The 288358-nt window shown below is 34.1% G+C and overlaps 6 protein-coding genes, 7 non-coding genes and 3 pseudogenes across 13 annotated transcripts in view; 10 read left to right on the top strand and 6 right to left on the bottom strand.

Annotated features, from left to right (window-relative positions):
• LOC149421490 (uncharacterized) overlaps nucleotides 1-20542 on the bottom strand; it is a 44532-nt gene extending 23990 nt beyond the window's left edge. The window contains exon 1 of the mRNA XM_089634712.1: nucleotides 20471-20542. Coding sequence (XP_089490838.1) covers nucleotides 20471-20542 — 72 coding nt within the window. The remainder of the gene's footprint in view (nucleotides 1-20470) is intronic.
• Nucleotides 20543-27608: 7066 nt separating this feature from the next.
• On the top strand, nucleotides 27609-27727 carry LOC149421489 (5S ribosomal RNA; annotated as a pseudogene).
• Nucleotides 27728-29560: 1833 nt separating this feature from the next.
• Nucleotides 29561-29680, top strand: LOC149421488 (5S ribosomal RNA). The gene has a single exon (XR_016302545.1). It is a non-coding gene; the product is annotated as a 5S ribosomal RNA (ribosomal RNA).
• Nucleotides 29681-30673: 993 nt separating this feature from the next.
• LOC149421487 (5S ribosomal RNA) lies at nucleotides 30674-30792 on the top strand (annotated as a pseudogene).
• A 1322-nt stretch (nucleotides 30793-32114) lies between these two features.
• LOC149421486 (5S ribosomal RNA) lies at nucleotides 32115-32233 on the top strand. The gene has a single exon (XR_016302544.1). It is a non-coding gene; the product is annotated as a 5S ribosomal RNA (ribosomal RNA).
• A 790-nt stretch (nucleotides 32234-33023) lies between these two features.
• Nucleotides 33024-33142, top strand: LOC149421485 (5S ribosomal RNA; annotated as a pseudogene).
• Nucleotides 33143-43052: 9910 nt separating this feature from the next.
• Nucleotides 43053-43171, top strand: LOC149421484 (5S ribosomal RNA). Its single transcript, XR_016302587.1, has one exon. It is a non-coding gene; the product is annotated as a 5S ribosomal RNA (ribosomal RNA).
• A 6776-nt stretch (nucleotides 43172-49947) lies between these two features.
• Nucleotides 49948-62351, bottom strand: Mipp2 (Multiple inositol polyphosphate phosphatase 2). The gene is made up of 9 exons (XM_089634412.1): nucleotides 62131-62351; nucleotides 61556-61690; nucleotides 60561-60739; nucleotides 60279-60404; nucleotides 59796-59946; nucleotides 52945-53045; nucleotides 52508-52617; nucleotides 52053-52238; nucleotides 49948-51779 (listed from the first exon to the last, which is right to left on the bottom strand). Exons 1-9 carry the CDS (start codon nucleotides 62273-62275, stop codon nucleotides 51590-51592), a joined length of 1323 nt encoding a protein of 440 aa, XP_089490538.1. The 5' UTR covers nucleotides 62276-62351; the 3' UTR covers nucleotides 49948-51589.
• On the bottom strand, nucleotides 51846-51918 carry TRNAV-AAC (transfer RNA valine (anticodon AAC)). The gene has a single exon. It is a non-coding gene; the product is annotated as a tRNA-Val (tRNA).
• On the bottom strand, nucleotides 52729-52847 carry LOC149421482 (5S ribosomal RNA). The gene has a single exon (XR_016302546.1). It is a non-coding gene; the product is annotated as a 5S ribosomal RNA (ribosomal RNA).
• On the top strand, nucleotides 56339-56410 carry TRNAM-CAU (transfer RNA methionine (anticodon CAU)). The gene has a single exon. It is a non-coding gene; the product is annotated as a tRNA-Met (tRNA).
• On the top strand, nucleotides 57342-57415 carry TRNAN-GUU (transfer RNA asparagine (anticodon GUU)). Its single transcript has one exon. It is a non-coding gene; the product is annotated as a tRNA-Asn (tRNA).
• Nucleotides 62352-63209: 858 nt separating the features above from the next.
• LOC149421478 (uncharacterized) lies at nucleotides 63210-67018 on the top strand. The gene is made up of 6 exons (XM_089634411.1): nucleotides 63210-63280; nucleotides 63365-63604; nucleotides 63709-63811; nucleotides 64211-64317; nucleotides 64406-64498; nucleotides 66234-67018. The coding sequence occupies exons 1-6, from the start codon at nucleotides 63245-63247 to the stop codon at nucleotides 66582-66584; spliced, it is 930 nt and encodes a 309-aa protein (XP_089490537.1). The 5' UTR covers nucleotides 63210-63244; the 3' UTR covers nucleotides 66585-67018.
• A 3100-nt stretch (nucleotides 67019-70118) lies between these two features.
• LOC149421477 (uncharacterized) lies at nucleotides 70119-116693 on the bottom strand. The gene is made up of 3 exons (XM_089634410.1): nucleotides 116072-116693; nucleotides 73445-73640; nucleotides 70119-70770 (listed from the first exon to the last, which is right to left on the bottom strand). The coding sequence occupies exons 1-3, from the start codon at nucleotides 116502-116504 to the stop codon at nucleotides 70524-70526; spliced, it is 876 nt and encodes a 291-aa protein (XP_089490536.1). The 5' UTR covers nucleotides 116505-116693; the 3' UTR covers nucleotides 70119-70523.
• Nucleotides 116694-123146: 6453 nt separating this feature from the next.
• On the top strand, nucleotides 123147-151191 carry Rif1 (Rap1 interacting factor 1). Its single transcript, XM_089634815.1, has 11 exons — nucleotides 123147-123643; nucleotides 132999-133238; nucleotides 134049-134290; nucleotides 136025-136802; nucleotides 136900-137081; nucleotides 138424-138658; nucleotides 140233-140440; nucleotides 141028-141260; nucleotides 141619-145365; nucleotides 145449-146438; nucleotides 147248-151191. Exons 1-11 carry the CDS (start codon nucleotides 123431-123433, stop codon nucleotides 147542-147544), a joined length of 7365 nt encoding a protein of 2454 aa, XP_089490941.1. The 5' UTR covers nucleotides 123147-123430; the 3' UTR covers nucleotides 147545-151191.
• Nucleotides 151192-154842: 3651 nt separating this feature from the next.
• Nucleotides 154843-253920, bottom strand: Ptr (patched domain-containing protein). The gene is made up of 12 exons (XM_089634814.1): nucleotides 253367-253920; nucleotides 192740-193016; nucleotides 187293-187507; nucleotides 184078-184259; nucleotides 175693-175900; nucleotides 174580-174715; nucleotides 163645-163845; nucleotides 162587-162724; nucleotides 160997-161310; nucleotides 159933-160145; nucleotides 159620-159829; nucleotides 154843-159498 (listed from the first exon to the last, which is right to left on the bottom strand). Exons 2-12 carry the CDS (start codon nucleotides 193014-193016, stop codon nucleotides 158410-158412), a joined length of 3183 nt encoding a protein of 1060 aa, XP_089490940.1. The 5' UTR covers nucleotides 253367-253920; the 3' UTR covers nucleotides 154843-158409.
• Between the last annotated feature and the right edge of the window lie 34438 nt (nucleotides 253921-288358).

The following is a 288358-nucleotide window of genomic DNA, read 5'->3' as shown; positions in this document are numbered from 1 at the left end:
CAATTCTGAGAGTGACGAAGAGAAAGATGATTTTTGGACTGGTGTGAATGATGTAATAAGACTGAAAAATATTAATGAAAGGATTATACTGGCAGGCGATTTGAATGGGTGGGTAAGAATTAGACGTGACGGATTTGAATCGGCCTTAGGTATCTTTAGAGATAAAAGAACGAATGATAACGGGAACAGAATACTTGAAGTATGTTATGTAGAGCGGAACCTGTTTGTGTCCAATACTTTTTTTGATCATAAAGGTATCCACCAATATACGTAGGAAAGAGGAAATGAGAGGTTGTTTGGCGGTCCGTCCTCTCTGCCTACCCCTGTGGGGAAACGGCGAGATGGTTAGTTAAGTTAGTTAGTAAAAGCAGACGGGATCAACGACATTACAAACGTCATTTGAAAAAGCGTGAAATAAAACGCGAAATGCGAATATGACCGTGTTTTTGAAGTTTGGAACAAAGCTGTGCTAGTCTAAAAAATCTTGCAATACTACGAGTAAAGATTTTAACCCTAGCAGTATACCTCCCAAAACTAACTAACTAACCATCACGCTGTTTCCCCGCAGGGGTAGGCAGAGAGAACGGACCGCCAACCAACTCGGTCTTGGCACACACTTCTTGCCTCATTCACATTCATACATCGTCTCATACACACTCTTCTATTATCCTGACTCTTGACATGGCCCGACTTGAGTATCTGATTCACTTGATCGTGCCATGTCTTCCTCGGGCGTCCTCGACTTCTGCTACCATTCGCATTTGCATCATATATCCTCCTTACACTCTTTACAATCTACGCTCATTCGCTCTACATGCCCAAACCATCTAAGCGTCGCTTTCTTAATCTTACTCATTACGCTTACATCAGCCTATATGTATGTATAACTATGTATACACGGTGTCCGGAAACTCGTAGTACAAGCGGGAAACTGGAGAATCTACACCACATGGGGAACCCAAAAAAACATAAAGTTTTTTGATTTGAGCATTTTCAAAAAAAAAAAAAAAAAACAAAAAAAAATATTTTTCGGCTATTTTAGGGTTAAAGTTTTTTCTGGTGTTTAGGGTTGAATAACAGATGTTTTAACCCTGCAGAGCAGAAATATTTTATGATTACACCGGGTTAAATGAAGGGTGATTTCAAAATAATGCTTCAAATCAGAGTTTCTTCATTTGTTTTACTTTCAAATAGTTTTAATTAGTTGGGTACTTTGATCTTCAGTAATAATTTATAAGAATTTGATTAAAAAAAAAAAAAAAAATCAACTTCAAACTCGATTTACTCGATAACGAAAGCTCAAATCAAAAAAATATATACTACAAAATCGACTCCAAATGTGATGTAGATTCACCAGTTTCCCGCTTGTACTACGAGTTTCCGGACACCCTGTATATATCTATACCTATATACTATAGCTATGCCTACGCTAAAGCGGCGTTTTAGGGAATCTTTATAAGTAAGACTGAACGTTTTCAAGGGAAATATGTTATACGTTGGTAGGAATGCGGGGTTTTAAACTCCGGTTAATATCATAAATGCTTATTAAAATCAAGAAAAATCATATTCCGCGGGTAATTTTGAGCCTCCATTATAATTCAATATTATGATAATATGATTGCTCTTAAAAATTGATCATCACATCAAAATAGATATTCGATTAGCAAATCCGCTTTCGTCCCAGCAGCGGCTTGCTTGCGCAGTTTGGACTGTTTATTAATTTTGAAAACTTGTTTGGATTACCACTATTACCTGGAAACCACTCATAAACATACCTGTACCCTGTTTATGGTCAACTTCTGTTTATAAACCAATTTTAACTTGCTAACGTCTAAGCTATTTTAGCCTTTACGATTCGCATCATCCTATGAATTATTTGTATTTTAATATATTTGCAAATTTTAGAAAATATGCAAAATTGTTTTTTTTGAGAAAAACAAACATTTCTGAGTTATGAAAAACCCACCAATATATATTTGATTTGTCATCATAAGAAGCAGAAATTGTTACTGATGCATTGATGAAGGACTAGTTTGCGGGGCATTGAAATCGAGAACAACCATAATAGGGCTTTCAATTCGGGGATTTATTTTTCAAAACCGGGATTATGGTGCAAACATTTTTGAATTCCGGAATTCTGGGATTGGCACCGGGAATTTAAATGTTTAAATTGTTATAAAAGAATATCCGTTGTAACACTGTTTTTTCATGTACTAAGCATAAATTAGATAAAATTGATTATTGACTAAATTCCAATAATATAATAGTATCTGCACAAAAGAAAAAAAAATTAAAAATAAGATTAAAAATAAATTAAAAAACCCATTCAATATTTTCAAACAAAATTTGAGTGGTTTCTACTAAGAGCTGTAAAATTGGAAAAATCTGATACTATTATTGTGCCTCCCCTTTCTGGAGAAAATTTGTGAAAAGAATTGTCATTGAGATACTGACGTTTCTTTGGACGAATTGTATAATTCCTTATTTAAAATAATAAAAAGATGAACATAAAGTATATGATTTATAATTAAGAGGAAGCTACAAGTCAAAAATGTGTAAATTCTTGGTATGCCTTATATCGTCACGAATATATGTAATGTTCAAACGGAGTCTAGAAAGGCTCGATTACAAGGGCAAATGCGGTTTTTATTTATTTTGTAAGCAATTTTTTAAGACAGCAAAAAAGTTAATCAAGGGAAACTGTCGCAGATAATCTTAGCCATAATATCGTATTTTTTTAAATTTGTTCATTTTACGCTTTCATACATTTATATTGAAAAAATACATTTTAGTAGCTTTCGTCTATGTATTATATTAAGTAGGTAACTTTTTATTTTAATTTTACTCAGGGGAAACGATAGGAAAATCGTCAAATATATCTAAAGCATATTTTTGGTATTAATAATGTAAACCAATTCGTTATAAAGGTTATTCTTAAATAGTGATCTAGCATTAAGCTTCGCCTTAAGTAGGTAGGTATTAAAGTACCTACTTACAAACCTTATGATTTCAGAGTTAATTTTGGTTTACAATTATTAAATAAGAGAAAATCTAAAAAAAAATTTTTTTGAGTGCTAACTACTTTTCACTGAACTAATAACTCGTAGTAACTTATAACTATCAGCAACTATATATATCTTGATAGATACATCATAGAATACAGCAAAAATCACAAGAAATGCGATGTAGGCTTGTTTTGTGATCCAGTCTGATTTTTATTCTATTTACGAATAACCTTTATAACGAATTGGTTTACATTGTTAAATAATAATGTAAATAGTTAATTAAATAAGAGAAAAAAGCGATAAAATCACAAGAAATGCGATGTACGCTTGTTTTGTGATCCAGTCTGACGAAACGGGCCTTAACCCATAAGTCAATACAAATCTGAGTTTCATCATCATTATGAAATTCAAATTGGATGGGGGATATACTATGAGATACAAGTGTTAGGCCCCCGCATACCTAATCTCTTTAAGATAATATCTATACATTTGTTATGCGGAAACGTTAATTATATGAAATACCCTTGATAGAAAAAATCGCAAAGTAAGTTCCAAAAATTATTAAAAACACGTTTTGTTCTGTTATTTAATATGTTATAGGCATGCAAAAATTACAGTATATCTTTAAATGCAACTACAGCATTTTGCTCTATTTCAAACGAGTAGTATTTTATTTAATATTTTCACCATTTTCGCTTAATCTTTATCGTTTTTTAATACTAGCGCGCTCCCTCTAACATTCGTATTTACACATCTCCTTTTCAAACCATCTTTGTACGTTTACTACGGGGCCTTTAGAGAAACAGAGCGCGAGCTAAATGGGCTACAATCAAAAAGTCAGTTCATTCAAATCTCAATGGAAAGTACTTCTAGGATGTTATTCTATTCAGTGGATTCAATGACCATGACATGTGCCGTCTTCAATGGGAAATTAATGATGAGAATTATAAAAATAACCGCTATTATAATTCATTTGTCTTCAGAAAGCTCTAAAATTGTGAAACAATCTTTTAATGGCACTGAACTGAAATCGGTAGGTAAAGGAGAGTAATTCTTTACTTACCGATTTGAAACGAAACTGAAGTAACCACTTTACATGATGTGACCTTTTGAATCAAAAGGTCAGTCAAAAGTTATGACTTATGGGTCCCAGACAGACAAACGAAAACGAATATCTTTAAAAAAAGTAATTTCCTTCTTATATATATTTGATAAATTTCAACAGTAAAAATGGATAAATTTCATATGAAAAGAAGTTAAAATATTTGACAAATTTCATCAGAAAAAAAGGCAAAAATAATTATAAATTTCATCAGTAAAAGGAAAAATAATTGAAAAATTTTATCAAAAAAAAAGTATAAATACTTGATAAATTTCATCACAAAAAGGATAAATAATTCAGCTTACTTCGGGTACGCCCACAACACACCTCTATCCGTAATTACTTCAGTTGCTGATTTTAATTAGGTGTTACCCAAACTCGGGCATACAAGGGCGCACATTGGAAATTATTACGGTGTTTATTGTTACCGATATGTGAATATTTACATCGATATTCGAAGGAAAACTGTAAAATACGGGTGCTCATAAAATGATATGGCTATTTACTATTTCGAATGCTCAACACTGTGCTGATGTTATATCTTATAGAGGCTGTACTTTAACTAGTGATTCCTGACATTACTTGGCGTAAAAAATGTAAACGAAGTTTTTAACTCCGGTAATTTATTTGAGGGATTTTAGTGCAAAAAAAAAAGTCAACAAAATTCACCGGGGACCAAAATTTCAATAACATTTTTAAGTCATATAATTCCAAGAATCACTGGTTAAAGTTAGTCGAGTACGTCTCAAACACCCTCTATTTAGGCTAATTCTATTTCAGTTGCGATGAACGGTGATAAAAATGACTCAAGATTTTTATGTGTAGATATCATTTTATACTATAGTCGGAAAATAACATTTTCAACAGATGAGTGATACAAAGAATCTAAACTATTCTGCCTCCGTAAACTATTTATTTTGCAAACTGTGAAATACATCTTTAAAAACAAAAGTAAATTCTAAATAAATGAAAACAGAATCAACATTAGAAATAATAATATATTTTATAGTCCCCAAACGAACACAAAACAAATGCAAACACACTGCAGTTTCATTGGACCTCGTACTTTCAATCTTTTACCGAAAAATATTCAAGTGATTACTAAACTTCCTCAATATTTAAAAGAGTTAAAATTATGGCTTTTCGATACAGCAGTTTTAACTTTTTTTTATTTAATTTGTATTAATTCATGTTTCTCATAAAATATTTATCATGTATTACACTAAACACTTATAACTTCACCATACACTATTGTAAATACTTTTTATACAAACCGCTTAGACAAAGTGTAATCTTGTTTTTGTTTTATATGCCCACAGTTTGTTTATTTCTAGGTACAATAATATAATAACTTAAATATATTACCCACCCACAGGCTGCGCCTTAGTGGGTTCCCATTATTCGTATTGATTTATATAATATTGTATGTAATTAATGTAAAAATTGGGAAAATAAAGGAATTAAAAAAAATTAAAACTCACGCACACCCGTGAAAAATCACGGGATATTTTAATTGTGGGATTTGTGAATCTGAAAGAATTTAAAAAATATCATTCATTGCCTTTCGTCAACAAATATTGTCAATTTTCGAAACGATAAACTTATATTTTTAATCAATGAAGACCACATTAACGACCCTCAAACGAAAAATGTGAAACAGAAAAGATAAAAAAGATTGAGTCTCATCTGGGAATTGAACCTAGAATCTTTTCATTGCCAGCGAAGTGCTCTGATCGCTGAGCTAATTCGATCATACACACTTATGTCATTTTTAACTGTATGAAGATTTTTTGTAATATTAGCATTTTAGTACACCCAAAAGTCACGAGCCGTCACTGATCCCAGATGCGACGGAATCTTTTCTGACTTTTCTGTTTCACATTATTTGTTTGAGAGTTGTTATATTGCTTTCAATGATTATACATTACAATTTTAGGTTTTACTTATTAAATTATTTCACCAATTTTTAGTTGGCATATTAGTTATAAGTCAGAATAATACATGAAAAATTATCTGTGAAAAAATTAAACAAAATAAATTCACATTTCAAATATAGAATTATTTAATAATTACATAATTAGAATTTTTTCCAATTTTATCGCTTGTCTGAATTGTTGCCACAATCAGTTCCAATTTCGAAAACTAAAAGTTCACGTGAATAAATTAACGTGCCAATGTGCAGGAATATTTCAGATCCCATCATGTTATCTTCTTTAGCCAAAGTTTCGGACAGCATTGAAATGTCCATCATCGGGGCAGATGTGTGTTTACATAAAGAAGAAGGTAGAGCAACACGGCATAATACCCCAAAAATAAATCACTATAATACTTTTGACGTGAAAATCTCAAATTATATCTCCCATCATGTTGTTGATTATATGTTGAAATTTCTAATTTAAATTTTCACAAACCCTCTCCATTCACCGTTTGTCCTTTATATTAGTTGAAGAAAATCAACGTTGATTTGAAAAACATATACCAGTATTTGAAAAGATCAAAAAGGTTTTTAAATTAAAATTATTATAACAGCTAATAAGGCTTTTTGTCTGATTACTACTCCCAACCATCTGGAGCCAGTGAGACTATGATATCCCCAAAGATAATAGATGGGTATCCCCAATTGGGTTATGTTTTGAGGTAGTGAGGGGGAGAAGGAGATGGGAAAGTGGGAGTGTGGCAGTACCTGGTAATTTAGAACTGGTTACGAAACATGGCTAAAACCATTTGAAGCAACGTTTCGATTTTGAACGAAGATATTTTACCTGAGCGATACTGAAAGTACTTACCAATATGGAATGTACCACAAATATACTGTATATTATTTTTAATTAGTCCCCGACTTTGCCCGGGCTTCAGATAGAGTTTTTGGAAATCACATATAGACAGTAATTTACCTCTTATTTTGAACGTCAAGTGCGTTAATTCTACTTAAGAGGACGCTACAAGACAAAAATGTGTATATTCTTGGTATAACTTATATCGTTGGTAATAAGCATTAAAATCGCTTGACAAACGGAGTCTAGAAACGTTCGATTTTATTTTATATTTTTTTGTGAATTTGTGCATTTACAAAATAATTTTATAAGAAAGCAAACAAGTTAATTAACTGTCACAGATAATCTTACCTATAATACTATATTTTTTTTAAGTTTTTTCCTTCATGCGTTCATACATTTCTATTGCAAAAAATATTTTTTAGTAGCTTACATTTATAGTTTTTATTGAGTAATTTACTTTTTTATTTGTATTCTACTCAAGCGGAAACGATAGGAAAACCTTCAATATATCTAAAGCATATTTTTGGTATTCATAATGTACACCAATTCGTTATAAAGATTAATCAAAATAGTGATTTGGCATTAAGCTTTGCCTCAAAGAGATGGGAAAATAGGATTGGTTGGTTTTTAGAAATCTAATGTAGACAGTCAACTTCCTATTGGTTTGAATGTCAAGAGTAAAAATTTTCATTAATCTCGGATTAAAACTGTAGATTTGTATAAAAACAAATCAACACGGAGAAAACTTGCCGTTATAAATATTGCTTATTTATTAGAATCTCTTTAAATTATTCTTAATCCGGGTAAAAACGGAATTTCAGGCCTTTAACGAATGAATTGATAGGTTTCCTAAGAAACTTTTAGTAAAACACGAATGTCTGAACCGGTGTTCATAAAAAGTCTAATATTTTCGCATTTCGTCACTGTATATTATCAGAATAAAAGCTGGTGCATGAACACTTGTTCCGATTTATTAGGAAAGTACTAAAAGCTTAGTTGGAAATGTCTTGAAATCTCGAACTGGATCAGTAAATTCATTTATCTCAGTGCTCAAATACTCCTCTTCATAATATAAAAACGATATATATTATAAAGAGGAGTAATACATTTCTGAAAATTAATCATATAAAATTTGATTGCGCACGCCACGATTTGAACCCGCGACCTCTGGATTTGTATGCAAAGATCGTAAATCGAAACCACTCAACCATGGAGGCCGCCAAAGATGCAAATGAAAGGGAAACAATAGAAAATTAAATTTAAAAAAATAAAAGTAAAATAAAGAAAAAAGTAAAATTTTATTTTTTCTTATTCATTTCTTTCGACAATTCTCTGCCTATACACATTATTACAACCACTTAACGATTCTCAGAAAGTTTAATCTATACCGAAATTTCAAATGATAGGAAAATAATATCAACAATTTACAAAAGACCTTCGGAGCCTCAAAAAAATTCACACCAAAAAATTGTCAGGGGAAGAAAAAATTTCCATATTTTAAAATGTCAACCGAAGTGAGCACAAATTTAGCTTACTCTGGAGATCGAATATACTTACATCCCACTTCTATGGATTTATCACTTCAGTGGGCCCATTGGAGCACATTTCACGTCCGTATCAGCATCAGCCGATCTGACAAGGAAAGTAATAAGTAATAAACGAAGGACCTAAAGAAAAAATTATACCAATTCATCAAAAGAGCTTCGACTATATGTCGCAAGGGGACATGACTCATTGATTATTGTAAAAGCCCTTGATGTTGCCATTTTATTAAAAAATAAATCAGAGAGAAAACCTTTCCCATATTCGGTAGGTACTTTTGGTGATTTCCTATTGCCATGCTGAAGGAATATCATATCAAAAGAATCATTTCATATAACGAAGAATAATCAATGGTCGATTTTATATAACGCAGTTTAGTTATTTAATCACATCAAGGTTATATTGGATATTATTCTTAAAGGCGAAACACTACGACATAATGTCAAATCATGTGGTTTTGGTATGAAAATTTGATCACTTAGACATAACTTAGATGGGTTAATCAAATACTGCAAGTAAAACACATATTCGCCTTCGAAAAAAGAGTTTTTTTAAATAAGTAATTTTTTTGTAAAGCCCAGAAAAAATAAAGAATCAGGCCTGTAAAAACTGCTTTATAGTTCAAAATCTCCTCATTACCAACCCCTTATCGTTTATGGTTTTATTGTCAAATATAGTAAATTAAGTTCTTTAGAAAACAATCTTTAAATATTTAAATTTACGTGCCTGAACATTGCAAAATAAAATGAAACACACTTTTTGGCAACGTTTTTTTTTTACTATCATAAATCAAAACAGGTGGCTTGTGATAAGCGGGATTTTTAATTTTTCCTTTAATTTATTTTCCTGCAATATTATAAATTTCTTAGTACAATTTAGTAATGTTGGCCTCACTGGGTGACTTACCCGTGCTGAGGCAAAATTTTTTTAAGTCTAGTAATTTGTTCTCAGGGTATATTTAACTTAAAAGTGACAAAACATAAAAACTTCCATTGAATTGTCTAACATTTTCAACGTGAAATTTATGGTGAGGTGACCAAATATGATCTGTCCTCAAACTTTACAAAATTTCAAGAGGGTTCAACCTTGTTAAATATTAATTAACATGACTTTTAGCCCTTTGAAAGCACTATCAACCTGTTCATCAACCGAAATAACCACACAATTAATTTATTTAAATATTACTGCAGCTTTGTTTGTATTTTTTAGTGGACGTACATACCTACATTTTTCTCAGCTTAACATTTGCATTCGTGTTTTTCTAAAATGAAAACCATGCGGTAAATAATAATATATCCTATAATTTTCCTAATGCGTAGGCTTTATGTGCTTAAGCTAAACATCCCTAATAATTTAATTGACTGAGAGTTCTGAGAGAGCGAAGTTTTGTATTAACTCGAGCATTTGGCATTTCATCTGTCTGTTAATTTGTTTGTTTAATTCCGGTTCCAGTTCAAGATGGTGACCGTGTTTAATACTACCTTTTTAACCCGCCAGAGTACGCATGATCGTGTTTTATACTACTACCTGTCAAATCGGAATAATGAATATTATGGTACCCACCGGTCTGAAATATTTGAAAAAAGAATTATCTTTGAGATGGTCACATTACTTTGGAAAAATTGCAAAATTCTTTATTTGAAATATACAAACTTTACGTAAAGTAATTATGGTTTATAATTGCGGTACCTAGTTAAAAATCGTATGATTTGATCAGAGAAAAAAAGAAAAAAATATTTTTTGGACTCGAGGTCTACTGTTCACAGAACTACAACTTTTATTATCATCGATTCCCTTAATTTTAACTCAACTAAATATAAAATGCAGTCTGGTGAAATTTTAATGCTAAATTGCTGAACTTAATATTAAGCAAAGGAAATTAATTTATTTTGAGGAGTGAATTCTGCATCGCTTGTAAAAAATGAAAGTGAGACTAGCAGCACGCAATGAAATTCTGACTCTACCTCCTAAGAATGGTTGTGAGGCATGGAACTGGAGAGACCAACGGCCATTGTTCCCAACTTTTCGAACGATCAATCTCAGTCTCCGATCAGCCAAATTATTTGTTCAGTAACATTCGATTCGCCTGTTTCCAAACACTTTACCGTTGATTATTTTAAATGGCCCGGCCACTTTCATAAACAGTAAAATGACATCAAAATAAAAAATTTCAATGTTTAATTAATTTTGATGAATTAATTATTGTATTTATTATTAATGCATTTAATTTATTTTTAAATACTAGAAAAGATAAACCGACATTTTTTTTATTTTTTTAAACAAATCTATGTAATTTGTTACAAATATAGTGTTACCTTGACTTTAATGCCACCGTTTCCTGGCGTCGCAAATATTTTTCATTTTATGGACAATTTTTATTATTAGTCATTTACTGAAGCAAGTTTAATCCAGTAGTTTGGCTTCCTTAAATTTGTTGATCGCTCAGTCGTCACCTTTGTGCGTTTGAACAATGTTGAGACAAAATATCGGCTCAACCGTTGATCAGAAGAATTGGGAACAACGAACGTAAGCATTTTGTTAATTTGGGTGGCCGTATGGGCACCGGGTGTGATAGTGGTTTGCTAAGTTTGGTGACGCCCGGGTTCTTGGGGTGAGATTTGTCTAGGTCTTGAAGGCGGATATATCTGCCCACCAGCTGCGCGGCGGGTCGGATCGGGAGAGGCCGGTTGAGGAAGACCCTTTGACTTCTCCAGCCGGAATCACTCGAACCAACGCTTTTGAAGGAATAGATAGATACATCTCTCCTGTATACACCGACCACCAAAATTCGTACCCAGCCCTCATAACTTTTCTTTCCAGAACTTCCTTTACTACCTTTACTTTAAAGACCAACCTCACAGCATCCCCTAAGATGACACAGGCTCTAAGTGAAATTATTTTCCTCGGGGTCTCTTGTGTAGAGTTAACGTTTAAAAAAAAGACTTCCCTGAAGAAAAATGAGATCCATGAGACTATGCGTTATTACCATTGCTCTGCAAACCAAATGTTTTATTAAATTATTTGTTCGTTCGATCGCTTTTAAATTCACGGAAAAAAAGGTTTTCAGCTGAAATTTGTCGCCTTTTAAAATTTGTCTGTAATTTTTTCTTATGTTTTTCGTAGGGTGGACCCAGCTCCCCTGGTTTTGTGGACCGCACGCCACTGGTATAATCCGTATCACAAATGGGGAAGACCGAAAATAATAAGACAAGCAAGCAAAGTGGTGGAGCATAATGAAAAAGATTGCAAGGTAGAGGCTTATGTGGCTTTGTTATATAGAGCAGATGGACAGAGAAAGAATGTCAGTGTCAGGAGGATATTTGAAAGGAGGATAGTTTGAAGAAATCAGACAGGAGACATTCAAATCAAAGGAGACATTTTAACAATACAACGATAGATAAAGTCAAATATTTTACTTGGGTTGTGTCAAGAATCGGAACGACGGACACAAAACGTATCTGAACAGAGAAAAATAAGTATTGCTAATTAAAGGGTTAATATACGTAGTGACAAATACTTAAGTGCAATACTGGTAACCTTCGGTTAGATTAGGTTATGTTCACAAGTTTGGGTATAAATCCATTGTACATTGTACAATGAGTCAACTCGTAAAAGATTTAACGGTTGTTGAAAACCCTCTTTTCGGAACACTGCTTCACCATCGTAATACGACACGCTTAATAAATTGGCCACACTCGAGGACTCTAGCATCCTCCATTGTTTTATTGTCTAATCTTCAGAGATGTTTCTATTTCCGAGACGGCTTGGCGCACACAACACTTAGATACCAGAGAAAATCCTATAAGTAACTGCCAACTCATCAAAAAGTCTCATTATTTAATATTAAGATCCTCCCGGCACTGTTGCCTGAATTCGTTCCTTTTGGTGTATTACCGTCAAAGTTGTGAGTCAACTTTACATTCCTGTCACAAGGCAAAATACAATTTTCACTTGATAAGGTCACCGAGTTGGCGGGAAATGATTTATGAGACAGACTGCTACGCAGAAAATTACCAAAAAACCAATAACACTTGTGGGAAATTCGAATCTCTTTAGAACACCAACGCGCAATTTTAAATCCTTTTATTTTTTATGGCGTTTTCATTTACCGCTCTAATCGAATCTGTTGTAGGTAGCTTAATTTCCTTTCGCAAATAAACCGTTTGGAAAATAACACAAATTTGTTTATCTCGGATAATGTTATGGGAAAAAACGACGTACGAAAACCATTTTGATTTATATGTAATATGTATTATAATAAAACGATGTTTAATTACTAAGGAAAATTTTTAAAAAGTGTTTAGTAAAAACAAAACAAACATAGAGGCATAAAATTGCGTACTAATATCTCTTCAAAGTGCGTTCCACTATTTTCACGCGTGTAGTAGTGCGCGGGGACCGGGTTCGGTAATTTTCTGAATATTATTAGAATGAAATTTAGAATGACACAGACAAATATGATGTTTAATTAATAGGTCCCAATGTTCGAGTAGTTTAAGACGCCTGTCCCGGTAAAACAAGTGATCTTAGGTTCAATTCCTAATTCAATATGAATAAATTGTGAAAAAACACAAATTAATAAAATAAAATTTACTTGAGCACGCCGGGATTTGAACCCGAGATTTCCAGCTTGCGAGTCGAAAGTCTTACCCTTCGACCACGGAGGCCGTTAATGGAAAAAAAAAGATAGATGGAAACAATAAATAAATCAATAAAGGTGTCATACTAAAAAAAAATAACAAGTACGCTTTCAATTTTCTCCTAAAATTACTACATCCATTGATGTATTGTATTTAGTCTATGACTACGTGTAAACAATTCGCACATTCGTCTGATTGATCCCGGACGCGTATTTTCTTTTCCGTGTTCAATAGGAGGCAGTACTGCCTTGAAACACGCACTGGTTTGTTACGATTATTCTCTTTCTAAACTCGAGTACTGCCTCCTATTGCCTCCTGAACACGAAAAAGGAAACGCACATCCCGGACTGTGTGCGTCCGGCTAAAGTGGAATAAGTCTTTAAACCTAGCTGTTCTGGGTGATATTTTTTTCAAATGTTAGTTTTGTTAGTTGAGGGTAATAAAATAGTCTAAGATAATTCGTATTCTGGGAATGTTTGTCCCTATATAAAAAAACTACCACAACTACAATATTGAATAATGACTCTATGACACTGTTTTGCTGATAAATCACAATTATTTTCATCACGGGACAGATGATCCATTATTAAGGTAACATCAATTACTTATTTCAATTATTTTGTATACCCAACGTATACTATAGGCAATCGGCTTAGAATACAACCGTCCGTTCTTTGGGCATATTATACTGTAATAGCTATGTCGGTTTAAAATAGGTATATCTTGTCTGTCTGGAGTGTAGAACTATGTTAGAAACGGGCGGCTTTTAACCTTATAAATATTATGTAAACAAAATTTAAGTTTTGTGTAGATTTCAAAGATATCCGAGTTTTTGTCTGGCGCTTTGTAGACGAATTCCAAAATGCCACATAATTTTAGAAGAGACGCCTGATATAAAAATGAGTTATCATAAAAAACAGAAAAAAACTTTAAAAATGAAAGAGAAAAATTTTACCAAATTTTATCCTATTCCGATTTGAAAGAAAACAACCTTCTCTCGAGATATTTCGACTTCTGGCTTCCAAACAGGTCAGTAGTTATTGTTAAACAGATTTGTAGTTAAACTGAGCACAGCAAATTCGCCTTTTAACTCAACCATTTGGTATTTCATTTCTGAAAATTCGCTTGTTACGTTCCGGTTCCGGTTTCAAGATGGTGGCCATTTTAATCTGTCGTGCACCGTAGTAGCCGAAGGCACGATCAAAAAAAAATCTTTTCCCATACAAGTAGCTATTCTGGGGAAAATACTTTTGGTAAACAACATTTTCATTTTTAAAATGTATGAATACATTATCTTGTAAACGGTACATTTTATAAAACCATCATTTTGCAAAAAAAAAACAAAATAGTTATAACAAAAATTGAATTAGCTGACGAACGGCGACAATTTAGCGTCGGCACACGATGGAAATAATTCAGTAAAGATTCTTTTTTGAAATGTGAAATCGAAGGGTTTATTTTAAGTAGGTGATATATATAAATTCTTACAATTTTTAAGGAAATTTCGGTTTTGATTTAAAATAAGATAAAATTATAAACACTTTTGGATGTGAGGTCTACTTTTCATAGAACTGATGGTTTTATTTATGCTCTAGAAAGAATTACAATATGTAAAATAAATAGTTAACTTCATCAGAATTACTTCGGTCACACGCACTACACACTTTAATCGGTTATCAGTGGGTTCAATATTTAAGAAGCACTTTCCAGCTCACGACGATATTTGTGTATTTGAAAAATTCTAGTTTTCCTTTTGTTTGGCAGTAAGCTGCAATTTTTCGAGAAATCCCCTTTACCTCCGACGTTTTTAATCTGATTCCCAGAGTTTCAGTTGTTGGGTACTTGCACAGTTCAGCACATGCTTTGTAAAGAAAACTCTATCCGTGTTTTTATGGAATAATCGGTTCACGTTGTCATGGAAATAATCTGTCTGGGTTCTTTTAGAACAGTCTGTCCACGTTTTTCTGGAAGATCGTTTGGATCGAGCTGTGCCTTTTTTTAATGGCACTTTCCGTCCCCATTTCACGGAAACGATCTGGTATTTACACACGCTAAGGGAGATATGACTCCGCACATTATATTCTTGTGGAAAACCACTTCCTGTCAATTCTCTGTCAGTGGAAATAACGAAAGCTGCGACACATCCGGAAAGGAAGGAGAGAAACTTTTCTACGCCATCGACATTTTAAGTAGGTACATGCTTTGAATATACTAAAACAAGAAGACGATTATATTATTTTACGTGGGGAAGAAGAACCCCAATGCCTTCGGACGCGGGTATTAAACATTTTCGAGTTACGGTTTGTGGAATTTTCGCGGAAAGCGGTTGTACTTTGTCACAAAAGTGACGTTGCGTTAACTTTTTGAAATTTCGTTCAATTAAAAAAAATAGATTCCTTATAGTGTGCCTTGAAGGAGTAACCATTTGTTACTCATAACAGGGCAAGAAAGGGTTGTGTCCCTTCAACTGTACTGTCATTGAATTTTACATTTGTGCGCAACGTTTTTTACGTCAAGTAAGTTTCGTTCCACTGCCATTCAAGCTTGTCAAAACCACAGACAAAGAAATATTTAGAATACAAAATATTATTTTCTTATTTGAAATAGGTACTAGAGAATCGCATGACAAACAAGAAAATATGCGTTACTTTTCCGAAAATGTCGAATTTCGCTTGAAAATGGCATAAAAAGCGTTATTCGCGTAAAAATGACGAACTTCGAGTAAAAATTAGCATTTTCGCAAACGCGAAATTGGTAGGTCTGTAGGCCACAACCAAACCGAACCACATTATAATCGAGTGGTGTCATGGTTGGGAAAGAGAAGCAGAGATCGCTCACAGATGAGATCGATTGACCATTTGAAAGAACTGCAGGATTCAGAAGCGTGAGAGCCGCCAAGGATTGCCAAACTGAAAAAAATGAAGGAGGCCTATCACCAAATCTGGACGCCAGAAGGAGGACAAGGACTTCTACAGAAGAAGACTAGTTTAATAGAGAATGGTATCAAAAATTTTACAACGGATCTGTTTCACATTATTATTAGTACGGCAGAAAAGAAGGACGAACGCAATCATAAAATATATAGTAAGTTTCGATTTCTCACCTGTTTTTTCTTAAGGGTAAACGTAAGGTACGTTATAATCTACGCATTTATTAATATTATTTTTATTAAAAAACACTTTTTGCAAGTTATGCTTTACAATTTTAAGTCAAATCATTGGTTTGCGCCCGTAGATAAGCAATACATAATGCGTATGTACGGGCGCAAGCAAAAAAATCGTCTTGTTAATTTATTAAAGCGTAACCTGCAAGACGTATATTTAAGTGAAATAATTCAATTGGCACCATCTATGAAAGAGCAGATTATGAATTATTTTTTGTTCACCCTTAATAAGTCATTTCAAGATCAAAATCACGCCTCACACCTTTCTCAAACATCTATTTTCTCTACAATATATCAAAGGAACTCCCTTGCGTACTAGATAGATCTTACACATTTTCGGATTGAAAGCTACATACCAAAATATTGTTCGCTCTGGGAAATTAAATAAATTTTCGTAAAATTTATAAATTTTATACAGAAATAACGTGGGGATTTATTTGTTTTGCAATTATCATTTTTTTAATAAATTGGCTATAAGTATTCAAAATAAAGATTCAGATTTCAATTTTCTTTCGTTACCTATTTTAATCGTCATAGATACAAAAGTTTTGTTCGACAAAGTAAAATCTATCTAATTAGCAGAGATGTGCTTTATTTCAAATAAATCCATTTCAAATGGAAATGCAAAATGGGTATTATTCATTTTGCATTTTAAATGCTTTTCTAAAAACCATTTTGCATTTTAAATGCTTTTCTCAATGCATTTTCCATTTTAAATGCTTATTTGCAACATTCTTCCTACTATCTCCATTCATCTTTTTTTCATAAGCCCCAAATATCAGTCGGTCCTCAACCTCGCTACGAGAGATAAATTTACATTTGTCAAGTTGCTCCCTGGTAGAAACCCTCGCAATTGAGTGATACCATTACAAAAAATACTGATTCAAATACTGAACATGGGGCCATGACGCTGTAATATTAAATGTTAGATAGCAGTTTCTATGTTTTTACGTTGGCAACATTAGTCCCGCGCAAATTTTTTGTGGTTTCATAATCTGTAGTCGTGGTGTTTTTGGTGTCCTTTATTAAATGACAAAATTGTTTAAAAACTCTATAATTATTTAAATTGTTTGATCTGAGAAACTATTTTGCATTTTCAATGCATTTTGGAAAAAGGTATTTTGCATTTTGCATTTGAAATGCTTTTCTATAAACCATTTTGCATTTTCAAATGGAAAAGTTTTGACCCATTTCCATTTTGCATTTCAAATGGTTTTGGGTACCCATTTTGCACATCTCTGCTAATTAGAGATATCATCGATGTATGTATGGGTATGCACATAGCAATTTATTAAGTCTATTTACACGCTGTATGTGTACATATGTTCTTAACACACGGAGAAAAGTGAGAATGGCTGATTTATTGAAATCCTGTTAAAAACGTGATGGCAATCTATTTCCTGATAAAATATGAGTCCATTCAGAATATATCAGAACGCGTGTTAATGCAGGCGTTCTTTTCCTGATAAATATAATGATGAAATGCGACAATATTAGTATTTTTTGAACATGTGTTCCGACGTCTTCATAACTTGTTAGGAAATCTGTCAATTCACTCGTTAAAGTCCCGTTTATAAGAGAAATTCGAATAATTTGACCAGATTTAATAAATTAGCAAAATCAGTAAGTTTTCTTCTTGGAATGCCAAGCACCCGCCACCTATTTGATTGCTACCTAAGGTCGGTTTTTTTCACAGAATTTGAACAATGCATCAAGTTAATATTAAACTTCTGTGATAGTCCTATTTAAGTTATGTTACTATCCTAGTACTGTTAAACAATAGGTCTAAAATAAATTAATAACAAAACTTGAATTTTGACTTAAAAAATTGATCAATTATTCAAATTCTTTGAAACAACCCATTCTTGTGTACCAGGGATAAAATCTCAATCGCCCGCCATTCGCCAGCTGAAATTATTTTCGTAATAACTTTCACATTAAATACATAAAAAATATTTACACATAATGAAGCCATACGAAAAATATTGTCAGTTTTATAATATTTTCCTGCTAAATAAGCGTTCACAAAAAAAATATGTCATACCCGGATTTCCTTTAAATAAATACAGAAGTATTACTTTTGAAAATCGGAATTATCATATTTGACACGGAGTTTTGCGACATTCTTTCTCACCCTGTTTTTGATTTTCCCATTCGATTTAATTAATTTCATTCCTCAAAATGTATAAAAACTTATTATGAACTGCTTACTACGGTATAAAGTCAATGGAATTCACCTACATTTCACCGTTCATCCCATATTTTTAGGTTCTATTTAAATTTGGAAAATTATTTATTTAAATACAAACGGCACGACAAGTGCCATTATCATAAATATAATTTAAAAAATACAAGGTATAAAGTATACAGCATAAAGTTTAAAGTATAATATACGGTATAAAGTGTAAAGGTTAAATACAAAGTTAAGTATAAAGTGTAAAGGTTTAATATAAAGTTAAGTATAAAGTATAATTTACGGTGTAAAGTGTAAGGTTAAATATAAAGTGAAGTTAATTATAAGAAAACAAGTACAAAAGGTAAGAAAAAAATATTTATTGTTAATAATGACTATAGAATATTATAGAATTATTTGTCAACTATGCCAAACATAATTGATTATCAATTATCAAAGTAACGATAATGTTAACAATAATGTGTGCTTAATTACTTATATTTTGATTCCTGCATACGTAAAAAATATTTTTTTATACATCTTTTATATTTTACATGATAACAGTCTTCCTTCATCATCGATATCAAATTATTCATTTCCTAATCTATGCTGGCGATATATTAAAGAATTTCGTTCTACATTAGTGGCAATATTGTTGCAATAATATGGCGATATGACTCGAGTTGGTCTACTAGGTACATGATAATTTATCAGCGAGACTTGTTCAGGGGAGTCAAACCAGTTACTGTTTATTTTAAATAAAAAAAATTAAACAATTATTGCAAGCAATCGTTTTATGATTAAATAGATATAAAACGAGACAATTGCGGTGAACTACTAGTAAATCCGCTGTGGATTTGACGGTACACACTACACCAGATGTTGAATTCATTCTTCTTTCGGCTGGTTTTGCTATGTATTTTCTGTGTGTAAAAATAAACTTGTATCCATAAAAGCTGCTGGTTTAAAATAACTATCCCAAAATCCCAATGGCCCATTATCACTCAATTAAGTGCCAGGTGAGAAGTTATTTCGGTAAAAGTGCGTGTCAGACAACAGAAAGGATTATACAAAATCGTTGCGTGATATCTTCACCGGTTTGCCCTATCCGACGAGGCGTGATGATGTCCATCAAAGTTGACCTAGTTCTTGGTAACTAGTAAATATCATCAAGTATATCATATAGGAACTAATTTCGGTCGTCTATTCGTCCTACGTAACTCAGGTTTAATGAACTCAAAGTTGATTTGAATTTATGAGCCATTTTCAAAATACCGAACGGAATACACATTGAAAGTCTATAAAAAAACTGTTTTTCTGACATACTCATATACATCACGAGTAACTTCTCCGCTGTTGTTTCTGTTGTAAATTTAATATTTTTTTGTATTTTGACGTTACAGTTTGTGTTTTCTTTTATTCTGTCCTTTTAATTATGTTAATTTCTTAATACAATGAGGAAATCTATAATTAATTATATTTTTGGAAAAATATTAAAAATTATAAAATTTTACTTTTGATTGCCCAAATAATAATATAATAAAAATATATAAATAACTGATTTCATGAAGAATTCATACAAGCAATAAAAAATAATTTAACTGTCAATTTCAAAATAAGAACTGACGTGTCAAAAGAATTTAGACAAGCGATAAAGTACCTACTTATAATATTTTTTTTTACCAGAAAATTATTTTAATTCTATATTTGAAAAGTGCATTTCCTTTCGATATGATTTGAGATATTCAGTAGTATAGCGAATATTTTCCTGTAATTACACATCTGCCCTGACGACGGATACTGCAATGTTGTCCGAAACATTGGTTAAAGAAGAAGGTAGCGTAACACGGCATATTACCCCAAAAATTAATCACTTTAAATAGTTTTTCTTTTGATAAAATTTCTTAGGGTTAATCTTTATAAGTTAAGTCAGATTTAGTGATTTTTTCTGGGTCTGGACTTTTTAGCTAACATGCAAATATCAACACTACAATTATAATATCCCGTGATATTTCACGGGGTTTGCTCTAATTAGTTAATAAAATAGGTAAGAAATATTTCTACTTACTGCTGAGGAATAAGGAAGAGGATCCGAGTGATCGTTTTGTTCTGTCTCGTCGTTATTTAATTTTAAATTCATTTTTAAATAAGGTTAACGTAAACGTTAAAATATTAAGCGAGGTTCCTTCTTATTAAATTAGAGTAAGTGATTTATTTCTTGATTCGCTAGATTCTCGGTCTAAAAAAGTATTACAAATTAACCGTTTCGTCAAGTCAACAAATAAGGTTAATTCTAAAATAAATTTGTTTTACAATTTTCACTGTAAAAGATATAAATACAGGTTTCATTTATAATCTTTACTGTTTTGTCGACAATATCATAAATAAACATCCCTCAAAAAAACGTTCTATATTTTAACGGTTTATGATCGACAAAATTAGTTTGCTAACTCTTGCTCGTTAAACAAATATTAAATATTTTATTTATTTTTAATTTTATTGTAAGCTCAATATTTTCAGCCCATTCATGGCGGCATTTAAACGCAAATTTTCTCCTTTTTATTTGGATCGCACTTAAAACCTTTCGCCTATATGCTAAGTTGGGTACCTAAAGCGGTCATAACCTATTAAAATTCCTTCGATGCAACTTTTCCGTAATGGCAACACTTTTTTTCACACAGGAAAACAATTGAATCGCGACCTATTTGGCGCGCTTAATTATTGCGATTTTCCCGCGCCTATCCTGGCCGCGTGCAGACGGCGCGATGACTGAGCCCGCAGCAGCCGAAGTAGAAGGCAGACGGATATAGTTCACGCTGGCGAATGCAAATGGCTACGGAGTATCAACAGTCAACACCCCGGAGAAGAAAATGAGACGTGCTGCGTTTTAATTATGACAGATTTATTCGGTGCGCGCCGGCGGAAGTGTGCTTGATTTCGTTTAACGGACTGGACGCGCCAATTCGCAAAGAGCAGCGCTGCAACAGTCTATTGTGGTACCTAACCTAGTACCTACCTATCACCTAGTCACTGGTTACCGGGTAGGACCTAGGTATCTAACATCTTTACATTCCTTTATGTCTCACTTTCCCGTTTTGGCTGGTTGTAAAGCAAAGGAAGCTTCCTGAACTGAAAGGAGTTTTTCCCGTGACAGGTGCGAACAATCATATTAATATCTTCTAAGGGCTTCTTGGAGGGATGTTGTCTACAGAATCTTTCATAACCTAATATTATCAGAAATGAGAAGAAATCGGTACCTACTTATATCGTTACGTCATATAACTCGTAGTCGGCGTACTGTGAAAGTAAAATGAAGGCATTATTAAAATATGAAGGAAATTTTTTTTATTCTTTATTATCATTTAAACACGCTATACCACTGTTGTATTTTGTTAGCAGGTATATATTGAAAATATATTATACAATAATATGGTACATTGAAAACATTTTAAAACGGTATAAATTTCTCTACTTTTGGCCATTATTTTTTTTTTGTTTATAATATTCCCAACTACTCCCAACTGTCTGGAGCCAGTGAGACTATGACACCCCCAATTGGGGTATGTTGTGAGGCTGAAGATAATGGGGTAGGGAAGAGTAAGGTGAGGGAGTACCTGATTATTCAGATCTGGTCACCGAACACGGTTAAAGCCGTTTCAAGCGACGTTTCAATTCTGAATGGTGGTCTTACACAAGGGTGATACTGTGAGTATATTCTACTCTGAAACGTGCCGCAAGTACACTATATATTATTTTTAATTAATAAATTTTGAAATTCACCAAATAAAATTTACTTGCGCGCGCCGGGATTTGAACCCGCGATCTTCGAATTGCTATTGCAGACCCTTACCCCTCGACCACGGATATCGTTAATGTTAAGTGTTAAGAGAGACCGTTAGGTTAGGTTAGTGATAGCCCTTTTTAAGTTTAGATAACATATTTACAGATCTCTGATTTTGAAGTGAAAATACCTTGAATTACGTTGATTTGTTTTTTCTCCTGTAAAACGAGTGCAGTCCGTAAAGACTGGAGAATTATTACGCATTACAAATGTTTCGTTTTGTAAAAATTCTTCCCACCAAACACGCCTGGATATTATCCTAGTTAACGATGCTCCCAGATTCCATCTTCAAATTGAAGAATACGGAAGCAATCTTCCGAACAGGCCTTCCATATGCTTGGTATAACTATAAGTGACCAGCTCAGGTACGGGGGCTCCATCGAAGCCAGAGTAAAGCTGGCCTCTCAGAAGCTGGGCGTACTGTACAGGGCCCGCAGATACTTTAATAGTACACAACTGCTGACCCTGTACAAATCGCAAGTGCGCCCTACTGTCGAATTTGGCAGCCATCTCTGGTCCGGAGCCCCTAAATACCTGAAAAAAACCCTTGACTCTGTGCAAAAACGGGCGGTCCGTTTGATAGATTCCCCAATCTTAACAGACGGACTGCAATCTTTAGAGCACAGGCGTCAGGTAGGTATGCTGTCCTTGTTCTATCGGTATTACAATGGAAGATGCTCTGAGGAACTAGCGTCATTGATCCCTTCGGCACCGGTGCGTAGTCAGGATACACGCCAAACGCGCGCCCAACATTTGTACACAGTTGACATTTGTCACATGAGAACGGGTCGCTTCTACGATTCGTTCTTAAGTTCAACAGCTCGGCTGTGGAACGAACTGCCGGCCTCTGTGTCTCCTCCCTCCTACAACATGGGACTCTTCAAGACCCATGTTCACTCCTTCCTCTCCACAAAAAGACCCTCCACACAGCATCCCCACAGATGACATAGGCCCCGAGGGATATTATTTTCTTCAGGGCCTCCTGTGTGGAGTTAATATAAAAAAAAAATAATAAATCATCTTCCTCGAATTCCACCAACCAACCAAAGGTCGGTGGTTAATGCAGGTAATAATACAATCATAATTCAAGAAAGAATTGATGAAGTGGTAATTAATCAGAAGATGTCAAAAGGAAGCGAGGTTAGCATTCCATAGTGAAGTTTCTGAAAACATTTTGATACCGATTCATGGAATCGTAGAGCGAAAATGATTGTTGTCGAAAATTATTAATACTTCATCCATCTTGCACATCACTCTAGAAGGTTTTATTTATTCATTTACGAGAAATCGACATTTAATCAGTTTGTACTTAAGTATTATATAGTAAAATAAAACCAATTATGGAATTCCTCCTTGTGACTTTAACTGAGACATCATAATATGGAATAAGTTATTTAAATAAATTATACAAAACAAAGATTATATAAAAAGAAAAATTTACAAAACAATACATTTATAGCCATGGAGAGAAGTTGTAGGTATAAATCAAATCATAAAAGAGATATAAACAATAGAGACATAAACATTATTCACAAACCATCAGAGAAATATTATTTTATGAACCTCTTGTATTTGGTAAGTTCGGAACTGAAAATATCAACCTTGGATAATACGCTATTGTGATTATTGCATAGTCTGTTCAGGCAAGAATTCTGCTCATAGTTTGTTTTGCTTTGATCAACCCTGAACAGGACACAAGAGCGTGTTGAACGCGCAGGTACATTGAATGGAATCTTGTTTAGCAACTCTGGGCATTGAATATTATTGTTAACTACTTTGTACAGGAATAATGCATCCTCGTGATGCCTCCGTACACTCAGTGAATCAATTTTAAAGTATGAAGCTGCCTCTGCATAATTATTAAATCTTATAAATGACTTGTAACAAAGATATTTTAGGAATTTGTTTTGAATTGCTTCGATTTTGTTTATGTGGATTTTGTAAAATGGAGACCAAACAACTGATGCAAACTCCAAATAACTTCGTACATAGGCAAAGTAGAGTTGCTTAATGATATCGATGCTATTAAAAAGTTTTGTGTTTCTTATGATGAAGCCTAACATTTTAGCAGCTTTATTTGTGATTTGATGTATATGAAGGTTATATTGTAGTTTTGAAGATTTTATTATTGTTTAAGCAGTATATATCAGCGCGGTGATTTGATCTCTTTTGCAAGTCATATAAATTGCCTGCGGTTCCTCGTCATTAATTTCTCAATCGTTCCAGTCCTGCTTCAGTCCTCTTCCATACAGTTTAATTGCCTCTTCCTCAGACTGCCTCCGGGTCGCTTCCACTAGACCACCTACTTGATCATAATTTTGCACGATTTTCCGCATTTGTTTAAAGCGTTCAACAATCGAATCCGGAAGCCATCAACTGGTCGCGAATAAAAGAGGAACGGAATGAAAACACACTGTTGTGGTTTATGTTTGCCATACAACGGGCCTGACTCACTGCTGATTGTTGATATTGCGGCTGCCGTGACCAGTGGCCGGTAGCTGTTGTTATAATATCTATCAATCAAATACCGATGCTGGATGATTGCTCATAGCCTTATAGACGGCTGGGACCAAGTGCCAAAATAAATAACATGACCGCAATCCAGAAAATGAGATCATATTTTATCGAGATCGTTTTTCTAAGAAAATCAACGATTCTGTCGGCACCAAAAAAACCAGTAGTTTTCAAGAATTTTGCCCCCTCGACTTCAGTTTATCTGTTCAAACATAGATAGTAAATACATTATCTTATAGAAGTGCCTTCCACACAAATTTAAATGGAAACAAATGTTCCATTTTGCCCAATAGCCCAGCGCTCTGTCTCACCTACTTTTCACCTGACATCGTAGATCTCCATCCCATTTGAATTTAAGCCTAAATTGGGCAAATATTTGGATCACGAAACACACCAACATGACATTTCTTGTGTTCTTCTTTATTCTATATCTTTGGTACTTATATTTGCTGCACCATCATTCAGAGTTGAAATATTGCTTGAAATGGTTTTATCCGTATTTGGTGAACTATTTTAAATAACCTGATACTTTCCAATCCTTATCTTCCCACATCCTTCTCTTCCCCTCTCCTTTCAGTCCCGCTACATACACCCCAATTGTCATAGTCCAACTGGCTCCAGAAATTTGGGAGCAATTATTACTCTTGTGCGATAGGTATCCACATAAAATGCGACATTTAAAAATCATTTTTCGTTTCTATTGATAAAGTAGTTAACAGTTAGAATTGGGAAAGGATTGTGAACTTTCTTCTGATACACGTCTTATGATAATCGACACCGCGGGCGTCTTACGTATTCACGGATAAGGTTTTCTTAACAGACTGGTTCGTACCATAATTTTTTGACGTAGGTATGTACTCCACACTTTCAGACATGCACAGGTAATTAAGTAGCAGGTAATTGGGTGGAGGAATACAGAAACATATTTTAAAGGAAGATGCTTATAGTTGAGTCAACAGAACATGTTCAACACTATTTCACCAGAAATAAGTTAAAATTGATCATACTTCGGGCACAAAGACATGCCCACAACACACTTCCATCCGTTTATCACTTCAGTGGTTGATATTATTTTCCTCATAAAATAATCTGTACACGAGAGTAGTTTGGGTGGGCACTACCAAATGCAATTAATCAATTACTGTACTGTACTCTAGTAATATCAAAATTGACGTGAGTCATAATCACAATAATTATATGTAGTGGAATATAATGACCGAGGAAATTTATCGGATTTTAAAGACGAGCTAATAGTTTACCAATAAAATAATTGACATAATGAATTTAATGATTATAACAATAATGATTTATAGCGACAAACTAAAATAGCAAAAGCGTGGATAATTTTAATTTAACTTATTTATTATTACTAGCAGATCCCGCTGCCCCGGTTTGAAAACTTCGGCAGTTCTTTGCGAATATAACAGAGGGCATCACTTTCGTTTACAAAAATCTGAAACTATACGGTCATTGGAATAATAATTCTTTTAATTTAATTTCTAGAAATCCATGTATTTCTTTTTTAATTTAAATTAGGTAAGTACGTAAACCGAATTTAATTGAAAATAATAATTTCGATGTTGTCTCTCTGTATTTGTTACACGGTTTCAATGTTCATGTTACACGTAGAACTGGTATCTGCTTTACCAAAATTTATTGTGCTAATTGTATATTTAAAAAGTGTATTTCTTTTGTTTAATTCCCAGCTATAGTAAAAAATCTGTGATTAGCATTGTAGCTTGTGTGGTGATGGACGAGATTGTAGAGGATGGAAGTTTATGGAAATTATAAAAAAAAAAAAAAAAAAAAATGATTTTATGTATTCTTTCGTAATCCTCTAACTAGGTAGGGCTTATAACGATACCATTTCATGTGTCTAACTAACTAGTACTGCGGCTCATTAGCCTTATTACTATTACCATATTGCGTAAGGGATTACATATTGAATTTTAAAACATTTGAACGATCCTCGATTGTCGTCCTATTTCAGCTTTTGGTTAAATTATAATCAGCTGTCAAATTTAACGGTCATGTGGTTACGATTGTCAACTTACTAATCACCATTGGATCAAAGGCTTAAAAGGGCCGATAATTTGCGTTTATTGAGGACCGTTCAAATGTCAATAATTCTATCATCTATTTGATTGTCATTAGAAGTGATTAAGTTTGAAACATTTTTTTCAACGTTTGGTATTTTTGAAAGTTATAAAATTTCCTGAAAACGAGAGTAATTTCCTAAAAACCCGGTCATTTCATATTTTATTCGGAAATCAGGCATCATTTTCAGTTAAATCAACGCATTTGTATGCATTTCCGGTAGATAGAGCACAGACAAGGATAAGAACGTATTACATCCGGACCATAAATGTTAATATCCGTTTCTTATAGCCGAACGTAAACGGTGTTCGGTAATTTCAGGCAGGAAACATTTCAATGTTAAACAAGCAGAAATCTTGTAAATAAAATTGGTATTTCAACTTGAATACAAAACATCTGTAGATAGTTGGGTTCCGGGATTACTCCGCACGATGACAATTCAACACACCTTTAAAATTTGAAATAAAGTTTAAAAAAATTAAAAAAATTATATACCTAAACTACAGAACCTATTAAGCCTAGTTTTTTTTATTTTCTATATCACATTTTAAAGGTCTTTTGAATTGTCAGTTCCACGAGTTAACCCGTCACCGCGATAAACAGGTGTCCGGGGGTAAAGTGAGCTAAGTTCGGAAGAAAAAAAGAAAATAAATAATTAAGAAATTCTAAATACCATCATGGGGAATGATCTCTCGAAGTTAACGCACATTACTCCCGGACACCGTGTATCTAGAAATAAAAAAGTTTAGCGTTCGCCAACAACCATACCATGTTGAACACACCGATTCTCGTCCGATCACCGAAGTTAAGCAACATTGGGCGCGGTCAGTACTTGGATGAGTGACCGCTTGGGAACACCGCGTGCCGTTGGCCCATTTTTTATGGTAATTTTATGTTTTTTTAAATTTTCATCCTTACTATCATTTAAAATCTTAGATTATTCTTTTACCTTTGAAGTATGCTGAAGGCCTAAAATATAACTTGGTGGATTAATTTTATGGTCAACCATTGAAAATAAAATTGGTGCACAGTTATGTATATTATTACGATCTTTTTCAAGCGCATATGTAATGATGATTTTTATCAAAGTAGCACACACCTTGCTAATGTTTTCAGTTTTATTAGGGCTTTTTTATACTAATTTTCATATATTTCTTGGCAGGTAGAGAAGAAATGAATATTGTTTAGCGTTTGCCAACGACCATACCATGTTGAACACACCGGTTCTCGTCCGATCATCGAATTTAAGCAACATTGGCCCATTTTTTATGGTAATTTTTTTGTTTTTTTCCCTAGATGGTTATTGTATTTTTACCCTACACTAAGGTTATAACTCGTCAAATCGACGAACTTTGTTTTTAAGAAATTCCTATATGCGAACTATGCAAGTCAAAAATACACCAAAATCATTTTTGGCAAAGTTTTTTATTAAAGTAAAAAAAAAATAATAGACAAAAATATTTTTTTTTGTCGCATTAATCTTTGCATTAGTTTCCAGCCTCTTTGTTAGTTTTTTTAAGGAACTACCTTTTTTAAAATAAAGAATAAAAAAAAACTTAAAGTAAAGTGACTTATTTTATGCACAGCCGTTGAATATAATATATAAAAGAATATAAAAATAAAAAAAACTATAGTAAAAAACCTCATTTAACACATGAGGCACAAAGCTCAACTTTGTGCTCACCCCACACACTCTTGGCGCATTTCATGCAGAAAGACTTTGTCATTCTTCGCTTGCTTGATGAACAGAAGTGACATGTTTTGCGCTTCTTTGGTTCCCCGTCAACATTTTCAATTTCTGATTGTGGACTGGGTAAAATTTGCTGAATATTATGTTTTAGGGTGGACCGGAAGTTGGGTATTTCCAGTCTTTTTTCCAAAAATGGCGTCACCAGCGATTCATGCTGTTATTATTGTCGTCGCTAAAAACGATTTCCTCAAGACCGAAAATATCAGAATCAATGTGATAATCATCGTCACAATGCAATAAAAACCGTTCTATGTTCTATTCTCCGTGAGAGCTTTTTTGCTGCCCATATTGCAGTTCTAAAATAAATTAAAATTCAAAATGTTCACCGGAAATCAATCAGAACTGCTTAAAAACTGTTTTTATGTTATACAAATTATAACACTTATTTTTTTATAAAAAAGTGGAAACAAACTAAATTAAAAAAATAAGTGTCCATACAAATTCAAAAAGTCACACTAAATTTATAACTCGTCGGTTCGACGAGTACATACCTGTAAATCTCTATGTTCGCAAAATTTTTAGACCACGCACATCCACTCACAGCAAGATCTCGTCAGCAACTAACATTGTGTAAAAAAAGAGCGCAATTTGAGCAAGCACAAAAAAGTTATGAGAGAAAGAGTAAGAGAGCGTCGTCGATTCGACGAGTTATAACCATCTAGGGTTAATTTTTATCCTAACTATCATTAACAATCTTAGATTATTCTTTTACCTTTGAAGTATCCTGAAGGCCTAAAATATAACTTGGTGGATTAATTTTATGGTCAACCATTGAAAATAAAATTCGTGCACAGTTATGTATATTATTACGATCTTTTTCAAGCGCGTATGTAATGATGATTTTTATCAAAGTAGCAAACACCTTGCTAAAGTTTTCAGTTTTATTAGGGCTTTTTTATACTAATTTTCATATATTTCTTGGCAGGTAGAGAAGAAATTAATATTATCTAGCGTTTGCTAACGACCATACCATGTTGAACACACCGGTTCTCGTCCGATCACCGAAGTTAAGCAACATTGGGCGCGGTCAGTACTAGGATGGGTGACCGCTTGGGAACACCGCCGTGCCGTTGGCCCATTTTTTATGGTAATTTTGTTTTTTTTTTAATTTTTATCCTTACTAAAATACGCTCCACGTTCCACCAAATACGCTTAAAATAGTATATCTATCATTGGCGGAATCCCTAATAAGATAGGAATAACTTCATGGGGACATTCAACAAAAACAAATCTTCTTTCAGTCCAAAATGTACAATATTCTTTGGTAAAATTATTATTAAACAAAACTAAATACGAACAAAGAAATGACGTACCAAAGTCATTAACTCATTACTATACAACTCTGGAAATGTATTATCTGTTCGTGCTTTATTGTGGCTTAATATTGCGAGTCAGCATACATCTCAATATGAACATAATAAAATAGTGACACATGTTCATAATACAAGACTAATTGCAAACGATGGACTTGTAGTTCCCAGATACCTGAATAAATATGGTCAGAGAACTCTAGAATACCTCGTTCCAATAATTTACAACATGTTACCAAACTCAATAAAAAGCTGTGAATCGACTCACAGAAGGAAATGATGTTAAAAAAATGGTTATGTGAAAGAATTTTTTTGTACTAATGTAATTATGTGTATATTTTATGTACTTGTAAAAATTGTATATGTATTTAAAAAGTAATTGTTAAAAGAACCCGTTGACAAACTGATATCAATCAGTTTAACGGGACTTAATTGTAAAAAATGTATTTTAAAGTTAATAAATAAATAAAAAAAATAAAAAAACTATCATTAACAATCTTAGATTATTCTTTTACCTTTGAAGTATGCCGAAGGCCGTAAATATGACTTGGTGGATTAATTTTATGGTCAACCATTGAAAATAAAATTCGTGCACAGTTATGTATATTATTGCGATCTTTTTCAAGCGCATATGTAATGATGATTTTTATCAAAGTAGCACACACCTTGCTAATGTTTTCAGTTTTATTAGGGCTTTTTTATACTAATTTTCATATATTTCTTGGCAGGTATAGAAGAAATTAATATTGTTTAGTGTTTGCCAACGACCATACCATGTTGAACACACCGGTTCTCGTCCAATCACCGAAGTTAAGCAACATTGGGCGCGGTCAGTACATGGATGGGTGACCGCTTGGGAACACCGAGTGCCGTTGGCCCATTTCTTATGGTAGTTTTTGGTTTTTTTTTTTTTTTTTTCCTTACTATCATTAACAATCTTAGATTATTCTTTTACCTTTGAAGTATCCTGAAGGCCTAAAATATAACTTGGTGGATTAATTTTATGGTTAACGATTTAAAATAAAATTCGTGCACAGTTATGTATATTATTACGATCTTTTTCAAGCGCGTATGTAATGATGATTTTTTTCAAGCGCGTATTATTATTATTATTATTTATTGGATAATTTGTATAGCGCCGCTTTTGTGAGATATCACCTCAGGGGCGCTTTACAGTTGATGCAGGTATTACAGAAAATATAAATATTACAAAAATAGAGTGAAGTTAAGTTAAGTAAAATGAAGTATAGGAACAGGTGACACGAAGATAGAAGATGGAGACTCTGCAGCCAGAATCCTAGATGGTGAAGAAACTGGGCCAGCTGCTGCAGCGAAAGAGTCCACCGCGTCCACCAACAGTGCCAGCACGAGGTTCGTCATCCGTCCAGGTAAGTATCTGCTGCTAATAAAGCGCTGACACACTATCCTCTCACAGATACCAGACCTTGGCAGCACTGCTGTGACGTTCTACGAAGATAGAAGATGGAGACTCTGCAGCAAGAATCCTAAGTGGTGAATGAACTGGACCAGCTGCTGCAGTAAGAGATTCCACCGCGTCCAACAACAGCGTCCAGGTATGTATCTGATGTTAATAAAGCGCTGACACCTCACATAGATAAGAGACCCTGGCAGCACCGCTGTGAAGTCCATCATTTGTCTCCATGTTATCCTGTTCCTGGTAATTGTTGAAGTGGTGCATTCTGCCCGCAATAAAAAGCGACGGTGAGGGTAATAAATTACCCTGGGTTAAGTAAAAAAACTTGCCAGGGTCCAAGCTTGCCCAGTTTCCGTGAATTTTGTTGAAAACATCTGGAGTGCATTTACCGATCGCCGTTCGTTTCGAATGTCAAATATTTTTGAGCAAATTTCCGAATATTCACTTAAAACACTGCACTCAAATCACATATTATAAAGTTCTAATAATTATTAGGTTTATGTTTACTGTTCAAAGGTTGATTTTAAAAATAATTTCAAAGGGATGTTGCCTCATTTCCCTTGAAAATACTAAAAAAAAACACAAAGCGGTTGGAGGAAGCCTTAGGACGCGTCCTGCTGCCACGAAGGGCGCTAAACTACTAATGATGATTTTTATCAAAGTAGCACAAACCTTGCTAATGTTTTCAGTTTTATTAGGGCTTTTTTATACAAATTTTCATATATTTCTTGGCAGGTAGAGAGAAATTAATGTTATTTAGCGTTTGCCAACGACCATACCATGTTGAACACACCGGTTCTCGTCCGATAACCGAAGTTAAGCAACATTGGGCGCGGTCAGTACTTGGATGGGTGACCGCTTGGGAACACCGCGTGCCGTTGGCCCATTTTTTATGGTAATTTTTTGTTTTTTTTTTTTTTTAATTTTTATCCTTACTATCATTAACAATCTTAGATTATTCTTTTACCTTTGAAGTATCCTGAAGGCCTAAAATATAACTTGGTGGATTGGTGGACACGGTGTCCGGAAACTCGTAGTACAAGCGGGAAACTGGAGAATCTACACCACATGGGGAACCCAAAAAAACATAAAGTTTTTTGATTTGAGCATTTAAAAAAAAAAAAAAAAAACCAAAAAAAATATATTTTTCGGCTATTTTAGGGTTAAAGTTTTTTCTGGTGTTTAGGGTTGAATAACAGATGTTTTAACCCTGCAGAGCAGAAATATTTTATGATTACACAAAGGTTAAATGAAGGGTGATTTCAAAATAATGCTTCAAATCCGAGTTTCTTCATTTGTTTTACTTTCAAATAGTTTTGATTAGTTGGGTACTCTGATCTTCAGTAATAATTTATAAGAATTTGATTAAAAAAAAAAAAAAAAAAAAAAAATCAACTTCAAACTCGATTTACTCGATAACGAAAGCTCAAATAAAAAAAAAATATACTACAAAATCGACTCCAAATGTGATGTAGATTCACCAGTTTCCCGCTTGTACTACGAGTTTCCGGACACCCTGTATTATAACCATCTTTTTCAAGCGCATATTTAATGATGATTTTTATTAAAGTAGCACACACCTTGCTAATGTTTTCAGTTTTATTATGGCTTTTTTATACTAATTTTCATATATTTCTTGGCAGGTAGAGAAGAAATTAATATTGTTTAGCGTTTGCCAACGACCATACCATGTTGAACACACCGGTTCTCGTCCGATCATCGAATTTAAGCATCATTGGGCGCGGTCTGTACTTGGATGTGTGACCGCTTAGGAACACCGCGTGCCATTGGCCCATTTTTTAAGGTATTTTTTTTGTTTTTTTTCCCTGGATGGTTATTATATTTTTACCCTACACTAAGGTACACTCGTCGAATCGACGAACTTTGTTTTTAAGAAATTCCTATATGCGAACTATGCAAGTCAAAAATACACCAAAATCATTTTTAGTAGGGGAGACCGAGGGGTTTTGAAACAAGGGTGAGTTGAAACAGTACCGATTTCTCCAAACTTAAAACCGTTGGCGAATTGACAACGTCGCTTTTCAACCGTTTACCTCCGAATGCTGGCTCGTCAGTTCGCTTCGGTGCCGATAGTCAAGCGGTTGTGGAGTTGTGCGTGGCGTGTCTCAAAAATCGTCAAAAGTAAGTTTTTTACGTTTTTTTACGATGCCTATATTTTGATAATGGTTTTGTATTTTGGTTTAAGTTATATGTGTTTCAAAAGCTCATTAACTAACGATTTATTACATATGTTTGGTACAATTGATTTTTGTGTATTTGCTTCTTGATTGTGGATTAAATAAAAAATGGGAGGTTTTTTCTTACTGAGGAGATTTGAAACAGACTGTTTCAACTCCCCTCGTTTTCAATTTTATTTGTTTATTATTTTACGGGCACAAAATAAAATGTTTTTTTGTTGATTTAATTTGTTTCAGAATGCCTACTTTTTATAAAAGAAAGACTGACAGAGGTATGACAAGTCTCGAAATATATGATGTCGCAGCAGATGAAGTTACGCGGCTTCGAGTTACAAACTGAACGATACCTCCCTCTACAGGTATATTAAAAAAAAACTGCTTATGAAGCCAAGGAAATGGCGACTGCTCCAACGGTTGGATATTCAGAAAAGACCGTTTTTTAAATCTTCAATTTACCGGCTACTCCTCCTCAAATCAGCTACGAAACAGAAGACGTACCCAAGTCTGCAGAAAACTCTGATTCTGAGAATTTACCTGATCTGGCGATATCTGAAGTAATGCTTAATACTATCACGATGCCTTCAACCACTGAAGATATAATACCTGTAGCATCTACATCACGACATTCTTCAGTTACTGTGACAGCAATTCCATTCTCACCTGAAACTATTAGACCCTTGCCAAAAGCTCCACCAAGGAAAGGAAATCAAACAAACAGACGCAAAGTGAAATCCGCTGTCTTAACCGAAACTCCCGTAAAGGATGAACTAGCTGCAATCGAAGCAGCTAGAACGGCTAAGAAAAAGGTGAAAAAACCTAGCTTTAAAGAAACAAAAACAACAAAAAGATCAAAACCAGGCACTCAAATTAAAAAGGTCAAGGTTGTCAAGAAACGAAGAGGAAATGAAGACAGTTCAGAAGAAGAGGAATCCCTTTGCTTTTGTTGTTTAGAGCCATATTCAAATAGCAGAGCCAAAGAAAAGTGGGTGCAATGTCTGGAATGCAGCAACTGGGCTCATGAAGCTTGCACTAGTGGGGAACTTTCTTATGTTTGCCACAACTGCTTTTCAGACTGACGTTTTTTATTTTCATAATATTTTTATTTGTTAGTTTGTTTTGTACTTGAATAGTTTAATTTTTATTAGTAGGAATGAGTAACTTTATTATGTTTGCCACAACTGCTTTTCAGATTGACGTTTTTTTATTTTCATAATATTTTTATTTTTCTCAGTTTGTTTTGTACCTACTTGAAAAGTTTAATTTAAATAAATACCTTTAAATTATATCATCATTTTTATTTTACAGCCCTTAATACTTCTCAAAAATCATATGTTTCAACTCTCCTCGACCCCTGTTTCATCTTACCTCGGTATGAGGGGAGTTGAAACAAGTTGACTTGTTACGGTTAAGTCGATTTTTAACCACAATATTTAACGCTTACAATTTCTTTATGTTAGTCATTCGCAAGTGTAAAGAATGACCTATCGATTGGTACTAATATCATACGATTTCTGTCTATAGAATTTGGTGTATGAAACAAAATGTGAAAATTGTTTCAACTCCCCTCGGTCTCCCCTAACGTTTTTTATTAAAGAGTAAAAAAAATAATAATAGAAAAAAATATTTTTTTTGTCGCATTAATCTTTGCATTAGTTTCCAGCCTCTTTGTTAGTTTTTTTAAGGAACTACCTTTTTTAAAATACAGAATAAAAAAAAACTTAAAGTAAAGTGACTTATTTCATGCACAGTGTTATATACAGACTTGGTGGTACTATAGGTTCTCAATAATAGAACGCAAGTTCGGATATAATGTTTATTAACAATTTAGTACGGATTGACTACTTCTATCTTCTGAGCTTGTAATGATCTGCCCTTTTTTACTTCAAACTTTTCCTTCTCTTCTTTCTACGATAATTTTCCTTAAGTCCCGTAGGTAACTTTTCCATAAGGCTTTGGTTATATATATATCCGGGGTAGGAAGGTCCTCCCTGCCGTCTTTTCTTTATTACACACCCCTTCAAGTGTGTACATCCTAGTTTGTCTACGTGACGTACGACCTTGAACGTACTCATTTCACGTGACGGTTCAGTATAAAAAGGCTTCACCGAACGTTGTGTTGGGTTTTTGTTTCTCGGTTTAGAAACCTAGTTATTTATGTATGTGTGGTATCCCTTGGTTCTTTTGAGATAGAGTGAGTTGAATCCATTACCGCTGTGTTTTAAAACCATTTTATAAACCTTATCTTCTAAGTCGCCTGCTCCCCCCCCACTAGCTACTCGATTCTACCTATCGTAGGGTAATGTGAATATAATAAAGTGTTAGATTTTATATATGTGATATACATACGATAAGTTTATGGTGTTAGTTGTCGGCGCCATCCATGTATATATTTTGGGAGGGGAAGGAGAGGAAAGGAAATGAATTTTTTTCAAGCTAAGATTGACTCCTCCTCTTACCAAACAAAACTGATGGATGATAATTTGAGCAAGGCGATCGATACCTGCGTGTCTGGATATCACAACCGGCCGGGTCTCCCCTTGTTCCAAATCGGCAACCTTCACGCCAGAATAAAGAAAACCAGGTCTCATCACCAATTTCAGAATTGCCCCAATCTCAAACACCTCCAGGAAAATCTACTTTACTGAGTGTAGAAGGGGAAAACCATGACATCCCTTGTCACGAATCTAGTCGCGATAATGTGACACGCAAGGTCCTAAGTTACGTGCCACCTCCAGAAAACGTTGTAACTCCCACGCCGTCGGGGATTTACATCCCTTTCTAGGTCAATACATAGGTAACACACGACGATCTTGTCGACATTTTGCCTGCTTATTAACGATAGGTTGTGTGCCTACCCATTCAGCCAATTATCATGTGAGATATATGTAAGGTCTACTCGAAATGCCAAATTTGGGATGAGGACTGTCTGTATTTTAATATTTGGTTCCAGTATTTATTTTATGAGGTTACTAGCATCCTCGTGTATTAGGTATGGGTAACTTCTACTGAATACCTATCCTCTCAGGTAAGGTATAAACGGATAATTGGTTTGATTTTTTGCATTTAATTTAAAGAGGCTGCCTACCTCTCGAAAGATACCTGTTGAGAAAAGTTGTTCGGTTGGTAGTTTTATTTCGGAGATTACCATCCCCCTCTTTCGACTTTAGATTTGTTTTTGTGCATCCCAATTCGTAACTTAGAAAGTCAAATAATAGATGAAAAGTATTAAATTAGAAAGTCAAATAACAGAAGAAAAGTTTTCATTTCGTTCCGTCTGGTTGCATCCGATCGCTTTCAATTTGGGACGGCATACGCTAGCAAAACTTCCCCTTTGACTGACTGTACTCCGCGCCTCTCGGCCTATATATGAAAAGGTCGTTGACTCGTCTCTCGCTCACAGCTGATTGACGGTTCGCCTAGCACATCCCTGTTAATGATAACATTATTTGGGCGGCAGGTGTCGTAAACTTAGTTCCTGTACCTCGGTTGTATCCGTCTTTTAAAAAGGTCCTCTGAAATTTAATAAATAATATAAAAAAACTCACCCAGTTAGGCACCTCTCATTCTCAGCGTGAAGCTTACCTGGTTACACTATATAGCTAAATCACTTTAATTTTTGACCTCCTCCCTACGCTTATAAAAGGGTAATTAAATATTTCTGTAAATAAAATTGTACCTCCCTAATCTGTTAGGATTCGAACCCACAGTTAATAATCTATTTGATTCTCTGGTTTTCGGTCTCCGTGGATAGAATGCCATCTCGCCAAATCAATAACTTAGCCCGATTAAACACTTCCTGCCTTTAAGTACATTCACTCTATTTTAAAAACGCAATCATTATTTTTATTATTTTCATGTTTTTAAGACAAGCAATCTAGTTCGAACTGTATACGAAATCACGTTTAAATCAACACAACTTTATAACACAATCGCGATTGCACAACACCTGGCGCCCCTGAGGTGGGTTTTTACAAAACGGCGCTCTACAAGTTATCCAATTATTATTATTGTCATTATTATTAATTGTTTTACCACTGAGTCGAACCACTTTCACTTCACACAAACACCGGATCAATAATCTTTCACTTTAATTCAATATTCCGCAATATTCTCCAATACCATTTGAATTCAATAATTAACTGCAATTTCAAACAACACTTCTGATTTGTATCCCTTTCTCGGGGCTGTCAATGCACCCAAGTTCAAAACTCGACTGTCCCTCCGGTCTCTCCTTTCCCGTGGGAATCTGTTTACTCCAGGCCTGTCTGTCCATAAATCTTCCGTCGTTGTCTAAACAAAAAAAATTTTTTGAGCACGTTCGTTTATTATTTATCGTTTGTTTTTGTGGATATTCAAAACATCACAAGCTGTCGGTTGGGAAAAGAGAGCGAGCAGATGCATCCGTCATCTTTTATTCCTCGATCTGTCATCTCGCTCTTACACATTCAAAAAGCAGGCGTACCACCTAAAACCTTTCTTACATCCTCCCCTACTAAAATTGAATGCCCCTAGCTACATATAGTATACCCTATTTCTATATATCTTATATTACAATTTTATTTCATATATTTCATTTTCTAAAAAATTTACACAACAATTTTTTTTTAAATTAACTATCTTATGCCGCGTTTCTTTCTGCTTCTCTTCTCTTTGTCTCGTCGTCCGTCCACTCCTGCTCCTGGACTGCGAAGTACCCTCATCTTGGACGAAGTCTTCCCTGCCACGGGTTAGACCTGAAACATGGAGGAACAGTATTAGAGACACTTCTATTACGTAACATACCTGAGATATTTACTTCATCCGTCGACAGTTCCATTGTGTCAGACGTACCGAATTCCGGCTTATCTCCCTCCTGCCATGAAACATGTAATTTTTTAATCTGGTCTAAATGTCTTTTCCACACCATATTAGACTTGTTAATTTTTATGAAATATATTTTGCTACCTTTTTTTTCAACAATAACCCCAGGGACCCATAACCTATTACCCTGAGCTCTGAAATCTCTAGTCATCACTTTCTGACCTACATTAAAATCTGACTTATTTCTACCCTTATATTGTCTTTTCTGATTGACTTGACTCTGAATAACCTTTTGCATTACTTCATGTTGTCGAGTAGAACCTGAACTATTCGTTCTTTCATCAACCTTCCTAGGAATCAGAGAGTCAAATTCTGTTCTTATTTTCCTTCCCATTAATAATACAGATGGTTCACACCCTTTTGTTGCATGAACGGTATTTCTATAGTCTGTTAAAAAGTTACCTAACTTTTCTTTATAATCTGAAGGAAATCTATTATTTTTACAAATTTTTTTAAGAAAATTTTTACAGGTTTTAACAGCATTCCATTGCCCATTGCTACTCGGGTGGTTAACTGGACTAGTGATATGTTCTATCCCATTTTTCTTACAAAAATTTTCAAAATCCTCAGAACAAAAACACGTACCATTATCACTAACTAAAGTTGCTGGAAAACCAAATTGTGAAAATAATCTATGAAGTACTTCAATATTTTCTTTTGAAGACAGACTGTTTACTTCCAGACTCTCGATCCACTTCGAAGAAGAGTCTACCACAACTAAAAAGTTTTTATTATGTAAGCTACCATGATCAATATGCACCCTGAACCATACTTCAGGTTCATAAGGCCATACTGCTAATGAACTCTTTTGTGATTCTGGTTTAATTTCCAAACAATCTCTACAATTTTCTGTTATTTTCTCCAAATCTTGATTGATTTTTGGCCACCAGACAAAGCTTTTTGCAATGCCTTTAGTCTTAAAAACCCCTAAATGAGATCTGTGTAACATCTTTAAAACTTCTTGTCTTAAAGACTCAGGAATTACAACTCTATGTTGATATAAAATACAACCATTTATCAATGAAAATTCTAACCTTTTTTCCCAGAAAACTCTAATAAAATTACCATTTTGTGCCTTTTTTACTGATGCTGGCCAACCCTCGATAAGAAATTGTTTTACTTGACTTAAAATTTCGTCCTTTTCGGTCTCACTTCTTATCACGTCTAAAGACAAATTAAACCCGTTATTTTCAAAATAATTAATGTAACCAGACTCTATATTATCTTCACAGCTAACCTTTTCAATTGGACACCTGCTCAGAAAGTCTGAACAATTATTTTTCGACTTTACGTATTCAATCGTAAAATTGAACGATCCTAACATAACTGCATAACGCTGTAATCTTGACGCCGCAATCTTAGGAATTTCTCTATTCTGACCGAAAATTCTGACCAAAGGCTGGTTATCTACAGCTAAAATAAATTCTCTGCCGTACAAATATTGATAAAACTTCTTAATCCCAAAAATTATAGCTGTTGCTTCAATATCCAAAATCGAATAATTCTTTTCCGCTTTATTTAAAGTTCTGCTTGCGAACCCTATTGGTCTTTCTACGCCATTTTTAAAGACGTGGATTAACGTTGCTCCGACTCCATTCATACTCCCATCCGTGACAAGTTTCACAGGAATATTCTCGTCGAAATGCGTTAAAATCCTATCCGAAGTTAATATTTTTTTTATTATCGCAAAACTGTTTTCTTGTTCCGTACCCCATTGAAACTTAACATCTTTTTTAAGTAAATCGTATAATGGTGACAATATTTTTGCCATGTTTGGAATAAAATTACGATAATAACTAACCATACCTAACAAACTCCTCAATTTATTTAAATCACTAGGCGCTGATGCGTTTAAAATGGCTTCTTTATTCCGCTGACACGGCTGAATCCCCTGTTCACTTATTTTATAACCTAAAAACTCAATAACTTTTAAATTTAATTCACACTTTTCACTATTCACCGTTAAATTACAACTTTTTAACCTCTCTAAAACGAGACACACGTATTTTTCTAAGTCGACTTCATCTTCTCCTATCACAATAATATCATCCAAGTAGAACGTCATGTTCCGTAATCCTGATAAACAATTTGCCATTGCTTTAGCGAAAACCGCTGACGCTGGTGACAACCCAAACACTAACCGTTTATACTGAAATAATCCCAAGTGGGTATTGATTGTTGTGAAACGTCTACACTTCTTTTTCAAAACAAACTGGTTATATGCGGATTTTAGATCAATTTTAGCAAAAACCTTGCCTCCATTTACTTTGGTCAATAATTCCTCAATTCTAGGTAACGGATACTTGTCAATTAATAACTGATTATTTACTGTAGATTTATAATCACCACATAACCTAATGCTACCATTTTTCTTGATCACCGGCACGATCGGACTCGCAAAATCACTATATAGAACTTGCTCTATAATACCGTTTGAAAGTAAATTATTTAATTCGCTTTCAACTTTTTCCTTCAAAGCGCACGGTATTATTCTGTGATTACGAAATATCGGAGTGGCAGAATCTTTTAACGTTAAATTTACTTCGTACTTGTTAAACTTGCCTAATTTATCCGTAAAAACTTCTGGAATTTTTTTTACTAATCGCTCCTTTAATGTATTTTGTTTTACACAATTAACGATCCCAGTTATTCCCACGTTAAAGAGATTCATGAAATCACGTCCTAAAATAGAAAGAGACGAGCTACTGACGACAATAATTTTCATTCGGTGGGACAAGCCGTTTAACTCTAGTATCGGTGAAAACGTACCTACCACACCAATGAGCCTATTGTCAAAACTCCGTAAGCTCACGTTTTCGTGCATTAACTCAATACTGCCGAATTTATTGAAATAACACTCTTCGGGAATTACGCTACAAGATGCTCCAGAATCTAACATGAATTTATTATTTATTCCATCGAGTGAAACTTCTATAAAATATGGCTCAATACTTAGTACATCACCAACCATTCCATCCGATAACAAAGTATTCACGTTTTTACGTGTTGTTACATGCTTACATTGTTTTGCTTACTTAGTACCACAAATTTTACATACATAATTTTTGAATCTACATTCTACCGCCGTGTGGTTATGATATCCACAAACCGTACAATTACGTTTTGTAACTTGATGAGACGGTGAACGTGCCCGATTATAGCTACCGTTTTGGATGAAACTATATCCATCTCTGTTTTTCACATGCGTATTAGGTGAGACACGACCTCCGCTGTCTTTTACATTAGCTAAAACTCTGTTAACAGCTGATTGAGATTGAGTTGAAGCTACAAGTTCAATACACTCTGCTACTTGCACACATTTTTCGAAAGTATATGACTCACTATCGAGAAATAATTTTTCTCTAATCTTACCGGGTTTACAACCTAATACAAAGAAATCCCTTAATTTCTCTGATAAACTATTCCCGAATTTGCAATTGCTAGAAAGAGATTTTAATCGAACAGCAAAATCGCGAACTGATTCGTCATTCCTTTGTTTAGCTGAATAGAACTGTGATCTTTCTTCAAAAAAACATTTTGTCGTACAACAATATCCATTGAGCTTAGATATCAAATCTTTTAAATCAACCTCTGTTACTTTTTTTGGAATGCACAAATTTACCAGTAGAGAAAAACAATCATCTTGCAAAGCATTTTGGAAAATAGCTTTTTTTATCATCCGATGCGTACTTTTCATCATTCACAAGGAGGTACTGCTCGAGACGGACCTTGAAGTTCTCCCAGTTACCGTCACGCAAACTGAAGGACCCCAATCCTGACTCCATGCTTCCTCTGCCCAGATGGTACCCACAAGACAAGAAAAGAAAAACAGAAAAAAACTTCCCAATGAGATTTCTCCGCTCTCCAATCTGCTCTCTGGACCCTCTCAGGAAACCGCTCCTTGACCCTTGTTGGCTGGGTGGCTCTTCCCAGACCGCTCCTAAGACCTGGTAACACCGATCCTTGACCCTCGGTGCTGCTGATGGCTGTCCCAGACCACTCTTGTGGCCCGGACCCCTCCGATCCTTTGACCCTCGGAGATTCTGCCGCTTGACGCCCTGGACCCTCCCGTGCTTCCCCCTTCCGAGAAGCTGGCTGGCTCCAGTGGCTTCTTCTTCTTCTTCACTCCTTCCAGTGAAGAAACAATAATTTCGGTCCGGCCTTTTTTTACCGACCCGAACAATATGTTGCAATCCGATGTTTCCGACAATATCGCGTATTTTTTTTTTGTGCGAAATCTCGCGCGTCGATTCTTTTAATCGATGTTTTTACGATTTCCGTAGGCTGCGCTACTGTTATATACAGACTTGGTGGTACTGTAGGATCTCAATAATAGAACGCGTGTTCGGATATAATGTTTATTAACAATTTAGTACGGATTGACTACTTCTATCTTCCGAGTTGTCGGTTGGGAAAAGAGAGCGAGCAGATGCATCCGTCATCTTTTATACCTCGATCTGTCATCTCGCTCTTACACATTCAAAAAGCAGGCGTACCACCTAAAACCTTTCTTACAGAAATGATGATTTTTATCAACGTCGCACACACCTTGCTAATGTTTTCAGTATTATTAGGGCTTTTTTATATTAATTTTCATATTATATTTCTTGGCAGGTAGAGTAGAAATTAATATTGTTTAGCGTTTGTCAACGACCATACCATGTTGAACACACCGGTTCTCGTCCGATCACCGAAGTTAAGCAACATTGGGCGCGGTCAGTACTTGGATGGGTGACCGCTTGGGAACACCGCGTGCCGTTGGTTCATTTTTTATATTCTTTTGTTGTTACTGTAATCAATATTTTTTCACTATTAATATAATTCTTTTGCCTTCTTTTGGTCGATAGATAGTGTGATCTTTTATGGAAAAAAAATCCATGCAAAGTTATGGATGATATAATTAACTTTTTCTGGATGATTTTTGTCAATGTCGCCTACAATTAGTTTTCAGTATTTTTTTATTATTTGTAATAGAGGACGGATCGTATCGTATCGTATTGTACATACTCTTCTATTAGTTAACGTTAATTAAGTTTTAATCTCAAGTGACCTACCAGGTAACTATGTTACTGTATATTATCTCCATATTTAGTTCGTAGATCATTATAAAAGTGTATTATATATTTGTACGGCGCCCGTGAAGTGATTTTGCACCAAAACGGCGCTATATATACATATATCATCCAAATATTATTATTATTTATTTATTCTGACTCAAGTATCTGAATCACTTGTCCGTGCAGTGTCTCCGTCGGGCGTCCCCGGCTTCAGTAAAACCCAAAGATATTAGGTAAAACCACTGGATATTGATTTCATATTTGTTTTTTTCTCCTCCATTACCTACTATTGATGTTACATTAATTAAAAGATTAATAGAAAAATAAGATTATCTTTAAAGACTGGAGATTTTGAGACTCTTTAAGAATGGTAGAATACTCAAGCTAGCATCACTCGGGTAAATGTTCACTCGAGTGAACGGTTATTTTTATTTTATTCCGTTTTTACAATGTATATGCAGACAGTACATATAAATGATCATTCATCCGTCCTTTCCCACTATGATGCCGTCGAACGAGCGCGTTGGAATTCGTTTGATTTGTGACCATTCAATCATAGAATTTTACTAAAAAGAAGCGAAGAAAACGTCGACGGTGGCGGGTGCGACCTTAGATTTTTAGAAGAACTGTGTTGGGATCTTCAAATGCATTATTGAGAGAATTAGCGGAAAAAGATCCTGAAATATACTTTAAAAAAATATTTTATTCGAATGAATAAAAGTAAATTTGAAGTACTGCTACACTGCTACTACTTGTTGCTCCAACAAGAAGATATTTATCGAATTCTACCTAATGCAAAGGCTCTACAAAAAAAACAACACTTGTTTTCTACATTTTTTCAACATTTATCTATAAGAGATCACACCATGCCATGGTTCGTGTTGAGAACAATAGGCAAAATACAATGAGTCGCTTATGCACTCCATTAATGCACACCAGTTTTGCAAAAACTCTACTACACTTACACTGGAGTGGTGTGGTTTAATCAACTAACGACAGAGATGTGGTTAGAACCGGACTATAATAATAATTAATAATAATATATGGATGATTTGTATAACGCCGTTTTTGTGCAAAATCACCTCAAAGGCGCTGTACAAATATATAATAAATTTTAAAATAAAATAAACATTACTGTTCCTTTAATAATTTAGCCAATTAGAATCACGATGACATTTCATTATATTATAAATACAAAAATCTCTTTACTTTAAGTATATGTTGCTATGATTTTTTTTTCTTCTATATAAGTACGTATGTATGTTAAGTTTTATTTTTTTCCCTTTACACACGAGTGTTAGACTCTCGTAGAGGAAAACATGTTTAATTATAATTTGAAATATGTTCTTATTATGTAAATTTAAATAATTATGTTGTATTTTATAAAATGTATAAAAAATATTTAAAAAAAACATTAAAGCTGCTGCCACACGCAAAGCTCACATCAACAGATAATATAAAGCACAATAGCGCTCGCCATACAATCCCATACAGACCCGACACACGTAAAAAGATAACGCGCTATAAGTGTGGTTCTGAACTTCGCTAACCGAATTTATTTTACGTAACCGCTCCCGACGCGATATTTGAAAAGTTATGCGTCCCCCTCTCCGCCGTAAAAAGGAGAGGGGGTCATTTTAATTACTGTGATAATTACTGTGATAATTTATTATATGTCGCTTTCGTCGATCGGCGTGCGAACTGCGAATTTCCTGATTCGACGGAGAGGTTAAGTGAAAATGCGCTATTTACGCGCAGATTGTTTGAAATCTAAAAAGTTTATAAATAGCATTTATAATTATATAGTTGGCGGCATCATCATCTGAGGATGAGCTGTCCAACAGATCCAGCAATAGGCGATAAGTATCATCCATTTCGAAAACGTGCTCAAGCTGTCAGTAAGTAAAGTTGTCACTTTGACAGATGAAATTATGTTCCTCGGCCGCTCTCGAATTCAACTGACCCCCTCTCCTACCATAGGAAGAAATATTTGATAGCGTCGTGTGTCGGTAGAAAAGATGATGCGCTGTACATTAACCTTTGATGTGAGCTTTGCGTGTGGCAGCAGCTTAATATCTAAAGCTGCTGCCACACGCAAAGTTCACATCAACAGATAATATAAAGCACAATAGCGCTCGCCATACAATCCAATACAGACCCGACACACGTAAAAAGATAAAGATTACGGAGCTACCGACTAAGTTCCGTGTTCCCTTTGACAGCCATGACATAAGCAGCCTAATAATGCATTTCTTATTTATTATGTTAGCTCATATCGTCATGTGTGCTAGTAAATTTAGAAACATAAAAAAAACTTTATTTGGCAAACATACTTAACATATATTTAAAATATAAATATAATCAATATTTGAATTTGAAGTAAACAAATTTTCGCCCTTTCAAAATTAATCATATTTTTAACTCAGTGTGTTTATATGGTAATATCATTCGGTTTTTTGATAAAGTTGGACGGCCTGATACCTACATAGAGAAGCTTCTAGTTTGTTCGTTTGTTGATTGTTTTCAATTGTTTTCCTGGGTAATCTGGTTTGCTCTCGTCAGCTCTCGTGCTCTCTTCTCGTTCCCTGCCCTGGTGTTGGTCCTTGCCGCCTTTGCCTTCGACATTTTTGGAAATAGACGTGAGCTTATTTTACAATAATTTATTATATGTCGCTTTCGTCGATCGGCGTGCGAACTGCGAATTTCCTGATTCGACGGAGAGGTTAAGTGAAAATGCGCTATTTACGCGCAGATTGTTTGAAATCTAAAAAGTTTATAAATAGCATTTATAATTATATAGTTGGCGGCATCATCATCTGAGGATGAGCTGTCCAACAGATCCAGCAATAGGCGATAAGTATCATCCATTTCGAAAACGTGCTCAAGCTGTCAGTAAGTAAAGTTGTCACTTTGACAGATGAAATTATGTTCCTCGGCCGCTCTCGAATTCAACTGACCCCCTCTCCTACCATAGGAAGAAATATTTGATAGCGTCGTGTGTCGGTAGAAAAGATGATGCGCTGTACATTAACCTTTGATGTGAGCTTTGCGTGTGGCAGCAGCTTAATATCTAAAGCTGCTGCCACACGCAAAGTTCACATCAACAGATAATATAAAGCACAATAGCGCTCGCCATACAATCCAATACAGACCCGACACACGTAAAAAGATAACGCGCTATAAGTGTGGTTCTGAACTTCGCTAACCGAATTTATTTTACGTAACCGCTCCGGACGCGATATTTGAAAACTTATGCGTCCCCCTCTCCGCCGTAAAAAGGAGAGGGGGTTATTTTAATTACAGAGCTACCAACTAAGTTCCGTGTTCCCTTTGACAGCCATGACATAAGCAGCCTAATAATGCATTTCTTATTTATTATGTTAGCTCATATCGTCATGTGTGCTAGTAAATTTAGAAACATAAAAAAAACTTTATTTGGCAAACATACTTAGCATATATTTAAAATATAAATATAATCAATATTTGAATTTGAAGTAAACAAATTTTCGCCCTTTCAAAATTAATCATATTTTTAATCTCAGTAGGTATGTTTATATGGTAATATCATTCGGTTTTTTGATAAAGTTGGACGGCCTGATACCTACATAGAGAAGCTTCTAGTTTGTTCGTTTGTTGATTGTTTTCCTGGGTAATCTGGTTTGCTCTCGTCAGCTCTCGTGCTCTCTTCTCGTTCCCTGCCCTGGTGTTGGTCGAGCTGTCCAACAGATCCAGCAATAGGCGACAAGTATCATCCATTTCGAAAACGTGCTCAAGCTGTCAGTAAGTAAAGTTGTCACTTTGACAGATGAAATTATGTTCCTCGGCCGCTCTCGAATTCAACTGACCCCCTCTCCTACCATAGGAAGAAATATTTGATAGCGTCGTGTGTCGGTAGAAAAGATGATGCGCTGTACATTAACTTTTGATGTGAGCTTTGCGTGTGGCAGCAGCAACTATTCTGCCGCTGTAACTAAAAACACAGTATCTTCCCTAAGACCCTCAAGGAAGACAGTGTGTTTTAGTTACGCGGCATTATTTAAGTAAATATGCTCAAAATAGGATTTAAGGTTGTTAGTTTAAGTTATTTTAATAATTTCTTAACCTTAAAAAGTTCAAACTTAACTGTTGTTGGAAAAAAAATTACTTTTGCATTTTTTATCATCTGCCCCACATGAATAGTTGTTTCTGGTAGTAATTAAAGAAGTCGAAACCAAGTGCTGTGAATATTTTTTAACGTAATAAGCTTGAAGCGAAATTCGAAAAGTTTATCGAAGATAATTTGATGAAAGAGAGCATACCTGTACGAATAAAAAAAATAGAGAAATGAACGGGTGTTCATTCCGTGTAGAGCAGAGATGTGCTTTATTTCAAATAAATCCATTTCAAATGGAAATGCAAAATGCAAAATAAAATATAATATTTTCCATTTTGCATTTTAAATGCTTTTCTCAATGCATTTTCCATTTTAAATGCTTTTTTGCAACATTCTTCCTACTATCTCCACTCATTTTTTTTTCATAAGCCCCAAATCAGTCGATCCTCAACCTCGCTATGAGAGATAATTTACATGTTTCAAGTTGCTCCCTGGTAGAAGCCCTGGCAATCGAGTGATACCATTACAAAAAATACTGATTCAAATACTGAACATGGGGCCATGACGTTGTAATATTAAATGTTAGATAGCAGTTTCTATGTTTTTACGTTGGCAACATTTGTCCCGCGCAAATTTTTTGTGGTTCATAATCTGTAGTCGTTGCATTTTTTGATTTACCATGATGTAATATGTTTGTTCTATATTGATGTCCATTATTAAATGACAAAACTGTTGAAAAATTGTATAATTATTTTAATTGTTTGACCTGAGAAACCATTTTGCATTTTCAATGCATTTTGAAAATAGGTATTTTGCATTTTGCATTTTAAATGCTTTTCTAAAAACCATTTTGCATTTTCAAATGGAAAAGTTTTGACCCATTTCCATTTTGCATTTCAAATGGTTTTGGGTACCCATTTTTCACATCTCTGGTGTAGAGGCGTTTAATTTTTCTTTCATTCCGGATGCCAAATGCCGAAATCCAACATCGACGGATCGGTTCAATAATGAATTCATTTGGCACTTTACTTTAATTTAACGTTCATACGTTTCATTTCGAGTTAAAGAGGCCAAATGAAAGACAGAAATGAACGAAAAGTGAATCGTCTGAGTCCTGCTTGTTGTTTACATTTCCACACATTTAGTCAGGGGCATTTCACTCAGCTTTGGCCTTGAAACCCATTTGAAACCGCCACGCCCACCTCATTATTCTTATAGAAAACGAATAATATGACTAAAAGCTTAAATCTCATTGGTTAGAGCAGAAGGATTGGTTTGGTCTTTCGCTCTCTACCGTAATGACTAGTGTAACAGAAAGAGATGACGAAATTTTGCCGTTTGACTGTTTTCAAATCATTCAAACAAAATGAGAGTGGTTTATTTATCCACGCGGGTTGTCATTTGCTGCCGAAATACTATCATTTCGCGTCGAAAATATTGCGTGTTAAAGTTGTTCGTGATAAAAATACAATATAAGCCAGTATTTTGTTAGCGAGTTACAAACATATATTCAACCTACCTACGTAAGTTCAAGTTTAAAGTGAATTGACAGTTTTTAGGTTATTCTTTCGGTTTTTTGTCAAACAATGCTTCATACTTGGCATATGTCTTCCTCCACAACGTATAAATGTTATTTATTATATCGACCAACTTATTCATGTTTTATTCATTAGTGTTGTCCTGTATTATCTTATTGTTTTGGAGAAATCCAAAAATTTTAAACATATGTAACCATGAGTTCAAAATAGGCAGAAAAATGTCAAAATTCATCGTCGTACTGTCGGACAATCATGTTTTGGAAATTTTCTTCAGTGTTTTTGCAAATTTCTTTTCATTTTGGGTTTCTTCTTCTCAGATTAACAAGATTCATCTTGAAGAAATAAACTTTTAAAGTTTATTTTCTTAGTCAGATGAACCTTGCCCTTGGAAAACATTTCGACATTTTTCTGCTTCAAGGACATTTTTATTTTAAAAATAGTTTTTTGGGCTAGTGAATGAATGGAGTAGGCCGAGAGCAATTATATTGTCTATGGTTGCATTTTATTTTTAAATGGCCTTGAGTTTTTCTACCTTGTCTACTGCTCCGCTCCGCACGGTAAGTACTGCTTGTATATCTGTGGTTAAGTACTGTATAATTCTGTTGGATACAAAAAGCCCGAAGATTTCGATCTAGAGAGTGGTATATTTATGCATTTAGTTATCTACAATGTCACGGACTGTGAAGGTGAAGACTGTGAACCTTTATGGATACGACTGTCTAAAAAGGTGAGTTTTTAAGTTTAGTTCTGAATTAATAATGTTTAAAAAAACACGCTAATCATTATTATCATGGTTATTTAATCAATAATGTATTATAAATTTGTCACAGAAATAAAATTATATGACTGAATAGTTAATATTTGGCACATTGTTGTCATTATTCAGTAATAAATAAATAAAAGTAATAAATAAACAAAAATTGTATTGATTACAGACATAATTATTATAACATGTAGGTTTATAGACGTTGTGAATCGTTAAAACAATATGTGATAGCTAATGAACAAACCTAAAACGTTTAACGTTTTGGTATCGGTATTTTAGTTACCTGGATAAAGTTCTTTGTGACTGAAATAAAATTAGTAAAATCATAATATATTAAATCTGTAAGAAAGAGTCAAAAACTGACTTTTCCAAACTGGTTTTAGTCATTGATTAGATATCAGTTTTCGTATCAAGTATGACTAATATATTTAAATCTATTTAATGGATTACAAAAATAAAATAGTCGATAAAAAGGTATGTATGAAAATGATCTAAGCAACATTTTAATTTAATGTTAATATAATCCAAGGGTCGGGAAGCCGGGGTAAATTAGTAAAATTCAGAAAATATATATATTTCAATAAATACATCAGGCATATTTTGACTAAAATTCAACATTAGAGGAAGCTATATAAATTAATTAATGCTAGTTGCTGTTTGCAATAAGCTATATTAACGAACAAGAATTTTCCAAAGTGTGAACAAAACAAAGTGTTGAAATCGGTTGAACGCCGAAGACAGCAGGTATACCATACGTCAAAATCTTGTAAAAAATTGGCAGTATTTAATTGTATTGGTTGGCAACTCTGGCCGCTAGAAGCGCTAGTGTAGCATGGGATAAACAGGCATAAAATCAATTAAAATGTGTGAAAGAAAACCAACCTCACAACTCGTAACGCTGGGTGGCGCTAATGTGGCATACTGCCGTCAGAATGTATGAGAAATGTCCAAAAGTTGGAGGTATTAAAACTATTTTACAGTATTTGGTATACCTATCCAAAAATACCAAAATTAGATATCATGGGTATCAAAAATATGAAAAACTAAACAATATCATAATTTTTTCGAAATCCAGAAGTGAAAATTAAAAATTTCTGTAGATATTTTTTTACTTAGTCGAAATGTTTATAAGTTTTATAATCTTACTGTTTCTTACACACATCATGAAGTTTTTTTATGTTTATAAATTTTACAATTAATTTATAAATACTTATAAAATTGTGTGCTTGTATTTTTCGCACAAATAGTTTCAACTAACTTTATCTTTTTTTTGCGAGTTTCTTTGTATTTTGCAGTTTCCGTGGATAATACATAATTGCATTAACCATTTATTATTATTTTTCCTTGCTTTAGATATTATAAGAGTAATGTTAGGGAAATTATCGTTCTAAAAAAATCAAGTAATGGGTAAGTAGCTCAAAAAAGTTCCCGACTGCTAATAAATAAAATAATATAAATTACGAAAAATGCTGAATTATTTGTAAACGACTAAGGACGGGTTGTTTCCTAGAAATTTAAGCTTATGAAAAAATTGTTATCAGCAGAAGAGGACAACTATCATGTTTTTAAAGTTGTCAGATTATTACAATTTAATAGAAAGCTGAAACGCACCTAGAATCGGCGTTTAGTCGATGGATAACATAGGAATTGTGGTGTTGAATTTTATGTATGAGTATATAAAAGATATTGTAGACCTTTCAAAAATATTCCATCACACCTAGTTTTATTTTAAAGTTCGTCTTTCGCGGTGGTAGAGGAATCAGGCATTATTTTACACATCTCATCAACATCGCAACCATCTGCCAATCGCGTGTCATGTAAAACCTTCAAAGAACACAAATTGGAGTCTTTGTCACATCCTGGCAGAAGAACCGGCTTCTCTTGGTGAAGAGTCAGAAATTTATCCACTGTGCCGCATCTTAAAAAAAAACATTTTAAAATTCACCTACATTTCTAAAAAAACATTAAAATAATGCAAAAGAAATGTTTCCGCCCGGGATCGAACCGGGGGCCTTCCGCGTGTTAGGCGGATGTGATAACCACTACACCACGGAAACAGATGGATACAACGAGCCTACCATACTATTAAAATAACCAAAATGATAAATAAATTATAATATTGTTGTTCATGTACCACAGTCGTTAGATATCCTTTAGTTTTTTTACAGCTGTTGTATGTTTTTTTACTAACCTGTAAAATAAGAACGCTAAATTCGATCCAAAGGCGTCGATACGCGAAGAACGCCACGGGCGGTTCGGATCTCGGATATTGTGTCGTAATGCCGACTTTGGCTCATAGAGGCCGAAGTATGCCAAGGTTTTCAGCAATGTTCCGGAATGGGTAAAGTGAAATGCCGATAGATGGCCATCCGAAGTACTAAAAATTGAATATCATATCAATAAATTAATGTCAAAAATGACGAATATGAAAATGTTCTCAATAAAATTAAAAAATAAAGATTTAATTGTAATAGTAGTTCCTGATTTCACCGAAATATGAATACCTCAATCCTTAGTGACTCAATCTATAGTAAAGTTGGCCTGATAAATAAATAAATAAATACTGAAAACACCAGTACGTAGTTGTATGGTTGAAGGTAGGTAGATTAGGTAAAATCAATGATGATAATAATAATATAAACGCACTTGAAAAAGTTTGTAATATCCTCAATAACTTTGCAGGGCAATTTTTTCGTCAATGGGTGGCCGTATCCATCCATCCAGTAATATTTTAGGTCTTCAGCATACTCGAAAGGCTAAAAAAATGGGAATTTTTTATTAGTTTAGTCTAATAATTATTATGACAGTAATGATAAGATTTTTTTTAACTTGTCAAAAGAAAGAATAATAAAAAACGTTAAAAAAGGGGCCAACGGCACGCGGTGTTCCCAAGCGGTCACCCATCCAAGTACTGACCGCGCCCAATGTTGCTTAACTTCGGTGATCGGACGAGAACCGGTGTGTTCAACATGGTATGGTCGTTGGCGAGTGCTGGATAATTTTACTTCTACTGTTCCTACAGGAAAGTAAGATATGACAATCATAAATATCACAAAAAATTAAAAAATAATTTTGGTTCCCACCTGAATAGAATTTTCCGTAAACGCTGAGCACCAGGGGGATAGATTGGTTTTATTCCAAGCTGATTCAAAGGCACAAGTTTGGAAGATAAGTTTACCAATATCTAGAAAAAAAAACTTACGTTTTACCATAGGGTTACATTTTTTTAAAATGTCTCTTTGTCTGTTCATGTACCTTATGGCGCGTGTACAGTTGCGAACCGAAACGCGAGCCGAGCCTCGAATTATGGGAAAGGAACGAAGCAACAGCAAATGGCATGAAGCCCCGCTTCGTCTAGCAAATGTATACGCAGCATAACACAGCATAGTCCAAAATAAGCTTCAAATAGCTGTAAGATGTCATAATAAAGAATTCAAATAGTGACACCAAAATAAAATAACATGGATATTGGACATCCCTTGCAATCTTGCAAAGTACGTAGCACGAATCATGACTGGCAAAAGTACACAAAAATTAAACAAATATTTATTTATATGTTTAAATTTTTTAAGCCATGGAGCAACGATTAGAGGCGCTACTGCGTACTAACATGTTGAAACTTGTTCCACTATTAGAACGCGAAAAGCGCTGCACGTGGACCAGATTTGGTGTTTTTAGTAAGAGCGTTGGGAGTTTTTGAGGTCAGTTGGAGGTAGGGTTGCAAGACGTCCTTTATTTTAAAGGACGTCCTCTATTTCAGACCCAAAAATTGATCTTATCCTCTAATTTAAAATCTTCAATAGAGGACAATGCTTTGTCGTTTAATTTGGAAAAAATAAATGAATCAGCGTGATTTCGCGCGATGTGCTGCGAGTCGAAATGAGGGGGAGGGGAACACGGTCGGGCAAATATTGCTCGGCGCCACAGACATAGGAATTAATAGACGAGAAGATAAAGGCGAGGGGTAAAATCAACTGTTGAAGAACGAAGGGAGTGAAGATGACTGTGATTCGTCAATAAATTAATCTGACAGTAAATAGGCATCTCGCATTATAATATCACCATTTACTTCTTAAAAGTAAAATCTGCTTTGAATGAATAGACATTTTTACATGGGAGCGCAAATTACTCGCCACGTTATGAACAAATTTGCGAAGTCCAAATTCGGCAAAGTAAGGCAGCTTCTATATTCAGAGTCGTAGTTAGTTTCAGAGTATTTAGTTAAGACACTTTTATAAATGTTCATAATTTACTTCCCAGCAACCAACCAGCTTTGTGTTTCGCGTCCAGACGTTTCTCGATGTGATAGTAACAACTGATTCATATTATACGATGTGAATATGCTTAAAATAAAATAAAATAATGCTTATATATGGAATGTAATACGACAATTGGGTTTATTCTCTTTTTTCGCATCTATTTTTACCAGTTTTCATAGTACAAGTAAACATTTTGCCGTGTTATTTCGTAAAATGAACCGATGATGCCTCGACCATAGTTCGCACAAGAATGATGACGTCACGTTTTCAAATATCACTTGAGGCCGTACGCGAGCCCAGCCGGCTCAATGGAACCGGTATGGGGAGTGGGGATAATACGCTTTTAATCACTTAGGGCAGGTCTACCTAATATTCATATGTCTATGCTCGGCGCCTATTTCCTCTAGTAGGTGAGGTGACGCGTGACGTTAGAGAGCGTGTTATTTCGTCTGTACGCAAGTAAATCGAATTGAAGATGCCTTTTTTGGAATGGTAGTCCAGCAAATTCTTCGAAAAATGTCTACTTCTCATGCTGAAAAATACACTACTATATTTTAAGAGTGGTATCAAAATGTACTGACATATATAGAATCGCGATTCGATTTCTCAGAAAATAGTAATTTCCATTGTTTGCAGCCGCTGACACTGACGAAAGAAATTAAGTTCCAGGATTTGTGCATCATGGTATCAAAACTACAGATACCTAATATTAACCTTGATGCATTGTATGAAGAGTTCTGTATATCAAAGCCGCTCCTGACGAAAATTGTAGACGATAAGAAAATGTTCTTGAAATTTAGATTCTCAAATCTACGGATGAAAACAAGAATCTGCTAAAAATAATACAATACGTATTTTCCATCCCCGTTTCTAATGCCCAAGCCGAAAGGATTTTTCCTTGTGTACGAATACGTGGATCAAAACCGAAATAAGTTAAATATTGATACATTAAGCCAAAAGTAATACCAAGTATTAACTTTATTTATAACTTTAAATGCAAAATGACTAATTAAGGTCGTACTACTTACTTAGCTTCGATTTACATTGTGTATTAACATTGTTTTTTTATTAAAAAATGTAACTACTGATACCATAACAGCATTTTATTAAAAAAATATTGATGTCCTTTATTTTCATCATATGTCCTTTATTTAATCGTATCAAATCCTCTAATTCAGAAAACGGGAGCTGACAACCCTAGTTGGAGGTAAAAAAGGCGAAACCCATTTTTTCGCTTTATGTTACATCAATGCCTGTGACAGACTAAATTCATCTGGCTTACCTATTTCAGCATATGGCTAGCCATACATTTTTATTTGGTTCGTATGGCGAGCGATATCCTGAAATACGCCAACGATATGATACACGATTATTGGTTTTTATAACCATATCTCGGCTTTTTCTTGGCGGTCTTTATCGTCTTGATTATCGTTCACATTGTTCGATGTAAGGGACTGTAATAATAATAACAACAATTCAATTTAATAATTGGATAATTTGTATGAAGTCGTTTTTGTGAAAAACCACCGCAGGGCGCTGTACAAAAATATTACTTGCTTAAATCGGCGTGTATCTGGGCGGGCAAATTGTTAATTTCCGATCGAAAAAATTTGTAATTTATTTATTAGTGAGCATTTTTTCAATCATTAAACTTCAAGGAAGATTACTAATTATTTCAATTATTTTTTAAAGAATTCTCGCAAATTATGAAAATCACACTGCAAAAAAAAAAAAGTTGATGTTTGAAAATTTCCCACGTATCTAATTTGTTATCAATTCGTTCGAAAGTTATTAGGTAATAACGTATAATAATATCAGGTAGATATGTAGCTACATAGAATAATATTGTACATACAACATAATACATGAACCTAAATTTGTAATTCGCCCATTTGCTTTATATTAGCAATTACTGTAGAATCTTGTAGTTGATAAGTTTATAGTATGCATATGCCATTAGTACGCTTTTTGGATGAGATATTTTTATATCTCCACTCACATGAAATAGATTCTATTCGTTCATACCATATGGTTCATACCTAAGAGTATGGATATTCAATCATAATAGTTTCATGGTTCATACATTGTTCCCTATACTACTCATACGAAACTAAAAAGCGCACAGAAAACAAAAACAAAAATGATCCGAGCGTATTCCACCACCAACGTATTACCTTACTTTAGTATATATACGAGTTTTTTGATATGTCCAGCACGAAGCAGAGTGGCGCAGCGGAAGCGTGCTGGGCCCATAACCCAGAGGTCCGTGGATCGAAACCACGTTCTGCTAGGCATATATTTTTGTTTTTATTTTTTTAACTACGAAAATATTTTTTTCATATAGAGATGGTCAAAATATTCACTAAAAACACTCGGCTCAGTTAGAAAAAAAGTATTGTGTAATATAAAAATATTCATATTACATTTACATTTCATGAAGCAATAATTTTAACGCGGGTTATTGATGTGGGGAAGAAATTGCCATCAGAAAACAGCCTATAGGTACATATGTGTAATAAAATTATGTAGGTATGTTTACTTATGTGATGTAAGTAGTTCTGTAAACATCAGACGTGATGTTGATAACTCCAACTTGACAGCTGGCAACAGTTGCAATGCGCTCTGGCGGAGTGAAAAAGTTCCATCAAAATCGGCTACCGTATTTGTAGAATTGACCGGACACGGGACACAATAACAAATTTACAGAAATGCAAAGTGATAAATGCAAGTCAGTATGGAAATAAAAATGCAAACGTAAGTAATGCAGGAGTATCAGCGGGAAAATTTCACAAACTTCGGGAGGTGATTCTACATGTTGGTAGAAGTAAAAAGAATAATAACTTTTTCGATTTTCCGTTTTTTTGCAAACAATTTAACTTATTTACCTGAAAACTACGTTAAAACGTTGGAATTTCCAAAAATTATTTATCTCTTTTACTTGTTTATCTATCATGTAGTATCACATCCCGAAGTTAGTGCACTTTACCCCCGGACACGTCTTATGCATTCTTCGTAACGTAGTTTCATTTAATTATTTTATTACTGTTGAATAATCATTTCAATAGATAAGTATGTCGATCAATAAAATTTATTATACTATCGATGTGTATGAAGTAACAGCAACTCTTATCGGGCCAAGTCAGCAGTAAATTTTTTTTTTTCCTTTACGGATCTACGAGCGGAGTAATACAAATACGCTTATATTGTCGATGGTATACATGGCCTCCGTGGCGCAATTGGTTAGCGCGTTCGGCTGTTAACCGAAAGGTTGGTGGTTCGAGTCCACCCGGGGGCGATATATTTTTGGAGTTTTTTTAAATATATTTTTGGAGTTTTTTTTTTAAATTTAAAATTAAAGCTTCTTCAATTGCTACGTGTGGTTCCTGTACTTAAATAAAAACCTTAATGTAATGGCATATCAAACATTCTATTTTCGGTAGTCTGTGCTGTGCATTAATTAAGGTTAAACGCAACGCTCGTTGTATTCTACGTATTCACAAATGGCGTTAATTAATTAATTTTGTTTAAATACGCTTTTGCAAGGTATTGCTTTACAGTATTAAGACAAATTATTTGTTTGCGCCCTCATATACGCAATATGAATATGAATAAATAGTTTTGTCCATATAAAAACTCAATTCTATCGAGAAAGGCATACAAATACAATATTGGATTGAATCATCGGTAAAATATTGTATTTGTGTGCCTTTCTCGAAAGAATTAAGTCTTTAAACGAACAAAACTATTGATTCATATTCAGAGATGTGCTTTATTTCAAATAAATCCATTTCAAATGGAAATGCAAAATGCAAAATGGGTATTTTCCATTTTGCATTTTAAATGCTTTTCTAAAAACCATTTTGCATTTTACATTTTAAATGCTTTTCTCAATGCATTTTCCATTTTAAATGCTTTTTTGCAACATTCTTCCTACTATCTCCACTCATCTTTTTTTCATAAGCCCCAAATATCAGTCGGTTCTCAACCTCGCTATGAGAGATAATTTCCATTTGTCAAGTTGCTCCCTGGTAGGAGCCCTGGCAATTGAGTGATACCATTACAAAAAATACTGATTCAAATACTGAACATGGGGCCATGACTCTGTAATATTAAGGACCGGTTGTTTCGGAGAATTTGAACAATTCATCAAATTTCAACGTTAATTTAAGTTAGTTAACGAGAGTTCTGTAAAAGTCCTATTCAAATTCTGTTATTATATCATTATAGGCTAGTTGCTTGACAGAACTGAAATAATAACAGAACTAGAAAATATCTTTCACAGAACTCGCAAATTAACGTTGAAATTTGATGAATTGTTCAAATTCTCCGAAACAACCCGTCCTAAATGTGAGATAGCAGTTTCTATGTTTTTACGTTGGCAACATTAGTCCCGCGCAATTTTTTGTGGTTTCATAATCTGTAGTCGTGGTGTTTTTGGATTTACCATCATGTAATATGTTTGTTCTACATTGATGTCCACTATGAAATGACAAAATTGTTTAAAAATTCTATAATTATTTTAATTGTTTGACCCGAGAAACCATTTTGCATTTTCAATGCATTTTGAAAATAGGTATTTTGCATTTTGCATTTGAAATGCTTTTCTAAAAACCATTTTGCATTTTGCATTTTCAAATGGAAAAGTTTTGACCCATTTCCATTTTATATTTCAAATGGTTTTGGGTACCCATTTTGCACATCTCTGTTCATATTCATATTGCGTATATACGGGCGCAAACAAATGATTTGTCTTAATATTGTAAAGCAATACCTTGCAAAAGAGTATTTAAACAAAGTTAATTAATTCACGCCATCTGTGAACACGTAGAATACAACGAGCGTTACGTTTAACCTTAATCCTGCTTGAAATCAGATTCAATGAAATATTCTTTGAATTTAAGTGACATTTTCAAAATATAACTGATTGTAGAATAATTGACAAGCGATAAAATACGCACCAACAATGTAATATTTTCAGATAATTGTTTTATTTGCCATTTTCAAAATTTGAACTGATTTGTCAAGGATCAAGACGATCCTGTGATTTCAATGAATCTGAATGTATAAATTATAAAAATAATATTATATTAGCCATAGAATAGAGAATAAAATAAGAAGTGAATTCAATACAAATTTGAATGGAAACAAATGTTTCATTTAGCCGAATAGCAGAGCGCTCCGTTTTACTTAACCATTCCATTTGAATTTCGGAAATATAGTTTGTAATGGAAATTTAAGCCTCGATTAGGCAAATATATGGAACGAGAAACACACTGCAAGGCACCTTTTGTCTTATTCTTTATTCTATGATTTTAGTTCAGACCCATGAAAAATCACAGGATACTATAATTGTACGATTTGTGAAGCTAAAACTACTCATAAAATATTTGCCTCGAGCGATTGCCAATTTTCTAATATTTTTTGTTATTGACAAATTAGACAGACTTTATTTCAAGTCGTACTTTTGAAAACAGCTATTAAGAGTTTATTAATATACCCTTACTATTGGTTAGTAAATCTGGGGGGCATTTCAAATTTCTAGAGATTTACTTGGTGAACTTATCGTGGAGTTTTTATTTGTCGACCAGGCAAGGTGCTATCATGTCTGCGTGTGTGTGAATGGTGTTGCCCGATCCTAATACCTATTGATTGCAAGCAATATCCAAACAACTCACCTTGAGAAAGGCTTTTTGGAAAGCCAAATATCTTGGATATTTCATTCATGGCATCCTTCATTTCGTTACCATTCAAGTAGAGTTGTTCCTCTTTATAGGTTTGCGTATTCTTTTTTACCTCTTGTCGCCAGCGCTTACATTGCTTGTAGAACTGAAAAGAAAATAAAACGAAAGCTTTAAAAAAAAATAAAAAACAACAACAAAATGTGTAAAAATGAAACATATTTTTATATAAATTCTTTTAAATATAGACTAACCCCACCTGTCGGATGCATTTGAAACTAACATAAGGTAATCTCCCCCGTCACGCCGTTTGTTCTTATATTCTAGCTTTTAATTTCAAATACTCCCGGTAGATGGCGTTAGTGTTAACTTGTGAAATAATTTATTTATCATGGTCCGGTTGACTGTGAATGATAATATTTATTATTATATTCACAGAATTAAAATGAAAAATATAAATATGATGTATTTAACTCTTACCCGTAAAACTGGATCGTGTTCTTGAAGGGATGGAAAGGTTTTGACGTCTTTAGCTCCTTCTCCGAACAAACCGGCAGCAAAGTGTCTAGCACTTTCATTAGCCCTTTCAGTGGAGGTATGTCTTATCTACAAAGAATTAACAAAGGCTTCAATGAATAAGTATAACGAAGAAAAAAAGATGTAAAATATGTTGGAAAAAGAAAATGCTAATAGAGAAAAGCAAAAATATGCAAAGATGGGGAATTTGTTTTTAAGTATGGTTATATTTCATAATTGGGGTACCTTAATTATATTACTGTCAAATTTTTCTGGAAGGAGATTTTTGAAGCGTTTTTGCATCCTCTGCGCTAAGAGAAACATTTCGTTTCCTCCTTCAGGCACGAGTTTCTTCTCTTCAGAAACTTCAACGTTAACTGGCAACCAGTCCTTCAAAGCAGCTATTTGGTTCGCAGTCAAATAACCTGGATATATAATAACAAGAATTAAAATTATACCTATCATGCTTAACATAAGGAGTACAAGTCAAATACAACGACTTTCCAGGAGAGCGATTTTAAAATTTGTAAACTGTGATTACTTTTATTGGGTAATTAAGCAACAAATGCCAATTTTAAATTGATATATAGTTTTATTTTGATACCAAGTGAAGACTCAGAACTTTTCCCAGAAATTGAAAAAAAAAATGTACAATTTAATTTGTCTTTATACCTAGTATGATAGATATATTCTGACATGCCTTGTACAAAATTAATAGTAAAGTTATACAAAAATCTCGAACAAAGTTATCATGGCATACCAAAAGGTCTTTGTAAAACAGATATATTTTGTTCAAAACCATCCTAAGGCTGTATATAAACAGGATAAAAAAAAAACACAAACCGAACTGCGAATTACAGGAAAGGAACGAAGCAACAGCAAATGGCGCGAAACGCCGCTTACCGTTGCTTCGTTTCATTCCCACAATTCGTAGTTTGGCTTGCGGTTTTTTCTCCTGTTTATACGCAGCATAAGACAGTATCAGGACCATATTAATTATATTTTTATTCAAAGGAAATTGACTGCAATGGAACACAATAAAAGAAAAGGACTTGTAGCAGAGTGGAAAATGTGTCGGGTTCCCACCCAGGTGTGGCAAGTTCATTTCTCTCCTAGCTAAGACTTCCATCATCACACAAGCAAATTTTCCGCTTATAACGATGGATGTAGGAGATTATGTTACAATGAAAGTCATAAAGCTGGTTTATTTTTTATTTGATTTATAATTAAATTATTATAACCTTCTCCTTTCTTATGTACAGCCAGAATTTCTTCCTTGATGTCGGGCAGCTTTTCTTTCATATTTTTAATTATTTTTGCACTCGGGTAGCGAGTTCCGTGTCTTATCATCATCCATATCTTTTTTAGTTCACATCCTATGAACAAGGTACACAATTATTTTTTTTATCTGCCTTTACATGAAGCCATAAAAATGATAATACACAAGAGATTATATAAATATCTTAGCAAAAGGGTATTAAATTGAATATACAACTTCTCATACATTTTATTGGAAGTTTTGTTAATTTATTTATCAATGTTTCTTACGATAAAGCAATTATTAATAAAAACGATCAGACTAATAACGATAAGATTCAACGCTTATATTACGCCTGTGAGATAACCATATACAAGACCGACTGTAATAATAAGATAATGTAATTGCTATTATAAAATTTAGTTTCTTTTAGGTTATATTTTCAAACAACAATATTTTTGTACAGGAAAATTTTTTGGGGGTAGATATATTGTATTATACAGTATTGGAATGCGTTCAGTATTAAACACAAAATACTTTGACAGGAAATAAACTAACCTGGATAGAAACCGAGATTTAAGTCTTCATTTGCTAGTAAACGATACGGGGTTTTGGTTGCAAAACGCTCCTCTATTTTATCTAAATAAACAAAATCTGGTCGCACTAATGTGGCGAGAATTATAAGAATAAATGTAATATTCATCTTAAAACTAGAAATTTATCATTGATTGAAAAGTCAAATCTGTCAAAAACAAAATAAACAAACAAATGAACTGTCAACAGTGCAAATGGCAAACATGGTGCAAACTTCACGCTTGAGTAGAGATGGAGTTCCACAGTCGATATTTTAGAATTATTGTTATTATTAGTACAATCTCGTTCATGCGCACCGGATTTTTCTTTGGAAACATCATTCGTCGTAATGTTTGAAAAAAGTCTTAATGCGGTTGATTATTTTATGAAAAATTATGCCTTGTATTCTGTGAGAAGCAATAAACAAAATAAATTGTGTAGCATTTTATGAATGTGTACAGTGCGTTTTTTTCATAATTGGATTTGTTATACAATTAACATTCTAATGTAGAAATAAGTCCTTTAGTTTACAAAAATTATAGTTTGCAAACAACATTTTTGAAAAATAATGTTCAAAATCCAAAAAGACTCTCATAACTAAAATGAATTTGGCTTTTATTTTTACTGACGCTGGGTTTCAATTTTACTTTATTCAGAACATTAAATGTTATCTTTTAGATAAGGAAACAAATACTTTAAAGTGCGAAACGGAGATATAACGTAGGTGTCATATTGTTCAATATTCAGAAGAAGAAGAAGAAGCTCTGAAAAAGCTTAATCGTAGCGAAAACCGGTCGGTTATCAACAACATATAAATTAATATAGGTGTATTTACAAAAAATGTTTTCTGTTTTGATTGATTCATAATATTACCTCACTTTAATTTGATACACCAAACAGATTAAAAAATGGCTGTTTTTATTCATATTATCATTTTTTCTAATAGCGAATCTCCCATCCCTACAAATATCAATATTGCCATAAAACAAAAAGATACGTCTTTTACTGGCCGCTTTTGCCATAAATTTATTAGCCGATGGAAAAATCATTCAAAATGGCAGATAAACACGGGAAGGCGGGATTTTTAGATGATGACATTATGAAAATAATCCACGAAATATCTTTTATTAATCAGGTGAAAATTCCAATACAACTTTTATGAATTCTTCTTAGTTTTGAATCCTTTTATTTATCGCGTGAGTACCTTACTCTGTTACAGCGCTATTTAAATTGCTACAAAGACCGGCAAGAACTTGAAAAACAAACAATCTCTTTGAATAAAGAGTTACAAGATGCTAAAGAAACTGTTAAGTTGCAAATCATTGAACTTGCGGAATCAAAGCAGCTGCTAACTGATCAGCAAGTCACAATATCCAAACTGGTTGCAATTAAAAACGAAGTAAAACGTTACAAAGATGACATATTGGCAAGGGAAAAACTAATTGATGACTTGGAAAAGGTATTTGACCTATGTTTTAATTTTAAATATTACTATTATAAAGACTTTCCTTTACTTGTTTGATTTTGACGAATGAATTACAATTACTATTTTTTTCTTTTAAGGAAAAAACTGAATATCAAAACAGCCACGAACTGAATCAAAAAACATTCGAAGAAGAAATTAATAAAAAAGTTATGGATACTAAAAGCGAATATGAGGAAAAGGGTATATTTTTATCGAATTTGATAATGATAAACAGTATTTTTTTTATTGTTTACTGCTGATGCTTAACGGACAGCAAGTTTGTGTAGACTGCAAGCCTTGTAAGGTATAAATATAGGTAGGTACGTTCTAAACAGACCTAATATTCTAAAAGTTTGGCAGTGTGTTCTTTGACGGTTCTTTTTGTGATATTTTACTAGCATTTCAGTGGAATTTCTTTTACGGAGCCGAATAACAATTTATAAACGTGTTGTATGCAAGCAATGTATATGTAAGAATACCTACCACGTTCGAGTCAATTCTGTTTGCGATACCTTTTCTTACAATACAAGTGAAAAAAAATTATTTATAATAATTTGAAAAAATTGATATGTAGGTAATAAATATTTTTCTGATTAACAGTTAAAAACCTGTACAACCAAATGAATATCATGTCGTCTGAGAGCGTTTGCAGTGCCAGAAGGGCGGAAAATGAAAAACAGCAGTTGATTGCAGAAAAAGACGAAATGGTTCGTGAAAATATTTCATTTATTAATAATTTAAAAAAATATATTTGATACAGTTTTACGTTGCATACTTTTTACATTTTTTTTTCAGACTAATAGATTGGTTTTGGAATACGAGGAGAAATTGCAACGAGCGCATGCCCTTTACATGCGCTTGAAAGATGAGAACAGGACAAATAAAAATGTAAGTTTTTAAATTAAGAGCTTAGTGAGCTCATTTAACTTACTTCTGGATAATGAATTAAAACATTTTTTAACATAGAAAATTATTTATTTGATTGTAAAATCAACCCGTAATTTTTTTTTTTTTTACTATAATACATTAATTTTAAAACTTAATAACAAAGTTTGATTTATCTGATGATTGACTATCCAGGGATTTGAGTCGATACCTCCACCAATCTCGCCAAATGCCCGTCGGGAAGGACCGATTTTTATTTCATGCATTAAATCCAATTTCAGAGAAAAGCGTATATGTCCGCGTGTGTAGTCGTAAATGCCACCAAAAGTTGATAGAATGCATTGTCATCGATAACGAATTTATTTGCCGATTTTCAGCTTGATCGGATGTCTGGAAGTGGGTTAGTTTCCGCTTCCGAGATTTGCATTCATTCATTACCTAAAATAAAGGTGAAATTCAATTAGATGTATTTAAAAATCAATTTGGCCTATCTGGGACTTAGGAGTCGAAATGTCTTACGTAAACTGGCGACATCGGTTTTCTTTCCACACGGTGTAGGTAGCCCTTAATTATTTAAGGTACACATATTTACTCATGTCAGCATAATGATATCAATAACGTAATAGTTTACTCGTGGCAGCAGAATAATATCAAAAACGGAATAGTTTACTCATGTCAATATAATGCTATCAATAACGAAATAGTTTACTCGTGACAGCAGAATAATATCAAAAACGGAATAGTTTACTCGTGTCAGCATAATAATATCAATATCGGAATAGTTTTTTCAAGTTTTTTGGTAGAAAATGGCAGAAACTAAATAAAATACGGTAGCACCTAATATTCATATGTCTATGGGTAGCACGATGGGCGGATGAGTTCCTCCCGGGAAAGCTTTCGACTTCGAGTCTTGATCACAACCACACACAAATGACGGTAGTGGTCGCAACCTAATGGCGCTTGTGGTTCGGCTCGCAAGCGTATAATTACACCTCTATTCCTAATATATCGGAACACGTGTTCATGCTCCTGCATCTGCCTTGATAATATATATCTAATGACGAAATGCGAACATATTTCGATTTTTATAAACACGTGTTCCGACATCGTGATAACAAATTCGTATTTAACTAAAAGTTTATCAGAAAACCTGACTAAGAATAATTTGAAGAGATTCTTAATAAATTAGTAATACTCATTTTTCTCCGTGTAGCATAATATATTTTCTTCTTTTCTTATCTCTTTCTATTTTTCATGTTGTTTTAATAAAATTAGACATTATTACGATGTGTATAAACAGGACAAAAAAAATCTGCGAGCCAAGCCACGAACTATGGGAAAAGAACGAAGCAACCGTAAGCGGTGTTTCGCGCCATAATTCTTGGTTCGGTTCGCGCTTTTTTGTCATGTTTATACGCCCATTTAAATATCTAACTAGCGCAGACCCGCGAAAAATCACAGGATATTAATTATAGGCTTTGTGAAGCCGAAAATATTTATTAAATGTTTGCCTCAGACACCGCTAGTACACACCTAAACATTATACCTAAAAATAATTATTCAGTTTTAGATCCGCTAAAATTTGAAAATTAAAAGTTCATTAAACTGGAATAATTTCTCCCAGAGGAATACGTACGAATATTTCACGTCACGCATAACTTAAATAATTCATTTTTATTAGTTATTTAGTACGTATTTGGTGCTCGTAAAAAAATGTGACATTTTCTCTTTATTTTAGAGACTTGAAATATTGGAGCAGAGAATACCTCGAACCAACATAGTCGCTCCAAATGTTCTTCGAGCCAATCCAGCAACATTCCAACTGGAATCGTCTCAAGCCAATAATTCCCACGAGCCACAATCCGTCAGAAGTAATAACCAGTTTGCAGTTGATATGGCCAATAAGCAGCCGGCGAAACAGCTGTCCTCGAATACTGGGCCTTATAAACTGATACAGAAAGGGACCTCTGGGAATTATAAACCTTTGCCAGTTGTCATAACTCCGTCAGCAGCGAACCAGCCAGAACAGAAGACATTGAAGAGGAAGCTATTTAATAAGGCTTTGGACGACTTTCACGATATCTTTTAATTTTATTATGTTATTTATCTATTGTTAATCAAAGTTTAAATATTATCCATGCAAGATTATTGCAGGTATTTATTACCTAAGTTTATCCTATGTTAATCATGTTATGTTCAATATGTTTCCCAAGATTTTCAGCGCTATTACAGTAAATGACATAGCGAACGTGGCAACAAATAAGTACAAGAAGGACAGCCTAATAGCAGTAGGTCGTATCATACAGTATTCCGTGTTCATCTTTCAGTGTAAGCGAATAGGCGTATCTTGTTACGTCAGTCACACCTGTGATGTATAATGTAGTATTTACGCAAATACGAAAACAGATTATAAATGTTTATCTTTGTCATAGATGAAAAACGTTTGAATTAACAATTTACTGGAAACAAGAGTATTTCTTACTGCCCACATTTTATCTTGGGTCTGTGTGACAAAGCAAGTCTATATGTATTGTAACGTCATTGCTCCAGATTAGTTTTGTGAAACCTTAAAATGAATGACAAATAAATAATATTGTTAGAAAATAATTAATGCGGTGTTTTTTGTTCCCGAACCATCTAATACGTTGTCAACGACAGATTGTCATTAGGTATCAACTGTTAATTTATTTATTTTTATTTATTTATCGTTTCTTTACATTGTATCTTTTTTTTAAGTTATAATTTTTAACCTCACTAGGACAAGCCTGTGTTGAGGTTAATAATTTTACAAAATATTAAAAAAATAGTACAAAGATTATAAGAGATTTAAAATAGTACAAATATTAAAAAAAAAATAATTCAAATATTAAGATAACAATATTGTTACATTGACGTTTCTGCGAATTGGATACCTACATGGTACCTATCAGCCTATTCATTACAATATAATGCTGTAAACATGTAGGGTGACCAAGATATTTAATTGCAATAAAAATGTAACAAACTATTATTTTTTTTTTAAACAGAGAAGAAAGAAAGAGAGAAGAAAACATTTACATTAAAAAAAGAAAAGGATGAAAAAATTAACTTATTCAAAATATTATGCCACAATTTAAAAGGACAAAGATGAAAGAATATGTTGGAAATCCTCGGATGGCAGAAATAATTTAACATTCTTTTTAAATGTACACAAGGAATTTGACGATTTAATGTGATCTGGAAGGCTATTAAATAAAAGTGGAGCCTGGTACAAATAATGTCTCTGCCCAAATGAGGATTTAGGGTGAATTGCCATAAAGTTCAGACCAGAGCCAATTCTTGTAGTACGAATTTGTTGCGTTCTTTTAGCAGAACTAATATTGTTAAAAAATCTGCATAACGTTTGTAGGATAAATAGTTGTTTTAAATTCATGATATTACATTCCTTATAAAGTATAATATTTGAGTATTTAAAACTCCATCACAAAACATCCATTCTATGACGTATGTGCGTAATATATCAAAATTATGGATCGACGATCAGCACCATTTTGAATCAGTGACATTCCGACAGTCGCCGTAAAATGAGTAGATTATAATACTAGCGGGTTCAGACATTTCAATTTTATTGAATAACAAGATTTCTAACAAAAACTTGATCATCTTTGTTGAAAGAAGGTTAATACTTGTCAATATGCTTTCAAGTGTCGAGATGATCAACTAAAATTGAAATATCTGAACCCGCTAATCATGACCGTTATGGTTGACAGCCGACTATTATTTGTTCAAAAGTTGTAAAGGGTTGCAAATCGGCGATTAACGGGGACCGATATAATTTTAAAATTGTTCTGATCGTCGATTTGATTGTCATAATAATATCTGATTGAGTTTAAAACATTAACAATTTAATTGGTTCTGGAATAAATAAATAAACCTATTCGTGGAATTCGTTTAATAAATAGCAATCTACGACTCACAATAACTACTCATTGTTACGAAAACAAGTTTTTTAAAACAATTTTCATTTCCATAAGGATTATGGCTAGGTACCTACCCACGCATAGGTTCATTAGCCATAAAATATCATCATACATCATTAGTTTTTTGTAGTTTTACGAGGTGTGACGGCCGGCATGTCGACATTCTAAATTCACTCAAATCAGTACCTGCTTTATCGAATGCCGATTTCGATCGCATCGTTACACGGTTTTCTAAGTAAGTAGCCAAGCAAAGCTATTTTGGATACAAAAAAACCACTTATATTAAAACAAATGGTCCACCCGTCTTATATCTTTTATATCACAAAGATTTTAGGGTTTTCTTAAATCCCCTCTTCATATTTTATTAAATATTTCTTTTACGCAGTCTTCTGATAAATTAACACGGAGAAAAATGCTTATTGCTAAATTATTAAGAGTCCCTTCAATTTATTCGTAATCCGGTTAAAAAAGGGATTGCAGGCTTTTACGAATGAATTAATAGGTTTCCTGATAAACTTATTGTCAATGACGATTATATTTTCTCGATGTCGGAACACGTACTCTTGAAAATCATAATATTTTCGCATTTCGTCATTATGTATTACCAAGGTAAATGCACGTGCTTGAACACGTGTTCCGATATATTAGAAATTTACTAAAAGTTTATCAGGAATCTGCACTCCCTTTTTTTAACTGATTACCAATAATTTTAAGAGATTCGCAATATTCATTTTTCTTCGTGAAGGCTGAATCTCAACTTGCGGCAAGGATGTTTTTTGTTTTTCTTAGAAAGGTAAACATTCCCCGGTTACATACGAACAACCTAACAATATTTGAATTCTCCTATGACCTGCTTGTGCTGAGATGGAGGATCTAGCCGTTCTGAACACAAACTTTAATTCAGTTTTTCTTGTCCATTCTTGGCAATTAAAAATATAAATTAACTAGAATACTAGGCAGGTACCTACTTATCTCTATAAGCACAACAGGGAATATTTTTAATAAATTAAAACTCTCTTTTCTAAAACTTTATTTAAAAAATATGTACATAAACAATGGACATGCTATCGACGACGGAAAGGCAAAGGGCGTAAGCGACAATTTTGTTAGCGACAACGTAGCGACAAAACTGTTTATTTATCCCATTTTTTATAAAAAAAAGGGCGCTTACGCCCTTTTGCCCTTTCGGCGTCGATATAGTAACAAATGCAAGTAAACGTGGTAGTAGTGTTAAAGTTATTCTTATAAATATGGTAATAATGTTTATTTACACTATATGAATCTTTTGAATAATTACACTTTTTTGAATTAACACATCATAAAAAATAATTATATTATATTTTATTCCTACGAAATAAGATTTTATAAAAAAATATTGGTAAATTTATAGATAATAATTACTTTTAAAGATATATTAAAAACGCAGTCATTAGGTAATAGGTTGGTAAAATTAAAAAAAAAATGGTAAGTGTGTACTACATTCATACAAAATATATTATAATTAAATAATGCATCAGTAAACTTGTACAGAAAAAACAAAAACGTATTGTGACATAATATTATGTACAGTTGAAGTACATACATATGTATATAGGTACCTGTCTTAGAAAATTATTTGATGATTTTATTAAAATAATACAACGTTAAAATTATTTTATGTACAATCTTATTTTACAATTATTTTTGATAAAGGTTAAAGTGAATAGTTTTTTCTAAGCCTTTTTCTACATCGAAAAATCGTTCAGAACCTATTTGATCGTTGATGTATATACATTTCTTGAGGGAAATAGTATAAATAAAGGCGAGAATCGATATAAATTGTTAAGGGGCCTACACAGCCACATCGACAACAAATCTGTCTGTCTGTAAGCTGTCGCCGGTTTTTTAACAGAATATCAACAGACCTAGCACGCTCGGCTACGCTAATATATGAATAATTTTATCAATATCGACTAATTACCGATAATTTTATAAATGTCGATTAATTACCGATAATGACGATAAAAACACCTTAATCGTATCAATATTAATAATTATAAGGTGGTCGTGCTAGGGACCCAGGAAAAGGTTCAAGAATATTTGGACGTTGAATATTTATCTTCATTATTGTCGTTGGCCATGAGCTGGTCGAGGGAGTGCCAGCTGCAGGAGTAGTCTATCTTCAGGTGTCCGTACTGGCTGAGGCCGAAGTTTTCCGGAGGGGTTTTCAGGACTGGGGAAATGCTGCTGGGAGTGCTAAGGCTCAGTTCGCCCTGACTCAGGTAGCCGGCACTCTCGAGCATTCTGCAGTCCGGGCAGTGAATGTTGCGGATTCTCCTGATGGAAAACAACACAAAAATAAATAAAAATTGTGATGTAAAGACAAGAACATAACATAATAATACATAATAAATTAAAAACTAAACAAACTAAATAAATTAAAACTAAATGTAAATAAGACAAAATACATGCATATAGGCAGAACAAATACGCATGAGGAACCAAAGGTTTCTATAAATGGAGAAATCATAAAAAAAGTGGAAGAAATTAAATATCTAGGTGTTATTATAGACTCAAAATTGAACTTCTCAAAAAATGCAGACTATACAATTAAAAAAATTGCAAAAAAATATAATTTCTTGGTAGAATCAGAAACAAAGTAAATAAAGAAACATGCCAGATAATATACAATACAATTATATCACCACACTTTAATTACTGTTCAAGTATTCTTTTTCTCTGCAATAAAGAGAAAATGAAAAAAATGCAAAATAAAGCAATGCGAATAATACTTAAGCGCAACATATACACACGGATAAGATACATGTTAAAGGAGCTGAATATTTTGACGGTGAAGCAAACTGTGTATTTGAATGTACTTATTTTTATACATAAAATTAACATAGGGATGATGTCTAAGGAACTGAAAAGAAAAATAAATTACAATAACGAGATACACGGACACGGGACGAGAAATTCTAAGCAAATTAGATTGCCAACAAGAAGAAAAAACAAGCACCCAAAAATCTCTGATGTACCAGGCCGTTCAACTCTATAACAAAATCCCGAAGGAAATTGCTGCGATAGAAAATATTAATAAGTTCAAAAATGAATTAAGAAAATATGTCTATCTCAATTATTAATGTTTCTTTTTTGTAACTTTATTGAAATATTTAAAGAAAGATTATGTTTGCCAAACAATGTACATGTTTATATGTTTATAAAACTATTAGCACACACGAAGATGTGAGCTAACTTAAGATTAATAAATAATATTACTAGCACTAAACGTTTTGTTTTGTGAAACCAGCATCGTCTTCGATAATAAAATAAGTTACAGGTCTTAAACCTAATCTATTGCAGAAATATACTAATATTGGTTCTAATAATATTTTGGGATGACCTTTTCGTGTGTTTTGAGATTTTAGGCAATGTTAAAAATATCCAAGAATCATCATTATTATTGATATTGGCTTAAAATACATAATAAAAATATAAGTAACGTCTTGCAGCACAGTGGGAGTTACATTCATACGTAGCCTGGACATACCGACCCTAAGATTCCTACCCAAATCTCATACATTTTTCCTTTCCAAAAGTTCCTCAATTTTCTTTACATAAAAACATCCTCCTGACAGCATTCCAAAAGACATGGGCCATAAGGGAAATTATTTTCCCCATGGCCTCCTCTGTGGAGTTAACATAAAAAAAATAAAAAAAGGTCAAAGGGTCTACCCAAACCAGCCTCTCCCGATCAAGTTTTTAAGGATTATGGCCAATTGTGCCGGCTGAATAATCTATAAATGAATATATACTATATAACAGTAATCCGTCATCTGATATCCAACAACCACTGTTATTTGTACTAGTTTAAACCAAAAAAGCAACCTTAATAATTCATCGGTATCGTTGATACAGTTGTACAAAATCAACCTAACGATCTATGCAATGGCGGAAGAGATGAAGCTATTTATTTATTGTTATTAAGTTTAATTTGTAGAACTCCATTTTATTTTTTTTATTTTTTATATATACAATAATATTATTATTGGGTTTATAAAAACAGTTTATTTTTAAACAAGTTCTGCTGTGTAATTATTATTACGCGTGACAGCTGTTTCGCCCTCTGAAGGCATTATCAAACTGTCAAACTTACTTTACTTTAAAAATAAACTGTTTTTATAAACCCAATAATAATATTATTGTATATATAAAAAAAAAAAAAAAAAAAAAAAAAAATGAAGCTATTTATTGAAAAAGTAAGTGTTTTTATGACACTTCTCACGAATTATACGTAAATAATAAAATAGTAACATACAAAAAAATATAAAACATGATTAAAAGAGGTGGCACTCCCCAAATCTTTTTCTTTTCATATTGATGTCATTTACCCAACATTGTCTTTTTTTCTAAAAAAAAAAAATGTCTTAAATATATTGAAAAGGTGAAAACGAGTGTAAATATCCATTTTTGAACACATACTTATGCAAAATGTATGTCTAATTATTATCATATACATGTACTACGGCTAGGAGGTCCGTTGTAACCACTTTTTTCCATTAGGAAACATGTGAGCCATAATATGTTACAACGGGGCTATAACTCTACAGCCACGCCAAAGTTAGACCGTCGTCCCACGGGTCGGTAAGCAATCGGTATAAACCGAACGCTGCAAGACCCTGCGCAGAAAATTAATTTCGCTGTAGTAAAGTAACGGTCTGCAGCGCAGCTCAGTGTGGAATTTTTTCTGCGCAAGGTCTTGTAGCATACGGTTTATGTAGATTGCTAACCAACTCGTGGGACAACGGGCTTACTTACATTTCCCACAATATATACAGTAATTCTTTGTGCGTCTGGGATGTCAGAATATTGATGAGATAACACTCAGTACAATTACTGTAAGTTCATACACGTAGCATTATTTATTTATAACGGCATTGACATTGATTTCGTCCATATGTAAGTAAATTACAGAAGCCAGCCGGTGGTACAGAGTGCAACAAGCCGTTACCTAAACTTTCTCACGGGAGCCGGCCTCATCTGGGGAGAGGGCCTGCTGTGTGTCTTGGAGTTCTTGGGGAGTGTGATCTTCCTCTTTCTGGATGCTGTCTCGTAGACGTACACCAGAGAAGGGTCTGCTGAACCAGGTTCACAGGTGGTGGTGTAGACGTAATTCTCGTTGCCGCTGGACAGGGAACTTCCAGTGTCTGAAAGATGAATATTATCAGTGTTTTAATTAAATTGGATTTCTGGGTTGGCCACATCCGCGCGATGTCTCAAAATGTAGATATCTCCATGGCCATTGTTTTTAGAAATACAAAAGTTGGAAAATTTAATTGCGTTTCAATATAATAATATAATGTAAATATATGTGCTACGCGGGTCAAATTATGTTAATTAATATGCTTAAAATGGCGTTATTTGGAGATATAATATTTCTGTACACACTAATTTGATTTATGAATTTTCAAAACTCATTTTCAACAAAAGACAAAATGTCTATTGTCTTGGGTCCATCGATATTTCAAGTTCGTTCTCGTTGATAGGGATTAGTCTTTCAACAATTATTATTAACAAAAGCATGTTTTATGGAACATTAACCACATGCTACTTTATGTCGTTATTTAGCAAGAATTTAATGCTAACTTATCCACGCTATTGAGAAATGGGCCGGATATATTTTGTACCTACACGCATAGTTTCTAATTATGCGTAAACGCACAATTATTCAGATGCGTTAATTTTATAGCAGCTACCGTTTCTGTAATCGATCGGAATCGATATTGAAACAACTTATCTACTGTCGTGAATGCGTTATTCTAAATCAAGGGCCTAGAGGGCACCTACCTACAATCAGCAAATATCCCATGATAAATATTTTCTATGATTTTTTGTAACTAATTTCTGTTTAAAAATGCCTGTGGAACCATGGATTGCATAATATTGGAAAGGTCAAAAAGGGATGGGCATTTTTCACAATATCAAATAAACATTAATGATTTAAGATATCTGTAAGCCTTGGGGAAGAAATTCTCTAAATGATAGAAACCTTAAAACCCTATCAAAATCCGTTGGGCAGTTTAGAAGAACTAAACGCACAAACAGACAGACGCGGATAGCGACTTTATTTTATACTATTTAGAGATTAAGGAATCCCCCAGGGGATCAATCTTTGGACCACTTTTAATAGATTATGTCAATATAATTATTATAATTCGTGATTCAAGATGGGCGTAATACCTTTAAAAAAATCTGAAAAAACGTATGAATGGGTAAGTCGCTATTCAGACCTCTAGTTTCAGACAGCTCTGCGAATAATTGCAAATTAAACAAGATTTAACCTTTAGTTTACGCCACTTACATATTTAATTTACTCACGACATCGCCATAAATACGTGTATACTCATCCACTAATATGTGTATTTGGCTCACGAAGAATGGGTATTTTATACGAATATGTGAACTGTAATTACTTTTACTAATGCCCACGATATATATTTCTCGGCAAAGGTTTTGATTCAAATACTGGTTTTTACTTATTTCGTCTGAATGACATATGGCAGGCCTTGTCATTGTATTTTACTATATTGAAAGATGTTTTTACATTATCCTATTTATTAATTCATATAAAAATAGTACATATCATAAACATTATACAATAATACAGGCCCTTGTGTACGTGCAATACACGATGGGTGGCAGTGCAATATAAGTAGGCCCCCGTGTAAGGGCGCCAGTGCAATAATACTGTGTGATGTACGTAGGAATTTGAATATAAGTCGATCGACGAATGTATTTGGCATGGCATGGCATCAGGGGTTATGTCCCTGAGCATTACCTCGGACTAGCTCTTACAAAGGCATGATGTCGATTCTCACTCAGGAAGGCTTGGGGTCAGCAATCAGCTTCTGCTACTATCGTTCAGAGCGAGACAGGGGGTCCAGTAAAGACAAAATAGTTATGTTTCAACGTTATATTATAGCAAAGGGCCACGTTGCAACAAAGGGGTCACAAAGAACACATCTTATACATATGGGACATGGTAAACGTATGATCCTATCTAATTGTGATATCACTCTCTGAAGTTACGAAATCGGCACTGAGTTTGCGAAAGCAAATGAATAGGGGGTAGAAAGGTCAAGCTTACATGGTTTATTCTATAAGTGATGCGTATGTGTGGCGGCCATTGCCCACGCGCAGCGAGCACGTTGGAACATAAGTGAACAAGGTTGGATTCGCCGAGAAGTCCGGGCAGGAGTTTATACTATATTCCTTGTCGAAAGAAAATGATGTTAGGGTGATTATCCAGACGTCAGTCTATTCAGATCCAGTCACTAAACACAGCAAAAGCCATTTCAAACAACGTTTCGATTCTGAATATTGGTCTTTTACCATGGCGATACTGACTGTTTCCACCACCCTGGAGCGTGTTACCAACTTACAACATATCATTTTATGATATGTATGTGCGAAATAATACATAATATTATCAATTAATAAAAATTATTTGCGCACACTGGGTTTCGAACACACGACCTCGAAGTTCGGAGCTGAAGAACCGTCCATTTGATGTTGATTTAAGATGAAACAGATGTAACAAATTACTGACGTCGATTAATAATTACTGAGCCCCGGGGCACGTTTATCAGTTCAGACTCACCATTATAAGTAATCGATTTATTGTGGAGAAAGTTGCATGCCGGTTACATGGGGCGAATTAAATTTTGGTTCACGTAATGAATGTGTAACAGGGGCCGGTAAACTGAATAAAGTTGATAAGTAAAGGTACTGTACAGGTGGTTTACCATAATCAGAGACCTGGTTAGCGATCACCGACCCAACTAACCGAACGAGCATCTTGAATGGATTTCAACAGCATGACCGTTATGCTTGACAGCTGATTACAATTTGATTAAAAGCTGAAACGCGCCGAGAACCATTAAATAGTCAAAAAATCAAAATGGCGCGGTCGTCAAATATATGGTAGAGTTTGAAAAATTAATGTGAATAGATATTATTTTTTTTATATACCTACGTAATAAACATGGTGTCTGGGGGTAAAGTGCAATAACTTCGAGCGGTGATTCTAGAATCTAGAATCTAGATGGTGGTAGAAGTAAAAAAGACAGTTAAACTATTTTGACATTCCATTGTATACTATACATTTCCTGTTCAAATATAAAAACAAAACTCTTTTACAACACAACTACACCACCAGAACAATAACCAACGGTCACTACAAAGTACCTTCACTACATACCACGTTAGCTCAAAGACAATTTTTCTTCCTAGCTCCTAAAATCTTTAACCTTATCCCTGAAAACCTAAAAACCGTGAGTCAACCCCATTCCTTTAAAAAACAAATTACGAAATGGATCCTTACACAGGAAAACATTACAATTAAAATACCCATTCATTCTACATTCTATCAATTTAATCACCTTTCAGACAAAACATAACTTATTATAACACATAATACATAATCATATAATACATAATAAACATATAATACATAACACAACATAATCCTTATTCCCTAACTTAGCGGTATAGTATGTAAATAAATAATTAGTCTGAACTATTTACTAATAATTTGAGTAATTCTTATAATCTTATAATCTTCTTATAATTCTCTAACTTCTCCATTCTCTTCTTGCAACCCTAACTAGCTCTTCATAATTTTTATTATTTTTCTTTTTCATATCATAGTAATGTATAGATTCTGTTCAAACTGTAAAATTCACCCGCCATAACACAGGGTCATCCCTAGCATGGAGGGTGAAATATCACAAAAACCATATGTACCCTCTAAACTCTAAATCTTGTATTAATAAAATAAATAAATAAAATAAATTGTTTTAAGTACAGCCATTTGAATTTCGATTTTGTTTTCTGAATGAATGAATGAAGTGGAATCTTGGAAGTGGAAATTAACACACTTACCGACATAGTATCGATCTGAAACTCGGCAGATACACTTGTTATCGATGACAATGCATTCTATCAACTTTTGACACACATCATAAAATTTACAGCAGTTAATATACGAAACATATTGTATTAATAAGTGTATAACTTATTAATACAATATGTACTGACATTGAAGAAATTTATATACAATATGTAAACTGTCTAAAAATAGATATAAAATTAAAAAATAAATTATACAGAATTTTAACAGTGTACAGAACGCACAAATCAAACATAATCAACACGAACTATGTGAATATCTTAGCAAATTTCCGAGAATACTTACTTTTGTTTGTGGTGATTTCAATATAAATATTTCTGCAAACCATCACTCAATTGAAAAAAATAATTTCATAAACATGATGACGCACCTCAATTTTAAATCTTTTATTAATAATAACACTAGACAAATTAAAAACCAAACGCCATCATGCATAGACCACATCTGGTGTAATATACATTTGAATGAAATAAAAAATATTAAATCTACTGTGTGGAAAACTAATATAACTGATCACTACGCGTGTCTTATACTACATGATACAAATAGAAAACTAAATACAAAACCCAAATTAAATCTTCCATATTCTCAAATAGACTACAAATTATTAGAAAAATCACTAAAAACTGAAAAATGGGAAGAAATTTTAATAAATAAATGCGCCAACCAAAGTGCATTACTGTTTGAAAACACTTTAAATAAACACGTTTTAGAATCAACAAAAAAAAACAAATCGTCCCCAACTCAAAAACAAGAAAAATTAAATCTTGGATTACTCTAGGATTAATAAAAGCCACTAGGAAAAAAAATAAACTTTATAAAATAACACAAAGGCCACTAGTTAACAATAAAATTGTATTATACTATAAAACGTATAAAAATATACTAACTACACTAATAAGGAAAACGAAAAACGACTACTAATCAAAAATTATAACAGAAGCTAAAGACAATAATAAAAAAATATGGTCAACAATAAATGAAATAATAAATAAAAAGAAAAAATATAAGCACATATCAGAAATCTCAGATGGGGAAATAATATATAACGTACAAAATGACACAAAAAAATGTTGTAATATTTTAAATAACTATTTTAATAACGTGGGAAAAAACCTAGCAAAATCCATAAATAAGACCAATATATCTAATCCACAACAAATAACACAATGTCAAATTAATAAATTTCACCCAGTCACAGAAATCGACATTGACAGAACTATTTCGAAACTAAAAGGAGATTCTGCCCCCGGCTTTGATAACATAGATACTAAAACAATAAAATCGATGAAAGAATACTTAATTCACCCCATAACACATATAATAAACCTAAGTCTAGCAAATGGCAAATTTCCCAATAACTATAAAAGAGCAATTATAACCCCCATTTATAAAACAGACTGTCGTAAAGATCCACAAAATTATCGCCCGATTTCACTTCTCTCGAATATATCAAAAATATATGAAAAAATTGTAAAAAAACAAATTTGGACATTCTTAGAAGAAAATAAAATAATTAATTATAACCAATTCGGATTAAAAAAAATACAAGTACTCACGACGCGATAGCAAAAATAACCAACTATTTATATACGGCCCTAGATTCCGATAAAAAATGTCTTGGCATATTTATAGACCTCGAAAAAGCTTTCGACAGCATATCACATAAAAAATTAATAAGTAAATTAAAATCAGTAGGGATTAGTGGAAAAGTCTTAGCATGGATAACTAGTTATTTATATAAAAGACCTCAACAAGTAAAATTACTCAATCAAGTCAGCGATTCAAAATATAGCGACTTTTCAATACCCCAAGGCACGGTTTTGGGACCATTGTTATTTATTATATATGTCAATGATATATTCAATATTTCCAAATATGGAGACATTGTCTCTTACGCCGACGATACAGTCCTACTACTAAAAGCAAACACCTGGTCAGAACTAAATAACATGGCAAATACAGATATCAATGAACTAAAATTATGGTTTGATGAAAACCTGTTGACTTTAAACTCTAAAAAAACTTATTATTTACCATTTTTCATTAAAAAACAAGAAACACCTAAAGAAATAAACATAATTATCCACTCTGTGAAAAATACATAAAACCACAAATGCAATATGTTATGCACAAACATAGAAAGCAAGACCGATATTAAGTACCTAGGCATAACAATAGACCAGCGTTTAAAATGGTCCCCACATATAAATATTCTGAACAATAGAATAAGGAAACTAACATATATATTTAGATGTTTAAGAGATATTTTAAACGAAAAATTACTTAGAACCACATACTTCGCTTTCTGTCAATCAATTATACAATACGGCATTATAGGCTGGGGCGGTACATATAAAAATCAAACTCAAACAATTTACATATCACAAAAACTAATAATAAAAACCATATTAAAAAAACCCTATTCATATTCGTCCGAACTTTTATTCAAACAATTTAAGGTCAGAAAATTAAGTGCATTATACTTCTACCATGCAACATTACAAATTTATAAAAACAATATTCAAAATAAAATTGCACCCTTTAAAAATAACAGAAATCTTAGACAAACGTCAATACTTCCTACTCCTAAATGTAAAAAAACAATAGGACAGTTCAACCATGAATATCTCGGAGTTAAATTTTTTAACTCATTACCAGAAAAAATTAGAAACATGAATGCAAATATAAACGAATTCAAAAGCCACCTTAAAAAGTATTCCGAACAGTTGAACTGAATCGTACCAAATATAAACAAATATAACAACACCCCCATACACACAAGCCCTGCTTATTTATGGGGGTACATCGAATACTTATATTATGTAATTAATAACCTACTATATTGTGTAATTATATTACTTATGTAATTGTTATATTATGTAATTCGTGTATCTTTTTTTTTACTAATAAAAAAAACTTAAAAAAAAAAAAGATATATGTTTACACTTATTAATAAAATTAGATGTATTATAATAAAAAACGTTGTTCTTTACGGGTTGATTTTTTCCCATGCAAAAACATATATTTCCCTAGAAGATTTTTTCTATTTTTTAACCTGAAAACCACCTTAAAAAATTCAAGAAAATATCTTATTTTTTTAGTTGTACTATCATATAGAATCAATCACCTCCAGAAGTTAGTACACTTTATCCACGTTCTCCTTGTACGTTATATATTTTTTTTAAATACATTCGTTTTTAAACTCTTGATGTTACGATAATATGAAATTGAAAACATTTGTTTAAACAATGCATAATTATTTTTACGATTGATATTTTAGTCCGTTTTAACGAAAGTTTTAAATGAATCTCTGCAATTTAACTCAATAACTTAATTTGACAGCAAGTAAAATATACATTATGACTGTTCAAAAAACAATATAGAGAAAATGCTTCAATGCCTAGTGAATTATTTTCCAAAAATAGCTGCTGCTTTGAAAACATGACTGAAAAATTAAAAAAAAATACTACATGCACTAGAAATCCTCACTGAACGGAAAAAATTATCGTGCATTACACCATGCAAAGTTGTCGAATAATTATAGTAACAGAAGACCCACTTGCCCAAGTACAGGTATTTTTATTTGCACTGCATGTAGCCTTTTGTGTAATAACTTAGTCCAAATACAATGTGTGCCATTTTAGCGCTTTACCAAATATGCCTCGCAAACGAGTTCATTTGCTGACGATTATAGGCATTAAGCAAGTAACACACATCTGATGGTGTTCTGCGTCGTTGGAATTTTAACTGGCATCGACCTCATTCGTATACTATATTAAAACAAAAACGTTAAATAAATACCTTCATTAGTAGTAGGTACATACAACAGGTTTTCAAAAAGAATTGAAATAACTTTTAACGAGTTGGGAACAATGAACCTCGCGTCCAAAGAATTGTTTTTAATTTTCTCTTCTCTAAATAGTATAAAATAAAGTCGCTATCCGCGTCTGTCTGTTTGAGCGCTTAGTTCTTTTAAGCTACGCACCGGATTTTAATAGAGTTTTGATTATCATTTAGAGAATTTCTTCCGGAAGGTTTACATATATAATACGTGCATATTAAATTTATAGAAAGTACAGTAAAGTAAGTTATAATAAGGTCGTAAAATATATATTTTCGGGTACTACATTGCCAACGCTGTCTAAACCTTATGAGATACATCAAAATAATGTATTACGGAATTGTATATCTTAAAAAGGCCTACAGAAAAGTCCGTGATGGTATATGTCCATCTGCTAAGGATAACCCCCAGCAACGCCGGGTAGCTTGTATTTGATAAATCAAAAACAAAATTGCCTATGAAATCATAAGATTTGTAAGTAGGTACCTACCTACTTAATTATAAACCATATATTTTGGGCTTTGATTATAAATGTCTAGATTGAGCGTTCGAGCGACGAAACGCCAAAAAAAATATCAGCCAACTGTTGGCTGATAAGCTCGTTCAGTCCGCACAGTTGCGAAACTATCGCTGTGCGGTAAACACGTGTTGTGTGACATTTGAAAATGACGATTTGCGCTATAACAGTGTGCAGAAATTACAAAGGACGATTGAAAATAACTAAAAATGTTACCTATCATAGGTAAGTTACCTTTTCAAAGCCATATAATAACCATTTAGTTAAAGAAACAATTCAGTTTTAATAGTGTAATTTAGTCTTATCATCGTCTTGACAACGCCATATTTTGACGCATTGTTTACAGGGTTGCCTGTTCTTCGAATTAAAATACCCACATAAGGTAAAAATTGCAAGGCGCAAATGACGCCGTTCTATTTATAAAGAACATTAACTTTAAATTCAGTAAATTTAAATGATTCATCTCTTTAAGAAATATAAGAATCTAGTAAATAAAAAAATTTCCCATGAGTGCGTTGTTAATTTTAAAATAGGTTTTAATAATTACCCAAAGTACACTATATATAATAATATTATAAATGTGAAAGTTTGTCTTTGTGTTTAAGTGTTTGTAAATTCTTCGCGTTAACACTATATTTAAAAAAGTTATGAATTCGAAATTTGTTTATCTATTAAAATTACAAAAAAATGTGACAGGTTTGTTTGGTGAAGTATCAAGTAAACTTTTAATTTTATTCATGCATATTTTACAGAATACCTAATGATCCTATATTAAGAGAAGTAAGTGGATAGAAATAATAAGAAAAAGCCGCGGAGAGGATGTCTGGCAACCAGCTAAAACATCTGTTATTTGCTCTGATCATTTCCTTGCCAAAGACCTGTATTTTGTCAACAATCAAAAGCGTCGAAGGTTGAAAAAGGAAGCGATCCCGTGTCTTTCTTATTTTCCGTATTTCTTGTTTATTTGTTAAAAATAATCAAATAAAAATAAATCTCTTTTAACAATGATTTTCTTTTCATTTATATCATTATATTTATGTAGAAAACTATCTTACTTAAATGAATTCAAAATTAAACGAATTATAGGTCCCGCAAAATCGAAACATATTTTTTCCCAACTTTTTTGGGAAATACTAGGGAGCTGGTATCACTCAATACGCCTACAGTGACGTTAAGCGCTTACGTCAACGATATAAGTTGCGTATACTTGTGTGTGTGACACGCACACAAGTATTTCAAATCTGGCCTGTTCTTTCTGTCGGAATAACAGTGCGACACTCTATCTAGACATTTATATAATCAAAGATCCCAACCTGACACGGTATCCTAAAAGTTATGCATTTTATGCAGTTTCTCATTTTGTATTACGGTGAAAAATATGATTTAGTCAGTGTTAGAAAGAGAGAATACCGCGTTTTCAGTTTGCATTTAAAAATATACCAGAAAAATTTGAAATAATTTTATGAAACAGTTTTAAATATTTGAAAGGTTTGCAAATTTTTAATAAAATATTTTTACATTAAAGGAAATAGTGAAGTGAAGATAACTTTTGTAATACCTTTGCCTAATCAAATAGGTTTTTTATTCGTGTAAATTAGTAATTATTAACCATTGGTATTAAACCATTTAAAAACTTGCAAATTGTATGCGTTGAAAATTTTAATATTTTTAATTGCATTTGTCGTATGTTTGTAATACTAAAATCGGAAAGAGTCTTTCCTCTGCTTTTAAGAACAGTATTTTATTTTGAAATACGTTCCAAAACAACGTTTTTATCTAAAATCAAATGTCATGCGAAAATATTTTCCGCGGAATCTGAGTTCTGATTTCTGGTACTTATCCTAAGAGAGGTACATTGGCTTTAGGGGTTAAATGGAACATTATGCAAGTGTGCTGTATGGTGAGTGGCAAGTACCGTAATAGTTAAGTTTAGTACAGGTAGATACTTTGATATTAATGCCTACTCACCGAGTGGCACAGATTCCTCAACGGGCCGGCTGCCTTAGAAGGTAGAAGGTCAAGCCATAACGGTGAGGCCGAACGAAGAGAATACTGCGGATTTCCACCTTATGTGCTCTTCACGTCAAATTGATTGATCTTCACGGAATGTCCGGTGAAGATGAAGCAATAAAGACAGATTTAAAATCGATCAAGAATAGAAAAATCTAGGAAATTGTTCGAAGAATAGTTTTAGACTTTTTCCGTCTAACTTATTAGATAGTTACGCGACGTTTCAGCGTAAGTGTAGAGTATAGTTAAACCAGCCTTACGCCCAGGTCAACTTTACCTAGGCCGTGATTTTTCACTATTACTTTACATGTCGCGTTATACTTTGGTACATCGTGTTTTTTAGAAGGGGGATGAGTTTATTTTTAATTACATAAGAAAAACACGAATTTGAACAAATCTTCAAATTTCAAAGTAAATATTGAAGTTCTGTTATTATTTCATCACGAGTCGACGAGTCGTTTGGCTGGCCTTGTGCAGGTGCAATTGGAGCAGTCCGAAACGGGCGCCGACTTCCCATGCGCCAAGGAGCCAAGAGGCGGATTCCCGTTCTCCATCTCTAGCCAACGACAATGTCCCCAATATACCCATTGTCCTCATTTCAGCCTCGGCACAAACTAGAGCGCTACAGTCTATGTCAAATCCAAAATTAGGGTACACTAGGAACATGTTCTTAGCCAAGGAAAATGAACGGGAATCCGCCTCCTGGGCATAGCACAGCGTCCTTGAGGTTGGCGCCTGGTACCGTTTGGCCTGTTGATTCACAGTACTTGGATAGTAACAGAACTTGAATAGGACTTACACAGAACATGAATAAACTTTGGAATTTGAAAAATTCATCAAATTTCAACCTTCATTTTCGGGTTCTGTGAAAGTCCTATTCAAGTTCTATTATTATATCATTATTGGCTAGTTGCCAAAACTGAAATAATAAAAGAACTTGAAATAATCTTTCACAGAACTTGGAAATTAACTTTGAACTTTAAAAAATTGCTCAAATTTTACGAAACAATCCGTCCTTAGGACGGGTTGTTTCGGAGAATTTGAACAATTCATCAAATTTAAACGTTCATTTCCGGGTTCTGTGAAAGTCCTATTTAAGTTCTGTTATTATATCATTATAGGCTTGTTGCTTGACAACACTGAAATAAAAACAGAACTTGAAAAAATATTTCACAGAACTTGAAAATGAACTTTGAAATTTGATGAATTGTTCAAATTCTCCGAAACAACCCGTCCAGTATTTAAAAATTATGTCGATTATGGAAAATATTTATAAAATTAGAAAATGCTCGGCAAATTGCAAAGAAAGGAGATTTTGATTAATTTTTGAAAGTAAAAGGAGATTCGCAATGTTGGTTTGCTAACCACAAATCACCAGGTCACGATCCTACACTAATAAACAATATTTCGGAGATGTATTGAAACGCAAATGAGTTAATCGTGTAAATTCACAATATCAGTGTTGTTTTGTTGTAATTTCATGGACGTGAGCACGCAACAAGAGTAAATTATCGTTTAACTATTTTTAAAACGTGGTACATGATGTTTTGATTTAACAATTATTTCTATAAACAACATGCCACCTTTAGGACTTTAAAAATCACCACAATTGTTTTTTTAAACTCTCAATAATAAAGAAAGAAACAATTTCACTTTTCTCTCGATCGTTGACCTCGTGCATATTAATTTTGCTATTCATTCACCCAGCAGAAAAGTTAGTGGTAAATTTGAATTGGTTTATGAAAATACAAACACATGACAGCATTAAATTAAGTGACTGTGGTATTTTATGATAGGTAGTTCATAAAATTTGATTCAACCATGAGAGTTGATGGTTTATGGATGTTACCAATCATTATTAGTTCGACAAATTGTACTCAAACAACAATATCCAAAAAAAATAACATAGAAATTCACTTTATGTTGTGGTATGTTATACTTATTCACCAGAGCGAATGGTTATGTACTTCAGTTGGAATATTTAGATTTTTCTGACGAAAAACATTAAAAAATGTATTTTTTTGGAATAAACACCTACGCGACTAACCCAACTTTCACGTCAGCTCTCCGCAGATGTAAACGCAGAAAATGGTTAAAATGAAAATTCTAGCCCATACCTACTCTTAAGGCGAAGCTTAATGCCAAATCACTATTTTGATTAATATTTATAACGAATTGGTGTACATTATGAATACAAAAAAATATGTTTTAGATATTTTGAAGATTTTCATATCGTTTCGCTTGAGCAGAATACAAATAAAAACATAAATTACTCAATAAAAAATATAAATGTAAATTACAAAAAAAATATTTTTTCAACAGAAATGTATAAACGCATAAAGGAAACAACTTAAAAAAATACAGTATTATAGCTAAGATTATCTGTGTCTGTTTCACTCGATTAACTTTTTTGCTTTCTTATAAAATTATTAACAAAATAAATAAAAACAAGTTTTGTGCTTGAAAACGAACGTTTCTTGACTTCGTTTGTCAAGCGATTTTAATGCCTATTACCTACAGTACAAGGTAGGTATACCAATAAAATACACATTTTTGGCTTTGACTCCTAGTAGGTACTTAACTATAAAAAAATTTATAACTCATGTCTTATCTTCCTTAGACTTCCTTGACATTTTCCATCTTCTTCAAATATTCCCCTCTCACACTCCCTTCGATTGGAAACACTTATCTCTAAATAGTAATAGTCTCCTTCTACGCCTAAATTTAAAATTTAAAATTTATGTAAAAGTTTGTGTAAAATTACCAACTAAGCACTTTCAGTTATTTTTTAGTAAATAAAATTGCAGTTTATCAAGAAATTCCATACAGAAAAGTATGCAATTGCCATGACACCAGATTCTACCGTTTGAGTGTTTTTAGTCATATAAAACATTACAAACAGATACACAGTTGAATAGTAAAATCAAGTTTCACATTACGTTAGTCGAAATGGAAATATCACTTGAATCACTGAAAAGTCATACATTTTGAAACGAACCACTTTTGGGTTAGTCAAATATGACTGCATTCTCTAACCAAAAAGGTTCGGCAACTTTCAGCCCACGAGTCGTAGTTCAAAGGATGAATTCCCACATCATTTAATTTGTAAGTAATATAATTATAAGATATCAGTCAAGTTGAGGTCGTGCTTACAAGTATGCCATCCATTAGCAAAACTTAACAATAATACACCAGTGTTATTGTTAAGTATTGGGGGCAACCATTGATGTATTGTACACTTGTACAGGTCGACAACAAGTTGCTCTTTGAAAGTTCATTAAAAAAACAGGTAAGTTTTCAAAATGAATAATGTTTACTCAAAAGAGAAAAACAAAATCATTAGAATCATGAAATTAATAGAGGTATGTGTTTTCTGCTTTGTAACCATTGATGTGTTGTATTTAGTCAATATGTGTGATACATGTGTACATAATGCACTGTGTACAATTTAAAAAGACATACTTTCACCCTAACAAAAAAATTAACAAAGTATACGACATAATTTTGTCAACCAGCTGCAATCGATGTCAGAAAACCATAGGTTTTTCTTTAAATCTTTGGCTGGTTTTACTTTTTTATAAAAGCGATTTTCTAGTGAAAAGTTGGCCACCCGAAAATCGCAAAATTCTGTTTTACAAAATCGTATTAACGCGACGTCGGAACACGTGTTCATAAAAATCATTATATTTTCGCTTTTCGTCATTATATGTATATTAGCAGGGCAAACGCGTTGCGTGTATGAACACGTGTTTCGATAATGTATAATGACATTTTATTATGAAGCGGCCTGCTGTCCCGTTTTTAACAGGACTTTAATAAATCTGCAATACGCATTTTTCTTCGTGCATCGGGCGTGAATTTTATTTTCATACAAATCTACAGTTCTATTCCGAGGTTAATAAAATGTTGGGCACTTGATTTTCAAAACAATAGAAAGATCACTGTCTACATCTAATTTCGTAAAAACTCTCTATAAAGCCTGGACAATGCCGGGTACTTCAGTAGTCCATAATAAAATTCTGCGAGCAGACCTAAATTCTGAGGGAGATCTTTTTGTTATTAGACTTGAGATCCTTTGTTTATTAAAATTACGTTTTTCTTAGACTGATAAATAAATTTTAACCTTATCCCGATCTGCGCAATGAGCAGGTACGTGTACACTCACATTTCAAGGTCAATTCAATATGAACCACTTTCAAAAACAATGGAACATTTTATAAACCCCCTTCTTTATAAGAACACGCTCTGAACAGAGCTGAACAGTGAAGAGTGACTCTTCAAATATTTTTTTTCATATTCGATCAAAATCAAAAGTTATTGGACATTGTATCTTGTCTCCTATCGCTTGCCGATCCACGCGTCAAGATGTGAACTCAGAATCTATGGAACACCAATGTCATAAACGCCGTTACCTATGAGAAAACTTTCGCTATGCATCCATTAGTTAACAGAAGTGTAAACAATCTGAACTTCGAGGAGATACCTTATTAATACAATCCAGCCTCAATTTATTCTAAACTCAAAAGATTTAATGAATTATTTATGTTTTCCATCTTCTGGCGTCAGGCGTGACGCGTTGCTTGGGAACCGGAGAAAGCCACAAACAGATTAAAACGCTATCAATTTAGCGTTAGATATGATATATCTACTCGTTTGGTTCTTGGCGAAGATCTGCACTCGACCTAAATTATAAATAAGTTAACAATGATACTTAAAAAGTGATTTTCACCTCCTGAGGAGGTTGCCCAAAAAATCTCACGCCTTCTAGGTCAGTCAGTCTATTGGCAAATAATCACATAGCTCATAATATCAGGTATCGTAAACGCTTTGTCTTTTTGGAGCAGGTTCACCAATATGGTTTTTTTCTTGTGTGTTGATGTTCATTACATATTTTCAAAATGTTACACCTGTGATTAATCTTGCGTGATGATGCCATTTTGATCCAAATTAGATTCATGAAATGAATTACTACGCTATGGAAAACGAGATAATGAATTTCATATTTTCTTTACCCACTGTATAATTCACACATTTCTTATCGTGAGTTGGGCTTGCGAAGCTACGACTTTTATTTACAATAGTAAACTAAATGGGTAGGTATCTATTATGTGAATAAGAGTTAATATGAACTTGTAAAATAATCTAAACTTTATTTACTAAATAACACACCATTTAAATGTAAGTACAACTACGGAAATATGTGATTTTAGATTGCGGGGAGAGTAGGTATCATCTTACGCGTAGCCTGGGGAATAACGAATTGCCCACAGCTGTTGACTAGTGCTGCCAAAGTTGAGAGAATTATATGCCTATTGAACGAAACAATTATTTCCACTAAGTACTCGCTACAACATCATAATATATGTAATGAAGAAATGTAGGAAAGGGGAATTTTTTACGGTTGCCGAGATAGCTCGGTGTTATCATAATGTTTCAACATCAAAGAGCAATAACTGTTTAACTACATATCTGGGTAAAGAGACATACGAGTATCAGAATTTTAAATGAACACAGCATCAACGCGCCAGATGTTAGAAATGAGTGTTAATTACGGTATGTATACATTGTATAGTATATATACACGGTGTCCGTACACTCGTAGTACAAGTGAGATCTAATGAATATACAGAGAACCCAAAAAAAAATTCGAACACTGAATTTCCATTTTTTTTAATATTTTTTTTTCGGCAATTAATTGGTTAAGAATGCCTTTGCAGCCGATTTACGCTTCGAATCATTTAAAAATACAGTAAACAGTTGATATAAACCCCTTAGCAATCGAAATTGTTTAAATTGGTCCGAAAAATTTCTACTTCGAACACGATTTATTCGAAAACGAAAGCTTGAATCAAAAAGCGTTATTCAACAAAATTGACTCCAAATGTGATGTAGATTCACCAGTTTCCTGTTTGTGCTAAGAGTTTCCGGACACCGTGTATATCTTTGTACGAGAAAAAACGACAATGATTTACTACACTCATACATTACTCTCTACATGTCTTCTCATGTGTCATAAAAAAAATTAAGTTCAACATAATGTTATTATTTCATTCATTGAACGCTCAAGTAAAGGAATGCGCTCCAGGATACAGTTTACATCACCTGCTGCATTATTCTTAGACTTTTCCATTGTTTACCTGTAAATTTGCGACTATAGACGTGTAAATGACAATTGGATTTCACAGAATGGGAAACAAAACAATTCGGCTACCTATTTACCTACGCGTATTGTCTTCCACGGCAGAATGCCGATCAAATTGGCACTGAATGCCACCTATTAAAACGGCCAGATTAAAACAGCAGAAAACAGAAACCAATTTTCCATTGTTTAGATTTTAGATTACGATTTATACTACAGGTAACTTTAATACTAGTTTTCGTAAAGTTCACGGCTTTGGTTTCATAATTTGTTGTTTATTTAATGGTCAAATTGGGACTTAGGCGGAATTAAGTGCTTTAATTTTGAAACTTCTATGTAATTTTTGGCCTTTTGGTTTAATAATCGCGAGAAAATGTCGCCAACTTGGAAAATATTTACATATGCGCCAAGTTTCAAAAGAATCACTCTAATTTTCTATAATGATAGTTTATAAGTCTCCCATGAAGACTCCAAATTCAGAACGATGTAACTCATGACCATTCCATTACAAAAAACCTAATTTTACTGCATGTAAAAAAAAAATATGGATATTTTTCGACATATTTCTTTTAAATAAACGTTTTTAAAGCTTTCTAAGCTATGCCCCAAACCAGAAAAATCACTGTTTTTTTTTAACATTTGATTTTCACTTTGGTTTTCGGGAACATTTGAATGAATGCTAATCTTGGAAGCGGAAATTAACCTACATTCCGGCATGCGATCGAGCTGAAACCCGGCAGATACACTCGTTGTCGATGACAACGCATTCTATCAATTGGTGGCATTCAAGTTCACATATACATTTCACTGAAATTGGATGACGACGTTCGGAGTTGTTACTCCAGTTACTGGGTAGGCAGGTTCGATCCTCAGTCAAACCAAAAAAAATAAAATTTTTACAACAATAATAAATGGATAATTTATATACAGTTGGTATAAAAAGACGTTTTAAAATAGATCTATTATAATATAAAAAAACTTTTTTTTTTACGGTTTGTGATTTTTAAATCTTATTTATTTAATTTTACTGTATTAATTACCATTTTTTTTAAATTTAAACATCGAGAGAGATATTTCCAAAAATATAAGAGAATTCATTTTTTCAAAGATTTTTGAATTTTTTAACAGATTTATACATTAAGAACAATTTGAAAACAATCGCGCTTGAGTGAATTTTTAAAGTTTTTTTATTTAGGATAAATTAAATATATTTTTTTTAAATGTGAATACCTCAGAAGAGTCCCAACTGCTCCCAACCGTCTGGAGCCAGTAAGACTATGGCATCCCTAATTGGGTTATGTTGTGATGCAGAAGGTACCTAATGGGGAAGGGAAGGAGTTGGGGAAGATGAAGATAGGAAAGCACCCGTCTATTCAGATCTGGTCAACAAACACGGCTAAAGCCATTTCAAGCAACGTTTCAATTCTGAATGTTGGTCTTACATCAGAGCGATACTGAGAGTAGCTTCCACTCTGGAACGTGCCGCAAGTACACTGTATATTATTTACAATTAATAAATTGTGAAATAACACAAATTAATCAAATAAAATTTACTTGCGCACGCCGGGATTTGTACCCGCGACCTTTGGCTTGCTATTCGACAGCCTTACCCTTCGCCCACGGAGGCCGTCAATATAAATATTATTATTCTTGACATGAAAACATCGACCAAAACTTAAACCTATTGGAAAGTGCTCAGAAGAGAGAGTACCTTAGTCACGTTGTCACAGAGCGAGTAACTAGTAACATTGATCTTGAAACTTGACCTCTCTGGCTATAATTTCGCACTGTCACACTCTACTCTTATCTCATCATATTCTGAGTGGTTTTATTCCGAATGTCTCATTGTTGTAAGTGGTTACGCAGTCGGCAATCAAATTAACTTTATCGGTTTATCGACACCAAAACAGTCTGCAAAAGGGAAAGTTTACCAGTTATTGACTCTAGAATGCCTCCGATAGATTTATTACGCAGACCAGGGGTCGGGGAACCCAAGTAATTTATTCAAAACTCTTTGAATTTAAATGTTATTTTCAAAATTGGAATTGATTGTGTGAAGATTCTAGATAAGCGATAAAATAGGTACCTACTTATAATATACATATACATTTTTTTTTTGGCAGAAATCAATTTTCGAAATTGGAACTGATTTGTGAAAAATTCAAACTACCCCATGATGTTTCATGGTTAGTAATAAATTCTATATTTATTTTAGTATTTATTTATTTTGCGTTTTATTTTATGCAAGCGAAACTATACCTAAGCACGTTTCACTGCATTTCTTCCAAAAAAGGAATCAATGTACAATGTTGAAATTGATTTCTCCTTTGTATTTTCCAGAACCTATCGAAATAGAGAAAAATGAGTATTGCTAATTTATTAAGAATATCTTCAAATTATTGGTAATCCGGCTAAAAATGGGATTGCAGTCCGTTTCATGATAAACTTTTAGTAAATTTCTAATATATCGGAACATCTGTTAATGCACCTACATGTGACATCATATTCATTCACATACGTATTTTACAAGAATTTTATCAGGAAACCTATCAATTCATTCGTCAAGGGCCTGCAATCCCATTTTTAACCGGATTATGAATAATTTGAAGAGATTCTTAATAAATTAGCACTACTCATTTTTCTCCGTGTGGGGGCGAGTAGGCCATAAAGGCTGAAAAGCAGTGCCTACCCTAAGAAAAACTAACTAAAATATATTTTATTAAATCAGCAAAATTTTCATTAAAATATGACTTTTTGACTTTTTGAATATATGGCATACAGAGCTCCGGGCCAAAAAGGCCCCTTTCTCTTTCAACATGAGTTATAAATGGTTGTAGGAGGAGATTTATTTAGTTTATTTAGTTATTTTGTGAAAAAATTTTTGCAATAGAATGGCTGCAGATGGGGGGGGGGAAAGTTGACGAAAGATTTTAGTGGTAATATGTTTACTTATCTTAGTCACACATTAGACTACCGACCTACACTAGCTACCCGAACCCATGCTGGTGATAAACCAAAAAAAATAACGATCATTGGGACGGAACTGCTTATAAACTAAGCAGATCTGCGGAAAAAAAATATTTTCCATTCATTATGGAAACCCGCTTACAAAAAAATTAGTTACATTTCAATTCGCAATAAATTGTTTATTATGGAAACCCGCTTACAAAAAAATTAGTTACATTTAAATTCGCAATAAATTGTTAATTAAAATAATCTTCGAGTTTCGCGCATCAGATCCATTATATTCAATGACTCCATAGCTCAATACAACACTGAATGCTAAAATGTTCTTACTACATAGCTATGTGCATAATTAGCAGGTACCTACCTAAACTAATAATCATTATAAACAAATGATCCGATTCCGAAACAGCGATATAATTTAATGATGTTTCGAATTTGTGATCCGGTTACAAGCGACAATGATTTTCCATCTGACTATTTTAATAGATTTATCTGTTTTTGGTTTCTAATTACTATACTAATTTAATAGATTTATCTGTTTTTGGTTTCGAATGAATTTTGTTCAGTTTACTAACCATCACGCTATTTCCCGGAGGGGTTGGCAGAGAGGACGGATCGCCAAACAACTCGGTCTTGGCACACACTCCGTGTCTCATTAATGTTCATACATCGTTTCATACATACTCTTCTATTATTTTGACTCTTGATATGGCCCGTCCCAAGTATCTGGTTCACTTGATCGTGCCATGTCATCCTCGGGCGTCCTTAGATGAATTAATTAAGTCAACGGATCGTTTATATGATTTCTTTCAGTTCTAAGAGCTTCACCCACTCATTAATAAGCCAGTTAGTTTGAATAACGAACGTCACTATTCAAAAAATTGTGCACGTCTATACCTTCCTTATCCGACAACTTGAAGGCCCGGGTTAAAAGTAGCAGCTTTTGTCTACCGACTGTCGGAATCGTATTCTGAATGTGATCGAAAATATCGCTATCTGATCATAGATACTGATTTAGTCAATATCGTATTGACATAGGGCTTTATCGATCATCCGTGCTACACTTCCTGGGGTGTACACAAAGGTAATAGAATATATAAAATATATCTTTCGACTGTTGACAATGAAGAAAGAAATAGACATAAAAATAAATACAGGGTTTTCCAATAAGAGGTGTTATTTTGAATAGCCCGCTATTTCGGTAGATGTTACTTTTGAAGCTGTCATTTTTTGACATTTGACATGTAGAAACTACGCCATTAATAAAAATGGAACGATACACGCTTCAACAACGCATTAAAATTATTAAAATTCACTTGAGTGAATCAAATGCAAATCATCTTGAGTGATGAGGCCCATTTCCACCTCGGTGGCTTCGTCAACAAGCAAAATTGTCCCATCTAGGGCTCGGAAAACCCAAGAGTTACTGTCGAAAAGCCTCTCTATTCTCAACGTGTGACTGTTTGGTGCGGTTTATGGTCCGGCGGAGTCATTGGACCTTACTTTTTCGAAAATGAGGCTGGAGCAACAGTTACGGTGAATGGATTGCGCTATCGAGAGATGATTAGATAATGATTTTTTATGGCCGGAATTGGATGATATTTATCTAGACAACGTTTACTTTCAACAAGACGGCGCTACGTGCCACACAAGCAACGAAACCATTGATCTTTTACGATTGAATATCAAAATAACACCTCTTATTGGAAAACCCTGTACAAGCAATTATAACAGTTATAATATAATTACACCTGTTAAACAATACAATTACGTATTTTATTCCATTAACTGCGTGATGTTATCGACTGCTAGATCGACAAATCCCGACCACTTTTTATAACTTTCTCCGTCCTGTTATGATTGATATGTTACATTGTTTTGTAATTAAAATCTGATTATCTTGTCTAATTATCGCTGGCTGCACTGAAACACCCGTAAGTAATTGGTAATACAAGATGCAGATCACGCTACACTTTATTTTTAATTATATTATATGGCAATTGGAAACGTTAGGCACTATTAAATTGTAGACTGTCTCCGTTAACGAGGGATAAGGCTCTCGACTAGCAATCCGGAGTACGGAGTAAATGGCTTTAGCCGTGTTTGTTACATCTGAAGAGCTAGATACTTCCTCACCATCCTCTGCCCCATCTTCTTTCCCGCCTACTACCTTCAGCATAACAGCATACACAAATCGGGGGTGCCATAGTCTCACTGGGCCAGACTGTTAAAAGCAGTTGGAACTGTGCGGTATTCACATAAAAAATCAATGAAAGGTGTTGTCGTTATTGAATAAAATAAGATGCCGCACTTAGGGTTAGTTTTTAGATTGGTTAACACATTGATTGATTTGTGGTTATTTTTGACAGAAATCTACCGTGTCAACAAAATCAAGGTCATTGAAAAGTTCTAATTTTCTCTGGGTCTATAAACTTGTTTTCTTCGCATGAATTGGTTCAATCTTAAATAAAAATCCACCGATGTCATGAATTGTATTATATATTTCACGGAAACTGGCAAAACCAGTATAATATTAGGCCCATTTATAAATTAATTGTTTGCCGAATTCTTGATGACCATTGTCATTGATAACGCTAATGAAAGTTAAAGAAATACTAAATGCATATAAATTTTGTAATGACTTAGTAGGGACCAAAATCCTAAACATAATTCCACAGAAATTCTAATGACGGTTTTTAAAAAAAAAAAAAAAATTTTTTTTTTTATGATCAATATTAAGTTTTTTTACAGGTTTTTTTTCGATGTCTGTCTCACTAGGATAAACCTGTGTCGAGACAGACGTATTTGATACATAAATTAATGTTTACATATTTTTTTGATACATAAAATATTTCATTACATTAAATGGCATTGTGAAAAAGATAAAAAAAATAATAAATAATAATAATAAATGATAAATTTGTTAATCAGCATCTAGTTGGAGTACATACTTATGAAGGGATTTTAATAAAATTTTTGATCTTGGATCTGTCTTGGCTGATGATCCAAGACTTGATGTCTGTTTTATATTTCAAAAAACATTTCATTCAGTCTAATGGCTAGTGGGAGAGCATTATATAGCCTTGTTGCAAAATATCTAAAATTTCTCTGGCTAAAAGTCGTTTTAGCGAAAGGGATTTGTAAGAAATTATGTCCTGTTCTGTTCTGTTTAGTTGTTGTAGTTCTGTTTTTATAACAACACGGTCCAGTTGCTTCACATAACTGAAATAATAATATAATTGAATAGAACTTTCACAGTCCTTGATAATTAACTGTGAAATTTGATGAATTGTTTAAATTTTCTGAAAAAATCCGTCCAGAAAAATAGCCCTTAGCTCGATGTACCTACTCGTAATTCTAAGGTACCGTACAAAAAATAATAACTCTTTCCTAAAAAAAATTTTGTGAACACCGTCAATGTCAGTGCTGGGACAATGGAATCTCAATAATTAGTAAGTAAGTTTGTTGTGATTTGTGAAGCTGAAGGGATTGAAGAAGATGAGAAGGGGAAATTTGGGAAATACCTGACTATTCGGATCAAGTCACCAAACACGTCTATAGCCATTTCAAGCAATATTTCCAATGTGAATAGTAATCTTTCAGTGGCGAATAGCATTGTTGTATGTATCTCTATGCCGAATAGTAATATTTCACTTTTACTGAGAGTATAATGTACCACTCTGGACAGTTTTTTAAAGTTACCTGCAATGTAATATTTTATTTTAGTGACACATGAAATAACATAGGTACAAGCTATCAAATAATAAACACGGTGTCCGGAAACTCGTAGTACAAGCTGGACACTTGTGAACTGCGTCACATGCGGAGTAGATTTGGGGTATATATTTTTTGTGATTTAAACTTTCGTTTTCGAGAAAATCTAGTCAAAAGTTGGAATTTTAGATCAAATATGAAAAAAAAATGGTCGCTGGGGGGGTTAATGTCAGCTGTTTAAGGGGAACGCCTGCGCGGCCGTTTTCATAAAAAAACTTAAATTTGGATTTGATGACAAAATACTTGACCAAACAGAAAAAACAATCAAAAGGTATAGAAATAATCTAGTATGGATATGTGCTACTTTAATTATTTGTATTTTTAAAAATAAAATTTAGGCCATTAAATAATACATTTTTGGATGATTTTAGAGTTAAAGTTAGTGATAAAAATAAACTTACCCTACCTAGTTTTTCAATATAATGAATAATAAAATAAAACATTTAAAAAAAATTGTTTCTTTGTTCTCACGAAAAAATTCCGGGTGAAAAAATGAAGACAATGTTGGTAGTTCTTATTCGAAGTATGATACAGTTAAAAGTGACCGAGGGGGATAGGGTCCCATTAGCTCAGTTGGTAGAGCTGTGTCCCGGAAAGACAAGGGTCCTGGGTTCGTGTCCTAGATGTGACCGTATCCTTTTCTGATTTTTCTGTTTCAGATTTTCGTTTAGAAATCGCTAATATTGTCTTCAATAATTAAAAATATCCTTACTAGATATTTACTACACTTGATTAAAAAAAATATTATGTAGTTTGGTTAGGTATTTGGGCCTGAAATACAAATTTAAGTTTCAAAAAATACTAAAATAAAATACAAATTTAAGGTCAGTGGTTGAGTGGGCATAGCGCTTGGGTCTCACCCGAGCGTCGCGTGTTCGATTCCTCGGCTGGCTAAGTCCTCCATCACAACACAAGCAACATTTTCGGCTTTCTGTGGTGGTAGTAGGAGATTTTCAAACATTGTTGGGTTATCCGTGACCCGGGAATGTTTGTCTTTCTTTAAAAAAAAAAAAAATATGTAAAGGCCGAGCAATCGTTCCCCTTGATGTGTATTTTAAAATGCATCGAAGCGTTGGCCCGGCTCCAAAAGTTTTTTTAACCTTTAATTTCTCATCTTTCATTTGTTCTCAATTTGATGTAAATTCGGCAGTTTCCCGATTGTATTAAGAGTTTACCGACATAGTGTATGCGTACGTTGGGATTCTAACTTGCTACTCTACAAGTGCAGAAGTTCGACTTTACTTACAATAAAATTACGATTCTGAAATGACCTTATTGAATTTCGAGAGTGGTCACGTGACGATCTACCACAAAATTGGGACAATTTGGGATCCGATGTAAAATATTCTATAATATTTTACAATCATGAAAAATCAGGTAGACATGTACATAGGTACTACGCAACTTGGTTGCTATTACTTGTAATTCTTTTGCGGCTTGATGCGTTTTACCGCTGTCGATATGGTAATAAAACAGTACCTGTACGTACATGTACATGCATGTTTTAAGATATACCTACATTGTTTATTGAAGTTCTCACAGCACAGCAGGTTGTTAGCTTGTTGTTATTATTAATGAGCACATAAGATATCGGCACAAGGCGAAGGCACAATGGAGTATGGACGGACTCGCATGAGAAGTCATCGAATGAAAGTTGAAAAAACAAACAATAGGTGTTCTTCAATCAATGCGATCGGTCAGACAGTGATGAGAATGGCGCTGAGAACTTATATTATACCTTCGAGGGGTTATGATTAGCTGTTACCGTCCAAAGTGTTACCTTCTTAAAATCTTAATTTCTGTAAGCAGAAAAGCCTTTTGTTTATTTGTTGTTAAATATTGTTGATATTTTCGTCTGGCAGCGTTATTATCATTGTGAACATGAAAACTTCCATGTAATTTTATAATATTTTTTATGTGAGTAGGTCTTGCACAAGAGTCCAAACTGTTACCAAACGTCTGGAGTCAGTGAGACTATGGCATCCCCAATTTTAAAAGTTCACAGCAGCTTAAGAGCCAGTCTAGGGGGAGGAAGGTTTAATGTTCAATGAAAATGTGAACAGGATGAAGAGACTCCAATTCATCTATGGTGCCTGTTCCGTATTCTATTAGACGGAATGGACTGTAAACCAAATCAATAAGGATGCGAAAATATAAAGCACATTCAATTGGGTTTGAAAATCACGGGATATGTGGAATGATGGAAACAGCCTACTTTGAATTCCCATGAATCCCTGCAGTATGGCTCTCGACCAACTGGCACTATACAAAGGGCGAAAATTTCCTCCGAAACGAGATGATAATTTGCAAAACAGAGCACAAAGCATAATATGAATATACCACTCCAATTCACGACGACACAACGAATGCAACTTCTTGCCACAGATGCGAATAATGTACTGACTTGCGACAATTTACAGTGCAACAAAAATCATCTTCTTTCCAATGTGGGTAAGGCTGTTTTTAAGGAAGGAAATGGATAATAGGTATGATAGTATATGATGGGAAATGATGGGGGGTATTATCCCACTGTTTCAATACTAAAAAGTGCCAATGTCCCGCTCTATTGAGAACAAGGCTCAGATACGTAGGAAGACACATTATAGAACTAGAGGACCAGATACCTAGGAAGACACATTATAGAACCAGGGGACATAGCCACATATCCAATGACGACCCTGATGCACTTTATAAAAGGGATCGGGATCCTGTTAAAGGAATGAAGTAAAATAGGAGACAGCACAATTAGGCTATGGCCTAAGTGCTCACAGGAACTCTCAAAAAACTGTTTGTTTCTTATAAATAAATAAATGTTATTATTTTTAAGCTATAATTATTAAATTATTATAAGCAATAATTAATCTCCTGAAATGCCGCTGACGGGAATTGAACCCGTACCTTCTGATGTCCGGTCAGTTACTCTGGACCACTGAGCTTATTTCCAACACGCAAAATAATTCAATATGTATTAGAAATTCAATCAACAATTGTGTGGCACGTAGCGCCGTCTTGTTGAAAGTAAACGTTGTCCAGATCAATACCATCTAATTTCGGCAATTTGAAAAATCATTAATAATCTCTCGATAGCGCAATTCATTCACCGTAACTGTTGCTCCAGCCTCATTTTCGAAAAAGTAAGGTCCAATGTCTACGCCGGACCACAAACCGCACCAAACAGTCCCACGTTGAGGAAAGAGAGGCTTTTCAACAATAACTCTTGGGTTTCCCGAGCCCCAGATGCGACAATTTTGCTTGTTGACGAAGCCACCGAGGTGGAAATGGGTCTCATCACTCAAGATGATATGCATTTGATTCACTCAAGTGAATTTTAATAATTTCAATGCGTTGTTGAAGCGTGTATCGTTCCATTTTTATTAATGACGTAGTTTCTACTTGTCAAATGTCAAAAAATGACAGCTTCAAAAGTAACATCTACCGAAATAGCGGGCTATTCAAAATAACACCTCTTATTGGAAAACTCTGTATTTTGTGCCTTTGTGCCTATGCATAAAAAACTTTCTTATAAACATTAGTTTAACATTATAAAAAAATACTATAATTATTAGTCTGAAACACCTTTATAATTTTAAAAAATCTTCCGAGTAAAAATACATGCCGCCGATAGGAATTGAACCCACAGCCTTCTGATTGCCGGTCAGGTGCTCTACTAATTGCGCTACGTCGGCTGTTCTCTTAAACATTAGTTTATCATTTAAAATATAAATAAATAAGTAACTTTGGGTGTTGGTAGTCAAGTTAAGACTTCCGAATCAATATTCATAACATTATCGAATCACTCAACCAATACGCCTGTCTGTTGCAAGTCGTTAGACTGCTCGTTATATTTGGCCAGGCATTGATTGAATACACGAATCGATTATTAATTAATTTATTAACTAGAGTTTGCTCACTTCTGCCAATTAAGGGGGAGTATGGATTCATGGATTCAATGAACGGACACTTTCTTTTGAAAAGTTACGACTTATGCACGGTCGTAGAATTATGAAAAATCTCTGATGCATAATGATTGCAAGTCGGTTTGGTTAACAGGATATAAAAAACCCCTCTTGTCGTTTAACAAGACATATAATGTTAAAAAAGTAAGACATTGAATTCGAAGCAACCGGCACTCTCAGAATTGAATCGTTGCGTTGCTTGAAATAGCATTAGACGTGTTTAGTGTCCGGATTTGATTAGTCAAATACTTTCCAATCTTCCTCTTTCTCTGTCACACCCCTCCCTTTTCTCACAACATATTATATTGGGTAGGTATTAGGATGTTGAGATGCTTTGATGAAAATTTAAGATCAATGTTTAGTAGTTATTATCGTTTTATTTTCATATTAGCTGAAGTGCTCGGCGTTGTCCGGTATTTACGAAGAGTATTTAGAAATTAGATGTACACAGTAAACTGTCTACAAAATTTCAACAAGAAGTTTTAAAATTTTGCAGAGGTGCGAAAAGTGGATAGGGTAGTTTTTCTAAATCTCATCTAGTCAGTGCCTTCCTCTCATTTTTAAGGTCAAGTGTGCAAAATTTCACCAATCTTTGAAAAAAATTCGCCACACCGGACACTTCTTTATTATGTTTACACGGTGTCCGAAAACTCGTGGTACAAGCGGGAAACTGGTGAATCTACATCATATTTGAATTCGTTTTTGTGGTAAGTACAACTTTTTTGGATTAAACGATTAGTAATCGAGACGGAAGTTAAATTTTTTAGGTTAAGTTTGAAATAAAGCATGGTTTAATTTCTTTGCGTTTTTTACCCTTTAGTTGCCGGAAAAAAATAAAATAAATTGAAAAACTCATAATGAAAAAAAATGTCTTTTTGGCTTCTCTACGGAATGTAGATTCACCAGTTTCCCGCTTGTATAACGAATTTCGGACACCGTGATATATTTGTTTAAAGCGTACAATCGAAACTGTACAATTATTTACGAATAACAGGTTTACATTTGGCAATGTATTGTATAATACGCAAAATCTTATTAAGTATATTGGTTGGACAGGTTTGTGTACACGAGATGATAGATGCTGGGTACTCGTAACACTGTAATTTGTAATCAGTCTTAAGATCGCTAAGAGTCCGTGGAGAAATTGAGAAAGAAAAGTCTGCGCGAGATTGATGGCTTGTCTGGAATGAGAATGCCCGACGTCTGTCACGATATGTACCATAATGTTACCTACAATAAATTGTGCCTAATCAAATAATAGTCACAACTAGCAGTGTCTTTTAGAATACACTTCAATGTTTTAAATAGATCTATTTGTATTTCACTTTTATTTTCGGTGATGCATGAATGCAAATCTTTGAAGTTGAAATAAACCCACTTTCCGACATTCGATCGAGCTAAAACTCGGCAGATAGGCTCGTTATTGATGACAATGCATTCTATCAACTTTTCGTGGCAATCACATACACACACGCGGAAATATAAGCTTTTCTCTGAAATTGGTTGACTTAACATTTGTTAATACAAAATAAATGTTGGTCCTACCCGATCAGCATTAGATTTGGCGATGTTGGTAGAGTTGTCAACCCCAGTTCCTGAGTCAAACCATTTTTTTTAAGTATTAAAATACATTTGTAAAAAAGATGTATTATTTTAAAAAACATTGCAAGTTTTAGAGTTTTTCATTGAGGAAATAGTATTAAAATTAACAAGAATTCAAACCACAGGTGAAGTTTTTTTAAAATAGATGTTTTATAGTAAAAAAATATTGTAATTTGTTTTTTATTGGTTTATTTTTTGCTAATCAACTTCGCCTGTGGGTTGAATTCTTGTTGATTTTAATAAAATATCCCCAATGAAAATCTTTGAAGCATGCTACATTTTTTAAGATGAGGGAACAAAAATATTTCAAACAATAATCTTTCTTACTTCATTCTTGAGTCGATAATCAATTTCATTGGCCTGTCTGGGGTTTAGGAGTCAAAACACTTAAGTAAATTGGCGACATTAGTTTTCTCTCACATCGGTATAAATTGATATACACTTCTAGGAATTTCCTATCTGTTCAATAATTTTAAAGTACATACATTGATATTTCAATAATAAAATAAAATAATATTTTTATTGCTTTGATGTTAAAATGATGTAATGCAAACCTTCCTAAAGATGACACGTTTGAATGTATTTGTGCACACGAATATTATAGAAAGTTTCAAAAAGTTACATTTGCTCCTTATAATATCCTCGTCCACATTAATATATAGCGCAAATTTTAGCCATTTTATTCATAAAAAGTAGCTGCTCATTTTTTAAATTTTTAAATCTTTAAAAATTCGGCATTTTATTTCGAATATTTACCGATTTCATAAGAAATATTTTTCCTTCTAGATTACTTCAAAGCCATTCAAATTTTAATTTATTTTTTCATTCCAATTTTCGTTATAATATACCTAGGTACCTAATTACGTACCAAGATACCGAAACATCAATCGTATGTATACAGGGTGTATCGGCACGTACCCGACAAACTTAACCAGCTATTCCTTGGCACATTTGGAGTAAAAAATGTTATGGGCACTTTGCTGTCTGGTAACATTTTTTTTAATAAAAAATTTACTATTCATATTTTCACCACATGTCACCAATGTTTTACCCTTTGTCAAAGTTTGAAAACCCGTCTGGCAATATTTTGTTCGAGTTTCGTTGAATAATGTACGTACGTACCTACGTTGGCGCGCTTTTACAATCACAACGAAATGGCACGGCACCATTCGTCTCATTTTTAACTATTATTATTTAATGTGTACGAAAGAGCGAGGACCTTTTTTGACACACTTGCTAATAAGAGCTGTTGAACACGAGAAACAATGCAAATGACAGTGACGGAGTGTGGATTTTTTATTTATTTTTTGTTTTTAATGGAAAAAAATGTTACCGGACAGCAAAGCGCCCATAACATTTTTTACTCCAAATGTGCTAAGGAATAGCTGGTTAAAGTTTGTCGGGTACTTGCCGATACACCCTGTATATAAATAAAAATGTACTGTTCGTTTGTTAAAAATCTGAAATCTCCGAAAGCTTTTCACTGATTGCTTTGAAATTTTGACACACTTGCTAATAAGAGCTGTTGAACACGAGAAACAATGCAAATGACAGTGACGGAGTGTGGATTTTTTATTTATTTTTTGTTTTTAATGGAAAAAAATGTTACCGGACAGCAAAGCGCCCATAACATTTTTTACTCCAAATGTGCTAAGGAATAGCTGGTTAAAGTTTGTCGGGTACTTGCCGATACACCCTGTATATAAATAAAAATGTACTGTTCGTTTGTTAAAAATCTGAAATCTCCGAAAGCTTTTCACTGATTGCTTTGAAATTTTGACACGACGTTGAAATTCGAATATGCGTGTGTTTTATATATCTATATTATATAGATGTCACCTGTAACAGGGATAAACATGCGTTTTTGAAAAACATTGTCATTTATTAGACGTAAAATCAAAACGCGCTATTGTTCCTCTATCTGCTCAGTCACACTGACCCACAGCAACTCGTAGCGGGGTACAGCTAGTATTAATATAAAACGTTAATTTCACTGATGAAGAATAATAACTATCACTTTTTAGTACTGATTTCTTATCTTAATGTGACTCTTAATATGATCTTTAAAGCGCGCTTATAACATTAGATTAGTACTAATTCCAGTTTCAGATTCATCAACTCCAAGTAATACAAAAAAACGGAAGTATTAATTATTACGTTACCAACGCAACAATTTAATACGTTTGCGTATTTAATATGGTATTTAGTTATTTATTATACTACCCGTCATTTTAGACATTAATTATTTTCATCTGTGATTTCTCAGAGAAAGTGGTTATAGTTAAGGCTGATTTCATAATCATCTTCTCTTCGCAATTATTGGAAAACCGCAGATTACGAAATATCAGCGTACTGAACCGTTCTTTATTTGAATATTTTTAAATAATACAGGTACTGCTTATGTATTAAACTTTTAACGCTTTTGTTTAAAGCGTGTCCAAATAACTCGAAACATTTAAAAAAATATATAATAATAATAATAATAATTAGATGACTTGTATAGCGCCGTTTTTGTGCAAAATCACCTCAAGGGCGCTGTACAAACTTATAATACATTTCTACAGTGATCTGTGTTATTAATTAACTATTTATGGAGATAATATACAGTACAATACTTATCTGGTAGGTCACTTGAGATTAAAAATTAATTAACATTATCTAATTGTTTATTAGCGAAATTTAGATACAGGATTTAGGACACAATTTGATAATTGAATATAACTGGACTTTCTCTTAGGAATGGTATATTTAATTTAAGGGTACGACAGCTTAAGGTAAGTTTTTAGTTTAGACCTGAATTCTGTTGGACTTGTTATGCATCTTAGTTCCGGAGGGAGTTAATTCCAAGCCTTCGGCCCAGATACTCCGAAAGCGCGATCACCAAACTTAGTATTTGGCTTGCGCATAGGTTCTATCAGTCTGCCTACAGCTGATGATGTTGCTGATCTAAGAGTTGACTGCCTCAGACCAGTGTTTTCCGGGACGCATAGTTCAGAGATGTAGGGTGGGGCCATTTCATTGGTGGATTTAAACACCATCCAGCACAATACTACAGTTTTGACGATCTGCGTTTAATCCAAGCGGTTAACGTTCTCGGCTCTGACTACGTGTTATATTACATATAATTCATATAAAAATAATGTATGGTCAGTGGCGGTTCTTGGCGTATCTCATTGGAGTTCAATCAGACATTAAAAAAATCCCTCAGAAATATTAAAAAATCCAAATGTTGGTCATTTCCATATTATTATTTTCTTCCCTAGATATAAAGGATCTTCGCAACAAGACGTAATTCGGCGATTCTAAAACATCTGCGGCTAAAGAATATAATAATTCAATGTCATAAATTACAAATAATAATAATTTTAAATACGAAAATCATAATTTACACAAGAAACGGCAAAATAAAAATTGGATAAATAAGTAACGTCTTCTCTAATTGACTATAATAACAAATAAAAACATGATAGTCGCAGAAAAAAATCCGTTAATAATTCTTACAAAATACAATTTCGTATAAATTTGAGGTTAAAACAATCTCATATTCGCTGCGCACCCAGGAAGCTAGTATGTACTAGTAGATTCCCAATGTTTGCAAGTCTACCGCTCTGGCGCCACTAGTATGTTTTGTATGAACCAAAGACGTATGACAGAAATTTCCATATGTGCTGATATTCATATCGCACGTATGGGATTCATTTCGATCGGAATCGCACTTTGGTATATCATTCTGAACTGAAAGAGTGGAATTTTAAAAGAAATTTGAATGGCACACTGTTTAATTTTAAAGTGTGGTAAAATTATAATACAAGTTTTTTTTTCTCATCTTTTTTTATCGAACTTCACTTTACAAATTATCGCAATTTGGGGAAACCGCCACCGTATATGGTATATGGTACACGAGTACCTGTATTTGCGGAATGTTCCAAAGTAATTGACTTATTTATTGGACAATTTGTATAGCGCCGTTTTTGTGAGGTATCTCATTATCGTTTTGAAATCACCAAAAGTTGCTTGAAATGATTTTAGCAGTGACCAGATCCAATAAGTCGGGTATTTTTCAACCTTCGTTTATCTTATCTCCTTCCCATTCCCTTCAACTTCAAAACAAGCCACATAACGACACAAATACCTCAATTGGCAATGCCATAGTCCCATTGGATCCAGGTATTTATTTTATTTTATTGGGTACATTATTTTTTACAATTTATGTTTTCCAGTAATGTAGGCCTCACTGGGTGGCTTGCCCGTGCTGAGATTTGGGATATTTGTTTTTGTTTCTTAATTTTTTTGGCAATTTTAAGAGACTTTGATAGCATATTTTAATTTATATGCATTGTTTTGTACGTATGTTAATCCAATAATTACTTGCCTATTTCTCAATCATAAGTGTCTGGACACCCTGCATTTTAAGGTTGTTTATCCAAGCAATAAAATAATTATTAGCTTCGTAACAACCAAAATCATTAGCTCATTGAACCGGGATCATCATTTTCTAATTTAATATTCACGCGACAGTACCACAGTGGGTTGATTAACAGAATACTAATAGGTCCGGATGACGTCACCGTGTTTGAAATCCTTCATCCTGCGCGCTTTAAATTGGCTATCCGTTTTATTGCATCACAATATTTCATTGTTCGGCGAGACGTGTGTGTGGGAATGTAGTTGCTATAATTAATTCGAAAGGTGTACTCCAGACCAAAACAATAACCCGAAGACAAACTGTTTATTCAATTATCGATTAGTATTAAAGGATTCACTCAATAATATCATGATTCATCATATAATGTATTAACTAAGGTTATAAGTCCCGACATGAAAAAGAGCTATTTTTTTTCTGAAACCAAAAATATATTTATCGGCGCTACAATCCTTGGAGAGTTCTCACCACACCCTAGGAAACGGGTTCCTACTGTATGCCTAAGCGACTTCCTCACAGAAGCGACAAAGGCTCGACATATTAGTTGCTTTCAAGCTCGGCTTTGTTGGAATGTCGAGCTTAGCGCGGCTTGGAAAATAATCCGTATATAGGTCGTAATAGAAATCACTAATATTACAGATATTGTCTTTGATTATAATATAGGAATGTGCATCTTTTTTTGTAAAACCAAACTACTCTCTACATGGGTGGTATATCTATGCTCTCTACTGTCAACGACGCCGACGGCAGCTTTTTTATCAACTTCCCAACTTCAATCAGAATGGTGCTATGTGCAAGGATACTGATTTTAAATTGCATTTTTTGTGCTGAAGTCTTCATGAAATTAGGACAAATTAACCGTTGAAAACAAACTGTCCTGACGTTGAAACTTTTGAAATCCCTTACCGGACTATTTTAGATTGATTTTCAATTAATTAATAACACCGACATACCTCATCGTTCGATGAATATAATAGTCCATACTGATGAAATTAGGCAATTTACGTAAATTTCATTGGGACGGAAGTTTTAAATTATTTACGTATAACTGTTAGCGCCTCGGCGTCTAAAAAACGAACTGTTCTGCCGCTTACCAAGGCTTGAGCGGCCGATCAAGCCTGTTTAAATTTGAGCGCGGAATGTCGTACATAGCGAGGATTAGGACTGACCGATATACCGGGCCATAATAAACAGAATGCAGAAGACCATGCGCTGAAAAGTCCCATAACGAACCGTGTCGCAAAGTGCAAACCGTTACCTTACTTTAGCAAACTTCACTTTTATATTTTTTTCTCAAAAGCCTTTTTTCTTTGTCCATTATCTTTCATATTTGCTACTTATTTTTTTCTAATCCAACGAATAAATTGTACACTGATATTGAGAACTCTGCGGAGTTTAAAGATGTAATGCTATATTTTACAGTTATTTTCCCCGTTGTTATAAACTAACTGGACCCCGCCACGCGTTGCTGTGGCTCAGTCTCTATGTGTAGATAGAGAAACAGTAGCACGTGTTGCTTTTACGTCCAACAGATAGCGCTGTTTTTCAAAAACGCATTTTTTTACTTGTGACAGGTGACACGTATATAATGTGTCAACATTTCAAAACAATCGGTGGTGAAGAGCTTCCGGAAATTTAAGATTTTTAACAAACGAACATTTACATTTTTATTTATATAGATAGATAGATTAGCGTAAACCAGTTTAAAATCATGGTAGTTATAAAGGTAGGATTTGCGAAGCTGAAAGTATTTATAAAATAGTTGCCCATGAAAAACAAATATTGTCTACTTTTTAAATAATATTAATTTTGTCTTTTTATAGACAAATAATTACACACGGCCAGAATTACCTTTAGTAAACTTTAAAAATCATTAGTGATTCTGATTTGGATCTGTCAATTTTTGACAGATGTAATTGCCAATCGGTACCTACTTTATCGCTTGTCTTAGGGTTTTCTAATAAGAGGTGTTATGTGTATTTAATTCCGGTCGTTAATAAAATTAAAAAATTTAATTATGGCCGGAATTCGATGTTATTGATCTGAACAACGTTTACTTTCAACAATTGGCCACCGAGATATTGTGATTTAACACCTTGCGACTACTTCCTTTGGGGCCACGTGAAAGAGAAGGTCTACGCCAACAGCCCAGCGTCGATTCAAGACCTCAAAGATGGAATTCGTGAGGCTATCGAGGACCCAAGGCAGCCACTTTGCGATTTGGCTATGGAAAATTTCATGAAAAGGATATGGTCCTGTAGGCGTGGTCGTGGTGGTCATTTGACTGATGTTATTTTTCACTATTAACGGCATACCTTCTTCTTTATAATGAAATAAACATTTGATCATTTATATTAAAAAAGGGCATTTTTCTTTGAATATCAAAATAACACCTCTTATTGAAAAACCCTGTATGATATATATTATTACAACTGAAATTAGTACGTTTAATTTACACAAGATCAGACTTACTGTTCTTCTAATATCTTTGGACTTACTTAATTTATTTTCGGTGATCGTTTATTCGATGATTGTTGTTATTGGAAACGTTCGTAAATTCATTCCTGTGACAAAAATATAAACGCTGCTAATTTAATAGCATCTCAGGATGCGAAATTTTTGGATTGTGACAGGCACTTCCCTCTTTATTTTATTAAAGAAACAATCAATAATTCACACCTGTGTCCCAACATTTAATTGCCACGTGTTTCGAATATCAATCCATTTTGATGGAGTTATATGTCACTATTGAAGAATCATGTACTTCGAGGGGAGAAGTATCACTTGCTCCAGTTAATATTGAAAGGCAAGATAGAGGGTCGCAGAGGGCCTGGTAGGAGACAAATGTCTTGGCTGCGAAATATACGAGAGTGGACCGGCATTAGAAGTGTGGAGGAGCTATTCCGGGCAGCGCAAGACAAAGAGACATTTTCTAGAGTGATCGCCAACGTCGGAAGGACCTGATACGGCACATAAAGAAGAAGAATTTAAGAATCCACTACACTAGTCCTTCTCTATATATTTTATTTTCTATGTGAATACCGCACAAGAGTCCCAACTGGAGCCAGTGATACTGTGGCATCCCCAATTGGGGTATGTTGTTAGACTAAAGGTAGTGGGGAGGGGAAGGAGATTGGGAGGAGGAAGGTACCTGGTTATTCAGATCTGGTCACCAAACACGGCTAAAACCATTTCAAGCAACGTTTCATTTCTGAATACTGAGAGTATCTTCCAATCTGGAACGTGCCGCAAGTTTACTAAATATTATTTTAAATTAATAAAATGAGAAAAAACTCAAATTCATCAATTACAATTTACTTGCGCACGCCGGGATTTGAACACCCGACCTTGGAATTGCTAGTCGAGGGCCTCACTTCTCGACCACGGAGGCCGTCAAGGATATGTCTTGGGATACCTTATCTTGTACCGGTAGAAACTTGGATCCTTTTGGTACTTTCGCTTTTTCCCCACTTCATTAGTTAAAAATAATGTCGCCATTTTTATGATGCTATTCAAGTAGACAAACATAATGAGCTTGAAGATTGTTTTGAAGAATTCACTTCATTATAAACCTGTTTCTCTGTGAATCTTTCTCTGCCTTGTTATGGATACCTTCTCTTGTACAGGTACCAGCTTAGATCCTTTCGGCACTCTCACTTTCTTCCCAGTTCGTGACTTAAAAAATGCCGTCGACAACCATTCAAGCAGTGACTACTAGCGAGATCTCTTCTCTCCGGTCTAACTGGTGTCCGGTTCCGATACCGGGTACGGATTATCCTCTTACTTCTCTACGATGGTGAACTCTAGTTCTCTAGTTGACTTGGCTGTAGCTGCATGCCATAGAAATACTTTAATAATGTTTAATTGACAATGATATAAATGACTCTCGATTTTCTCACGCGTAACCTTGCACGTAGAAAATTAGTAAAACGCAAAGAATTAACATGTAAGTACCTACTCTAGTTGGCATGTATTTATGAAAGTGTATTCATTGCCTATTTTACTCACCAATGGAATTGTTTTGTGAGCTTGAACTCGTGACTGAAGTCAGCTCATTTTTAAATATGTATATCAATTTGAATCTCACTTTTGTTTTCTTGAAATTAACATACGGATGAAATCTTGAAAGTGGAAATTAAACCACTTCGGCAGAGAGACTCGCTATCGATGACAATGCATTTAATCAACTTTTGGTGGCAATTACGAGTACACTCGCGGACATATACGCATTTTTCTGAAATTGGATGACATTACAGCAGTTAATGTATGAAATAAATGTCGGTCCGGATTCGGCTGTTAGCGAGGTTAACTCCAGTTCCTGGGGAGGAAAGTTCAATCCTCAGTCAAACAGTCAGGAAGGTTCTATCACAACGCAACAAAAAAAAACATTTAAAATATATATATATATTATGGTAAAAAAAACTTTGTTATTTACGGGTTGATTTCTTTACTTACTTCTTGTGAAATTGACTAAAAATTGACCAACTCTTTCGTTGGCCTGCCAAAAGCCCTGTTAAGATTCGAAAGTTCTTATGTTAATTGGTGACAAACGTTTCTAAAAGATCTCAAAATGCAAAGATATTCTCATTTTTAACTATACGTTTATCTCTTCAGTGGTATGATCGTATCAAAATATGCAATATTCTGACTCCATCTCTTATTGATTCTTTCCCATCGACTGGAATCTGTTTATGCAAAGGTTGTCTCAGCCTCTAGAAGTCTAGAACACCGCTCTAACTACCTGTTCTCTGCCTATTAATGAATTCTAGTTCCTGTTAGAAGATGGAGTCTCCTTCATCAAGAGCAAAGCTGCTGGGCTTTCTAACAGTCATAACCACTTGCTCTTTACTATTTACTGTTTACCAGTGGCTGTTTATTACTGTTTACGCTGGTCACTGACCAGGTCGGCCATCTGGATTGCTAGAGAAGCTTTGGTATTTGGAGAATAACTCAATTGCAGACATTACTGAAAATAATGCAGGATTGAGGACACTGTGTGGAGGGTCTTTTTAAGTAAAGGAAGGAGAGGAAATTCTGGGAAGGAATAAGGGGTGAGGTATGAATCCATCCCTTCCACTGTGGTGCAAGGCGACGAATCCGGTTGGAGAGGTCAATGGGTCTCTCTGAACCCGCCTCTACCAATCCGATCACTCAACTTGATTCAATTCCAATTGATCATAAATGCTTTCTCACATCAGTGGATTTGCGTGTAGGTTAAAGTGAATTGTATAAGATGTCGAGGACGTCCAAGGAAGACAAGGCACGATCAAGTGAATCAAACACTTGAGTCGGACCATGTCAAGAGTCAGAATAATAGAAGGGTATGTACGAGGCCATGTGTGAATAATGTGAATGACGCAAGGAGTATGTATCAAGACCGAGTTATTTGATCCTCTCTGCCTATCCCTTCGGAGAAACGAGTTAATGATATATGAGTTATTCAGTTAAGTAGTATGCATAATTAAAAACTCAAACAACAGACGGTAAGCAGTTATTTAGCTAGAAGAAGGAAAAGTGTCTTTTTTTAAATTTTCACACAAATTAGGCACCCGAACAAAACGATTATTGCTAGTAGGTACTCGTATAAGCAAAAATATGCAATTTTCAGAATTAAAAATGAACTAACTAGCAATCGTTATTTTCAATATTTTGTAGGAAGGTACTAACAAGATACTAACGGTATACAGTTATGTTATGTATGGGTAAACTACTGTAGACATTAGATATGTATGTACGTACTTAATAGGAAAAGAGACATAATGGTGCAATCATAGTATTATGAATCTACATGCCATCCATATTATGGTCACCAAAACAATTTATGGTTCATGAACGTAGTAACCAGCAACGGTAATTTTTTTATGCTTCTCAATCCTAAAAAAAAATATTATAATGCTGTAATATTTTCACGTTTGATAGTCAAGTTAATTCGACTAGCGAAAAATATACTAGACGCGTTAAAAACGTTTTCAATTTCAGCTAGTTAAAATATTTTCGCTGATAATCTTGCTAATTATAACGCAGTTTTCTGCACTGATAGGCAAACTCCGTCTTGGCACACACTCCTTGCCTCATCCACACGCATGTATCCCTTCATACATAGATAATCTTTCATGACCCGACTCAAGTATTTGCTTCCTAAGGTGTCCCCGACTTCTTGTAAATTCACTTTCGCGTCACATATTTTCCTTACACTCACTTCTCTGTTCTCGCCTGTTTTCTCATTTCTTCGATTTTCTCTCAACGTATCCGAAATATCTAAGCGTCCAGTCAGTACGTTTTCTGTCCGGTAATTATTTTTAGTATAATTTTTTGCGTTACAAACAGTTTTTATACATTCGTATTTTACAGTGTTATTCTAAATTTAAGACCAAATAAAAAAATAAAAATACACAAAGATATTAACATAATCAGTTTTGATAAAGAGCAACTACAGGTACAAACATAGTTTTTTTTAATATTTTCAAGATTTACATTTAAACACGAATTGGGTGGGTATCAATAATAACAATGAGAAAAAGTGATGTTATTCAATTATGGTGTTATTTTGTTCGATACTATATAAGATATCTTAATTCAAATAGCCAAGGATGTATTTTAATATTATTAGGTATTTGAAAAAAAATATAAGATGACAGCAAAATGACATCTACGTTTTTTACTCCAAGTACTGGAATCGGTGGTTAAAATCCTTCGGTTACCTACGTACTGTTACACCCTGATATATTAGAACAATGAACGATAAAAAATACAACCATTAAAGGGGTTTATTAAAAATTAAATGAAATCACCCAACAAAAGAACAATAATAATTATTCACAAGAACCAAAGTGAAAACCATTATACGGCTTTTTAAATTCTTCCCATGAACCGAAATCACTTTAAATTTTATAGGTCGCACCAATAGAGATCACTCAAATCTTAGGATTGTGTATATTTGTATACACTTCCGGCATAAAGATTTCCTTGCCAAATGTCACTGAGAAACAGCCTTATCGTTAAAGTGATCAGTTAGTGCATAAGACAATCTAATTTGAATGTTAGTAATGTTTTACAGTATGTTCTTATAAATGTATTTAAAAAAAAAATCTTTTTTCATTTTTACTGGAATTATCTAATAACAATTTTGAAACAACTGTATGCAAATAATGCAACTGTGTGAATGCCTACCCGCTATGTTTGACTCACCCATACATATAAAACTTCAACGTATTATGTGTTAACAAAATTAATTTGGTAGTATTATTATCGTAATGACTGTACAGTTTAGGATTGTTGTAAACTGAAGTGGCGCCATCTGTTGTTTTCAAAAAAATCGACGAGAAAACGTCAAAAAGATATACACAATTTTCCAAACAATTTTTTTCCCATTTTCCCGAAAGAAACTTCTTCATGGCTTAAAAATCTACGTGACTAGTAATTAATATTAATCGTGTATTCATAAATTACAGATGCACACATAATGGAATCGCGTGGTCCAGCCGTGGCCAAAAAAAGACGCCTCGGGCGAGTAAAAGTTGTACCATTCCACTGTTACCAAGATGCGGTGACAACCGGTACCCACACACATCGAATAATGTTAAAAATCGTGATTACACGTACAGGATATATAAATATATCACATGAAATTAAGGCGTTTTTTATCATAATGTGTTGAACATGTCCAGTCAAAGTGACATAACGCGATAAAAGAAAGTCTGATTTATCTAATTTATCTCATTCCTTGTAATTTTTAACATATTAATTAACAAGAATTAGTAATATATCGATTACTACGAAGTAACGCAAAATCGTTTGTTTTTGATTTGAAAATTTGATCGCTTAGAAATATTTCAGATGCTTATAAGCGCAGAAAAAAGTATCAGGCCTACAAAAACTGGTTTGAAGTTCAAAAACTCCTGCTTACGAACTCATTTTCGGTTATGGTTTTATTGTATAATCTGGAAAATTAAGTTATTTAGAAAATTATCGTAAAACATATGTGTGCCTGAACGTCCGCAAAATAAATTAAAAAACGCTCATGCTCATACCGCGAAACTTTGGGGGAGATTCAAAATATTTTTTTTTTCATTAGCGTCCATTAGGGTCTTGAGCCGTGTTGAGCTTGCTTCTCCTGATCCTGATGTGTAACATTTCGGACAGTTTTGCAGCGTTATCAAGGCAGTTATGATGCATAATAAAATAATAACAGGAGATACCGTTTTAACATCAAAAATAGGTTCAAGTCACCTCAGTAAAGGTACAATGAAATCAGGAGATACCGTTTTAACTTCAAAAATAGGTTCACATTACCTCAGTAAAGTTAAAATAAGACCAGGAGATGCGGTTATAACTTCAAAAATAGGTTCACGTTACCTCAGTAAAGTTAAAATAAGACCAGGAGATGCGGTTATAACTTCAAAAATAGGTTCACGTTACCTCAGTAAAGTTAAAATAAGACCAGAAGATCCGGTTATAACTTCAAAAATAGGTTCACGTTACCTCAGTAAAGATACAATAGGACCGGGAGATATCTACCTCGTATAAAATTTGAAGAACTTTTTTTCGAAACATAACGTCCAAGAGTTCAAACTGTCCAAAGTCAGTGGTACTATGGCATCTCCATTTGGGGATTGATGGGTGTGAGAAGGAGAAAGAAATGAGGAAGAGGAACGTCTGGAAGTGCCTGGTTAAACAGATTTTGTCACTAAACATGGAAATTTTATTTTTTTTGTGAATCGCACAAGAGTATACCAACTGCTCCCAACCGTCTGGAGCCAGTGAGACTATGGCATCTAAAATTGGGGTATGTTGTGTAGCTGAAGATGGTAGGGAGGGGAAAAATATGATGAAGGGAAGGGGATTAACCTGGATTTTCAGATCTGGTTACCAAACACGACTAAAGCCATTTCAATTCAATTCTGAATGGTGTTCTTTCACCAGGGCGAAACTGAGAGTATGTGCCACATCCATGCCGAGTTTTGCATATTCAACCCCACTGTTTATGCCAGTTGGGTTCCCAAATAGTTAAATACGCCCCCTGATGCTACTTTTATATTTATCGCTGTTGATACCTAATAGTAAATTATTGTGTAATAAAACGCTTTGCATTGTTGAGATCAGTTGATAAGATGTGAGATAGAAAGCAAATGCAAATAAATGGTGAGAATTGTTTTCATAATTGCGAGGCAGGTCTGTAATACAGGGTTTCCCCTTACAAAGAACGAAATTTTCAATTATTTATTATTATTTTAGGCAATAAATTCGTTTTTCTTTGTATTGTAACTCTCTATTATTTTTAAGAGTGAATTACATTTCTGTATCTACGGAAGTAATCCACACCTAACTATAAATCTCATTTTGCTTCCCTATGACATATTTGTACAATGAAAATGTAAGTATTATTACAGAACATCCGCACAACATGACATATGTAACAGTTTTCCGTTTAGTTACCTGATGTGAACGTCGGCCTCGGGACAAGCAATTTCCTTTCGTGATTGTAATCTTCGTAAGGCTGGTGATAGTAGATTCCTTGGTCCGATGGCATCTCGAAGTTGTCGTTGTGGAAGTCAACTTCATCTATCCCTGCAAAGGCAGCTGGGGAATCGTGGAGAACAGTCCTCTGCATGGAGTTCCTGCGCATACCTTGCCTGTATTCTTGCTCTGCCGGGATGTAATAAAAACTGGAAGAAGTGGGTTCTCCTTCAGGACTTGGTGGATTACTGGCTTCAGATGTGTCTCCCAAGTGCCTTCTCATGAAAGCGTAGTTTTCCAAGTCCCAAGGATCCACGTAAACGCGCGTTGATGGTGTTTTAGAAGGTGTACTATCATCCTCTTCACTTCCAAAATCCATTGAGCTCCAATAGTTTGAAGAGTTTCCGGGCATTTTGAAACAGTAAACACAAATATTTGTAACAATAATTAACAATTCATTGAAATATGGTATAAGTCCAGAACACGACGGAAGCAAAAAGTTTTGCGTATGGCAAACGTTGATTTTATATATTTTTTTTAATTTCTAACACGCACATTAACTTTCGTTTCGCGCTATTTTGTTTTAGCTGAATGTGGCGCGCATTCCGGGAAAGTAGGTACCGCTCGAACTAATCTCACAGCACTGGCCGCGTGAACACTGCGCAGCCGCGGCGATGCGATGGATGACGGGTCGGGGAAATGGCGGGAGAAATGAATCGCATTCTCGCATCACCAAAAGGAACAAGTAGTGGCGCGTGCGTCGGTGTGAGCTATGTTTCTAGTTTCTACACAATACCGAAAAATGTTTCAGTTTAATACGAATGGTATGCATTCATATGCGTGAAGCATGATTATAATAATTTGTATGAAGAATAACCCAGCTCCGTGTCGTAAAGCAACTTTGCAGGCAAATTATTCTGATACATCACTGATCAGTATCAGTGACCAGGGCCGGCCCTCTGCAGGTGCAAATGTAAATGCTGGTGCAAAACCTAATAAATCATTTTTGTCAATGTGACAACACTACTGTCGATCCACACAAAATCCATTTTTTGTTTACAAAGAATTCAAACATCCAATTACTTTATTATAATAATATTTAGAAAATGTGTATGGCGCTGTTTTTGTGAAAAATCACCTCAAGGGCGCTGTTATTACACTGTTATTATACAAAATAAATATTGGTAATTGCTAAAAGGTTAAAATGGAGTGTACATAGTGTCATAAAACAAAAGATCTAGTAAGAATTATTGGTAGTTGCTAAGAGGTTATTATGGAATGTAAATATTGTCATAAAACCAAATATCTAAAAGAATTATTGGTTGCTAAAAGGTTTTCATGGAATGTATTTAGTTACATAAAATCAGGAATTTCGTAGAAACTTTAAATTCACATAAATGCTAGCGTCTAAATCTAAAAATAGTTTAAACAAAAGTAGAAGGTATTGATAAACTGAGCATGCGTAAAACATAAGCAGTTTTAATAAGAAAGAGTAAATCTCTATAAATGTAAATAACACATGTATGTAAATAAAGAATGAGAATTAGACTAAGAAGGGATTACCTACTAGTAACTTACTGATGCATTTTTTTGTTTTCTTTTTTTTTGTCTTCTGCTTTCTACTTTAACATTTTTATATTTTCTATTTCCATTATAATTCATTCTAATATAATCTGTCATACTTTAAACATGTATAAATATTTAATTCATATGTTAACACTAGACCTCATATACTAACTATATACCATTGGTCGCCACGAGACAGGCAGTCGCCTAGTGTGGTGATTTAATGTATCACATGTAAGAAAATGTATTATTGTATTATCATGTATTCTATAAATAAATAAATAAATTTAAAAAAATGCCCTTTTTGTGTAGTAACCATGTGTTGAAATGTTTAAGTAAACTTTTTAGGTTTTTTTGAGTGTTGCAATAAGAGGTTTCTTTTAGGAAGGTGTTGAAAATGAAAGGTGCTAGGAATGATTCGTGCTTTTTGGCAAAGGTTGAATTAATTTTTGACACTTGAAGTTGATTATTTGATTTTGCTCTTGAGTTATGTGGGTGAGTAACGTGGCATGGTGGGGATTTTATGTAGTTTATTTGAATAATCTTTTTAATGTATAGTTTCCTAATATCTAGTATGTTATTTGTTATAAGGAGATTTTCCGTTGGATGCAGATATGGTTTTTCGAACATAATCCTAATTAATGTTTTATGAGTTGTGTTGAGGGGCTTAAAAAACTTGTCAGCGGCTCCCCCCAGGCTGATATACCAAGTCATATACTAGTCATGTCAAGTACGTCCCTTAACACCATGCATACATATATTTTTTAAGAAAGTTCAACATTCCCGGGTTACGATAACCTGACAATAATTTGAAATATCTACTAAATCTCCTACTATCACCACAGTAAGCCGAAATTGTGCTTGTGTTGTGATGGATGACTTAGACAGCCGATGAATTGAACTCACGACGCCTGGGTGGAAACCAGAAGCGACGATTCTGTCACTGACCGGTCGACATAAAATAATATTAAAGTATAGATATTAAAAATATAATGTTTTAGATTACGGTATTATTTTTTTAAGATATTAACCTATTACCTAGTAATGCAAAATCATGTGGTTTTGGTTTGAAAATTTGATCGTTATAAAAATCAAGCCTATAAAACTGCTTTAAAGTTCAAAATCTCCTACCTACGAACCCATATTCGGTTATGGTTTTATTGTATAGTGTGGCAAATAAAGTTCTTTATAAAATTATCATAAAACATTTAAATATTTGTCCCTGAACTCCCGCAAAATAAAAAAGACACTTCTTGCATAAATCAAAACAGGCGGATGGGGTTAAGCGGGAGTTTAAACCTTATCGCAAATCTGCATAAGGTGTTGTTGTTAGCTGCTCTTGACTTCTAAAGGGGAAGGTAAGATTGCGAAAAACCACCCTCATCCTCTGTTCCCACCCCTTAAAGCAGAATTTTGATGAACATCAAGTGTGCAGATGTTCAAAATAAGAGGAAAATTTCTGTCTTCATCTGATTTCTCAAAAACCCTGCGTAGAGCTGGGACAACACCGGGGACGGGAAGAGGAAACCCGGGCGCTGAGAAATTTGAACAATAGGTATTTTAAAAATCACTTGCTATTTCACTCTGCTCAGCGAGCGCGCTATCGATGTGTAGGTACCCACCCAACTAAGTGTGTGTGCATGTAATGCTCGTTCTCCCGCCCCGCATCTCCCGTCTTCCGTCCTTCGTCATGTAGGTATATCTGGTGTTTGTGGTTATATTTCCGACTTATTTCTCCGTTACTGTTTTTGTCTCGGCATATAATGTTTTTGTTTACTGGGCACTTACTGGGTCTTACTAAAATCTCTAAATAGTATCGAACAAAGTATCAGCGTCTGTCTGTTTGTGTGCTTAGTTTTTGTTTTTTTCTAAACTACGAAATGGATTTTGATAGGATTTTCACTATCATTTAAAGATTTTCTTCCGAAAGGTTTACACACGTAATTTATAAATATGTATTATATTTATAAAAAGTAGAGGAAAGTCATTGTGTAATCAAGTGATTTAAAATATATTTTCGGGCGCTTAAATTGCTAACGCTGGCTAAACCTTGTGAGATACATCAAAATAATGTACTACTAATTAATTGTATTGCTCTTACTTACTTGACCGGTCAGTGGCTGAGTGGGCATCGCGTTTGGGTCCCACCCGGGCGTCCCATATTCGATTCCTCGGCTGGCTAAGTTCTCCATCACAACACAAGCAATACCTTCCGCTTAGTGTGGTGGTAGTAGGAGTTTTTCAAATGTCAGGTTATTCGTAACCAGGGAATGTTTGTCTTCTTTTAAAAATTAAAAAAAATCTTACTACCCATATAGGTACACCTACTAAAATATGTAGGTGCGTACATTTGAACTGCCTCCGTGGTTGAAGGGTAAGGCTCTTGGCTACGAATCCGCAGGTCGCGGCGTGCGCAAGTAAATTTTATTAAATTAATTTGTGTCGTTTTGCTAAATTAATCAATTAAAAGTAATATAAAATACTTGTTTGGACAGATAGTTATCTTTTTTGTTTATCAAGACTTAACTAAACCATTCAAGTTGTTTGAGACAGGGAAAAGTATTAAAATAAAATATTTATTTTTTATTTTAGTAAAATTCCTGAAATAAACAGGTTTTAATTCCCTTGCGATGTTTATTTGGCCAAAATGACCAATTTTTACAGCATAAACATCGCAAATGACCAATTTTCGATATAATATTGCAATTTTTTGTTCACTATTTTGTTTTACGAATCTTATTATTGTGTTTTGTTAATAGAGCCAACGCCAATGCCATTCGTTGAAATTTTTAAAATGACATGAAAGCCATAACACCCTTGCCAATCACCACACTGCAAATCGGATGGTGTGGAGGAAACCTCCATTTTTTCCACTCTACCTCCAGACATGTCGGGGTTCTGAAAATCGGATCATGAGTAAAAATGAACTAGTATTTAAATATCCATGTAACTCGAAAATAATAGAAAATGTCATGACTAAACGGCGCAACTTTTCCTACTGTGTTTTGTTATAACAGATCACCACGCAAATGGCATCTTTTTAAAAATATATATTTAAAAAAAAATCTTTATTCATTGTAAGTTGAGGATTTTTTGACTTTCATGCTAGGTACATGCCCATGTTACGACCAAATTCTGTATCGGGTTGCTACAGGGTTTTGTTATAATACTCGTCCAAAAAGTCGCTTCTCAACTTGAGCGCGCACATACAATAGTCAGGTGGCTTCCCGATCCGGCCTGCCACGCAACTGGCGGACCGATGCATATATCGCCAAGACCCGGACAATCCTCACCCCCATGAACCCGGGCACCCCTGCTCAAGTCACCAAACGTAGCGAACTACTTGGGGTGACCTATGACAGAGGTTATCCAATAAATGGTTCCCGGGGCGGCGGTACCCATAACCACCTCCCAAATTGAAAATTATTATAGTACTTGACGTATACAAATTGAATTTGGTTCAATTTTAGTAAGATCGGCAAGTATGGTATACTTGAAATAAGTCACTAAACAAAAAAAACTAATAAAATATATCAATAACTCGGGAAAAGACAACACTAGTGCACCGACACAATTCGATATACTACGCTATCACTTTGCTGTATATTTATTTGTCGAAATAGAAGATAAATAAAATAACAATATACATTATAGGTTATTGAAGACTTATAATATTATGTTAGTTACCCAAAAGTTATTTTTTTTTTAAATTATCCATTTGAGTGTTTTGTATCCATATTGGCAATACGGAACGAAATCACCTCGGAGTCGGTCTGGCCGTAACGGATGTTTTTTTTACAGATATTATTTTACGTAAACATATGAAATTAAAGTAAGAATATCGGAATACTTCACCAAACAAACACAAAAAAGACCAAACGGAAAAAATTTTTAAAAAAAACATCGATTACTCGGGACAACACAACTCTAGAATATCGAATATCGATTTATGACTACGTGACATCACTTCGCACAAATACATACGTATTTATCTAAACCCTGTCCCCCCGACCCTTACCTCCCGAATACTGAGCGAAAGGGACACATGCAGCTCGCTCTACTAATACCTAAATGAAATCTTCAAAATCGAGGTTTTGTATTCCCCATTTTTCTCCTCCAAAAGTTAACCGATTTTCATTTTTTTTACCAACTACATAAGAAGAAACTATTCTATGTCGGACCGTTTTGCTTTTTTTCAAAATATATTGTCTAGTTTGTAGACTGAACGTCTTTTTACTGCGTTTAAATCAGGCAATTTCATTGATTTTTGGAAGGTCATAACTTCTATAAAAAGCAATTTATCAAAAAAAAAAAACAAAACGTACCGACACGCAAGTTGCCGATATCTATTTTATGTTAAAAAAATATTTGCTCTAGGGTTAAAATCCAGAAAGATAAATGGGGACTACGTTTGTATGGAAAAATCAACGCCCGGTTACGTCTTAAGCTAATCTCTCATAAAACATATCAATCTTTTGTATAATAGGTTATTATGTAGTGCCGTTCCTTATCCAGAATATTTCTTGGTGAGAGAGATAGCATCTCTGTTTCTACCCGATTTCGGCTTCTCTTCTCAACTTTTTTCAGTGTTCAAATTTCGCGCCATTTGCCGCGCGATTCGTCCCGCCGTGAAATCAACTTCTGCCGCCAACAGCTACGACCCCGTTTTATTCAATTGTAGTCTACAGGGGATGAGGAATATTCTGGATAAGGAAGGCAACATTAGAAAAGTTTTTAATTCTCTAAAAAAATATGGTATTTAAATTTTTTTATTAATTGTTTTTGTGTTTCGTAGAACTCCATTTCATTTTTCTTAAAAACTTTAATTACAATCAAATTTCATAATATTATTATTAAATTTTATTTTAATTAAATTTAAATAAAATCAAATGGTGTTATAATTTTATTTTATCTTTTTTTAATCAATAATTACGAATGAGAATATTAAAATTACAATTTTTGAATACAATGATCAGAATCAAAAAAAATAAACTTTAAATCTTCCACACATTTTAATAGTATTCACATTCATTTGTAAAAATACTCCATTGACATATATAAATGCAAGTAAAAAATATTAAAGAAGAAACTTTCCACGGACCCAAAAAGAAGAGAAGAGTTCGCATTTCTTTCAAAATTATTTGGTGCATTTCCTTTTATTACTTTGTTTTATTATTTTTGCAAGGCATCACCGTTGATTAAATCATTATATTTGAATGTTTGTGATCATCGAATAGTCCAAAAGCATGAATTAAGTATGCGGTAATGCAATTTAAATATATTTTAATCCATTTGAGATCAGAAGCATGCCTAAGTATTTTTAGATACAGTTGAATAAGAATAATTAAAAGGATAATGATAATTTGAAACAACTTGCCCCGTTCCGACGTCGTCGTACTTACCGAGAGAGTATTGATTCTTTTAATTTTCTATTACATTTTCGGAAGTTGTTTTCGCGCCAGAAACCCTTCCATAAAGCAGAAACGCGTAGTGTCATGTCAGTTGTTAAAAAATATGGTTTTATTTTGTGAAATTTTATAAGAATATAAACGTTTTGATGCAGTATGGAGTTGTTTATACAATGGCACCGATAATGCCGGCAATAAGCGAAATGTTTTATTGTCTAAAACTTTGGAACTTCACTTTTAACAGTGTATTATTGTGAGTCGGCCAACACGCTATTTGCGTATAAATTTGTTGTGAACGTAAACTATCCAGTTTTAAAAACTCTGTCGGTGTTTTTATCTGAAAATCTTAAAACACACAGCCAATATGGACGGATACATCGAAATCCTGCAGGACCCTACGAAGCAAAATTTGAAGGTTAACATCTATCGGAATGTCCTTCAAGCTATGGAAAGTGGTAGCATCGCGCCGGGAAAGATTGAAGTTTTGCTGAAATTATTTGAAAAGGACATGTTGCTTAACATGCAGTATTCCTCTTCGATCTTGGGCGCCATTAAAAATATATTAACTGGAGTTAAGGTACGTTAATAATTTTACTTTTATATCATACTAATAGGTTTATACATACCTATTCATTATTCATAACAAAACATTAAAATTTTTTACATCCATTGTTTTGTGCGCGTCACGTTTGTTTCGGCTTGTTACAACAAGTTCTGCTCTTGACATGTGACGTAATTCCCAATAATTCAGTTATCTCCATTTAAAATCTCAACATATTATCTCCTGCAATAAATACCCACACATGAACAAATCCGAATATTATACAGTACACTCAGGCATAGCCATGTTTGCTTATACAATAATATTAATGATAATGATGCATCTTTATAGTTATTTGTTTGCACACCTGTTAAATAAAATAATACCTGGATGACAATGCTTTTATCAGGGTTGCCATAAGTGGCTAGGATCTCATCGGGACTGAAAAGGACGGGGAAACAAATAATGGGACACAGTCACTGCTCAACATGACCCCTGTGCCATCTACCGGGCGCATGGGAGTATCCACTCGCGCAAATGTTCATTAGTAAACAGCATTGTTTCATTGTGCAATTTTTAATCGGGACCTTGTAGATTTTGTCTGTTTGGTGACCAGATCTGAATAGCCAGGTACTTCCCCACCTTCCTCTTCCCCACCTTCCTCTTCCCCACCTTCCTCTTCCCCACCTTCCTCTTCCCCACCTTCCTCTTCCCCACCTTCCTCTTCCCCATATTTTTCCCCTCCCCACTACCTTTAGCCTCACAACAACAACGACCCTAATTAGGAATGCCTTAGGGCAGGGGTGTCAAACTGGATATTCTTAAGGGCCGTTTATAACATTTGGCGTGTGTAAGCGGGCCGGACTCAATATTTAAAAATAAAACCCATACTTAATTGTTAAAATCTTTATTTAGTTAGATACCTATTTATTATAAATTCAGTAAGTTAAAAAGAAGGGTAACAAGGTAAATTATCTTGAGCCGGACACCTGACTTCTCTTGTTTTTGACAAGTTCATTGATGTCGGGTGTCATATTCGTCGTAGTTACTTTTAGAATCGATTGAAGATTTTCATCCGTAAGCCGTGAGCGATGTTTGTTTTTATTTATTTTCATAACGGAAAACATCTGCTCGCATAAATACGTACTACCAAACATACACAGGATACGTGCCGCATGATTTCTTATACTTGGATTGTTATTCAATCTCTTGAAATATTGTGTATAAAATGTAGTAACATTAACTTCCTTAAATTTATCCTTTACAATGCTGTCGCATTGGAGATCTATCAATTCCATTTGCAAATGAATTGGTGCCAGTGCAGCATCAAAAGTAAATGGATTGTTGAAAAGTGGGAATTCCATTTTATGCATTTTGCGAAAATCTTCAAAACGACTGCAATTTTAAACACGCTTAGGCATCGACTGTCCTCTGAATATCTAAAATCTACAATAAAAGAGTGCGGTTCTGTCCTCCGCGACATAATATTGTCACGTGGTAGCGAGCCGTAATGATGGGACCTGAGTGCCGCATACGGCTCGCGGGCCGTATTGATAGGGTCCGAAGGCCGCATGCGGCCCGCGGGCCGTATCTTTGACACCCCTGCCTTAGGGGGTATTTCACTATCTCTGATTATGTTCTGACTAAGCACTAATCCGCGGATTAGTCATTTTTTCGTTTTCACTATATCTGAATTACGCTAACGCTCGGGTTAAAGTTCGATTTGACTAATCAGTGCTCGAACCTCACGTTAGGCGCTATTCCTCGAATCAAAGATGGCGTCAAAACATTCCGAGTTTGACAGCGGAGAAGTGAGTCGAATTTTGTTGCGAATTATTATGGATACCGAGGTTTTTGATTTACAGAAGCAGGTAAAAGGGCGGCGATGCGAAGGCCGCGAGTTTTAAGAGCTCGAATGAATTTGAATGCTTGTATGATCCATCCTGAATTATTTGATTGTGTTCAAAATAAGAAACAATGTATTAATTCGACACGAATCTATCTAAAATGACCTGATAATCAACATAACATAACCAAAAAATGCACACTTTGCGGTGTGCGGACTGTGGCGGGAAACTGGATGACGGCGTTGACCACAGATCAATTGGCGTTGACGCTAGCATTCCATAGACATTGCGGCAAAACATGACAGGCGTGGCAGTAGATGGGGTAACTGCAAACATTTTGCGATGTTGCCAGACTATTTCGAGTGTTATCTATCCGGAAGCTCGGCAACAATGATGAAACGGTCGCCGTTGAATAACGAAGTTATTCTGAACTTTAAAGCCAGCCAACGGCTAGCTAGTCAGATATTTAGCCCGACATAGTGAAATACCCCTTTAGTCTCACTGGCTCCATACAGACTCTTGTGCGGTATTCACATTAAAAAATAGCATTTCTGGTGAAATGACGTCACTTCTGCACGTTGTTTTTTTTTTAATATCTGGCTGAATAAATAAAACTAATTATTTGAAATCAGTTTCCCAGACGCGGATGAAATTTCCTAAACCAAATCTGTCTTACATTTTCAATTTGTGATATAAATATAAAAATTTCATGGTTTAAAGTACGATTTAACCAGAGATCTCTGTTTCCTTCCTGATGCAATACTTTCTGTGATCGCAAAAACTGCAAGAACGTCTCCTCGTTGATACTCATTTTGACAGTTGACTGCGAAAAACTGAGAGCATGCACGTCTTCTTCTCAGACTTCTACAAAAATAATGACATGACCACGCCCACCGGGCCCCAATATTTCAACAAAGGGAGGAGACGTAATGTGGACGAATACAAGAATGTTCGAAAACAAGGAGACCACGCTTCAGATTTTATCCGAACAAAGCTATGATTACACTAGACCAGTGTTCCGCAAAGTGTGCTCCGCGGCACACTGGTGTGCCGCGGCCATTTGTAAGTGTGCCGCGAGTCCCGCGTCACTTCTCACAAAGTGCTCTGTAAAGCGGTCTTTACTTTTCTGTGCGGCGCGGCGGCTGGAGGTGGCGTGGGTGGGACTCGATCGCTGCGAAGTGGCTGTGTGCTACGCCGCTACGCTACATTATCACGTGTACTACACTACATAAGTGGGGTGCTATTGCTACATTATCACGTGATTGCGCACAAGCTATCGGGGTGCATGCGCGTGACAACATAACATTACTAATTACGACGGTGACGTTGCGCCCGCTTGTTTAGTAGTCATTCGTTAATGCAAGTGTTTGGTTGTGTCGTCGCGAACTTAATTAATTTTTTTAATTGCAAAAAAATATCCCATATTACGTGTATATAATGGATAAATTCGTTAAACGTACCGCAAGTTTGTCAAGTGAAACTAATGATTCCCAAGAAGAAGCAGAGTCAACAAAGAAAAAACCTAAGCTTTTTGATCGGAAATACGATGAGAGCTATGTGCGTTATGGCTTTATATATTGCGGTGATGAATCGTGCCCAATCCCAAAATGTCTTGTTTGTGGAGAAACTTTGGCTAAAAATTCAATAGTGCCCAGTAAACTTTCACGACATTTAACAACTAAACACCCATCGGTGGCTCACAAAGATAAAGCCTTCTTTCAACGTATGAAAGACCAGTCTAAGAAACAGGTAACTCTCATGAGTTCGTCTTTCAATACATCAAGCAAAGCGCAAAAAGCAAGCTACGTGATCGCTAATATGCTGGTTAAATCGAAGAAACCTCATTCTCTCGCTGAAACTTTAATTTTACCTGTCTGCAAAGAAATTGTCAAAATTATGATTAGCCAAGAAGCCGCTAAGGAAATCTAAAAAATACCTGCGTCAGCAGATACGATCTCACGTCGCATTAATGAAATATCCACCGACATTCAATCAACGTTAATTGAAAAATTAAGGCTAAGTGGAGTTTTCGCGCTACAAGTCGACGAGTCTACTGATATCAGTGGTCACGCGCATCTCATCACAAATGTGAGGTACACGGATGGATATGAAATACAAGAGGAGTTTTTATTTTGTCTGCCACTACCTGGTTATACCACCGGAGAAGAAATATTCAGAGTAACAAACCAGTACTTCAGTGAACATAATATGGAATGGCGCAACTGCTTAAGCATTTGCACAGACGGAGCAGCAGCTATGACAGGAAAAATTAAGGGATTTATAACCAGGGCTTCTGAAAAAAAATCCTAATATTAAAAATTTACATTGCTTTTTACACAGAGAGGCACTGATGACGAAGTCTCTGCCTGATGAATCGTTGTCTGTCTTACAAGAAGTCGTCAAAATTGTCAATTACATCAAGTCGCGACCGCTGAACTCTCGTCTGTTTAATGCATTGTGTCAGGAAATGGGAGCAGATCATCAGTCACTTCTGTTTCATACAGAAGTACGATGGCTTTCTCGCGGAAAAGTGCTTTCTCGGATTTACGAGCTGAAATATTGGAAAATTTTTGAGCGTTTGACAAGTAGAAACTACGCCATTGATAAAAATGGAACGATACACGCTTCAACAACGCATTGAAATTATTAAAATTCACTTGAGTGAATCAAATGCAAATCATCTTGAGTGATGAGGCCCATTTCCACCTCGGTGGCTTGGTCAACAAGCAAAATTGTCGCATCTGGGGCTTGAAAAACCCAATAGCCCAGTCAATGAAGGTTTTGTGTCGGAACTAATTCCCCGGAAGCTGAATTTTTCACAGATGTTAGAAGACTTTTAAACATGTATTTTTACAAAAGTCCCCGACTTTCCCCCTTGTGCTTCCTTCCCCACCCCCTCTTGAATATATTTTTCAAAGCCTTTCGGAATACGCTAATATCTCCTTAATGGTTTTATTAAATCAGATTATTTATTTTTTGTTTAGTTTTTAATTAGTTGTTCTAAAAAATTGTATTCTTTCATTTTTGCGAGAAAAGCTATAAAATCTCTACAATTTATTAGTAAAGGAAAAATATCAATTTTTAAAATAGTATATCAGAATATATTTGCACATAACTTTTTTCTGAGCCTGTTAACGAAAAAAAATAAATCAACAAAACTTGTAGACAATATTTTTAGCTATAAAATAATGTATATAATGATGGGTTTTAATTTATAATAAGGCACGTAGGCTGAATAAGGAGCACGGCGCGCGGCAGCGGCTCGAACGCGCAGCGGTTCGCGGCGCAGCGAGAAATTACAAAAACCTAAGGAAAGTAATGATTAATTCATGTGTTTGCTTTATTTTTATAACAAATTCATCTAAAGTTGAAGAGTTTTATTGTTATTTACCAGTTTTAGTTCGGAGGGGGGGGGGGAATATAAATATTTTCCCCTACCCAATGAAGCGCTTTCATTATCCACCAACCGCCGTGCCCTGGTCTGGCTAAACAGTCGTATTATGTTGTATGATTGTAACTTATTATTTAAATAAAGTTATGTGAAAGAAGCCAAAAATACCTAAGACATCGTGGGATTACCCTTTCATCACATTAAAATATTGCAGACTTATGTTATGGCGAAGTTCTAAAAAATCTTTTGTGGAAATTCTCACTTGTTTTATTATGTGCACTTATCAACAATAAAATACCGAAACAACAAATCACTTAAAATAGTGCATAGATCTAAAATGGTTTACTTTCAAACAAGCTTCTTAAAATATTATAATGACAAAACGGTTTGTAAATTATATACTTATCAATATTATCTATGACAAAATTAGGCAAATATTCAAATAATTTTCTAGTCAAGGGAGTCTTCCATTTCTTCGTCATACTGGGGTGTGTTCAGACATGATAATCCGTTACAGTTGTCGCTCATGGCAGAGTAGGTAAATCCAGATGTTCTGCAGCCACAGTAATTTCCACATCCAGACTTGCAGGAACAGGACACCAAAGAAAGAAGGTCATCAGGAGCAAATGGTTTCATAAATTTCTTCTTTCCACCATTTTCATACCTCCATCCCCAGTTTATAGGGTTTAGTTTGTTTCCTAACCAAAACTGTACTTGCAAATAAACTCTCAACAAATTTTGATGACACTATTCTGAAGTCGGTGGTAGTTTTTCCAAGTCAAATTTAGATTTAAAAGCTGATTTTGTCGTTAGCCTGGTAAACTTATAGTATCGAGCTTCGTTTAAATTAGAGAAGCTACCAAGACCATACATGGCGAGAGCGAATTTTTCTCCATTTTGCAACAAGTTCTCTTCAGTTGCATCTTTTTTCCAGAAATGCCTCAGCTGCGCGTTTTGCTTCGGGATTGTTTTTCATCATGTCAATAGCTTTTAGCTTTCCTAACCCATATAAAGGTGAGGTCGTATCACAGCCCGTAATAGTGCGTAAATAGCATGTGATTTAGAATATATTTATGTATCATTAAAGGTTTCTTTATGATGTAGAAAGTTCTTGAAGGGGCCTTTCCACCAACATCTTTATAGAAAAAAATAGATTTTCCTTCAGGAGCAAGACTTAAAAATAATACCAAAAGATCACTATCCGTGCCAACAACAATCACTTTTGAGAAGATGTTGAGTTTTTCGATGCCGGTTAGTACAGTGTCAATATCGGCATCACCTGCGGCCGTGACTGTTTTCAAAACAGATTCACTAAATTCATGACACAGTACTTCAATCATTATTTATGTTGTTATTCTTATTAGATAAGAAAGCTTCCTTCTTAGTCAAACAACGTGTAGTGAAGTTTAATCCAATATCGCACGATGAGTTGTTAGCCGACCTTCGTCTTTGCTCTTCATATTTTACAGTTGGTTCTTCAGGGTATCCATCGAAAATGACAATAGAATATTTGCCAAATATAGTATGAACGAAACGTGAGTATGATTTAATGATGTCTCCGTAAGAAGTTTCAGTTTCCCAAACAACAGAGTGTAGGAGGTATCCCCCATCGATGACTATTGCAGCATTTTCCAAATTAACTTTGTCATGAATACTTTCGCTAAATACTTTCGCCATACATGATTTTGTTCCTTTACGAAGGAAGACTTCATCAAAAATAGACGGGGGTCTTGAAGCCAATTCATATCCTAAGTAGGTCTAAAGCTTGCTAGGACTATCACTAATGCACAGTATTCTGTTAAATAACTGCTGGGGGTTTACTGCAACTTGTCTCGTCCTAACACTTGCGGATTTGAATCTTGCTGGGTAGTCACCATGTCTTTCCTTTTCAGTCTTATATATCAGACTGAACTTATGTATCTTATGAACAGCTGCCAGGCCCACCTCATAAGCATTATCACAATTGACACTATTATCTGAAACAAACCCTAAAGATAAAGACATCAACTCCCCTGAGAGCTTGGCGAACGGGCTGTGCTGTCTTAGCCATGATGTATATTTTCCTATATCTAGCTCACCCCCTTTCTTCCGTGATTCGCGCAGCTCAACATGATGTTCACTAAAATCAAATTCTATACCTATGAATTCTTCAATGCTCTCTTGCACTTTCACGCAGTAAGTGATTCCAAGTTTCCACTTTGAAAAAGCGCTGTCAGTGATTCCGCGCCCATGTGTCAAACCGCCAACTGACTTCATTGGTCGCATGAGACACTGCTCGATGATGATGTCCGTCCACGTACCGGACCAATATCTGTCGCTTCTTCTTATTATAAAGTACCCATTTTTAGTGAATAGTTTATATTATTCTTTGGTTATTCTTGATTCGAGTTGCAACATACTTTGAACGTACATATGTGCTGATTTTGCGTATGGTAAATGTCCTGCCGAGTTGAAAAATGGAAGCATATCAACAATAGTATTTAGGTGCATTTTCCGATTCCCGGACTTCTCTGCAAATATAAATCTAAGCATGAGGTCGATGCAATGTAGAAGGTAAAGCCACAACTTGGCAGTCCTACTCGATGATTCCTTAATCCTGTCTTCACTTGCTTCAGCATATGGAATCGTCTCTTTTAGATTGTCATCATTATTAAACTCCTCCATATCTTTTTTCCGCGTAGCTAAATCTTGATAAATATTTCTATTTGTCTTAATTTACCATCAATATCTTGGTATTCTTCTCTCATTACGTGGAAAAGAGACGCTGCTGTTTAAGTGTAGGCTCTGTTTGCCAGAGAATATTCATGACCCTGGAGCATGTACCCACATGCTCCAGGGACTTGTGAGGACGCGTAAACTGATTCTCAAAAATTTCCCACATACTTTTATTTAAATAATAAGTTACAAACAATCATACAACATAATATTGTTGACTGTTTAGCCAGACCAGGGCAGGGCGGTTGGTGGATAATGAAAGCGCTTCATTGGGTAGGGGAAAATATTTATATTCCCCCCCCCCCCCCCTCCGAACTAAAACTGGTAAATAACAATAAAACTCTTCAACTTTAGATGAATTTGTTATAAAAATAAAGCAAACACATGAATTATTCATTACTTTACTTAGGTTTTTGTAATTTCTCGCTGCGCCGCGAACCGCTGCGCGTTCGAGCCGCTGCCGCGCGCCGTGCTCCTTATTCAGCCTACGTGCCTTATTATAAATTAAAACCCATCATTATATACATTATTTTATAGCTAAAAATATTGTCTACAAGTTTTGTTGATTTATTTTTTTTCGTTAACAGGCTCAGAAAAAAGTTATGTGCAAATATATTCTGATATACTATTTTAAAAACTGATATTTTTCCTTTACTAATAAATTGTAGAGATTGTATAGCTTTTCTCGCAAAAATGAAAGAATACAATTTTATAGAACAACTAATTAAAAACTAAACAAAAAATAAATAATCTGATTTAATAAAACCATTAAGGAGATATTAGCGTATTCCGAAAGGCTTTGAAAAATATATTCAAGAGGGGGTGGGGAAGGAAGCACAAGGGGGAAAGTCGGGGACTTTTGTAAAAATACATGTTTAAAGGTCTTCTAACATCTGTGAGAAATTCAGCTTCCGGGGAATTAGTTCCGACATTGGGTCTTTTTTTCCCTTCATTGACTGGGCTACAAGAGTTATTGTTGAAAAGCCTCTTTATCTTCAACATGTGACTGTTTGGAGCGGTTTATGGTCCGGCGGAGTCATGAGTAATAAGCCTAGCCAATCCTATCCAAAATTTACCTTGTTTTTTTTCTTTGGTGTACCGTTAAAATTTCTTGATTAGTTAGGTGTACCGTGAACATAAAAAGTTTGCGGAACACTGCACTAGACAATAATTTTTTTTTTTGGTAATTAGAAATGCTTTGTTTAAAAAACTTCGTTTTGAATTATTTTTAAGGTTTGAGTGTGAGAAAATAATACTGACATTATTTCATGAATGCAGCACAAATACTTGTGTATTAGTTTTCAATAGAGTGTCAGATTAGCTAGATTTAATTATAGATTGCGCCCCTGAGGTGATATCTCACAAAAGCGGCGCTATACAAATTGTCCAATAAATAATAAATTGATTGATTAAACTGTCTCTTGCATTCTCCTTTCAGGATGGAACCTACCCTGCATTCCCGCACCTGACCAACGTGGCCGGTACGATCTTCGATCTGCTGGCCATGACAGCCCCCCTACACCAGGTGCAGCTGGTGCAGAACTCCTGCCTGGACATCCTGCAGAGTTACCCCGAGGACTGCTTGGCGAAGGTGGTGGCTGTTAACCCTCAGAGCATCTGCACGCTAATGATCCAGTACCTCGGGAATGCCAATATAGACATACTCATCAAGAAATCCGTGAGTTGAAATCCTTGTTCTCCGGGTCCCAGTAGTCTAATAATTGGCAACAGTATTATAGGTTGATAAATTAGAATTGACCTAAAGGCGGGTCTCATGCATCAAAATAGTTTGTTTATAATAACTAATATCTGTTATTAGGAACAGCTCATATGGTCTCATAGAAATCGTTGTATTTCCCTTGTTGTCATGATGAGAAATATGATCTAAATTGTTTTAGAAAGAGAAAACCCCACGCTTTATATTCAAATCTAGAAGTTAACCACCATTTAAAACCTACACCTCTATGGTAACCAAAGTTTCCGACCGCAAAATAAAAAAAAAAATTACGATGTTTTTATTAATAATTTTTACATGAAATGACAAAAATGTGAGGTGATGAAAACATTTGTACTATAAAATATGTGTGTTTTTTTTCATTATCACTAATTCTGGCTAAAAAAGTTGCAAAGGGAGCGATTTAAAAAAAAAATTATGTTGGCATTTAAAATTTTAATGTTGCAAAAATTATATGTTTATTTTAAATATTTAAATTTGAAAGCCTATTTCATCACCTTTCAAGACCAGTTTTTAGTTTTCCAATATGTTCAGAAATATTCCATTAGACTTTTCTGATCTATATGAATATATATTTTTTAAGTCATAGTACATTTTACTGGAGTTCCTATGGCAGACCACGCTATAAGTTCACTACATTTTTGGGGCTTGGACTATTTCAGCGTATCGCTTGCCATACATTCCCATATGTAGTGTATGTCAAGCGATATGCTGAAATAAAAGTACAAGATAATGATTTATTTTTTGTTCCAGATACTCCAGTTGCTTTTAATGTGGATAAAGCTGATACCAGACGAGAAGAAAGGGGAGTTTGTGAGCGATGGGCTGAACACCTGGTTCTCCCACCTGGTGCCCATGATGTACGTGCCCGGGAACGGTCACCGCAAGCTGGCGGTGGAGGCTGTAGAAACAATCCTGCCAGAGCTGTCCAAAATAGATTATGAGAACAATTCTAAATGGATCAACGTCTGCAATAACATCAAGGATAAAAAACAGTTAGTCATCTAGTATTAATACGCTAACATCTGCCGTATACACTCCTCGTTCTAGCTACAAACAGAAGTGTTGCCACATTCAATTTTCAAAGAGAAATACCTGCTTGTCTATCTATAGTATTAATACACTAACACCATTCATGCACACCAGCTTAACTTGCTAATTTTAATACTTACTCCCGAACGACACATAATTGTTTTTAAAAATATCTTGATGGTATTCCGCTTCTGGCCTTCCATAGTCTTGTGTTCCCAGAATTTTGTCACTTTCAGCTATTACAAATGGCCAGCGTGTTGCCCTTGAAATGCTGTATTGGTCCGCTTAGGCTGAGGCAAAACGAACGTAATTTTATTAGTTGCGAGTCGAAGGCTGCATAATGTCACCGTGGTTATTCATTCCATACATGGATAATTGTACCCCAGAATTGAGAGAGGTGGGATTGGAAGCGAATTTGAGTAATCTGTTAAAGTATGTTGTTTGTTGTATACTGATGCGGTGCTGATTGCTAGCAGTAAGGAAGATCTACAGCCTCGTGTCTAGGGTGAACGAAGTATGTATGAAGAATGAGTTAATGATGAATGTAAGTAAGTCTAAAGTAGTGGTGTTTGAAAGAGAGAGTACGAAAACAGTGTGCGTAGTTGTGAATGAGGAATACTTGTAGCAGGTGGATGAGTTTGTGTATTTAGGAAGTATGTTTACGAGAAATGGGAAGGCTGACAGAGATATTTAAAGAAGGGTATATGCAGGTAACTCCTTTAATGGAGGACTGAACGCAGTTGGCGTTAACAAAAAATTATCCAAAGAAGCAATGTTAGTAGTCCAAAATGGAGTGATGCATGGAAGTGGGGCATGGAACTGGCAGAGAAAGGATTAAAGTAGACTGAATGCTGTAGAAATGATCCCTGAGGCGTATGTGTGGTAAAACCTTGTATGATCGTATGAGAAATTTGGAGTTCCACAAAGAATACAAGGCTTACATGTAAGCGTAATGAGTAAGATCAAGAAAGGGACGCTTAGGTGGTTTGGGGATGTAGAGCTAATGAGTGAAGAAACGAGTGTAAGGAGAATATATGATGCTAATGTGAATGGTAGCAGAATTCGGGGACGCCCGAGGAAGACATGGCACGATCAAGCGAATCAGATACTTGAGTCGGGTCATGTCAAAATAATAGAACAGTATGAGATGATGCGTGAATGTGAATGAGGCAAGGAGTGTGTGCCAAGACCGAGTTGTTTGGCGTTCCGTCCTCTGCCTCCCCTGCGGTGAAATGGCTTGTTTGTTAGTTAGTTAGAGTCGCGTAATTTAATAATTTATGTAATTTACGGTGATATAAATCGCCGTGTGGCACAAACCAGACTTTTATTTGAAACTGAATGCAGCATAAATTACTCGACTCACAACTCAAAAAATTACTTTTGTTTGGCCCCTGTCTTAAAGTGGTGGTATCAGATAACTTGGCTTTACTCAGAATCTCTGTCTTCTCATTTTACTTGTGAATAATAATAAATGTTTTATTATCTTTGCAAAAATTTGTTAAATTGCAAAAAATGTGATATTTTTTATCCTGATATTTGAGTAAAACTTGTCAAGGTAATTTTCACACAGTTCTGCAAATTCTCTAGCCGACATTAAAGAGGTTTACTAAAATATTATTTAGTGGACCACCATGATGACTCCATTGAATTGTTTTTTTACATTGTGTATATTTTTCAATCTGAATTGTTTTTTTTAGGTACACAGCATTCATGCTCCGACTGTACCAGAACTCAGATGAACTGTGGTCTCGCCAATTCTGTTGCATGCTCCGTCTCATCGGGAAAGAACTCCGCAAGAACGGCAGCCTGCTGAACTGCATCCTCCCAGTCCTGGAGAACGCTTTCAAGATAGAGAAGACCAGAAGACAATCCTTCCTCTGCTGGAAACAAGTCATGGATATATTTGTGATCAACAAAGACATCAATCTCAAAGGCATCAAACTCCTCACAGCGCCGCTCGTCGTCAATAACGCTAAGACTGAAGAGATAGCCATTGTGAAGCTAGATGTCTGGTGGTATCTTATTTACATCTTGAAGCAAAATGCCAGCATCCGGACAGATCTCAATTTGTACCCCTTCCTCCAGTTTTGCTTTGGATCTGACAAGAAAAAAATGGATGTGATTCCAGGACTGGTTTTCCCAAATGTCCAGAAATTCTCAATCAAGGCAACTGTTGAAATATTTGGTCATGCCAACTCCTGTCCGGGTTGCCTCAGCGAAGATTTTTTAAAATTGAGTCAACCATTATTGACCGAGAGTATATTTCTAAGCAATGTCGATCACTGGATGCACGTGATGAAACAGGTGACCGTGTTGATCTGCAAAAATATGAACCAGGTAGATGAAGATACGAGAAAATTTTTTACGCAGAATGCGAGGTGCATCTGGGTGTCTCTTTTGAAGATTATTACCAAGCCTCTAGTGGTGCCATTTAAATTTTCTGAATTATTGAAAGTCTTGCAGTATTTAACAACGGTAATATACAAAATTAAATACAATGCTTTTTTATTTATTTAGTTACATATTTCCAAAACTTGATAAAATAATAATATAATAAAAATATACATTTTAGGAGTCTGCTGAAAGCACGGAACTTGCTGAACTTATGGTATCGGATATTTTGTCATTGGTATCGGACCCTAGTCTGGGATATTCCAGTGGCTACCTGAACGATGTAGCCAACAAGGATGAATTGGAACACACGCCTGTTCAGTCTCTTCTATTACTGCAGTTATCAGAGTCACTTTACAAGAAGTTAGTATTATTCCATGACAGTACTGATTATTGCATTATCCCTTAAATGCATACTGTTGTAAAACTGCAACATACCGTTCAAACCACCTTTAACTCTTTGGTGTATACTTAATGCATGCCGTTTTAGAATTATTAAGTTCACTGTAATATATTTTATCGAGTGGCATCACCTTTTTTTTCTTTCGCGAATGTCAAATGTCACTTTTTCTTCAACAAAGTGAAGATTCTCGAAAATTGGTTGGAGGTTAGAATTACAGTTTGGTTTTGCTGTTATTATTTTGACTTTCTTAGGTAAGTAGATACAATAATACAATACTTATATGTAATAACTCATATTTTTCCGGTACACTTATTAGTTTTGAGAATTTTTTTTAGGTTTTTTATTTTTTTTTCATATTATTTTTTATTAAATACATGGTGTTGTAAATTTGCAACAATTTTTTTTTAATCAAATATCATTAAAAAATTACAAATAAAATAAATTCTTTATATTTCCTTGCATATGCATGTAAATATCTACAAAATCTATTTTTTTCCAGAAAATTTAATAAATCATGCATTTAAGGGTTAAACGCATCTTTTTAGGTTAAGAATGACATACAGCGACGAACGACATATATCCACACATATAAAAATGTTTGTTTGTTCAAATCTTAAATCTCCGAAAGTTATTCACCAATTGTTTTTAAATGACACAATGTTGCATTCGAATACGAGTGTGTTTTTATATACCTACATTATATCGATGTCACCCGTGACAAGTAAAAATGTGCTTTTTTTTAAAAACAGAGCCATCTGTTGGACTTAAAAGCAAAATGCGCTATTGTTACTCTTTTTGCACAGACAGACTGAGCCCCCAGCAACGCGTGACGGGATACAGCTAGTAAATAAATAAAATTACAAACAAGACATTACTTGTATCTTATTAAACATAAGTAGTCCAACAACAAAGCATATGAAAATAATACTATTCTATACGACTCATTTATGAGGTGATCTAATATGTTTTGAGGATAATAATAAATATAAATATTTTTTTTAAATTTAAAAGAGCATAAAAATTACATTATGTTACTTGCCAAAAACTTGTACGCTTGCACTCTATAGCTAGCCCGTGGCGCACTGACGAGTCGGCGCGGTCGCTTTGTCCCTCACGCGTATGAGTTACCTGTGTGCATAGTCAAAACATTCATTCAAAGTGTTAAAGTAATTAAAATGCGCGGCTGTAAAAGTGTTAATGTGGAATAAAAGCTGTTATTCTGTCCGTCATATCTTTTGCCTTATCAGCATCATATGTTTAGGTATATACAGTACTAATTGTCATTTTTAAAATCACTTTCAGAGACATCATGGACTCCAAAGTGTACAATTTCAGCAACTTCACTTCAGCGGGGTTGGATGGATCAGTGATTGACTTCTGTGGCTGGATCCTGCCCCGTCTATCCGGAGCAGACCACGGCCCTGCCCTGTGGAGTGCTCTAGCCGAGGATATGTGCCGTGAAAAGTACACTTTCAACAGTGACATCTGCAATGCTGTGCTGTTGTGGTTGCTGCAACAGGATATCCCCACCAAAAAGGTAACTATCCAAGATCTCTGCTTTGAAGAGATGTCTAAATGAAGAATGCAGATGTGTACAGACAGTGAAATCTCAATCGGTGATTCATTGAATAGTCGTTTTCCTGTCCTGAATTAATTTTATGCTATAATCTTCCTCTCCTTATGGCAGGAGAGGGGGTCAGATCAATTGGGGAGCTGCCGCAGAATATCATTTCTTTGTATGGGATCTGTCACCTTGACAGTTGACAGCCGCGTGATCATGGCGCTCCCTCAGTCAGGGTCGCATCATTTTCAAATACCACTTGGCTAGCAGATCACGGCATATCATCGTCACCACGCCACACTTATAACATCATCTGTCAGGTGTGACAGGTCTGTATGTGATTGTATGGCGAGCGATATACTGTTAAAAAAATGATTTGATGCGTATAGCGTAATGTATCAGCACCCATAAGGACGCAGTTTTGTATTACATACTTTACTCAATCGATTTTTTTTCTTAAATATGAAAATATGTACTTGATTTCAATTAACGGTAGGTACTCGTAAACAATAAGTGGAACATTCGAAATTTTTGATGTCAGTCGTTACTGTTAGACATTAAAACACAGCGGTGCGCGCTTGCGATCTTTTTACTGTGCGGAATATCTTCGAAAACCTGAAAGAGAGGATCTCCATGTTGTTTTGCATCAACAGTGATGAAACTGACAAATGCGAGCCCATCATCATTGGCAAATCGCTAAAGTCTAGGTGTTTTAAGATTACAAAAACCTTATTACGCAGACAAGAAGGCATAGATGACTACAAATATTTTATAGACAACTGTGCAGCTCACCCAAATGATACGAAATTTGTATCAATGTGGCTTTTTTCTAAATTTGCAAATCCATTGTTTTCACCTATTCATCGGTTTTTTTTCAGTAGGTCCCTTCAAAAACGATAGATAGATGTACCACTGTATGTATAACTGAAAAATAATATACAAGTATATACATAGTTGGTTCATTTATAATTGAAGTATTAAGAGAAACTGCTGCTAATTTTCTTGCTCCTAAAATCTTCAACAATTTACCAATAGAAATAAAGTCAGTTGCCAAATACGACAGTTTCAGGAAGGCGCTTGGGGATTTCTTGATGAGTGAGTGGGGATGAGTAGTGTCGGTAACCTGCTTCTCGTACTCAGATAGAGGTGTATATATTGTTTACATGTGTGAGGAATAAGATACATGTATGTAAGTATATGTATGTTGTGTGTATGTATGTATATGCATGTATGTATGCATATATACTTGCGTGTGCATGTGTATGTATGTATGTACATATGTGTACTACTTTATATATTTGTGTTTATTTTATAGAAAACTTTGGCAATTTTTGTGAGTTATTGAAAACATGTTTTTACCAATTTTCAATTTTTTTTTATAATTCTACCAAAATATGTTTACACTATACTTAAATTCAAACTAACCATTCCTCCATTGGGCACCATGAAACAGGCAGCTGCCTAGTATGGTGCTCTAATGTATCTTCTCTAAATAAATGTATTAATCATGTTACATGTACTTATAAATAAAAATATGTTTTTCATTACAGATTTTGCGCATTGTGTCATCGTGGAAGAATTTGTTTGCGTATTTGTGCCTGAAGGTGGGCAGCCTGCGGAGAAACGTGACCCATCTGTTTGATGAGAGCATCGTGAGTGCCATTTTGAAGCTATCAGAAGAATCCAAAAAATCAAGCAATCTTCTTTGTATCTGTGTTCTTCCTTGCATAATAAAGAAACGCCTAGAAGACCATCCTGGTAAGTACCATTTTAATTATGCACATAAAAGTTCACATCAAGCAATCAAATAAAACTGTTAGATTATTCTGTCACCTTTCAGATATAAAACCAACTGCCCATGATTATAACTGGCCACTGAAACATTTACAGGGAACGCTGGTATTTGAAAGACTCAACTTCATGCCCCTCTCTCTGTAATCTTGGTGTCCATAGCTTTCCATCTATTTTCACTGTAAGGCCGGAGAGACAATACGTACTATAAAATATCTTCCATTACTTTTATATTTCATTAAAAGTGACGCATGAATCCCAATTTATTGGTCGATGGCTCCTTTTTTTGGATTCTTTTCAGTAATTCAAGATGTTTTAGCAATAGAACCTAATGAATTGCATTGGTGTGCGATTTGAGTGATTTTGCAAACCTTAATTCATTATTCTTACATTCTTCTTTCAATGGGGAATACATGAAGTTACAAATGCCGGCTGACTGTAAATTTGTGATGTTTCTTTAGTAATATGAGGCTCTCGGTGAAAGCAAATTCTAAACAAGTGTTCTTCTATACATAAATGTGTTGGATTCATGTGAAGGTGTTTTGGTTTTTCAGCTGGGCAAGTGACCTATTTGTCGCCAGTTCTCGAGGGAGTCCAGAGGATTCTGGGCAAGGTAGATGCGGGGGAGACGTGTGATGTGGTGGTGATTGGTCTCTGTGAGATGACGGACGCTGTGGGGGCAGCTCTCTCTGCCTACAACATCCGAAGAGCCACTCCTCCATATGTCCAGCAACTCGTCAATGTTTCAGAAGCCATTTTGAAATGCATTGGCTCTATGATAAATCAAGTAAGTGAAAACTATATTCTACGGCGAAAATTTGCGTCAGCACAGCAAGAGTTAAAAAATATAAAAATATTCAATACTTTTTTTGTTGTTTGTTTTTGGGGTGTTATGCCGTGTTGCGCTAACTCCTTCTTTAGCCGACGTTTCGGACAGCGTTGCAGTGTCCATCATCAGGGCAGATCCGGTAGATCCGAAGATGTGATACCGGATCTGCCCTGATGATGGACACTGCAACGCTGTCCGAAACGTCGGCTAAAGAAGGAGTTAGCGCAACACGGCATAACACCCCAAAAACAAACAACAAAAATGCTTTTGGCCGTGAGAATCTAAAAACATATTCAATACTTGTTTTATTTTTCAGAAATGGGATGCGGGTCAATTAGAAGTTCATGTCTTGATGTTGGTGGATACTCTTCCTAATTTCACTGCTCCCATTTTTAAAAATAAATTAACACAAACTGTGTTGGACATTATATCACAGTTACTGAAGCGAGACAATACTCCCGGGATTACGAGCAAATGTACCGCTGTACTACACCAACTGCTGCAAAAGTATGAAGAATCTTCTAAGAATTCTACAATTGACGAAAGTGCCGCTTTAAAGATACAAGGAATGTTGGGAGTAACAGTGTCTGATAGAAAGCCTTTCAAACCCCCTGCAGAAAAGTCAGATACAGAAAAAGAAGCCAAAACTAAAAATGGTAAAAGTGACAAAACTAAAAAGACGGCTGAAGATGAGTTTGTTCTAATTAAACCAACATGGAAATTTGATCCCAAAAAGCTAACAGATCATCAAAAAGAAGTAATTACACGGCGGAGAGAAAATATTCCTGCACTTTACGAAGATCTTTCGCAATCCCAAGATGACTACAGTCTGAAGACCTGGAAACCTGCTGGCTATGAAGGGGTGAGTGATTCCTCTAAAAGCCATGACCAGGACGAGAATGCTGCGGTGCTAAAGGACAGCAAAAAAGTAAACGAGAAACAAGCTGATAAAACTCTCGCTAGAGAAAAGGTTGATGATATCTCTGTTAAAAAAGTTCTCAGAAACATACCGAATCCTGGTTTGATGGAGTCCCCTAAAGATTTGAATTCATTGCAGGTAATTGAAAATTTAAAAGACAAAAATTTGAAGCCGAAAAATATTTGCCCTGTAATCACTGATGCAAATATTGAGAATATTGATATTAAACACTCCCCCCATGTAGAAAGAACGATCAAGAAAAGTTCTCTTACTGCAAGGTTAGAAAAAAGTTTGAAAAAATTGCATGAAGGCACCCAAGAGGGTGTATCTAGCTCTCCAGCACCGAGCAGTCCTAACTTGGCGGTCGAGTCTGAGAGACCCCTCCGGACTAGGCGGAAACCCAACAAGTACGATCCCGACGACTCCCGCTTTATACCATCCCCGAGAGCTTCCACCTCGTCCATCGATGATAGAACTTCTTTCCTGTCCCCTCGTTCCGTCAACGCTGATGCCTCTCAACACGCCAGTGATATGCAAAATTCTCCAAAGGTTTCGGAACCAGCTCTTCCCCAAATTACACCTACTAAAATAAGGAAGCAGAAAACTCGCCTCATGAAGGAATTAGAAATCGATACTGTAGAAGGACATCCATCAATAGAGATATTGGATGGGTCTCGCAAGGGCAGAAGAAGGAACAGTGTAGGGCCAGTTCCCAGTAAAAAAACCACTAACCAGAATAGCATCAAAAGACGGAGAATGTCTGCCATCAAAACCCCCGATGAAAAGTCTACTGAATCTGTTTCCAATTGCGAGTCAAATCCAGTAAAAAGTGCCAAATGTCCTGAAGTAGCTGACAATGTACAGACAGAAGTTCCGCTGAACGAAAACACTAATGTTTCATCAATTATCAAAGATAATTTGACCAGAACCCAATCTGTAGTTGTTATTTCTGATGAAGAAAATGAAAGTGTCGCTTGTAGCCCCACCCCTCCGGAATCCGAGGATGTTATTGCAAGTTCCCAGGATTCAAGCGTATCCTCCATTAAGACACCCAGAAGAATATCTGCAGTTATTAATGGAAGAGGAAAAAACTTGAAAATTTCAACCCCACAAATCATAAACACAACTACAATCGAAATTAAGGAAACTGAAGAAATTAATTCAGAATCTTTACCTGTTTCAAATAATGCTGATGAATCCAATGCATCCATAATAACACCCTCGCACATACAGGACACATTAAAAGACGGCATTAATGACTTATCTTCTGAAAGAATATCACAGATGGATACTTCAGTTTCTACAGAGACTGACCCTATCAAAAAAATGAAACCAAGAAGAGTATCAACTGGATCGAAAAATTATGCATCGGAAGGCATACAAATACATGAGACAATTACAGAGATTGGTACTAATACAAAGGCTGATTTTTCAATGAAATCTTTGAAATCTACACTCAGGAGAATATCTACCGAATGCAGAAAAAAACTGCCCTCAGTTACACCTATGGAAATTGAGGATCAAGATGAAATTAAAAACAACTCTTCTAAAGCAACATCAGATATGGACACTAGTACAAAAGCTGATATAAGTATTCCATCCGAATCAACAAATTTTCTGTCTTCCGAACCTTCTGAAGATCTCGGAGAAACCACTAGTTTGTCGTGTCAAACATTAACATTGATGGATACTTTACCCATTATTAAGTCCAGTGAATCTGTTAAATTATCCATAAAGGTTGCGAAAAGGTTATCTAATGTATTTAAAGACGTTTCCTCAAAAACTACTAATTCACTATCGATAGAAAAAAATGAAACCTCTGAAAAAATCCAAAGTTCTTTGGAAGCAATTTCAGTTAAAAATATTAGCTGTCAGGATTCTAGTGCAGACAAAGTTGAAACCCCCCCAAAAATTATTACAGAAGCCATTAAAAAAACATCATTCAAATGTGGAGATGACACCAGCATGTCCTCTGAAACCATATCAGAAATGGATACTTTACACATTGTGAGTGCTGATGATTCCAGAACTCCTCAAATTAAACCGCTGGTCAAAAAAATTTCTATAAGTGGAGTGATAACAATACCAATTGACAGATTGCCTGTAGAAGAGTTGCAACGAGATGTTGTCACCCCAGAAGCTGAACCCTGTTTAGTTACCAAAGAGGGCACAGTAGAAATGAAGGCAACATCTTTTGCAGATCTTTCCACACAACAAATAGCAGAGGCCGACACCGAGCCTGTTAAAGAACTGGTTTGCCAAATTGACAAGACGTCAGTGGAAGCGGTCATTGTTCCGAGTCCTATTGAGGATGCTGTTGAAAATGCACCTTCTGATGTTGGTAGTGCGCCATCAGATTTAATTGTATTGTCCGATGACGATGAAGAGTGTGCTCATTCAGCTGGTAATATTTTGTCTTCTCCACTCAAGCATGATTTTGATGATAGAAATACAGAATTGCTGAATAGTACCTTCGATATTTCACCTATAAAGAATGTGTCTTTTGGTGAAGAGACAACTAATATTGAAGATGAAACATGTTCAGTGATTACTGACTTGTCCTCACCAGAGAAGAATGATTGTATATCTGAAAATACGAATGAAGCCTCTCCTGCAAAAAAGACACATATTTCACAAAAAAAAAAATCCATAACAGGTATTCTTATTTCTCCCGTCCAATCTCTTCCAAAGCCTTCCTCGCCAGACATATTTAGCGGAGAGCAAGTTTCCCCAGATAAGGACAAGACAAGCGTTAAGGAAAACAGTCCTTCACCGCCGCGGCCCGTGTCCGCAGTGTCCAGCCCCAGTAGCATGTTGGATCAGAAGAAGAACCGCCCAATAATGAGCAGGACTAATGGGAGAACAGCACAGATGCTGGGTCTGTGCAAAATGGACTTGGAGCACATAGAGAGTGCAGATAAAAACGAAAACATGTCTCCTATCAGGGTGGTGGCTCGGAAGAATTTACACAATTTCTATGGCAATGGGTCAGGGGAAAGCAGCGATCGAAGCAAAATCAATGATGAAGAGAATATCCTAGAGTTCAGCAAGGTACTGCCATCGCAGAACGCTTCGCCGGCTGGACCCATCCTCAAGAGGTTGATTGGTGACGATCAAACCTACTCTCCCTCTCCTTCTAGCAAAGTAAGTGTCTTAATTTTTCTTGGCTAGTTTCCCGATGTATATGTTTTGCATCAAAACATTAATATATTATTTTATTCTTTCAGAAAAAAAGAGTCAGTTTTCATGACCCTCCAGTTTCAACCTTAATAAATGTGAAGAAGTACATCGATCCATCGCAATCCAGATCACCACAGTCCAAATCTAAAAGTTACAGAGAAGGGTTTAGCTTCATGAGATCCCCAAAGGTGGTCAAGTGTCTCGTGAAGAAGACGGATAATGATACACCTCACTTCTTAGAAATTGACAATGCTTCATCTAAAATATCCCAGCTTTCCGATATCTGTTCTTTGGTGGTGGAAACACAGCAGATCATGGAAATTGCAGATAACCATTTACTTGATGATTCCCTGCCCATTTACCCGAGCTTATGCGACTGCCAGACTCCGATAAGCGAGATTGCATCAGACCTTTCTTCAAAGATGTGGCAACAAACATTTTTGGAGGATGTTAAAGATGAGATAAACACAATAGGAGATTTAGCAAGGATGACAGAATTGAAGATCCAAAGATTACCACTGAAATCCCCAAAGTTGAAAACAGCCAGAAATGTTCTTGCTGCCTATGAGAAACAAATCAATGAAAAAGCTTCTGTATTGGCTGAGGATATAATAGCGTCAGTGGGAGAAGCGCCCGCAAAAATTATTTCGTTTTCATCGACTGATTCTGTCGTAGAAGAAATTATTATTGAAATTCCTAATGAGGAGGCAGATGACGTGGCTGGAAACATTACTAACTCATCTCTCAATGATTCCTCCTCAGTGCATCTTGAAATGGAAGAAAGCTTTCAGATGGAAACAGGAGAGATATTACACATTACTGGTGACACTTTGATTGAGACGATAGAAATGCCTACGCTTGTGGAATCTCGTGTAAAAGTTCCGACGTGTGGTTCCATTAAAAAATTAAAAAAGAGAAAATTAAGCAATTCGCCTAATTTCAAAGCAAAGAAGTCTCGAAATAATTCTCCAGCTGTTCAGCCTGATAATACTCCGGAAGTTGAAAGTTATACACTCACTGAGAGCTTGCTGAAAATGGTAATTATGGCTTCTGTTTATTTATTTTACTATTTTATTCACCCATGGGGCTTTTACATTACATAAAATGGTTACAATTTTTATACGTAGTGTTAGTAATAAAACAATGGTTGTATACAATAAATACTTACAAATTCGTATCTCGACTGTCGTCAACTTCTGAGTCTTCAACATAAGCAAATTATGAAGCAAACTCGCCAATTCCTAGCCTTCATAATTTAGCAAATGATATCAAAATATTTAACATGGCAAATTCGATGTTTAAAGCTGCATCTCCAGCCATGCATTTCTACAAACACCAAACCAAAGGATTGCGCAAATATTATTTGTTTTTTTGTCAACATTCCGTTTCTTCCTTTTGAAACATTGGGGCGTGGTAGGCGTGGCCACACACATTTTGTGTAGTGGTCTGCGGTGTAGAAGTGTAGAAGTATAGACGCATAGACGCACCGCATAGGTCACTTATCCTCTGATCCTCAAGTGTATGTATTATCTACAACAACAAGCTATTTTTGTAAAGCACGTTGATGAAAAATCATTTCTCTGAATTTAACTTTGTACCTTGTCTGGCGAATTACATATGGTAGATTATATACATACTATTTTTATAAATATTTAAACACATCTGGTAAGACAGTACAATTTATTAAGAAAATAGAATCAAACCAAATATGTCCAAAAACCGACAGGTCCCAACCCTCAGATAGTTTATTGATTAAAAATTATTATTCCAATTTCTGTCTACAAAAGGAACTTACTCTTACCTTGTTTTTTAATCGACTTTCAAAATGCATAATTATTTTTTTCAGTCTTCGAAAACCTGCCTAGAAGAGTTATCTGACGAAAATGCAATTAAAATTCAGGAAAAATTGCTCCAGAATAAGGCCGCTGTTTCGTACCTTAGAGAGAACATAGCTGACCATCTCTCTGTTGAGGAACTTGTATCTCTCCAAGAGCGACTTCTTCAGAATCCCGCTGTCCAGCAGCACAGCCGGGACCAACTTCTGACCCCGAGTCTCTTCGCTGAAAAATCCGTTTTGACTTATATCCGAAATAATATTGATAAATATTATAAGATAAGTGTCGAGAGACGTCTCGATAGTTGAGCAAATTTTTAATTTTATTCATTGACTTTTAATTTACTTTTTAAGCTTTGAAAGCAAGGCGGTGCATTTATATTCACAAAATTAAGCTTAATTTATTTCATCCATCAAACAATAAGTAGTTTCCTGTAAATATTTCATCTTTAAGGTGGGAATGCACGGACTGCTCTACAAGAAATCGATATTTGAAATATATGGACTGAAGTATTCTTTGCAGTAACTGCTTGAAGCTGCCGATATTGACTGCTTGTGGCAGTCTGAATTTCCTGCCTTAGTTAACAATTAGGATAGAAGTGCGTTGGGGGAGTATGTAAAACAATTTCAGCCAAATTTGGGAGGGAGCTATTAGATAATCTATTCACATTCATAATTTTTTGTATTAACATAGTATAAAACAAGGGCATGCCGTGGTGACATATAATACAAATTAAATTTAAAATATTGATTTTTCTCAAAATTAATTACGTATTCGAGTAAATAAGTCCCGATTTCAATATGAAGCGTTTAAGTAACTCTGGCCTTGTTGAATCTATTTGTTGCGATGGTGAAAAAGATATTAAATGAACTATTGATTGTTATAGAACAAAATTCTTTTAAAATTATTTCCTCGTTATTCTGTGAAAAAGAATCAGGACAAAAACACTACTTTTGAGATAGCTAATCCATTACTAAAAGTTTGTGTACGCATAACTTTTTAGAATGAAATAAGATTCCAGTGAGTATTTTTTACGTCTTTGTTTTTCCTGATAATATTGCCATTTATTATGTAATTTTTGTAATTTGAGAGGGAACATTGTATTGCTGACCAATGGTTGACTTAATCAGCAATCATAAACATGTTTTGTATTTCTAGTCTACGCTTCCCCGACAATGTCATGTTTGATGAACAATTTTGTATATATTAAAATTAAGTAATTATCATTAAGTTATGAATCCTGGTTTTTATTAATTTTTGAATTGTTGATTATGTGAACTGAATCTCATTACCGCATTACTCGTAAATGCGTGGAATCTGCACCGGTATTTCGTCGCACCTGAGAAGTTAATTAAGTGAAGTGTGATTTCCTCTAATTTTTGTACAAAATATTACTGTGAAATGGAAGAGATAAATGCACAACTTTTTATACACATTGTCCAGAAAGCGGAATATTGGTGAATTCACATCACATAGAGAACCCAAAATTTCCTCTACAACTAAAGGGTCAAAGAGCTTAAGGGGCTAGGTCTGTGTTTTCTAAAAAACCGAAAGCAGGTAATATTAACCCCCTAGCTACTGATGTTTTTAAAATTTGCCTCAAAAAATTCCAACTTCTGACTCAAAAAAAAAAGGTCAAATAAAAAAAGTTTTACCACAAAACTACTCCAAATGTGATGTCGTTTCACCAGTACTACGAATTTCCGACCACGGTGTATTTCAAAAAATCTAGGTGATACGAAAAATAGTTTTAAAAATTTCATACAGTTAAAAATATGTTTTGAAGTAAAATCACCCATGCAGTAAACAGGCAACCTTAAAAATAAATTTATCTGAAATGAAGCAATTATTGATTATTTAATTTTTTTTACTGCATGGTGTTTATTTCTAAACTAACTAACATCATGCCGTTTCGCCGCAGGGGTAGGCAGAGAGGACGGACCGCCAAACAACTCGGTCTTGGCACACACTCCTTGCCTCATTCACATTCATACACACTCTTCTATTATTCTGACTCTTGACATGGCCCGACTCGAGTATCTGATTCACTTCTCGCCATGTCTTCCTCGGGCGTCCCCGACTTCTGCTACCATTCACATTTTGCATCATATATCCTCTTTACACTCCTATCTTCGCTCATTCGCTCTACATGCTCAAACCATCTAAGCGTCCCTTTCTTAATCTTACTCATCACGCTTACATCAGCCTTGCACTTTTTGCGGATCTCCACATTCTCACACGATCAAACATGGTTTTACCACACACATAATTTCTACAACATAATAAAAAAGTTATTTTATTAAGCTACTTCATTCTATTATTTTTTTTATTTATTTCACTGGCACACAGAAAAGCAAGAACATTAAATAAAAACAATTAACTTATACATAATTACACACTGCAAATTACGGATGATTGTTAAGGTAAGGACACACTGGGCCCACGTACGCAATGTACGCAACGCATTAAGATATCTGGACAACTTAAAATCAACTTGTCATACGCAAGGCAATTCTACCTTCCCACGCAACGCCGATCTGTGCTGTTTAGATTGGCGATGGACGTGTGAAAGAATGAGATTTCACGTTTAAGGTTATGTTTGTTTTGGCATTTACTAACATTGCACATTTTGTTAAAATGAGAGATAAACAACTAATAAATTTAGTAACACGTTATGAAGTGTAAAATTCATCGCTATTCAACAATTTGAATTTGCGTTTTGTGCGTAGGACAAGTGTGCATGTAGGCCTGTGAACGTAGTAATGCACACGTTGTATATACGCGGCCAACTTGTGCTTACTTTTAATGAATGATTCCCATTGAATATAGTAATGACAATTGTCAGCACAAATCTCAAATTTTTACGAGCCTTTTTTTTATTATCTGGTATCATCAGTCATCAGCAGTCGGTATTATTTTGTAGCCAAACAAATTCATAGACGGTATAATGGTAATTTGTAGCTCTATTACACAATGCATTTAAGGGTTAAGCAGCAGACATGTAAAATTTCTACTAACCCCTCAGGCCTCTGGCATTTTGACCGTTATATTTCTCAAAGACGCCGTCAAAAGGTCGGAGAATTCGTATGTTTTGCATATAAAATTCAAATTAATTAAATATTTCTGAATGTATCAGAAAGCTAAAAGATGTTTTTGAAAGAAATGAAATATGCTTTCAAATTTTATTATTAGACGTAATAATATAATTTTTTTTAATACAAAATTTGAAGGCAAGCTTGAAAAAGTTTTAAAATGGCTCACGTTTTTTTTCACGTTTTTTTTCCCTCTAAACACCAAACTAAAATAACTGATAACCAAAAAAATACAATTTTTTTTAAACAAATGTATTATAATCATTACTCTCACTTCACTTTTTTGTTTCATCTAAAAAAAATTAACAAATTTTCATCATTTTTTCTCAAATTACGTTCAGGTGTATATTTTAATTCTTCTGTTCTTAACTTCTATATTTGAAAATAAAGATTGGTGTTTTCTTTTTCTAACACCATTTCGTTCATATTTCTAACTATGATAGTAAGGGAGACAACTATACCATATGAGCTGTTCCCGAAAGCGAACAATTTGATTCTACGGATAAAAGGTGTTTGTTCCCAAAATCGAAAAAATTATCTTGAGGGGTTAATAATGTTCATAATTTGTGATATTTAGATTAAGATCCTTAAATTTAATTATTGTTACGTACATTTCTATTTGATAAAAATCTTACATCTGATTTATTGTTTAGTAATGGAGTAATTTGAGTATTACGTAATAATGTAGAATACTCCTTTTATTAAGTTTTTATCATTTTCTTTACACATTGATCAAAACCTATTTGGTCCAATTCAAAGTATATTAATTTGCCGTTAAGTCTGTATTGGAGATGTATGTAAATTTGTTGAAAATAATGTTATCATAAAATTGTATTATTATATCTAAAGACTTATCGTATTATATTATGTTTACAGTGAATTCATTATTTCAATATTTTGTGTAAAACATTGTAATATAATTATCAATAAAGAATTTTTTTACAACCCGGTTTTGTTTTACTAAAATAATCCTAAAACTAAATCAAAATCATACGTTTTTGATTTGAAAGTTTTACAGCCTAGACATGCTTTAATTGAATATTACGAATAAACCACATTTGGACCTTTGTACCTCTCTGTAAATTTTTGACCTCTGTATCTGAGTATTTTTTAAATTGAGTTTATAAATCCTGAAATTAAGCTTCCGGCCTGTGAAAATTCTACTTGCAAAAACCTTTTTGGGGATTAGGTTTTATTGTATAATTTATTTGTTGTGAAAACAGTAAATTCAATTACATTTCACAAAATTTACAATTGAATCCTATAATTTCTATACCCTCTATATCCGATTTTTTGACAAAATGATCTGAGTATGACATCTTGTTCACATTTTTGCGAGCAACAAGAGGAGCCTAAAATTGAGTTTCAAAACCCTCCTTATCACGACCAAAAACCATGTTAAAACTGCGAGTGAGAAACCAAATCCGCTATATCACACAGAAAGTTACTATCAAAACGCGCCATATCGGATTCAACCAATCACAAGCAGTTATTTTGCCAAAATACAATATGGCCGCCGCTCTGACGCCACGCTCGTGTGTCAAAATGATCTACGCGTGTGTTTCTAAACCCGCCATGTCGGCTCAGTTGACTTTCAAAAGCCTCTATATCACAAAGTGAGTATCAAAATCCGCTTTATCCATTTTATTTATAGAAATTACTTAATTATTGCTAGAAATATATAGAAAAATAAATGCTTTTCGAAATTTTATGACTCCAATTCATTATATAAAAAATTGTAATGCAATTACTTATGTACGCTAGAGTGTGACAGTTTTTTGCGGTTTTCTCCAAATCAATGAAAGTTGATATAGCGGGTGTAGAAATTGCACGACTCAATTAATAAACATTACATCAGTTGAGACGCAGCCAAAAAAAAATATCTATTGCAATCATGAAGTCACTGAAGTTTAACTGAAAAATGTCTAACTCTTAAGATAGGTGGTTTAACCCTTAACTTGATTTTGTGTCTGTTGAGAAGTGAGTTAGTTAAGAGCTTCACAGATGCATTCATAGAGGGCAGTGCATAGAGCTTGCTTGGAAATCCATAAGATGGCAGCTAGTGGCCAGTAGTCGCCAGGGCCAGTGAGAATGCTCCCAGACAAACTTACTGTTCCCAGATCCCATTTAGCCAGCTTCTAGTTAGGTCGACTATCGAGTCACCATTGTAATACGCGAATTATTAATAAATCCCTGATTTAAACACAAGAACCTATTATTTAAAATCTCCTTCAACGACGAGTTGGAGAACTTTTTGTGGGAACACAACAGTATCTTTTAAGATACACTATCTAAAATTGCTTGTTAATCCTACCTTCTTATTTCCTTCGTATTTTTTAATGTTATTCTACTGTTGTGTTGTTTACTGATTGCCATCTATCGGATAGTTACACACGGTTTTAATTCCCTTCAAACTTGACTCATTTTATTTCTACAAGATTTTGCAGAGGCCCTTTTTTAAAAATACAATAAGTTCACAAATCATATATTTTTGGAGTTTCTGACATAAACGTAGTTCAAATTGATATTCTCTCACACATTTATTTATTGGGAAACAATATTTGGCAATAATTTTTGGCAATGTAAAGAAAACAATCTGAAAAACACACTTACAATGATATTTTCTAAAATAAATTTCAAATAGAAAACCTAGCATAATAAATATTTATTTATTTGAATATATCTGTCCTTGCCAAGTTAAGGGGAGTGTAGTCATTCTCCCCATAGGCACGATTATCGGTAGTAGGTTGGTCCTGCCTGTTGAAAAAATGAAAAGCCTGTGTTGCCTAGCTCTGGTGAAGTTATCGGGGACATAAAGTGTAAGTTCCAGAACATCAGAATTGCAAATGTGCTCATTGAGCAGCTTATGTGCTACTAACACCATTGGAATTTTTCTTCCAACATCTAGACGATCTAGTTCTAGTATTCCAGCGAGAAAATCCAAGGGGTGAGGTCTTTGGTAACGCTCGTTTTAAGAACCATGAGGTCCTATTATTTTGTCACATTGTCAGATTTTAGTTAGAGAAGACATCAGCTGCGCGCTTCGAGATACATGCGCCGCCGTTTTGTAGTATATTCAATCACTCGCTTTCGGGTGGAGTGAACTAGCCAAAAGGGAGAAATATCATTTTGATACAGATTTATGTATTGATTAAAATCCTAGTAGTTTAGATAGTAGTTTCTTGGTTCGTCTAGGGTCTGGTCCTTTTATGAGTACTTTGGATTGTCTCATTCCAGGTGCCCTCTCCCATTCTTTGCAGTGCTGGGATTTGACCCACCTATCAATATGTAATTTTGTGTGGCAAGCTGCTACTCCTACGGCCGGCTCGGATCCTAGAAGTGGTGCTTTCGTCAGCCCGCTCATTGCCCTCAATGCCTTTATGTCCTGGTACCCAGATTATGGATATTTTATTGATGGTAGCGAGTTCTGTAAGAACAGTCCTGCATTCCATCACCAGTCTGGAGTCGCATCGATTACTTCCCAGTGCCATTAGGTCTGCCTGGCTATTAGAACATATGCTTATGTTCTTATTACTGTACCCGATACATATTTTCTCCTGTGCGCAGGCCAAGATGGCTTCCATCTCAGCTTGAAACACAGTACAGTGTGTTCCTAGAGGTATACTGAGTTCCCTCTTGGATCCCTGCAGACAGACTCCCGCTCCTGTTCCCTCCTCCATTTTGGACCCATCTGTGAACCAGATTAGTTCCTGTTTGGAGGTAGGACCTGGAACCATGTCCCATTTCTCCCTTGTGGGGTAGATCACTCCAAACTGCCGTCCTGCTTCATTCCAGCTGTCGGGCTAATTGCTCTCAGTCTTGTTCCAATCTCTGTATGACTGTTTTTGGGCAGTTCACCTCTCCATTGACCTTTGCATTGTAGCCTGTAGGCTGCCGCCATTGCCGCCCCTGATCGTAGGTTTTTGTATGAACTTTTTTGCCCCTTTTCTACATCATTTGAGTATTGGGCAATAATCTGGCAAACATGCTTTTTGACGATGTTCTTTTTCGTAGATCGAAACTGTTGGCTAGCGTTAAGTGGCAATTTAGTTTGACTTCTAAGGTCTTTCACTAAATGCTCAGCTGGGTACTCACTATACCATTTTCTTAAGAACTATAGAAGTGGAGTTCTCAATAATCTATACAATACATATATGCAAAAAGAAGAATAACTGTGCCGGGGTGGCTCTTTTTTATACAAATCTACAGTTTTATTTCGAGGGTGATAAAATTTATACATTTGACTTTCGGAACAAGGGAAAGGTGACTGTCTACGTGAGATTTTTATAAATTCCCTTTTCCACCCCTTGTAGCAGAATTTTGATACTTGATGAAATTTTGCACATTTGACTTACTGTCTACATATGATTTCGAAAACTTTACCCTGTGTAAAGCCCGTCCAACGGCGTGAACTTCAGCTAATATGTACATAAAATAACAAAATCAGTTGGTGAATCTTTTGGATTGATAAATAAAGTACTAAGAATGAAACCATACAAAACTTTATTTGCACTTACAAATCTAAGATAATTATTATTGACATAGGTAACAAATTCCCCAATCTTACTCTAGGGATCCATAACTTCATGGATTTAGGTCTAGTTACTACATAAGTTGATGATAAATAAATTAATATTTGACCATTCAGAATCGCCTCCTCTTAAAATAGCGGCAAACACAATATATATACCAGATAAATAAATTAATCATTAATCAATCACAAATAATAGAATGCTAGGTTTATTGGACAAATAAACATAACCAAGTGTGGCCATAACAAAACGGCTTTTATCAAATTGTGTAATTAATTGTATATTTCTTCCTTGTTGAATAGGCCAGTACAAAAAAGGATGATGTTATTATAAAATAGAATGAAAATTATTTTCATTATTATCCAACAATGCGCATTACAATCTTGTCATTAGATGCTAATTGATGTCTTGTTAGTTTGAATGATGTTGAATTTTGCCAAAATACAGTGAGTATTTAAATAAATCCCAAAATCTAGCGAAAATTTAATGTCTCTTAAGCTTAGTAGGCACATTTGTTTTTACTTGATCGAGTAAAAGCAATCAGTAAGAACGGCTCGAGGCGATTTCCACATATTAGTTTTACTCGACGAGATTGTCTCGACGTTCAGTATACGCCGCACAGTTCAAGCATCAGAATGTTAGCAACACGAAAGCAGCAGTGGCTTTGTTTAGTGAGTGTCGCATTGCTCGCTCATAAAATGAGTTTAAATTGGAAGAAAAGATATGGGTGAACTCCTTCAGCCAATATCTTTTCTAATTAATAAGTAATGTGCGTAATGGTTGAAACGACGTGCAGATTACAGCCACGTAACTTCGTTATATTCTGCCGATTTTCAAAATTATTTAAGAATGCCAGAAGAGTCGTAAACTGAACTTTTGCAAATGGTTACCCCGTTGAATAGAAAAAATGAGACTATCAATTTCACCACACGAAAGATTATCTGTAACGTTGTGGTACCTAGCAATTGGTAGAACTTACACGGACCTACAATATACAGTAATTATTTCAAAGCAAGCCCTAACGGCTTCTAACTACTAACTTACACAATATAATGAACACACTCTAGAACCCAGCTCGATGGCTCAAAGCGTGTAAGAACGTATTTTAAAGTATAGGAGTTCCTAAACACTTCGAGCCGGCTTTTGATGAGTTTTGCCGTCCACACGGTAATACTTACTCGATATCCTGTAAAACCGTTGAGTAAGAACGAGTGTGCGTACGGAGCATTACATTAATACAAAGGAGATAGCCTCTACTAGCAGGAAGCGGAATCTATGAATTATGACTATTGTTAATTTGGCGGGATGACAGATAGACGGATTAGCTAAGTTATAAAATAATAATAATAATTGGATGACTTGTATAGCGCCGTTTTTGTGCAATCAAAATCTTAAATCTCCAAGTTCTTTACAGATTGCTTTGAAATTTTGACACAACATTGCTTTCGAATACACATGTGTTTTTATATACCTATATTATATATATGTCACATGTGAAAGGTTAAAACATGAGTTTTTGAAAAACAGCATCATCTGTTGGACAAACATCCTTGTTTTGGAAAACAGCGCCATCTGTTGGACGTAAAAGCAACATGCGCTATTGTTTTTATAATTGCCTGAGCCATAACAATGAGTGGCGGGTGCAGCTAATAGATAAATAAGTTAAGCATTATAAGTTAGATTTTATTGAAAATATTTTCATAATTGGGCTGACAGATTACGCTATAAGTTTAAAGCGTTTTATATAACTCTATATTGCTTGCCATACAATCCCATACAGATCTGTCACACCTAAAAAGATGATGACGATAAAGCTCAATAAAGAAAATTGATTCTTTGCTTCCTTCATACAAAATGTACATATAAATATAGACATGTTACATTAAATATTCTATCATATTGTTATATTGAAAAAAAAATGTGGCTTTTATGACTTTTACAAATACACATTTGTAAATTTTCACAAAATTTGAAATACATATAATCTAGCTTACTATAATTCATGTTTTAATTGCTACTTAAATTATCATGAAAATAAAAATAAAATTATTCACTGTTTTACACAAATATAAAGTAAATATTATGATTTTTAAACAATGCTCATTGTAAGACAGAATAATAATTCTTAAAATTAGAATGGAATGATTATTTACAAATGAATTTATGTTAATTTATATAAAATAGAATTACCTAATTGAGATGGATAAGGTTATTTCTTTTATGGCGAATTGTCTGTTTAAGTACCTACTGTTAAGAAATAGTACATTTCATCACCGTTCAGGCAAAAGTCACTAACCCGTACGCAAAAGTTTTGAGATATCTAAATATGAATGTTACAGAATTAATTTTATTTTAATGTTTTCATAATTTGTATAAATTCGGGTATTTAAAACTTTTAAATTTCCATTACATGAACTTTAAAATCGTTTTTTAAAGTTTATGTAACAGACCCCTGAGACGGATGTGTGGTAAAACCATGTATGATTGTGTGATAAATGTGGAGATCGGCGTAGAATGCACGGCTGATGTAAGCGTAATACGTAATATTAAGAAAGGGACGCTTAGATGGTTTGGGCATGTGGAGCGAATGAGCTGATTTGAATTGAATTGGAAGAGTCAGAATAACAGAAGAGTATGTATGAGACGTTGTATGAATGTGAATGAGGCAAAGAGTGTGTGTTTAGACCAAGTTGTTTGGCGGTGGTTCTTTCTGCCTACCCTTGCGGATAACGGCGTGATGTTAGTTATGTAACATATTTTAGCTTTCAAATTTGCAAAGTCTCATAAATATGTGTTTTGTGGTTTAGTGACTGCCTGGTCGGAGACGATTTTATGATAAATTATTTTTTGTTCTTATGAAAAGAATGTTATTACATAATTGGATAATTTTATGTATTTTTGATTGCCAATCTGCAGTGTTGGTGTTGGACCCAGTTTAATTGACTCGTTACCCACCTCCCATATTAAAACGTAGCATTTTCCTTACGAAATTGTATTATTTACATGACTTCTACTAAAATAGCCTACCTAACTTATTGTTGTGATCACAATTTTGTTAATCAGTAAATCACAGATATATTTCGTGATTTCAAATAAAGGTAATACAGGATTTTCTGCAGAAATCAATTTGTGTACTTAGTCATAGTAAACGTGGAACTACTCACGTAGACACTACCAGGACATTAGTACTAATGAACATATTTTTTAAAGTGAATTTTAGATTCTGAATGTTTTAAAACTAAGGCATGTTTTGTTGAAATTGACACATTACATCGGTATTTTTTTATTACTTGAGCCATGTTAGGTAAATTATACCATTACATATTTTATTAAAATGATAAATATTCTAAACCAATTTAAAATCCTACCTATCTATAATTTTGTAACACACGGAACTATGTATTTACACTAATTTGTGATTTAGTGAGCAATTTGTCGCACCGTAAGATATTAGGGCACTGAAAATGTTCTAATAAGTAAATAATCGGAGACTGCGCGAGCTCCATATAACAGCACTTTAATGTCACTCATTAAAATAGTCTTTCAGTCTCAAGGGAATCTCATTTCCGCAATGTATTTGTGTTGGAGGTTGTGGTGAGAGGTGGAGCGCTGGGGGGCCCTCTGGGGCTGCAGGGCGTGCGTGGAGTGGGAGCGCACCGGCCTCTCTGTGGGCGGCATCTTGTGGCCATTTCTCGACCTCTCTTCGCTCTTCCAACCCCTGTCCTCGTAAGGGTTCCTCTTGGCGTCATCGTACGCCGCTCTCCTGTGACCTTCCTGGCGCTGGTGGTGCCAGGAGCGCTCCGCATCGTATCCGTACAAGTCCAACATCTGCGGGACAAATTGACTCTGCGAAGGCAACTGATGATGGGACTTCCTCCAGCCTTCTTCGTAACGTCTCCGCGTGTTCTCATCCTCTGCTGCCCGGCGACGTTGCGATTGGCTGGAACTACTCTCGCTGGAATCTTCGCCAGATGTTCCTATTCCAAGATCTTTTTCCTCTCCATAGCCTTTAAACGGTGCACCTTTGAATGGCTTTCCGTTGTGCATACTCTCGTTCAACATAAACTGAGGATGCGGGATGCAATATGGATGAGGGAAGGCTTTTTCCACTTTGGACATCTTAATTTCTTCTTCATCTTTAATAGCAGTACACGAGCCCGGTCCAAATAGTGAAAGCAAGACTGGTAATAGAAAGAGACCATGCATGGCTCCGAAGAATATGACCATGAACACCATTTTAAAGAACACCAAGAATATGTAACTGTCGGCGAGTATAAGGGCCACAACTCCGAGTATGGTACTCGATGCTCCTTGGACTATAGGTAGACCTAGAGAATAAAGACACTCTCTGACTTTTCCATCGGGAGTGCTGGCTTTAGAGGACATGTAGGCATAGCAAATGTGGGCTGTAAAGTCTACGGAGAAACCGATACACATGATCAGGTTAATCATGGAGATAGAGTCCAGATTGACATCCCAGAGGGCCATGTATCCGACAACTCCGGTTTCGATGGAGATGATGCTGAAAGCCACCCACAAGGAGCACAGGAAGTTGGGGATAAATATGAAGGAGATCACCATCATGATTATGGCACCTATCACCATGTTCTGTATAGAGACTGGACGGACAAGTTCAAACTGAAAAGAAATACACAAGATTAATATTTAATACCTACATTACCAAAATTATATGCATAGTACGTGCTATTTTTAGCAGGTACATAAATACAAAATATATGTATAATCAATTTATTCTTACTTGGTCAAAGAACACGAAGTACGGGTGGAAAACGCTAACATTCAGTGGAGATTCTTCACAAACTTTTCTCAGTATTTTCACCATATCCTTTTCATGATTTGTATCACTCACATTGACGGCTTGAATCAAGAACCGAGATGCCACTATCTGAGTTTCATCCTCGTTGAATTTTACGTCCAATGAGAATGGATTGGACGGGTACAGCCATATCTGGATAAAACGATTTTATTATTTAACAGATTTTGATACAAACATTATGCATTACATAATACGTATTATTAAATTATAGTTTTATTATTTTTTAGTGACTTACCGCTTTCAATGTCTTCAAGAATGACTGTTCATCGTTTAGAGTGAGGTTATATTCTTCATTGTTTCTTGATATGTAGCTGACAAAGGAACGTAACCAAGATTCGGTATACAATGGTGATGATATGTAAGAAACGTTTTCTAATTTCTGTGTTAGGTCTTCCATTTGTCCTTGCACTATCGGATCAGAATAATTGTATGCTCCACTGACGATCACCTAGAAAATAAAGTAAGTAAAAGCATGTTTAAAAACTTAATTTCAAGAAAATTTCTCACAAAAAATTGGCTTTCTAATAATTAATTGTTTTAATTAATTGCATCCGTCTGTTTGTGCGCTTCGTTCCTTTAAACTACGCAATGGATTTTGATAGAGTTTTCACTATCATTTAGAGAATTTCTTTCGGAAGGTTTATATATATAATACATGCATATTATATTTATAAAAAGAAGAGAAAATGCGATGTTTTGTAATCAAGTTGTAAAAAAATTATTTTCGGCCGCTTCCATTGCTAACGATGGCTAAACCTTCTGAAATAAATAACTTAATATGAAATTGAATATGTATCTTAAAAATCCCTTCAGAAAAGTCTGCGATGGTATATGTATCTTCTAAGGATAACCCCCAGCAAAATTGAAAGCAAGTTGAAAAATAACACTCGAACGGTAAGCTCATTAAATTGCTTAGCCTTTTCTGTGTGGAATTTCTAGATTAGTGTAATAGTTTTCAGCTGACAATGTCAATTTTATATTGAGCTATACAATTGAAATATGATACATTTAACCTTTATTGTGATTATTTTTTGGATTTAGCCAATGTTTACATTGTCTACCATCAGGGCAGATGTCCACTGTAAGCTGTAGTGATGAATACTGTAAGGCTGTCCGAAACGTCAGCTGAATGAGGAGTAAGCGCAATGCGGGATAATACCAAAAATTAACCACAAAAATACTTCTTTTGGCCGTGAAAATCTCAAATCATATCTATGTTAGGTGTGTTGTTTATTTGTTTATTATTTTTCTTCAGTTTTCTTCAATGTTCTGTTTTATCGTGGTACCCTTATTTGTTACCTGTATTCTGTAAGGAAATTCTCTGAAGTAATAATCTTCCATATCGAAGAACACCACGGAGTAAGAGTCGGCTCTGGAGAGCTTCCTCCTCTCCAACCCCTCCTTGATGTTGGTGACCCCGTAACCGGCTCCCGCAAGGTACATAGCGAACACGATGACCACAATGAACTTGACCCAACCCTTGTTGAGCAGGCCGGCCACGCTATCCCGGAAGAAGGCCATGACCATGTGCTCCTTGTTGTCGATGGGGTTGTCTGGGTCCGCCGGGTCTATTCCCCCTGTGCACATTGTGCGGTAGAACCAGGACTTTTCCTCTGAAAATCAGAAACCAATGATTAAAAACGATTTTGTTTGTATGATATTATTATTGAGAAGACTTCTCCTCATATGAAGAAACTGAATGCCAATCTATAGGCGTACCCAGAGCCTAAAAGCCCCACAGTGCCGATCTGTCATGTGGCAATCTTTGATGTTTAATATAAAGGACAATGACAATAGGAAACTCAGTGAAACAATAGATTAGAGGAACCTTTTGTCATCAAAATAAATTAATTTGTGAAACATTATTCACATTTAAGTTTTGTGCTGAAAAAGACTGACTATGGTTAATATAAGTGGGTAATTACCAGAGATGTGCAAAATGGGTACCCAAAACCATTTGAAATGCAAAATGGAAATGGGTCAAAACTTTTCCATTTGAAAATGCAAAATGCAAAATGGTTTTTAAAAAAGCATTTCAAATGCAAAATGCAAAATACCTATTTTCAAAATGCATTGAAAATGCAAAATGGTTTCTCAGGTCAAACAATTAAAATAATTATAGAATTTTTAAACAGTTTTGTCATTTAATAATGGACATCAATGTAGAACAAACATATTACATGATGGTAAATCAAAAAATGCCACGACTACAGATTATGAACCACAAAAAATTTGCGCGGGACAAATGTTGCCAACGTAAAAACATAGAAACTGCTATCTAACATTGAATATTACAGGGGCATGGCCCCATGTTCAGTATTTGAATCAGTTTTTTTTGTAATGGTATCACTCAATTGCCAGGGCTTCTACCAGGGAGCAACTTGATAAATGTAAATTATCTCTCATAGCGAGGTTGAGGACCGACTGATATTTGGGGCTTATGAAAAAAAGATGAGTGGAGATAGTAAGAAGAATGTTGCAAAAAAACATTTAAAATGGAAAATGCATTGAGAAATGCATTTAAAATGGAAAATGAATTGAGAAAAGCAGTTAAAATGGAAAATGCATTGAGAAAAGCATTTAAAATGGAAAATGAATTGAGAAAAGCATTTAAAATGCAAAATGGTTTTTAGAAAAGCATTTAAAATGCAAAATGGAAAATACCCATTTTGCATTTTGCATTTCCATTTGAAATGGATTTATTTGAAATAAAGTACATCTTTGGTAATTACTGTTAGTTATCTAACATAATAAGAGTTGCCGTCTTCAAATTAAGTGAAATAATAGTCACATGAAAAGTAATCCACATCTTGTTGTAGTAAAGTGTTTGTTGTGATTGGCTTTTTGTCACAACGTGATATAAACTGATTGCAATAGTAATTTCATTACCTTTGATGGCCCTGGACACAGGAAGAACTTTGACACAAAGAATAGAATGAAGGTTCTTCTGTTCGCAGTATCCTGCGATAGCCATACAGGATGCGAAGAATGTCAAATGCCATATAAATGTAAAGCAAACAGCCAAACCTGAAAAAAAAATTCTTTAGAATTTTCCTAATATTTTCATGACAATAGACATATCAGTTCTAATTTTTTAAATAACCAGAGTTACAATTACTCACATAGTGAATTAGTAGATTTAATTATATTAGTAGTTCTGTGAACAGTAGACCTCGCGTCCAAAAAATAATGTTTCTAAATTTATTTAATAAAATTATGTTATATTTAATAAATCAAAACCAAAATATTCTTTGAAATTATTTTTCAGTAGCTACTTAAATATTTACCTACTTAAAGGTATATTATGCGCGCATAATTTGGGTGTGGTATATACGTATTATATGTTAGGGTTAAACACTACACTACGCTAAAATCTTCCTCAGGAGAGGGAGTCGGATCAATTGGGGAACTGCCGCCGAATATCATTTCTTTGTATGGGATCAGTCAATTTGACAGTTGACATCCGTGTAATTATGGCGCTCCATAAATTGTTGCATAATTTTCAAATATAGCCTGGCTAGTAGATCACGGCGCATATTGTAACCACGCCCACACTTTTAACACATCATCTTTTTAGGTGTAACATGTCTGTATGGGATTGTATTGTGAGTATAATGGAATTTTATAAAACGTTTTCAACTTATAGCGTGATCTGTCACTCACTTAATTATAAACCATTTTTTTTTATGTACCTACCTTTTTTCGTCAAGAATCGTCACTCAATTGTTTCTTTTTTTAAACATTCTTCAGGAAGGTAAGTAACATAAAATTGAAAAAAAAGCAAATAAACATAACAATTTCACATTTGAAAAAAGAATCTATACTGAACCATTAAAACGGCTACCACCTTGAAACGGAAACAAACCGTACAAACATATAATTGCAAAACGGTTAAGTCAAAACAAGACACTGAGTCAGGCTCAGTCAATAATGTGATTGTAACTTACTGGAGTACGAGCAGAAGATTCTGACAGAGGGGAACGGACTGATGACCCCTATCCAGAAGGAGATCATGTCCGTCACGGAGGTGATGGTAATAGAGACCGCTGCATCAGACAGGGTGTGCCCCATGCGTTCCGGGACTGACAACTTCACCGAGGTTCTTCTCCAGGCCGCCAGCATCACAAACGTATCGTCGATTCCTATACCTGAATAATCAAAATAATTTCATTACTTCACTAAAAGTTATAAAAAAGTAAATTACAATACATATTTCTAGTACCCGTGAAAAATCACAGTAAAAATAATGTCTATTTCAAATTCGATTTTGTTTTCTTGAATGAATCAATGTATAAATAAGTAAATTAATGAATGAAGTGGAATCTTGGAAGAGGAAATTAACCCAAGAATGTAGAATACCTCAATGTAAGGGGTATAATAAATATCTAATAAATTTTCCAACTCCCATTTCTCCCCCCCCAGGATTGAACCACCCCCCAAGGTGAATGCTATAGCTACGCCCTTGCATAATTGCATAAATACCTAATTGGGGGAAATTTCAGAAATTTACTGTTCTTTGATAAATACAACCTTTTTTTTATAGAAAGAAAGACAAATATTCCCAGGTTACGAATAACCTGACAATATTTGAAAATCTCCTACTACCACCACAGTAAGCGGAAAAAGTTGCTTGTCTGTGATGGAGAACTTAGCCAGCCAAGGAATTGAACACACTACACCTGGGTGGGATCCAAACGCGATGTCAACTCAGCCACCATGGTTTACAAAGGTGTTTTCATTTATTTTATATTTTTGGATTTGGTATAGGTACCGTAAATCGGGTTTACTTTGCACCTGCAGGTGCTGCTTTGTCACACCCCGAAAAAATATTTTCGCGTAATTTAGGTACCTAATAAAAAATAATTTTTCCACTTGTGAGTGAATATTTTCGCGAAATCTACCGGGCGCGGGCGGCCTTGGTAAAGTAGGTACCAATTTAAAAAAAATAATATTCCCACCATCCTGACTAATAATTAGATGATTCATTTACCATAACAATAGAGCGCGAATTCATTCCCGATGTTTATTCAATTAATTTATTATAACCGGAATAAACACAAAAGGATGACTTATGAATTGAGTCATTGACATTAGTTTTATACAGGGTGTCCGGAAACTCGTAGTACAAGCGGGAAACTGGTGAATCTACATCACATTTGGAGTCTATTTTGTAGTATTTTTATTTTTTTATTTGAGCTTTCGTTATCGAGTAAATCGAGTTTGAAGTTGATTTTTTTTTTTTTTTTTAATCAAATTCTTATAAATTATTACTGAAGATCAAAGTACCCAACTAATTAAAACTATTTGAAAGTAAAACAAATGAAGAAACTCGGATTTGAAGCATTATTTTGAAATCACCCTTCATTTAACCCGGTGTAATCATAAAATATTTCTGCTCTGCAGGGTTAAAACATCTGTTATTCAACCCTAAACACCAGAAAAAACTTTAACCCTAAAATAGCCGAAAAATATTTTTTTTTGGTTTTTTTTTTTTTTTGAAAATGCTCAAATCAAAAAACTTTATGTTTTTTTGGGTTCCCCATGTGGTGTAGATTCTCCAGTTTCCCTCTTGTACTACGAGTTTCCGGACACCGTGTATAAACATAAAACGATGTTCTAGGTTCAATTTCAATGTGGTTTAGCTGGTAATATTATATTCGTTATTTTAATCAGTAGTATAGTATATTTACTTTAAATCACACGAAAAATATTGAGTATTGCTGATTTATTAAAAATCTCTTATTCTTAAATTAAAAACAGGATTGCAGGTCATTTCCTGAAACTTTTATTGTATTTTATTTAAGAACACGTGTTCATGTGCCTTGATAATATATAATGACGAAATGCGAAAATATTATGATTTTTATGAACGTGTGTTCCGACATTGCGATAGTACATTCCTGTTTTACAAGAAACCTATATAGGCCCGTTTTTAACCGGATTACGAATAATTTGAAGAGATTCTTAATAAATTAGCAATCTTTTATATCAAAATTAACCTACATACCAATTCGACAGCGTACATCATTTTTATACTGTTTACACGCTATATTTTTATACCAAGTACTTTGTATTATTTTGTAATTAAAGTTTAAGGCGATGAACTACCTAGTAATGCAACATCTTGTGTTTTTGGTTTGGAAATTTGACCGCCTTAGAAATGGTTAAGAATCTAAGCTTTAGATGCTTCAATTAAATGCGACTAGAACTCATCCTTGGCCTTTGCAATAATTGAGTGTTTTAGTAAGTAAGCCAAGAAAAAAATAATGTATCAGGAAAAAAATATCATTGAAAAAAAAACTCCTACTTACGAACCCATTTCAGTTATGGTTTTATTGAATAACGTGGCAAATTAAGTTCTTTATAAAATGATCGAAAAACTTCCGCAAAATAAAATAAATGCCACTTTTTTTTTGTTACTTGATTTTTTTTCATGCATACATCAAAATGCGGGAGTTTAAACCTTATTACCATCTACATAAGGGGTGTTATTGTTAGCGGCTCGATTCAAAATGTTACACGACGTAGTGCATCGCCTTAACCCCTCCGGCGTTTTAGGGTCATATATGACCAAAGTATTTATTTTTTTCTATCTTACGGAAATACATAATTTTTTCACGTTAGAGAGAGAGTAATTTTTAATCTAACAACGTCCATCGTTTTTACAACCTCTACCCCACACCTGACACCATGTTATATTGTGGTGAAATAAGAATACGATTATAATTGTATTGAGTTTAATAAATAAACCATTCTTATTAACCATCGTTTAACAAGTGCTTGGGAGGAACAAGTTCAGAAGCAAAGACAATCTGGGCATAGATAATATACAAAGATAATATGTAGGCAGTGTTACTATATCCAACAATACTGGAATTCATTAATAAATTCCTAAAAATAGCCAAATTAATAATTCATATTTCGCGCCGCTATCGTAACAATCGGTTTAACTTTAAAAATTATTTTTTATTATATGAACGAGATAAAAGTGAAGGCACAGTTTTCTTACAAATTCCCCAAACTAAACGAGCGTGTTTTCGAAATATCGAGTTCTCTCAATTTTTCTACGATAGGAGTAAAAATTGAGTAAAAATGTGGTTAGTGTTTTTGACAACAATTTTCACGTTTGCTATTAAAATTTCATTATTTAGAAATAGTAAGACAACAAGATAATTTTATCTAGTTTCTAAAACAGTATTTGTTTTTACGGAAAATTAAAAAATAAGATTATATAGCCCATTTGAAATACACAGAAAACATTGCAAACTGAACAAAAGTGATGAAAGTACTGAAGGGTTAATGACTGTCATATATTGTGTTAAATCACCTTGTAACTTTCAAACCTGGAGACAGAGTTCAGATTCAGAAGAGTGTCTTCTGCACCAGCAATAAGAACGACTCAATTAGTAAAATAATGACGCATTATTAACGGATTAGGTAGCTACTTACACAATAAGGAAACCACTATACGCTTTATTGTTTAATATTGATTGCTTTGTCAATTAAAATTATTTTTAAAGGTTTTTCGAAAACAATGAAGATAAACCACAGACCACAATGAATATTGTTAGGTCTTATCTGTTTTAAACTCCCTTTAATTTGATTAAAAATTGATTTATTGAAAACAAATTCTTTCACAATCACTAAGAAAAGAATTAAAATCAAATTGAATTAAAAATTAAAACTAATTTCCTACCCAATAAGTTTTACCAAGTTAAGGTCCAAGATAATTTTTAATTTGGGAGGCGGGTATGGGTACCGCGGCCTGGGAACCATTAATTGGATAACCAACACATTTGTTATATGTTAGCCCAAGTGGTTCGCTACTTTTGGTGACTTAGCAGGGGTGCCCTGGTTCATGGGGAGAGGTTTATCTAGGTCTTGGCGGCGGATTCTCTGCCTACTTTGAGGGTCAGTGTGTTGGGTCAGATTTGGAGAGACTGGTTGAGGTAGATCTTGCTCTCCAGCAGGACTCTCGACTCATCGCCTTGTACCGCAGTGGGAGAGATGAATTCAAACGTCCGGTACTCCTGGACAAACTGACCCCCAAATTCCTACCCACTCCTCATACCCTTTTGTGTCTATTTTTATGAAAATGCATTAAATTTTTTGGTGCACTTGGACATCTTAGTACGGGCCCATTTACGCCAATGGTTAAGTACCACAGAGCTGATGGCTGCTGGCACCTTAGTAACAATATATGCTGGTACTCATTAAGTATTGCTGTCAGGAAGTAGCCAGTTGTGGATATCCCTAGAAGGAGACGATCGTCAGCGGTATGCTGGCGGTACTGCTGGCAAATGTTTGTCTCCAATGTATAGCCAATGTCAATCGGAACATTACGACCAAGATTGTTCTTGGTCATGTGTGTTACAAGACATTCTGTACTCTACAAGGATCTTTTGTGAACTTTAAGACATTAGATTACATTACGCAAATCGTTCTCATTGAGAATAGAGTTCATAATATATCTGTCCATAGGTAGATATACAGGGTGTCCGGAAACTCGTAGTACAAGCGGGAAACTGGTGAATCTACATCACATTTGGAGTCGATTTTGTAGTATATATTTTTTTTATTTGAGCTTTCGTTATCGAGTAAATCGAGTTTGAAGTTGATTTTATTTTTATAATTTTTTTATTTTTTTTTTAAATTCTTATAAATTATTACTGAAGATCAAAGTACCCAACTAATTAAAACTATTTGAAAGTAAAACAAATGAAGAAACTCGGATTTGAAGCATTATTTTGAAATCACCCTTCATTTAACCCGGTGTAATCATAAAATATTTCTGCTCTGCAGGGTTAAAACATCTGTTATTCAACCCTAAACACCAGAAAAAACTTTAACCCTAAAATAGCCGAAAAATATATATATATTTTTTTTTTTTTGAAAATGCTCAAATCAAAAAACTTTATGTTTTTTTGGGTTCCCCATGTGGTGTAGATTCTCCAGTTTCCCGCTTGTACTACGAGTTTCCGGACACCGTGTATTATGTAGCATTTGTGCCTTTAAAGAAGTAGATACTAAGGATGGGTTGTTTAAAAAAAATGTAACAATTCGTCAAAGTTCAATGTTTTTTTAAAGTTCTGTGAAGGTTCTATTCAATTTCGGTTATTATATTATTACTGACTAGTTTCAAAACACTGAAATAAGAACAGAACTTGAATATAACCTTCACAGAACTTGAACATCAACATTGAAAATTGATGAATTGTTCAAATTCTGTGAAACAACCCGTCCTTAATATCATTACCGAATTGGTATCTATCATATTGGCGGTTCCATGATAACTCAACACACTTTTAAAAAGTGATATAAAGTCGTTAGAAACGACGAAAAACATATTTAACCTAACCTAACCTAACCTACTTAACCCAGTTAATAAAGTTTTTGTTTCATCATTTTCCATGACTTTTTTTAAACTTTTTAAATATGTGATGATTTATCCTGTCCTATATTGGCATACTTTTCTGTCATTGTGACAAGTATACCTAGCTAGATTTAAAAAAACTTGTTCTGTCAAATCACGAAATCAAGGCAGTAGACTGAATTAATTTAAGTAGGTTCGTAGTTTGTTTAGTAAGGTAGGTACTAATGTAAAATACGCCTTATCTTACCAACCTTTTGCCTTTAGGTTAATGTGTCCAAACACAAGGGTCGAATGACGATTAAAGTGGACACAAATAAATTTATTGTGGCCTTCATTGCGACGTAAGTTGTACCACGTTCACATAAGTAAGCGAGTAAACTCTGGAGATTTTAATAGAATTATAATTGTTTTATAATTATAATTCTTTTATATATTGATTTTTCTATGAATTATTTGACACTCTTTGTCTTGTGTTCCGGCTTTCAAAAAGGGCGATTAACATTAATTGAATTCGTGTTAGTTCATCAGGCACATAGCAAATTATAAACATAAGTGTTTGACTGGTGTCATCATCGCATAATAATTGAGTAATTTATAAATTTATTAGATAATAGATTCATGACAGTTTTAATATATTTTTAATATTATAGAAACAAAGAGTACATTGATTACAGATATTAAATATTTCAAGATGTTGAGTGGATACCTACGATATGTTTCCTTGTAATTTCTTATGTGAGGTGACGTGAGTATATATGTGTGTGTGTGTGTGCTTGTATATATATGCTCATTTAACAGATTATATCATTGACAAGATGTTCCTTTTAAATTTAGACATTGAATCCGAAAAATTGTCGATATTTGAGTTTAGACATAAATATTATGTAATGTATGAAGGGCACGGTTAATTGGCGAATTAGATGCTGCATTTGTTTTGTAATGAAGTGTGTGGAATAGCGCTGTATGGCTTGTACGTCTCAAATGTATGTTAAAATTAATCACGGGAAGTTCGGTACAGTCGATATTTCTATTTAAAATTTTATGTGTGTTAAATCAGCTACTGTTCGCCTTTGTTGCAAAGATTGAAATGCACATTTAAAGTTATTGTTGACTAATAAATAACTTTGTACCTATAGCACGCGAATTGAAAAAATCATAACTGTAATGCTTTGATCTATTGGATTTTTCTTGATATATTTCATAAATTAAGTGTTCACAAATGTTCAGCAGGAATAATATATTATCATGGAGCAGTTATTTTGCAAAAATACTGGATCGTGGAGAAATATCCATGTTTCTGACAATAATTATTATTCCCATTAATTATAGAGTTTTCCAATAAGAGGTGTTATTTTGAATAGCCCACTATTTCGGTAGATGTTACTTTTGAAGCTGTCATTTTTTGACATTTGACAAGTAGAAACTACGCCATTAATAAAAATGGATCGATATACGCTTCAACAACGCATTGAAATTATTAAAATTCTCTATTATTAATTATTAGAATTCCATCGAAAAATCATCTTGAGTGATGAGGCCCATTTCCACCTCGGTGGCTTCGTCAACAAGCAAAATTGTCGCATCTGGGGCTCGGAAAACCCAATATTTATTGTTGAAAAGCCTCTCTATCCTCAACGTATGACTGTTTGGTGTGGTTTATGGTCCGGTGGAGTCATTGGACCTTACTTTTTCGAAAATGAGGCTGGAGCAACAGTTACGGTGAATGGATTGCGCTATCGAGAGATGATTAATTATTTTTTATGGCCGGAATTGGATGGTATTGATCTGGACAACGTTTACTTTTAACAAGACGGCGCTACGTGCCACACAAGCAACGAAACCATTGATCTTTTACGGGAAAAGTTTCTTTGAATATAAAAATAACACCTCTTATTGGAAAACCCTGTACATTTCAATCCGGGCGTGAACTATTTTATTATTGCAAAATACATGTTTATGTTACCCTCCGCAACAAAATACGTCGGTAAAGGTGTATATATATATATGCTTGTGTATATATATATATATACACAAGCAATCATATAATGAGCAAGTCTGACATATAGGTATTAAGTATTTATACTGCGTTACGTCAGTTATTGTAGGAAACCTGGATATTTCTACACGATCCAGTATTTTTACAAAATAACTGCTATACACTGGTGGAAAATCGCACAGCGAACCAAACACCGTAATAATTATTAAAAAGCATTAAGCATTGCATCATTAGTATCGTTAAGTACACGCATTCCGCACGCCTCGTAGTTAGAAGGTAAGGTACAAAGTGCACTTCACTCGTTGAATTTTCCAAAACAAATTCAAATGGTTCTTTATTATTGACTTCACATTCCGAATTTCTACTCACATTTAGGACAGGTTGTTTCGGAGAATTTGAACATTTCTTCAAATTTCAAAGCTCATTTTAAAGTTCTGTTTTATTTCAGTTCTGTCAAGCAACTATAACCTATAATGATATGAAAACAGAACTTAAATAGGACTTTCATAGAACCCGAAAATGTGCCCTCCCTTGAATATCGAATTTTTTGAATTCTTACTTTTATCTATTGATTTTTCTATGAATTTTGTGACACTCTTTGTCTTGTGTTCCGGCTTTCAAAAGGGGCGATTAACATTAATTGAATTCGTGTTAGCTCATCAGGCACATAGCAAGTTATAAACAAGTGTTACTGATGTCATCATCACACCCCGCCGTATCTATCACTTCTTGGATCCAAATGAAGTCACTCCAAGGAAGATGACTTACACTATAACCTCCAGAAAGTGGGAAGTTACCCGTACAGATTTAATTTTACCGCAGATCGGTGAAATTATAGCATATTTATGTGAAGATTCTTTATTTTGAAATAAAAAATAGTCAAAATTTCTGTTACATAGATCATTGAAATAAATATTAAACAATAGAGGTCCTAAAGAACATCCTTTTGGGACACAAAATTCTGTAATGGCGGAATCGCTTAGCCCTCGGGACAAGAGTACCGCATTTTGGTAAACATTCGCTTAGAGCATAGAGTATCGTTAATATAATTCACAGCTCTCCCTGGATATCTATGGCCCGGTATATCAGTTGGTGTGGAGAGATCCTCGGTGCGTACGACATTCCTCGCTCAAATTTAATCGGGCTAAATCGACCACTCAGTCTTTGATAAGCCGCAAAGTACTTCATTTTTTAGTCGCTAAGTCGTTAACAGTCACACATTTCAAATTTGACATTTACGTAAATAATTGAATAGTTACGTGTCATCGAAATTTACGTAGGTAAATTGCCTAATTTCATGAATATGTACTATTATAGTCATCGGGCAATAAGGAATTTTCATTATATTAGTTGATAAGCAATTTAGAATAGTCTTGTAAGTGAAGCAGCCGTCTACAAAAATATGCGACGCGCGGTCCTGGTGTATTGGACAGACCTGCGGTTGAATTTGCCATCAAATCTCTAAAATAAAGTGGGAATCTTAAGTGATGACGTCGTGTAAAACCAATATTCATCGCGCGGCCCGGCGTAATGGATGGCGTAAGGGTACGTATACATTTGCGAACCGTATCATGAATTACGGGAAAGGAACGAATCAACTGCAAGCGGCGTTTCGCACCATTTGCGGTTGCTTCGTTTCTTTTCCATAAGTTGAGATTCAGTTCGGCAGTTCAGCTCGCGGATGTATACGTAGCATAACGGACCTTTAGTCGACTTTGCCCTAGCTGGCCTAGAAAATGGATCTTTCAGTGGGGTTTATTTTAATTATTTCTGTTGAACGTATTACTAAAACCTCAAATGTTTCTGGAGGATCCCTCGGGAAGTTACTAATTCATCGTCTATAAAAATACATCGTATATAAGTATAGGTATACGTTTTATAAACTTTTCAAAACTTTTTACATAAAATATTTTAATGGTAAGGTTCTGTTTTTATTAATCTTAAGGCGATGCCATACGTAGTAATGCAAAATCATGTGTTTTTGGTTTGAAAATTTGGTCGCCTAGAAATGTTTCAGATGCTTTAGTTAAATACTGCAAGTAGAATACATCTTGGCCTTTGAATAATCGAGTATTTTTTTGAAAAGTGTTTTTATAAGCCCAGAAAAAAATAGCGTAAAGGCCTATGAAAACTTTTTTAAAGTTCAAAATCTCCTACTTACGAACCCATTTTCGGTTATGATTTTATTGTATAATGTGGAAAATTAAGTTATTTATAAAATGATCGAAAAAAAAATATTTATGCCTGAACATCCACAAAATAAAATAAAAGGCACTTTTTGGCCATGTTTTTTTCTTGCATAAATCAAAACAGGCGGATGGTGTTAAGCGGGAATTTAAACCTTATCGCCATCTACGCAAGGGTTGTTATTGATAGCGGCTCAATTTAAAATATTACACGACGTAGTGCATCGCCTTAAATATAAATAACTTACATCCGTAGGGACCCCTCTAGAAACATTTGAGATTTTAGTAATACGTTTGTCAGAAATAATCAAAATATGAACGTCGAGCAAACCCTCGTTATTAGAGTTTATGTCACCTTAAAAACAATTTATTTACTGGGTATTTTAATCTACTATGTTATTTTGAGGGCATGCAAAGTAAGTAGCATGGATCACTAGTATGAATTGAGTCACTAGACTTATATTACGAAGTTGTCCTCTAGAATAGATTTGGTTACTAAACATTAAATTAGCATACAGAGCCTGCACTGATTTGCAGTTGCGCAAACCAACAATTCACAAACATTATATTATAGTTGCAGACAGGTACCTACTCGTACTACTCTCACAGTAAATAAATCGTATCAATATTGATACTGCCCATCGTCGCAATCACTGCTTTGCTCAATTTCCAACCAAACAATATTTCAAAAGCATGTAAACAAAAGTTATAGAATAGAATTTTATGTAGGTGGATGTATCTGAAAATAAGTAGTTCGCCAGTGAACAGAAAATCTCTACAAATGTGACCAATACTGATTTGAAGGAAGGGACCTAGGCAGGCAAATGAAATTGACTCTGTTCCAGATAGAATTTGTGTAATTGAAAACGTTTGGTCAATTTCACCAGTAGTATAAAAAAACCTAAGAAACCGCAATCAGAGCTTGGTTCCTTTCCCATAATTTATAACCACAAAGTTTGTAGGTTAGGTTAGATTTCAGCACAAGCGGCGCTTGGCTTTTTCCCCATAATTCACGGTTAATTGTTTTTCAATTTTTATTCATACCATAATATTGAAAAACGCGAATAAGGCAGTTCAAATGAACACGATGATTTCACATTTTATAAAAAAAAATAATGTTTATTGAACCATTAAATGGCTACCATCTTGAAACGGAACCGGAACGTACAAACAGAATTACAGACAGAAGAAATGAAAATACGCACAGTCAAAAATTTAACTGTCATCAAGAGTTATGGGTGATGCTAATAAAAATAACTATTTACCGATCATTGGCACAGGGAAACATAATACAATATGACAACTGCTTATAAAAGCAAGGACTTACCTATCATCAGGAAGGGTGCTGCGAGATTGATCCCGATGAACTCGATGCCGAGGTACATGGCGAGCCCGAAGGCCGCGGCGGTTGCCATCACGGCTGATAGGTTACCCAACAGCCCCAGCCAGGGCTTGGAGCGGACCTTCAACCAAAATAACATGCTCATCAGTATTCATACTATTAAGTTAGTCGGTGGACTATTATTCGGTAACTGTTGCGGTTAGAGTGTGACCATTTGTAATACCTAATGAACAGTAAAATAGAGGGTTCCGAGACATTACGCTCTGCAACACGTACAATTACACGCGGTACCACGCGCCACTCCAGGCAGCCGCGCAGAAAAGTAAAGTCCGAAAGTAAGGTAACAGTTTACAACACATTCTATTGTCAGACTTTTCTGCGCGGCGGCCAGGAGTGGCGCGTGGTACCGCCGCAACGAATTGTACGTGTGGCAGAACCTATTATCTAGGTTACAAATATATTTGAATAGATCTTTGTAATCATACAAGTATAGCAGCCAAACAAAATATGGGAACTAGTTGAGGATAATATTGGATCTCTTAGATTAAGATATGGGACGACATAAATAATTTGGTCTCGATAGCTGATGTTGCCTTTTTATTTATGTATCTTGTTCTGTATCATGTTACTTTTAGATTCATTAGTATTATCTTCTACTTCGATAATTATAATTTGCTTGCCTCGCTCAGAAACACGCCGACCGCCCTTGTTGCTCACTTTGTCAAGACATAGCTGAAATGAACTAGGTCGACGCCGGAAAGGCTAAAGGGCGTAAGCGACAATTTAGTCTAAAATTAGTCAAAAAAGTTGACTGAAATCATGCAAAAATGAATTATTTAATGGCCCATATATCATAATTTAAAACACAAATATCAGATATCCGTACCAGATATTTATTATATCTATTTTGGCCGCAAATATAAAGTTAAATTTTATATAAAAAGGCCGCGCAGCCATTTCTCTTAAGCGGGAATTAAAACCGTATCGCCATCTACATAAGAAGTGTTATTGTTAGCGGTCTGATTACGAATATTATATGACGTGGTGCATCGCCGATACTTGGAAAATTAATGTATATAATATATATCGAGAACTCACCCAGTCAGACATCATGCACGTGATGATGGAGAACATGCACATGATGATGAAGGTGGAAGCGAAGAAGGGGATGACGGTCCTGGTGTTCTTCTCCAGCTCGTGGTCCAGGGTTCTGGAGGCGAATCTGGCTATGGAAATATGCTGAAATATACCAGAATCCTGGGCGTTTCCCACAGTCTCCAAGAATACCTCCTCCCATTCTGCTCCCCTGGAAAACAAATAGTAAAATTAGTGTTTTTTCTAATACCAATTATTGAAACAATAACAACATAAATAGAAAAACATGCACAAATAAAGGAGATTTCAGGTGACATCGAGATTTTATACATAATCTTATTGTTATAGGTAATTCATTATAACATTTTAGGGACTTACTAATGAGCTTTTTTTGGAATTTGATTCAGTCGTTTACGATCCAAAGATGGTTGTTTATCAGTTGTGTGAAGCTTGGAAAAGTTTTATAACAAAATGCTTACTTTTTATCTTTGTGTTTTAAATTATTTATTTGAGCATGTCTATGTGATACGCCTGTGTTAGTATATTATATGCCTTTGAGTACGTATACAGGGTGTTAAGAGATATACTTGACCTACTCTAACCAGTGATTCCTTATATTATTTGGAGTAAAAAATTTGAAAGAAATTTTGGTCTCCAGTGACTTTTTCGATGTTTTTTTTAATATTAAAAAAATTACATGTTGCCACTGGTCACTCTGCCGAGTAACCGTTCAACATCGACCCTAACCGTACAATACCTGCTGATTTTCTATGTTTTTGGGTGAAAAAAAACATCAAAAATGTCACCGAAGAACAAAATTACGTGTTCATTTTTACGTCAAATAGTCTCAGGAACGTCCCTTAACACCCTGTATGCTGTGAGAATGTTGCCTATGTTTTATCAATATATTTGTATTTTAATCACTTATAACATTATGGTTCCACCCCCATTTTCTAAACTGTAATTTCTAGTTATATTGATACTTTATTATCACTGCTCTCCAGTTTAGAAAAAAAAATACAGTGTGTGGCAAGTCTATGCACGACGGAAGTGAAACTTTTAGTATTCTTCTCTCTCTCTTTTCATTTCATTCTCTCTTTTTTTCTGTCTATTGACATATTTATAAGTAGCATGTGATAAAAAAAATTAAAAGTTATAAAAATATGGGATTCGAACCCGGGTCCTGCATAACGAGTGTCGAACGCTCTGCCTCTAGACCGCGAGGAGAGATATTTCGCGCGACGCGGCGTTATCGGCCTTGATTAGTAATTTTAATGATTCAAAATAAAAATAATTAATCAAAATACCGAGCGACTCTACCGGCTCGATTTGTATGCTATATTTCGACCAAAATATCATATAGGTATCGTAAATTAAAGTAAAGGTAAATTAACAAATTTATGTAATTTTTTACTACATTATTACAAATCGTTGATAAAAAAAAAAAATAATCAAAATACCGAGCGACTCTACCGGCTCGATTTGTAAGCTATATTTTGACCAAAATATCATACGGGTACCGTAAATTAAATAAAGGTAAATTAACAAATTTATGTAATTTTTTACTACATTATTACAAATCGTTGATAAATAAAAATAATTAATCAAAATACCGAGCAACTCTACCGGCTCGATTTGTAAGCTATATTTCGACCATAATGTCATATAGGTACCGTAAAGTAAATTGAATTTAAATTAACAAATTTATCTCTTTTTTTACTTCATTATTACAAATCGTTGATAAAAAAAATTAAAAGTTATAAAAATATTGGATTCGAACCCGGGTTCTGCATAACGAGTGTCGAACGCTCTGCCTCTAGACCGCGGTTATTACGTATTCGACCAAAATATCATATAGTCAAAATATCTAAAAGTCGCAGCACGAGAGCATTTTATCACTTTAAAAAAAAATATTATTAAAAAAATCACAAAAAGAAAAAAAAAATAGTTAAAGCGGGGATCGAACCTCGGTTCTTCACGACGACAATCGGGCGCTTTGCCTCTAGACCGCGAAGCTGAGTTTGGAGAGCGACTGAATGTAGGTATATAATATTGGCTAGGCTCCTATAGCGAAATGATTACGGTTTTTGATGACGGTCATGAGTTCGTTTTACTCCGGTCTCGGAATTGCATAACGCGCGTAAAGAAGTTTCACTTCAAAAAAATAAAATTGATTTCCGGACAAGAGTCCCAACTGCCCGGATGAAATATTGAGTGGCTGAAAAAAGTAGAAAATGGAAGGAGATGGGGAAGAGGAAGGTAGAAAGTCTGTGGATATTCATTCTATTTGTATATGTCAATAAACATTTATTGTTTGCTGATTATTAAACAGATATTTTCTTAATCTCATTTGAAGAAACTAGTGCGCACAAGCATTGCTTAAAATTCTTGGAATTATTGAGATACGCACATATTTCAAAGGAACAATTACTAAAATTGTGTAAACAAAAGCGTTATCGATAAAATGACGAACTTAATTATGTAAGGCGAATTGTTTGACTGCCAATCGGCAGTCAATCAATAATCACTTACGTTTGAATACAAAATAAAACCACCTTACCAATAAACGTGTTTATATTTTACATAACTAATTATCTAACATTAAAGAAGGGTTAATGGTTGTTTATCAGTTGTGTAAATTTTAACCACGTTTATTAGTAAGTATGTACATGTACAAATGGGTATGTACATGGATAAAACTTACTGATGTGATTTTTTTTTTAAATCTGGTAAAATTATTCGTTTTCCTGTTAAAAACGGGACTAGAGGCCTATAACGAACGATTTGACAAATTTTATAACTAACTATCAGCAAAGCACGAATACATTATGACTGAGGAAGTCGGAACACAATTTTTTTTATTTTATTTTTTTTATTATTATTTATACCTACCCGCTAAACTGCCAAAGAAGTTTGTCAGCATAGAATTCAAAATAATAATATTTTCGCATATCGTTTATTATATTTATTCGGACAAGAGCACTTGCGTGAAAACGTGTTCAGATTTATTATGAATCACTAATATTTTACTAGGAAATGGTCATGCAGTCACATTTTTAACAGTGTCTTCGTAAAAAGCCATACTAATGTTTTCCGTGTAGGTAATATTATATGCATGGGATTTAAAATAATGTCTAAAAACATTTCGCAACGAAGATTAATCAAATTTAAATAATGTTATTCCCTTCGCTTCATTTTTTAATAACTTATTTCAACTGGTTAATGAAAACGACCCGAGTAAAATTTGCAAATTCAACGATGTTTGTGTATTCAGAAGAAAGATAGAATTAAGTTTGGTTCAGATCACATTAAGACAGAGTTGACTGTACCAAACCTTCTGGGTTTAATTTTTTATATTGCATGATTGGATATAATCAAAATGCAATTAAACATATAAAATTATTCGCCTAGCAATCTAGAAAATGCGAATGGATTTAAGGAATCACAAGGATAAAAGAGAAACTTGCATTTTTGGGTACTTTTGTTACTTACCTACTCGTGAAATTGATGAATCGTAAACAGAACAATATAATACTCTAATAATTTGAGTTTTATGATGCTACGACAATCATTGTAAAATATTGCGAAAATAAATTATTTTTGTTTGGTACTTTAGTGGTGTGCCACAAGGGTCACAATTAGGACTAATGCTATTTTGATTTCTTCATGCTTTCATTTTCAATGGAAATTGACAGTTAGGTAAACATTTTTATGACATATTAATTACAAATCCGGTCTTCCCATTGAAGAAGTAAATTAATTATATTAATTTACTACGGCAAATTAATATTAATCTCGGTTGCATTGAAATATCAATCAATTATGCAAATGTTTAGGAAACAGATAATTCGGCTGTCTCAATAAAATTGTACTAATTCATCCAAATAAAATTTGAACATTTCGAAATATTTCAACATCTTGTTTCAAACCAGTAGAACAGACTTTCAAAGACTGGTACGAACACCAACATCTGATGGCGTGTTTGCTAATATGTGCCTGGTGGTTTTGTTTATTTATTTTAGTCTTGGCCTTGTTGTTTTCACTGTATCTAATTCAATGAGATCAGTAACGCCCTGGCATTGTCAATTATGTATATCTCGCGTCAATATCCCCTAGAATTAGAAACATTCTAATTCAACTTGACATGGGGTAGAGAACCAATTCGAGCAAGTGTATCAAGTAGTACGTCCAAATATAAGCGTCTCTCAGGGGTCAACAATGCAAGTGACATTAAGAATTAAAACATCCATTCAAATGAAGTTTGGTCAAAAATCCAACTGTTTTAAATAGCTTTTTGAAATTCTTTATGCCAGAATATATAGAATATAAAAAAACAGGGCCACGCTTTGCACGTTTGCAATTGTAAAATATTTGCACATGCTCAATCTCAAGCAAAAAAAAAGAACATCAACAAATCACAGGTTTGGTTAGGTTCAGTAAGGTTGTTTTGGTTTAGGTTTGTTGTCACTTTTCTTTAATGTTCTGTTTTGTCATGGAAACATCTAATTCATATTATGAAGTCGAAATATAATGGTCGCGTATCATTCGCCATCCCTGAACTGGCATAAGCCATTTGTATCAGATGGCGCATTCGAGTGGAAAGCGAATGGAATAGTTGTCGCAATAGCGGCAGGTCGAATCGACGATACGACCTACAAATCGTTGGTTCAAGAATATAAAGCCAAAGTCTAATGGAGAACTTGACACGCCTAGGTCTTGCTTCGAACAATTATAAAAAATATTCAGTTACAAATGTAATTGCACACGATATATTATAATTCCATATTGAAGCGAGTTTCTCTTGAAAACTTGTCGTTAAATTTAAAAAAGTTAAGAAATGAGTTGTAATGTAACAATTACAAAAATATGTGATTACAAGAGACAAAAATGCAATAAAAATAAAAGAATTTATTAGTTTGAAATGATACAACCCATAAAAATCAAATAAAATACTAGACGCAAAATTCTACTCCCAAAATCCTTTTTACCTCATTTGAAACAACATTTAGGTATTCGTAAAATAAGATTAGTTACAAGCTGAGCGGTCGTCGTAAAAGGCCAAGTTACCACCCGCTGTCGCGGGATAAGTCCTCTGAATCCTCCATTATTGCACAAGCAACATTTTCCGTTAATAATGAACGAATTTAAATATTGTCACTGCAAATATTGTCAAAAAAAATATCGTTTTCAGCTACAACATCATCAATAATGCCTTTTTTTGTGACATTAGCACTCTACAAGACCGAAAAGTCAAGAGCCGCCACTGATTGTCAAGTTACATGGAGAAAAGTGAGTGTTGCCAATTTATTAAAATCCTATTTTCCCAATAAAATGTTAATTCTTTCGGAAATATATCGGAACACGTGTTCATGCACCTGCGTTTTCCCTGTGAATATATAATGACGAAATGCTAAAATATAATGATTTATATGAACGGTTCCATGATAACTCAACACAGTGCCAATTCAACACACTTTTAAAAAGTGATATAAAGTCATTAACAACGATGAAAAAAAAACTTTTTAAAGATGTGATGAATTATCATTGTGATAATTTATCCGGTCACCTATATGAACACGTGTTCCGACGTCGCGTTAATACATTCCTTTTTTTACTAAAAGTTTACCATGAAACCAATCAAATCATTTGTTTAAGGCCTGCAGTCCCGTTCTTAACACGATTACGAATAATTTGAAGAGATTTTTTTAAGTAAAATTAGAAATATTTTATAACAGTTAGTTTAAAAAAAAATATGTGATATTAGGCGGAATTTAAAAAAAAAAATTTAGTATGATATATTCAGCCACTATAACCACAATCCCTTGCAATAGTTTCATGTTTCAATCAAGCTATTAGTATTCAGTGCAAGTGGCGAGCGAAGTGCCTTTGCTAGAAATCTTTGATGTTAATGAGTTGAACGACCAAATAATCAGCGACTCACATTGTATAATAAACAATAATATAGAGTATACAATATGTACCTACGTATCGATAATAGCAACAATCAGCACTCAACTATTATCATTGGGTGGCTACTCTGATAAAATTACTGTTTAAATATTATTTGAAATTAGAATCAGAAGTGCCTTTAGATGTGATTATTTTAAGTATTTACCTTATAATATATTGAAACATTCTTCAATTAATATAATACTGATAACATCAAATTTCCAAGAAAAAGCAAAAAAGTGCGTATAGGAATATCGAAGTGAATATAGGAAGAGGCCTTTGGGGAAATCATGATGTTTAATCTTCAATTTTTAACATTCACCCACATACTAAGCTGGATGGCAGGATCTAGTTATTTACCTGCCTAATCGAAGCCTTTAAATACTAATGATACTTAAGGCGAAGCTTAATGCCAAATCACTATTTTGATTAATCTTTATAACGAATTGGTGTACATTATGAATACCAAAAATATGCTTTGTATACATTGAAGGTTTTACTATCGTTTCGCTTGAGTAGAATACAAATAAATAAATAAAATACTCAATAAAAAATACAAATGTAAACTACTAAATTTTTTTTTTTCAATAGAAATGTATGAACGCACAAAGGAAACAACTTAAAAAAAAATACAGTATTATAGTATAGATTATCTGTGACAGTTTCAATTAAATAAGTTTTTTGCTTTCTTATAAAATTATTTACAAAATGAATAAAAACTAGTTTCGTGCTTTAAATCGAACGTTTCTAGACTTCGTTTGTAAAGCGATTTTAATGCCTTTTACCTACAATATAAGGTATACCAAGAATATACACATTTTTGGTTTGTAGCTTCCTCTTAATGAGTTAATTACTAGTATACAAAACCAGCTTAAGGTTGCAACCTGCAGCTATACGCAGGAACACTAGGATCGGAACACAAATCGAGGGATAAACGAAATGTATCAATAATATTATGTTTATAAAACAATATATCACAGGCTTCTTTAATCATTGGGTTAAAAATAAAAATTTTACTTAAAAAAACATTTTAATTTTGACATTTGAATGGTCTTTGTAAAAACGCCGTTTGTCCGTCCGTATAAGCTTTTAATCAAATAACAATCAGCTGTCAAGGATAACTGTCATGTTGTTATGCTCGACAGCTGATCAAAATTAGTTCAAAAGCCAAAACGGACCGAGAATCGGCGTTTAACGGTGAACTTTAAAATGTCAAAAAAATCAAAATGACACTGATCTTCGATTTGAGGGTCGTCAAATGTGACGATATATCAAAACAACCCGACCTTAATATTTAGAGGTCGAAATGCTATAAAATTTTGCACATAGGTGGTATCTAGAATTGTTTCAACAATAATAACGTTCTAATTCTAATAATGAAAGAACTCTTTTGAACGATGTGATTTTTGGCATCCAGATTGGAATGGAATTTGACATCGGCATGCGATGTTTGCATACGGGAGTCGTGCTCGGCAAAAACGATTTTTTTTCCTTTTTGTGGCTTGTGGTTTCTTACAGTCATTCTATAAAATTATCATTTGCTTAACATTGAATAATTTTTTTCTCTTTCCCTGATCTATAAAAATAAAGTCACAATAAAAACAGAAGCGTTCCGTATTCCGCATGATCAAAGCATTAATGTGAAAATGAAATCGCACAAATCTGTGCGAATGCGGCTTATGGGTAGGTATAGACCTAAATTCTTTTTGATATCGGCTTACTGGTAGATATTGGTGTTAATTCTGTGCGAATATAGCTTAAGGGTAATAATTAAATGAATAACGCCCCCCAAACAAACAAGCACAGCTTTGTATGAGATACAACTTTATATTCAAATATAGATCCATTTGCAGAAGAAATTATGCTAACCTTAACTGAAATTATTACTCAGATATGATATTATAGCCTTTTAGTAACTATATTCCGTGCAGTTGAACACATCTACAATTTCTGTGTTGCCAACTGAATGCAATCTAGGTACAAGCGAGTATCTAAATGATTCAGTCCTAATATTATTGTTGCAATTAAAAATAATTTTCGATCGCGTAGTTCTAGTTGGTAGACTGAATAAATCAGGGCTGTCTCTAATTCCATAAAAAAATTATAGCTATGACAACAAAATGTTATTCAACGTGTCCGGGGGAAAAGTGCACTAACTTCAGGAAGTGATTCTACTCGAAAATTGCTATAAGTAAAAAAAAAAAAAAAAAATTTCGAAATATCAATGTTTTGAGGTAGTTTTTAGACATAAAAGTTGAATCGCTTGCATGGAAAAAAAGGAATTTCGCAAAAATTATTCGTATTTTTTTACTTCTACCTTCATTTAGAATCAATCACCTGCCAAGTTAATGCTCTTTACCCCCAGACACCTTGCATAGTAAATTTTTTTATTAAATAAATTTATTTAGTTTTTTTTTTCTTGAATCTTTAATTACTCACTTAGTATCTTGCAGTTTGGTGTCCGCCGTAACAAAGTAGACCAGCTGAACGGCTGGCGTGCTGATGATAAGGTTATCCTCGTCCACCTTGGTGCCCCCAAAGAACACTGGGAATACGTGCGTCTGCCACGTCACGGGGTTAAACATCACGGGGAAGGTCAGCTTCAGATCGCCACGCTCCACCTGGACAAAATAGACATTATCTAATCAATTAATAAAACAAATAACTCTTTTGTCCAACATTAGAATTTGTTGACTGATAGAAGAATTTTTTTTGATCGCTGAATTTGAATGTCACCAATTATTTACGTAAGACCTTTTGACTTCTAGACCCCAAATAGGTAAACTAAATTGCGCACCGACACCCTCAAAACACAATTCTATCGGTTTGTCTCTACAGTCGTTTGAGAAATGGATGATTTGAAAATAAAAACCATCGGAATGTAAGTCGTATTAGTTTATTTGTTGGAGGTTAGGTTAGGTTATTCTGAAAATGATATCATTTTCAGCATGCCAAGAAAACACATTTTTTATTGTATAATAACGTAAACAGCAAATAGGTGAATTACATGGAGAAAAATGGGTGAAAACTGAAAAAAAACTGAAAAACTTTTAGTAAATTCCAAATATTTCGGAACACGTGTTCATGCGTTTGCCTTGATAAGAAATCGTGATAGTAAATTTGAATTTTTTTTAAGTTTATCAGGAAACCTATCGATTCATTCGTTAAGGGTCTGCAAACCCGTTTTTAACAGATTACGAATAATTTCAAGAGGTTCTTAATAAATCAGCAATACTCATTATTCTCCGTGTAAACACAGATAACCCCAAAAGTGCTTAGGTATCTATACCAATTTGAAAGAAAACTCATTTCGCCAATTGACATTAGTCTTGGGCTATTGACTCCTAGGTTGAAAATCCATGAAACGTACACGGAGAAAAAGGAGTATTCCTAATTTATTAAGAATCTCTTCAAATTATTAGTAGTCTGGTAATGCTGGGAGCTGGGAGCCGTATCGGGTAACTGAATCGGGGAGCTGTGTTGGGGGAGCACAGTATTCTCATTGCTCATAAGCTCTTAGCTCACGGCTCCCGTTCAATTGAGTCGACCCTTTGAGCCGTACAAAAGTACTTAATAAAATGAGTCACGAGTCATAACTCATAACCCATCTCTAGTAGAAACCGATTAACGTCAATACCAAGGTAGAATATGAATGTATATAAATAACATAAAACTACCGCTAAAAATGATTTACGCACATCGCAATGCTAAATAATTATTTTAGTATTCCACAATTAAAATATAAACCGGCTCGCTTTTAGGTCATGTTGATAAATTATTATGTATTGGAACTAACGTCTTCGTTTACGATTCCAATCATATGTAATTAAATGTCCAGCCAGCATCCTCGTTAATTACACGCAGTGTTTATTTATTCATATTATTATAAAAGCTACAATGGGTGCATAAATTAGTCATGATTTAGTATTATGCACCTATATAGGTATATAATTATGACCTTAAAAGGATGCACGGATAATTTATCAGTACAAATAAATAATGTAGATTCAAATTATTACTGTTCTTAAACATTCAAATTATTACTGTTCTTAAACATTCAAATTATTACTGTTCTTAAACATTCAAATTATTAATGTTCTTAAACATTCAAATAATTACTGTTCACATTCAAATAATTACTGTTCTTAAATATTCAAATTATTACTGTTCTTAAGGCGATGCCATACGTAGTAATTCAAAATCATGTGTTTTTGGTTTGAAAATTTGGTCACCTAGAAACGTTTCAGATGCTTTAATTAAATACTGCGAGTAGAATACATCTTGGCCTTTGAAATAATAGAGGATTTTTTAGATAAGTCTTTTTATAAGCCCAGAAAAAAATAATGTAAAGGCCTATGAAAACTGCTTTAAAGTTCAAAATCTCCTACTTACGAACCTATTTTCGGTTATGATTTTGTTGTATAACGTGGCAAATTAAGTTATTTATAAAATGATCGAAAAAAAATTAAATATTTATGCCTGAACATCGACAAAATAAAATAAAAGGCACTTTTTGGCAATGTTTTTTTCTTGCATAAATCAAAACAGGCGGATGGTGTTAAGCGGGAATTTAAACCTTATCGCCATCTACGTAAGGATTGTTATTGATAGCGGCTCAATTTAAAATACTACACGAAGTAGTGCATCGCCTTAAATATTCAACAAAGCATAAGGTATTTAATAGCCCTCCAAACTATCGACCAATTTTTTGTAAAAGTTTTTTTCCAATTTACACAATTGGAAATCTATGATGCACGGAGGAAAATGACTATTATTGAATATTGCTTATTTATTAAGAATCTCTTCCAATTATTCGTAACAGGGTTAAAACGAGATTACAGGCCTTTAGTGCATGAATTGATAGTTTCCCGAATAAACTTTTAGTAGAATACAAGTGTATAATCGCGATGTCAAAATACGTGTTTATAAAAATTCTAATAAATTCCAATCTAATTTGTGTAAATCGAAAAAATATCAAATATGTGCTTCTACTCTCCTAATTTAAATATATTTCTATATTAATTCTCAAATAAAAATCTGGATACAAAACATAAGGAGATCGGAACTAGATAATAAAGTAACACCAAATACATACTGAAACCGAAACCACTTAACTGAACAAAAAAACACTTTATTCTAAAAAAAACACTATTCGATATATATAATTGCTATTATCCCTACTACTTATTTTTAATCATATGTAAATGAAATCCTCAGCACGGGAGATCCCAGTGAAGATATCATTAAATCTATTTGTTACAAAAAAAGATAATAAAACACTTATTATTATTATTACAATCTATCGATCTTTTTACATTAACTCACACAGGAGGACCTGAGAAAAAGAATTTCATCTTTGAAGATGCTGTGTGATGGGTAATGTTGAAGAAATGTTTAATTTATGTAATAAGTGCCTAATTGTCTGTAGATATGTAAATTTATTTTATTTTGCATGAAATTGATAAAACATTTTCAAATATCGAAAATGTTTCTTTAACAGATATATTAATTTCATTCACCTATCTGCAGCATAGGAGTCAAGAGGATTCTCATATGTCAATTAGCGACATTATTTTTCATTCAAATTACAGCAGATCACAATTCTAGAGCTTTCTGTTCAGTGTTTAAATATGGAAGTCAAATGAGCTACTCACATCGTCAATGACTTTATCTAGATTGAGGATATCGTTGGTGAAGCAGTTATCAAGCCACCTGGCGCAGGCCTCTTTGTAGGTGAAGGTGTCCTCTTCCCAGGACACCGAGGCGTTCTGGACCATCTCGTCCAGGATCCGTAGCTCCTTCCACACGGCCGAGCGCAGCATGTTGGGGTCCCCGTCCTTGGAAACTACTATGAGTCTGCCGAAACGTCCTGACAAAAAAGGCAAGGATTAAAATGATTGTTCGCTCATCCTTTCATACCATTGATGTATTATACTTTAGTTTATGTTTCATACAGTACAGAATTTTATCCAGCGAGAATTCAACGTGTTTCTCGCTGGAAAATGTTTTTTGTTCAAATTAAAAATTCGGATTTCCGGAAACCGTTTTTTAAATGTCTTCATGCGACTAACCTGTGATAGTGTGTTTCTTAATCCAGCGAGAATTCATTGTATTTTTGGAAATATTTTTTTGTTCAAATTAAAAATTCGGATTTCCGGAAAACGTTTTTTTTAACGTCTTCATGAGAGTGTGTTTCTTAATTAATATTAATTATGATGGCGTAATTTATAGAAAAAATATATGCATGTTAATGAATATAAAGGACTTTTGGATGAAGAACACGTGACTAATTATGACCAAAATTGTATAACATTATTCGGTTCGTAATTTTCTAGCTACCAAAAACAAATACAAAACTGGATCAAGTCAAAAGGAAGAAATTTCATAAAATTAAACTGGAAATAAATAATAACACACAGGTACACGAACAATAAACACAACAATTTTAGGGGCGGGTTTCGGTACCGCCGTTGAGCCAATTTTCTATTATAGGTCCGACATTTATTTCGTATATTAACTGCTGTAACGTCATGCAATTTCAGAGGATTTGAATTTCAAGTGAAATATATGAATACTGAAAAAAAGTCCAAAAAACTCCGCAGTTTGCAAGGAATAATAAATGCTATTAAAAATATTTATTCCGTGATATTCAATCTATTTTACATCTTCGTAAGTTCAGAAATGTTTTTATAACATTGGAAGCAATTTTGTGGGAAACCCGTCTTTACGGAAAATGAATGACAATAGTGCTAATATGTGAGGAAAAAGGAGATGTATATACTTATATTTTTAATTTCGAAATGGATAAAAAAATATCCGTTCCACAAACAGAAGAAAATGGCCTTCAATTCAAGAACCTATATCCGTTTTAATTTCCGTTGCAATAAAACTTCTTCATACAATTTGCGAGTGAAATATCTTATTTTAATCATCATTATTGACCTGCTCTCAACTTACATATTTTTTTTTTAAGTAAAAAAATACTGATCATATATTGAAAGTTAATGGCAATATTTGTCTTGTTTGAATAATAATTTTAATATAAACAAGATTAGTTGAAAAAAATTCGCACAACACATTATTTGTAAGCAATGTGCTCAATCAACGTACGCATTAATATACACATATTGCAGAAGATGGACATCCTCAATTTTGCTTAACATCCCGTTATTTGATCGAAGCAAGCATCAATTATTTTCGATTTCCTTTTCCATAGTAAAGAAGTTGTAACGCTAACCTACTGATTAACTACTGTTTGCCCAATATTTTAAGTATTCTTCCTAACGATACGAAAATTGAGCTCAAATGGTAAAATACACTTATCAAGTTTTTAAAATTCGAATTATAAAATCGACTGATGAAGTTTTAAAATTTCGAGCGGAACTTTAATTCGTAAAATCAACTTGTCAAGTTTTTAAAATTCGAACGGAACTTAAATATTTAAGGACGCATTATTCATAAGTATTTTCGCAGATCCATATTTGGGTTACTACTCTCAACGCCATATGAATAAAGATATGGCTAAGCATACATTAAAAAAATAATAAGTTAGTCTTCGGAATACGGTACTTCCATCTTTCAGGAAGGTGAGACCCACACGATTCTGTGACAAGAGGTCACTGTTGAAGATATTGAAGGTCATGGCATGATTCTTGTATCATGAATGTATGTCAAACTAAACAAGCTAGTTTACAGTATTATTATGTTCTTAAAGCTATCATCGTCTTTATAATAATATTGTATCAATTTTTTGCTGAATAAAGTTTCTCTTATACGCGCGACGTACAATGCAGAAAAAAGTACTGACTATTTAGTTAGCAGCAGAAACAGAAGGTCGGTGGTTGATTTTTTTGTTTGAGCTTTTTCATTGCAGATTATGTTAGAGATAATATGCAATTTCTTTTAATTGAAACAAAACATAGTTTTTGTAGTTCGAGGTGCTTAAAGGTGTACAGCGAAAGTTTATAACACGTGCGAGTGTAAAATTATAGATAATGGAATGTAGAATATTGGATGATGTACTTAAGCGCTGACCAGATATTCCCAAGACGTTTGGGGACACAGCATTTAACGTACTAGTTCCACATTCTTATATGACCTGCTCTTTGTTGAGGTCAGAAACTAGTTTTGAAAACTATCGTATCAGTAATTGGCGCTATAGAAAGCTTTATTATACATATTTATATAATGTGATCCAGTGAAGTGAAGAAATGTTATAATTGATATGATTTCTATTGCTATATTATTTAGTTTATCTCTGGTTTTGTCTTTGCGTTCATATACCATCGTTTACTTTTTTGATGAAATTCTTATTTCTTGTTACTGGTTTTGTAAATTGGATGTGAATAAATAAATAAATACCGATTTCAAGGAAAACTATGCTTTCAATTCGGGCACCATTTTTTTCAACCCAGGTATAAAAAGGAAACTGATTTCTAATCAGGAAAGAATTTCGATATTTTAAAACGTGTTTAATCTCATAAGGATACCACAATAAAGAAACGAATAGTGGTATTTCTCCAGCTTAACCCGAGATTTGGATAATAATAATATTCGCGAACAGAAAATAGTTGCGTTGACCTGGCATGTTCCATAGTGGAAGATACTCTCAGTATCGCCCTTGTACAAGACCACCATTCATAATTGAAAACGTCGCTTGAAATGGCTTTGGTGATCAAGATCTGAATAGGTAGGTTCTTCCCCACATTTTCCCCTCCCCACTACTTTGAGCCTTACCACATACCCCAATTATAGATGCCATAATATCCCTGGCTCCAAACGGTTGTGAGCAGGTGAGACTCCTGTGAGGTATTCATAAAAAAAATCCCGACAAAAAGGTGTGCTAAATTTAAAGATGCCAGAACTGACTGCTTTACAATTTTGATTTAAAAAAACAATTCAACTAAGTACATAATTGATCACATGAAAAACAAACGAAAAGTTATCGCTAAAACAATTTTTTTTTCGCTTTTATGAATATCACGCTTTTGAAGAAGAAACTCCTGTAAAGGTCATACATATTTACACGGCCCTTTCGCTGAGCTGGAACAATCTTGGTGGTTATTCAGCTTTCTACCGAGAAAGTCTCATTGAGGTATTTGCCTGCAACATTTCACATCATTTTACGTAAAACAACCTAAAAACTCTGAAGAAATTAGTGAATAAACAATGGCATCCGACAGCTGACACTGCTAATAGGTTTTAACCTCAAAACCACAATGAAGATTTAAATGGCGGGATTTTTTCTAACTAAACGACTGTTTTAACTACTAAGCCATCGTGAAAACCTTCTGATGTTTGAATATATTAATAACATCGTTCAAAATTTTTGATCAACATTATCGGTAATTAGTCGATGCATTTTAATTTGTCAGTTTTAGCACGAAATAAGAAATATTGGAAAGACAGAGAGGAGGTCTGTACTCAATGGTAAAAATTGTAGAAATATGAGGAGATATGGCATGGGGGAGATAAAGGTTTTTATCGGTAATTAATCGAGAAATTTGAACTTGGTGAAACGTAGTATCGGCAGTTATAGCATGAAATATTGGAGATATGGAAGGAGGTGTACATTCAGTAGGTACTAATAATGGTTAGATCATAGATAATAGAATCAAGAGAAGATATGGCATGTAAGCATGCATAGGTACTATCACCGAACTACTACTAAATTGAACCGACTATCAAAGCGGCGGAGCCAATGAAAGTTATGCGTTTGGAGTGTTATTAGAAATAAGGCAGGCTACTGAGCGTTGATGCAATGAGTATACGATGTTTGCAACCTTTTTGTGCAGGCGATTTCATATTAATAATGATTTATGGCACATCTGCCTTGTTTCTTTTATGGATTAGTAAAATATCAAACAAAATCAAGGTTAACCGGATTAAATAGAACTGTGACAAAACAGAACATGATAAAATAATAGGTGAGGTGAAGTTTGTATGTTATTTTTTTCACTTTTCTATTGTTCTGTTTTGTCATGGAACCATAAAAAGGTAAGAGTAGTTCTTAACCGGTCTAACGATCCTTCCAATATCGAAACTGTGCGTATAATTAACTTTTGTACAAAGTTAATACTTCACTAGAAAATATCTTTAGAGTACCGCAAGGAATTATACTAGGCCCCCTTTTATTTATCGTTTACATCAATAAGCTCTACGGCCAATATTTAGGCGGGAAAAGTTCTTACCAGGTCTAGTAACCCTCCAAACATTAAGCCTCTACATGTATAATTTCTTTGGATTACCACAAGGAAGTACACTAGACTCCCTTTTATTTATGAATTTACATCAATAAACTCTACGGCCAACATATGGGTGGGAAAAGTTCTCATCTGGTCTAGTGATCCTCCCAACATTAATTCAATTCAATTAGTTTATTCCTTTAAAAACATTACAAAATTACATTTTATTTCGTTTTTAAGTACATTTGTAAAATGGTATTACATAATAAGTAAGCGGTGTATAAACTATACCAGCATCAATAGAGCTTGCCTTTTAAAGGCAGCTTCACCGATGCTAAATATGTCGATATCCGAATTAATTCTGTTCAATAGCAAGACTGCTCTGTCCACCGGCATGACCATTGGCAAGTTTGTCCTGCAGGCCGGGAGATAAAACAGTCTATGCTGTCGGTGACGGAGATAACCATCAGGAACATAGAGACTAATACTCTCCATGATAGTCGGATTTTCAAACCATCCACGAATCAGTTTGAAGAAGTGTGATACAATATCCACATCTCTTCTGACCCGTAGATGGTTCATACCGAGCATGCCCAAGAGGAAGTCAGTAGGATAGAGCCACGGGTAGTAGCCATACTCCCCCAGGTAGAGGAATCTCAGAAATTTCTTCTGCACTCTCTCCAACATGGGGGAATACTTCACCTGATGTGGGCTCCAAACCATCGACCCACTCTCAAGCCTACTCCTAACCAACGCAATGCATAGCACTTGGAGAACCCGGGTGTGTATAAAAACTTTGGAGTACCATATGGAAGTGCGCTAGACCACCTTTTATTTATCATTTACATCAATTAAATCTACGGCCAAACATATAGGTTGGAAAAGTTAAAAGGTTAAAAGTTAGTAAAAGTTCTTACCCGGTCTAGTGATCCTTCCAACATTGAACCTGTGCGTGTAATTAACTTTAAAGAATTCCTCGACTATATTTCTCTCTGTCTTGCCCGCCCCGCTGACCGGAGAGAACAGGTACTCGGGGTCGATCTCGTACTTGATCTGCTGATAGCCCGTGATGCACAGCAGCGTGAGCAGGATGGGGATTATCAGGAAGTAGCCAGGGTGCTTGCCCACGATCAGCCCCAACTTGTAGAAGGAGCGGTTTAGGGTGTTATCCACCACGGTGATGCCGCACGTCATCTGGAATAAACAAAATCAATTAATATAAATAAGCATGAATAAATAATGTCTAATTGCAATGTTTTGGGTTATTTTTCTATTGATATTTCAATGGAAGATGCTCAAGTCTCTGATTCATTTGACACCGGTGCACAGCCGGCAAATACAAAGTCCAAACGCCTGACAAAAATTTACATATTAATTACACGGTTGTCATTTACCACAAGTAGAGAGAGAGCATGCTGTTTTTAGGGTTTCGCGATAAACTGTTTTAACAGTGACAAAACAGAACATTGAAAAAATTTGATAACTAGAACAAAAAAAGATAACCTATCCCATTATTTGATCATTTTGATTGACTTGCTTAGTAGACTGAGGAGATATTTAAAAAAAATAAAGCTTTATAATTTATTAAAAATAATTTTTATTTTTTTTAAATAAAAAAAACCAATTTAATTTCTTCGAAAATAGATCGTTATTACTCAAATTAAGCACTCAAAGCTCGGCTATGAAGCGACTAGCCTGTTTTGTGTTTTTCCCTTTATACAATAAATTTCAGGTTCACATCACCTTTCCTTTAAAATACTCCCACACAGCATCCCTGAAGATTACAACACACGTTCGTCGCTTTATAGTTGGTACTTTTAGCAACGGTTTCTATTAAAGAATCGAGTTATAATCTACTTCTATTATATCAAACAGGTGAAATCTAGCATATTTTTATTGAGTAGTCGCAGACGATGAAAAAACGCAATAGTTGCATCGGCTGCTTCAAGTATAATGTGAACAAGATTGTATTGTCTGCGGATACAATAAAAATGTCGTAACATAGTTTAAACCGAGCTCAAGAAAAAATATTATGTTCTTCTAAACGAACCCGGAAGACGTTAAACGACATTATATAACGTAAGGTATCAAAAAGTAAAATGTTTTAGTTGTAGAGGTAAATTTTTAAAAATCTTGTGCCACAAATTTAATGTTGACATATTTGCGTTGATTTGATAAGCACTTCCAAGGGTCAGTTGCCAGATGATAAGAGGTCACGACTTGATAAAGCAGAAGGTCTTTGCTCGCTTTCCATTACATTATATTAATAAATAATATGGGATTCACAAATCAGAGTAAATTATTAATTTTAAATTGTATTTCCTGAGATAAACAATAATTGCTTTCGAAATATTGTAAATACCAAGCTTTTGTAACTTTAAATTAGCATTACACTTTAGGATTTGTTAGATAAAACTTGGTTTCGGTTGTTTTATGTCCCTGAACTAAAATTACTACTAATTTATTTTTTTATATACAGGCCACACAAGAATCACAACTGTACGGAGCTAATGGAACTTATAGCATCTCAAACTGGGGTAGTTTGTTATGATTTAATGGAGTGGGGATGGGATGAAAATTGTAAAAGCAAAACTTTTCGATTCTGAGATTCAAATCCGCAGTCTCTCGATTAGGTTTCTGTTTTCTTAATTCAAAAGTTTAATCTACACCTTATTATGTTTCTAACCCCAAAAATTTAACTTTATATCATCAAATCGCATTATGTAACCAAAGTGATGGTAAAGATTTTTTCATGAGGAATCGTGACAATATACAACATATTCATCGCGTAATTACAAATTACTTGACGGCATGTAAATCGTGTAATATCTGTTCTTTTTTTCCACATTACATAATTTTATTCTACTAGTGTGCTACATTATTGTTCATAATTAGTTGTTTTGTCACTTTTCGTTGTTCTTATAAATTATATCAATTTAAAGAACCGCTTTGGTAAATAAATATATTAATGTTTCTTTTTTACACCCCACAATAAATCACTATAGCAAAAACATCTGTATATACATTTTATATATATCTGAACTTTTCAACAAATTTAGTTTTTTTGTTTATTCCCAATATATCCTTGTTTATTGTTATTTTGTTCTATTTTCTTGAAAAAAATAGTTTTCTTCTGGGACCATGTCACCGTTTGGAATGCTGTGGGGAGGGTCTTTTTAAGTAAAGGAATTATAGGAAGTTCTGGGAAGGTAAAAATATGAGTGTTGGGTAGGAATCTATGAATAACTGTGTTCAGGAGTAACGTAGGTACATATGAATATATCCTTTCCACTGCGGCGCAAGGCGATGGGTCGAGAGACCAGTTGGAGAGGTCAAAGGGTCTATCTAACCAGCCTCTCCCGATCTGGCATGCCACGCAGCTGATGGGCAGGCGCATCCTGAACACACCTCACCCGATGAATCCGGGCACCCTTACGTAGAGAACCACTTGGGGTGACCTATTGCAGAGGTGTTGGTTATCCAATAAATGGTTCCCGGGGCGGCGGTACCAAAACCGGTCTCCCAAATTGAATCTCTACTTAAATTTGTACCATTTTTAAAAATTAATTAATTCTGTTCTTTATTTTATTTTTGCACTGCGTTGTGCATATGCAATTAAAAAATTTATTTCTCCTTAAAATATGTGAAAATTGTCTAATATGAGTTTTTTAACTCATGTGGATTGCTACGTATGTAGCAAGAAAAAAAGAGATAAACCAATATAAATGTATCATGGGCGAGTCTGTATGCCCAAATTAATGAAATTGATCACACATTTTCAAAAAATCAAAAATTCTTGTTTGTACAGGCAATATTTTTTATTGGCCTCTGCGGCTCCACGGAGTCTAAAGGTATTTTGTTCACTGTGGCAAAAAGATATGGGACAATTCTTACTGAAAAAGATTTTCACCATCACAACTGTTGAAGATGTTACCACATTTTTGTAATATTATCTGTAATTTAGGTGACAGTTTGTTGGTTATTGGAGAGAGCAGTTATTAAAAGAAGTCTTGTCGGATTATAGTGCGATCGTTATTTTTTATATCAATTTTATGCCAATATGCACCAGATATTAGAAAATCAAAATTTTGAATTGAAGAGTGCAGTGGAGTAAGGGCATAGTCTTAAATAATCAAAACTGAAATCATCAATTTATTTACTATCTAGTACTATCCTCGAAGGTGGTACAGAAGTGCAACTACCTGAAGCCTAGTGACTAAAACTTGATCTAAATCATTTGGGTTACCTACACCAACATTTTACCTATAAGTTTAAAATATCTGACGGTTAAATTCAGGGTGAATTTGTAATCATAATGGGATTTTTATTTTGATGAAAACTCGTCTGATTCAGAAGAGAGAAAAAATCAAACATTATAATGATTAAAAAATATCTACCTACGTAATCAAAATATACTATATACTATACTATATAATATACTATATTCGCAGAAGTTTGGTGAAAGAAAACTGATGTCACTAATTTACATGAGACCTTAGGCCTACTCTTAGGCCCCAGAGAAGCCAATGAAATATATTTTCTGTTCAAGAAAGAATATTTGATGATTTTTACTAGAAGTATGAAAAAAAATAAGGTTGCTCAGAGTTAAACGGACCATCCCACAACACACTTATTTTATAGAAATTAGGTTCTATATTGGGCCGGTATTTCAGTTGCGTTTAAGCTCGGCTTGAGAAATATTTACGTCCGTCAAGTTGTTTTCCGATAGGAACCGTGACAATATTAATCCTGTTTAACATTTCTTAATACCCATACCCATATGTGGTGTTGGGTAAATTATGACAATGGGCCGGTATTTCGGTATGGTTACTAAGAAATGTTATTAACATGGTAAATTGCCAGGAATATTCCCCAAATAGGCAATATTTCGGCAACTTTGATCTAAATAGTAAAATCTCCAAAAATGTACCATATTAATTTGAGAATACTGAGAACAGAACTTTTAGAATTTTTGTAAAATACCGAATAATAATTTGACGACGATATAAACCATAAACATGTTGATATTTGCAGCCGATTGATAAGCTTGCGATTTCACGGTGTGTACAATGCATGGCGTTGTATACTGCCATGCGCATTCGGAATTATGTCTCGAGTGACGTCACGAGATATGAATGTACACGTTTACCCAAGTTTACTTTGAAAGCTCAAAACATCGTCATTTTTGGACATATCGAAAAACTAATTTTACTGACGTCATTAACCATTTATATATAATGCATTCTAATAAAAAACGATTGCCTCATTCGAAATAATTTTCAATAAAATTTTAAAAAATCGAGACTTTAGAGAATTTTTTAAGGCCGGAAATATCCCCGGGTAGTAGTCACCACATCAGATATATATCAAAGAAAAAATAAACGAGTTATTCCCCCCTAAACACGAGATATTCTAAATTAAGGAGGTATTAATTAAAATCAAGAAACATATATTATATACATATTTGTATTTTATGTATTTCAATATACTATTTCATGTATATATGCTTTTTGATAAAAAAAGAGCTTTAAAAAAATGTTACAATGCACGTTTTTCCTCTCTATCCTTCAATTATTATTTCAGTAACATAACTACATTTTTTAGTAAGATAAGAAAATAAAAATGATATTAAAGCAAAAAACTAAATCGTCAATCTCTTATTGAATAACAAATATTTTTGCTTAAAACTTTCTTATTTTATTTCCGATCAACCTGAAAATTTGCCAATCTCGAGAGATCAATTTTGAATATTATTGACTTATTATGCAAAAATACTATTAATTAAATAATAACTCACAATAATTAACCATTATGATATTAAATGAATATTATATGCAATGTCGGCAGGTTGACGCCATTTGGTGGGAGATTGTACGGTACAGTAGATAGAAGGGAGATCTCGCCAAAACCGGTTTGCAGATTTTTTAATGGACATACTCGGCGCAAAAGGAAAACTTGATTTTATTTCCAGGTCAATCGTTAGCTACTTTACTAACTGCTGGGCAATGCGTCGCTATTTGGTACGTGGTATATAAAATGGTTATGTAATGGAGAATGCTAACTTACTTAATAATAATAAAAACGGGCATTTTTATATTTAACCTCAAGCAGGCAAAAATTTGGCTAGTACTCGAATGACGATTAGGTGACCCCTTTTCCGTCTCGCCTGGATACAAGATTATGAAGGTACGTACTTGACTAACCAGTTACTTAACCAGTGATTCCTGACATTATTTGGAGTAAAAATTGTGAACGAAATTTTGGTTTTCGATGATATTTTTTCAACTAAAAACATATACAAAAATCTGTAGGCATTGGACAGTTGCGGCCGTTGTTCCCAATCCTACTGATCAGCTGTTGAGCCGAAATTTTGGCTCATCACTTCACGCAGAACTATGCTCTTTCCAATGGAAAGGTGACTGGATTAAGCTTGCCTCAGTAAGTGACTAGTTATAAAAAGTGTCGATAGAGTGAAAAATATTCTCGACGCCACGACACGGTGGCATTATAGTCAAGCTAACACTTTATTATTATCATATTACATACGTTTGTTTAAAAAAATATAAAACTTCGGTTTGATTATTACAGTATTTAAAAAAATATATATGCATTAATAATAAATAAAATAATGAATTCGTCAATATTCACAGCGCCCTTGAGGTGGTTTTTCACGAAAGCGGCGCTATATAAGTTGGCCAAATAATATTATTAATATATAATAATATTATTATTATTTATCTAAATCGATGAATGAATAAAGGCATCCATTCTCCTTCTTAATTCCGCGAACACCAACACTTGTGTAGCTAGTTTACTGCGGGAATTATGATTGGATTACGTATTTTATTATTACGTATTGGTATTCTACTTTCTAGGTTCGTGTCACCTTTGAAAACTAACGAACTTTTGAGACAAGTAACTAATTTTGGAAATTCACTGATATGACATGTTGTAAATACTCTCAGTATCGCCCCAGCAAAAGACCGAAATTCACAATCGAATTGTTGCTCCAAATGGCTTTAACCATGGAACTAAATATTCAGGAACTTCCCAACCTTCCTCTCCTAGTCTAATTCTAATGCATTCATTATCACTTCAGCCTCAAATCATAACCAAGATTATGCTATAGATACACTCTCTCGGAAAAGTTGGAATTCTTGCGCGGTATTCACAAATTTAAAAACAAATAGTTTTAAGCCCCAAAAATGTATAAATACCTTAGCTTAAGTAATATGAAACATATATACCAGTCTGAATATGACCATAAATAACTGTAACATTTTAAAATTTCAAATTAGGAATTATAAATTTTTTCCAAATAATCGTCACTTGTCATTGAGATGCATTCTCTTTTTTCAAAACGTTCTTCAGGCAGGTAAGTAGGTAGATACCAAACATAATTTTTTAACCCTTTAGGCCTCGGAAGGACATTATTAGCCACAAACATATTCCATTATAGCCTCTGAAGGGTAAATCTGACAGGGGCGTCAATAAATTATAAAACGAAATTTTATCTTTTTTTCTATAATGAGTAGATGTGCGATATGTTCATCATTGGAAAGATAAATAATTATTCTTCCCAATTTGTATAAAATATTAATGTATTATTAAATAGATAAAAAATTTAAAAAGTAATAAAGAAAGTAAAAAAAAATATTGTATAAACGGTGACCGGATAAATCATCAAAATGATAATTCATCACATCTTTAAAAAGTTATATAAAGTCATCGAAAGTGATGAAACAAAAACTTTTAACAGGGTTAAGTAGGTTAGGTTAAGTTAGATTAGGTTTAGGTGACGGCCGGAATAGTCCAGTGGTAACGCATTGGACTGCCATTCCGAAGGTCGCGGGTTCGAACCCGGCGTGCGCAAATAAATTTTATTTGATTAATTTGTGTTATTTCACAATTAATTAATTAAAATATTAAAATAATATATAGTATATTTGCGGCACGTTCCAGAGTGGAAGATACTACCAGTATCGCCCTGGTGTAAGACCACCATTCAGAATTGAAACGTTGCTCCAAATGGCTTTAGCCGTGTTTAGTGACTAGATCTGAATAGCCAGGTACTTCCCCACCTTCCTCTTTCCCTTCCCCACTTACCTTCAGCCTCACAACATCCCCCAATTGGGGATGCCATAGTCTCACTGGCTCCAGACGGGAGCAGTTGGGACTCTTGTGAGGTATTCACTACAAAAAAAAAAAGGTTTAATTTTTTTTTCATCGTTTCTAATGACTCCATATCACTTTTTAAACTTGTGTTGAATTGTCGATCTGTTGATTTATCATGGAACCTGTATAAACAGTATTGAAAAAAGAAGTGTCAGTTCGAATTCTTTCAAAATTATTGACGTTCCGAGTCAAAATGTCTCGGTAAGTTAATATTTGAATATAAAAATTTATTTTTTAGAAAGTTTTTTATGTTTGATATTAAAAAATTATTGTTTACAAAGATCAATGTTTTTTTCAAATGCAAATATTTTAAAGATAATTTAATTTTGTTTAAAAAGTAGTATTTCTTTTAACCACAACTTCTAATATAAGTAATATGTATCACATTGTAGATACCTTTGGAGCATTCCGATATTCCAAGAAAAAACACCACGTCGTTAGGACTTGTTGGTAAAAATATTTAAAAACCTGAAGGGTTAAAGAAAGTTCAAATTCCACGTTTGTAATAATAATCTACTGAATCATTAAAACCGCTACCATCTTGAACAAAATTTTACAGACAAATGAAATATAAAACGATCGAGTTAAAACAAGACTTTGCTCAGTCGGTTAAATCAACTGAAGGAACTTTACAATAATAAAGGTTTTCAACTTTGAACTTTGACGTTACCTACGCTCTTTGACAATATGCCACCTATAAATTTGGGTCGAAATCGTAAACTTTAATTATGTGTTGTTGTTGAAACGAACCAACTTTGATTAAATACAAACAGATATGGTAAAATTTGCCCTTCTTGAAGATTTGGTTTAAATGATAATGTAAATTGATTAAACAATTTACCAAATGACTACTCTACTTATCTTGAGGATGTTTAAGATTTACATATACATAATAAATTACATAAAGTCCAAGTTAACCGCGAATACATGAGTGTATGGCCACATCCTTATAAACGGTCACACAATCTGTATTATATCCAATCGAACGATCATTGGCAGATTATGGTAAGTTTGCTAAACGTCTTGAGCGACCGCTTGCCATAATGTGCCAAATTTGTAGAACTAATAAAACTATGGGATAAGCGGAAAAATCTAAGTGGATTCATTGACTTTAAATCGCAGTAGCCAGTTCATATGTTTCCGTATTAATATGCTGAGGAATGCTATTAATTAAATCTTCTAAAGTTTGGATGAACGAATAAAAGCTAACGATATCAGATTTTTTAGAAGAGTAACAGGAGTTCGAAAATGGGATCCAAGATTTATTTGAAGAAACGCCCAGAATATCTCTAATTTGAAACATAGACGGGTTGTTTTTCGAACAATTCATCAAATTTCAAAGTTAAAATTCAAGTTTTATCCATGTTCTGTCCTTATTTCATCACGGGCTTGTTGTTTCTAGTACTTTGATAATAAGAGAACTTGAATAGGACTTTAACAGAAATTGAATATTAATTGAAGAACTTGGATATAAATCACCGTCTACTAAGAAACCCCGAAACTTTCTATATTCCTTTCCAAATAACGAACTTAACCTTCTCCCAATCGCATGTGCGAATTCATCGACTATAATTATAACATCCGCTGCAGTGTCAAGATTCCGGACATATTTAGCAATAGCCTTCAGAACTTTACTAAATTTCTTGAATCTCTTCTTTTAACTTGTCATCACTTAACTCGAATTTTAATTTCTCTTTTTGTTTATTTGTTGTTGTTTTACTAACCCGCTTATTGTTCATGTTTACATATCGTTGTACATCGTTATGTGGTTGGTATTTATTATTTTTTTTATGTTAACCCTCTGTTGTGTACATTAAAAAAATAAAAAAGGCTAGTTTTGCAATGGACGGTAAAGTTGCACAGGACAGGTTTGCAAGAGCTTTTAAAGCTAATAAATATATCTTCTGTATTTTAATTAATAGAAGTAACTATTACTTATTCCTTGTAATGTAATGAATGAAAACGTTATACTATTGTTTGCTTGGATTCTGTACGGGTAGTTACAGAACATTGCACTTCGAGATGATGCTATGAAGGAAATCACCTCCGTGCAGTAAATGATTTAATTACATTATTATCTAACAACCGTTGAGTTATATTACACCTTATAGCGTAATATACAATAAAATGCTTAGTTTCTAATTTGAGTGCTAATTTCTAATTTATGCATGCTTAAGATTTGCATAAAACACAAACAAACTTATTACGAATTAAGTTCATTAAAAAATTAAGGTACTAAAAATAATCAACATTTAGTACCTACGGGTTGTTTCATAAAATTTTAACAATTTATCAAATTCCAACGTTAATTTTCAAGTTCGGTGAGAGTCCTATTCAAGTACGGTGAAGCAACCGGCCAGTGATGAAATAATAAAACTTTAACAGAACCGGAATTTTAACATTAAAATTTAATGAATTGTACCAATTCTGTTAAACAATCCGACCTTAGTTTTAACCACTTTTATTGTTTAAAGTTGGAAGTATTTGATATTCAACACTCAGTTTTAACCACTTTTATTTTTTAATGTTTGCAAGATAATCAACACTTGTTTTAACTACTTTTATTATTTAAAGTTTGTAAGATAATCAACACCTGGTTTTAACCACTGTTATTGTTTAATGTTGACAGTGTTTGATAATCAACACTTAGTTTTAACCACTTTTATTGTTTAAAGTTTGCAGTGTTTGATAATTAACACTTAGTTTTAACCACTTGTATTGTTCAATGTTGGCTGTGTTTGATAATCAACACATAGTTTTAACCAATTTTATTACTTAAAGTTTGTGGTTTTTGATAATTAACACTTAGTTTTACCCATTTTTATTGTCTTAAGTTTGCAGTGTTTGATAATCAACCCTTTGTTGTAACCACTTTTATTGTTTAATGTTTTGCTTAACCCTGAACCTTAATAAGGGTTATATCATCACATATTTATATATCCACTAAGGGTTTGCTTTATGTGAAACATTATTTATTAACGCAGACCCGTGAAAAATCACGGAATATCTCAATGTTTGACAAATCAGTTACAATGTGTTCCAAAAATAAGGAGAAAATTTGCAATGCATATGATATCGTTGCAAAATTGGCTTAATTTTTAAATACACTGAGTTACTACGAACTGTCTGAAAATAATATACTTTTAAACAATATTGTCACCAGTAGTCCAAAAAAGCATTTACAATTTTAACGTTTTTGGTTTTAGTGTCTGTTAAACACCGTATAAGAATATTATTCAGGGTTTAACTATATTTTAAAGATAAATGTTGTAATGGCTTACCTGTGAAATAATCTGAAAGTGCATATTGTGGCAAACTAAAGCACCATTATGTGTGATTTATTAACATTGTCGTTTCAGGGCACTTATGGTCAGCTAACTAACAGCTGTCTCTTCTTGTTATCTTCATTTTAATGGAAGTAGGTTTTAAGTATTTTAAGAATTTCAGAGTTCAAAATGTACCTACTTATATCAGGGTGTTTTTGACTTTTATAACTAATGATCAAATTGTGATCGATTGATGAGCATACCGGTCATGTTGTTATTCAACGAGACATTGATTAAAAATAGAAAATAGTAGATGCTATCAGTAGGTACTGCCCTGGTCAAAATCCATCATTACAGAATCGCAAAGTTTCACGTTGTTTGAAATGGCATTAATGGCACACGTGTTTTATCTGAATAACCAGGTACTTTCTTCTTCACCGTCTCCTTCCCTTCCCTATTCTCTTAAGCTTTACAACATACTCCAATTGGAAATGCTATGGCCCCGAAAAGTTAAAAAATACAACCTAACTAATTGGCTAACTAGGGGTAGGAAAACAACTCTTGGCACATACTCCTTGCTTGTTTCGCATTCATGGATCGTCTCATACATACTCTTCTGTTATTCGGACTCTTGATATGGCCCAACTCAAGTAATTGATTCACTTGATCGTGCCATGTCTTCCCCAGGCGTCCCTGACTTCCTCTACCATTTACATTCGCATAATAAAGTCTCGTCACACTCTTTACCTTTAAAAATGAGTTCACAGTCAAATTAAGATTTCATGATAATGGCGACAGTTCAAAACATATAGGCTTGTGGTTTTATTCGTCTAAAGTTTAACAGTTTCTGCGAAACAATCTGTGCGTTTATTAGTCGCCAGGTAACGATACTATGAATATATAATTATCATTATGTCGAAGGTGATCAGGTGCGTATAAGTGCAAAAATTACCTGCTACATGGAAACTAACAACTAGGTCAAATAACCCGTGACAGTGGTTTACTCAAACGTCCAATACACACTTTTAATTAATACAAATTTCAAAAAATAAATTCTATAATAATTTAGTAGATCTTAAATAATTAAATATAAAGTACTAAAGGAGTGCGGGGCCTTTATGGTGGCCTTTTGTTACTATAAATTCATTAATCCATACGTTACAAATGGACCTGATTGTCAGTGAAGTACCATTACAAAATGTGGAACATATTAGGCACTTGCTTTTATTTATTTCTCTCAGTCTTTTACTGTAAACATGTATCTCAAATGTGGTCAAGGAGTTTTTATTTAGTAATCGACAGTTCCATAAAATATTAATGTGCTATGAAAATTTCAACAATTCAATAACAAAATGTGTACACGGTATTAAGAGACATGGCACAAGAAATGAATATGACATATTAGTCTTCCGGTGACTTTTTTTCACTTGTCACCGGTGAACAAAATTTCGTTTACATTTTTTGCAGCAAATAATGTCACAAATCACTGTTTAAAAGTAAGTCAGGTATATTTCAACACCATGCAGAATAATAATAAAATGGTTAACGTTGCATAGCGCATATATCGTAAGTTACTTACACTGAAGATCTAATCCATAGAATTTGGAATGTGCATATTCAACGGATTTGAAAGAAAACTGATTTACAAAAGACCTTTGAGTCCTATTCCTCAGATTAGCCGGTGGAATTGGTAAAAAGATAGAATTGTATTGTGGGCGTGTCAATACGCCCGAAATTAGCAATATTTATTATTTCTTCTGGTAAATATCGAAAATTTCCTAGATCAGAAAATCAATCTCATTATCCATTGAATTGAACACGGGAGCCACTTCTGCCCTGGAGCCCCCACAATACTCTTTTGCCATCTCTAATGCACAGACGCAAAGTGGGCACGCTGAGTCTGTTCTACATGTATTTTAATGGAGCCTGCTCTAAGGAGCTAGCAGCATTGATCCCCGGTGCAACGGTACACGTGCGTGAAACTAAACGGACACGAGCGGAATACCCGTTCAAAGTTGATGTTGGTTTCATGAGAACGGGCCGTTTCATCGACTCGTTTTTGTGTAAGTCGGCTCGTACGTGTAACGAGATACCGGCTTTTGTTTTTTCTCCTTCATATAATCCAGGACCCTTCAATACTCGCATTAATAAATCCCTTCCTACAGCCCCTATCACAACGCCTCACAACGCTACCCAACCGGGTGGCGACACAATTCCCCTGCCTTTACACTCTAGACAGGGGCTTTCTTGTGACGATTAAAATTATTATTTTTTTTAAATCCTGCCTCTCAGGAAGTTCTAACGAATTATTCAGTCTTGCCAATAATGATTGATTGGCAACACTGAATAAAATGTGACAACCCTAAATGTGAAAAAATGTGACAACCCTACGTTGATTTGTCAACAAACGCTGTGAGCTCGTTTGATTACGAAGTTCAAAAGATTCTGACACTCTTTGTCTCATGCAACAATTTGTGGGTATATATTTAACTACTCGGTAAGAGAATGTACACAATAGATAACACAGCTGTTTCTGTATCAATTGGGTTGTTGACTTGCGTGAAGTTCAACGCAAACAAATCATTAGGGCCCTTAATTTTCTGTATAGATTATTTCTATTGTTAGAAATTTAATGCACCGCATCGTTTTCTTGCAAGCCATAGCACTCAGATTTCTCGAGTGATCTTTAAAGCTTTGCATATCGTAACTGTATACAATTATACACATTTTTTAGAGGTGTTCAAAATCGAATGAAAGGGTTTCTGAAAACAAGCGGAATTTTCTTTGACATTAATATTTTAAAGGATGTAGTTACCATTGCCATCTTACCATTTAAAAGGTATTATGATGTGCAAGTATATATCTGCATGTTTTCCCTGATGATGGACAGTGCAAAGCTGTCTAAAACGTTGTCTAAAGAAGCAGGAACCGCAACACTCATAATAATCAATAAATCATGTAACTTATAAGTTGCATTACTATTTTTACGATAAACTATGAAAACATTAGAGATTGCATGACCCGGTATATCAGTCCGTATCTTCGCTATGTACGACATTCCTCGCTCAAATTATTGAAGCAGGCTAAATCGCCGCTTAATCCTTGATAAGCCGTAGTATAGTTCCCTTTTAGACGCTGAGGCGTTAGAGTTAATGTCAAATTTTACATTTACGTAGAAAATTGCATACTGCCATCTCAGAGAAATTTACTTAAATTGCCTAATTTTATCAGTATTGGCTATTATGTTCATCAGGCGATGGGGAACGTTGATGTTACTTCGTTATAATTTCATGAATTGTAATAAGTATCATGCCGATTGAAGTGGGGAACTTTAAAAAAATTAAATTAAAATAAATTCGCGTAAAATAAACTGCTGTTTTTGGCATTTTGAAAGACCGCGATGACAGTAGACCGTAGCTTGGTTTACAAAGAAAAAATAAAAACGTTCCTCTATTAAAAGCATAGGCAATACGTGTAATATTGGTGATATCTAGGCTTACGACCTTGTGTACGGATTATCTTCTAAGCCGCGTTAAGCTCGAATAAAATCAACTGATATACCGTTACTATGTAGCTATATATTAATATTCAAAACGATGAAAAGGGCATTTGTTAAAACTGTCCCAAATTAATCTCCTCAGATATCCGAGAATATTAAATATTTGATTTTTATTTATTTTAGCTTACTGTCTTACACTTACAGTGATTTTATTTTGTGATATTATTTCTGATGCACATATTGTGATAAGTTTTTTAGTTATCTGTCAGTGGAAATATAGAGGTACTAAAAGGCTGACCAAATTATGCGAAACTAAATTAAGATGCAATAGAACTGAATTTAATGAACTATTAGAATATTAAAACTAATGAAATGTCTTAGAAAACAATCTAAATTAGCATCCAAAATATTTAATCTAGATTGGATTTACAAAATATCTCTTTCAAATGGCCCTAAGTTCGAACCCTGAGGAATTCCACGTTCTTCTTGTTATGTATTAGAAACGGGCCGGCACAAAACGTTAAAAATTATTATTACATAGTAATTTGTGCTACTTCTGTGCTTATTTGATTGCAATACTAACTAACTGTTCACGTTTTATCCACTAACAAGTATTAATTTGGATCTCATGACTTGCAACTCGCAATATTAATTTAACAAAAAAACTCTAGAAAAGTGCAGTTGAGAAATTAGAATGTCTTTTTGCGTCTTATGCTTCTATTTTCTCCGATAAATTTATTGCAGGAATTATTTTATTCAAAAACATACCTGAACATAATAAGTAAGTAAATGCAGTAAATTACAGCTAAAAAGATAGTTTACGTAATTTAATGTTGAGGTATAAAAATTAAGACCAGGGGCGATTGAGGCATAGTAAAAGAACATTAATACAAATAACTAAAAAAGAGCACGTTTTAAAAATAATTACCTGTGTCATTATTGAAAATTCACGATGAAAATGTATTATAATTGAAAGCTTCCCCAAAGGTTAAGTAGTTAATCTTGCTAACTAAAGATAAGTGTTTTAATCACAAGCTTCTGCCATTTATTGATATTGCAAAAGCCAGAGCAAGTTAAAGATGGCACCCCCATTTAGGGAATGCTAATGGAATAATACCTAATGAATGGGGAGGAGACGTGAAAGAGGATTGTTGGAAAGTTCCAGTCTTTTAAAATAGTATTTGCAAGAAACGAGTCTTGTCAATTTTGAATGATATCTCACGATAAATAGGGTATTTTTAACTTTGGAACGTGGTGCAAAAATATATATTAATATTATGTTATCTGCCGCACGTAATTTTTTTAATCATGCATAAGATATTGGATCTAATTATTTATAAAATAAGGGGTTTTTATCACAAAATAAGGGGGAATAGCACTTCTGTTGCTCGAACGATTGGAATAATGATAATCTTGAGGTAAATCATGATAAATTGTTTAGACAGCGTCATGCACCGTTATCCTTAAAGAATGCTGTTTTATTGCTCGATGATCATTTCATAAACTATCGCTGCTAATATCTACTGTGGAATAAAGCATATTTAATTATGGTAGCGTAACTAAGTTTATCAGCAAAATGGGCGCGGTTCCTTTTAAACACTTTAATAGTAAATCAAGGCAAGGAGGTGTTGAAATTTTAAAGAAAAAATGCGAATGTGTTTGAGTCAATAAATAAGTGTGGCGAGGTTGTGATTTAGGAGGCATTAATTATAATCCAATATCAACTTTGAAAATTGGTCAAAATCTTACTGATATCTCGGGGAAAGCAACAACAAGCTCGTGACGGTAGAGTCGATTCCACGTGATCATTGCAGCTTTAAGCAATCATTATACTTCCCACGTTCCCACCACTTTCTCATAACATGCGATTGGCCTGAATCGTAGGTATTGTCATGTGTTTGAAGTTTAGTAGGTAGGTACGACGTGTAATTTAACAAATACCTGCAGAAATATTTGTCGGGTCCTCGACAGGAGTACTAGGAGTCGGGTACTCGTTTTTTTAATACAAAATATCCGATAAATATACACTCAATTCTCAGATGCACCTGTTCAGTTCAAGAAGTACATTTTTATACTTCGTATTGGTAAATGATAACCACTAATAGAATAGTACGTTTTTCATTTCAGTGCCATTTATGGATGTCTTTGAATGCTGCTTTTTCATCGACATTCCCAAGTGTGCTCGTGCGTATAGTTCTTATTGCCTTATTGCTTCTTCTAGATGCCCACTTTCGATCGTTTTACTTTCTAGGTAGGTACCTTTCGGCAATCGCCCCACTTAGCGTTGTACCTGCACAATCTATTTGTGGCACATTTGATGAACATCTATTACCATCAACACTTGCCATCAATATCGACCTATTTGATCGACAATAAATCAAGTACGTATGTACTTTATTACATTTTTTTACTGAGTTTCTAATTCATAATAAGAAAAACATAGAGTTCCTCAGGGTCCGGACTTAGGGCCATCTGAAATCTATATTTTGGAAATGTAATCTAGATGAAATATATTGGATGTCCTATTTAGAATGAAAATTTAGTAAAAAGTCTTAAACGATTCAATAACCACTAGTCCCGCATTCAGATTTCATTTTTTTTTTATAGTGAATACCTCACAAGAGTCCCAACTGCTCCCGTCTGGAGCCAGTGAGACTATGGCATCCCCAATTGGGGGCCTGTTTGTTCAGCAAATTGTCTGTCTTATCATTATTTATTGTAAAGTGATGCCCTTTCCGGCCATGAAACGGTATTTTATTATATTATCAATACTTCTAAAATAGCAGAATGGTTTTGCTCGGTTTTAAAGGACGACTTTTTTCCAACGACTTGTGTTTTTTTCATGTGAATAAAAAATGACCCAGTTTTAAAGCCGTAATGACCTTTATTAAATTTATTATGCATTCTTTACTGGATATCATTTGAAAAGCGTTATTTGTATAAATAAAGTTTCAACACTGGTTCAAAACCTAGAAATCCTTTTTATCAAAGTTTTTTCATGACCCAAGTCACTCAAAAGGTGACTTTTTATCATGAAAATATCAGAGTGGAAGATACTACCAGTATCGCCCTGGTGTAAGACCACCATTCAGAATTGAAACGTTGCTCCAAATGGTTGACATTACGTTGAGACAATCCTCTTGACAGATAGTCCGACACAATTGGTTGATTTGTCAATTAGCATTTTTACAATATCCATTCAAATGCCACAACTTCTGTTACCATTTTAAAACCAAGAGTGTCGAATCTTCAATACTGCATTGTGTCCTCGTTTGACTAACCGTTTAAGCTTTTACAGTATCATTTAAATCATGTAAATGGTTTTGTATCTTGTGCCTATTATCTTGACTCGGCACATATTTTTTTTATTCCCAAGGGATTTTGTGACATTTGAATGCCTCATGTCAGCTTAGTTGGAGCCGAGATTACTCTCGGCTCCAACAGAGTTCAGGCTTAGAATTTTCGAAAATTAGACTTATTTGTTAATTGAGGTACACGGAATTGTTTTTTTTCCCTCTTGCTTATTAATAAAACAACAATTTAAGAACGTTTTATCGATGATATCATGACGATACAACGAATTTTCGCTGTAATGCAAAACTATTCGGATTTGCATGAACACGTGTTCCGACATCATGATTCTATATTCGAAGTGTACTAAAATTCTATCAGGAAATCAGTGCATTCATTCGCAAGGCCTGCAGTCCCGTTTTAACCGGAATTACTAATAATTTGAAGAGATTCGTGATAACTTCATGGACATTTTTCTCCGTGTATAAAATACTCAAATAAACATCTAGGTTTGTACCTAATTCATAAATGAAACATACCGATACTGAATTATATTCAAATTTATTTATTATTAAAAACGGGATATTAAAGTGGTCTTCAAAATCAACACGAAAACTAATCGTGGGAATTCATCATGGATGCCTGATAGTTATATTCATTCAAATAATGCTTATCTTATCATTGAAGCAATCAATTTAAACTTCATCAAGTTTACTGCGAGAATCGCACGTTTTAACGAATTCAAGCGGTAGAACATTTTTTAATTCCTATTCCGATTTCTCGTTTTTGCAGTTACTTGGTACCACTCCAATATTGGCAATCATGAAGTTATGGTCGATTGAACACTATTAATTACAAGGTCCTGAGGTATTTGCGATTTTAATTATAATCGAGTTGAAATATGTACATGATAGTTACATAGCAGTTTTCATAATAAATTTAAACGGCTTGTTTAGAATATTAATTTCTTCCAAAGCTACTTAATTATTAATGCTTTTGTTGGTCGAAGTATTCAATATTATGCAACATATCTAACGTATATTATCACAATGACTGTTAATATAACAGAAACATAAAAAAAATACTAACGGACCTAGATATTTTATTTTTTATTTTTTTTAATATATTAAAAAATAATGTTATTGGGTTTATAAAAAGAGTTTATTTTTAAACAAGTTCTGCTGTGTAATTATTAATGTAAGTGCTACCCACAGTTTGATAATACCTTCAGAGGGCGAAACAGCTGTCACGCGTAATAATAATTACACAGCAGAACTTGTTTAAAAATAAACTGTTTTTATAAACCCAATAACAATATTATTGAATATATAAAAAAAAAAAAATAGAGTTCTACAAATTAAACTTAATAACAATAAATGACCTAGATAATAAAAAGAAGAAAAAAGAAAGACAAAAAAATAACATGTAGTAAGTCCACAATTTTAGATATTATTTCACAAGTTGTAACTTCATATTATTTCACAAGTTGTAACTTCATATTATATTTTTTCTTCCATCTTCCATTAGACTTAATAAATCAGAGCTGTCTATAATACCATTATATTGATTTCCTTAAAATCCTCCATGTGTCTGGTAACTACTAATGTTTGCAACATTTCTTATTATGTTGGGTTGAGTTGTGCTTTCGGAATAACCTGAAAATTTCTTTTTAGTGCATTATCAAATTATGATCAGTTGATGGGTTTAATTTTAAGTTTTAGTATATACATTTCCCTTGCGTGTTTTGCATGACATTTTTAAAGTATGTAAAAAAAAATTACAGTTCATTTCTAATCTTCCAAAGACTATACACACTTTCATTAAATTACTTAATATGCAGATAGCTGGGGCAATTCTAAGCATTAACATGATTTGTTTGTACCTAATTACCTCTTAAATTAAATTAATTCATCTGCATTAATTTTACCAACTAATAACAACTGATTGTTAACTGCATTTTTAACATAATATATTCAAGTATAATACCTAGCCCGCTAAACATATACCTATGTTTATAACCCAATTGCCCCATTGCGTAGAAATGAGATAATTTTTAGAATATCGAAGTTCCTTAAGAATGCAAAAATAACTGGGAGTCGATTGAGGCCAACTTTAATTATGGTTATATTTGAAAATAAAATATTAATAAATTGATTCAGACTTTGCATATTAAAACATCGTAAACGCCATTCACTTCGTAAAGTTATGCCGATTATAAGAAAGAGATTTCTAAAGATATCCTTACTATAAATTAATTATAAAAAAATTATGAGAACCGCTTCAAAAATATTATTCAGAAATGAGTTAAAAAAACATAGTGAAAATTTTCTGTTACAGTTACAAAAAACGAATAAACAAGTTTTTGGCGACATTTTGACACGTTTTTTAGCAGCATCGTACGCAAAATCCAGCTTGAAAAAACGTGACCTGAAAACCATGTTATTACCACTGGGCATTTAAAAAAATATATATATAATTTCTTGAAAAGAAATTTGTAATGATTTTTTTTACATTAAGGTGAAGCACCACGTAGTAATACAAAATCAAGTGTTTTAGTTTGAAAATTTGATCGCTTGGAAATGTATTAGATGCTTTAATCGTACTAATAATACTGACAGTATAACCACAATCATCTTGGACTTTTAAATAATCGAGCACTTTTTATAAGCCCAGGAAAAGTAAATTGTCTTAAAGTTCAAAATATCGTACTTACGAACCCATTTCGGGTACGGTTTTATTGTTTAAAGTGGAAAATTAAGTTTTTTAGAAATAATTGTAAAAAATTTAAATATTTCTACATTAACTTAAAACACAGTTTTTAACGCGGTTTTTTTCTTGCATAAATCAAAACAGACGGCTAATGTTAAGCGGGATTTTAAACCTTATCGCCATCTACGTAAGAAGTGTTCTACACGACGGGTGCATTGCCAAAACAAATAACAAAAAATACATATTATTGTAATATCTGTAATGATACAACAATGAAACAAACAATGGGACGTGTAATCAAATAATGTATAATATTATTCGAGTTTGTTTATTATATTTACCGGCATTTCAACGGTATAATTATTGTATGTTTCTGGATACGAATTTGATGGGGTCATTTGTATGGTTATCAGGCTACACACTTATCTGAGCAAATGTTCAGAATGATTAAAACAACGTTAAATCATTTGCATAATATTTTACGATGTTCCGATGAGCAACTTTATAGCGGCAATCTGTGTTGGGTTTTCACATAACTTTATTATTCCGCAGTCACGCTTTCTTTACTAATTGAATTAATAAACCACCAGTACATTAGTGTAAGTTTTTCTCTCCATCAATCTGCACTTGGATGCTCTTTTACCGTATCTACATGTAGTGTAGACCATCGTTCAGAATCGGAACTTGCTTGGAAAATGGGTTTAGTTGTGTTTGGTGACCAGATATAAACCTCCAATAACTTCCCAACCTCCATTTTCCCGTTCTCATTTCCTTTGGCAATCTTTTCACAATTGGGTACGATTCAGTTAAGACTCTTGTATGATATTTGAATTAAGGCCCCGTAGTAAGCGTTCAAAGATTGTTTGAAAGAGAGATATGTAAATACGAATATTACGAATATTAATATTAAAAATAACGATAATAATTAAGCGAAAATGGTGAAAATATTAAAAAAACACTCGTTTGAAATAGAGCAAAAATCTATCGACAAATGTTTCAGTTGGATTTAAAGATACGCTGTGAATTATTTCATGCCCATAACATCCATCACCCGAGCCAACATAACAACTTTTCGTCTGGGAATCACAAAACCTGACAAACCTCGACCTCTTAAAGTCATCCTTGACAGTTCCATCCAAGCCATAGACATACTGAAGAAAAAGAACAACATAACCGAATACCCCGGTATTAAAATTTATTCAGACCAAACCCCAGCTCAAAGAAACTATCTCACCAAGCTACGTTTAACACTAGAACAAAGAACCAAAGATGGTGAGATTGGACTCACAATAAAATACAAAAATAATAAACCTGTTATTGTAAATAGTAACTCAAAAAACTAAAACCTATCATGGCTTACTATCAGAATATCAGAGGCTGCCGCACAAAACTTAATGAGCTAAGATCATCGATTCCAATCCATCCCTTTCATATATATTTCCTGACTGAAACTTGGTTGGATCCGTCCTTTAACACAGAAGAACTAGGCTTCACTTCACACAACACCTACCGCTTAGATAGAAGTACCGCCACCAGCGCCAAATCAAGAGGAGGAGGTGTATTAATATCAGTCACCAAATCTATAACTTCATCCAGGCTAAAATGCAAACACAAAAATATAGAACAAATTTTCCTACTACTCAAGACGAACCTAGGAAAAATCATTCTTGGATGTGTTTATATTCCTCCCGGATCAATTACACAAATTTACGTAAACCACATTGAAGATGTAGAGGCCCTCAAGCTCAAATATCCGGAAGCTAGAATGCTGCTAATCGGCGACTACAATACTCCCAATATAGACTGGATTACCCATAGCGATAACTCAACAACTCATTTTAATACATCTGCTAATGCTCGTGAAATTATAAATATGTCAAATTTCCTAGGTCTTAAACAAATTAATAATGTATACAACTCTAATCACCATTTACTAGATCTTGCATTTAGTAGCGATCCTTCAGTAAAATTATGTAAATCCATAGACCCCCTTCTTCCCGAAGATTCCCACCATCCTCCCTTAAACATCACTATTACTAACAACTTCCTAAACATTTACTCTAATAGTGTTCCTAAATATTCATACAATTTTGCAAGGGCAGATTATCCACTCATAACAAAATACTTAGAAAGTACAGACTGGTCCTTTTTAGACAAAAACACAAATGTTAACCAAAATCTTGAATCTTTTTACTCCATCATCAACACGGCTATTGAAAAATATGTTCCCTTAATTCAATTCAAACCATCGAAGTTCCCCAAATGGTTTAATAATGACTTAAAACACTTAATAATTAACAAAAAAATCTGGCACAAAAATTTCAAAGAGAGCAACTCTATCTCAGACTACAAAATATTTCATAAATATAGAACTGACTGTAAAAAGCTCTCCAAAAAATTATATCAAACATACATACTCAACACAGAAAAGTCTATTCCTTCAAATACCAAAAACTTTTTTACACATGTAAACTCACTAAGAAAAAACAAACCTAGCCTACCAACATACATGTATTTCGAAGGGAAAAGTAGTAGTGATACTAATGACATCGTTAATTTGTTTGCCGACTTCTTCAAAAATGTTTACGATAATGATATCCCAAATGTTCAACTTCCACCCTTTCATCCAAAGGAATCGGTCCACATTCCCGCTTTACATATAAATGTTCCTGATGTTATACGCAAAATAAAAACACTCGACTTAAAGAAAAAAGCGGGTCCTGACAAAATTAGTCCTGCCTTTCTAATTAACTGTGCATCAATAATAGCCAATCCACTATGTCATATATTTAACCAATCATTAAATTCTGGCTGCTTCCCCGACCTATGGAAAAATTGCTATCTAACACCTGTATTTAAAAAAGGCGATATTCATGATGTCACTAATTACCGACCCATCTGCATGCTCTCAACTATCCCCAAACTGTTTGAAAAACTTTTTTTTTTCCATTATTTCTGGCTTTCACCCTTCAAGGGTGTTCTTGGCCATCATTTAAAATTATTGAGAAAGGTGTATTGAAAGGTGAATTTAAATATTAATTTTATTTAAATAGGCAAATTTCAAAATTATAATGAAAATTGGAGTCGAGTTCAGACTTAAAAGAGATGAAATGTTGAATGGAGGGGAGGCAATTTTAGTTAAGGCTTGATAGAAGAGAGGATATTTGTTTAGAGAGGGACAACCAAAAAATATGTGATCTAAAGTTCCCACTTCTAGACCACAGAATGTACAATTTGGGGAGTCAAGGACGTGAATTTTAAAAAGATGGGAAGGAACGGAACAATGACCGATCCTCATTCGAATGAGTGAAGAAATTTCTTTTTTGGAAAAATGAGGGAATTGCTGAAACCACGGTTTTGATGGTATAGTCCTTTGTATTGAGGCATAGCAGGCTCCCTTGGATTGACTAGCAATGTGCCAATACTCTGACCAAACATTGCGGGATCTTTCTTTGATGATGGAAAAAATGTCAGATAAGGGAATGTGGTTTACGAGGGTAACAACAGGGTTGGACGCTCCTTGTTTTGCCAAGGCATCCGCAATATCATTACCTATGATACCAACATGTCCAGGAATCCAAATCAGAGTTACAGATTTACCAGAGCTTTGAATGGATGCTATCATCACTCGAATAAGGCATACAAAATGATCATCAGGATGAAGAAGAGGACTGGATTTAAGTTTTTGGAGGGAACTGAGAGAGTCAGAGAGAACGAGGGAATGTTCAAAATTATTTTTGATTATATATTTGAGAGATTCTATTATTGCAATGCACTCAGCTGAAAATATTGAAAATTGATTTGAAATTGAATGAAATATTCTATCATTAGAATTATTGTGGTAAACGTTAATACCTATACCACAGTTAGGAGAGTCGGGAGATTTGGATCCATCAGTAAATAAAAGAGAAAAGTTGGGCCATTTAGATAAAATAATGTCATTGAACATATTATTGACAGTTCGGGCCGGGAGATTGGAATGACTTTTAAAGATTCCGATCCCTTCTAATATTGTTGGGGATAGGGTGACGTGACTATATTTTAGTTTGTATAAGGGAAGTAGATCATTTTGGATGATGTGGAGCTCTGAGAGAGACTTAAAATTTTTACAGATGTCAGGAAGAGGTTTAGTTGAAGCTCTGATTGTAGATGAATGGTTTGAGTCAATGAACAACGAGACGCTGGGGATAACCTGATGACATTTAGAATTTAAACATTTAAGAACAAATTTGTCAGCAAATAGTTGACGCCTTAAATAAAGAGGAGGATCAGAACATTCTACTTGAAGGGAATTGATGGGTGACGATTGCATCGCTCCAGTTATTATTCGCAAAGATTTAGATTGAATTTTGTCTAATTTATTAAGTACATTTTTTGAGGCAGTACTAAAAAGTGGGCAGGCATAGTCGAGATGGCTTCGAATAAGTGCATTGTAAAGCAACTTAATGCAAGTAGGGTGAGCTCCCCACCAAACGCCAGATAATGATCTGATGATATTTAAATTTTTTTCGCATTTAGTAACTAAATTATTAATATGGGAAGACCATTTAAGTTTCCTATCAAATGTTACTCCCAAAAATTTTACTTCAGAAGCGTTGGAGATTGGAGAATTTTTAAATAAAATTTGAACGGGGGGGTTTTTATGGCGGTTTGAGAAGGTGACACACTGAGTCTTTTGGATTGAAAGTTCAAGACCATGTAACGTGAGCCATGTGCAAAGGGCATTCATGGCTTCGTTAAGATATTTGACGGCAAGAGGGATGATTTTGGATGATAAGAAGAAAGCTATGTCATCTGCGAACTCGATAATTTTTATTTGTGGGGGAATAGTGACATGCATATCATATGTGTATATATTATACAGTAAGGGGGACAATACATCGCCTTGTGGTAAACCCTTCCAAATAGACCTACTTTGAGGAGAAATATCTGGAAGTTCAATGAAAATTTTTCTATCTAGAAATAGATTAATAATTGATTGGACAAACATGGGGGGAAGGCCAAGGCCTAGAAGTTTTTTTTTCAGGATTGGGATGGAAACATTGTCAAAGGCGCCTTCTATATCTATAAAGACGGCAAGACAAACTTCCTGTTTAGAAATTGATAAATTAATATCAGTGCTGATGATGGCAAGGTTATCCTGAGTGGATTTTTTTTTCCTAAATCCAAATTGAGATGGAGAGAGAAGCTGTTTACTCTCGACAAAAAATTCTAATCGGTTTTTAATTAATTTTTCATAAAGTTTACTGAGGGTGGATGAAAGAGCAATTGGCCTGTAGTTGGATCCAAAATTTGGAGATTTGTTTGTTTTTAAAATAGGGATGATTATTTGAGAACTCCAGTCATCAGGCATTATACCAGTCTGGAAGATTTTATTTAAGATGCTTAAGAAGTGGTTTAGAACATTATCATTACTATTTTTGATTATGCTGTAAGGTATACCATCTCTGCCTGGAGATGAGTCCTTGACTGTTGATAAACCATTTTTTAGCTCAATTAAGGTGAATGGAGAGTCTAGCCAATGATTAGACATGGGAGTATTATAGATGGGCGTTATTTCATCTAAGTTAGGAACAGAAGGGGGGGCAATTTTGTCCAAGAATTCATCTATCCATTTAGAATGGGACGCTCGAGGAGATGGTGAACTGAAGGAGGATCGAAATCTTCGGATCATAGACCAAACTTCCGAAATTGGAGTGTTCGGAGATACTGAACTGCAAAAGTTGTACCACCCGGATCTTTTTTTTGACCTCAATACCCTTTTGGCATTGGATTCAGCGTTTTTGTATATAAGATAGTTCTCCATAGTCATATTGTAACGATAGGAAAGAGATTTAGCTTTCCGAATTCTTACTACTTTGGAACATTCCTCATCCCACCAGGGAGTTGGAGGGAGTTTTTTGAGAGATTTAGTTTTAGGGGGAGGATTTGATTTATTTATTGCAGTTATGAGCATTGATTTGAAGTTATTATAATCATCTTTGACGGAAAATATATCGGTGGCGGGTGAATTTAGTAGGAACTTGTCCATATGAGAGTTAAATTCATCCCATTTGGTGTGTTTCGTTTTAATCTTTGTCGAAATATGAGACTTGTCCGATTGGAAAGAAGTTTGATAAGTAATGATGATCGGGAAATGATCACTGGAGCAAGGGTCGGGGGACACCACCCACGAGGAGAGAGAAGCCAGACTAGTAGAACATATCGAGAGATCCACTGAACTGGGGTTTGTGCTGGGGCGTGAGATCCTAGTAGGAGATCCGTCATTCAAAAGGAAAAGGTTGGATTGATCTAGGAAATCCATCACACTTCGACCATCTCGGTCGGAGAAAGCAGAACCCCAGACGGGGGAATGGGCATTAAAATCGCCTAATATAAAGAAAGGAGGGCTTAGTTGACTTACAATTTGCAACCAAGTTTGTTTATTGAAGTGGGCTGTTGGGGGAAGATAGACTGAAATAAAGGATGTGTCCTTTATTTTAGCTGCAACCATTTGGAAGTCAGCATTGGGGGGTTTGATATTATTTATTGGGGAAAATGATATGGATTTTTTAATAAAAAGGGCAGCACCGCCGCCCGAACCTTCCGGGCGATCGTCGCGGAGACAGGAATACCCTCCCACATTAAAGTGGGTGGATGGAGTAAACCAAGTCTCCGAGATAGCAGCCAAAGAAATAAAGTTGGAATTTAATAGGTTAAGGAGATCAGATTTGTTAGAAATAGCACTTCGGCTATTCCACTGAAGTATTCTGACATCCTGAAGAGCCATTTTGAATAAATGATTTTAATGTGGAAATAATAGTAGCAGCGTTGGACGGTAGATTAGTTTGAGAAGAAATAAGGTCAATTAGAAGAATAATAAGAGTTTGGATAAATGAAGAATTGTCTTGGGAGAGTTTTTCAGAAAGTTTAAGAGAGTTCATTGAGGACGGATTATAATTATTTGCACACCCATTTGTGGCATTTGAAAGAGGTGAACCATTGGGATTTAAGAGCAGTGAGTTGTGTTGTTGCTGATCGTATCCAGGAGCCGGTTTAGAGATAGCGTTTTTGTATGTGAATTTAGTTGAACGAGAAGAAGTTGTTGTAGTGGAGGGAAGAGGGTTGGATGAGGAGTTGCTGGATAAAGCCTCAGCAAATGATTTTTTGACAGGCGGGAATAATTTAGAAGCCTGCAGAAAAGACAAGTTCTGAGAGGCCATAGAAATTTTAATATTTTTTTGGCGAGATTGTTCTGGGCAAGATGTGTTGATAGCTGTATGTGAGCCTGAGCAGTTAAAACATTTAGGTGAGGAGGAAGAAGGACATTGGTCAGCTGCGTGGTTTTCTCCACATTTAAAACATCTGGGTTGAGATCTGCATGCAGCTTTGGTATGACCAAAACGGCAGCAATTGAAACATTGAGTGGTGGGATATGTATACATTTCAACTGGTAATGAGTTGAAGAATAAATATATATGGGAGGGAAGAGATTGACCTTCAAAGGTGATAACAACAGATTGGGAGGGCTTCCAGGTAATTATACCCTCAGAGGAGTCCTTGTAATTTAGCCTCCTGGCTTTTATGGGATTGCCAATGTGTTGGGGGGTTGAAAGTGAAGACAGAATTTCTTCGATGGACAGATCGGTCGAGATACCTCTGACCAGGCCCATGCGAGTGACATTGAAAGTAGGGATATATGCCTTGAACTTTGAATTAGATGAAATGAAGATATTTTTGATGAAACTGTTGGCAGCTGGCCCTGAGAGGAATTCGACGGAGATTCGGAAGCGACCCTCGGCTTTTACACCTCCAGGTTTGATTGAAAGATTCTTGCTATTTGATAGGAATTTGCCAAATTCAAGAGGGTGGATGGTTTTTCCTTGCTCAGTTTTTTGGGCGTATGCTATGAATGGGCCACGGGAATGAGGAGAATAAAAGTTTGTTGGAGGAAGTTGAGAAAGTGCTGGTGGGGACAGTGATGTCGAAGGCGAGTCAAGTTTTATTGGGGAAGAAGGAGTAAATTTCCTTTTTTTGGTAGAAGTCAAGATGACAGAATCACTGTCAGAAATTTCTACATTTTCCCCGTCTGGGGGGTCTGGAGAGGGATCTGGGGGCTTTGTAGGGGGTCCAGGAGGGAAATCTTCCTCCATTATTCACAACAGTAAACAACTACAATAATAGTATGAAAAATGACAGAAGTAAAAAAGTTTATAAATATCTGGAAATCAGCAGCGAAAAGTGACTCCTGGAAGATCAGGAGGGAGAAGAAACCTCAAGGCACAACACACTACACTTTTTTTTTGCCAGAAAACAAAAAAGAATGGTAAAAAATTAATTTTAGATAGAGCAAAACAAAACAACTGATGACAGCCAAATGTTATTGTTGATTTGAAAAACTTATCCTCGATAAAATCTCCATACATATTAACAACATCATTGTAACTAATCAACATGGATTTATGCCAGGCAGATCCACACTAACAAATCTCTCCTTATATGAAAATTTTATAGCATGTTCACTCGAAAACAAAACCCAAGTCGACTCAATATATACAGACTTTGTAAAAGCGTTTGACAAAGTTAACCATAAAATTCTTCTCAATAAACTTAGTCAAATCGGAATTGAGGGTAAACTATTGGAATGGATAAAAAGCTACTTAACAAATAAAAATCTACAAGTAAAAAATAATTCTAACCTTTCACACAAATTCATAGCTACTAGCGGTGTACCCCAAGGGTCACATTTAGGCCCAATACTGTTTCTCCTTTTCATAAACGATATTTTTACTGTATTTGATAAAAATGTTGAAGTGCTACTTTTTGCCGATGACCTTAAACTATTTAAAATTATAAAAACAATAAATGACTGTATTCAAATTCAATTAAATTTAAATAAACTTCAAGATTGGTGCAAAACTAACAAACTTTATCTCAATATTAGTAAATGCCACATTATAAGATTTTTTAGAACAACACAACCCCTTAACTATCAATACAAAATTAATAATGTTTCTCTCGCCTCTGTAAGTGAAATTAACGATCTCGGCATTATTTTCGATTCAAAATTTAACTTTCTTTCACATGTAGAAACAGTCATCAACAAAGGATTAAAAATGCTCGGCTTCATTCTCCGAAATGGCAGAGACTTTAAAAATATTTCAACACTAAAAATCTTATATTCCTCACTTGTTCGAAGTCAAATCGAATATAATTCTCCTATTCGGTGTCCTTACTTTAAAATCCACTCCGACTCTGTTGAAAAAAATCAGCATAAATTCCTAAGATACATTAACTATAAACTCGGTCTACCTATAGAATCAATAAATTACAATCACTTGATGAAAGAATTAAACTTACTTAAACTCTCAGATAGAAGACTTATTTCCGATTTGACTTTTATTTTTAAAATTGTCAATGGTATTATAGACAGCCCTGATATATTAAGCCTAATTACCTTCCATATACCCACTAGAACCACTCGATCCAAAATTCTTTTTAATTTCAATAACAATATCAGGACTGAGTCATTTAGAAACTCGCTTATACCTAGATTGCATGCAGTTGGCAATGCTTTCTCAGAAGTAGTAGATGTGTTCAACTGCACGGAATATAGTTATAAGAAGGCTATAATAACATACCTCTGTCGTAATTATCAATGTTATTAGGCATAATACCATTCTATTCACAAGTTATCACAGAACCTAAACTATGCACTTACATCAGATATCAGACAGAAGAGTGTTATTTAATAATTTTATATACTTAATCAAAACTATATTTTTTCCCAAAATTGTTATGAGATGTCTTACTGACAGCCCTGTTTCAATAGAGCTAACTCTTAGTTCTCAGCAAATTCAACCAAATTCAATATTGAAGGTAACAATAACCTCAATACTAAACTACTGTACGGATTGAAAATAAAAATGCTATTGTACCTATGTATACCAGATGTTATTCTTGTTTAATTTTCAACATAATTTCTCAGTAATTATTCTGTTTAACATAATACTGTTTCGCTCCTGTGAACCACTGTAAACATAAATCATGTATATTGTAAAAGCCTTTTACGGCGTCTAAATAAATAAATAAATAAATAAATAAATAAATAACATATTGAATAATAGAACCAAACGTGTTTTTAATAATTTTCGGTGTTTACTTTGCGATTTTTTTCTATCGAGTGAATTTCATATAATTAACGTTTCGACATAACAAATGAGATATTATCTTCAAAAATAACACATATTTTTTTAAACTTAAAAACTTAAAGAAATTTGTTATAAATAGGTATAGAAATTGGGAATGTATGTAGCAACGCAAAAAATGTTGGGAGACTAGTAAAATGATTTGGTTAATACAAAGCTAGTTTAATAGCAAAAAAAATAATTGCTTTTTAATCAATGTCGCGTAGCCATAATACTTTTGATAGCTGTTTAGTTGACATTGAATGAAAATAATAATTATGAAGCGTTAAATAACGGTTGTTTATGAATAATTATCGAAAGGAATGCGATTTGCATAGTTTTAGTCCGATGTATCTCTGATCATCTGGAGTAGGTAAGTGGGTGCACGTTGATGGAAAATTCCGTTATAATTTTATCATATATTCAGTAGAGATACCCTGAAAATATCTTAAATCTATCTAGCTGAGTCATAGGAAACATATAATTGTGAAAACCGGTTTAAATTCAGTAACTAAAAAACTAATCGTTTACCCACAGAGGTTGGGAGAACATGGACCGTGGTTCATTCACATCTTCTTATATATACTCTTATATTAGACTATTGACACAGCCCGACTCAAGAATTTGATTAACTTGATCATGCCATGTCTTCCTCGGACGTCCCCAACGTCTTCGACCATTCACTTTCCACTCCTTTCTTTGTTCAACCTTTCTACATGCCCAAATCATTAAAAATTCGCTTTCATAATATTATTCATTACGCTTACGTTAATCTTACATTCTGTCCGAATCTCCACAGCTTTTACACGGGAATATAAAGTTTTACAACGCGCGCTTCTCAGGGATCTAATTTCTGGTTTCATTATAAGTCAACACAATGAAAATCTTTAAAAGCTGATATAAAGTCATTGAAAAAACAGTTTTCATGTATTTATGCCATTTTCTGTTGAATTGCGTTGGTCCGGTTACCGAATAAAATAACCGTTTTAACCAAGAATTCCTAGGAGCACATATCTTCAAGAAGCTCGCAAGGACGGCCTCTGTTTCTGGGTCAGTCGGTCGCCCGGCGGGTTACTTGTTGGGTGCCGCCCACTACACTACAAATATGACTACAACAGAATCGCTCTCAACAGCTGCTGTTCCCCGGGCACCGCGCTCTGGGCAGGACAATGAGGAAATGTTAACACGGACATAACTGGAAATAATTTCTAGAAAGTGGTGGGACAAGTGGATTTTTTGACCGCGTTCAATTTTTTTTATTGTTCGGGTCATGATTCTAATTAATTAATATTCTCTAGATAATATTATATAGTAGGTATGACATTATCTCTGGGATCTCCCGTGCTGATGATTTCATTTAGATATTACAAATTAATAGTATGGATATTATGAGGTAATTATAAATACATTTATGTAGTGTTTTTTTTGGAAATATTTATAAATATATTAGATGGTGTTTTTTAGTGTATTTAAGTGGTTTCGGTTTCAGTCTGTATATGTTTTATATTCAGCTTTTAATTTGAGATTTAAATGTTATAATCTTTTTGTGAGTTTTATAAACTGGATGAAGTGTGTTATAAGCGTGTCTGCGTGCCCGAAGTAAACGGTTTGTTTCTTAGTGAAATTATGCAAACGTTTTCAAAAATGGACATTCTTTCTTTGAACAGATAATTGATCTAACCTAGCCTAGGAATCGAAAAGTTTGTTATGTTATTGGCAAACATAAGTATAAATAAACATCGACTTTATCCAACTTTCTATAAATATAACATACATGTGTTGTACATATATATATAAAACTTCCGGAAGAACTTTTCTGAATAACAGTGAAAATCCTATCAAAATCCGTTGAATAGTTTAGAAGAACTAAGCGTACAAACAGACAACATTATTTCATAATATTTAGAGATAAATCTTTAAATCGTAAATCTAAAATATACTTTATTCTACTAGGAGAAAAATGAGTATTGCTATTTTATTAAGGACCCGTAGTAGCGTTCAAAGATAGTTTGGAAGGATATATGTAAATACGAATGTTAGAGGGAGCGCGAATATTAAAAAATGATAATAATTAAGCGAAAATGGTGAAAATATTTAATAAAACACGACCCGTTAGAAATAGAGCAAAAATTTCTCGACAAATGCTTTAGTTTCATTTAAAAATACACTGTGATTTTTTTTCATGCCTATAACAAATAATAAATAGCTTGTTTTAAATAATTTTCGGAGCTTACTTTGAGATTTTTTTCTATCAAGGGAATTTCTTATAATTAACTTTTCGGCATAACAAACGTATTTATATTATCTTCAAAAATAATATTGTTTTTTTGGAACTTAAAAACTTAAAGAGTTAACGAGAAACTTGTTTGCATAACAACAAAATGCGAAAAATTTTGGATTTTTATCCAACATCGTATAATTTATTCGTATTTTACTTAAAGTGTTTCTGGAAAAGTTCAGGGCCTGCAAACCCGATTTCAAACGGGTCACTAAATTAGCAAAACTCATGCCATTGACCCAGTCTAATCATCTTATTCTTATTAAAATGATTGTCTCGTCTTGTTAACTAGACAGGGTCTATTTGAGGTAAGACAGGTTATTACTTGATGAACTGATGGTATAATGAAAGCATTGTTTAACTTCAACTGATGGATTATTTAATTGAAGCAATTAAACTCCATGTATGGTTCGCTAGCTAAGCTACATACAAGCTGGCAGAAACAGTAAAGTTATAACTTATACAACTAGGCAAAAATTACTTCCCGGCTTTTCATAACTTATAATTTAATTCTAAAAAATGTTAGAATGTTTCAATTTCCATGCAAAATTATATGAAATTAAAAATTAATAATTAATAAATTATTATAGAGTAGAATTAACTTTTCTCAGTTTTTTTAATTCATTTATCTATGTTGGATTTAAAGTCTAAGGCTTTTCTTTCATAGTGAGAACCACTAATAAGCTAAGATTTTCCATATTTAAAATAGTTTCGATCAATCGAAGTGAGATTAACTTTACTTCAGAAACACGGACACGCCCATAAGATACTTCTATCATTTTATCAGCATCGTTTAATAAATTGCGATACTGTGCTTCATATACATGTACGAACCGAAGTGCGAATCGAGCTAGGAATTAAGGGAAAGGCTCGCACTTCGGTTCGTACGTGTATTCGCAGCATTACGCTGCGTTTGGAGAAAATGAGTAAGGCTGATTTTTCGAAATCCTGTTAAAAACGTTATAGCAATCTATTTCCTGAAAAAATATTTATCCATTCAGAAAATATCGGAACACGTGTTTTTGCAGGTGTTCTTTTCCCGATAAATATAATGACGAAATGCGACAATATTAGTATTCATATGAACACGGTTTCCGCCGTCCTCATAACATATTTGCGTTTTACTGATACTTTGTTAGGAAATCTGTCAATTTATTCTTATAAAGTTTGCAGTCCCGTTTTTAACCGGAATTCGAATAATTTGACAAGATTTTTAATGAATTAGCAATATTTTATACCAGCATGTTTTCTCAGTGCAGGAGAAAATACCCGATTGCCGAACCACGAATTATGGGAAAGGAGCCTGGTTCCTTTCCCATAATTCAAGCGGCTCTTCGCACCACTGGTTTGGCGTAATTCGTGGTTCGGATCGCGATTTTTTCTGCTCTTTATACGCAGCCTTTTTATGTGAAAACAGTAATGAAAATGCTCTCAACTCTCTGGCAAGGCTATGGCATCCCCAATTTGGGAATTTGCAAAGCTGAAGGGAGTGGGAAGAGGAAGGTTATGAAGTACCTGGCTATTCAGATCAGGCTACCAAACATGACTAAAGCGACAAAGGCGATACTGAGAATAAATCACCACTCAAACCAATCAATCAATCTCAACAGATCGGAACCAATATTGGAAGTAGTCTCATGGCGATATATCTAGCGAACATCCAATAACCATTATATGACTTATCGTGCGTGAGAATCAAAAATACAATAGAAACGTGTATTTCCTATTATTGATCTGCGTACACATTTCCACAAGATTGCGTCACTTCCTAGGATTTTCTCGTGATTTTTTCAACATTTCTCATGACTGGGCCCACTAATACCTGACTCCATTCCCAAGAGATAAACTGTCGCACACACGCACATAGGAATGTGGAACAATGATAATGGATGTAATTAATATGTTGGCAAACTAAAATTACAACAAGAATGATAATAATAATTGATTGATTAATATTACAAAATATTTTAATAGAAAATAAAATAAAACACGTAAAAACTTTTCATACTCTAAATATCGCCCCGGTGAAAACCACGATTTAGAATCGAAACGCCACATTTCTTTTTGTATTTAGCTGAACACAATTAATAATATGATAGGTTAAAAAAATAAAAATAGTTTGCATTATATGTTTAGTAGATGTGATATAAGTGTAAGTAATATACTTTATACAAATAGATAAGCAATATACTTTATACAGAAAATGGGTGATATGGGTTGTTTTTCATATTACTTTCTACTCTGAGTAGATTAGAGAAATCAGCAATTATAATCGCACTTATTTTTTTCTTGAAGTAATATTTTACTTGGATTTTATGGAACACGCGTGATTCTAGTCGATATAAATCTTAGCTGTTTCGTTATTTTGTATTTTGAAATTTGTGAACATATATTGGAATTAGGTTAAACAATTTAGAAGCCCTCGAAATTAAAAAAAGCCGTCAATAATAAATCAAATATAATCAACAATCAAATCAATTTAACTAATAGTCCAATATTTAATTTATTCCGTTAACCTCTGATAAAACTGTTTCCTCCCTTCCCCCTCCCTTCCTACCCATCCTGTAATCAGTATACATCCTTTCTCGTTCTAGCACTAATAAGGTGTCTGCTCATTTCTATCTCTTTCACTCGTGTATTTTATTTCTATCTCTTTCACTCATTGTTTTATTTTCTTCTATATATATGTGTGTCTGTATGAAAATAACTTTAGTTGATATAATAAGCCCTGATGAAGCTTGAGCTAAGCGAAACCTGGTTGGCTGTTAATATTAATTCAAATAAAAGTGGTGTTTTACAAAGTGTATTTTTACCAACTTGTATTTTTACCAACTGATATTTATATGTTGTGTATTTGTATGTTTATGTGTGTATTTTTACCAACTGATAAGCCCTGATGAAGTTTGAGCTAAGCGAAACCTGGTTGGCTGTTAATATTAATTCAAAATAAAAGTGGTGTTTTACAAAGTGTATTTTTCATTTGATATATATTTTCAATTTATGAACATATATTTTAATTTTATGAACAAATATTTTCAATTTATGAACATATATTTTCAATTTAAAACCACTAAAAAAGCTAGCCCTGTGAAAACTGCTTTATAAAGACAGTGTTATTTTTTAAGGCAGTTCAACTGATACACGGAATTTGATTATTTGCTCACCGTCGTGACGGTGGTACTGAAACTAAAATTAATACGAAGATCATTTAAATCAGAAATTCCATCTACTTACTTATTTTTGAAGCTACCAAATTGTAGAAGATTTGTTGTAAAAACTTCGCAATACAAAGACAGCTTACCTGGAAATAAAGAAAATAGAAATTAAGAATAATCGTCGAGCAAAGGGAAATAGTACCTATTGTTAAAAATAAATTGTCGCAAGTCCATAAAAAATACAAACGAAAATAATCACATTGACATCATCCATAGATACTAAATTCATTTGTCGGAAAATATTTCATAATAGTAATACTGAAAAGTGAGTCAATCGTTTTGCTTTTTGAATAACGGAACATAATAAGCATTGACAGTAGAACAATAATACTTCTTGTTTTTGTTTTTCAATCATTTAAATCAGCGGTTTTCAAACTTTTTAAAGTTGCGACTCGCTTTAAGAAACCAAAAAAATGTTACCATTTTAATCTTTTAAATTGTGTACACTCCTCATAAATATTAAACTACAACACCCCTGCTATATGTCACGTTTGGTGATTTAGCAGGGGTGCCCGGGTTCATGGGGGGAGGAATGCCTAGGTCTTGGCGGCCGACCTCCTGTGTAGCTGGCCAGATTTGGAGTGACTGTTTGACGGAGATTTTTTTTACCTCTCCATAAGGACTCTCTCGACCCATCGCCTTGGATCGCAATGGGAGGGATGAATTTAAACGTCTGTCACTCCTGGACAGATCCTTCCTCTCCTTCCTTTCCTAAAAAACACTCCACACAGCATATTCAAAGATGAGTAGGCCCTGGTCCTCCTGTGTGAAGCTAATTTAAAAATGTTTATTATACCTTTCTATTTCCGTTAGTGACCTACTTCTCTGTAACCATTATAACCATTATTACCAAAGTTTAAAAAATATATATTTTAAATTTAATTTATTGGTGTCTCGCGATTCCACCATGAAAACCATTGATATAATCGAAAAAATCGGTAATCTTTAAAACGAACAAATAATATCATATAAAATTTGAGGTTTACGTGAAATAGCGGTAAATAAATATTTCTTAGCGTTTTTAGGTCACTCAGTCAGTGAACAATAATTCGAGAATGAATGTTGAATTCAGCATTCTTGTTTAAATGTAGTATGTATTTATGAGAAAGGTGTTTGGTTGCATAAAGTCGTTAAAGGCTGTTTTTCCTTACTTAAATGTCACCATACTCAACCGGAAGCTCCCAGAAGACAGTAGAAATGAAGGCTTAAGCAACAATACCGTATGACACCTTATGGACAATATCAATACTGCCAAACGCTATACACGGAGAAAAAGTACTGATAACACTAGTTCTGACATCGTGATAATACATTGGTATTTTACTAAAAGTTTATCAGGAAATCTATCCATTCATTCGTTAAGGGCCTGCAATCTCATTTATAACCGATTACTAATAATTTGAAGAGATTCTTAATAAATTAGCAATACTCATTTTTCTCCGTGTAGGCTCAATATTATTAAAAATCTTGATATATGGCAGACGCATAGAACTGGCAGAGGAAGGATGAATGTTGAATGGAGTGTTGGTACATTCCCTGATGCATGGAAGTGAGATTTAGAACTGGCAGAGGAAGGATGAAAGTATACTGAATGGAGTGCTGTACATTCCCTTATGTATGGCAGTGAGGTTTGGAACTGGCAGAGGAAGGTTGAATGTATACTGAATGGAGTGAGGCATGGAACTAGCAGAGGAAGGATGAAAGTATACTGCATGGAGTGCTGGTACATTCCCTGATGTATGGCAGTGAGGCATGGAACTAGCAGAGGAAGGTTGAATGTATACTGAATGGAGTGAGGCATGGAACTAGCAGAGGAAGGATGAAAGTATACTGCATGGAGTGCTGGTACATTCCCTGATGTATGGCAGTGAGGCATGGAACTAGCAGAGGAAGGTTGAATGTATACTGAATGGAGTGAGGCATGGAACTAGCAGAGGAAGGATGAAAGTATACTGCATGGAGTGCTGGTACATTCCCCGATGTATGACAGTAAGAAATGGAACTGGCAGAGGATGGATGAAAGTATACTGAACGCTGTAGAAATGAGATCCCTGAGGCGAATGTGTTTGAAAAAACATGGAATGTGTAAATTGGCAAATAATGCAACGCTGGTGTAAGCATAATGAGTAAGATTACGAAAGGGATGCTTAAAGAGATTTGAACATGTAGAACGAATGAAAGGAGAAAGAAGTATAAGAAGAATATATAACACGAATGTGAATGGTAGAAGAATTGAGATGATTGAATTGAGAAGTTGGGTCTTGTCAAGGGTCAGAATAACAGAAGGGTGTGTGTGTGTGTGTGTGTGTGTGTGTGTGTGTGTGTGTGTGTGTGTGTGTGTGTGAATAGATCAAGGAATTTGTGACGGCCGAGTTGGTTGACGGTCTACTCTGCCTACCCCTGCGGGGAAACGGCGTGGCGGTTAGTTAGTTATGTCGCCAATTACATAAGTTTTTTCTACATCAAGGCCCCGACAGGCAAACGAAATCGATTGACTGTTGAAATAATAATAGTAAAATAAACCCAATTAAAATAAATTGACTTCTTCGGACACACGGACACGCCCAAGGCACACGCCTGTCAGTTTATCAATTCAGATGTTACATGTGTTATATAATAACTTGTCTCTTAGTCGGACACAGATGTGCCGAATTAAAGAAAAGAAAAGAACACTGATTATTATGATAACATAAGAATCTACTAAATCGATAAGTAAATACATTGGTTGCAATGGTAAAAATAAAGTGACATCTGTTGACAATATTAAATATATCTTTAAAATTAAACATACTCCCGCCAATATGACTAAAAATGCAGATAACCCTTTAAAAACACAATATAAATAATTGAAAAATAATAATATTAAAGCGCAAACATTACAGAAGGAAATAAATTAATGCTTGCTTTAATTTAATAAATTAGATATAAATAAAAAAATGGGAATAGGGGGTGACTAAAAGTTATATAGACTAATACCCATCAACTCGTATGCCAATATTACTCAAGACATTTTTGTTGTTGTATTCTTATTCAGTTATTATAAACGGTTTTATACAGAAGAGAAAGCCAGTAAAAAATATCTGATATTGTCACCACGGTAACACGGTCGATCAATAGTTTATTACAACATCTGTCTTCCGACAATCTGGGATTATTTTTTTAAAAGATCTGTGATTCAACAACCATGAAGAAATAATATTGAATAGGTAATGAATGTCATTTCATCGCTTTTACTGACGATTAATTCAGTTAGATACGGAAATGAATATTCAACCAAATTCAAACACAAATCTAAAACTAAAGAACTGGAAAACATAATTTAAAAGTCGAATACAAATCCAACGAATTAAGAAATGAAGAACAAACATAAATTATTTAAAAATCGAATAGAGAATAAAAAATTAAGATTTATTCAGTTAGATACGGAAATGAATATTCAACCAACTTTAAACACAAATCAAAAACTAAAGAATTAGAAAATAGAATTTAAAAATCGAATACAATTCCAACCAATGCACACTGAAGCACAAACATAATTTATTTAAAAATCAAGCACTTTGTTCAGTGAGATATATTGTATCTGTGATATTTTAAGTACTACTTATTTACTACGAAAAATTAATTGTTTTATCAACACAAAACTTTCTAAAATAATAAAAAGTCATTATTTTTGTAACGTGTTTGAGTGAATTAATTAATTTAATTGTTGAAACATTAGCGTTCTAGTTCCTACAGAAACAATAATTCAAGGTCACGGCGAGATTAATACGGGAGATGTTATCGTTCTATTATTATGGAGTGCGCGCACTAATCTGGGAAAGATGAGATCTTAGTGGCTTTATGGGACGCTGGCATACTTACAATACAAAATTTAATATTGTTGGAACGGATTTTTTTTTCTCAATAATTTTTTAAAACATTCCCGTGTTATGAATAACCTGAACATATTTGAAGTCCCACTATTTCCATCAATTTAAATGGAAAATGCTGCTTGTGCCATGATGGAAGACTTAGCCAGACGATGTTTGAACCCACGACACGCCTGGTTAGGAACCCGTTGCATATTACACTCGGCTAATATTTGGAAATATGCTATATCTATATTATAAATTCTATGAATGGTATTCTATGAGTATTTGAAATTTCGACGGCCAAAAGTATTATCATAATATATGTTTGGGATATTATGCCGTGTTGTGCTACCTCCTACCGCCGTCTTAAGACAACGTTTCGGAAAGCGTACTTCTACCATCGTGCATAATCACCTCACGAAGTTAGCGCACTTTACCCCCGACACCCTGTATGCATATATTAATTAATATACCATTACAAAAAATGAATTCACAATTACACATCTGCCCTGATGATGGATACTCTAACTTCACTAAAACGCTGTACTAAAGTTGGCAACACGGCATAATACCCCAAAAAATCACGATGAATATTAATTTTCAAATAAATGGTTGTAGAGTTCAAAACGAGTTTCTTTCGTGTATTTTAAACGGGCTTGGAAAAATTTATTTTAAATTTTAACAAAAATATTTTATTTCTTTCTTTCATGAATTAGGGGAAAGGAACGAATCGAACGAAAAGTTGAGGTTCAGTTCGGCTCGCGTATGTCTACGTAGCATAAGATAGCTAAGGATATCTTTTTGTCTGACTATGTGGATTTCACTATTTAATCTAGCGCATGTTTAATAGCAATTTTAACATAATTGTCTTAAATTAACTAATAGTTATAAATTTGATTTGTTTCTCTTTCTGATTGATAACTCTACGATAGTTGTCTATATCCATGTTTATGAAATATACAAAACGAGATTCAATTATTAAATATCCATAAATGTTTCAATCTGTTTTTACTTTTTCTTTTCTTCACTTTTTTTAATCTTTAGTTGTGCAAAATATGAATGTCAGTTTATTTAAATTTTGCCTGTCCTAAACCGGGATTTTTTCACAGTTGGACAGAAAAAAAACACTTTTCAAATATATATAATAACCGTACTAAATAATTAAAATAAAAGTATTTTGACAATTAATTGATCGCTGGCTTTATATTTTTAATTTACATGGCTGTTCACTTAGCAATAAAGTCGACGTTTTATAGTTAACTACCTTATCTCCCTTCGGCGTGGCCGGACTTTACTCATATTTTTCGAAATCTCATAGCGTTCCTGAATACTTCTACCATAAGAAAAAACATTGAAAATTTCATCTAAATCATTCGAAAGTCTATTCATACGAATTGTTGTATTCATTGTCTTTTAATGTATAAAGAATAACTCTTTTCGAAGATGTAAAATAAATAAAAAATAATACGATATTAATAATTTCTAAAAAATGATGTCACATTTCACTTCAACAATGTCAGGTATTAAATAATTTACTAAACAATGTCAGGTATTAAATAATTTACTAAACAATGTCAATTTTCAATAGTGTCAAGGTCCCTTCCTGCCAGAATGTCGGTTGCGATATTCGATCGTATTGCCACTCTTTTTAACATAGTGAATAGCAAAACAGCATGGCAAGCTCGTGAACTAGGGACCATTCAGTCCCGAAGACGTGACTGAAATTATTTTATTTAAACGTTCTATAAAACCAACAAAGGACGTGCGTTCAAACAATTGGTTTATGTGACTTTAACGCGTTCCTACATGTCATATTAAAAAAAATATATAGCAATATATTATATAACAGAAAGAAGTATTGTATGTTTTCAATACTAAATTTAAATATCCATCTAGTTTATGGTTATTCATATTATTCAATTTTAAAAGACAATGTTTTTTTATTATTTTTAAATAAGCATTTGAAAGAAGTGAAACTACGGAAGATGCAGAGTGTGAAATTTAGAATTATTCCAATTCTTGAAAATCTTGATTTTTACAAAATTTATCACTGTCGAAGGTTGTTTCATAATATGCATTTATAAAGGTTGTTATTGTTATAACGTCTTCAGACCTTGTGCAAGATAAGTATGACAGAGCGTTATTTCCCAAATAATGACAAATAAATACAGTCTGCATGATGCAAACAAGGTTACAGAGCATCTTCTTATTATATTGTTTTGCATGGTAATGTTAAAGATTGTAAATTTCTGAGGACACATACCTCATTGTACGTAATAAAATCACTTTGAAATAATCCAATAAATAGCTAAACAAGAGTCGAAACGTGGTATTAATAAAGAATTGTTGTGCCTTCTGCCTTTAGAAAAAAAGTAACATTGTCAACGATTTATTAGCAACAGCAGAAGGAAAATTTGATCGTGTACCTTGAGTGTATCTTGACCACCATACACCATCATTTCCTAGTTAAGCTTCATAGATGGTTTATTAGGATCTTAATCTTAAAAATATTCAATATCCCTCCGTTATGTGAACACCTAGTACTCTGAACTGTGTTTAATATGTTTGAGAGCTGTAGGAACATCTTCTGTTGAGATTGATTATTTTGTTAATTTCCTGGCTAATGTCGTTTTGCATCGTGACGAGAATTGAGAAGCCAATAATCTCGCTCACTGCTTGAAATTCATATTAATTATCTGTGCTTGGTGACATTGAAGTTGGTGAAACGCAAGCAGGCTCGTATTTCATCTTGGCTTCGTTCACTCTGAGGCATTTCTCCACTGCAGCTTTCTCAGACGCATTGAATGCTTCTTTCATGACAGGTTCCGATCTGGTCACTATACCTATATATATGTTGACTACAGATGTCTGCAGGTCTACATAGCTGCACCGATAACTTTCGATGGCGTCGACTGGCTGAATAAACTCAGCATCTCACTTCGACTTCCACCAACGCTCCTGCACTATACGAAGAAGAAGAAGTGGTATTTTAATACCTGGATTCCTCTCTGGTCATCGCGTCCATCAATTGTACATATCGTCTGTATCATTGAGGGATAGGTGGGGACTCATGACGCTCAGATGCCCATGTACAGATCGCCATCGGATCATTTCGGAACACATGCTTAGTATTCAAATCGAATGCTCGTCTATTGTCGCCTGAAGTAGGCCGCCGTTACATAACTATGTTTTGAACAGATTTCCATCCAAGTTTAATTGGGTTGACTAAATTTATACTTCTGGCTTCATTATATTTTTATGATTCTTTTTTCTGCGGTAAAGTGAATTTTTTTTATAATAATTTAATGTTCTTACTTCGACAGTCATCTCTTAATAGACAAATATGTCTTGTGGTAGTTTGATTGAGGTTGCCCGAAATGGCACATAGATATTGTGTTGGTAAATTCACTACAAAAAACTCATTCACTTTGTTAAACTGGTTCGACATTAGGTATGTTTTGTGACTGTTTTTCTAACCTGTTTGACTTAATTATGATTAAGGAGATTCGAAATGAACACAAACAATAATTCATAAAACTATGTGACCTGCTCAAAAATGTCTTACGATAATACTACCGAACGAAAACATTGTATTGCTTTAAATTTCAGTTGTGAACTTTCTTATGAAACTGTCCTGTACATTTTACGGTCGAACTGGGTTTTTCCGACAAGCGGATAATATCTGTACGACTATTACAAACAATCTTATCTTTTGTTACTTGTAAATGATATATCGCTTAGCACACTACAATTATACGCTGACACTAAAATCAACAATGAGTTTTTAGAAACCATTAAGGCGCAGCTTTTATTGCAAGCTTTGGGATCGAATTGAAAAGGTTTTTATGCAGACACCTTGCATTTATTTCGAAAGGGACGGAATTGAAAAGAACAGCCTCAGGTACTTTACTTTGTATAGATGAATTCAATAGAGCCTCAAATCTTTTTAAAGCATGACTTGTTAAAATATCTACCTGTTAATAATCACAGTTAGTTGCAGTGTTTGTTTTCGTTTGTCAAATTTAGGTTTGTCACACTTTTTGGCTGGTTGTAAATTAACTTTTAAATACAACCCTCTTCGTAATAATACTTGTGATCCTTCCTGACTCTGTGTCTAATTGAAAGGATGGATCCTGATTTAAGAATAATCAACGTAGGCTGTACTTTATCTAATGATTATTAAGGACGGGTTGTTTCGTAGAATTGAAACAATTCATCAAATTTCAATTTTAATTTTCAGGTTCTGTGAAAGTTCTATTCAAGTTCTGTTATATCTTGATAATAGCTTGACAGAACTGAAATAATAACAGAACTTAAAAAAATAATTAATTTTGAAATTTGAAAAATTGTTCAAATTCTACGAAACAACCCGTCCCAAGTAACCGGTAAAAGCTTAATGGGGTTGATTCTTATTTATGAAAAGCATCCCGAGAAACCCCTTTAATTGAATCATATTTTCATTTGTCGATAGATACGATCGAAAAATTGTAATATGATGCTAAAATAGCAAGATTTATTCATACGAATACAACATTTAAAAAAAACGTCACAAGTATAGCAACACTACACAAGACAATATAATAAATTGTACAGATAAGCAACAGAATGTAGATGACATGGTATGCACTATTAATTTATTGTGTAAAATTATTATTGTTAAATTGTGTTAATGTTATAAAGCTTATATTTAGTTAGAAAGTGAATTATTAATATTTCTTAAGCTATAATAAATAATACAAATAAATAACGAGATCGTAATAATAATTCTTAGTAATTGAGAATTCAATAAAATTACTTATTCCATAATGCAGCATGCAACATAACATAAATAATACTTATGAGTCCGCTCTAGAAACCCGCTAGAGCGTCAAGTCAGATGACTGGGCGAAACCATAGAAATAACTACTAGTTGATGTTGATAGTTGAAAGATTACATGCGCAAAAACATAATTGAATGGACAAAAAACTAATTGATTTCCAGTGAGGTTTCGACCGACTTAGACACATCAGAAATAAATTATAATCACGAACGTATCATAAGAAGTGTCAATACTCCAATGCAGTTTAATTAACCCACATACTTGGCAAGATCCTTCAACTGTCCTCACACAATGCCACAATGCTTGGTTTTCAAAATGCTTTAGCGTTTTTCAATACGCAGTCGGGTTGCGAGTGCAGCGCGTTGAAGTCTTTTGCAAACGAAATTATTAATTAACTCGTGCAGACATAAATCATATATTTTCTCCAAGATTTGAAGTGAAAAAATTGACGCAAACAATGAAAGTTCATTATCTTTTTATTTTAAAGTTAAACGGATGTTTTAAAGCTCCATGTTTCGTGATGGAAATGACCTTGGGACCTACATAAAAATTTCGGAGAGAAAAGCTATGCAAAATTCGAATGATATAAAATAATACTTATACTATATATACGGTACGTTCCAGAGTGAAAAATCCTATTACTATTGTTCATAAGAATTGAAACGTTGTTTTGAATGGATTTAGTGGTATTTGATGACTAGATCTGAAGAGTCAGTTAATTCCCCACCTTCGTTTTTCCCATCTCTTTCACCACCCCTTTTCCTTTAGCTTCACAACATACCCCAATTAAGCCTGCAGTATTCACATAATTTTTGTTTTTAAATACGCTCTATCTGTTAGGTTAGGTTAATATGCTTATATTATTGTTAAAGAGGTTTCTTTAATTTTTTAATATTTATGAGAAGCTAATAGATAAATAAATCTGGTACCTACGTAACGAAAATATACCAAGAATATTCAAGAGATGAAAACAAAGAACGTGCCACAAAACAAGTTGCATTTCAAACATGCAAATAATATTTAATTGATTTTCCAGGCGCTGCAAACAACAACAAGAAGTATGGTTAATTTTCCAGCTCGCACCAAGACTTGACTTGCAACAAGCTGATCTTGACATAGTTTTTCCAGTTTTATTTCGATGTGACAGTCTCTGGCTTATTATTGCAATCTCAAGTACTGATCAGATTATCTGTCGACCGATAAGATTCATGCTGTATGCAGTCGTAACTGAATGCATTTTCCTTAAACGAACACTGTTTAAAGCTTTATACTAATTCACCTTAACTACGTAATATTTTAATATTATTTAGAATAAAAAGACAATACTAACAAATCTAAACGAAACATGAAACAGAACAGGACGCAGAAAATAAAAAAAATATATAACGTCTACACACTACACAAATAACTCTGTTTTACATCACTTTAATATATGTAACCTCTACATGTTTCATGAACAATGTTCACCTCATCAGGAGCAAGTATATACTAAAGTCAAAAATTAAATATAGATTACAATTGAACAGTGGAAAAAGTGGGGAGGGGTAAGAGTGGGCGGAGTTTTTCAGAATTGGGAATTACAATATTGTTAGACGGGAAAGACCAGTTTAGTTGCACTGTTCAATTGTGATCTATATTTAATTTTTGATTTTAGTATATACTTTCTCCTGATGAGGTGAACATTGTTCATGAAACATGTAGAGGTTATATTTATTAAAGTGATGTAAACAAAGTTATTTGTCTTTTATTCTAATAAATAATGACATCACAAAGTGATAAGCTTTCATAAGAAATTTTCTTCGAAAAATTAATAATATAAGACAGTAATCCAGGGTTCGATTCTCAATTGAGACCTTCAGCTTTAATCTATTTTTTTATGAATTGGAGTTGACACATTTGAGAGTTGTTGCGATGTTGTAATGAGTTTTGAGTGTAATATTATACTTGAATTGTATTTACTTTGACACGCGTTTATATTTTCCATTAATCAAAATATTTGAATGACAATAATTAAGGATAGGATTTTTTTTGCTAGTATATTAAGTTTTCAATTCCGAACCTTAGTTTTAATCAACGAATTCACATCTTGAATATTTTCTGGTTCGTTTTCTAAAGTACCTTATTTATTTACATAATTTACCAAATTACTTGATAAATTTCAGAATCAAATCGCTAAAAGTGGAAGTTTACTCTACTTAGACAAACTAACTATTTTTTTTAGTTTTCGTTTGTGTACAATTAAAAAATAAAGTAAACATATTTATTAAGGAATTCGTCCTCTGTAACAAATGGATATTCATAGCATGGCGAGCGAAAAAATTCTATATATTTTTCTTAATATATTTATTTTTTTTAAACTTTCCTTTGGAAAAATAAGATTTGTATAGCGAAGTTTTTGTGAAAAATCACCCAATGGGACGCTTATAATGTGAAGATAGTTAGTAAGTAGTATATAATAGTTAATAAAACCTAGCTGAGCGAAAAAAAATATGACCCATAAGTAACAAAAGATTAATATGCTTTTGTGATTTATTTTTAGTAGTAGTGAGTAATAAAAAAATCCACCTGAATAAATGACACAAATTTTCCCATAAAACGAGTTCGCGAGGCGATACGAATTTTAGCTTTTGTTTGTTCGTCTATGGATTTTTTGTTGTGTTACATGGGCTAATTTGTTCGCTTTTGGCAACATACAGGTCTCATAGAAATCTTGTGTCTTCCTTACTGTCATGGTGAGAAATTTGATTTCAAAGGTGTTAGAAAGATAAAACACAATGCTTTATATGAAAATCAAAGTTAACCATAGAAGAATAAAAAATTACACCTCCATGAAAATAAATTATCCGACCACAATTTGAAAAAAAATGATGAAAAATCTTGATTTTTGGACTATTTTTTTTTAATGTGAAACGACAAAAACCTGAAGTGACTATTTAACTATTGTAACGTTTATAATATATTTTTCTAATAAAAAGATTTGAAAAAAAATTGTTACTATTTTATTTAGAAAAAACCGTAAGGTGAGCCAATTTTAAAACATAAACTAGTTTTTTTGGACTTCTATTTACTACAACTTATTATTTACAAAAAAATGTTAAAAGAGACGAGGTAAATAATATCGTTGCTTTGTCCAGGAATATAATCTACCAATACTATATATATCTATCTGTAGCAAGGTTTGAACCCCGAACTCCCGTCTCCACCCCTCTATGTTTCCTAGTGAAGGTACTTAATTAATTCCTTTTATTTATCTCGTTCGTTTCGTTGTCTAATGTATCAGGCTAAAGATACTTGAAGCGGGGCATAACCAAAACCTCCTAAATCCTGTAATCTTGGAGGTTTTGGTATAAATAATTGAAACTAGTGGAAAATACATTTTCGAAAACACATTTTCGTGCGTTTTCAAATTATATTCTTGCTGCCGACTAAAATTAAGGACGGGTTGTTTCGGAGAATCTGAACAATTCATCAAATTTCAACGTTTATTTTCAAGTTCTGTGAAAGATTTTTTCAAGTTCTGTTTTTATTTCAGTTTTGACAAGCAACTAGCCTACAATGATATCAAAACAGAACTTGAATAAGTCTTTCACAGAACCCGAAAATGAACGTTGAAATTTGATGAATTGTTCAGATTCTCCGAAACAACTCGTCCTAAATGTTTTTACTATTGCTGCGCTTGTTCAAATATCTAAAAATATTGACTTGGATGTTTGGAATGCCTTTTTCTTTATTTGTTAATTCATTAACCCTCTTTTTGGTGGCTTTTACAAATAGTAAAAATTATACATTAATACTGTACATAATAACTATACATAATTAAACTGTCTCACTAACAATTTTTTGTATTTGTGAAGTTATAAATTAAAGATGACTCGGTATAATTATTTCCCTCTGTAAGAATTCTGAAAATAATATTGTTGTTAATAATATGATTATTTTTTATTCAGTTGTTACACTGTTTTCAGTTGAGATTTGTAATCATATTCTGATATATCAGTTAAAAACAAAAATAAAATGATGATATAGATTAGTGAAAATAAATTCCCCGGTATCATTGCGCTAGGATTGCATTCCGCTAATTAATAACACGCAATACTTGTGCATGTGGTAAGGCGATTTGGTGCACTTTCTACGTTTCGCTTTTCACCGTATCTTCATCAATAAATTATACAAAATGACCCGCAACCAGAGTTCAGCATATCCACTTCAAAATAAGAAAGTAAACATATCGATGATAAAATAATAATATTGATGACTAAGCAACACAAATATTATGTTTTTTTTTCACAATATAAACGTGTTATTGTCGTTCATCGGTTTATGAAATATTAACGACAAGTTTAGAACATTAAAGCTGTAGTAAAAAGTAGAGTTTTTTGAGAAATTACTCATCTATTTTTGGAATAACTTTATGAATAAATCCTCTAATTGTATGTTTTTTACACTGAAGACATTATAACCGACATAAAAATGAACAGAAAATTTTGAAAAAATGAGTAAGGTCCCGGCAGGTCTGAGGTCCTGGGGTCAATTTGTAGATGCGACCCAATCTTTTTCTGATATATATGTTTCAAATTTTCATTTGAAAATCGTTAATATTTTTTTCGATGATTAAATACTAACGTGTTTATGGTTATATACATCCAAAATGGGCATTTAAGGAACAAAAAACACTAAAAAAACACGCAACGAATTAAGAAGAAATATGTAACTTCTGCGATTGCTAGACAGTTGAAGGGTCACACTGTAGGGACGAGTTAAATCAAAACCTCCTAGATCACACGGCTGGGACACTGAATCAAATCAACCTCCTAACTTGTACGAGAACCTCTAAAAACGTATTTTTATAAATTAATTAAAACAATTTAAGATGTTTTAATAAATAAAAATGAATTGAAAAAAAAAATAAAACGAAATTTTTTGTAAAATCTTAAACAAGTCAGGAGGCTTATATGAATGAGTGTCCCGGCCTTGTGATGTAGGAGGTTTTGGTTTAATGCTTCATTATTCGAGAAACCCTCGGCATTTTTATAGATGATATATTCGGATCTATTAAGGTGACTTGGAAAGTAGCAGGATTCCGGCGCTACAGAATCGCAATGGAATAGAATATTTTCACTGTATATTTTCCTGTCCAAAAATTAAGATAAGAGCGGAATTATTTTATTTATTGACAAATAAATATGTCATTTTCAATTTGTTTCCAAAAAGACATGTTTTTTGTTCGTGAATATGGCCATTGTAACCATTGTATGCATATGAATTCGTAAGACGGCCAACGTCGGTGACAGTCGTTGTACCAGCCAGTAGCTTTTTCTACGTCATAATGGCATAGTAGCCAGTTTGTAGTATTTAGGAATGTTCAGTTTTAGTTCATTTTTAATAACTCTTAAATAGTACGAAATAAGGGCACCTAGAGAACTAAGGTGTATTGCGAAATAGGGTTCTCGCTCAGCATTAGAGAAAGACATGCACACATTGATAATGAAATATGGAATATGCATACATAACATAATAATATTATGATCGAAGAACCTACACTTCGATTAGCATCACAATTCACAAAGCGTTAACAAATGACATATTGTTGACAAAATAATCTTTACAAGCATCATTCAAATTAGTATAACCATCTGGTATTTATTTTATTTCAATGAGTGATATTGCATTGTTGACTTTTTATTGGAATTTAATGCCTCAACGAACGAAGATATTGGACAATCATGAACTTTTGTGGATTCAGCGAACTCCGTTCATTAAATAAAGCTCTGACGTGTAAATAAAATGATACTCATAACTTTCTTAATCGCATAGAGTCATAATGTTTTCTGTAATTTGCTCGGATATTTCCTAACATTACAGATATATTATCATTCATTGGCCCTGTGGCTCTAATTAAGCCCAATACAAGCGCAGAAGATTTGGCAATCGTTAACAGCTGAATTAAGTAACATATTTAGTTATGCCGTTTCTTAATTTTATTCTTCATTCAAAGATTTCCACTGCGACTGCATTAATCTCGAGTGATTAGTATAAATACTGAATGAGATTATTATCTTTCGTTTAGAGTAAAACTCTCACATCGCATCAATTTTTGACGGAAGTAATAATTTCAAATGCCTTTCCTCCTGTATATATTATGCATTTTTGGTACCTAATAAATTTGTAATTCTTGTAACCGACTTCTGACCAATCTGAATAATTCGCTAGTTTGGAAGAAAACTGTCACAAGGCAAAAATAAACTTTTTTGGCTTCAAATTGTCACCGAGAACTCATGAAGCGCCACTCTTCCCATATTTTCGTAGGTACCTTTAGCATTTAGAAAAGCCCAAAATCAAGTTACATGATAGCAAGGGACATCTGGTTTTCACATTTTTATATATCTAAATTGCCGATTCCCAACACAGTCCTAAAAAAGTTACCAATCGGGTGTTTTTGACACTTTTAACGATGGCTATTATTGAATTTTTTATGTCACCAGGTTACAATGAACTACTTTGCGGGTGTCATGACAATTTGATGGTGACAAAAACATTACCATTGATATCGGTGGCAAAGGAACCCAAAATAAGACCCGGTGCCAAATAAAACCAGATCAAGCGACGAAGAAATTGTAATTGAGATTTTTTAAACATTCTGTTTATCTGACCATTTAAACGAACAATAATTTAATACAGTTATTGATTGCTACTATGATCAAAACGATTCTGATATTAAATGACCCGCCGTTGAAGAACTGAGTGCCGGATATACCTGCAGGTGTATAAATAAAGATAAATATCATATTGTAGAAGGTGAAGACACCAACGCCGGAACAACGGCGCCTTGGGGCTTTTGCTGGCACCTTTAAAACGGTACTTTTCTGCTCGTCGCCTACATTGACCTGGTCTCCCCGATTAAGAAGAACAAGCAAATCGAACACCACCAGTAGAAATGACGAAACATCATTTCGACATACATTAGCGAAGCCCGCTGTGGAAGTAGTCACTTCTGGTCAGTGCTATAATACTTTCACTTGTCAATGGATTCAAGATCAACGCGCGAAAATATATCGGTCACGGAATAACTTCTCTTTTATGCCATTTCTCCTCTTCTAAATTCCATTCAGTCATACTTCAAAATATAAATAAGCAAGGCTTGAATGAGGTTTACATTGCGTATAATTTTACTCAGTTTTTACGGCCGCCGTGGAAAGGTTTTTTAAACAAATATTTTGATATCTGATACACCGTTAATCTACGGAAGCTGTGTGAAATCATTAGAACTGGACCTGGTCCATGAGTTTGCACGTAAAATAGCGTTTTTGCGTCTTTCACACCATAAAGTCTGAGGTTTATTTCTTCCGCGTTTTTATTGAACTTTTTCTTCTTGAAATTGTCTTGACGCCATAAAAGCAGGGTTCTTAGAAATTCTTTTATCATAGTTTTTTCGTAACCTGTACCTGTACATCTTTTAAACGTCCCAGTTCAATCTTGCGGACACAGAAAGCTTTTTAGCCTTATTGTAATCTAAACGATGTTTAGAATTCTGAGATGAGTACCTGCGGTTGGGTCTGGTTGGCACTGGCCAGGTATAAAGGAGTATGTGCAATTTCCAGGGAATCGTATTGAGGATATTGTCTGGACCAGGTAGAAAGAATCAGGTGGAAAAAATAGGGGTGAATACATCCCCGACCTGGGTCTTGTGACCTGCCACTATAATGGTTGGCGAATAACACTCTGCGTTTGCTCGAAGAAAACAGGCGGAAATAACTACATGGGAGTGAGCTTAGCAAGCACTTTTTGTTTCACAAAAAATATTTGCACAATCATGTTTCGTCTACAGCATAACTTTTATTTTGTTGTTATTTATAGTATTTGATTCTCTCTATCATGCCATGACTTTTTCGGATCTCTTCGAGTTCTTCCATTTACCCATTCACGCATAACGCCAATAATAACAAACAAAACGCGTAATATAACATTTATTAGATTATGATTATTATTTTTTATTATTATACTAAACTTCTGGAATACTTTCGATGTGTAGGTACTTTCTCTATTAGTAGCAAAATATAAAATTATTATTCGCGTTAGTCAGGTGATTACATAATTTCGTGTAAAATGCATTATTAATAGTATCTGTTTTAAAGTAAAAAAATTAAAACTCAATATAATTTAAGGTTTTAAAATTTATTTTAAAAATTACCTATTTACTTTTTTGCGTTTGCTTGACGGAAATCTTAGCTGTAAAACCACGAATTTCAGTTGATACTAAAACAACGTTTCAATTACTTCCTTGTGTAAAATACCAAATGGTAAATAAATATTTTAATTTCGCAATTTAATTTTGTGATACATTTTATATCGTCATACTAGTTACAATTATATGCTGTTGCTAGGCTGGTCCAATCAATTACCAAACGTTTTATAAATTTTTGATATTATCATTTTCCGAGGAATAAAAGATTATTTCAAGAACGGAAACTGAGTTAATATCCTAATCGCTTTTTACATTTGTACCATTGCGAAAGGTTATCAAAACATGAATAATGATTACATAATAAAATTAGATTTTTCTGAAAACATTAAATTCAACTTTTAAATTGTTCATATTAATAATAATTCGTAACACTCTAAGATGATAGTGTGCGATGTTCTTTACGCACATAAATTTCATTGGAATTTTATACAGTACTTGCTGCATCCACGTTCATATGTCTTATTTTACTCTTGAAATAATCCGCCCGAAATACAAGTACCTTAATTTAATTATTTAATACTTGAAACGCATCTGATCGGTATTATTTTAGCCTCATGTGAATTGAAACTATCCCAATTGATGGATTATATTTAGATGGGTCACGAAACGAAAAAAATGGCTCCGCTTATTTACCTCCAACGCTCTGAACACCGAACGACCGGAAACTGCCGAATCCGGTCTCCGCACACTGATACCACATACGAAGAGATGTTAGTAAGCAATAGCGCCTTTATGACTACCCCATAATTTTTCACACGTTTGTGTTAGTTGATACATAGTTTTGCCAAAAAATTCACCTCGTCGCGACGAGGTGAATTTTGAAAAGCTGAATGCGCGACGAGGTGAATTTTTGAAAAGCCGACTCGTCGGCTACACGGAAAGAAAATGATTTTTACCCTCACGATAAATTAACAGACCTTATTGATAAATCATCAATTCAATAATGTTTTATCGATTTGCCTTGATAACATTCATGTGTTCCTACATCAAAAGTTTATCAAGAAACCTATTAATTCAGTCACAACTTCCTATAATATTTTTCAAGGTTTATAAGAAAAATTACAAGAATGCGATAATTTAAAAACAGGAAATATATTTGCATAAATACTTAAAGCTTTGGCTGCTCTAATATGTGCCTAAACACCGACTAATAAACCCCTTACTAATAAACAGATAACATTTTACACACCTGATATACAATCATTTACGCAACAAGTATATCTATATAGTAAATATTTAATATCTCCCATAAAATAGAGCAGCATAAAGTTCACCAGCTTTTAGATAATTTTATCAGACAGTTGGCTACCATGTGACTTCCCGTATCTCAATATGTATAAGGTATATAGTCAATACAAAATTGTTCCTTCAGTTCGGTGTATACAATAAAATAAAGAAAACAAAAAACGTTGCTAAATTAATTGCACGTGATTAAAAATAAATTATTTTAAAAAATGCCTTTGGGACGTTCTAGGTGGACTAATTATTACATTGTTTTTGCATAACCACCGTCATCTTTAATACAGGCCGTGCAGTAGAAAATGAACTAAAAGAGTTAAAGACACCTGTTTTCGGACTTTTGCACTCGGTTAGTATATAATAGTAGAATAGGTTATTAGCAGGGAATTTTACCAAACCCTGCTAAACCCAGTGTATTAATCAAGATGGCAGTGGTATAACTAAAGAAATAAATGTAAAATGGAACAGAATGAAATGAGTTCGATATTCAAATTCGAAACTGTTATGATAACGGCTGACAGTGTTACATAATTTAATTTCGGTAACACGCGATTTCTAAATTAGACTTAACGTTCCAAAAGAATTGATTATTATTTGTACATAGCCTATCAATGAAGGAATACTAATAAATCAATGGTAATAATTAAATCAGTTTCAATTCAAAATTTAATGTGCTACTGACGACAGGCAGATGTGGCGGACAGCATTACAGTATCCATCATCAGGTAGAAACGTTGGCTAAAGAAGGTATCGCAACACGGCATAATAACCCAAAAATAAAGTAACATAAAATTTTTTTTTTTCAGTAATTTTTTTAATACTCCATAGACGGTGCGAGGAGAGGCTGAGCCTGCAATGGAAGGAGGGCGCTATGAAGGTAGGTACGCTGTACTTGTTCTACCGGTATTACAATGGAAGATGTTCCGAGGAACTAGCGTCATTGATCCCTTCGGCACAGGTGCATAATCGGGAAAAACGCCAAACGCGCTCCCAACATTTTTACACGGTTGACATTTGTCACATGAGAACGGGTCGCTTCTACGACTCGTTCTTCAGTTAAATACGAACGATTTGTTTCTGTGTTTCCTTCTTCCTGCAATATGGGTTTCTTCAAGACCCAAGTTCTCTCCTTCCTCTCCTCAAAAAGACCCTTTACACAGCATCCCCAAAGATGAAATAGACCCTGAGAGAAATTATTTTCCTCAAGGCCTCCTGTGTGGAGAAAACGTAAAATTTGTCAATGATATGAAATATTCTTATATTTCGCGAGTACTTATCGCCCGTTCCCCAATCGTGACGAATTCAAAGTTTTTGCAAGTATAAAAAGATAACTTTTCAGGATTGCCAAAACAAGGTTAAACGAATGAATTACTAAGTCATGTTTGTAAGTAAAGAGTTAATTAGACAAGGTTCATTTTAATCCAAAGTTTTGTTTTGTAACATGAATTTGAATATGAGTAAACAAGAAGCAACAACTACCAACATTCTTCTTTTATCGACAAAACCTGACGTATTGTACCTACCTACATCCGCAAATTACATAATTATTTATTGTTACTATCCAGTTATTGAGTGGATCTAGAATTTAAATAACGATAGAAATCATAACTCATTTGTTCCGAATACTTGTGTTCACAAGGCTGAATATTATGTTAGTTATTTGAAAGAATATTAAAACGGAAAACAATTTGATTCCAAAAATTTAATTCCTGACTATTTGTTAGAATTGAAATAAAACACTCAATTAAAACGATGAAAATATTTGAGAAGGTACCTATTATACATAACTCGAATGCTCAAAAATTCTAAAAACATGACTGATTTATTTCTTCAGTTTGCATTCCATAGGAAACACATAATTAATAGTAACAGTAATAGTATCGTAGTAGGTATTGTATCTCTAAAACTAATTGACTTTAAATCTAAATAAAAAGGTAGGTACTTCCATATTACAAGTAGCTACAGTTTTTTTTTTAATAAATGTTCCACCATGGTGTAAGAAATTTTCAAATCATTATTTATAACACTGTTGTCGGTATTCTTGTACCCAAGGTATGTTTCAATCAAAACTGAATTAACTTGTCGGCCTTTTTTGTTTAAAATCATCCCCTTTTAACGAAGGAGGGAGTTTAACAAAAAATAAGGGAGAGCGGTGTATGTTTTTTACGGCTGATCCAAGACCTCTTCATCCATTAAAAATGCATTATGGACCACGATTGGTTGAGAAATGGATATCCCATTGTCTACATTAATGGCTATATTGTGCATTATAATAATCATGATGAAGATTTCAACATCTTACTGTTAATTATAGCCCATGCATTTGAGTGTTGGATGCTTTCAGTATCGTCCCGATATAAGACCGCTATTTAGAACAGAAACGTTGTTTTAAATGGTTTTGGCCGAGTTTAATGGCCAGATCTTCGAAACCGTCTTATTTGCTCTTTATTTTATGTCTCTCCTTCAGTTTCACCCAGAATTGGGGATGCCATACCAAGAGTCCCAACTGGTGAGACTGAGACATCTCCAATTGGGGTAAGTTTGTTGTGAGACTGAAAGTAGTGAGGAGGAGAAGGAGACAAAGAAGAGGAATGTGGGGGAGTACCTAGCCATTCAGATTTGTTCACAAAATACGGCGCCAACCATTTCAAGCAACGTTTTAATACTGAAAGTTGGTATTACACCAGGGCGACACTGAGAGTATCTTCCACTCTGAGTTCCACTTACCATGGGCGGTTGGGACTCTTCACATAAGAAAACGCTCTGGACTTTTCGGTTTAGTCTTTATCATAATGAAAAGAATTTTCAGAATATCGCATTTAATACAGAGCAGAAATTCTGGGAACATAAACCACGTGTACTCCTCATTGCCCAGAATACCAATTTGTGGGAAAAACATGGTTGCTGGAACACATTCAGTTAAGAAAGAAGAAAAAAAATGTTTTTAATTTTTACTTTTGTTTATAAAAGCCACTTAAAAGTTTTTAATGATTAAATTAAAAAAATATATCTTTAATGATTAAAAAAAAATATTTCTTTTATTTGCACCGTAGGTCAAATAAGTTTTTTCTTGATTTTCTACGAATAAAAACATTTTCAGTCCTAAAATTGCTCATATTCCGCTTATAAAATTATTCATTAATGAGATTGATATTTCTTGCGTAAGAGTGGTATGAAATTGCGTAATTGTAATTAAATTTTCAATCTAATTTTGAACGACTGATTACATTATTATGAATACTCTTTTCTTTGAATGCTTGGTATTGTATGGATAATTGAGGGGATATTTTTTTCAGGGAATTCTTTTATCGAAAAGCAAGCATATTTCCTTGTAATCTGCTCCTATACAGTATTCGCTAGTGTCTTATCAAAACGGGCAAACACACAAAGGAAACGTCGTATTATAGTATTTATAAATAATATTAATATTTTCTTTAATTATCGATATAATATTGAAATTAAAAGAATTTGGCATTATCAGACTAAAAAAATATTACCTTTGTTATTTCGGCTACTGGCATTATAACTAGCTCTCTTATTCAAAATTTAGACGTATTAGAGATATGTCAAAGAATTTATACATAAATATGCAAAAATCAATCATTTTAAATACATGTAGATGAAAGATTACGAAAGATTTTTTAAATATTTATATTGAGGGGACAGTAGGATTTATAGGTCCAATTAGAAGTTCTACCGAGCCGAACCCTCTGATATGAAAATATCTGGAGTCGGTGAATTATTTTTCCCATTTGATCTCTGGTGATGAACCCGGAAAAATACACGAAAGACAGCCAAAAAATGTCAAACTTCGCTTGTAGAATAATTTACCTGGTAGAATAATTTATTGATCAAACGGTAAATACTTTTTATTATTTATTCCCTACATTCCAAACAACCTATTTCACAAAGCAGGTTCTTAGTTTGAGATTAATTAAAAAAAGGAAAAACTTACATAAAAAAACACATTTCACATTATATGTCTAAAAATAGTTGTTCCTCATCGTATAATAGGTGATACGACGTGTATTTTTATACTACCACAGTTTTTTAATAATAAGTACAGCATTTTAAAACAAATTCTATGTAGTTATTATGAAATATTTAGTGTAACTGTGTATTAAAAAATATTATGTACTTAGGAACGGAGTAATTCAAATTGGAATTTATTTACAACAAATGCTGAACATCTACATATGTACATGTTTATTGCTAACACAGATAACCATCGACACTACGGGTTGTTTCGGAGAACTTGAACAATTCTTCAAATTTCAAAGTTAATTTTCAAGTTCTGTGAAAGATATTTTTAAGTTCTGTTTTTATTTCATTTCTGTCAAGCAACTAGCCTATAACGATATAATAACAGAATATGAATAGGACTTTCACAGAACCCGTACATGAACGTTGACATTTGATGAATTGTTCAAATTCTCCGAAAGAGTTTTAAATTTTGTAAGCTGAGGTTAGAATTTTAAGAAATATAATTAGTTTAGAAAGACATGGATCATGTTTGTACACGATAAGATTCATAAGTAATTATTTTAGTTCAAACGTCTTCGTGACAAATTCGGGATACACGGGAACTAAGTCATGAAATTAAGTATCTCTGTATTTTTATTTTATTTATTAAGAATAAAAATATGAATATTAAGAATTATATATAACTGAATTGCTTCATTAACAAGATTTGTTTAAAGATAAATTAAAGATGTCCACTGACTTACATAGTATAATTGTTTCCCTCCATTAGTATTCTGGGCAATGAGGAATACATATAGTAGTTAGTCCCAGAATTTCTAAACTAAAATAATTCCTGACTTCTAGTATTACGTCGTGGAATCTGGAAGCTTCAATCAATTTTTCATAATCATTCAATCAATTATTATAATATTAATTTTATTAGTTAAGTAGAAAAAGAGTCGAATTTGAATAACCGTAGAACGGCCCGCAATGGAAAAATCGGTTTCGTGGATGGGAAATGTCATGTCATGATATTTGAACCATTATTTTAATTTAGCAGTTATAAACCCGCTGACTCTGTTTGAAAACTTCAACGGTTACTTTTTTAAATAACAGAGGGCGCCACCTCCGTTTACAACAATCCAAAACTGTACAGCCATTAACAAAATAATACCATCGGATGTTAAGACAAATCGAATTGAACGTTTTCATTATAATGCATATTTTTTTTACTTTGATTGATAATTTTACCGACGGATTTAGTGTGAAACTGCATAGATTGTACAACAAAGATATAGCTCGTGTCTCCCACGCAGTCTACCGGCGAGATAAAATGTTATTATGCAAATTAGGAAAGTATCTATGCAATACTATAATGTACTTTCGAACATACGGATGTATCTAATATGAAGAAATACTTCGAAAGTTCACTATTCCGGTGAAAACAAGATTATTTCGCAAATAAATTATGTAATTCAAATATATACAGTGCTTGGGTTCAATAATGAAACCAACCGTAACCTAAGTGAAGATTTTACTATTTAAAAATATATATTTTAGTATTATTCTTAATAGCGTTTATTTTTTCTTGTATGTCTCAAAGTTCATTGAATTCACATAATTGTTGTTTATTTTACTTATTTTTAGATTCCCTCGTACTTCTTAAAAATGGTTTTATTCACATCATGGCTTCAAATCCATAACCATTCTGAATGGTTTATGTTTAAGAATCTTCAGACTTGTACTGACCTGTATTTCTTATATATTCACATATTCTCCCCACATCCAGGAATTAAAATTATATTGTTATCACCTATCGTATACTAGTCTAGATATTTTTCACTTTACAAAATCGCTGTGATAGCAAAAAAAGGAGCCTCAAGTAGTTTTTTTAAAAGATTTCCTTTCAGCTTCACATAGTGGTAGAATGCTCTCAGTATCGCCCTGGTTAAAGAGCACCATTCAAAATCTAAATGTTGCTTCAAACAGCTTATCCGTGTTTGACAACTTTATCTGAATAGCCAGATTTTTTTTGCAACCTTCCTCCTCTTCATCTCACACTTCCTTCAGCCACACAACATACCCCGATTGGGGATGCCATAGTCCTACTGGCTACGGACAGTTGGGAGTAGTTGGAACTTTTGTGAGGAATTCACACAAAAAAAACATTACTTTGACTGTAAGTAGTTTTAAACACAACACAATTAAGAGTGATGAGACCGATTTATTTTACGAACCGGAACCACGTTCCGGCTTGCTCCAGTTGAATCAAGCACTGAATGTAATTCGTATAAAATTAGGGTCAGTCTTACCTAGCAGGTATTTTGAAACGTTATTTATTCATAATTTGTGTGCGTGCAGGAGTACTTTCGAACAGATATGATACAATACTTATTTATTAAAAATGCATCTGTCTTACAGCCGAATCTAACCATTATTTCACAGCATATCTTAAAATTTATAATATGATAATGTAATATACACATACATATAATATGAACATAAATTTAATAAAAACATAAATGTAATATACACATTAATGTAATATACAAATAATACTAAATATACATAAATGTAATATAATTTTATGATTTAATTAACATTAAAAAGCGTTATTTTAAACGTAATACACACATAAATGTAATGTACATATAAATTTATTATACACATAAATGTAATATAAGATTTAATACATATTAAAAAAGCGTTATATGAACTTTGGTAATTTAGCAAAATTCAAATGCATGTGCCAAATAAGCAAGTATAAAAAATATCTTAAATCATTAACTTAGTGAAAAGTTGAGAAGCTCTGAGTGTAAAATGAACATACCTTGAATAGTTATTGATTGCGATTTTCTCCAATATTTTTCTTTTTACGTAGAAAGATCAAACAGAAGACAATCCACCTGCCTTTGCACCACAGTCAACACTCACTTCACTTTACTTAAATTTAAGTTTAATAAAATGTTAATAAATTAATTAAATTTTCCAGAGTCTGAATATTAATCCGAGGAGCTTTTAACCACGTGTTACGAATGTTACTATTAAAATCGTAATCCACTGTCAAAAATTTTCCACAAAAACACTGTAATATTAATGTTTAAAAAAATTAATTATTTTGTGATTGCAGTTGTATTTAGTTTGTGCGAAATATTTTAAATGTCGAATTTATATTCTCCATTTTAATTTTTGTGAACTTATTTTGAATAATATCGTTTTGTATAATTTACGTGTTGGCGGACATCGCGCCGAAACCGGCACGGTGAAAATAAGAAAAACGGAAGCGCTGCAAAGGCGAAACGGGTTCGTTCGTTCGGATGTAAAAATGCGCAAAGAGAAAGGTGTTCCCGGGCAGCGACATGCGCGGCGTACTGCGCACTCGACGGTCACTGAACAACTGTGCTGTCGACTTGCTCTCTCCCGTCCCCTCTCCACAAAGCAACGGTCCGCGAGCACCCCAGACCCAAATGGGGCGCGCACAACTAGCTGACAAAACTAACACACTCATCAAACAACCTAAACAAAGCAACACACTATCAAACACTCAGTAAATACACTTTTACTTTGTGTCTCTTTTCTTCTGGACCCATAATCATCCTCAATATTCAACAATATGAATTGACCTTATTGCCCAATCAAGGCAGTGACAATATTTTTTACCAGTTTAGAGGCATTAAGTAAAAAAAATCATTTGATTTCCTTTTCTGTAACAACTTTGGTGCATGTTTTTTCACTGAGTTTTCCGTTCATTCTACCTGCTGGTTTTAGTCTAGCCATCGAAACACAAGATGCGAACAGCTCTTGAGTAATAGATTCCTGGTATGCAGATCGCCATATCGCATATCACTATCAACAGGTTGGTCAATAATACATGCACCAAAGTGCGTAACTACCGCTGACACCTGAAAACCTCAAGGGAATTCGATAATACTCTACGTACGTAAAACCCATTGTTTACAGGGTGTTAAGAAACCTACTTGACTTACATTAACCAGTGATTCGTGACATTATTTGGAGTACAAAATGTAAATGAAATTTTGATCTCCGGTGACGGTGTTTTTTTTTAATTTTTTTTTTTTCAAAAACCATTCTTTCACATGTTTATTACTCACTGCCCAACCCCTCGCGTAGACACTAGATATCCAATTCCTACTGATTTTCTATGTTTTGTAGGAAAACAAAAAAAAAACTCGAGAATTACTAGGTAAAATAAGTCAACTGCGTCCCTTATTACCCTGTATTTATTGACACTTAGCGCGTTTTTTCAGGAAAAGCTGAAACGTCTTTATTTGTCGGGCAAAAATTGAAAAATATATACATTTTTAATTATTTTTGGAATAACTTAATTAGTAGTAGTAGAAAACCTAACATTGTAATATTTAATCATTGAAGACAATATTAGCGACTCTCAAACGAAAGTTTTAAACCTCAAAATCAGAATAAAAAACATACCAGACTTGTAGAAATGTCAATAGATGTCGCACATTAAAATAAAACTTGAGATATTTACCCAAGACACTATCTAGATTGCATATAATTTAGGAAGAATCTTGCAATCATACATAAAGGTAGAGCAGACAATAAAAATATGCGTTAAGAAAATAAAGATAATGTTGGTAATTCTTAGTCTAAATATGATTCAGTTGAAACATAAACACGACCAAAGGGGATAGGGTCGAATTAGTTCAGTGATAGAGCAAAGCCCAGGCAAGGCTGAGGTTCTGGGTTCAATTCCTAGATGTGACCGATTTTTTTGTTAAACTTTTCGTTTGAGAGTCGCAAAGTGATAAAAATAAATCTCTTCAATGATAAAATTTTAAGGATTATGATGCCAATTGACGCAACTTGGTCTATAGCATCTATAAAACATTAAAAGCTATGAAAATCTTGACAAAGTGTAACTTGAATTAAAACTGACCTTGATAAAACATTACATAAATTTATATGTCGTTTTGTATTTTATTTTTAAAGGAAACGACAAAAAAGCGATTTGATATTAACGTTTGTAATACATTTGTCTAATAAAATAAGTATATTTGTATGTATATTTTTTCGTCATCAGTAGTTTTAGTTGCAAAAAACAATAATTAAATTTGAAAGCGTATTTTATCACCTTTCAGGCTTTCAGAAATATTCTAATTATTTTGATTTTATTGCAAAGTAGAAATACTTAAACATACTATCCCTGAGGCTTGAAGATTTAACAAACTGTTGTTTTCCACAAAATCAACTATAAGTATCTGCGTAAAAAGTCCAAAATGATCAATGCAACTCGTTAACGATATGGTTTTCGATCAAAGAATACAACTTTTTAATCATATGCACCAAAGGGACAGGTGCATTATTCTTAGTAAAATGAGTAGGATAATTTGAATTCAATAATGGGCGCTTGATGCAGTTTTTCGAGTCAAACAATACTATAATTTCTTTGTTAAGTTTTGATCAATGTTTTTCCTTTTGCGGTCGTGAGTGTTTAAGAAAGAATTTTTTACGGGAACCACCATGAATAATTTATTATAGAGCTTTGACTCATGATTACGAATCTCAATTACCAATGCTCTTAATTGTATGTATTATTTACTTGTATATATGTGAAGGCCAGAGACTTAAAAAGATGAATATCACAATTTTTCAGGTTTTGAGAAAACAGCAAATGTTTACTTTGAGCAGCGATAACTATTTGACTATTAAAAAAAACGTAAAAATTGTATTCGTGTATGTCAATATTATAACTTGGAATTGTGATCGTTTTTGATTGTTCTGTTAAGTTTACAATGTGCTATGTAAGCTTCTAAACACGATGGCGACAAAAAACGGTTTTGTTTTAGTTATTCATCACTTTTAGCCTGTACCTTCATATATTTGTTATTAGTCTGTCTGTTTATTTTTTATTTTACTTTAGTTGGGAAAAAAAGGCTCAATAGAAATATTTTATATAATTTTACATGTTTTCTGGTTTGCTTAACCATTTTCCGCGTAAAATATATTTACACAAAAAAATATAAATGCTGAAAGGAAAACATAATTTGTAAAGTTGAATTGAGAGAAAAAGAAATTATTTAAAAGTGTAAAATTAAATAGTATAAAAAAATGAAAAAGATAAACAAAAGAAGGAAAAAAAATATTGAAAATTTCATGAGAAAAATTACTTAAAGCTCATAATCATAGCTGAGGGTAGGGATACCCTATATCCAATATATAGGGTATCCCTACCCTCTGCTATGTTTATGATCTGTAAGTTATTGTTCTCATGAAATTTTTTATGGTTTTTTCCTTCTTTTGCTTATCTTTTATCACATTTTTTACATTATTTAATTAATTTTATTATCTGTTCTCTTACTTACTAACTTTCACGCCATTTCCCTAAGGAGTAGACAAAGAGGCAGACTGCCAAACAACTCAGTCTTGGAACACACTTCTTGCTTCAATCACATTCACAAATTATCTGATATATACTATTCTGTTATTCCGACTCTTGACATGGCCCGACTTAAGTATTTGGTTCATTTGATCGTGCCATGTCCTCTTTGGGCGTCCCCGACATTCGCGTCATATATTCTTACTACACTTTTTTCTTCGTTCATTCTCTCTACATGCCCAAACCATTTAAGCGTCCGTTCCTCAATCTTACTCACATAAATTATATGCAATCCTCCATCCTTTGGTGAATGAAATCAATTTTTGCGTGTTTTCCATTAGAATCCTTTCCTAAATTTTTTTTCTGAATGCCGTGTGTTCCAAATACTGATAAAAATGCTAATTGGATTTTAAAAAAATACACATGTCACCATCACCCACACAGAATGTATGTCGTGAGGTACAGAGTCTTTCTTGACTACGAATTCCTTTAACACGTCTTCCTTTGCGGTGTCTTCCTCCACTTCGCCGTTCTCTACTACGTATTTCTGTACCACATCTTCCTTTGCTGTGTCTTCCTCCACTTCGCCGTTCTATACTACGTATTCCTGTACCACATCTTCTTCCACTTCACCGTTCTCTACTACGTATTCCTGTACCACATCTTCCTTTGCTGTGTCTTCCTCCACTTCGCCGTACTCTACTACGTATTCCTGTACCACATCTTCCTTTGCTGTGTCTTCCTCCACTTCGCCGTTCTCTACTACGTATTTCTGTACCACATCTTCCTTTGCTGTGTCTTCCTCCACTTCGCCGTTCTCTACTACGTATTCCTGTACCACATCTTCCTTTGCTGTAGGTATCTTCCTCCACTTCGCCGTTCTCTACTACGTATTCCTGTACCACATCTTCCTTTGCTGTGTCTTCCTCCACTTCGCCGTTCTCTACTACATATTCCTGTACCACGTCTTCTTCCACTTCACCGTTCTCTACTACGTATTCCTGTACCACATCTTCCTTTGCTGTGTCTTCCTCCACTTCGCCGTTCTCTACTACGTTTTCCTGTACCATTTATTTTATTAATCTTACCCCAAGATTCGTCATCATCTTTTAAAGAGGTGTGCTATTGTATAATATCACTCGTCATGAAGAGATCACGAAGTTAGATTTAAAAAGATTTACTATTTTAAACGATATAAATTATAAATATAAGATTGGAGTTTTATCTAAACAAATTCCCTTATTTCCTCTCTTAATTTTGATGCCGTACACATATATTTTATATTTATCATATAAAACAGTTGGTGCAAAAAATCTTAAAATCGGTCCAATTTTGGAGAAGAAAACAGGGGAAAACTAAACCTCGGTATTGACGACTTTATTTAGGTATAATCAGCTTGAGTGGTAATTGTTCCTTTCGCTCAGTATTCGGGAGGGTTGAGGGTAGTAACAGCTACAGTGACAGCAACAGTTTTGTAAAGTACTTATTATTCAAATTTCTCTGCGACCGCGTTTCCATTTTGATTTCTGACAACGCAGCGTAGGGTGCAAAAAGCTGATACTTTTATAATCATCTGTGTTTCTTACTAAATATGTTTCGGTCACCCGAGGGATTGCAATGAGTTTTCATAATTTGTTACCAGCATTTGTACCTGCAATGTAAATTATCTTGATTTAAACCACAGTTACAGGCGCAGGTAAACACGTATCTACTTATTGCAGTCGCTTACCTTCGCGAATAATGCAAGTTGTCAACGATGCAATGATAATAATACATGCCTGGTTATTTCTTACGTAAATTGCATCATAACCAACATGTAACAGGTAACAGGTCTACAATTTAGTTGGGCTGGCACTACTGTGGATAATTTTGATAAAATTCTATTGATCCTCTTAACAGCCGACAATATTTGGCATATCCTGAAAACATGGTGAGAAGCATATTTCCAAAACTGGACGCCAGAAAACGCGTAAAGCAGGAAAACAATCAACAATCTTATGAATTTAAATACTTTAAGGTTCATTCGTTAGTTTCTATTTTAACCGCCTTTAGAGACTAACATTAATCTTATTTTATTTGATTTATTAGTGTTATTTCACATTTTATTTATAGCCTATACTAGGTTAGGTACTACTGATCTCTCAGTTTATTTGAATCTACGAACATTTAACCAGGTAAATTCAACCAAAAATTATTGAAAACATGGCGCGATCAATTGAACCAAATACTTGAGTCGGTCATGTAAAGAGTCAGAATAACATAAGGGTATGAATGAGACGATCCATGAGTCTAACTGAAGCAAGAAGTGTGCACCAAGACCGAGTTATTTGGCGGTCTCTCTGCCTACATCTGCGGGAAAACGGCGTGACGATTATTTGCTTACTTAATTCCCATTTGTATACAGAAATAAAAATGAAAACTTTATATTTATTACTTATTTACGAATGTGGAATGAAAATTCCGAAGAGCATGTAATTTCATTTGTTAATTAACAATTAATTATATTACTTTACCGTGTTAACAATTTTAAACAGATTTAATTTAAATTTAAAATTAGATTTTTTATTTTCGAAATCCAGTACGGAAAATCAAGCTATAATTTTAGAGAAGTAGTGCGATTTTTCATGGACCACTGTGCATTATCGGGGCTGTTGAACAGTACGTACATACCTGGGTTATTAAAAAAATGTTAGCATGTCGTCATGAAATCTGTAATTTTCTAGAGTGGTACTCTAAAATGTTAGCATATCGTCATGAAATCTATATTTTCGATTGGTACTCTAAAATATGATATTATTGGTGAAAGACCACCATTATTTTGCTTGGAATGGCTTCAATTGTGTTTAGTGAACAGATCAGGGGGTATAGCACAGTGAAATCGATAACTTTACAATATCGGATTAATAGGGGTAACTACTGATGATTTAATACCGATTACTCGAGTACGGTCGCGCCGATGATGTCCAGACCGATATTGGTAATGCAACAAATAAGTAATCGACTTAGGCTGGTAACACAGGAGGTATTTATTATCTATGAATTGAAATATAAATAGATATGCATAGGCAGTCCGAATTTACTTTTTGACATTAAAACGGCAGTTAATCAGTTAATGAGGTCTTTCATTCCCAACATATTATGTGAATAAATTTAATTTCTACAAGCCCGAACAAATGTAGCGTCATTGCCCCGAACGGATTAAACCAGCTCAGGTACGGGGGCTCCATCGAAGCCAGAGTAAAGTTGGCCTCTCAGAAGCTGGGCGTACTGTACAGTGTACACGTACAGGGCCCGCAGATACTTTAATAGTACACAACTGCTGACCCTGTACAAATCGCAAGTGCGCCCTACTGTCGAATTTGGCAGCCATCTCTGGTCCGGAGCCCCTAAATACCTGAAAAAAACCCTTGACTCTGTGCAAAAACGGGCGGTCCGTTTGATAGATTCCCCAATCTTAACAAACGGACTGCAATTTTTAGAGCACAGGCGTCAAGTAGGTATGCTGTCCTTGTTCTATCTGTATTACAATGGAAGATGCTCTGAGGAACTAGCGTCATTGATCCCTTCGGCACTGGTGCGTAGTCGGGATACACGCCAAACGCGCGCCCAACATTTGTACACGGTTGACATTTGTCACATGAGAACGGGTCGCTTCTACGATTCCTTCTTAAGTTCAACAGCTCGGCTGTGGAACGAACTGCCGGCCTCCGTGTTTCCTCCCTCCTACAACATGGGACTCTTCAAGACCCATGTTCACTCCTTCCTCTCCACAAAAAGACCCCCCACACAGCATCCCCAAAGATGACATAGGCCCTGAGGGAAATTATTTTCTTCAGGGCCTCCTGTGTGGAGTTAATATAAAAAAAAACCAAAACCTCCTAGATCACAAGGCCGGAACACTCATTCAAAGCAGCCTACTAACTTGTGGGGATTTAACAAAAAAAAATCGTTTTAATTTTTTTTGTTCAATTTATTTTTATTTATTACAATATTTTAAAATGCTTGAAATGAAATGAAAAAACATTTTTTGGATGTTCTCATACAAGTTAGGTTGCTGATTTGATTCAGTGTCCTGGCCTTGTGATCTAGGAGGTTTTGATTAAACTCGACGTTAAAGTACAAATTCTATCAATTCTAAGAACTTCGTTCATAAATAATCCAATATTTTTTTGTAACGAACGATATTATTAAAAAAGCTCTTTATCAATACACAGTTAACCGAAGCTTATCAGTTACTATGTAGGACGCTCTAAAATTTGTCTATCGTCGGTTGGAATATTTCTTATCAATCATTGAGCGTGCTCGCAAATATCGCTATCTGATCATAGATGACGGATTTAGTTAATATCGCGTTGACGTAGGTCTTTTCTGTGCTAGACCTTCTGAATATCCAGGTACCGACAAACCCACCCTTCCCCACCCCATCTCCTTACCTTACCCATTCCATTCAGTTCCACACATGCTCCATTTGGTGCTGCCATATATTTTTGATTTATTTTAAATTAAATAAAAACATTAATGTAAAAAAAAACAATGTCGAAATTTTTCCCAAACCGCTGGCTTCATTTGGACTCTTCGTGCATTAAAAAAAATAAAATATAAAAATATATTTTTTTTTTCAATGATTTAACTAACCTTCATCTGCTATTAGTGGAATAACTTAATGAGTAAAACCTCAAATTGTAATATTTAACTATTGAAGACAATATTAACGACTCTCAAACGAAGGATGTGAAAGAGAAAAGATTCAGTCGTTTCCAAGAATTAAACCCAGGTCCTCTTCACTGTCGGTGAAGTGCTCTGACCACTAAGCTTATTCGACCGTATCAACTTAAGTCATTTTTAAATGTATCATAACTTCGACTAATAGGTCCTTAACTGATCAATATAAAGATATTACACATAATTTTTAAAGTAAATAAATTACTTCTTTTCGGAATTGCATTGTTTTTTTTCGCATACAAAAATATTTTTCCATTGAATAATATTTATTTTTCTTCACAAACAATTTTACTTATTTATCTAAAAACTACCTACCTTAAAAAGTAGAAATTTTTTTGTTTTTTTACTTTGTTTTATCTCTTAGATTCCTTCCGAAGTTAAAGCACTTTACCCCCGGACGCCTTGTATTTGTTGAGACGCTATGACATGATGATGGTAGGAACTTGACAATACTATTATCACCTACTTTAAAACGCTTGTAAGTCAAGCCGTGGCAGGTAATGTGATGAAAATAATCGTCTATTTAATTCTATTTCCTGAGGAGTCGTGTTTACTTTGAAAACATAACTTTTAGCACTAATTCCCGAAGGTCATATGCAACCATCTGTGTGATTTCACATTCCTTAACCGTAATAAGTAATAACCACTGAACATTAATCGCTAGAAGTGTGATCTACACTGATTGGAAAGTAAACCGATGGACCCAGTTTACTTAAGACCTTTCGACTCATAGGCACCAAATCAGCCAATGAATATAGAAGTGAGCTCACTTCTATAACTCGGACACACCCAAAATACAGTTCTACGTGTTTACCTCCTCAGTGGCAGATAATAACAATAGCACACATCGTCATACGCAAAAGTTTATTATTTTAGAGTATTATTAAATAAGTTATAGTAGTGCCACACAATAAATGTAATTGGAAGATAAGCTAATGGTCGGTTGTTTCACAGAACTTCATAAAATTTCAAAGTTAATATATACATTTTCTATGAGAGTTGTGTTTTTATTCAATTATGGGCCAGTTGTCTCATTCAACTGAAATAATAACAGAACTTGAATATTAACGTTGAGATTTGACGAAGTTCTGTGGAACAACTGGCCCTAAGCATTGACCTGGTTGAATGCTACTATTCAGAAACGAATCATTGTTTGAAATGGCTTTAGCCATGTTTGGTGACCATGTGGCCAGACATTTCATGACCTTCCAGTTCTTCCCTTCAGTCTCACAACATCCCCAATTGGGGATGAAACAGTCCCACTAGCTACGGGCAGTTGGGACTCTTGTGCGGTATATAGAACTGTGTGTACCAGGTTATTTTATTAATTTTTTTATATAAGAATGATAATAATAGTATGAATTCTCGGAAAATCAGTTCCAGTTTCGAAAATGGAAAAGGGGTATTTTTACAAATTTCGAATACCGTTAAAAAATAACTGATTTGGTGATTGTACTAAAAATGTATAATTTTAATAGTTTCATACAAAGTCATTCAAGATCAAAAACTGCACATCACAACTGAAACGGTTCCAACTGGCTATAACGTAGAAAACGCCAATGTCTGGTAAGACGGCCGTCACCAACTTCGCCCATGGAGACGTCAACACCACCAAATTCACAAATAAAACAAGTTATTTTGGCGGCAAATTGAGAATGGCACATTATAAATCTTTGTGAAAATTTATTCGTAAATATAAAAATAAAATATTCGTGAATAAAAAGAAAAACAATGAAAATACCCCATTAAAATAATTTTTTAACAGGTGTAAAATTTATTTAATATAGGTAAGTACTGTATCGCTTGGGTGTGAATTTTTCAAACAAACTGATCCAATTTTGAAAATGACACCCAGTTCTAAAGTTCATTGAACCAGACTTACACAGATAGACCACCGAAATTAATATTTTTGATAATTGTTACTTCTTCAATAATTGCAAAATTAATTTGTGGCACCATTTTTATATCACTAAAATACAAAATGGTAGCGGATAGGTAGGTACTACATTAATTCGTATAGGTACCGCGGAAGTGTTATTATAACGTAACCTACCCAAGACAGTTCTACCCATTGCGTTCATTATTTGTGAAATACTGAATAAATTTATTCCAAAGAAAAATTTTCAATAAATATTTCTATTAAGAAATCATATGATTTGTGAGGTACTTAAATATCTACCTACTTAATTATAGAACATAATATATATTTTTTTAATATGGAATAAGGAATTATACAATTTGTCCAAATAAACTTCACTATCTCAACAACAATCCTCTTTTCAAACTTTCTTCAGGCAGGTACGTACCATAATATTGAGCACGTGCGAATAAGAAAGTTCAAATAAGCATGACGATTTTAAAATATTACACAGGTAAATTTTTTTTTTAACTGATACATTAAAATGGCCACCATCTTGAATTGGAAACGGACCGTACAAATAAAATTTACAGACAGACGAAATGCAAAACGGTCGAGTTAAAACAAGACTTTCGTGTTGTCACTACTATGAACTAAGTTCAAGCCGTTGGGGGCTGAGAGGATGGATCGCCACACGAGTCTGTCTTGGCACACATTCTTTGCTTCATTCACATGCATACATGTGTAGATACTCTTGAAATGATCTTAACTTGTTTCGGGAATCTCCGAATGCATCTATCATTCACTTTTGCGATACATATATCGATTATATGCTCTTTACGCCACTTTCTTCGATCATTCACTTTACTTGTTTAAGGCGATGCCATACGTAGTAATGCAAAATCATGTGTTTTTGGTTTGAAAATTTAGTCGCCTAGAAATGTTTCAGATGCTTCAATTACATACTGCAAGTAGAATACATCTTGGCATTTAAAATAATCGAGTATTTTTTAGATAAGTCTTTTTATAAGCCCAGAAAAAAATAATGTATAAGGTCTATGAAAACTGCTTTAAAGTTCAAAATCTCCTACTTACGAACCCATTTTCGGTTATGATTTTATTGTATAATGTGGCAAATTAAGTTATTTATAAAATGATCGAAAAAAAATAAATATTTATGCCTGAACATCCACAAAATAAAATAAAAGGCACTTTTTGGTCATGTTTTTTTCTTGCATAAATCAAAGCAGGCGGATGGTGTTAAGCGGGAATTTAAACCTTATCGCCATCTACGTAAGGGTTATTATTGATAGCGGCTCAATTTAAAATATTACACAACGTAGTGCATCGCCTTAAACCATACCTTATAATATACTAATTACACAAGTCCCTTTATTAATATTTTTCACGATGCTTATACATCAGCCTTGGATTCTTTCTGGATCTCCACATCTGAAAAAAAAGTTATAAGTCATGGTTTTACCGCACATACGCCTCAGGGAGTTCATAAAACGAACAATTTATACAAATTAATTTACATATAATCATATTAGCATTCGCTCATAAGTTATTCTCACATCCTTCTCTAATAAGAAAACAACGAATTAATGGGTTTTGTTCTGAGATAAAAATGAATTAGCATGGATGGTAATTTGGTGCGAATGATTATTTATGTAATCACGGTTGGTTACAAATACAGAATGCATGCAACGTAGCCAGCAGAGTGCGTCTAATACACATTCTGCTGCAGTGATGCTGCAACCGATGTCATAACATCAGAGGGTCTAGTTCCCATTAGTGACTGGTCCAGAAACTGGTTATCTTGTCCCTCGACCTCAGAGATTCTCCTATGACAGCTTACACCTGGTGTACACGTCGTATGTTACACGTTACATGCCACTGATGCTAACACTCCTGTATTTTACATTCCAACTATGATAATGAATAATTACCCCTTTTTTTTAAAGTTATCAATTTGTTCATCAGATGTTAGCTACTTCAAAATATTCATAATCATAAATGTTTATTTATTTAAAAGCCCATTGGGCTTTTACATACATAACACCGTTCTACATTTATTAATGAAGAACACAGGCATATAATAGTCTTCTTGTCTTAATAACAAACAGTTACAGTTGAAGATTATTGCATAATGTAAATTTGCTTTTTGAAATTGGCAAGTTTCATTCATTCCATATGATGCAATCTCTGGAGAATTAAACTTGCCCTAGCATACCTATTTAACAAAGTCTCTCAAGTTATGTCAAGAATTAAAGAGTAAATAATATTATATTAAATAGTTATGTCAGGGCAAGTTTCATTCCCCATCTCAAACACGAGAATAGATTTCTCAACTGAGATACGCAATATATGCATTTGTATTGGAAAGTTAATCAAATAAACAGATTTCAACATAAACAAAAAATTTAAATAAATACTTACTCACCAGGTATCACACAATCAGAATGTCTAAATGGCTAAAAAAAAATTACAAAAAATGGGCGCTGTACAAATATGACCTCCTAGGTAATATTAAATTATCTTTCTTAATCTCATCCAATATTGTTATCAACGACTAATCGTAATGTTAAACGTAACTGTGTAATGTTTACTTATGGCAAATGATGATGGAAACCTAAAGGAGAACACCTTTCTCTGTTTTATAGGAGAATTTGTTGATTAAGATGTTGTCAATACACGGACTGCTCTCCTTTGCATAGAATCAAATAGGTTTATCAAGCACTGTGGGGATCCAGACCAGAGATGGCTCCCAAATTCAATTGATGGGTGTACTTGAGATTTGTACAGGGTTAGCAGATGGTTACCATTGAAGAATCTGTTAGCCCTATACAAGACGCCCAATTAACCGGTCTGATGTACTTACTCCAAGCATTTCAATGGAGTCTTCATTGGGAAGGGTGTCCATATATTTTCACCAGACAGTTATTGATCTACCTCTTTTCCGAAATCAGATACGCTTGGGTTTTTGGGACGTCGAAACTGACTAAGTTGGCCATACCTCAGGCACGAACCTCAGTCTCAAAACTTCCCAAGCTGTACGGACATCACAAGTAGGGGCTTATAAAAAAAGATAACCCTCGTGAATGGTGCTGTTGTCAGCGTAGCAATGAATCGATGCACATTCAACGAGATTGTTGATGTGCAACACAAACAGGGTCGGCGACAACACAGATCCTTGTGGCACCCCCGCATTGATTTGGCGCAAAGAGGAAGAAGAGCCGTCAACTAGGGCAATGAGAAATGCATTATATTATTATGGTAGTTAGTCCCAGAATTAGTACACTGAAATAAATTCCAACTTCCAGCATTATGTAGTGGAATCAGAAAGCTTTTCAATACAAGCAATTCTGGGCCATCAAATTCATAATTTAGATTTTAATATAGAAATATCAAGTCCGTGAATAATATTACGATACTGCAGATTGTTCAGGTTATATTTAGTTACTCCTCTTCTGGAGTCATTGCCTCATTATTGATAATCTTGTCCCCTACTCCAGTAATCTTTGTGAACCAGCTTCCTCCACTCTTGAAAGTCTTGGAGAGTCATGGACACCATCGTTCTGGACGCCAGTGATACGTGACCAGTTCAATGCATCGAAGACTTTCCTCTGCTTCTTCGATCAAACACTTTACCATTATCCATGAGCTTCTCCAGGTTCGAGTACTCATTTAATCTATTGAAATCATTTCTAAAGAGAGAGTTAAATAATGTGAATAAATAACTATAAAAATATTTGTCGTGAATTGAAGGATTTACTATCTGAATGCGTACGCGTGCGTCATATAATCTGATTGTACTTAGCTTTGTTTACAATTTTCGTGCCCATATAAAAACACTCACTGGTCTTAACCATTCACTTTTCTTGTGTGCAACGGTTAATAACCCTGATGTGTGTCAAAATAACGTTTTAAAGCACACGTTCTTTTTATTGCATAATTCACCTTCTACGCTCTACATAAATAAAAGATAATGCATAGCGATCATTGCAAGAACCAAGCGCTTGAAAACTGGAATCACAAAGTTCTATTAAAAACCGGTCTCAATCATTCGATGTTTCGTCTGTGCAACTTCCCAGAAGGGACTTGGGATTTTAAGAAGTTTTGCTGAGAGTGCATTTAGGAATAATTGATAAGCTATCATCCCTATTTGGAAGTTATCACCCTTCGTTCGAAGTGGCTTTATGCGACAAGGTCGTAAAACACTTACTGGGAACAAGGGCGGTAAACGCATTGTTGAAGAGCTTTAAGCGTATTAGCAAGTAGCCGTGGGAGTTTCGGAGAAGGGTCTTTGGAATGCAGAAATTTTACGATTTTTATCTCTGATGCACGAGGTTTCGAATTATTTAAAGGACTGAAAACTAATAAGCACGTATAAGACACTAATAGACACATAAAATACTAATATATTCATATAAGACACTATTGGCCACATATAAGACACTAATGGACACATACGAGTACAAAACACCAATGAACACATCCAATTAACGGTTAGCTTAAAAGATACTGTACAAAGTACATTAAAATTGTTATGGGATGGGACATGCTTTCCACACTAATGACGGAACTCGTCTTTCAACTTTCATTCAACCGAGAATTTGAGAAATATCTCCAAAAGTCGAACAACATACATCCCTTCTGCCCTAACATAATAACATATTTCTATCGATTTGCATATTATTCTTATTATATTCGATGGCATTGCATTTCCATGCATACTGCAGTATTTAAAAATTACAAACACCGAAATGTCTACCTACATCACAGACTAGTAGTACCTAAATTACACGTCCCACTTGTACTAAAGACTTTAAACAAAACAGCCGGGCATTGCAATTACATTATCATTAAAAACGTCAAAAACCACATTTTGCACTCGATGTCTCAAATTCTAATGTGTTGTCCCCATTATTTCGTTTACGAAGTGTGAACAAACCGTTCTGGTCGTTAGTGACTAAGTACACTTTTTCAGCACTGTATTATTTTAATATTTGTTTTTATTTTGATTATATAATGTTCTTCACGGTTCAAAACATCTACCTATGTATACTTTGCCAAAACAATCATTTTTCTTATTCGTGATTTTTATAATAAAGTTGCCACCAGAAAAATAAACACACATATCTGGTGTGAAATTGACACATCCGAAACTTCTAAAGAAACAATTATAGAATTTCGTTTTACAAACTGATTTATGCCGAATGTGTGATTTCACAAAAATAAACGATTATGTTCTGTTTATTTTTCGCTGGACAATATTTTCGTCATACAAACATTATCAATAGCGGGTAAAGCTTCTGAAAAAAAACTCAAACTACGGGTGCCCTTTTACCGAATTTTACAGTAAATAAATACTGGAGGTCGAGTTATTAAAAATATGTAAACAAATCAAATTAATTGATCAATAAAGCTGTGCATTGATTATACAAACTGCCTACAGCTGGAATGACAGCCAGATGGGGATAGGGATGAAGTTGATGGGAGATGGAAGAGGTTCTTCAAAGTGACTGATTAAAAAATGTAGTAGAAGTGTGACCTTATCCGATTTAAAAGACATTTGATAAATTGTAAAAATTAATTGACTCGTAGGAGAGGATCTTTCGAATCGCAAAACAAGAGGTGTGTTCTTTCTGGATTTTTACCTACATATACTCTTTATTTATTTATTAAAAATAGTATAATACAATAAAATTATTAAACCACTCATCTCAATAGGACATTCCTGTGTCGAGATGTGCAGCAGCACAATATACATACATAAAAATGAATGTTTTTTCGTTTGTCCCCTATAGACCCAAAAACTACTGGACCGATTTCACTGAAAATTTCAAAATTTGTTTTTATTAGTTTCAGGGGTGTTTAGAGAGTGTCTGAATGTTAAAAGAAGTCGGGGACGCCTGGGGAAGGGCGCATTATCTCTGCACTGGAACGAGATACATAATCGAATAAAAATCGATATATTGTATTTTTTTTAATAGTAACATTGCGGTATACAGTAGTTAATGGTAGAGGAAGTCGGGGACACCCGAGGAAGACTTAATGTATTATCTCTGCACTAGAATGATATACGGAGTCGAACAAAAGACGATATCATGTAGTTTTTTTTATAGTAACAATGTGGTTTACAGTATTGAATGGTGGAAGTCGGGGACGCCCGATGAAGATATGGCACGATCAAGTGAAACAAAAGCATTTATAAAAAGTAAGCCTTTTTCAAAATTATAATTTTGTTTCTACATTTAAAATAGACCCATTTTTCAGGTATGTTCGAATTTACAACCTCAAAACAATACTCCAAACCATTCATATCCTAGAGCGACGCCGGGTACATGTCAACTAGTAGTAAATAAATAAAAACACATACTAACATATTAAAATAATAACCTGCAAAATTATTACAAAAATAAATACTCCAGTAATTCAAAATAAAATTACAGATGGGCATTAATTTATAGTTGGCAACAATAATACTCTACTGCAAACTAAATACCTGTGGTGGTAAAATACCTGTGGTGGTAAAGTACCTGTGGTGGTAAAATACCTGTGGTGGTAAAATACCTGTGGTGCATAGACATATGAATATTAGTAGACCTGCCTTAAGTGATTAAAAGCGTATTATCCCCACTCCCCATACCGGTTCCATTGGAGCCGGCTGTGCTCGCGTATGGCCTCAAGTGAAATTTGAAAACGTGACGTCATCATTCTTGTGCGAACTATGGTCGAGGCATCATCGGTTCATTTTACGAAATAACATGGCACAATGTTGACTTGTACTATGAAAACTTGTAAAAATAGATGTGAAAAAGAGAATAAACCCAATTGTCGTATTACATTCCATATATATATAAGCATTATTTTACTTTATTTTAAGCATATTCACATCGTATAATATGAATCAGTTGTTACTATCACATCGAGAAACGTCTGGACGCGAAACACAAAGCTGGTTGGTTGCTGGGAAGTAAATTATGAACATTTATAAAAGTGTCTTAACTAAATACTTAAACGAAATATTCGACTCTGAAAATAGAACCGAATTTTTTTGGCGAATTTGGACTTCGCAAATTTGTTCATAACGTGGCTAGTAATTTGCGCTCCCATGTAAAAATGTCTATTCATTCAAAAGCAGATTTTACTTTTAAGAAGTAAATGGTGATATTATAATGCGAGATGCCTATTTACTGTCAGATTGATTTATTGACGAATCACAGTCAGCTTCAGTCCCTTCGTTCTTCAACAGTTGATTTTACCCCTCGCCATTATCTTCTCGTCTATTAATTCCTATGTCTGTGTTGGCAACAATAATACTCTACTGCAAACTAAATACCTGTGGTGGTAAAATACCTGTGGTGGTAAAGTACCTATGGTGGTAAAATGCCTGTGGTGGTAAAGTGCATGTTGTTTTAAAGTATCTGTGTGGGTAAAGTACCTGTGGCGGTAAAACGCATGTGGTCATCAAGGGCCTGTGGTGGTAAAATGCCTGTGGTGGTAAAGAGCCTGTGGTGGTAAAGTACCTGTGTAGGTAAAGTGCCTGTGGCGGTAAAGCTCCTGTGGTGGTCAAGAGCCTGTGGTGGTAAAATGCCTGTGGTGGTAAATTACCTGTGTAGGTAAAGTGCCCGTGGCGGTAAAGCACCTGTGGTGGTTAAGTTCCTGTGGTGGTAAAGTATCCGTTTTGGTTTATCAGCCACAATCATAGTGTGGTAAAATTAACAATGACAAGAGGGATAGTAAGTGATTTAGCACAAAAACTGCGCTATCTAAATCATCCAAATATTATTATTATTTATTAAGAATAATTATGCATTAACAAAAATAACAATTAATGAATGGAAATGGGCAAATAATAACAGGGAGATAATAATAAGCAAATAATAATAGGTAAATAATCATACGCTAATAATAGGAAAATAATGATAAGTAAATATCATAATAATAAGTAAATTACGAAGGAAATATTAATTGAATAATAATAATAATAATAATATAAATTTATTTTTTTATTAGTTTTTGTATACATACATATGTAACATAATCATGAGTAATTAAGCCTGCAACATTGATTAAAAAACTGTAAAAACACATATATGTATACAATATATAGCCTTTACGAGAGTTAAATTACTCGTGTGTAAAGGCGGGAACATAGAGAAGTTTATTAAAAATTAAAATTAAAAGTTAAAAATTATAACACAATATATACGTGCATAGATAAAAAATAATAATATTTATAAATATATATAATAAAAAAAAAATTTAAAAAAAGAAACTGTCAATTAAGTATTCTTAATCAATTGCCAATGCGATTCTAGGTAGCCAAACTATTTAAGATATCATTGTTTAGTCTATTTTTGAATTTATTATAGTCAGGTTCCAACCTCAGTTCCATTTCCAATTGATTAAACCACATCACTCCATTGTATGTGTAGAAGTGTTGTGGTATGCATTAATGGCGTACTTAAGCGACCCACTGTGTTATGTCTATTGCTCTCTACGCGTACCATGGCGTGGTGTGACTTCTTAGAATCTTTGTGTATTTGAATATGTAAGGTCAATGGGATTGTTTATCAGCTCAAGAAAGAATTTCGATATTTTAAAAAGATTGGAAAATTCCACCTAGTTTCAGACACGCCAGGCACGCCTATTGGCTCTTCTCTTCCGTGCTTCAAGTGTAGTCAGTACCTAGATAAGTAACGACTTCTGTATTACTCACAACACAATGGCGCATTAGAATCATTACCGCCGTCAATTGCTTAATGACTCCAGTTCCCTTCCCTGGAAGGAACGGAGAGTTGGCGACGGGTGATGGGCGATGGGCGCAGAACCAGACCTACCTTCCTGCTCCAGAAAATAGGGTTGCCAAGTCGAAACTTTCAATATTCTTGAATGCGAAATTTTCATAATGACAACATTTACAAGAAGATGATCTTGGACTCAAAATAAACACAGCAACACAAAGACAATGGTTCCCAGTAAGATGAACAATAGAGCAATAACCAATACTATTTAAATGTATAATGCGCTCGGGGAAAAGAATGGTATGAACGAAGGTATATGAATATTATTACTGACTATTAGGTAAAAAGTTGGCTTAGATTCTGATGATTCTCAAGATGCGAGCATAAATAGTTTAATAGTTAAAAGGTGTCCAACTTAATAAGACTATCAGGATGAAATTTTGATTGAAGTAATGCATCCAATCTTTTTTAGGTAATAAGAGTTTTATTTAATGACTACGTACAGAAAACATTTTGACTAATACACTGTCAAACTAGGAAGATTTTCTAGTTTTAGGATAGTCAAATTTAAATGTTCATGCAATGATAATATTAAAGAAAGGGGCCAAAATACGTTTCAATGATACAGTGATACCAATATTGACATTAGGCACATTTTAATAATGTATAAAGATGTCAAGAAAATATGTGGATCTTTAGGAGGATGCCAAAAGTGTTTGGACTGGAAATGCTCACCTGGAGGAGAACATGGGCTCATTTGTTTGGAAAAGAAAGACTGAGGGAAAGCCCTTACTCATATGCAATATTGTTGAAATATTAAAAGTCTTGTCAAATTATTCGTTTTGCTGATAAAAAAGTGACTGGAAGCCTATAACGAATGATTCGACAAATTTCATAAAAATCTAAGTCGGAACACGTGTTCTTCAAAATAATAATACTTTCGCCATTATTGTCCATTACATTTATTCAGACAAGACCACCTGTGTGACCACGTGTTCAAATATGTTCGGAATGACTGATATTCTATTAGGAAATGGTCAAGCAGTTACATTTTTAACAGTTTTCCGATTTAAATACGAAAACTGAAATAAGTGTGTGGCGGTGAAATTAGTCAGAAATCGTATTACTAATAACTTGAACTCAGCTTTCAAGACCTTCCATACAGCCTGATGACTTTATATTCCGCCAATGATTCCCCAGAACAAATGATTTATATCCTAACAGGTATAATGATATTCATTGAACGTATAAACCGTGATACTATCAATTCAAGAACCAAAAACTTCCCAATTCGTTTCCAAGAAAAATCTGAATTTAGATCAACGTGTCGCAATTTTAACCATCCAGAATCCATGAATTATTCTTGGTAGCCTTTTAGCTGATAATACAACAACCAAACAATAATAATAATATAGCCGTATGTTCATCACGTATGAGTACGTGCGCAATAGCGTGTGATGTAACACCAGTAAAAAAATGATATCACAGCTTTGAGGAAAGGACACGCACGTAGCACATCCCTCAACTTTTGCTTTCAAAATAGCAGAGCATTGAGGTCATCGAACTTACGAATGATTTATATAAAATAATTTGCTCCCTAGCCTTCATGATATTTATTAGACGATAAAACCACACACGCGTGATTCAAGACCACGGACTATGCTAACATACTGATCAATAAAATTAATAGGATCAAGAATTATAATTTAAATAAAGACATCATTGAAATCTTCTCCGATTATCAAAATCAGAGTAAACCGTTGTTTTTGTCACATTTTACGTTGATGTTTTCGGTTAAGGGTTCGATTACCATCGAAACGCAAAAAAATTACATATGGGTCACCTGGGCTTTGTGATGTTGATTTTCATGGATCCTATGTAATTATTAAAAGAAAGAGGAAGGAGAAAAGGAAGGATATATAGTTGCCAAAGTCGAAAGGAAAAATGGCAGTCAATTATAAAATATATTATCTTTTGTTTGCATCCTCGTGTGGGCATCTTCATATACCGTAATGGATTTTGATGAACGAAACTCTTGCGACGCATCTGTTCAATCTGTTGCCTGTACCTAAAGTTGCTCGTCCGCGCCTGGACTTGAATCTTCTCTTTTTAAAGGGTACCTACATATCAAGGAAGGAAGCGTTACAGAGATATGTCGACAGGAAGATGGATGCTGTAATCTGAGTGCACATAAACAATCTGCCTACGGGAGACGATGACATTGTCCCTAATCACGTGGCGGTGGTACCTCTAATGTCAATGGCATCGCCATCGGGAACGTAGCACGTGACGTCACGGGCACCCACGTGTGTGCTGCGTATCTATTAGTGAGATTAACAAGCTACTGCAGTAGGAATGAGGATGTTCATATTGTTCATCATTATCGTTCATATAAAATAACAATGCCTGATTTTAGCAAAGCTCAAAGCATCCATTCAACAATTTTCCAATAGGAACCATCACAAATTTGTTCAACTCTTGGTTTTGGGTTATACGTGCGTATATACTCACAATTTCTATTATTCTTGTAATAATTTAGGCTCTAAAAAGAGAAATATTCATCATGGCACTAGATAGCAATTTTTAAAATTATATTTTTTTAAATTGATACTTCCATTCTTCTATTTCTGTTTGAATTTTAGTTCGGTTGGAACGTGAAACCTGCTTATGAACAATGGATGCCAATCCTAGATATATTTTTTTTAAATATTTAATTTTTTAAACAAATACGAGTTTGATAGAAACGGCAGCAATGAAGGTGCGTCCCGCCAGATAGCGGAAGGTTATGAAGGAAGTTAATGGAAGCATAGACTAAATACAACTACATCAATGAATGGAAGGAATAAATATACCAGTCTAAAGTTGACAGTAATTGTTTGAAATCAGTTCGGTCTAAAAATTAAAAATTTTAGACCGAATTACAATAATATATTTTATTTTTACAATAATAAATTTATTTTCAATTTCCGACCTATTTGTTAAACTGAGGATTGTAATTTCCTTCCCAGGGACTGGATTCAACCGCGCCAAATGCCGATCGAGTAGGACCTACCTTTATTTCGTATATTAACTGCTGTAAGGTCTTTCGATTTCAGGGAAGTGTTTATATGCCAGCGCGATTGCTACCAGTTGATATAATTAATTACGACAACGAGTCAATCTGCCGAGTTTCAGGTCGACCAGATGTCGGGAGATGGGTTAGTTTCCGATTCCAAGATTTTCATTAATTCATTCCCATAAACAAAGGTGAAATTCAAATATATAGCATTTAAAAAGTGGAGTAAAGTTTTGCCTCAATATTCATTACCATACATTATACATTATAATATCGTTTATCACAATATTCTTTGACCAATTTTCTCAAGTTTATTTATCAAGACATTTTTTAGCTTGTATTTTTTACCCCGCACTTTTTGATTTTTCTTTTTTAGTTTTTGTAAACTTAATTTTAATATATTTTTCTTCGAGATGTACGATGAATAATAACGATCAATTTTGTCTAACTAATAGCATCGTGAAGGAGCCTTACTACAAAAGGTCAGTAGCTCTATTTTTTTGTAATGATTAAACAAATTATCTGCTTAATTAAACGAGTATCAGCTTCCTTTGTATGAAGCCAACTTCACGTGTGTTATTTTCTATAATTAAAGCAAATAATTATGCAGGTGATTCACCAAGACTTCCGGCTGTTGGCATCGATTAAGCAATCCTTCACATGCACGTTGTGGATATTTTCAATCAAACAACCTTCGAAATATTGCCTCGTTTATGTAATATGAAGGTACTGGTGGTTAGTGCCTGACTTGGTCCTAGTTTATATAGTATGAAGATACTGGAGGTTAGTGCCCGACTTGGTCCTAGTTTAGGTAATACGAATATGCCGTGACGAAGTTACGGTTGTTGCAAAATCTGGTTGGCATCAGGTATAAAATATAAAAGTTGTAACAATTATTTTATAAGCAATAATTATTAGCCTGAAACACTCATCCACATTGAAAAATCTCCTGATAAAAGATACATGACACCAACGGGACTTGAACCCGTGTCCTTTCGATTTCCGGTCGACAGCTCTGACCACTGAGCTATGGCGGCTCATCTCTTATCCGCGAAATAATTCAATATATACTGGTGTTTCATTCATTAATTACTGCTTGTTACATTTTTTCACCTAAAACAACCAACTTTATTTTATATGAGAAAGGCATTGTAAGTGCTAACTCTCTCACTAGATGGTGTCGAGACAAATTGTCTACATTTTTTGGTGAACATACTAGAACTTGTCAAATATTAATTATTATTTTTTTGGTAAACTAATGTTTAAGACAAGATTTTTTATGCATAGCACATAGATTTTTCAATGTGGATGAGTGTTTCAGGCTAATAATTATTGCTTATAAAATAATTGTTACCCTTTGTGCTATGCATAAAAAATCTTGTCTTAAACATTAGTTTACAAAAAAAAAATAATAATAAAAGTTGTGTTTTCAAAGTTATGGTTTTATTTTAATTGTTAAATAATACGTTGCATTTGGTGAATACAGATATCGACTCCATACAATTTAATATCCTACTGCTTTTACAATTGAGTGATATGCCAAGGACATCATCGAGTAAAGTGCTGTTAATTTGTAACAATATTCAAAATACATTTTGAAAACAATTTACGCTTTGCGGCACAGGAATTGGTACTGTTTTTATTTTTATATCAGTTCCATTCTAATGACTCTCCAAAGCCGTGGAAAGGACTGCCAGCTTTTGTTTTCTTCCAAAACATAACCAGACCGAGAAAACTATCATAATCCGGTTAAAAATGGGGCTGCAGGCCCTTAACGAATAAATTTATAGGATTCCTGTTAAACTTTTAGTGAATAGGAATGTATTTTCGCGCTGTCGGAACACGTGTTCATAAAAATCATAATTTCGCATTTCATCATTATATATTATCAAGGCATGGTACAGGTGCATTAACACATATTCCGAAATGTACTAAAATTTTAACTGGAAACGGCCTGCATTCGAGTTTTTAACCGGATTACGAATAATTTTAGGAATATAAAAACTACACGGGGAAAAATGAGTAATGCTGATTTATTAAAAATCTCTTCATATTATTGGTAATCTTGTTAAAAACGGGACTGCAAGCCGCTTCCTCATAAAGTGTTAGTAAATTCGTAATAATATCGGAACACGTGTTCATACACCTGCGTTTATCTTAATAATATATATATAATGACGAAATGCAAAAGATTTTTATGAACATGTGTTCGGACATCGTGACAAAACATTGGTATTTTACTTAAAGTTGATCAGGATACCTATCAATTTATTAATTACTGGCCTGCAATCCCGTTTTTAACAGGAATGCAAATTATTTAAATAGATTCTTAATAAAGTAGCAATATTTTGAAATCTGGAGTTTTCTCCGTGTGATTGCCTGGAATCCGTTTAACACATTGATGTAGTTGTATTTAGTCAATGATTTAAGATTATTAATTATATTACCTTTGAGGAACAACAGGTTTCAGCTCAGGAAGATTGTTATAATATTATGCAAAATAAATATATGAATGGTGTTTTAGATTGAATCTTTTAATTTCGCCTTAAATTCTACCATATTTTTGATGAAACAATAATAAAAAAAATAATATTTCAACAATATTAATAAATTATTATTTGTATTCATTTAATTATTATTTATAAGATGGTTACTTAATTCTCTGTGGTTTCCCCGAGGCTTGTCGACTGTGCAATATATAATAAATCACTTCCTTGGTTCTATGAGTTTCTTGAGTATGTTTTTGTAGACACCATACCACGTTATGATGATTTCACAAAATTTTAATGTTAACGAAAACGAGAATAATTGCATATTAACTTTTATGTTAATATACAATTAGTAGGAATTTAATAATGTAAGAAAACGAGAATTGCGAGAAGTAAACATTCTGACTTACTTGATTAATTTGCTTTTTATGTACTAGGGTGATAGTAACTGGTAGCTCTGATATACACATATATATACACAAAATCGTCAAAAAACCATAGGAAAAGATGAAAACGTAATCATGATTAAAGTTTTAACACTTAAAAACAAAGGTTGTCTAATAAAACACATAAGATAGTAAAGTGGAGCATATGAAAACAAGGGTTATAAATATGGAAGACATGAAAACAAAGAGAGTGCAAATATAACACATGAAAACAAAGAGAGTGCAGATAGAACGCACGAAAACAAAGAGAGTGCAGATAGAACACATGAAAACAAAGGTAAGGAAGATGGAACACGTGAAAACAAGTGTTGTGAAGATGACTTAATGTAACGTAACCATGGCTTAAAAAACATGGCTTTTAAAGGTGGAACACATTTAAAAAACGGTTATAAAAAAAGGTAACCGAAAGGATTCAAATGAATACAAAATTGAAACCGAACATAGGCCAATTACTGAGATGTAAAACAATTCTTAATGAATACTACAATTTGCAATAAATCCCACAAATTGTAATGAACTCTACAAATCGTAAAGAACTCTACCAATCGTAATGAACTCTACAAATCGTAATGAACTGTATAAATCCCAATGAACTCTAAAACTCGTTAATAATGAACTCTACAAATAGTTATGAAATCTACAAATCGTAATGAACTTTGGAATTCGTAATAAACTCTACAAATCGTAGTGAACTCTACAAATCCCAATGGGCTCTGCAAATCGTAATGATCTCTAGAAATCATAATGAACTCTAATAAACTGTGGATTCATAATGAACTCTTCACTGAAAACCGATGTATATTGACACAGTGTATAACTCGATGCATGGCTTCAAACAAAAACTCATTAGGTACTAGTACTACTGCGAGTGCTTAATAGTTTTATTACGTCACATAGAGTGGTGTTTCTGTTCACCACTTGCATTAACCATGTTTGAAAAACCACCTCCGTTTGAATAACGATGCAGTGCGTGTCAGTATTTAAAGGCTGTATCGTTTGATAGCGCCAATTGATAGTTGATCAGATAAGCGAGGCATTGGCTCAGTTCCTATCAGCCAATCAAGTCACAGGATTCTCTAATTAATTCCGTTCAAATGTTTACGCTTTACCACAACTCCGCTACTTTTCTTCAAGACGATAATTACTGAGGCCAATTAAACTTATAATTCACCGTATTTGTAAATAGACACAGATTAATGTCGTAAATAATATGAAAATAGGTGGACTGGAATGGTTTTGCAGCAATTTACTTCTGCTTTGACACTTAGGTTAACACTGAACAAATAATTCAAAGAGGTGTGAACTATATCAATGGAAGTAAAACTGAGGCCACAATTTTCACACATCATTCGACTCCTATGACCTAATTAGGTCAAGAAAATAGATTATCTGTTATTTTATTTTATTTAAAGAATAAATACATCAAATAACTATGTACAACAATGCGTAAACCTAAAACAATAATCGTCTTACAAATTAGATTCTTAAACGCCCGTTCAACGTTGGTGTTGTAAAACTGGCCTCGAGCCTGATTTAAGACCGCTTTAACCAAACAAACGCAATGGTAATAAGTAAAGTTTTTCACTGTTCTGACCTTACGCGCCGCGTAATATTTACACCACGTTTTTTAGTAAGGCTGTTAGTAGTTATGCAACACGGTTCCATGGCAACTCAGGACAGTGGCAACTAAACACTCTGTTGAAAAGTGATATAAAGTTATTGAAAGTGATAAAGCAAACTGGCCTATATACCTAACATTGCGGTTAAACATAACCTAGTTTTTTTTCATGACTTTACATCACATTTCAAAAGTTTATTGAATTGCCACTGCCTGAGTTGCCCGGTTTCCATGGGAAGCCCCTAGTACACGTTGGGCCAACGTTGGCGCCAATTTTCCAACGTGTGAACGCTCCTGGCGGGTTGGCGCTTTTGATCTTTTGACGTGTGCACGAAAAATCGACAATAATCGGGATGTCCGGCCAACGTTGGCAGAACGTTCTAAGAGCAACACATAAGTGAAAGAGGGATAAACTAATAGCAATAAATAGTCTCATACAGTATTCCGTGATCGACATATAGTGTAAGTGAGTAAGAGTATCTTGTTATCTCAGTCACACCCGCGATGGAGAATGTAGTATTCGAATACGAAAATGCGGCCCGCTATCGTTTATTTTGTTCATATGCGCATATTTTCTTTGAATGTCTGTCTTTGTCACACATGAACAACGTTTGAACTAAGAATTTACGGGAAGCAGTGTTTCTTATTTGCCACGATTTATCTTGAGTTTGTGAGATAATAGCAAGTCTAGATATATTGCAACTTCATTTACCAGAAGTAACGAAGAATTGAGCTTACTTTGGACACACCTCCTCCGGTAATCTCTACCGTAAGTTTGATATTAGTAGGGTCGCTGTACTTTTGTAAAAGTACTCAAAGGTGCAATTGTGCAAATGCAATTATGCCTCATTCCAATAGGTAGTTTTTTCAGCACGAAGCCATTTTTTAACTTCTTCTATACCAAAGCTGACAGGTATGTTCAGTATATTCACACGCTCTTGAAAAATTGCTAACAAAATCAGTCGCTTAGAATCTAGAAATTGAGGCATCTTTTTTCTTAGTTGAGAATTTCCTTGCTTTTTTACATTAGCTCCACACGGAAAGCCCTGAGGAAAAACACCCCTGAGGGCCTTTGTCATCTTTGGGGAGGCTGTGTGGAGGGCCTTTAAAGGACGTTCTGAGAAGGAAAAAGGTATGAAGGGTAGGTAGGAATCTTGAGGTCAAGGTGCTCAGGAGTGACGGAAGTACATCCATCTCTACAATAGATCGAAGGAGTCCGGCTAGAATGGTCAAAAGGTCTCCCTCAACAATTCTTTCCCGATCCGGCCCGCCAGAAAAGAAGGTAAGCACACCCATCCGCCGCCAAGACCTGAACAAACTAGACTCCACAAAATTGGGCACCCCTGCTAAGTCACCAAACTTAGCGAACCACTGGGGTTAACCTATGGTAGGGGTGTTGGTAATCCCGCCTACCCGCCTCCCAAAATTGATTTGCCACGGAGTTCATAATATTTTGCAAAGCAGACATAGTCGGAAAATATCATTGCTCTTACGTAATATGCCTCCCTGGTTACAAAAAATTACAAAAAAGTTTTTAAATAACTCCAAGACAGGCATAAAAGTTAATACATCCTAGAGTAATAACATTATGTCCAACATACCTACAGAGTCCATTATTTAATCAGCATAATGGACGGATGTCTGAACACACTGTGGCGGGTTCTATCAATGAAATTATTAAATAAATCAAATGGCCTGCCCACCAGCGCAACGGGTCGGTACTCCACTGATCGTGGACTGGGTAGACACTAACCAGCGTCTGCTAACATCTGTCTGGGGCACTGATTTGTCTCTACCAGAACCTACTTGCTGCAGGGATTGAATTAGTGATATAATCACGATTAATCGTAGCCGCATGATATAAAAAAGCTATTATTTTAATATCGATGCAGCCAAGATATTGTATCTTCGTAAACCATTACTTCTAGGTAAACGAAATGGAGTGGAGATATAATGAATTTACTTTAAGCCACCGATATATTGCGGAGAAGATTACAAATTTGAGATACATTTAAGTATAAAAGGTTATGTGGGGAAAGTTTTGCTATTTTGTGATATCCGTCGAAAGATAGTTGCTAAACTGTCTGTAAGTGACGTTAAAATGTCAATGGTCAATGCAAAATCCTAAAATCATTTTAGTCGCTGTGCTGATATGTGGGTTCCGGAGTATACAAAAGTGTATAGGATCTCCCACGAGTACGCTTGTTAGGCACATGTACCTACTCGTAAGCTAACCTCTTTTAATATAAGTGGACCAAGAATCAGTGGCGGCTAGTGACTTTTAGGTATACTAGAGTGCTAATATTACAAAAACGCCATCATTGATGTTGTTGTAGTTGAAAACCTTTTTTTTGAAAATTAGATTTTTTCTATTAAGATTTTCAGGAAATCCGTGAAAATTGAATTTTCAAAAAAAAAAAAAGTTTTCAGCTACAACAACATAAATAATGCCATTTTTGTAATATTAGCACTCTAGTACACCCAAAATCCACGAGCCGCCACTGCTAAGAATAGTTATATAGATATGTGATGTCGCACAAAAGCTTCGATTGCCCAGAGGAAGTGGTTCTATGGCTTACCTTAGAATATGTTTTATATCTTCTAATCTGATTTCTTTTATCTTCTTCTATGATCATGTTAGTTTAAATAAAAAGGAAACCTTTTAAGCGAAACCCTTTTGCACTTGAATTTTAACTTTAGTTTTTTAACTATTAAATAATGTGTTATTGAAAACTAGCGATGCAACGATTAGATACTATTAACGGTGAAAAATGAGTATTGCTAAGAATCTCTTCAAATTCTTAGTAATATGCTTATAAACGGGATTGCAGGCCGCTTCCTGATAACCTTTTAGTAAATTTGTAATAATATCGTATTATATATGTACACGTGTTCATGCACCTGCGTTTGTCTAAATAATATGTTATCACAAAATGCAAAAAATTTAGGATTTTTATGAACACGTGTTTCGAAATCGTGAAAATTCATTGGTATTTTACTAAAATTTTATCAGGAAACCTATTAACGGCCTGCGATCTCGTTTTTAATCGGATTACGAATAATTTGAAGAGATTCTTAATAAATTTGCAATATTTTTTATCATTAAGTTTTCTCCGTGTATGTATTGAAACAGCGGGAAAACCACATTTGATCGTAATACCCGGTTTGAAATCAGCCAAATTACATTTTCTTAGCGACATGAACTGGTAGCACAATCTCCCAACTTCAGTGAAAAGCTTAGAGAGTTACGCTGGCATTGATATGCTCTTTAGGTAGGTACACCGTATTCTCCTCAATAACATATAAAATTGTACAATTTTGCAACAAGTTTTCCAACATTAAAATAATTTAATCATCTAACCCAGTGTTTCTCAACATTTTTCTACCATGACCCACTTCACAGAAAAAAAAAATTCAAATATTAGCGCCGCAGACGAAAATTTTTCTTGATAAAAAAAAGCTTCTTGCATCACCATATATTTATTAATAATTAATTACGAATGACGAAGATAATAATTTACAATCTCTAAATTATACTTAGAACCTCTACGATACGGGCAATAAGAGGGTAGTAAGGGAACTCTAATAAATTGTAATATGTAAAAAAGTTACAATAAGGGAATCCCATAAACACACGAATTAACTCGTATTTAAGACCTCAATATACGCTTCGTGTTCCGTGTTGCCATTTTTTTTCTTCCTTGACATGAGAGTGTGACCCACGTTGAGAAACACTATTCTAAACCTACATAATCATCACAATCTCAAACTTCAAGTGGAACTTTGTTAGGCAGGATTAATAGATAGTCCTTGGTTGGGAAAGAGAAGACGAGGTCGTCCCCAAATGAGATGGGCTAACGATTTGAAGAGAAATGCAGGCTTTTTATGATTGACAGCCACAAAAAATCAACAAAGTGCACAATATGAGAAGTCTTCTCTTTTTAAATTTTATTGCAAAAACGGCCAAGGAGGCTTCAGGTAGCTTTAGTAAAACTCCGTATAATCCAGAATAGTGTAATAAATATAAGATTTTCGGGTTTAAAGTGCACCATGTAATGCAGAAAGAAAATATTAGACTCAAAATACATTACCACACACACACCGTATTATGCAGAAATAAAATATTAGACTCAAACTACATTACCACTCACACCATACAATGCAGAACGAAAATATTAGACCCAAACTACATTACCGCACACACCATACGATGCAGAAAGAAAATATTAGACTCAAAAGAATGAATAAAACACAGAATTTTTACTGTACTTGTTTACTGTTTATGTTAGACCTCATGAAGTGGAACTATTTTAAGTTAAAACAATATAATAATTATTAGATCTATGAAATCATGCTAAACAATATAATTGAATAAGATATGCGTTGACAACCGTGGAACCGTAACGTCAATATATCACACATCACATCTGTTCCATTGTGATAAAACATGTGTATCTGCTATCTACACCTTGTTAATAATTATTCATCCTTCGTTGTTACACGCAAAAAAGCAGGTTGATTTGCCATTGTATTTAAATTTAGCGAAGGTGTTAAAATAACTTGTTAGAAATTAAACCCCTTTAAGCTCCTTGTTTGGCAAAAGGCTTCACGTGTTTTGTCAAAAGGAAATAAATATGTACATACACAAAGGTAATCAACAGTTATAATCATCTAGTTGGTTGTATTAAAATCCGATATATTTTTTAAATTTAAAAATAGCTGACGTGTACCCGGCGTTGCCAGGGGTTATCTTTAGGAGATAGACATTTGGCACCGTTAACTTTTCTGTAGGCCTTTTAAAGATATACAATTCCGTAGTACATTATTTTGATGTATCTCATAAGGTTTAGTCATCGTTAGCAATGTAAGCGCCCGAAAATATTTTTTTTACGACTTGATTACAAAACCTCGACTTTTCTCTATTTTCCACAAAATTAATTACGCATTTATTATATACATAAGCTTTTATTTAAATTATCTAAATGATAATAAAATCCCTGCCAAAATCCGATGCGTAGTTTAGAAGGACTAAGCGCACAAACAGACAGACGCGGATAGATACTTTGTTTGTTTTATACTATTAAGTGATTATGGTAGTAATCGTTATGCATAATCTTATTTTCGTATTCCTAATCGTCGATACATAAAAATTGAATCGGTAATTTTTCACGATTACAGGAGCTTTTAACATGTTAACTCCCGGAGCCAGACTGGCATTCCAAATTATTGAACACTTTAGCAGTGCATAATTTAACGAGGCCACTGCATAACAGGTTTTTGTTTTTATTCTTCATTTACTTTGTACTAATTGAATTATATTATTTTTTGTTTTGTTTACTTATATCTACAATCAATCTTATAATTTGTATTTTTTTCTTTGTATTTTGTATTATTTTTAATATGACTGTCAATAACCATCAAGTGTGTAAATGGTACTTGTGCGGTCAATTCTAAATTATTAAAATATTGAAAACAATATTAGTGATTTCTAAACGAAAATCTGAAACAGAAAAATCAGAAAAGGAAACGGTCACATCTGGGACTCGAACCCAGGATCCTTGTCTTTCCGGGACAGTGCTCTACCGACTGAGCTAATGGGACCCTATTCCCCTCGGTCACTTTTTAACTGTATCATACTTCGAATAATAACTACTAACATTGTCTTCATTTTTTCACCGCACATTTTTATTGGCAACTATCTTTATGTATGATCGCAAGATCGAGTCCCAGATGTGACCGTTTCCTTTTCTGATTTTTCTGTTTCAGATTTTCGTTTAGAAATCACTAATATTGTCTTCAATATTTAAATATTACAATTTGAGGTTTTACTCAATAAAGTTATACCGAAAAATAAATCTAAATTATTAAATTATAGTCGTTAAAAGGAGGTGGAATTATGGGAAAGGTTATTCAAATCTGGATACCAAACACGCCTAATCCCATTTCAAACATGTTTCGATTGTGACTGGTAGTCTTTTACAAGGGCGATAACATGTACTATTTTTATCATCTTTTTTTTCATAAAAACTCTCGGTGAACTGTTTTTGGGGAGGTAAGTGATTGATTTGTTTGCTCCCAGACTAATTATAACTCATATTATTGATGGGACAGCGTTGTGATAGTTAAAACTGCCCTAGCTACCTCATTATTAAATTTAAAATATACATACAAATTTATTTATGGACTTTTTACTTCTTGTTTTTCATTAGATTCGTCAATAACGAAGAGAAATTATCTCAAATTGTTTGTATTTTTACGTACTGTATATTTGTTATTGAGTGTATATGTGCACTAACAAACGCTGTATGCAGGGATACTGGAGGATCTAGAGCGTCCATAAAAATTAAATGAATAACAAAATACGTGAAATAAGAATACTTGACTTGTACGACTAAGGAGGTGAACAATCAGCATGGTTGGGAAAGTGTTGGGGCCCCTCTAAGAAAAGGTTAAATTAGGTAAGGTTATAAAAAAATCGTTATAAATTTGCTACTAATTACTTGGTATTGAAAGTGTTGAAAATTTTAAAGTAGTTAAAGTATGTTATCATATAATATTATACAGTAGTACCTCAGTACATACCTAGATACTAAACACTGGGTACTTTCAGCAGAAAATTACGTCATTTCGCTGGGCGGATTTAATTCGCAAAGTATTTGGTACCAAGGCCAACAGTGATTATAATTTTTGCAAATTTGATGCGTTGGAAGAACTGACCTCACCTAAATACATTGCGTTCTGGATCCTTCTCAAATGTCGATGTCTTTTAACGATACTACCTAATACAAATTGCGTAGGCATCTAGGTAATTTAAAATGTGATTTCTGGGTAAGTCACGTATTGTCGCACGATTTTCAGACTATTATTTCCCGATGGCTGATATCTCGCATGGAGAAAACTTGTTAAAAACGAGACTGCAGGCCTATAACAAATGAATTGTCAGATTTTTAACAGAGTATAAGTTAAGAACGAATGTTTTATGAGGACGGCGGAACATGTGTTCATACGAATACTGATACTGTCACGATATTTATTTAGAAAAGAACACGTCTTCACGATATATTCAACATCGCGAAAAAAATCAGCATGATTTAAAAAAACCATCATTGACTTGATCTCCTCAAATGAGCGTAGCGAATTCCTATTTTAACTCGACCGCTTGGCATAGCATCTATCTGTAAATTTATTTTTGTATTCTGTTTTCGTTTCAAGATGGTGGCCGTGTTGGATACTGCATTTTTTTCCCGCCAGAGTTCGTATGTTCGTGGATGTCAAAATCGGCAAAACTATTATTATGGTACCTACCTGTTGAAGAAAGTTTGAAAAAAGAATGGTCATTCAGAAAGTGACATTTATCTTTAGAAAACATTGTATAATTCCTTAACTGAAATTTTTAAAAAGCTGCACAAGTAAGTGGGTAGGTATTTGAGTACATACTTATAAATCTTTTGTTTTCTGATGTAATTTTGGTTTTGATTTATAAAATAATAGAAACATATTTTTTTTAACAACTAGTTCTCTTGTTTACTATTAACATATTATTAGATTAATATTTTATAAATTAATTCATCTAAACTTTTTTTACAAAATTTGAATACGATTTAAAAAAAAACATTTTTTCATTCTAAAATGCCTTACACACCTCCTTGCAATCGGAGGCGATTTAGGGAGAGTGGTGGCAAAAATTGGCGTCTTCTATACACACCCGCCCCTGCCAAAGATCTAACTGACGCCAAAATCTACACGATTTCACTACACAGTACACACTGGGTGACCGAACGCTAGCTGACCTGATATCGGTCCCGATTTCGTAGTTAGGCTGAGCACGCACTGCGATTAAACGCAGAGGATTTGGGATAGCGGAAAACGCCAAACCGCGTACAAACACGCACTGCTGGTCACCCACTTAGGGTGGATTTGTCTACTAATGTGGTGAACAAGGAAACGATCTAAGGTGCTCCCCACCATTGCTCCGATGTAGCCTCCGATTGCAGGAAGTTGTAATAAGAATAAGTTATAAATCCAAGGGTAATAGTTTATCTTATCAATTACTTCAAGCGGCAGTTCTTAAAAAATACTTATCGATATTATTGATGGCCTGGTTTTGTATAAACCCAATACCTACGCATAATATTAATTAAAAAAAACATTTTTATGTACTAATGAAAACTTTACATACTTTTTGACTGAGTGTAGGGAAGTCCTGTTTTAACTCGACCGCTTTGCATTTTGTCTGTCAGTAAATTTGTTTGTACGTGCCGTTTCCGTTTCAAGATGGTGGACGTGTTGGATACTACCTATTTTATCCCGCCAGAGTTCGTACGAGCGTGAATGGTGTCAAATCGGATAATCAACATTACGGTACCTACCTGTCACAAAAATAAGTGTCTTTGAGATGGTGATGATTCTTTAGATAAATTGTATAATTTCTAATAATATTTTTTTTCAAATATATTGGTATAATTCAAATATAAATGTTGGTGTTGATTTATTAAATAAGAAAAAAACTATAAACATACT

Source organism: Hesperophylax consimilis, chromosome 8, assembly GCF_061612785.1.
Source record: "Hesperophylax consimilis isolate HC1 chromosome 8, BYU_Hcon_1.0, whole genome shotgun sequence".
NCBI lineage: Eukaryota > Metazoa > Arthropoda > Insecta > Trichoptera > Limnephilidae > Hesperophylax > Hesperophylax consimilis.
The sequence above is the reverse complement of the archived record's forward strand: the minus strand, read 5'-3'. Positions and strand labels throughout refer to the sequence as shown.

Coding starts and splice junctions, on each gene's coding strand:
- Rif1 (XM_089634815.1), top strand. CDS start 123,431: ATGGACGGATACATCGAAATCCTGCAGGACCCTACGAAGCAAAATTTG. Junction 136,803..136,899: donor TCTTGCAGTATTTAACAACG/GTAATATACAAA, acceptor TATACATTTTAG/GAGTCTGCTGAAAGCACGGA. Junction 145,366..145,448: donor CTCCCTCTCCTTCTAGCAAA/GTAAGTGTCTTA, acceptor TTATTCTTTCAG/AAAAAAAGAGTCAGTTTTCA.
- Ptr (XM_089634814.1), bottom strand. CDS start 193,016: ATGACGTGCGGCATCACCGTGGTGGATAACACCCTAAACCGCTCCTTC. Junction 159,830..159,932: donor TCTTGAAGACATTGAAAGCG/GTAAGTCACTAA, acceptor CGTTTTATCCAG/ATATGGCTGTACCCGTCCAA. Junction 159,499..159,619: donor ACTTCGTGTTCTTTGACCAA/GTAAGAATAAAT, acceptor ATTTCTTTTCAG/TTTGAACTTGTCCGTCCAGT.
- LOC149421478 (XM_089634411.1), top strand. CDS start 63,245: ATGAAAATAATCCACGAAATATCTTTTATTAATCAG. Junction 64,318..64,405: donor TTGCAGAAAAAGACGAAATG/GTTCGTGAAAAT, acceptor TTTTTTTTTCAG/ACTAATAGATTGGTTTTGGA. Junction 64,499..66,233: donor AGAACAGGACAAATAAAAAT/GTAAGTTTTTAA, acceptor TCTTTATTTTAG/AGACTTGAAATATTGGAGCA.
- LOC149421477 (XM_089634410.1), bottom strand. CDS start 116,504: ATGCCCGGAAACTCTTCAAACTATTGGAGCTCAATGGATTTTGGAAGT. Junction 73,641..116,071: donor GAGGCCGACGTTCACATCAG/GTAACTAAACGG, acceptor TTCATCTTTCAG/ACACTGGAAGTTCCCTGTCC. Junction 70,771..73,444: donor GCTCCCGTGAGAAAGTTTAG/GTAACGGCTTGT, acceptor GTTTTCCATCAG/GAGAATCCGCAACATTCACT.
- Mipp2 (XM_089634412.1), bottom strand. CDS start 62,275: ATGAATATTACATTTATTCTTATAATTCTCGCCACATTAGTGCGACCA. Junction 53,046..59,795: donor TCCAAAAAGCCTTTCTCAAG/GTGAGTTGTTTG, acceptor TTTTTTTTCTAG/ATATTGGTAAACTTATCTTC. Junction 52,239..52,507: donor GATATTACAAACTTTTTCAA/GTGCGTTTATAT, acceptor TTCAATTTTTAG/TACTTCGGATGGCCATCTAT.